This window comes from Anastrepha ludens, chromosome 6 (assembly GCF_028408465.1).
Source record: "Anastrepha ludens isolate Willacy chromosome 6, idAnaLude1.1, whole genome shotgun sequence".
Lineage (NCBI taxonomy): Eukaryota > Metazoa > Arthropoda > Insecta > Diptera > Tephritidae > Anastrepha > Anastrepha ludens.
Window position 1 is genome coordinate 14,278,160 of NC_071502.1, and position 288,358 is coordinate 14,566,517.

The 288,358-nt window shown below is 37.7% G+C and overlaps 6 protein-coding genes and 1 non-coding gene across 11 annotated transcripts; 3 read left to right on the top strand and 4 right to left on the bottom strand.

Moving 5' to 3' along the window:
• Positions 1 to 16,489: 16,489 nt before the first annotated feature.
• LOC128867536 (uncharacterized) lies at positions 16,490 to 95,658 on the top strand. 4 transcript variants are annotated; one of them, XM_054108833.1, is made up of 12 exons: positions 16,490 to 16,618; positions 31,025 to 31,953; positions 47,491 to 47,626; positions 47,802 to 49,207; positions 49,272 to 49,334; positions 85,215 to 86,507; positions 86,568 to 86,915; positions 86,984 to 87,301; positions 87,378 to 87,528; positions 93,507 to 93,712; positions 94,285 to 94,468; positions 94,550 to 95,658. In XM_054108833.1, the coding sequence occupies exons 2-12, from the start codon at positions 31,821 to 31,823 to the stop codon at positions 94,869 to 94,871; spliced, it is 4,560 nt and encodes a 1,519-aa protein (XP_053964808.1). In that variant the 5' UTR covers positions 16,490 to 16,618; positions 31,025 to 31,820; the 3' UTR covers positions 94,872 to 95,658. The 4 variants fall into 4 exon arrangements, with proteins under 4 accessions (XP_053964808.1, XP_053964811.1, XP_053964809.1 ...); XM_054108836.1 differs by having other exon boundaries at positions 87,381 to 87,528; XM_054108834.1 differs by having other exon boundaries at positions 31,433 to 31,953.
• A 4,192-nt stretch (positions 95,659 to 99,850) lies between these two features.
• On the top strand, positions 99,851 to 101,107 carry LOC128868513 (endonuclease G, mitochondrial). The gene is made up of 2 exons (XM_054110688.1): positions 99,851 to 100,090; positions 100,149 to 101,107. Exons 1-2 carry the CDS (start codon positions 99,947 to 99,949, stop codon positions 100,959 to 100,961), a joined length of 957 nt encoding a protein of 318 aa, XP_053966663.1. The 5' UTR covers positions 99,851 to 99,946; the 3' UTR covers positions 100,962 to 101,107.
• A 119-nt stretch (positions 101,108 to 101,226) lies between these two features.
• Positions 101,227 to 103,716, bottom strand: LOC128868512 (T-complex protein 1 subunit epsilon). The gene is made up of 4 exons (XM_054110687.1): positions 103,457 to 103,716; positions 101,979 to 102,960; positions 101,766 to 101,920; positions 101,227 to 101,704 (listed from the first exon to the last, which is right to left on the bottom strand). Exons 1-4 carry the CDS (start codon positions 103,562 to 103,564, stop codon positions 101,327 to 101,329), a joined length of 1,623 nt encoding a protein of 540 aa, XP_053966662.1. The 5' UTR covers positions 103,565 to 103,716; the 3' UTR covers positions 101,227 to 101,326.
• Positions 103,717 to 104,546: 830 nt separating this feature from the next.
• LOC128868514 (uncharacterized) lies at positions 104,547 to 106,036 on the top strand. 2 transcript variants are annotated; one of them, XM_054110689.1, is made up of 2 exons: positions 104,547 to 104,741; positions 104,923 to 106,036. In XM_054110689.1, exons 1-2 carry the CDS (start codon positions 104,679 to 104,681, stop codon positions 105,736 to 105,738), a joined length of 879 nt encoding a protein of 292 aa, XP_053966664.1. In that variant the 5' UTR covers positions 104,547 to 104,678; the 3' UTR covers positions 105,739 to 106,036. The 2 variants fall into 2 exon arrangements, with proteins under 2 accessions (XP_053966664.1, XP_053966665.1); XM_054110690.1 differs by having other exon boundaries at positions 104,549 to 104,741; positions 104,926 to 106,036.
• Positions 106,037 to 106,587: 551 nt separating this feature from the next.
• On the bottom strand, positions 106,588 to 110,091 carry LOC128868511 (uncharacterized protein B0495.5). Its single transcript, XM_054110686.1, has 5 exons — positions 109,623 to 110,091; positions 109,024 to 109,551; positions 107,804 to 108,958; positions 107,531 to 107,739; positions 106,588 to 107,455 (listed from the first exon to the last, which is right to left on the bottom strand). Exons 1-5 carry the CDS (start codon positions 109,799 to 109,801, stop codon positions 106,992 to 106,994), a joined length of 2,535 nt encoding a protein of 844 aa, XP_053966661.1. The 5' UTR covers positions 109,802 to 110,091; the 3' UTR covers positions 106,588 to 106,991.
• Positions 110,092 to 117,020: 6,929 nt separating this feature from the next.
• Positions 117,021 to 221,366, bottom strand: LOC128868213 (protein Shroom). Its single transcript, XM_054110043.1, has 4 exons — positions 220,664 to 221,366; positions 121,767 to 123,603; positions 121,436 to 121,705; positions 117,021 to 118,653 (listed from the first exon to the last, which is right to left on the bottom strand). The coding sequence occupies exons 1-4, from the start codon at positions 220,696 to 220,698 to the stop codon at positions 118,390 to 118,392; spliced, it is 2,406 nt and encodes an 801-aa protein (XP_053966018.1). The 5' UTR covers positions 220,699 to 221,366; the 3' UTR covers positions 117,021 to 118,389.
• Positions 221,367 to 247,897: 26,531 nt separating this feature from the next.
• Positions 247,898 to 247,970, bottom strand: Trnak-cuu (transfer RNA lysine (anticodon CUU)). The gene has a single exon. It is a non-coding gene; the product is annotated as a tRNA-Lys (tRNA).
• Between the last annotated feature and the right edge of the window lie 40,388 nt (positions 247,971 to 288,358).

A 288,358-nucleotide genomic window follows, 5' to 3' on the forward strand; every position in this document is an offset into this window, starting at 1 on the left:
AGTTGTTGTACATTTTCGTATATAGTGCATGTACTCGTATAGAGAGGGAGTAGGAACGTGTATTTGCTCATGAATATAGTAGGTGTGCACACATACATATACAGCTGTAGTCAAAATAATATTAGTATGCTTAGAGGGACATCAAATTGACATACAGAGGAGAAGTAAAAAAGCGCAAATATTATATATGTATGTACGTAATTTGAGCTACTTATTCGGGGATAATCAACATACTTATGATTGACCGTAGGAGAAGCAGTGAGTTCGCAAACCAATATTTGCTTTTGTAAAATTCTGTTCTTTTTGACTTATTAATTAACTTCGAAAAATACGCACTAATCGGAAACTGAAGCCATTTGAATTGAAATGGGTAATTTGTTGAGTTGGAGTTGGAATTCGAGGAATTAAAATATATTCCCTTTGGCGCAACCCGTTGTTGTTGTTGTTTCAGCAGCATAAACATGCCCCAATACATGTCGGGGAATGCTGCTGAAATGACAATTCTTCGCCGTGGACTATTTTTTGCTTATTAAATGATTTTGCTTATTATAGATAAAAAAAATGGAAAACATTTTTACTATCCATATTTTTTTATGGTTTTTATTGATATTGGAAAAGTATAAAAAACTTAAAAAAAAAATAAAAAAAAAAAAATCGTTGAATTACAGGCCGGCGGAGTGGGGGCTACATAAAAAACGGTGCTCCATGGTTGACATGATTCCAACCCTTTTAGTGATCTAAAACAAACAAATTAAAAAAAATTCTTCATTAGTTAGGATGCCGCTATCGAATTACGCCAAATCAAAGAAAAAAAAAAGAAATTCACAAAATGGCGTCAACTTGAAAAAAAATTTTTTTTTACTCTTTATTTTACGTTTTCAATTTTTTTTAAATACTTCAAACTTAAATTTTTCAAAATCCGAGGCAGGCGCGATAGACAGATGTATAATAAAAAATTCTTATGAAACTTCAAAGCGATCGGTCAAGTAGAACTTGAGATATCATGACGATCATCTCAAAAAAAGTAGTTTTGAGAAAATTACGTTAGAAGTTTGAGCAACAATTCCAATAGAATAACTTAGATAATAATATTTACTACTCACTCACTCTGGATTAATCGGCGATATATTTCGTTTATTTCGTTTCCGGTAACATCTGCAGTTCATTGTGCGATTAGCTCCACTCGGCCGGCTTAGACGTCACGTCACAAAATCCGCTGTATCTCCGAAAATAATTCGAATTTTGAAAACTACGTTGAAGGGTATATTTTTGAGGTCTAAACTTGGAAAATATGAAAACAAAAAAAATATTTTTTTTCAAATTTCTAGGCCAGAAAAAAGGTAATGTAAAAATATTTTTTTTATTTATTCAAATGCAATCCATTAAATATCTCGAAAGAAGAAATGTATGACTTAGAGCACTTTCATAATTATAGACATTCTTATAGAATAAATTATAATTTCTTAAATAAATTGCTCAAACTAAATGAAAAACAAGTAAATTCTCAAAAACTTGTCAATTGGACCCTGTGTTGCAGTTATTTACGGTTAAGTTTCAATATTCAGCCAAACTGAAGCTAGTGCAGAACGATACTTGCACTTAGCAGAACACGAATAAGCTGCTTAGGTTCAACATTAGAAAGTGTGGCAGATCGAAAAATGAGCAGCCTACTTAAATTATCCAAACTGCGCATCAAAGAAAAAAGTATAAGATAAACTCTGCATACTAACACTTGGTATCGGTAGGTAGGTAGGTAGGATGGCAAGAGTACCCCAGGTACACTACAAGTAGCACTTACGTGCCGTTTTGATACCATAATGTGGACCACTACCTGTGAAAGGATTTAGGGAGGAGAGAAAACCGTCTACAGCCATCCAGTGCCGTTGATGTAGTGGAGGAGAGCGAAGGTATCTGGGCTGGAGAATTTCTTCAAGCCATCCCCAAAGGGCATGCTAAGGAATCTCAAGCGCCTAGCCGCCAGAGCCGGACATTTGCAGAGAAAGTGTTCCACAGTCTTTTTCTCTGCAGGATCACCACATCTTCTGAAATAGGGGTTGTACGGAATCCACGCTTCTCCGCATGAGTGCCGATCACCCAGTGAGCAGAGAGCACCGCAATGAGTTTGGAAATTGAATGGCGGGGGATTCCCAAAATCTTAAGCGTTCTGTTTCTATCGTATTGAGGCCATAGTGCTTTTGAAATAGCACACGATGAGACAGACCTCCATCTGTGTTGCGCTTTTTTTAGAAAGAAATTATGTAGTTTCCCTTTAACGACGGCCAAGGGGATACCGATGTCTGAGAAGGTGGCAGCTGGAACCGGTTCTGCCGCCCCCTTCCTGGCAAGCTCATCGGCAATTTCATTTCCCTCTATGTTCCTGTGCCTAGGGACCCAGATGAGGAAAATGTTTCCTGCACGTTCGAGACGTTTGAGTTCCTCGGAGTTCACGAGAAGAGAGCTGCAATACGGCGACGGTAGGTAGCTGCCTTGGTTGCAGCTTGGCTATCGGAAAAAATATTAATGTCTCCCTCCCAACAGCGATCCCGAAGCAGTTTGCATGCTTGCAGGATCGCGAAGACCTCTGCTTGAAAGACGCTGCTTGTCTCCGGCAGTTTAAAAGAGACCGAAATGCTGGCTGATTTAGAGTAGACCCCCGCGCTCCACTCCAGACTCCATTTTGGATCCGTCAGTGAAAACAGAGGCATCTATATCCGCACCGACTCTCCCCTCTTTCCAATCTCACCTGCTCGGAAAGATAGCCCTAGCACAACCCTCAAAGCACGGTTTGCGGATGGAGAGATCGGTGCGAATATCAGAGAAGGAAGGGGAGATCTGATTCAAGATGCTACTATGACCTACAGGAAGTTGTCTCCACAGGCCAATCTCCTTCAGCCTAATAGCACTCTGAGCAGCAATGGATTTAACCTGCAGATCCACAGGAATTAAGTGGAGAATAACGTTGAGCGCAGCGGTGGGACATGTTCTACAGGCACCAGTGATGCCCACACTTGCAGTTCTCTGCACTCTCTCTAATTTAGTGGTGTTGTAGCCCTTCTGAAGAGCTACCCACCAAACTAGGCAACCGTATGTCAAAATTGGCAGAACCACTAAGTTGTACATCCAAAGTACGACACGTGGCTCGAGACCCCATTTTTTGCCGAACATAGATTCACAGGCGTAGAAGGCTATATTGGCCTTCTTAACTCGATTTTCTATGTGCAGCTTCCAGTAGATCTTGGGGTCAAGTATTACACCAAGATACTTGACTTCCGATGAAAGAGTAAGACACTGGTTGTCAAGTCTAGGAAGCTTAAAAGATGGAGGCTTGTATTTTCTGGTGAATAGCATCAACACTTGGTATCACTATGGATCAATTTCTCGTCCATGTGCGATCTGGAGGATCAACCAAGTGTAACCTAACATAACCTTCAATATTCAGGCTACTTTACTGCGCAGGCTTAGAGACCAAGCAGCTACACTTCAGTTCGTCAAGAAGACAGTGGGGTGCTTCAAAATTTGCCTTGGTTCATGAATTTATACCCTCGAGGATCGCAACATTTCGGGTAACAGTAGGCAATAAGGTGATTTATATAGGTAAAGTCACCTCTTGGCTCTACTTCAACCACACACATGCGAGTGATATTCAAATGGCTGGCAAAATATGCGCTAATAAAAGTTTGGCGTGCATATGCCTCGATCCACTTTACACAACTGTAGCACATTACGTAATTCTGTGCAAAGGGACAGTGTACAGTTGCCAATTGAAAAGTGCCAGAGCCAATCAGTTCAGTGTGTCGATTAACGAGATAATACAAATTGAATATTGACGAGCAATTGCATCAGGTTATGCGCTCGATATGCAAATTAGTGTTTATTTTCTCTGGCTTTTCGTAAGGCGTTCAACCGTTTTCGTGTTTGTTTTCTGCTTAATCGTCCAGCTGTTTGCTGGTGTTTACTCGCAACCTATGCGTTTATAGAGCTTTGATAAATGAGCCTATGCAAATGTGATGGCTGCTTTGGCAAATCAATGGCCAATGGCCTGTGGACACCAGTGCATAGTTGGATAGTTACACTACGCGCTTTTGTATGCACACACAAACGCACATCTACTTGTACGCTGCAGTGCCTATAAATATATGAAAAGCTGCATGGTGTCGCGTTAAGCACATATTTTAGATAAAGAGTCAATATTTTTATTTGTTTATTATCCAGTTCGCAATTAGTTAGTTAAGTAAAATATGCTAATATTAGCATTACTTACTTTTATAGAGCACTGAATGTCAAAACAGCATTTTTTATGAAATTTATAAAATTGTCAATGAGCGAATGAATAACGGAAAAGTCAGCACAAGGTTGAAAAAATATGTGGGAATAAATGTTTAGAATTTATGTGCGTCTGTATGTATGTATATTTCGCTGAAAAATGAGTTTGTGCAAAAACAGTTAGGGTTCTGTGTGCGCTATTATAAGTAATTTATGGATTTTTCAACAAACTCAACTTTTAATTTTGCCGTTGTGAGCCATTTTGGTTAACTTTAACTGACTCATCGCAGCAAATACGGGAATGGTTCTGCTAATTAGCCTTGCCCCAATGGTTACTTATACAAATTTGCCACTTTTTTTTAATAATTTATTGCCTGTCAAAATGCAAAACGCGCAAATGCTCCTGTTTATTATTAGCTTTGCCAAAATTTCTACCAATTGGGTAGATTTGGATATTTTTCTTTGTTAAATGCTACCTAACGTCCCTGCAAGAACAGCGATGGTCATTTGACCGAGCATACATATGATGGCGGTGGTGGTGGAGGTGTCGTCTGAGTGGCACAGCCCAGTACCCGAAAGCCGCCATTTTGATACACTACTTGTAGAACCACTCCCTTGGGGTAACCTGTTATGCCCATAGCGCGCCTCCCGAGGTGGTGGGTAGGGGAACACCTCCCAGAAATGGGGGTAGGAGAGTATATAAGACAATGACACAACGGATGGATACAAACCAGCTGAGGAAGTACGGAACTCCCTCAGAGGACGAGGCTTCTAGTCAATGGCAAAAGCTTAGGGCAAAGCTGAGGGCCACAGCACGCCATCAACTCTAAATCCACCTACTATATCCGCTGATGCCGAGGGGCAAAGGCGTCAATACGTTAAAAAAGGCCAGTCTAAACTTTACCTTTAGGTGCCTCACTATTCTCGGCAGAATAAGCATAAACGAGGCCGAAGGTAAAACTCATCCCAAAGACGCGGCCGATAAGGAAGGTGCCAAAAGGTGGGCGATGTACCTGGCTTTCCAAGCCACCCAGAAAGGCAACCAACTTGCTCATGCCGTCTATTTTTTTTTGCAAATTTCTTTCAAGTTAACCATCGAGAATTCCCCCAGAATTCTATGTCGTAGAACACCCATATTTGGGCCCTCACAGAGATAGTGAAATACTGTTCCCTAAGACTCTTCTTGATCGCAGCTTCTACATTTAACGTTGCACGGCCACCCCATGTTCCTGGCATGACTTTCCAAAGGCCAGTGGTCGGTTATTGTGGACGTAATTCTGAATATGCCATCAGCCGAGTGGGTTGGTGCGTGACTACCATTCGGAATTTACACAGAGAACGTAGGTTCGAATCTCGGTGAAACACCCTCATAAAAAAAATATCTGCAGTTCGTAGTCGGCTTGAAACTGTAGGTCCATCCATTTGTGGAACAACATCAAGATGCAAACCACAAATGGGAGGAGGAGGAGCGCGGCCAAACACCCAGAAAGGCTTTCTTAACAACTCGTCAGTTCTGGATTTATTGAAATTGGACCACGTTTGTTGCGTTATTTTGCAGGTATCCATGTTAGTCCATCTGTCAAGGGCTTACCTTTGGCATAGCGGGAAGAAGATCTCACTTTTGCGCACGCCTTGGAGATAGTCTATTTTTATCGCTTCGGATTCGTTAAAGTACGCCCTCTATCTTGCCAGTTCATCAGCTTTCTCATTTCCTTCTATGTTCCTACGGCTAGGTACACAGGTAAGAGTGATGTCTGTCAATCGCGCTAAAGCATTAAGTCCTTCTTTGCATTGCCTGACGTTTTTTGAATTGATTGTAGGTGATTTTAAAGCTAAGAAGGCTGCTTGACTTACTAAAAAAATACACACTTCCGACAGTTGTTGTGGATGGTATTCAATTATCCTGCAAGCTTCCCTCGCTATCCCGAGAACTTCTGCTTGCAAAATATAATTCCAATTTCCCAAGCGAAAAGACTTGGAAGTTTCGAGGTCTTTCGAATATACAGCGGTGCCGACGTCGCAATCCAGTGCAGTTGTATTTTCTTTGCCTACTGAGTGCAAATCCCATTCTTTTCGCGTGGGTAACTTTACCTTAAACTCTATTCTAAATTCTAGGGTAGCGGTGGAAAAATTTGATGAGTTGCCAATAAGCCTTTGCCTGTCTAAAATAAGACCGTGCCGGAAAAAGTACAATAGTTTCGAGAAAAACGAGTTTAAACTTTCAAGTGCATTTCACTCGTGGTCGCGCATATTTAAAGCAAGAACTTAAAATTCATTTTTTAATTTATTTTGTTAACTTACGTCCAATCTCCCATTTCAGCTTCATATTGTATGCCGTTCTGATCAGTAAGCAATTGTTTTTGTTCATTTTTTTCCAGTCGACGATATGTTCTGGCTTCTTTTGTTGCTTTCACAGCCTTGATTCGTGTGTGTTTTAGCCGATTCGAATTTTCTCCGAGACAATAGTGGTACCCCTCATATCCAATTGTAATCAAAGTAATCTTTACATTCTTAATAAACTCTCTGCTTCGTCATTAAAAGTAGATACAGCAACATTGATAGCTATTTCAACTACTCTCCGAATACCTAGACTACATTTGGGTGCAATCTTCCAAATCTTCGAATTAAGACTCTCATTAGCATTTAGCGTAAATCCACCTAAGCAGTTTTCAAGTAATTGTTCGTCACTTAATCATTCATATTGACCCTACACATACTCTCTTAATATTTTATAGATGCCCCTAAACATACTTTAGAATAACAAAAGAACTGACAGGTTGAAAGGCTCCAAAGGTAAGGACCAGCTGCTTCAAAAGAAGGACAGCTACCTGTGGGCAGTTACATTTTCTAACAGGTGGCGCTAAAGTAATCCTCCTATCAGAAAATGCTATAAATTTTGCGATTGGCCCCTAATGTCAGTTCTGTTTTGACATTTGTGTAGTAAACACATGCGAAATACACGTTAATAAACAATGTTACGCTACACTGCTCCCGAACGCGGAATATTGCTGACTATTTATTTGACCAATAATCGGTCGGCGACTTTGGCACAACGTGTATTTCTTTGCAGATTTCCTCGCCGTCCAACGCCTACTGGTGAAACACTGCGACGTTTAGCCGCTCGCCTCGAAGAGACTGGAACAACACGAGATGCTGCCAGGCGTGGCAGACCCCGGAGTAGCCGTTCTGCAGAGAATACTGCTGCTGGAGCCGAGGATGTCATGGAAGCGCTGTCGACATCGACCAGACGACGTGCCACGCAAATGGGTATCAGTCGACAGTCTTTACAGCGAATTTTGGTACAAGATTTGAAGATGTTTCCGTACAAAGTCCAGACGGTGCATCAACTGTTAGCTGCTGATCGCCAATCGCGTCTAACATACGCTCAAGCCATCCTTAATCACCACCAAGAGGAAGATGATTTTTCATTAAAAATAATCATGAGTGATGAGGCCCATTTCCATCTCAGCGGGTACGTAAATAAGCAAAATTTACGCTTCTGGGGCACTGAAAATCCGCGTGTAACCCACGAAGAGCCATTAGACTCGCTCAAAGTCACTGTACGGTGTGCTGTTTTCGCTGGAGGAGTCATCGGACCTTTTTTCTTCGAAGACGTTGCGGGCCAAACAGTTACTGTGAATGGTGAGCGCTACAGCGCAATGATCAACGAGTTCTTTTTGCCGCAACTTGATGAATTGGGATTGGAAAACATGTGGTTCCAACAGGACGGTGCAACGGCACACACTGCACGTGCCACAACCGATATGCTGAAGGATGCATTTCCCGGGCGCCTAATCTCCCGTTTTGGCGATTTGCACTGGCCAGCAAGATCACCTGATTTGACCGCTCCAGACTTCCTTTTGTGGGGCTTTTTGAAGTCACGGGCTTACTTCAATAAGCCTCAGACTCTTGCAGCTCTTAAAGACAATATCCGTCAAGAATGTGAGGACCTATCGCCGGAAGTTTTGGCCAAAGTGATGGAAAATGCAATAAAAAGGGCTCAAATGGCAATCAACTGTGGCGGCGGCCATTTACATGACATCATATTCTCGACTTGATTTAAAAAAATTTAAAAGAACAAATAAAAATAATCCACAAGAAGAATCAAAGTTTTTAATTTTTTTTTTAAATTACAGCCAAAAAACATCGCAAGGTTACTTTTGCGCCTAAAACTATAAAGAATAGGTTAGGTTGGTATGGTTGCCCAAGGAATGAGCACACTTAGACGAAGATAAACGGACTCGTCCTTTGTGATATAAATATGAATATGAATAATAATCTGTAAAAAAACTCGATTTTTTTAAAATTCTGAACCTATGTAGGCGCTTAAGCAAATGGCTAGCCTTCGGGCCGCGTTTTGGATCGAATTAGGTACTGCAATTATGCAAACAACCAGCCAAACTGTCCAGTAAGGACTATTTAATGTTGGCAGCTCTACTGCTATCGGCACCTTTTTTGTGTTTATTTAATTTTCTTGCTATTAGGTTAATTAATTTTTCATTTGTTAAAAACATATACCAACAATTTTGTACTTTAAGCTTTTGCCTGTGTTTTACTTTATGTGATGAGCCACTTTATTTTAATTTATTGAAGTATTAAATTACAAGCAAATGTTCCCATAACAGCTATTTCATTTTGCTTAAACCCGACTTTGTATTTGATTAATTATATAAATTGAAGCCATGATTTATTTTTAAACATGAACGATTACGTTTGTTGCTTCGAACCACTCCACTTAGTCCAGACAATTTGTGCGCACTTACCTACATAAATAAATATAAGCCGTACGAAGAGTTAATTGCGAGTGTTTGGGTGCCTTACTACTTAGTACTACGCTTCACAGCTTACACTAAGTGGGGAGTAGGCAAGTGTGGCTGTTTAAACACGCACACACACACGCGTACATACCGCAGCAGGTCTCTAAAGCGCGGCGAAATGAGTTGGAGTTGAGTTCATTACTCATGCGCTGGTCAATGATTTCATACAAAACGTGAATGCTAACTAAAGTTGTTTATCTGTAGTTATTTTCTTTTAGTTGTTACTATTTGAACTTATTTAAGAGAAAATTAAAATAATTCTTGTTCCGGGACGTAGCATTTCATTAAAATATTTAGTTCTATTCGGTGGCTTTCAAGAGCAATGCCATTCGTAAAGGTGTAACGTAAATAAATGCGCGTATTTCTTTAAATAAATTGTATAGCTTTAGGGCTCGCTGACTTTGGCACTTCTTAATTTTATGTGCTTTGCGTGATATATAGTTTTTGGGAGTATTTGGAGCGAAGATTCTAAAAAGGTGTGTCAATTAAGTAAATTTTCTCAATCGTGGCAATTTGGCTAGGAATATGAAAGAGGGGGTATGAATGCGGACGTAATGGGCATGTGTGAAAGGTGTCCGACGGCAGAATAAGCTAAATTAAGAAATAATTACCACAATGATACTGGTAGCATCGCGAAACGTCATGGAGGTGCTCATCAAAAGACCGCAACGTCCCGTGAAATGGTTCAAAAAGATGGGCGATCTCCAATCGTTTTCATCGAGCCTGGCGTCAAAGTAGATGCGAAATATTATCGGGAAAGTATTCTGCTTTGAAGCCGTGGGCAGACAAACATTTCGCTGGCAGACCATGGACGTTTCAACAGGACTCGGCGGCACCGTTTCACAAAGCTCGAGTTAACCAAGAATGGCTACAATACAACGTTCCGAACTTCATAACTTCCACACAATGGCTCTCAAATTCACCAGACGCGAATCCGATGGATTATTCTCTTTGGGCCATTTTGGAGAGCAAAGTCCGAACTAAAAGTTTCACCAGTCTCGAGGCGCTGAAAAAAGTCATTGACCGTGAGCGGGCTAAAATACCTGCAAGTCACATTCGGGCAGGTTGAGATGCGTTTCTGGATCGTCTTAAGGCTATAGTCAAGGCAATCGAGCAAAAGTAAATGGAGTCTTAATTTTGTATAATTTACTTTGAATTGAATAAAAGTAATTTTCCAAACTAAATTTATGGCCTTTTTAATTGGTTACACTTCGAGTGCCGGACCATGTAGTAATAAAAATCTATTTCATTCCATTTCTATTATAAAGAAAAGTGCGGATTTTACTTTTTGAAAATTATATACCTATATTAAATGCTTATAGTTACTTTGGATACACTCTTAGAATTTGGTCTCCGTACTCCGTTCCACTCGCTGGAGAAGTGTTATCGGAATGCTATTAAGCTCGCGAACGATATTTTCTTTTAGTGCTGAGATGGTCTCTAGAATTCTTTCATAGATGTTACTTTTGAGAAGTACCCCGGCAGAAAAGAATCCGTGGGGGTAAGATCGGGCGACCCGGATGGTAGAATATGTCACTGAAACGCCTTATCAGTTTGTTGTGGCAATTATTCCATTGCTTGGCAATGCACACCAAAGCGTCACTTTGGGGCTGTGGAGTTGACTGCTGATGTTTTAATAGTCAGTCTTGTCCTTTCGGTGATCAATAACGCCAATTTTGCTTATTAAAAATGGTTTTTTTTTATCACTCCAAAAGTTAGTGTTTGCTGTACGAAATCGCTCTAACATTGAAACGCAGCTTTTATTGAAATTGTAATCCTTGGGCTTAAGCGCATGCACGATTTTAATTTTGATTGCGTAAAGTTAAAGGTCCTTTCTCTATATTTCATACACAATAGTATTTGGAGATACGAGCACAGCGCATGGACTGACGTGGATTAATGTGCAAACTTTTAGCGACAAGTTCAATACTTTCATTAGTTCTCGATGTCCGGCTGGGCTCCGGCCGCAGGCTGTTTTTCATTGGCAATGTGGACTTCTACATATGGAACCATCCTCTATGAACCGGAATCTTTGCACCCATGGATGAATTAAATTTTCACGTAAACGTAACGTGAACAAAATCTATGACGAGCAGTTGCTCAGGAATTATTGGCCTTCAAATAGACTTCGATTGCGAACGCACATTGCTCACACGTCCACTGCAACATCGTGACTAAATAACATGCACAATTAACGAAGATAGCGCTCCTCTTCCCGGTCTTACGCCTACCGGTTAGGGAGAAACTTTAAATTAAAAACCTATTCTGCTATCGGACACCCTATTTGTATAGACATACAAGCACAGTTTTTTGGCCGTCCTAGTTCGCCAAGAAGTACTTTAGACACTCTCATAGCTTGAGTGCGTGCATAGTATTCTCTACGGTTGAACGCTACTTTTCTTAACCTGGAGCAATGTCTTAGAACTCAATTTTGTACTCTTGGCGAACTGGAGAAGTATTTTCGGTGCTTTTCCAAACCTGTCCGTCACCGAAAGCTTGAGAATTGCTGGGCACACGCGTTACCTGCACTTTTTGTCATATAAGGGGCATCCTAATACTTATGTTTGATTTGCGACTTGATTTCTGAGGCAACTCCTTTTATCAGAATTACGCCCAACTCCACTCGGGACGATATGGACAAAAATCAACTTCAGCTTTAAAATATCCAATTAAACAAAGTATCTTAAAGGTGAGTGCAGTGAAGCGGCAAAGGCAGCAATTAAAACTAAATATTATATAAAAAAGAAAAACGAAAAATAAACGAACTAAAAATAAACGAAATAAAAAACAAATCACCTAAACGGAATTTATTTAAATTGTGCACATCGGTGGGAGAGCACTTTTTTAAGAGCTTCATATATGTATGTGTATGTACTTGAATAAGTATTTCTTTCCACCTCTGCCTGTGTTGTCACAAACAAGCCGGGTTTGTTTGGCTAAATAAATGAGAGTATGCGCATATATTTGTTGGAGTTGTAATTGTCTGTTCGCTCACGGCTGTGGGGCTGCGCATTCCGTTCAAGCTCAGCGAAGATGAGTAATTCGCTCAGTGGTAACGCAGATGTGCCTGGCCTGATGTGTGTAGTGAAGATGAGGTGGAAAACTGACAACAATAACAAACAAATAAAACAGCAATGATAAAGTCTAAAACAATAGATAGTTTAAAAATAAAAATTGAAAAAATTATTCATAAGGTGAGGTACGCACAGTGGGAAAAAAGTGGGATTTTCGATGATTCATAAAATAAAATGTAATTTTGCAACAAAATTATTGGTAATATATTTTATGTTCTATGTAACATAGTTTTACACAAATCACTTTTTTTATAAGAGACTGGTTTCCGATGCATGTTTAGGCGCTGAAAACTATATTTATTGATTTATTTATTTACTAAGCCAATGAATAAAACAGATTTTTATGGGCAAACTAGACATATTTTAAGATTAATAGGCATTAAGAAAATAAGGTATTTGGTTGGGGAGTCTATTAACTTATTTTTATATTTTCTTTCATTTTACAATGATTCATTTGCTGTTTTTCAAAGGATAAGCATCCATTCGATAGAAATCTCACTGCTCTACAAAACTATGTTTATTGTATTTTTGAGTTATTTTATTTTTTTATTAGTTCTTAGGCTTAGAAATGGAGAACCCAGTAGGCAAAAATCAACATTTCGACACCTACTCCTCTTCTTTGCATTTCATCGAGGTCAAAAAGCTGCCGATGCAGTCCCGGGACTTTTGCAATTCATATGGAGAAGGTGTCTCATAGACGAGTCTATAGCACAGAAATGGTTTACAAAGTTCAAAAATAGCGACTTTGACGTCGATGACACGGCCCGCAGCGGAAGGCCTTCTCAATTCGGTGAAGAACGTCTCAAGTATTTTTTGCAGAAGAAGGAGGAGTTAGCGGAAAAAATGAACTGCGATCATTAAACGATTCTCAATCACCTTCATTCAATGGGATTTACCGAAAGATTGGGAGTCTGGGTGCCTCACGAGTTCAACGAAAAAAACAAAGAAAGTCGCCTTCAAATTGCTTCTCGGCATCTCGGCCGCCATCGAGCAACACGCGGTCATAGTCAGCGCTTTTTGTACCGAATCGCCACGAAAGATGAGAAATGGTGCCTATACATCAATATGAAGCAAAGAAGGGAGTGGGTGGTTCTAGGAGATACGCCAAATCCGAGAGTCAAGCCGAATATTCATCCAAAGTAGATCATGATAAGTGTTTGGTGGGACTGCGAGGGCGTGGTGTACTGGGAAATGCTCGAAAAGAATGCCACGCTCAACAAGGAGCCCTACATTGCCAGCTACACTGCGCGTATGTGGCTATTCGACTGAAAATACCTGCTCGATTTACTCCTTTTGGACAAAGCCAGATCCCATGTACACAAGTCGCACAAGTCGTCAAAGTCGCACTCCAAGAGTTCGAATGGCAGGCCCTTCAACATTCTCCGAACCTTGCACCGACCGATTACCATCTTTTCCGCTCCGTATCAAACCATATGAAAGGCGTCACCTTCGATAAGAAAGAGGCCCTTAAGAGCTGGCTCAACAAATTCTTTGACAACAGACCAAGCGATTTTTGGCTGAACGGCATCAACAAATTGGTCAAGAGGTGGGAAGAGGTTGTAAACAACAGCAGCGAATATATAATTGATTAACTTATTGATATAATTGTTGTTTTTTGTTTAAATAAAAGCCTTCTGTAAAAATGCTACGAACTTATTCCCCAATCTAATATATGATTTTTTGGAGATCATTTCGAAAACTTTCTTTATTGGCTTCAAAACAAAAAGCAAGAGAGTTTTTTAAAATGCCATTTTGCCCCATAGTGTTATTTGCGGCTAATTATTGTTGCAAAGTAGAATAGATTTCAGCTTGTGGTACCAGGAAGCTTTGCTATCCAGGTTAACAAACTGTCTGGCAAAGTACGAACTTTGTATACCCTGAACATTTAATGAACGCAGAGCTGATTATAGGCTCAAGTTCAGTGCGTACCTTTGATAGATAAAAGGCCTTGATGTTAAAAGAAATGTATTTTGATGTTAAAGCAAATGTCGCTAAAATCACTGAAATAATCGAAGCTGTCGCGCATGTTAGTAGTGGTAGCGTCGCCCAGGAGCTAAAGATCGACCATTACGCAAAGCTGGATTCAAAAAGAAGCTCGATGTTTGGGTGCCACCCCAGTTAGCACGAAGAACAAAAATGTATCGAATTTTCATCTGCGAAGCCTTAACCAATGAAATCGAACCATTTCTTAAACGGATGGTGACTGGTGGTGAGACTTGGGTCACATACGTCAATATTGTGCAAAAGCGATCGTGGTCAAAGCGTAATGAAGCAGCTCGCAGGGTGGCCAAATCGAGATTAACGGCCAAGAAGGTTCTACTGTATATTTGGTGGAACTTGAAGGGAATAAAAAACTAAATTCAGATCTCTAATGGGAACTCTCGAGATCTCAGAACCGCGAGCTTGGTTGAGAGTTTTTTAATGCATGCACTATATAGTCCGGCCCTAGCACCAAGCGATTACCATCTTTTTCATTCATTGCAAAACTTCCTGAGTGATATGAAGTGGGTATCAAGAGAAGATTGTGAAAATCGATTACTAGAGTTTTTCGTCAATAAGGACCAACACTTCTATGAGGGAGGCATTATGAAGCTACCTTTAAAATGGCAACAAAACGGTGCATATTTCACCCAAATTCGACAATACGAAACATCTTAAATAAAGTTTTGAATTTTACGCAAAAATAATGGGTTTTTTTTACTGAAACCAATATTTCTGGAGCAAAGCGAATGGGTCTGGTGGTGAACGAGGACAAAACGAAGTACCTCCTCTCTTCAAACAAACAGTCGGGGCACTCGCGTATCGGCACCCACGTCACTGTTGACAGTTATAATTTCGAGGTTGTGAAAAACTTCGTTTATTTAGGAACCAGCATTAACACCCATAACAATGTCAGCCTTGAAATCCAACTTAGAATCTCTTTTGCCAACAGATGCTAACTTGGACTAAGTAGGCAACTGAGCAGTAAAGTAATCTCTCGACGAACAAAACTAACACTCTACAAGACTCTCATCATGCCCGTCCTAACGTATGGCGCAGAAGCTTGGACGACGACAACACCCGATGAAGCGGCGCTTGGAGTGTTTGAGAGAAAGATTCTGCGTAAGATTTTTGGACCTTTGCACGTTGGCAACGGCGAATATCGCAGACGAAGGAACGATGAGCTGTATGAGCTTTACGACGACATAGCCGTGGCGCAGCGAATAAAAATCCAGCGGCTACGTTGGCTTGGTCAGGTCGTCCGAATGGGTACAGACGCTCCGGCTCTGAAAGTATTTGATGCGCTACCAGCTGGTGGTAGTAGAGGTAGAGGAAGGCCTCCTCTGCGTTGGAAAGATCAGGTGGAGAAGGACTTGGCTTCACTTGGTGTGTCCAATTGGCGCCGGTTAGCACGAGAAAGAAACGACTGGCGCGCTTTGTTAAACTCGGCCAAAATCGCGTAAGCGGTTATCGAGAAGAGAATATTTCTGGACAAGGTTGCCATTAAACAAGATAGCACTACAATTAGTTAAAAGAGTTAAACATATGCAACATCATAATAAAACGCTTAAATCGCGACATACTTCTTGATAGGGTTGCCATCTAACTAAAAATGCATCTTAAACAAATATGTCTGATAAATAACATATTAAGATATTTTAAATATTGCTATCTAATTCGAAAGGTATTGGTGAAGTTTTAAGGAAACACGTGTTTGACAAAGTTGCCACCTGTTCCAAAATTTATTTAATTTATCAATAGGGAATATATTTAAGAGAGGCTGGTCTGACTCCTACCATTTATTAACTAAGCTCGCATTAAGATCTCCCACTGTGCGAGAGTTGTGGCATCAACAGGCGGCACAACAACAAAATGTTAAAAAAACAATAACAAAAAAAAGAGTAAAAACTCAATAAAAGCAGCAACAATAAGCTCAACATAAAACTTGGAAAAATAACGCTACGGACTTGATGCTTCCACGGTAAAAGCAATAACAAATATTAGCAACAACGTGAAAGGCACCAACAGCAATTCGCGTCACCGTACCAAACCAAGCTTTGAACCTCTCGCTTGAACAACAACAACAAGAACAACAATTAAGGGGAGAGGGAGGGAAAAAAGAACCAAACGGTGGCATAAAAGTAACAACAACAGCAATTCAAAGCCAAAGCGTCAGCTGAAACAACAAAATATGCAAAGTGTGTGGTGCGCAGCAAAAAACAATTAAACAACAATAAAAGAGTATACGAAAAAAAACAAAAAACTCTAAAATAACATAAAATAATTTCATCTAAAAACTCATTGGAATACAAAACTAAATCAGAATTTATTCAGTTTCGATTGTTTAGAGAGTGCGGACGTGCAGTGATCACCAGTAGTGGCAGTGGATCAGTGATTACCAGTAGTGCCGCCAATCACGAGAATTTCAACATTTCAACTCAGAGACGAGTTTGGTGCATGCAACAAATAATTGCATTTGATGATGTATGCATTTGGCTAATTTTTGGCATCGCATTAGTACAGAAACTTGCAGTATTAGAGTGGAAAAGAAAATTTGAGAATGGCATTTTTTTTTGTCAAAAATATTGAAAAAAGTGGCTGGCTAAAAAACAATGTTTTTTTTGCGAATATTTATAATACGCCAATAAATAGCAGCTTAATGTTGCTTGCGAGCAAATAATTGCCCAATGAAACTAGGCCAGTGAAACGAAAGTGAAGTGACATTTGAAAGCGAAAGAACCAAAGGCAAAAAAAAAACCATGTAATTGTAATGAGAGTGCAAAGATTTTGCATAAACAAACTTGTGATGACCGCCGCCGCCGCCACGCAACGCAACCGGAAGTGACCAGCGCACGAAGTCGAAACGACTAATTGGCAGCAAGCCGTTAACGATAAAACAAATTGCTTTCGCGGCAAAAGTGGGAGAAAACAAATAAAGAAAACCGACTAATATTCTACTTCACCGCTGCCTACAGTTGGCGGCGCAGATTCCCAGTAATAATGTTAATTACGCATAGCAAGGCACGAAAGTCAGCACCAAAAGTTGACCCGATTTCTGCTGATGTGCATAGAAAAAAGTACACTCATGGGCAATAAATTAAGTGTGTGACATTTTGAACAGTTTTGGTTATTTAAATTTCGTTTTTTTACAAAGTACGTTCGGCAAGTCTTTTATATGGAAGAAAATGACTAGCACCTTGAGCAAAACAAAAACAAAAAAAAGGAAACAAGTTGTGCTGTAGTTGTAGTTGAAGATCTAGCGGCTGCATTTTGGCATTAAGGGCATCGCCAGATGTCGTACTCATAGCACCTGTGATACCCAAGCACACATATCTCTGTGCTCTGGTTAGGGGTTTTACTCTGGAGTTAACCATAGTAGCCTTCCAGCCTGAGTAATCAAGGTGATGTACAACCAGTGTACTATCGCCGGTCTTAGACCCGATTGACCTCTTGCACCGCCAGAAGACTTTTAGTGTTCGAGAGACCTTCTGCTTGACGTGCTTCTTCCAGGTCAACTTACTATCTAAGATTACTCCTAAGTATTGTACCTCAGAAGGCAGTTGTAGTGTTACTCCTTTCAAGGTGAATAGTAAAAAACCTTCCGTATTGCGTTTCCTAGCGAAAAGTAGTGAAAAGTACCAAGGTACTTTTTATCGGATGCACCGAAAGACTATGCAATACGCACCAGTGATCAATCTAGTTTAGGCCTCTTCTTCTTCTTAATTGGCGCGATAACCGCTTACGCGATTTTGGCCGAGTTCAACAAAACGCGCCAGTCGTTTCTTTCTCGTGCTAACCGGCGCCAATTGGACACACCAAGTGAAGCCAAGTCATTCTACACCTGATCTTTCCAACGCAGAGTAGGCCTTCCTCTTCCTCTGCTACCGCCAGCTGATACCGCATCAAATACTTTCAGTACTTTCAGAGCCGGAGCGTTTGTACCCATTCGGACCACATGACCCAGCCAACGTAGCCGCTGGATCTTTATTCGCTGCGCTATGTCTATGTCGTCGTAAGGCTCATACAGCTCATCGTTCCAACGCCTGCGATATTCGTCGTTGCCAATGTGCAAAGGTCCAAAAATCTTACGCAGAATCTTTCTCTCAAACACTCCAAGCGCCGCTTCATCGGATGTTGTCATCGTCCACGCTTCTGCGCCATACGTTAGGACGGGCATGATGGGCTACTTGCATTTTATTGCACATACCTACTAGTGACGGTCCTGAAATTAGTACGCACACATCATCCGCATAAGCTTGGACGTGTCCAATTTCCTGCAGATTATTAAGAAGAGAGTCCACAACAAAACACCAAAGTACATCAATACCTTGTCGGCAGCCTTTCTTAACCTCCAACTTGACTCCTTTATCGCTTACTCCATCTGTGATAAGCAGTCTCTTGGATAGCATAGAGTGAATCTATTTGACAATGATTTCTTCTACTGCATGCCTTCTGATAGAAGAGCAAATAGAGTCAAAGGTAGCATTAGCATTCTTAAAAGCTCATTTAATGCCCACAAACACACCAAGAGTGTACTCTCTTCTTTCCAACCCTTTTCTGATGATGCTGACGCATTCGTGTAGAGCCGATTCACAGGATTTTTCACTTTGGTAAGCGTGTGGTTGCGTTTTAGAACCATCATCCTAATCAATGCACTTTTTTAAACTAAAATTGAATGGGCTATAAAATTGTATACCAAAAATCATCTTCAAAATTATGGAATAGAAGGAAATGAGCGATCTGAAGAGCTCGCTAAGACAGGCACTCGCTTGCCGAACTGAAAACGTAACTAATTTCCATAATTTTTGCATAAGAGTTCGAAAAAGCGGTTAATATGGTTTTTCCTGTATACTGACTTGAATTTTTATAAAAAATTAATAGACACTAAATAAGAAAAAATGAAATAGGTAAAACTGGCTAAAATGTTGCAGACCAATTTTTTTGTCCATGAGTGTACATTTAGACACAGTCGTAGATGAGGCATTTTGAATCTGTTTTAAGTCGTGCATAATTTGTTTGGAAATTTTCGCAGTAGCGGGAAAGTAATAAATCTGTGAAAGTTGTCAGGGTTCAAAATATGATTGAGTTATTAAAACAAAAGTTAGTTTGAGCGAAAACAAAATCTCTACACATTCGCAAAAATAAATAAAATATTATGGTGTGCCTGGTTGTGGGTGGCTTAAGTTTTTTATCCGCAGATGCGTGAAAGTCAAAATTTAAGTACAGGAATAATATAAAGGGTTTTCCAATAACAGGTCTTATCTATCGCTATCGAGAGATGATTAACGTTTTTTGCGCCTGGAATTGGATGGCATTGATCTGGACATCGTTTATTTTTAACAAGACGGCGCTACGTGCCACACAAGCAACGGAACTATTGGTCTTTTACGGGAAAAGTTTTCGGACCGTGTTATTTCTCGAAGAGGTGATCACAATTGGCCACCGAGATCTTGTGATTTAACACCTTGTGACTTTTTTCTTTAAGGCCATGTGAAAGAGAAGGTCTACGCCGACAGCCAAGGGTCGATTCAAGACCTAAAAGATGGAATTCGTGAAGCTATCGCGGACATAGGGCAGCCACTTTGCAATTCGGTTATGGAAAATTTCATGAAAAGGATATTGTCCTGTAAGCGTGGTCGTTGTGGTCATTTGCCTGATGTTATTTTCTACTATTAACGGCATATCTTCCTCTTTATAATGAAACAAGCATCCGATCTTTTATATTAAAAAATAGCATTTTTCTTTGAATATCAAAATAACACCACTTAGACCGCTAGGGTCCATTGTGTTGCCAGGGCTATGTATCTGGAGTCGAAGGTATCATTTTATATAATTCATTATGCACGTCTTCACGCGCCGTTCAGCCTTTTGTCAGCAATATCCTTCAAGGATGAAAAATATGTTGAACCTAGCTACATTTGTGAAGTCCTATAAAGAACGGGGCAGTGCTAAGAAGGTGTTCCAAAGTACCACTAGCACTCGCTTCGTTGCTTGTGCTACAAGCATCGGTCTATACTAATCCATTTTCGGCTCCGTGATGTGCTCTGAGACAGTGTCCCGTTAGTACTCCAACCAATATTTTGCAGTTTTTCCTAGGTAGTGATAAAATAAAATTTGCGGTTTTAGTATTCCAAGTCCTTAGCATAATTTTGGCAGCTTTGAACGAGGTTGAGTGTTCCCATAACTAGCATCTGTGTTTCCAAAGCTAGTTCCTCATTTAGTTCCATTTTCAGAAAGGAGAGTGATGGGATATGAGTGCCTGCCCTTTCGGTTCTCTCATTTCATTCTATTCCTTTGTGCTCTTGTATCCAGCAAATAGTTACCTGCCCATTTCCGCTGAGTTCATCCCTTTCGGATCTGCACTGTTGAACAGATACCGAGCTAGTGCAAGGAGCCATAATTGCTTTAATAGCCGCTTGACAATCAATGAAAATGTTTCTCCGAGTATTAAGGGGAGTTAATTCCAGAGCTGATTCAGCTGCTTTTGTTGTGACATAGATTTCAGCTTGAAATATTCTGCAGTAATTAGCGAGTCTGAAAAGGAGGTGTTGGCCCATTTGTAAAGAAATTGTATGAATGGTATGTGTATTCTAGACATTTCTGCCACTCATTTTTCTTTCTAATGACTCTAGGCTTTTTACAAAATTTAACTCATGGAATCATGTGGTCTGACCTTCCTCTTGAATCCAGAATGTTGCCGTGACTAAAAAGTATCTGTGAGAATTGTCTTCAGTCTTCAGTCTTGGAACAGAACTTTTGGCTGAGTTTCTTACTTCCAGTTTGATTGAATACCAGTTGAGAATAGAATAGCAATAGATATCTGCCGCTTTTGGAGTTGTGCTGCTAGCGGCGCTTACACATATTCCAGCAATCCTTTGCACACTTTCCAATCTTTTAACGTAAGCTACTTCATCGCAGCCCGTCCACCATTCTAGCGAACCATAGAGCATTTTTGGTCTAGTGACCGCCACTTATATCCAATGTGTGAGTCGAGGAGATAAGTTCCAAGTTCTGTATGCGTATACAGCATTAGAGGCTTTCTTTGCTTCTTCGTCTACATTTAATTTCCATGACTGTTTGCTATCCACAGCAATGCCTAGGATGTTGATGTCGAAGTGACACGATCCTTCTGGTCACGGGTAAATCGGGGACGCTCGAGGGAACTTCTAAGGCTAACAAAACCTCAGCTCTCCAATTTGGTGGGTGTCCTTACCGGACATTGTCCGTTAGGTGTCCATGCAGTGCGACTTGAGATTGTTTCAAGACCTTTCTGCACAAGCTGTCTGCAAGATGAGGTGGAATCATCTCAGCACCTTCTTCTCAGCTGCACTGCTCTCGCCGGGCAAAGATCCAGAAATCCGGTATCTGATTTTTTTGCTATATCTGCGGATATTTCAGGTTTAAATATCAAATATCGGCCTCGGTAGTCTAGCGTAAGTGCACTAGCCTGCCAGAGTTTGTGGGTGCGAATACCACGTAAAGCATGGTCCTCGCGCTTTTTCAAACTGACCTACTTTCCTAGTTTCTAAAACAAAAATAAAGTAAAAAATTCTTTCCTCAACCCCAATACCCTTATCCTTCACACTCTTACTCCCGCACAAAAGTCAAGGCATTACTTGCATTATAGCTGCTAGAACAGGCAAAAAACAAACACAGTTACACATTGCATCAGTGGCGCCAGCAAGAGGAAGTGGGCAATCGCGGTAACAGCGCACACACACTAAATTTAGCGAAGTCCTCCACCATCTGTGTGATCCTTCTGGCAGAAAAATGTGAAACACAGATAGCGCTCTAAACAGATAGAAAGCGTCTTTCCTAAGCAACGACAGGTGGGCATTCCCACTATTTAGGACTGGTAGCGGCAGGCTAATCTAATCCGAATGGGCCTACCCTGTCAGAAATCAAAATATATTAATGAAACCAACGCAATACTGAGTCTTGTAAAGGCCCTATGCTTCCGGGTGGAGTGAACAAGGAAAACAAAAAAAATATCACACACCTGGTGCATCAGTACCACATCAGTTCCTTGTAATTACACACTGCGGCCGTCATTCTCTGATCCAAAGTCCCGTCTTCCTTTTTTCCACCTGTTTGGTTTTTTTTGTTTTTTTTTGTCGGGACAACTAGCAAGTGCATCACTCAGACATGAATTAAGTCCATTGTACTACACTTGGATTCCGTTTTAATTTTCCTTAGATCTACCCGATCTCCGAAGACATCTGAGTAGATCTTGTGGTGCCAAGGAGTCAAGATGGTCGCTTCTTAACACATCAGTGCCAAAGACCTCAGGCCTAATTCGAGCGAAGTCGGGGCAGAAGTACAGAAAGTGGTCCGCCGTCTTATCCTCTTCTCCTCATGCTGGGCAGTGTGCACTGTCTGAGGTGTCCACCTTTTCCCTTGTGCTTTGTCCATAGAAAGTGGCCCGTCATCAGTCCAACCAGCCGCCTACAGTCCCCTCTGCTTAGTGTCAGGTGCAACTGCGGCAGTCGTTCGGACATGAGCGGTAACATCAGTTTAGTCCATCTGCAGCCTCTCTCAGCCTGCCAAGCTCGCTTGTGGGTGGTAGTTACCCATTTGCTAACCGTGGCTGTGATGCCCGCAGAAGGGAGTGGCAAAACGGGCTCTGGGCCAAAGAAGTTGGCCTCAGAGCCCAACTTAGCTAAGGAGTCAGAGGTCTCGTTACCCGCGATACCCACGTGTCCCGGGACCCATGTTAGCATCAGTCTATTATGTCTACCGACATAGTTCAGCCTGGATTTACAGGACTTGACTACCCCTGATGTGGTACGAGGGCTGTATAAGGCTATACATTGTGTAAAATAAGTACCCGGAATTAAAAAAAAAAACACATTTTTTCATATTATTCATCATTATTTGTTGGATCGCCTTCAAAATAGGCTCCTTTTGAGCCGATACAAATATTCCAACGAACAACCCAGTCATCCATGGCCCGCTGGTAGGCCGGCGCCGGGATGGCCTTCAGCTCCTTTAGCGAATTTTTTTTAATGTCTTCAATCGACTCAAAACGCATTCCCCGAAGACGATTGCTGACTGGTTTGCATATCGTACTCGTAGACCCATGTCTCATCACCAGTCATTATGCGTTTCATGAACGTAGGGTCCGTATTAGCTCGGGAAACCATGTCTTCAGAGACCTCCTTCCGATGCTCTTTTTGCAAAAAATTGAGCTCTTTCGGAACAAGCCGAGCGGCGACGCGGCGCTTGCCCAACACACCAGTCAAAATGTTCTGAGCGGTCATGTGAGAGATGTTAAGCTCACGACCGATCTCTCTGGTACTCAAACGACGATTTTCAAATATAATTTTCTTAATTTCTTCGACGTTTTCGTCGGTCGTAATGATCGATGGTCGTCCGGAGCGAGGCAAATCTTCTACCACTTCACGGCCCTCTTTGAACGTCTTGTACCACTCGTAGGTTTGTGTTTTGGATAAACACGAGTCACCATAGGCTTCCCGCAACATATTTAATGTATTGGCACACGTAATTTTGTTCGCAACGCAAAATTTAATGCAAACCCTCTGCTCCACAAGTTTATCCATAGTAAAATTCGCCAAGTAAACAAAAGATCAACTCACTTTGACTGCAGAATAAAACACACTAAGTAATAGATCCCGTTCTAATAAGGCTTGTGCATTCAAGGACATGTGTACCAACATGAAAAAACCAAATTTGAAGTGTCAGGTATTCCCGGGAGAGTTTAAATTATAAATTCCGGGTACTTATTTTACACAATGTAAGCGCAGCTAGGCTGTCGCTGCAGACACATATAGATCTGCCTCTCCATCGCTTTTCCACAACAAAGTTCATCGCTTCTTGAACTGCATACACCTCCGCTTGAAACACAGATGCATGCATTCCAAGAGCAAAGTGCAGTTTTGTCCCGCTGGATTCCACGTAGACCCCAGAGCCGGAGCCATGCTCGGTCCTGGAGCCATCCGTAAAAATGCGAAAACAGTGTTTGCCGGGCTCATTTTCTGAGTCTTTCCACAACTGAGCCTCTGGTAGCACTACACTGTATCTCTTTTCAAGTACGACTCTTGATGGCATGTAGTCAAGGGGCATGGAGAGAATCGTTGGTTACTTTGTAGTGTGTGAGTGTCCTCGAATTTCAATTAGCCAAATTATTGTTCATGATGTTTGTTCTGACGACTACGGCGATCTACGACATGCTGCCGAATGCTGTTGTGCATTGAATATGTACCATTTGGGTTTCCTGAGCTCCTAACCAAAGAGTAGTTAACCTTCAAATCCATTTATAGCAATAAAAAAACTTGTCAAAAGATCCAGCACAGGGGGCCTCCAATTGAAAGCCGGCAATCACTCAGCATACTACAGATACGTACATATATTATATATCTACATGTCTATGCTAGTGATCAATTCTGAGTATAACTGTAGGTTAACACTTGGAATGATATTACCAAAATTGCCGCACATATTGCTCTTCGTCAGTTCGTCACATTTTGCCTAGTGATTTCATGAGTGAGGACGCGCTGCCTATTCATTGTGAGGGCGATAAACGCAAAAATTAAAAGATGTGCCTTTCTTCTTTAAAATTATAAACTTACCTTTATTTTTTGTTGCAAATATAAATTTTTTTTTTTACTATGGCAATGCGGAAATATGTAAAAATAATGATGTAAGGCATTAATGGCTTTCAAAATGCGTATTAAAAAAAAAGTAAAGCAAACAACTAAATATGATATTTTAAATTTTGTGTTAGTGAATTTTAATTAGTAGTTGGCGTTTGAACTTTATTTTGTATGCCTTAATTTAGTCAACGCTGGGTCATTCGATTGTTCTGTTAACGCATTACTGAACGCTTTGTCAGCCCATTGCAGTGCCAATGGCATAGGCGGCGCGTTAAAGTACTGTACGTTTTCCATAGCAAGGGTAATACCGACTACCAGCACAGAATTTAACATTTGAATAATAAACCTAAATTAATACTATTTTTGGCAAACAATAGAAGAATTCTGGAAACCCAAACAAAAAAAAAGAGATAAAATAAAATTAGATGGAAAAAACCTGCTAGAAAACAAAACCCAACTTAACAATAAAACCAGAAATTTTCATTTGCAATAAACAAACCGTCATTGCAAAAATATCTGCTGAACAAAAAAATCGTATAACCTTTGCCTGGGTCATAAACGCCCAGCGCACGATTTATGTTAATAAAGCAATTTTTTTTAAATATATTGTACCTTTTTTGTTTCTAAAATATAACCAACACGCCCTCTTTCAACTGGGCACTTCCTCACAAGTTAGAAGCTACGAATTTAAATATATCAACAAAATTTTTATATTCAGGATTTAGTATGAATGTTTTTTGAGAGAAGTTTTATTATATGCGGCCGCTGTAACTGAATGAGTTGGTGCGTGACTACCATTCGGGAGTGCATAGGTTCGAATCTCCGTGCTTGAAACACCAAATGATAGAACAAGTTTTTTTATATTAGCATTCGCTGCTCGGCAGGCGATGGCAAATCTGCGAACGTATTTCTGCCATGAAAAAGCTCCTTATAAAAAAAAGCTGCCGTTCGGCTTGAAACTTTAGATTCCTCCATTTGTGGAACAACATCAAGACGTATGCCACAAATAGGAAGAAAAGCTCGGCCAAACACCCGAAAGAGGGTATTTCCTCACCCAATCAGTAAGGAAATTTTGTAGTTTTTTATCTGGTAAATATGGCAAATAACCACCATGACCGTAAAGCCCAAAGCCGTAACATGGGCAACTGTTGGCTTGTTTTAGCAGACTAATGACTTCATAGCCTCTCGACATATTTATACATACATATATGCCAGAGGCGCCAAGTCTTATCATAGGAAGGCCATTTTATGTGCCTATTGTAGAGATAATTTTTAACGAATACGAGGGGTGCCTTTTATATTTCGGGATTAGAGAACAAAAACAAATTGTAATCATCGAAAATCACTTTATTGCTTTTCAAAATATTCTCCATGAAGATCTATACACTTTTGCATGCGTTTGAACCAATTGTCGAAGCACTTTTGCCACTCTGAATGAGGTACCTCCAAAACATGCATTCTGAATGCCGCAACCGCTTCTTCAGGTGTCGAAAAACGTTGACCTCTCAGTTTGTTTTTTACGTACGGGAATAAAAAGAAGTCATTCGGTGCCAAGTCAGGACTATACGGCGGATGACCCATTAATTCGATGTTTTGGGTGCTCAAAAATGCAGTTGTTTGAGCCGATGTGTGAGAGCTCGCATTGTCCTGGTGAAGAGTGATCCGTCTTTGGCGATTGGTTTTCCTATTTTCTTGGAAGACAACTGGCAAACAAATGGTTGTGTACCACTTAGAATTAATTGTTCTGCGTTGTTCTAGTGGTACGGTTGCGACATGTCCAGTTTTTCCGAAAAAACAGGCGACCATTTGCTTGGAAGTGCTTTGTGCGCGAACAACTTTTGTTGGATTTGGCTCATCTTGAAACACCCATACAGTCGACTGATGTTTACTTTCGGGCTCATACGCGTAAATCCATGATTCATCACCTGTCACGATGTCATAGACGTGTTTCAAAGCCCCGCGATCTTATTTTTTGAGCATTTCCTTCGACTAATCGACACGAGCCTTTTTTTGAGCGATTGACAAATTGTGTAGGATCCAACGCGAACAAATTTTTTTGACAGTCAAATGTTTATGCAATATTGAATGTATGCTGGTCCCACTAATGCCTAAGATTGTCTCAATCTCACGATAGGTCACATGACGATCTTGCAATATCAGTTCGCGCACAGCATCAATGGTTTTCGGAACAACAAATGATTATGGACGACCTTCACGAAATTCGTCTTGGAGTGAACTACGACCACGATTGAATTCACCATACCATCGATAAACACTGGTCCTTGAGGGAGCTTCATCGCCAAAAAATGAACTAAGCTCATCCATGCAATGTTGCTGAGTTAATCCACGTCGAAAGTTGTAAAAAATTATCGCACGAAAATGTTCACGATTTAATTCCATTTTTGGACCGAGATGAATCTTTAAGTTACTGTAAACAACACAAATAGCGCTGGTATTTCAAAACGTTCTGAGTACGTAAAAGCCAAAAAACGATACAGCTGTCAGTTGCCAGATTGCAACACCAGGGTTGCCAAATCCCGACATATAAAAGTCACCCCTCGTACTTCCAGCTCATAGAAATTCGGATTTCTGGTGAAAAAATGACAAAAAGCTAAATTGTTATCCGCTTGATCTCTAGACTGACGTCATTTTTGTAGTTGATGCTACTCCCAAGATACACAAAGCCCTTCACAACTTCAAATTGCTGGTTGTCAACACTAACATATTGTCCAAGACGCGAAGACTCCTTAGGCTGTCCAGTTGATTTCGCCGATAATGTCGATATCATAGGCATATTCGTAAGATAGCAGCACTCTTGTGGAAGATAGTACCAGTGCGTTTTAGCTCGGCAGCGCTTAAGGATTTTTCAGGAAAAGTTTGAAAAAGTCACAGGATAGAAAATCATCTGATCTGAAACCTCGTTTGGTATGGAACGGCTTGGAGTGATTACTTCCAATTCTGCCGGAACTTGCGGTAGCGCTCAAAGTCTTCTTACACAGCCGTACTAGTTTTGTGAGGATACCAAACTCAGACTCAGTGATTTCTATCTGTGCTATTAAAGGCGGCTTTAAAATCAACGAAGGGATGGTTTGTGTCGAGTTGTTTTTCGTGAGTTTTATGCAAGATTTGATGTATTGGGAAGATCTGGTCTGTGGTTGACTTAGGTCTGAACTCGCACTGATAAGGCCCAGTCAGTTTGTTGACGATAGGTTTCATTCTCTCAAACAAAGATTAAAATTAAAAAGGAAACAAATAACTTGTAAAAATGTGCCTAGTGCTATAGCTTGAACTCCTCCCGGAGACAATTACTAGGTCTCTGAGTAAACTGGGGGTCGGGACCGACCTTATAAGATGTATCTACAAAATGCTTTTCGACAGACCAGTCGCGGCATCTCCATTAGCCGTCAGGTGCGGAGAGGCACTCCGCATGGTGGTGTTCTCTCACCATTTCTCTGGGTTATTGTTGTAAATGACTTGCTGGAGGAGCTGGTGAGAGGGCGTTGCAGAGCAATTGCCTGACGTGGCACTAATTGTTAGAGGAACATTTTGGATACTCTGTACATCTTGCTGCAGGGATATCTGAACGTAGTTGTTAGATGGGCAACGGATTGCGGCCTGTCGGTGAATCCTCTTAAGACGGAGCTAGTCCTATTTACGAGGAAATATAAAATACCCAGAGCTCAACTTCCCTCTCTAAGGGGCGCTCCTCTGATGCTTTCAGACAAGATGAGGTACCTAGGTATTATCCTTGGCAGCGACCTTACATGGAACCCCAATATTGAGGAAAGAGTAAGGAAGGCAACAATCGCCTTCTATGGATGCAAGGGCGTAATTGGCAAGAGATAGGACCTTTCGCCTAGAGTTGTTTTTTGGCTGTATAATACTATTGTAAAGCCTATCTTGTTATATGGGGTCATAGTCTGGTGGAACTCGCTAGAGAGGACGTCATTGGTGAAGAAGTTGGAGACAGTTCAGAGGTCGGAACTCATTGGAATCAGTGGGGCTCTTCGAACGGCTCCTACTCTGGCGCTCAACGCTATGTTAAATGTAGTACCCGTAGACATAGCAAGCAGAATTGCCGCTGCACGTAACGCAATCGGACTATTGGCTCAACCTCACTTATGGGCACTCAAGCATTCTTAGAAACTTCGAGCTCATCTTCCCTGTCAACGGATCAATGCATACCCTCGCTTAGTCCAACTGGAACTTTCTCCACTCATATTCCATCAAGGGAAGAGTGAACGGGGTGCTACACTTGGGGACAGGGTCTGGTGAACTTCTTCACCGATACATCGAAGTTGTAAGAAAAGGTTGGCGGAGAAGTTTTTTGCGTGGAGCTCCCCATCAGACTCAAATTCAGGTTACCGAACCACTGCAGTATATTCCAGGCAGAGATAGCCGCAATCAACGAGGCAGCTGATTGGCAGCTCACATGCACACTAACAGTCAAGAAAGTAAATATTTACTCTGACAGCCAAGCGGCAATAAGGGCCCTCGGGTCAGTGACGGTGCATTCGAAACTGGTCAGGGAATGCCTGACCTCACTTTCGACAGCGTCCGAATTCTTTGACATAAGCCTCATCTGGGTTTCTGGTCACAGGGACATAGCGGGAAACTGTGAAGCGGATGAGCTGGCCAGACAAGGGACATGTGAGGTGATTTCCCAGAAAGTGTTGGGAAAGTACACGAACTTGTAAGGTAGCGAAATCCTTCTGGCCACGTCTTGAGGGGGGGCGCTCCGGCGAGCTTCTGAGGTTGACAAAATATCAGCTTCCGAATTTCGTGGGATTTCTCACAGGACACTATGCGCGAGGAATGCATGCTGTGAGACTGGGAATTTCCTCGAGTCCTTTCTGCGCTGGATGGAGGATGAGGTGGAATCATCTCAGCATCTTCTCCTTAGCTGCCCTGCTCTTACGTGGTTAATATCTAGGCATCTTGGCTCTTACTTCTTTGCTACGCCTGCTGATATAGCGGACGCTGACATTAAAAATCTGGTGAGTTTCATCAGCAGCACAAAGCGGTTGACGCAAACGCAGGACAGTCATCGTTCATAATTCCCTCACGCTAAACCCACCCACCTAACCATCGAACCACCACCTCCCCCGCCCTCTCCTTGCCACCTATCGGTTTTTTTCTTTCACCTCACCTCCTTCATAATGGTATCACAAAGGACGAATGCGTTTATCTCCATCCAAGTGCGCTCATTGCTTGGGCAACCATTCCAACCTAAACTAACCTAGCTTGGACTATTTATAAAGCTTTCAATTCGCTGCGCAAACTTTTTGCAGTACAATCAAATCACAAAGACGGGCCGATACTCTTAGCTACTAATGCCTTCGTAATAATATTTCTAATAAATAAATAAATTAAAAATATCACAAACAGCTTCACTTGTCGTTATAAAGCTGTAGGCAATGCTTAGTTAATTAACTGTAGGCATACACATCCTCACATTAAGCATTAATATGAACCATGTCGAATTTCTATCTCAGCTATTTTTAATTAAATTTAATTTACCATTACATATGAAATTAAAAAATGATTTGTCGCTGACTCATATCAACAGTTCTCCGCTTAAAAATTATCCGGCTAGAGAGGACTTACAAATATTATTCTATTCGATTAAACACATACGCCAGGCGGAAAAAGCTCTTCGCTTAAAACTTTAATTTCGAAATCTCTGTCGTCGTCTGTGTCTTGACCTTTCACGCTCAACCGCCTATCAGCGTTTATGACTCGCTTTCGTGCTTCGTTACGCATCAGGTTATTGACAGACGTTGCTCATACGCATCATAGAAAAAAAAACAACAAACAGTGCTAGAGCCAAAATGCTAACGCCGAAAATACAAAGTTGCCGAATATCTCAATCTTGTATTGTTTTGTACTTCGCGTGCCTTTGACGCCTGGATGGGGCTGGAGTGGGACGCTTGTTGTAGTAATATTTCAATTCTGTTTGAAGTTTGTAACGGTATACCCTTGTTTTTGCCTAAGACTAGCCACTGGGCTACGCATCGCCGAATACACTTGAATTGTTAGGTGAAGCAAAAAGCCGCTCAATCGGCATCTTAGCTTCTTTTCACACTCAACTGTTCTGGATTTGATTCTTTAATTTCCACGTTGCCTTACCATTTACACTACAGCTTTTCTACTCATTACTTGCAAATTTGTGTATGTTTTTTCTTTTTCTTTTACTTTTTCAACAATGCGCTCTCTTAATTTTATATTCACACACTTGGCATGGCTTTTGTTTTTCTTCCTCTTTCGCGGCAATTAGTGAAATTTCGTTGGGGTCCAACGACAGCCAGTAAGCAATAGGCGAGGAAGAAGAAGAATAGTTAAACAGCATAGCGCGCACAAAGCAGAAGAGTATCTCATTTTAAGTGTTAAAGAAAGCGAACAGCGAAACAGCCGCAATCTTCATCATCAACTAACGAGCGAAGACGCACGCGCACATGCTTAGCCCTGCAAGTATCTTTAGCACCTGCAGCCGATCATCGGTGAGCACAACCCAGAAATTGCCAAACGCGCAGAAGTTATAGCAATCGGAAGAGTAACAACGAAAATAGGCACCCATTGCTAGACCATCAGCAACATAATCATCTTCATCGTAATTAGCAGCAGTCGCTGCGGTGGGCGCAGCCAGTAAAGAAATGGCAGTGATTCTTTTGTATCTTCCGCACAGCTAACTTAATGCTTCAGTTGTGCCGCGAATTTCGGTAAAAGCGGCCGCTTATTCTCTGCCAGAAAAATGAATAACAGTAATGAGAAACGAAATTCGTTATTAAATTTATACGTTAAATAAAATTTCATTCAAAGCGATATGCAAATAAAAAAGTTAAAAATTAAAAAGAAATACAAAACATTAACTCTTAAAAATTCTACAAATTAATGCCCCGAAAATTTCGCATATAAATTATTCGCATAAATTAAGAAAAAAATTGATTGATGTGATTTTAATAAATGACAACGAAAGCGAAGCTGCATTAAATATTTATTAAATGCAAGAAATTTGTGCATAGTGAAAGTTTGAATAAGGAAAAAATATACGTAAAATTAAAAAAAATTTCAAAATGTCTCGACATAAAAATATTTTATTACCAAAAATGTATACACAAACAAATTTAATTTTACTGCTGCAAATAGTTTTTGCTGCTCTCTCATCGACGCTTACAGTGGATAATCAATTGGTATCAGCGCGAAACGGTAAGTGAGGCTCATAAAAACAGACAAATAATGTCATTAGAAATATAAGGATTTAACAACAAGTCTTGCGAGGAATATAATGTCGGGTAGTTTTTTAAGAGCTTGAGAACTTGAAATACAGTCTGTGTCAGAAAAAATGCACCGCGATTATTCATGAAGTATAAAAGACATATATTTAAATTTTTTTTTACATGAAAGTATGTACAAAATTACGAGTCACAATTTCTCAGTAAGCTGTGTAGTATTCATCGTTGTCGAGTGCAGCCTGGCATCTTCTTCATGTTTTGAACCAGCTTTTCTGCGTAGCTCGTCGACAAAGAGGACCAGATTTTGCGAATTTGACGCACGAGTTGCTTTAAATCATGGACTTGCCTTCCGCCAAAATGCGTTTTCATAGTTTCCCACACATTTTCAATGGAGTTGGCGTCTGGGGACTGGGAAGGCGAGTCCTTTTCTTGTTTTGTTGTTTTGGGTTTTTTCTGAGAGCAGTGGTTTTGATGATGTGGGGCGGTAGGATCTGTTCGTCTCCTTCAGTCAACGTTCGATGGTGTTGATACTCACATATATTCCCTTTTTAGCAAGAACTGATCGTGCTTGGAATAGTCACAAAGAAGGGACCCGCTTATAAAGTTGGACGATCACTTTATCCTGCTTTTTTTCGTCACTCGCCTCAAGCCGCGCTCCGAAAAGTCACCATTTTTGTACATTTTATACCGCTGAATCTACATCACAACAATTTTTTTAATTACTTTTGCACCCGCGACGTAAGATAATTTCAGCCCTTTCGAATGCGTGCATAAAAATACCGCCTCAAAACGCTTCGCGTAGTTCTCACTCATTTTTGTTTGGTTGCGTTTACGGGAAAGTTTCGAACAACACTAACCTGAGTTAGCACTGGCGTCGTAGCCCTTGAGTGGGACTATTACGCAGCAAAGAGCAGAACGAAATATATCTTGAAGTCACAAGAAAAAAATCGGTTTTTTTTCGTCTGACACAGACTGTATTAATATTTTTTTTACAATATCAAAGTAAATTTCCATAATTTGGAAGCGTTTCTCTGGCATTAAATGATTTATGATGACTTGCCAAATCGTAATGAACAAAAATGTCAACAATGTTTTCCATTTTCAGCTTTCAAACTATATAAGTAGTAATCGACATCGATAGTTCTCATGCAGCTAAAAGAACATCCGATATCAGGTGCGATTTTAATAGCCCTAAAAATGCTTCCAAATATTTTGAGAAGAATACAGCGGGACCCAAATCACACTTCCTAGGATATTGTCGAGCAAAACTCGCTTATAAAAGAATTAACTGCCATTAGATATGGTTGCTAATATAGTTGCTCTGGATGCACTTACTATTAAAGAGTCTTTCAAAAGAAGCGCCTAGATGTTGTTTTAAAATAAGACATATAAACACTCAGATTAATTCAAGTTTCACTATTCCTAATCAACATACGGTTCTTAGCAATTATATGTGACAAATAGCATCATTTAAATGCCGACCAGCAGGTATCTACAGGCCATTAAACAAGACTTAAAATTTTCAAGAACTCACTCACAAATTATCGCCTTGAATTCAGCAATCTCACTCCGAATGTTATGCTTCAGCTCTGGACTATTTGTTGGTTTATTCACAGAATTTTCTTTTCAAAAACCCCTGTTTGCTCTATCAGGTCCTTTTCAATTCTCGACAGAAACAGTTTCTTGAACTTGTTTCACCAACCTTTGAATCTTCGACTTAATCGGATGATTATTTCCATGAAAAAAATTACGAATTTTGCGATATCCTTTTCTTAAAGATCGACGATTTTCATAATAAGTTTTAATAATTTTAAGGCGTTGCTGTGTCATGTAAAAGTTCTGGATAGAGTTCATAAAGGGGTTAGGGGCAGTAAGAGGCCCGACAAAATGATGATTCTTAATATTTTTTTTGTAGTCAATTGCTTTATTTTACAAAAATAAAAACATAGCACTAATACATCATGTTTCGACTTGTCTTTAGCAAAATTAAAAAAAAATTAATAATTGTAAAAGTTAACGCTGTTTGTGTGGAGCCCGTTTCTCCAGAAGTCCCTTGCGGTGATCATAACAAGTCCTTGGAGATTCATCTAAAATCACTCGGACAAGAGAAATTAGTTTATTAATAGATAATCTTGCACCTGATCGAAGCGTTTTTTTTAAATTAACAATATGGCGGCCTCAGGAAATATTTTTCAGATTTTCGAGAAAATAACCGACTATTAATAAAAAAATCGAAATTTTTGAAAAAAAAATCCTTCGACCAGGCACGAGTTTTTTATGTTTTCCAAAAGCAGTATAAATTTTATTGAAATCTACCAAGCGGTTCTTAAGTTACAGTGATCACCAGTTCAAAAGACATAGTTTTGAGAAAAACGCATTTAAAGTCCGGAGCGCCCAAGCGCCCTTTGTTAATTGTTGAATAACTCGAAGAGTATTTGTCGGATTTACTTAAAATGTTCACACAATATTTTTAAGATATTATACTTAAATAAAATGTAAAAAAATCCAATTTTTGAGGATTCTGACTACCTCTAGGTCATGCTATTGCCTACCGAGGGACGATTTTCTATTATTTGATGTTTCATGCACCCATTAGGCTATGGCGAATATTATGCTTAACATTTCAATATATGTTAAATGAATTTTCTTGAGTGAGGATTACTTTATTAGGGGGAAAAGAAAAAATAGGCTATTTTAGCTTTCTTCCATTTTTTTTTTGAAAAAAAAATTGCATTAATCTTAAAAAATAATAAAAATTCGCCAACCTTGTTTCCATTGCATCAGAACTATTTAGGTGTGAATCAAGTGTTTAAGACATAAATACTCGTATAAGTCGACGTGAATTAATTAAAGATGGCTTCCCGTAAATTTGGCGGCTCGAAATTGACTTTAGAGTGTTTTCTAGTGTACATTTTTCTTAGAATAATATGTAGAATTCTTGAAGTCTGCAGAGAACGATGACGAGAAAAAATTTACCTGTCCCAATGAATATAATGAGCTGTGTCTTTGAAAGAAAAAACATTTTTTTTCTAAAACATTTTGAAAAAAAAAACCAATACCAGCAATTTTTTTTAGAATAACATCTAGAAAAAGAATCATTACCATTGAAATAGTTTTTTCTTCGTGGTTTGTAGATAGAATTACATACTAAAAAAGTAATAGCAGTTTGAGGATAAAATTCATGTTGCCCAACAGCATGTCAAAAGATTTTAGTCCCACTTTTTATGAGAATTTCAAATCTGTAACTGAAATTTCTGTGTCAGTTCTTGTTAAAAAAATATGACACACAAGTCTTTTTATAAAAAAAACCCTAATATTTAAGGATAATCATATTTTATTTAGTTTTTAAGTTGAAAAAACTTTCTTTTTTTATTTTCTTTTTGAAGCTGAAGGCAGAGAGCTGTTCTAAATGCTCCAACAATAGTCAGCCATCATGTGTGTATGTATATCGAGGCTACTAGAATCGTTCCTATATCGTACGAGAGTCCTGGGGGAACCACTCTCCTTGTTTTTCACTTAGATCCTCAAGGTTGGCAGGGTAATAGTCGAGGTGGTTATGAAGAAAGTGTAACTTGATGCTTATTTTACATCCCAGTCTTTAAAAGTGACTCATTAGTTTTTCGACGTATTGGGAATAATCAGAACTTTTTTTATGCCCCAAAAAATTTGGAACAAGCCAAACAAACTCATGCCATGCGTTTTTCTCGATCTCTGTTATAACGTCCGTAAAATTTGAGTCTTTTATTAAAGATTTAATCTGCGGGCCATCAAAAATTCCCGCTTTTATATTTTCTGTACTTAGTTTTGGAAACTTTTTTGATAGAAAAATTAAACAATTATCGTGTCTGTCAAAACCTTTTACAAAGTGTTTTATAAGCCCTAATTTTCTGTGTAATGGGGGTAAAATTATATGATCCCTTGATACTAGAGTTGGGTTTATCACGTTCTGTTGACCGAGAACTAGCGCTTCCCGAATAGGCAAATCTTTTTTAATCCAACGCTGTATTTTAACTCTACTGTCCCACAAACCAAAGAAAACAGGGATAGTTTGTGGAACCACTTTGTTGGCCTAGAAGGAAGTTTAGCACTTTTAAATCGACACATATGACCCAATTGTGTTCCACATATTTAATGTTATCTAAAACCAGGGCAACCGTTGTATATTCTTCTTTTCTTTAGTAGAGTGTGCAATAGGCAACGACTCTAATTTATTCCCATTGTGCAAGAGATCGCATTTTAGACTCCTTTTTTATGAGTCTATGAATAAACACCACTCATTAAAAATGTAGTTTTGTAATCCCATTGTAGCCATTAAACCAGGTATCATATATCTTTACAAAGTACAACATCATCTTCTTCAGAAAAATATTTCAGAAAATTTTGTTCCCTTGTGCTGTTGTTACTGAGTTTCTTTCTTTTAACATAGAAGCCAAAAGTTCAAAAACCGACTTTGATATACCCAAATCACTGATAAGCTCATTTAAATCGTCTTGATTGAATGGTCTCGGTGTTTCCAGGTCACATTCAAACTCACTATCCCTACAGTCAGTATTCGCCTTTAAATGCATAGGCTTCTCCTGTGATGGACCAGCTTGAGGTTCAGATGATACCTTAGAGTTTAAAGCACGTATATGCCGACCGTATGCAAGGGTATTCCCATTTGGCTCGATTTTTCCGGTTAATGCCAGTTATGTTAACCAAAGAAAGATAACAGTCGTCGTGGTGGTTCACGGGTTTCTTCCAGGCCATAGCAGTTTCGTACCTAAATCTTCTTATTTGTTCACAAATGTAGAAACTCAATGCATATTTTGCATAACTTTTGAGGAATCCAAGGCTAGTTTTTCATTTTCATCGGGTGACCAACGTAATTTTTGTAAGCCTCAATTACGAACGGTATCACATTTAATTGGTATTCTTTAAACAGATACTCTCCGCAAATGAAACAAAATTGTTTCGGATCATTCACACAGGCTCATCTATATGATACCATTTCAAATTATAATAATAAAACCTTTTCTTTAATAATTTTTCAGCAAACGAGCATGAAAAACAATGAATTATTAACGAAAGCTATATCTCGTAAACAAGAGCTGTCACAAGTTGATTGGGGGTATATTTAGAATCACCGATATCAAATTAGTAAACATCAAGTAATAAACCTCGATCATAAGACAAAAGTTCCAATATTGCTGGCCAGTGTTATTATCAATGTGAAAAGATAAAATGAATTGTAATTTGCTGAAACTTTTGAGAGTTACTTGAACGTACTCGTACAATAATTTCCATAAACATTAACAGTTTCCAGTTATATTTTTTAATGAAATGCCTATCCAGCTTATTTCTATGCCACTGCATTGATTTTCCGCTTTGAAAAAGAAAAAAAATAAAGAATATGCTTCAACGAAAATGCCCTTGAAAAAATTAGTTCCAACTAAAAAGCTGTCTGCCCATTGGCATGTATCGTCGCGTACCTTTTGTTTCAGTTAAATAAATATTTATTCACAAAACTCTATGTATTATTAGCAACCTGCGCTTAGTTATGCACACCGTCAGCAGTGGCAAAAATAATTAAAATCAGTAGCCTGGGCAAAAGAGTAGTCAAAGGGCGGGAAAAATACAAAAATAAAAAAAACCAAACATCCGTGCACGCAAATGTTGAAAAATCATGAAAGAGATTTTTGATTAAAAGCCTAAAAATACGGGAAATTTGAAAAATCATTAGAACGTAAAATTCAAGAATAGGCGCAAGCAGGACGTAGATGGTGAAGCAGTTACAAGAGGAAGTTATCGACCTTTAGCGACTGGTAATTCGTTTTGCTATTACGGGTGGGGTAATGCCCCCAATTGAGATTTTTGCTGTCACAGGCGTTTTATTATGCTGTGACTGGCTTTTATGTGACCTTATTGAATAATTTATGAGCAGCCACATGAATGCGGGCACGCAAAAAAATGCTATCTTACCAATATGATTACCGGTTGCTCTAACCAGATAATCGACCAATTGAAAGTGTCATTTTCTAATTTAGGTTTCTCTATTTTAAAAAATTCATGAGTGGTTTTTTAGCTTTAACACACTAGACTTAGAATACAACAGGAAAAAACATTTCCAAATCAAAAATTCTATAGTCTCTTCGACATCATATCGTCATTCTATATCGGGTTCACAAACACAATTGTGTTTCGAGAAATGAGGAAGCGTGCGAGGAAATGGCTTAAGATAGGATTTGCGGTAAGCGTCTGATCATAAAATTCTCTCTCATATTTCTGCGCTCACAAGTTGGGGAGTAGAGTAGAGATTCATCCGAGTAACTGCAGATTATCGCTGACACTTTAACCATTCCGGAATAAAAGAAAAACACTAAACTTGCTGAGGTTCTCTAAACTAAAGGAATTACGAGTCATAGGACTAATATTGCTCATATGACCGCCTGATTTGGAGTGCCGCATAACTATTGAGTTGAGTTGTTGTTGTTGTTGAAGATGTTGAGTATTTCTACTGAAATAATCCTAATTAGCCACCAGCACAGTTTTACTACCACAGTTCTCGGGTGATGATGTCTTTTTTTTTTGTTTCTAAGTCAGATCCATTTTGTGAAATCCAATTATAGCAGCAAATTCTTTATCTCTATGTGTGAGATCTCATTAATTTGCTGTAAGAAAGGCTTACCGAAGGAACGAAGTCTTGCCTTAGCTAGCCGTGGACATTCACATAAGTAGTGGAAAATACTTTCCTTCACCCCTTCCGCTTGTCAGCTTGTCATGGGATTGAAGGGTAGGTTGAGTCTAGTTGCATGATTCCCTGCTTTCCAATGGCCTGTAAGGGTTGCAGTGATGCGTGAAATGTTTGGCCGATAACATCCTAACAGATCATTTGTCCTTTGAATTTCGTACGACGGCCATGTGTTTTTTGTCGTAATACTTGTAGTTAATTGCTTCCACCTTCTATTGGCTAAAGCATGATGTGTGATGTGAATGCTTTTATGATGCTGAAAGGGGTGGCGACTGCCATCACCTCTGCCATGTCTAGTGCCGAACTTTTTCTTGCTAACTCATCTGCTATCTCTATCCTATGACCGGGAACCCATATCAGAGTAATTTCAAGCCAATGACTAAGTAATTCTAGTTCCCCTCTACACTGTAGGACTAGTTTCGATGAAATGGAGTTGGAGTCTAAGGTCTTGATACCTGCTTGACTGCCTGGAAAGATAGCTACTCTTGCACCAACTTCCTTGTAGAGTTTTAGTGATTTGCCTGCTTCTCTGATTGCTTATTGTTCCGCCTGGAACACGTTGGCATAGTCAGAAAGTCGAATTGACTGAGATAGGTTGAGTGGCTCCGAATGGAAGGCAGCTCTTCCACCACAGTTCATCTTAGAACCGTCAGTGTAGCTTTCAATGTCGTATCTTCTAATCACCTTTCCTTTGCCCCATTCGGCTCTCGATGCAAAACGCACCGTTAAGTCTTTCTTGAAGTTAAGGTCGGGGACTATGTCTGATTCGTTTTTGAGCAGCAAGGGTCCCTGTAGGAGGATGTTGCTGTGAGCGTACGATCTTGTTGTACAGCTGTTATTAATGTAACAACTTTTGAGTTACGAAAGAGATGATTGCTCTTCAGAGACCAGTTCTTTGAGCACCTAAGCAAATTACGCCTAGTTTTGTTGGAGCAGCTGAATAGCATCAGTGAAGGACCAATGGTCCAATGGCGAATACTCCCATGACGTGGCAACCGAAGTTCCTATCACAATTTTGTTTTTCACTATAGTTATTAGCCAAACTTATTAATCTATCATTCTTGTAAAGCACCTATAGGGAGAGGTCTGGTTAAATCTCCTCCTGGGCATCATAACGAGCCTTTGTGGCTACTAACTCTTGAACGCTTAATAAAAGAACAGGTAGAATTAACTTTTCCCAATATAAAGAGTGCTCAACATTTTTTATATCGAAGAAAACATCGAACAACATCACCAAAAAAAATTTGCCTAAAATCAACACGATTTTGGAACTACTTGGAACTGATACTAGCGAAGGTAGGGTAGACTGAGAAAAGTGTTTTAATTTCCTCAAAGCAGACAAAGCAAAAGTAATTATTATATTATATATAATACAGCGGATACAGCGGGTTTAAATATCATACATCTAATGAAGTTCATCAGTAGCTTGATGCGGCTAATTACGAACGTAAATCAGCCACCGTCGGCGTCGCCGTAAGTGCATGGTCAGCATCCTCTAATCTCAAAACTCTTTCTTCCCTCCTTTCTCCTTTCCCCTGTATAGTATCACAACGGAAAAATTTTGAAATTCTATCCAAGTGGGCCCTAAGCAAGGGGCCAGTGATTTGATATTTTCGTTCCATCAGTAGCATGGATACATGTGTTAGCGCTACACTCAAAAATGTACTCACCGCATATGTTTGTGTCTGAACTACCCCAGATATGGTGATGTGCACTAGCATTTGCTAGCAGTATAAATGGGGTACTATGTCTCGATGCTTCCTCAACTGCAACTCTTATGAGTAGTGATGGAGATGATTGATTCGCGTCGTATGCCTTATAAGAGGCATCGTCCTTCTGCAGGACTCCACCGATATGATGACGTTATTCGTCTTTTACGACCCATGGTTCTCAGATGAGCACGATATCCTCTTCCCTTTTTGCGAGACGAAGGATGAGTTCGGCTGAGGCCGCCTTACTGTGGTGAAGATTGATTTGTACAGCTCTCACTAACACGTTGTTGAAGGGCAAGCGACCACGGCTTGGTCAGCGTTCTTTTTATCGGATGTAGGGGGGGAGAGATTCCTCATCCTCCATAGCAGAGAGATCGGAATATTCCCCCCCCCCCCCCATGTCCTCTAAGGGAACCCTTTCAAAGAGTTTGCCTAGCATACCCGAGTTGGATGCCACCTCATCATTATATGTCGCAACCTCGTTCACCGCCGCAGATGAAACTCTTGCTGCTTATATAATATCTGTAGACATGGAGAGTTTGTGCTTGGAACCCGTAGTTTATCGTGCATTTCCGGCTGGCGAGTTGGCCCAATGATTCCTCATTTAGGATTATCACGGCTAGTCTCCTCCTGCCATCCACTTCGCCAATCTTCGCTCTCTTCCAGTCGCTAGTAAATAATTCAGGGTTGTCTAGCTTGATCAGTTCCAGAACTTCCTCTGGATCAGTATGCAAGTTTGTATCCAGGGTCTTGATTTTGGCCAGTTGGGGATGTCTTCTCGGCGGACCATATCAAGGTAGACCTTAGTTCTTTTGGCTCCAGCCGATGTCCCTTCACTTGAATGTTTGCGCTTACCTTGCGCGGAGTCTATTTTGCGTTTCTCCCGGTGTTCATTGATGAAGGCTTCAGCTCACGCCAGAAGGGCAAGCACCAGGAACCATTGACTAAATCATGTAGTCCGATGCTGCTGACATTGCTAGGGGTGTTTTTCCTTACGGAGTTGCCGTGCCACCTGGAGGGCTGGGAGACAGTAATATCCGATTGTCTTTTGACAGGGCAGTTCTTGCTTCCCAAGAGTTTGGTTGCGAGGGGGGGTCTACTGCTGGAATCAGACGGATGGAGCCATTTAACCTGACCTACATAACCTGTGCCCAAAAGCTATTTTGGTTTTCAAAAAAAAGGCAAGCAAATTCAAATTGCCACCTGTGCAGAATTCTTGCAACCCACGCTCAAATTCGGAACCAATTTTTTTATCTATCACTATTTTTTGATCTACTTATGCAATACGAAAAAAATAGTAACCAATGCGAGCCATAAGAATCTGTGCATGGCATTGCATAACTAAATTTTATATAGCAAATTTTGTAACTAAAACCACATCTAAAACCACGGAAGAGAAGTTAATAATTCAATTCAAAGAAAAACAAAAACAATAAAGCTAAAGTTGTCCCATAATGACATACAAACATATTTATTTGTTTAGTTCTTTCACAGAGCCAAACCGGCCAGCTAAGTGCGTAAGACCAAAAATTGTCAAATTCAACGCATTCGCACCTTTACGGATCTCTTTTTTCGAATATTTTGAAAATTGTTATGTGTGCAATGCGCGTAAGCGGCAATGAATGAACGTATCTTGATCAGCATTAGAATCGGTGCACTTGAAGCCAGTTCTGTGACATTGAAATTGTTGGTTCAACCAAAAAATGTAAATAAAATAAAAACCAGCCGGCGCACGCACTTTACATTGCATTGAAAAACATTTATTTAAGTGTGTTCACGCACATACATACCTACATACTTATGCATTACGTATGTGAAAATACATACATACACACACTTCCACAGGTTTGATTTCATTTCTGTTGCTATTTGGCTTTGCACGCATTCGGCGCACGTTTTTACGCCATTTGCGGCAGTGTTTGGTATAATTTTTTTTTTTGTTTTGGTTTTGGTTTAATGGCGTGGTCTGGGACAACGCACGAGAATTTGCATGCAACACATTCAATGTGCTCGTCATGCACCAGAAACTAAACATAACAACAACAACAACAAAAGCAATAGCGACGTAAAGCTACATAATCACAGTAGTTGGAGTAATAAAATAATATAACAACAACAACAAAGTATTTAAATGCGACCGAGCTGTAGAATGGAGCCGCCGTTGTTGCTGCTATTACCGTTCATTGTCACTTTAACCAACGCGGCAGTTTGCTCCAAAAAGTTAATTGCCCTTGCTGGAGGTAAATGAAGCCCAAAAGCTCTCGCCTGCAAGACATTCTTGTGCACATTAACGGTTTCAGGGTGAAATGTGTGATAATTTTAAGATTGGTGACAAAGACAAAACACCAACGCGCGTGAATGTGCTCATACTTTGTTAGAATTGTTTGCCAAGCATTTTCCCAAAATGATGCGTTTGTAAGGTGCGATGAAGGAGATATTTATGTGTGTATTTTTGGAAAAAATTGTGCAGTGAATGTACGCAATTAAATAATTACGATTAGTTGTGAATTTCTCTTTAATTATTGCACATTAAAAAACACTCTGCTTAATAAGCTGGGAGTTCTAGAAACACATATTTTATGAGTTTTCACCTTTTTCAGATTTTATTGAAGCTACAGAAAAATGCTCCAATTTCGAACTCTGTACAGGGCGGAACGAGTTTCAGGTGTTCAGTACATGCGCTTTTAAGATAGTTTATTTTGACTGTTTTTTTAACGCATTCAACTCCATTACAAGCGTGTTAAACTAGAAAAGGGCATATGGCTGATCAGTTTGTGTTGTAATTAATTTATCGCTCGAAAGTCATAAAGCGAAATAAGATTTTTAAGATATGGAGAAATGAACGCCAGCTCTTTCCTTCCGCCTTGTAAAAAGAGTCATCTATTCTTAGTAGTGAGAAGCCGGTCTATATTCTAACTTAAGTAATCTTAGTGAATTAAAAATTGCAAAGCCAATTTTCAGCACCCTCAGAAAGTTTGAGTACATCCCCCCGTCGACGGATCAGTGTGTACCCTCGGTTAGTCCAAGCGGAACTTTCTCCATCCATATTTCATCAAGAAAGGAGTGGACCGAGAGCAACACCGAGGAACAGGGCCTGGTTGACCTGTTCACGGATGGCTTGAAGTTGGACGGTAGGGTTGGAGGAAGAGTATTCTGCAAAGACTCCCCATCAAACTCAAATTTAGTTTGCCGGTAGTATATTCCAAGCAGAGGTGGCCACAATCAAAGAAGCAACTAACTGGCCACTTACTTGCGTAATAACTGTTAAAAATGTAAATATTTACTTCGATATCCAAGTGGCAATTAGAACCCTAGGATGTATTATTGTGGACTCGAAACAGTTCAGGAAATGCCTGGTCGCACTTTCGATTGCATCAGAATTATTTGACATAAGGATAATCTGGGTACCTGGTCATAGTGAAATTGCTAGAAACTGCGAAGCCGACGAGCTGGCCAGACAAGGGACCTGTGACGTAGTGTGCCCGCAAAAGTAGAGGATCGGAATCCCCTTGACAACCTGCGCTCTACTCCTGGAAGGATGGGCTTTGCAGCAACCCAGCGAGCGCTGGGCGAGTACACCAACGTGTAAGATCGCGAAATCTTTCTGGCCACGTTTGGATCGGAGGCGTTCGAGGAATATTCTAAGGATGTAAAATCTCAGCTCTCAAATTTTGTTGGCATCCTCACGGGGCACTATCCGCGGGGTATACATGCCGTGAGTCCGGAATTACTTCGAGTCCTTTCTGCGTCAGCTGTATGGGGGATGTGGTTGAATCATCTCAGCACCTTCTCCTCAGCTGGCCAGCTCTCGCGGGTCTAAGATTTAAGCATCTCGGTTCTCACTTCTTTTCTGCGCCTGCTGTCATAGCAGGTCCTGATATAAAAAAACTAGTTCCGTTCATAGTCCACAAATACTCAAGTGAAGCCAAGTCCCTCTCCACCTGATCTTTCAAACGCAGAGAGGGCTTTTCTCATCCTCTTCTACCACCAGCTGGTACCGCATCGAATACTTTCGGAGCCGGAGCTTTTGTATCCATTCGGACGACATGACCCAGCCAACGTAGCCGCTGGATCTTTATTCGCTGCGCTATGGCTATGTCGTCGTAAAGCTCATACAGCTCATCGCTCCATTGCCTGTGATACTCGCCGTTGCTAACGTGCAAAGTTCCAAAAATCGTCCGCAGAAACTTTCTCTCTGCGTCTGCACCATACGTTAGGACGTGCATTATGAAAAGTTTATAGAGTGCTAGTTTTGCGGGTCGAGAGAGAACTTTACTACTTAATTACCTACTAAAGGTAGCACTTGTTGGCAAGAGCGATTCTTCGTTGGACTTCAAGGCTAACATTGTTATCAGTGCTAGTGCTGGTTGATAAATAAACGAAGTCTCTTACAACCTCGAAATCATAAATGGCAACAGTTACGTGGGTGTGGATACGCGAATGCGCCGACTACATATTTGTTTGATAACAGGTGGTACTTCATTTTGTCCTTGCCTCGTTCCCCACCAGATCCATTCTTTTTGCTTCTTTATCCAGTTTGGAAAAGGCAAAGCTAACAGCGTGGTTGTTAGGGCCGAAGCAGTCAATATCATCCGCATACGCCAACAATTGTACGCTCTTGTAAAAAACTGTGCCGTAGCGATTAAGTTCTGCGGCTCGTACGATCTTCTCCAACATCAGGTAAAAGCAGTTACACGTCAGCGAGTCACCCTGTCTGAAATCTCGTTTGGTATCAAACGGCTCAGAGAGGTCCTTCCCAATTCTGACGGCGCTGCTCGTATTGAGCAACGTCATCTTACAAAGTCGTATTAGTTATGCGGGGATACCAAATTCAGACATCGCGGCATATAGGCAATTTCTTTTTGTATTGTCGAATGTAGCTTAAAATCGACAAAAATATGATGTGTTTTCCTTTAATTTGTCTTTTCCAAGGCTTGGAGTATTGTGAATATCTGATTGTTCCCTTATAAAATAAACTAATCTGAACTGTGTGCAACATTAAGAATACATTCCTTACATTTAAGGGGTTACATGGGTTTCGGTGGTTAAAAAAATCGACATATTTTTCTTGGCTTATTAATTTCTACAACATCTCAGGAATATTATCCTAAATTTCCAAGTCGATCCGAATAATAAATTCGGAGATACAGCCTTTGAAATGTATGCACTCCAAGGCACTTTTATTGTTCTTCAAAACTTTAAACGCGTTTTTCTCGGAACTGTGTTTTCAAAGTCGGTTGTCAAATGTTTTCGAAAACTACTCAACCGATCTTAATGAAATTTTACACAGGTGTTCGAAATACAATTTACGCGTGCTTGAACGAAGGCTTTTTTTTCAATTACAACTATTTAAAAAAACAAAATGTCAAGCAAATTTGACCGAAATTTTCATTTTTTTGCAAAAATGTCTGCCAAAATTCCAATTTTTATTTTTGTTTTCTTTCCTTCGTTCAAGCACGAGTTTATGGTCTTAGCTAAAACACTTATTTTTGTTTTTTCATTTTTGATGAGCCTGTCAGGAGTTATGCTGACAACGCGGACCCATCGTTTTTTTTTTTTTGAGGGGTCACCGGAAATGACGTCACAATGGAGGAGTTTTCAATTTTTTTTTTTTTAAAATTTCAGAAATTATTCTTTAAATATATATCTATAAGACAGAAAAAAGTTTGAATTAAATAAATAATTTTTTACATAGAAAAAAAATATATTGAAAATAGGCCTTTTTTACCCGACGAAACCCATGTTACCCCTTAAATCTTTCCTAAAATTTTACGGCTAAATATCGGACACAAGGTTTATCTCCGATAATGGGTAGATTGGAGGTATGTGATCTTTTATTTTAAATCTGAAACACAAAATATTTAGTACAACTTTGGGCATCCCTTTTCAGTGTCACAAGAGAAGTTCTAATGACGCATACACATATAACACTCAAATAATTCTTATTGTTGGTCTAATGAAAAATAAATACATTATTCTCTCGGTAGATGGCGATATCTCGTAAATTCGTAAAGTATCGATCAAACAATTTAAAGTTTAAGCTCGTTGTCCAGGTGACATTTTACACTAAACATTTATTTTGCTGTTTTTTGTTTGTTCCATTCAGTTGTGAGTTACAGGGTGTTAACAGTGCAACCTAACAAAGAGAAAATTCGGTACATTTTACAGTTCTTCTTTAATAAATTTGCCGATACTGTAACAACTACGTGCAATGTTGGTCTCATCGATTTCGTTCAGGCATTTTGGATGTTAAACAAAATGTGGATAATGTCGATAAAATCTAAGAAATAATCAAAGTTGTCCGGCATGTTAGTAGTCGTAGCATTGCCCAGGAGCTAAAGATTGACCATAGAACAGTTTTAAATCATTTGCGCAAAATTTTACGTAAAAATAATGGATTTCTTGTTCCCCCAAACTAATATCTTTATATATACAATATATGTATTGTAAATTATTGGCACTTACACCCTTTAGCGGGTGTTTGACCGTGCTCCTCCTCCTCCTATTTGTGGTGTGGGTCTTGATATTTTTCCACAAAACCTACATTTTTATGCCACCTCCGAACGGTAGATGACTTTTTATGAAGAACTTTTTCATTGCAGAAATATACTCAGAGGTTTGCCATTGCCTACCGAGGAGTATCTGCTACTAGAAACCACTTTTTCTATCAATTGGTGTTTCGTAGCCGGGGTTTCGAACCCGTGCACTTCCGAATGATAGTCACACACCAACTCATTTGTCTGTAGCGGCCGCGCATCGCGTACGCACAATACGTAAACGAACATTTGGTTGAAATGAATAGTTTCGCTGAAATTTCAATACTTGACTTGTGTGACTATTATCTTTCAATTCAGCCGAAGAAAGACACTGTGCAACTCGTATGACTTGATGCTTTCAAATTTCTGTACACCGCCAGTTGAAAATAAAGGGCGAATAAAACTTGCATATTCGTATCGAATTTCGACTAGCGAAAATTTTTTTCCAAAACACAAAACGTATAAATTTCTTAATTTTTTCAACTGCTTACATTACAATTTCATCATTTACGTTTATTTTGCATTATTTTCAGACTGCTTTGAACGTATTGCGTTGGAGGCAATGTTGCCATTCGAGAAGGCATTCAACACCGAAGATACCAACTCGTTGAAGATGTGCAAGGAGAAATGCATACAGGCCGGCGATAAATGTCAATCCATTTCATTTGGGTCAGTTGCATAGCGATCGTGCATTTTGCAATCGAATACGTATTTACTTGCAACCATTGCAACATTTAATTTACTCTTGTGAAGCGTGCTGCATTTTTGAGTGCCTCTTTTTTAGCTAATCGATTACTTCATCGATTTAATTATTTTTTTGTTTTTCAATTTTTTTTCTGTTTAGCGTGCATCGACGCGGAAACGGCACCTGTCAGCTGTCAACACAAAAATACAGCATTTCAGGCGGTCGTCCGAGTGGCGTAATTTTCGATCCCGATTTCGATTTGTATGCGCGCAAGTTAAACTGTTTCGATTTGAGCGACAACACAATTACGGACACTACAGTTGGTGGTGATGATGGCTATGGTGGTTTGTTGCCTACAACTACGGTTCAGTTACCTAATCGGCCGGCGGATCCCGGCACCACGTTACTGGTCGTCAATCCCACGCCCACGACGAGCACAACATTTGCGTATGATCGACCCTCCACAGGCTACAGTCCCTCGCCATCAACGAGTTACGGTACGACGCCAGGTTTATATACGGACAGCATTAATCCCACGCTGGGCGCTACGACTCCAAATGGCGATCGATTATATTTCTCACAAGACATCTACCCACCGCTGTATAAACACCCTATGCTGTATGAACACAACTATCCTGCGCCTAATGACAACGTCTATATACCGGGTGGTTATGCTTCGAATGTGCCAGAAGTTGACGACCATTATCGGCCACCAAGTCAATATGCCAGCGATGATGCGCACACACCACCACATGGGCCACCGCGTCCAGTTTTCGGCTTAGGTTATGGCAATGGATTCAGTTATGGACGCCCTGAATCGTATGATCCGACAACAACGAGGCCGCATGACCAAAGCGCGCAAACCGATAGAGATCGAGACCGAAATCGACCTGGTGGTTACACCACTCAACCTGGTTCATATGCTGACCGTGACCATCCAGAACGCCCAGGTAGCTACCCCAGCGAAAGACCCACTTCCTATGCTAGCGACCGTCCTGATAGGCCTAGTGCATATCCGAACGATCATTCCGACAAACCGAGTGCTTATCCTAATGATCGGCCCGAACGACCAGGTTCTTATGCCAATGAACGTCCAGATCAACTTGGCTCTTACCCTAATGATCGACCCGATCGACCTGATCGCCCACTGGGCCCGCCAAACGGACATCGTCCGACGAGACCTGATTACGACCCCATGACAACATCTACTTATTACACACGTCCCGAGTATGATGATCTGAATAGGCGGCCCTCTTATGAACAACGCCCTTCCTCGTCCGCACTACCACCATCATTGACCAATGGACCTCGTCCACCAGGCGATTTTGTGGATTACACCAATCGACCGGATCCACCAAATGGCATGAGCACATCAATGCGCCCGCCAATGCGTGAACCGGGCATGTCGGGTAGTACGGTGCCAAGTGGATATGGTAGTGGACCAAATGGTGATTATGGCTACGTGCGACGAAACGGTACAGCTGCGCGTCCAGATGGTGGTTACGATGGTGATAAAACAATAGCGACGTACTTCAATCCAGAGGACTACTTACATGGCGACAGAAGTGAGGAAATTACAAATAAAAATTGCAAACAAATGATTTTTAACAAACACATTTTTTGTTTTAGAGCGTCCAGGCAATGGTTATGATGATCGGGGGGAAAGCAGTTTTAGTATGGATAAAATGAAAGGTAAGAAGTAATTAGTACTCGTAGCAGAAATGATTGATGGTTTAGAGTTTAAGTTAATGGAATGGAATGGATCTGCCTCAGGGGCTTTTATAAATTACGAGAGCTTTAAAATGTTCAAGCCAATATGTCAAATAATTTTTATTTGGTAAGATGTGGGGAAATTTATTTCTTGTAAACAATTAATTTTTATTAAAATGAGTATGCAACCTCGACTATGAATTACTATAAGTTTTAATGAAATTAGGACCGCCGGGTGCAGTTGATTAAGTGCTACGAGTAAACAGAGTTTGTAAGCTAAAAAATACTATACTAAAATACTATCAAATTCACCTTGAGCGAGCTCGGAAAATATATTCAACTAATTGGCTTTAATATGCGTAGCAACGAAAAACCGCTTGAATGAAGATCGACAAAAAAAACTTATTCTAATATAACTGATGTAAATGGACTTTTTTAAAGCAAACTGAAATAACGAGGCCCGAAAAAATTATGATTTTCAATAATTTTTTTTTTTTGGTAGTCCATTGCTTTATTTTACAAAAATAGAAACATAGCATTAATACATCAGTTTCGACTTGACTTTAGCAAAATTTCAAAAAAAAAAAATTAATATCTGCAAAAGTTATCGCTGTTTGTATGCAGCCCGTTTCTCCAGAAGTCTCTTTCGGTGATCATCGAAAGTCCTTCGAGATTCATCTAAAATCAATCGGGTATAAGAAATTAGTTTTATTAAAGGATTATCTTGTGCCTGATCGGATCTTATTTTTTCAAAATTAACAATATGGTGGCATCGGGAAATATTAGGAAAAAACGCGAAATTTTTGAAAAACAGATCCTTCGATCAGCCACGAGTTTTTTATGTAGCAGTATACATTTTATTGAAATCTACCAAACGGTTTTTAAGTTACAGTGATCACCAGTTCGAAAAACATAGTTTTGAGAAAAATGCATTTAAAGTTTTGCTACCGAGCGCCCGAGCGCCCTTTGTTAATTGTTGAATAACTCGAAAAGTATTTCGGATTTACATCAAAATTTCACACATTATTTTTAAGATATTACATTTTAAGAAAATGCAAAAAGTCCAATTTTTTGAAAATTCTGACTACCCCTAACATCTTAGGTGAACAAATTTTAAGATTACTGGATTTGGGTATTTGATATATAACGCAAATCATAATCTATTTGATTTATGACAGGGTAGGTGATAAGCCTGCCGTCAAATAAAAACATATGAATATTTTGATCAGTTGTCACTACTTTTAGTAATTTTTTTTTTCTGTTTTTTTCTTTAATGTTAGTTTTGGTTTAATTTTTAGCTCATAAATTTAAATCCTTTCAAACTTTACACAAAAATTAGAAAAGCTCCACTTACTTTTCATCACAATGCGATGGTTTTTAGTAAGAGTTAAAAAAAATGATTTTTGGTATCCAGTTTCATAGCTAAACAAATTTTAGTACAGGGAGCCAATGGGCTAAGCTTCTTGTACTATATTATAGACATTAAGCGTCGTATTTAAGTTTGTTAAATAAATAATAAATAAAAAAATGTTGGAGCAATAAAGTGCAAGTTTGAAGTTCACGTACATTTTTCATAATTTTTTTCCTTGACGGTGTGACGCATTTTTTTTCAAGTATATTAATAAATGCAGAATATTTTGTTAATACGAAAATAATGAACATCCAAAAAAAAATGTCAAAACTGGTCAAAATAATGACGTACTATCGTTTCGTAACGGGGTGTCCATATAGGCTTACTAGCTTCTCTTTAAGTCCAAGGGGCAACTCATTACCTTTTAATGTCAAATAACACTTACTAAGCTTTTACCACTTTCACACTGTATTTTTATTATTATTGATTGGCTGTTTGTGCACTGCGACCTGAAGAGATCAATTGTGCAGCCATGTAGACTACTCAAACAGTTTTAGGCTGTTAATAGGTAAATCCTAAAACTGCTGTAGGCTTGATTTCTACCAGGAAGTTTGGAGCTATAGCCCCATTTAGGTAATTTAGTCTGCATCGTGCCAGTGCTAGGCAGTCGCATAGAATAGATTCTGCTGCTTATTGCGCCTCTTTGCAGAGTCTACAGGAACCGTTTCCTATCACACTTATCTTTTTCATGTGATAATTAGGTTTACAGTGCCCTGTTTGTAGTGTCCTGTCCTTTCTGCTTAGGTTAACGATTGCTTCTGCCTTTATCCGTTCTGGATCGTTCGATTGCCGCATGCCCGATTGGGCTCTCCAGTAATCGATTAGGCCTGGTTGTTCCTGCTCATGCAGGAAGGCATTTTGAAGCTGTAATTTACCCCGCAGAAAGGTTCAGGACCTATGAAGAGAGTGTTTGCCCTTTTTTTCGCTAAAGTGTCCGCAATTTCATTCCCTTCGAGCACATAATGTCCCGGAACCCACATCAAAGTAACAAAATTTCTTGATACTACACTGTTGAAGATTTTAAAACATTCCCAGACCAACCTTGATTGGAATGAGAAGGTATCCAGCGATTTTAGAGCTGCTTGACTGTCAGAGAGAATGTTAATATTGGCACCGCGCGTGTCTCTTCGTGGACATTCTCTGGCACACAGCTCTAAAGCGAGAACCTTCGCCTGGGAAATGGAAAATGTTTTTTCCCCAGTAAACCACACCTGGCTGCCCTGTTTTAAGGATATTTCATTGTTTATCTACGCTGAGCGGTCACTAATGACTATTTTGATGTTCTTGAAGATTTCTAGTTTCCTTTCTATCTTGCCCTGGACTGTCAGGCACGGAAACTTCAGGATTGCGCCCAGAATTCTTACATGTCCTGTAAGATTGCCTTGTGTGACATGCAGCCTTAGGGCTGCACTGACTGCCGACCCTTTGGCTATAAGATAGAGTGGAATGATCCATTCCTAAACCCGCAGTGGGGCAGGTTCGCATTGCTCCCGTTACACTCAGATAGGCTATTTTGTATACCTTGTAGGCCAGCGTTTGGCCTACTTTTAGCCACCATACCAGATAGGCATAGGTGATCATTGGCACTATTATTGCCTTTTAAGTGCATGTCATCATCTTTGGCCGCAGACCCCATGTTTTACCGTTAAACCCTTGACACTCTATTTATAGGTACGCAACTAACTTCACGCTGTTTATCAATAGATGCTAACATAACCTAAACGTCATGAACCAAGCGTAGACATATGGTAAACAAACTGCTTCGACACATTAGCATTAAACATGTTCCGTCGCTTCAATGACGGTGATTTTAATGTTGACGATCGTCCGCGTGAAGTAAGGCCAAAAACCATCGAAGAGGCTGAATTGGAGGCATTGCTCAATGAGGATCCGTGTAAAACGCAAGAAGAGCTTGCTTCAGTATTATAAGTTACCCGCCAATCCATTTGCAAGCGATTGAATGCTTTGGAAATGATTCAGAAACAGGGGACTTGGATTCCTTATCAGTTAAAACCAAAGGATGTTGAACGTCGTTTTTTCGACGTTTCGCCTGTGATCAACTGCTCCAGCGGTATTTGGCATAAAATTTTGGATGATCACACATCGACCGCCATTGCAATCTAAATCAATGAAACAAAAATCAGGGCATTTGAACGGGCCCCTTGATAAACGTAGAAGACTCTTCAATAAAGATTATTTTAAATAATTCTATATTAAATTTATAACCTTGTTTTACAAAACTATCAATTGATCAGCAAAAAAGTTAATTTCATAAAATAACACCCCCAAAAGAATGCGACAATTTGCTACCTAAACCTTCTAATTCACAATAAAATAATAATAAAGTGATAATTTATATAATTGTCACTTAGCCAAATTGCATATCATTATCACCAATGGAAGTATTTACTTTCAAAAATTAAATAATTAACTAACCAAATTTTTAGAAGGGACTATAATCGCCAATGCGCTGCAACTTGCACAGTCTTTTAGTTACATTTGCATAAATAGAAAAAAATTTAGTCGTATTAAATGCAAATTTGCGCACATTTACTCTCAACTTGGATAAGTGTGGGTGCTTTTGGGCCCCACCAAAAACCTTTGAGCATTACGGGTGAGGTAAAAACAAATCGAAAAATCGAACAAAAAGAACAAAAACGAATGCCATTTATAAGATCAAATAAACGCAAAAATGGTCACTGAACTGACCCACATTTTGTTTTGTTTCGCCGATTCATTTCAACTTTAAAACTTAGCGTATTCGCATTTGATTTGCAAGAGTATTATTTATTTGCATTAGCGAGCGAGCCCATGACAATGTTTATTTGGCTAACTGCAGGCGTTCCTACAGTACTGTGCATAATTTGAACAACCTTTTCTTAAGTGTAGCTAAAGGTTATATTTCATTGTTTTGATTCCTGTGTATCGATAATTTTTTAACGCACAATATTTTTCTGCAACTCAATGCATAAAAGTACGTTCTCATATGCAGTGATTAACAATAAATCCAGAAAAATTAATCTCTACGTTTACACACGGCAGATTAGCAGCAAAATTAACTATCAGCTGTCAAGACTGTTTTGAAAGGGTTTTCTTCAAATAAATTAGTTTGGTGAATATTTTGGTATTTTTGATTTGTTTAATTTAATTATTACATATACATATATATGTTACCGTGAAACACCGAAATCTGGGGAATGTCGACTTTAACCGGTGAATGTCAACATTCACATAGTCGCTTGGGGTATGTCCGAAATATTTGCTAAATACCCTTATTTCTGACTTATACCGGTAAATGTTAACATTCACAATGCAGTAATGGTGATTGCATTTATTTGTAGAACACTTCCTTTTGCAATGACAGCTGCAGCTGCTTCTCTCAGCGACATTTCTTGAAAAGAAATCTCATCTATGGAAAGTAACTTTTCTTTACAAATTACGAACTGATTACGTGTGTAAAGCTGCTTGAGGGTACCATTTTTATTTGCCAGTTTATAGAAGTCGGAGTCTTCTATTCCAACAACGACCGCTAACAAATTTCGGTTATCTGTACGACCACGGTCGACATCTGGGACTTGTATTCGTACATTATCACCAATTTGAGCAGGGGGAAATTGTTTTTGTGAAGCCCATAACATTTTTGTTGCTTGCAGTAGAAGATTTTCTATCGCGGCCGCTTTTTTTGTAGAAAACAACTCGTGGTTTTTAGTCAGAATTTGATGTGAAGACGCTGTTGGTTGTAGGTCCTCTGCAATATTTTCCTTTGGAATATAGTTTTCGGTATGACCACCGCTCAATTTTTTTGATAAACATTAACAGTTCCTTCAAGTTGTTCTTCTGTTTCAATATTTTCGATTTGTTCGCCAGGCAAAAAAGACAATGTTATGCCCCTTTTTGCTTTAACACCAAACATGGCTTCATAAGGACTTTGTCGTATTCCTTCGTGGTATGTAGTGTTCTTGGCAAATTGAACAGAGGATAAACCATCTGACCATTTATTTGTATCGTTATTGTTCATCCATGCAGTTAGTATATTCAGTATATCCTGATTGGCACTTTCAACTGAGCCTTGTGCTTGACTGTGACAAGACTTTCCATGAACTATTTTAACATCTTTCCACATAGCGCATATTTCTGACATCACTTGATTACTAAATTCTCTGCCATTATCTGATTGCAATACTGCTGGTGCACCAAATGTTAAAAATATTGAAAGAACGTGATGCGCTACTTCTTCAGCTCTTTTAGTTTTCAAAGGTCGTAGCTGGAATAACTTAGTTAAACTTCATATGTAATATTTTTGTATTTAACTTGCAACTCTGTAAGCATACGTGTTCTTACTCTCTGGCTTACTCTGGTGTGAGTTTCATATAGTATACTGCACAATTCTTAATTGGTAACATAATACTGTATGTTCGTTTCCCCTGATTTTAATGGTACAATTAACTTCTCTTCATCATTATTTTTTAAAACATCAAAACGTTTTAATCGTCTGTAGTCCAAAGATGTATTGTATTTAATTTTAGCAGAAACCACTTCAGAAACTATTTTAGAATACTTTTCTTGAGAAAAATAAAAACAATTGTCTTCTCGTTTACCCGCAATTAATGCATTTAACTTTTCAAGAAAAAGATCACGATTTACTGCAGTATCCATTTAGTATAAATTAGGGTATCGGGAAAAAAATTATGAAAACGTTGCTTGGATAAGACTGTCACAGCTGATTGACACCGAGCAGAACAAATGATTTGGCGGGAGAGGGCCAGTCACTTTTTTTTTGACTCTTTTGTTTTGGGCATCCACTAGAGTATATCTGTGATTGTCGACACACACCGGAGGGGGACCGAATGTACAACAATGTAATAAAATATTCCATCTTTCACCGACGTACTTGGTATCTGTTGATATTCACCGGTGAAAGTCGACATTATCCAATGTCGAACATTCACGGTAATATATATATATACATATTTGGCGCGTACACCCTTTTTGGGTTTTCGACCGAGCTCCTCTTCCTATTTGTGGTGTGCATCTTGATGTTGTTCCACAAATGAAGGGGCCTACAGTTTCAAGCCGACTCCGAACGGCAGATATTTTTATGAGGATCTTTTTCATGGCAGAAATATACTCGGAGGTTTGCCATTACCTGGAAAACCTTTTTCTTAATTTTACACGCACGCAAATTGGATGATAATTTCTGCGCCACTTTGTTTGAACAACTCGTAAAAACAAAAAACAGTCGCTTATAACAGGCTTTGTTACAACGAAAAAAACTAACAGAAGCTGGTAATAATTTGGAAAAATACCGACAGATGGGCTGGACAGATGGGCTGATAGTATCGCAGTAGATACCATAACTGATGTTAGCATTTTTGGCTCAGTCCGTAGATAATAAACGGATCATCGAGTAGCGATTAATGGTTGCAAAATTGATTTTTTTTCTAATCTCAATTTAAATTTTTATATATTTTATATTTATATACTGAATTTTCACTGTACACTAATTTAAATTTTTTTGTAATAAAAATGTATTGTTTTTGCTTTATAAATACCCTATCGTACGACGCGGACGCCTCCGATGAGACGTCCACTGGAGTGTTTGAGAGAAAGATTCTGCACAAGATTTTTTGACCTTTGATTTCATTATTACTTGTTTTGCACGGTTCATTCGGAAAATATTTAGAGCTTTTCATCTTGCACGATTTTTTAAAGTTGTGGAACAGACGCCCAAATTTACCATATTTTGCATGTATTTTCTGCATAATTTTTTGCACGCATTTCTAAGGAACGTATCTCCGGTGTAAAAACAGAGTTGGATGTTTAAACATCATTTGTTGAACTATTAATTCATTTTTCAACCTTTCAACTATTTTTCTCGCCGAAGAAGATCATCGAAGAGGTATCCTTGTAGTTCTTAATTTAATTTAAATACAAATTTTAATTTAATATTGTACATATATATTACATCCCTCTACGACTATTATCTTATCAGTCATATCTTCACCAACTGTGGACGAACTTATTTTTATGCTAGATTTGAAGCATTTCAGAAACAAGAAAACAGGTACAGGACGACACTAAATTTTTTTATAATTTGTTTTTTTTCGCGTAACTGATTTTTCATCCCTTCAAGTGGGCTTGTATGGTAGAAAAGGGTTTTTGCAATAGCTGCCGCTCCACGATAGACAATGTCAAGCACCCAAGTCGATTTCTGCCAAAGAAAATCTTCTCATGAAAACCATCTGCCATTCAGAGCCGGAATAAAACTCTAAAAATAGGCACCTATGGTTGAGTAGAAAAAGCGGCTTATGTTTTGCTTATTACTGTACATCTTTGTCAATTTCATTGACAGTTTCAAAACCAACAATATAAATATATGCATTCATTCACTCCTACTTATTTGGTTGGCTAGAGTTTAGAATTTTTAATTTGTGTGCGAAATGAGTAGCCTGAGTTTGCTTTTATAATTGCAAAGTAGCTATTAAATAAAAATTCAGTGCGACAGCTCTGGTGGCGGTGGCGGCGTAGAAGAATGTTAATCCTAAAAAAATGCTCAAATTACCGGCATTGACTGATTGATTGCTTAAATCGCACGATTGTAGGCAACAACATTTTTTATGATGTTTACTATTTATACGCTTTTTTGTTGGTTTTTGAGAGAACTGGCGTGTCATGTGGAATTAGAGCGCAAATTTGGGGTTTCGCGGTTTTAAATTTGTTTTGAAACAATTAAAACCTGAAAACTGAAATGCGAGAGAGTAGCTGAAAAAATAGTTGGACACATTTTTGTTGTTTTTTTTGTTTTTGTGAATAATCACATAAGCCAACCGCACATGGAAAATGTAATATAATTTAAAGAGTTCCAATATTTTACATATGAATTTAAATTACAACGCATGATTCACGGCGACAAATGTTAAGATTTTAATTATTTTATGTTCCCTCATAGGTTTTTCATTAAGCTAGGCCACTTGAAAATTTCATATGATTATAAATGGAACTAACGACATTTCAAAGCAAAGCCACTTATTGGAGGGTAATTTTATAAGTATATAAAAAAATGTAATAAAATAAACCAAAATTAATAGGGCACTTCACGAATACGCAAAAAAACCCTAATATCTAAGCTTCACAGCTACATATCTTAGAAATAAATGCAGAAATATTTTTCTTTTTTTCAACAAATCGGCAGGAAAATCAGAAATGCATAGAATATTGTAGGGCATTTTTAATAGCAAAACGATTTTAAATGAGGGCATGGCAGTAGGTGCATGGGTGTGAACGTGGCTACCATTCGGAAGACGTAGGTTAGAAACACCGTGAAACACCAAAATGATAGACAAGTTTTTTCTAATAGCAGTCACACTTCGGAAGGCAATGACGAACCTCCGAGAGCATTTCTGCCATGAAAAAGCTCCCCATAAAAAAACCATCTGCCGTTCGGAGGTGGCGTAAAACTGCAGGTTTTTCCCCTGTGGAACATCATCAATATACACCCCCACAGGTGTAGAGTGAACCATATCACTGTCCAGTAGTATGCATTTAAACCACACCTTCCACTGCAACAAAGTCAGCTATTCCGTAACAACAGTCCTAGATGGCTCTGTGCTCTGCAATGCCTATTACTCCTTTTTTTTCCTTGTTCACTCCTCTTGGGAACACAGGGCCTCGACAAGACTCAGTCTTGCGTTGGTTTCGTTAATCTGTTTTGATTTCTGACAGGGTTGGTGATTAGCCTGCCGCTACCAGTCCTAAGTAGTGGGAATGCCCTCTGTCATTGCTTAGGAGCAACGCCTTCTTACTGCTTGGAACGCCATCTATGTTTGTCATTCTTCTCCCAGGAGGATCGCACAGATGGTTGCGGACTTCGCTAAATTTGGTGTGTCTGCGCTATTACCGTTACTGCCCGCTTTCTCTTGCTGGCGCCACTGATGCAATATGTAATTGTGTGTGTTTTACTTTGTTTATACTTGTTTTAGCAGCCATAATGCAAATAATGCGTTGACTATTGTGCGGGAGTAAGTATGGAAAGGATAAGAGATATTTTTTTTTTTGTAGAAACAGGGAAAGTAGGTAAATTTGGAAAACTGCGAGGACCGTGCTTTACGTGGGACTCGAACCCACTACCTCTGGGATGGCAGGCTAGTGCACTTACGTTAGACTACCGAGGCCGCCTACTACTACTACTACCACTTTTTTCTTTTTCGAAATATTCTCCTTTCAGGCTTACACATTTCGTCCAACGCTGTTCTAGGTTTTTGATCCGTCCTAATAGTTGGATTTGTCAAAGTCTGAAAAATAGCCAATCGTTATTATAATCACCTCCTCGTTTGAATAGAATATTTTTCCCACCAGGCACTTCTTCAAATTGTGGGACAAATAGTAGTCCTAGTGATCCGAAGGAGCCAAGTCTGCAAATTAGGGGGGGTGTGAAATGAGTTGGAGCCTTATTTCCATTATCTTTGGGACCACAACTGCTGACGCGTGAGCTGGAGCGTTGTCGTAATGACAAGGAAATCACTCAACTTCCGCGATTTAAACGAATGCCTAACACAAAGAAATATACCGATCAGGCTGAAACTTGGTGTGTGTTCTTCCAAGAGATGCTACTAACTAAACATTATCTGTATACGTGTCAGTAGTGCCATCTCTCTGACTTTGCACGAACTTTTCCAACGATCCTTGTAGATTGTTCTAGCGTTCATAGGCAACATGTTTCAATTCAAAACATTTCCAATTTGTGGCACCGACATTTTTGAATTCGGCCGCCATCTCTATACACTATTACTATGCACTAATTCCAGGACTGATACCTAATACAAGTATATAAATTTGGTGTGTACATCATTCGTTAGATATTTGGACGACCTTCTCACCCAATTTGTAGGGTGCAGCTTTATGTTGTCTAATGCAGAAATTAGGAGTAGATTTTCTGTGTTTCTTGAAGAGATTTAAATTAACTAGTGGTTGACCTACACCGTTCCTACATTGAAATTCACTTTTTCTAAATTTTCTGTTGAACTTTGTGATCAAATTTATTCTCAGTTCACCTTCTTTTTCTTCTTCAATTTTTTGTGAAAGCGGTTCAATACTTCACCGTAGTATTGTCCAGTAATCGTTCTTCCTTTTTCTAAAAAATCCATGAGGATAACGCCGTTCGCATCCCAAAAAATTGTTGACATGACCTTTCCGGCCGATGGGACTGTCTACGTCTTCTTTGGAGTAGGTTCACCGGGAGAAATCCATTGTTTTAATTGGACTTTGGGGATGTTCTCTTTTGAGATATTGAGCAATTCCCCTTAACCCAAGTATTTTCTGCTCTCTATAACCTACTGTCCTCGTGGAGAATATTATTTTTCCCCTCAATTTGCAAGTTGCCATAGGGATTCCTATGTTGCCTCTGTTTTCAAGAAGTGGCAGATTAGTACCCTTCAATATCACTAGAGGTACCTGGAACCCACATAAGACTGGCATTTAGAGCTGCCAGATATTCCTGAGCAGCCTTTGATCTTAGTATAACTGGCTCTATTGATTTGATGGTTATCTCGCTGTTTGGGAAGATATTTATGGTAGTTTTTGTTACGGTGTGTGTGTTAAGATACAGAGTTACCTGCTTTAGGGCTAAGTCTTCTGCCTGGTAGACGCTACAGTAGTCCGGTAGTCGGACAGATAATTCCAGTCTTGATTTCTTAGAAAAAACTCCAAGCCTACTTTATTTTCTAACATGGATCCATCCGTGTAAGAATTTATTTCCCCTCTTCTCCATGGTCTTTGAGGCTAGAAGAATGGCTTTTCTTGACGGGCTGTTAATCTTGAAAAGCCTTTTGAAGGTGGGTTTAGGGAAAGAGTAGACGATTTCTTGATTAAAACTACTCGTAGTTTGTAGTATAGAAGCGTTGCCGAGCTCTCGGGTCTTCCATAGCGCCATACTATTAAGTCTGAGCGCTGAAGCAGCGGCCACGTGCTTTCCTACCAGATTTAGAGTAGCGCACCTCGAGCGCTGTAACCCCTTTCTGTGCTTTAATGAGTTTGACTCATGATGAGAATTTTGGCCCAAACCTGAATATGACGAGCCAGGGTGGTCAATAGATCGTCGGGCCAAACGTAAATATCACGAGCCGAGGTCGTGTACAGATAGTCGAATCAAACATAAACATCACGAGCCTGGGTCGTGATTGAATGTTAGTTTCAATCTGTACGCCACTAGAATTAGTCACGAGTCTCATAATTGCTGTTACATCATCTCACGTATCAGTCTGATCGCGTAACACTTGGGTCCGAGTTTCGTCTAGCTAAATGGAACGGCAAGGGGTTAATTGAGGTAGTCCTTGAAGCGCCGATGATATGGGATGTCTTAAAATAAGTATTTTTGTTAGTCGTGGTGAAGGTGTTGTCTGAGTGACACAGCTCAGACCGAATTAACACAAAAGCGGCTATTTTGATACACCCCTTGTGGAACCACAGCTTTTTATTAGTAGAAGCATTTTGATTTGACTATGAATCTGCTTACGTCGTCTATTATTTTCGCTGGAATCTCTTTCAAGTTAACCATCGAGAACCCAGAGTTGGGCATTCACACAAATAGTGAAGTACTGTTTCCTTAGACTCTTCTTGATTGTAGCTTCTACATCTTTCATTGTACATCCACCCCATCTTTCTGGCATAACCTCCTAAAGGCTAGTGGCTGGTTATTGTTGACGTAACTCTGACTATGTCACTCGTGACCTTCTTAACAAGTCGTCGGTTCTGGATAACTGCTTTAGTATTTCTCCAACTATTTGCCATTTATATTGCCTGCAAAGTTTAACATTGTTTCATAAGAAAAAGCTACTCAGCGAAGACATGTAAAATGCATGTAAACTTTAAGTTGAACTTGAATTTACGATCACAAAGCAACAAATGTAAAAACTGAACTCTATCAAAGTGAAATAGTCACAAAGGCAATTCAATGAGCCATTCAAGTTGAATGACTCGCTCAAAGACAAAAACCTACAGCATAACAAAGCGCCAAAGCTTTAGCAAAATATGAGCTTTTTATGCCAAATTCAAAAGCAAACTACCAACCGATTCTCTAGCCAACTAAGCAGCGCTTAAGAGCTGCGAATTAATTTAGTACATTTTTATATTGAGCCAGCAAAAAATTGCATGCTAATAATGAAGCTACCAACAATTAATCAATGTCATTCTTTTTAACTAAAAGTAAGTTCATTGCTTTTAATTTAAGTTTCGGTCACAACATTTGATGAATTTTCTATATTTTTGTTATTTTCATTTACTGCTGAAAAGTAACATTTTTATTAGGCTGCTGAAGTGGCTGTTAAATGACTTCATAACCGCTGCTTCGAAAATATTTACATACTTATACGAGCACATATTTACGTCGATGCTACAGTTAAATGAAATTCACATATGCGCATGCGTGACAGTAGTGAGTAATGTTTTTTTTTTTTGTTTTTGATTAACATATGATTTTGTTCTAAGCCAAGTGCCAACTTCCTTTTGGTTCTGCCTGTGAATTTTTTGATTGTGACATCTCGGGTGTGACGATCACGAAGTGGTGTCATAAAAATGCCGACAGCTGGGAGAAGATACAGAGACACATAAATACACATATGTATGTATGTGAAGTGCAATTAATTTTCTAACTAGACTTATAGCGCCACTGTGTAAGATGTGTGTTTGGTGACTCAGAGCCCAGTAGAGCAAGTAAAACCACGGGTATGCAAGTCATCGCCCACTTTGAAGGGAAGTTCTATTGAAAGTAACTCTCCAGTGGCTGTAAGCGGATGACATAATCTTATTTAAAAGTCATTTACCAAAAATTCTACATGACATCCGTAATGAAACACACACATGCGTAAGTGTGTATTTGCATAAAAAATAATGTATGCAAACTTATATGAAAATAAATCAAAGCCACTGAAAATCAACAAACCGCAACATATACTATAAATGCGGTCGCCTGTCGTCACTTGCGTTCGCGGAGCTCTAATTAAAATATATTTTAGTTTTATTATTATATCTATTTTAGAGCTTTGAATGAAAATTTATGTGCTATTAAAATATTTACGTATTTTTAATGGCATTATTAAATTCTAAACCTGGACAAACGTGCCTGTTGGTTTGAGAAGAAGAAGCAGTGAGAAGTGTAAGCAGTTTATTAGGTTTCTTTGAAAATTAAATGCCCTCTTGAGTAAGATTTACTTCAATGCTGGCTTGACATGCACACAATACTGTAAAATATAAAAAGAGCTGAGATTTAGTTAAGGGGTTATATACTGTTAGAAGGCCGAAAGGAAGTGAATTTTCCAGAATTTTTTCTGAGAAAACTTTTAAACTTATTAATCTAAAAATGTGTGCACATATTATGTTGTCTTTTAACTGTATTTTAAAACTTAGTATTAGTAAATTGACAAAATGGCGGTTTCTCAAAACACAAAATTGATTTTTTACCACAATTTCGGTCTTAAATTGTTTATAAAAAAAAAACCATTTATTGGTGAGAAAAAATCTTCGACTAATTACTAAAAAACATATTTAAGAAGCTCGAGTTAATATTTGAGACTTATCGCTTAGCCGTTTTCGAGTAATGTTGGTCATTGACTTTGAAAACACAATTTTGAGAAAAACGCGTTTAAAGTTTGAAAATCACTTTAATGCCGCTACGACCTTGTACTTCCAAGCACTCTGAAACGCCTTTTCAAATTTGGGTGTAACTTCAAAAATATTCACCGGAACGATATCAAATTTTCTGTGTGCATTCTTAAATATACATACATATGTTCATTAAGAAAAAAAAAATCGATTTTTTGAAAATTCTAACTGTATATAGCCCCTTAAGGAAATCATCGAAATTAAGCGAATTCACAAGCAAATATTTTTGCCGCGAGTCAGCCTTGCATAATGGGTTAAAATTAAGTAGATTCCATTGGTCAACTTTTGCATTCACTGATTTTAGCCCATCTGAAAAGCGTTTTCCATTTCGCACTACACTGGATCTGTAGACAGGAAATACGGAAGATATTTTCCCCTTTCTCAGCAACCATGGGCAGGTACATCAAAGGATTAGTACAGGGCTAGAACGTTTTTATCCACTCGTACGATTTAATGGAGTCGCTGAATCTAACTCATTTAATAAGATAATATAAAGTAATAAGATTGTTAAAGTAGTAATGGTGGGTATAATTATAGGGCACATCGCCTGTGGTCAGCATATGGCTACCATGGGGGTCGTAGACAGCCCGATATGCCTATCCTGTCTTGAGATTAACTGCATTGCAGAGCATTTTCTCTGTAGCTGTCCGGCGTTTTTCAGAATCAGACTTTGAATATTGGGCTGCGATATACTGAGTATGTATAAAGTTCATACTCTTCCTCTTACGGATCTCTTAAGATTCATCAATGAGTCCAAGAGATTTGTGGAAGAGTGACCCCAAACTAATTTTTCCGTCTTACCACCCACTCTCTATCTTTCCTATCTCTATTCTTTCTGAAATCTATCCGTGTGTAGTATATTGGTCTCCTTACTAAGTGCTTGGACTTGTCCAATCACAAATCTAATCTAATCTAAGTATGTTAAAGTAGGAAATAAGTTATATAACACTCTTTTATGAGATACTTTCAAATTCAATAAAATTAAAATAAATCATCAAGTTGCCGCTAATTACGGCGTGTTGAAACCCAAGGCAGCGTCTCATAAAATTGCTCCGAAAGTCTTAGATGTATTTTCATATAAAATTTTAAGCCATATGTGCATTATAACACATGGGATGAAAAGTCCCGGGCCTAGCAAAGAAGACATTTTTTTTTTAAATTAACTGTATTCATCAACGTAATTTCCATCAACAACAACGCTATCATTTCAGCGCCGCTCTAACGTTTCAATACCACTTTTTTAGAAGGATTTATCTTTTGCCTCAAAATAGGCCTCAGGTTCAGCGGTAACTTTTCATTTGAGCGGAATTTCTTATCGACGATTACTTTTTTTAGATTTACGAACAGCCAGGTCACTGGGAGCCAAATCTGGCGAGTACGATGGATGTGGGAGCAATTCGAAATTCAATTCATTTAGTTTTGACATTTTTTGATTGACTTGTGGCACGGTGCGTTGTCTTGTGTTTGGTCAACAGTGTGCAAACGCGGCACTCACTTGGAACAGTGCTTTCTCATAGTTAATAGCTCATGCAATATAAAGCCAGCGCGCTCTTTTGATATATCTACTATGTTAGCTAACTCACACAATTTCAGTTCTTGATCATTCAAAACGATTTTGTTCTTTCCTGGCCAACGCCTCAGTTGGACGTTCACTGCGTTGTACCTCAACGGTGCCTCTACAATCACGTTTGAAGTCATCAAACCATTGCTTTATTGTTGTTTCTGGTAGAACGAAGTCCCCATAACACTTTTCAAGCCTTTGCTTCGCTTGAATGGTATTTTCCGCATCAAGAAGCAGTGTAAAATTAAAACACGAAATTCTTTTTGATCCATGTTTTGAAAATAACAAAAGTAGCGTCACTCTTAGCACAATAACTCATGAAGTAATGAGTGGAATATCGTTAAACTTTAACAGCTGTTCTTTTGAGGTTAGTATTAACTGATAAAAAGGTGAATATAATAAAACTAGTGCCATCTATGTGTTTTGCGCGGGACTTTTCAGCCCATGTGTTAAAAGGCGCCTTCGATTCGCCACTTCTCTGCTCGTTATTTATAGGATCTGCTGACTTGACGAAACATTTGCATGTGAAAGTTACGTGTAAGATTCACCGCTAGCGAGTATGATTATACCTCATAATAATATGTATCATATTACCTGGTACAACTCCCTATTTTCAACGCAGCCAACTCTTTTTTCAACTATATTCATTAGACCGCGTTCATACAGAGAAACTTTCGTTGCTTTAACTTTTCGAATTCTCTTTTGACGTTCCCGTCATGTTCACGCATCTTGCAATTGTTAGTTTTTAGTCTACAGTCAATAACAACCTTGAGAAGAACGATAACACAAGGTGTGTTGACAAAGCACGAGCGGTATAACTAACGAGTTGAAGCATTAAATGTTCCCCTGTGTGAACGTGGCCTCACTAATACTCGTTAAGTGCTTCTATACACATGTTCCGGCAGCGTTACCAACATAAGCCTGGTGAGGCTTAATATTATATAAAAAAAAATTAGAAATTTTAGTTGACTTGTCCAGTTTTCTTTTTCATCATAATTCAAAAAAATCGAAACACATCTTGCATTTTACTTAATTTGGTAGAAATGCATAGCAGAACATTTTTATTGTAAAATAATGAATATTTTTCGAGAAGTTAATTTCGTTATATCTGCTACGCCATTTGCCATTGTTTAAGGTATACCTACCGGGCAAGAACGATGACTTTTGGGAGTTTATTGAATGAAGTATAATTTAATATTTGAATTTGGTACTTATTTGATAAAAGGACTGATATTGAGAGCTATTTTTTAGGGCTATTTGAATTTGGTACTTATTTGATAAAAGGACTGATATTGAGAGCTATTTTTTAGGGCAACTACGCGTTACTCAGGGGTTTCTATAAAATTATATGTTGCTCTCCTATGACAAGTTTGGCCTCTTTCTGTCGTTTGTAGCCAATATAAAGTTACAAATCCACTCCAAGAGATTTCACGTCAAATGTCAAAGGGCAAAGGTAGAAGAATCGATCCACGATTAAGTTCACCAAAGCCTTTCAAAAAGAGAGAAATAAGCTTTTCACAAATAATTGTTGTTAGCGGTTTGCATCACCCTTGACCCACTCTCTCTAAGCAGCAAGTTGCAAAGATGCAAATTTTCATAAATATAAATAAAAAAAGTATGTCGTAACCAATATTCTCAAAATTTATCAGGGTCGGTTGAGACTTGTAATCTGTGTTTTTTCTGCTCCCTGGTAAATAAATACTATAAATATGAGGATTGTGACATCAGAAAAATTCATAACATGCAATTTTTTATCAAGAAGAGTCAAAAATGCCCTTTTCAGTATTTCAGTTTTAAATCTGAATTATGCCTTCATTGCCAACCGAAGAGATAAATAGCTAAGTTATGTGCCTTACTATGATCATTCATTATGTTTTTAGTATATTTAGTCACAAAATTTTACAACTGAATGGTGTTCAGAAGATATTTGGAACAATATAGGGTTTTCCAATAACAGGTGTTATTGGTGAATGGATTGCGCTATTGAGAGATGATTAACGATTTTTTATGGCCAAAATTGAATGGTATTGATCTGGGCATCGTTTATTTTCAACAAGAAGGCACTACGTGCCACATAAGCAACGAAATCATTGATCTTTTACGGAAAAAGTTTCCGGACCGTGTTATCTCTCGAACAGGTGATCACAATTACTTTGGCCACGTGAAAGAGAAGGTCTACGCCAACAGCCCAGGGTCGATTCAAGACCTCAAAGATGGAATTGGTGAGGCTATCGAGGACATAGGGCAGCCACTTTGCAATTCGGTTATGGAAAATTTCATGAAAAGGATATTATCCTGTAAGCGTGGTCGTGGTGATCATTTGCCAGATCTCATTTTCCACTAGTAAAGGCATACCTTCCTCTTCATAATGAAATAAACATCCGATCATTTATATTAAAAAATAGCATTTTTCCTTGAATATCAAAACAACACCTCTGTCTTCAAACCCCTATACAATTCGGGTACAATTAAAGTATTCACTTATATAAATTTAATTGGAATACCAATATGTCTGAAGACTGGACAGTAATGTTTGAAAACTGGAAAGCTACTTGAGCGCATTCCTCCACTTATTTAGCTACTAACTCTAAGGCAGTCTTTGTAATCGAGTGGTACTATACTTCAAGTACCAATAAGCGATGGATAACTTATCATTCGATTCTCTACCATAAAAATGGTTTCTCATAAAACAAATAACAACAAACTTTTTATTGTAGAAATATACTGGTAATTAAGGAGTTTTGTTTTCGTAATATAAAGCAAAATTGCATTTCTATTGCAAATCAAATATTTTTTAGATGTTTTGTTTTTTTTCTCAAAAGTAAGACTCTTACTATGTAAAATCCAACCTTCGACTGCAAAGCAAGAAAAACGTATTCCGCAACCCATAATGCTCATAAATACGCCCCCATTGCCTCGCGTCAAAACAAACGACTTAAGACACAATTTTTTCTTGTTTCTCGTTTTTCTGCCTGTTATATCACACCACATATTCTACAAATTGCTGTAATTACACACAATATGAGCAAAATAATAGTGATAACAACAAAAGCAACCACAACGGCAAGTCATGGATTCATACGAGCAAAGTCGCTTATTTATTACCGAACAGGATGCGTATACGCATAGGTGGCCCGCCAAGGTAAATCAATGTAATAATCAGATGCATGAGTGCGCACGCACATACACTCACATACTAGACTGCTGACTTTGATGACGAAATACGCGAATACATAATTAATTAATGAAGGTTCTAAAAAGCTAGCAGAGGAATGCGTGGTGAAAAAATAGGCGTCAATCATCTCTTCTACTTATTGAGATGAGATATGAGCGCATAGGCAAAGAGGGAGGAAAATTATATGACTGCATTTTCTTGATTTCTAGTTAAAAACGGAAAATCAATGCTTTGCTGCTTGTGGTGGCGAAGAAAACGAATCAGCATACATACATCACATACATAGGCATGTGAATATGTTGGGGGGCTTGCTGCACACTTGTTGTAAGTTGGTGTTGCACTTGCGCAAGTGCAGCATTGTATGCAAATCAGCTGCAAATCAGAAGACAAGAACATTTGCTGACCATCACTGCCACTGCCAAATGCCGTAGAAAAAATGTGATTTTTTTATGATTACCTGCTTTGTATATTAAAATTGAAACAAAAAAAACAAAAAAACACACCGCCTACCCGCCAAGTGGCTGCCAACTGGTGCTACCAACTTTGACGTTGTACGTCATTGTTACCCATGATGATGCTGCAGTTATTGTTAGTAATATGTTTTGATGCGCTTTTTGTTTTTTCTTTTTTGTTTTCTGTTCTTGTGCTAACGGAAGTGACACTCTTTGTCTTGTTTTTGCCGATTTGTCGGTTGCCAATGTTTGTTTATGTCTAGGTTGTTGTGCTTCTTCTTCTTCAACATCATCTTCTTGTGCGCGATTTTTTTCTTTTCGTGTCTTCGAACATTTTTACATATGTAACAAGTGTTTTTAGCTGCATACAATTATGGCTCCAAGCGCCTTTTTTTCTACCACCTTCATATTGTTGTTACTTTTTATCCGTTATGACAGTTACAATGCACTTTTGATAAATTTATCTGTTTTGGCAATGGACTCGTGAATTTCAACATTTCCCAACCGAATTTAATTGAAGCTGTTTTTTTTGCTATCTGAAATTTTTCGCTGTATAACCAGCCAAGTTCGCTACTTAAGTCTTTTGTCTTGTATATCACGGAAGTACAGCGTCTATGAAATTCTCGGTACGAACTGTCTAAAAAAGAGACAAATGGTTTTTATTTATGGCATTTTCTTGTAAGTTCTTAAACTTAAGTTATTATCTCAGGCGCTTTACAAAAGTGGACAAAGTAAATTAAATTAATTTAAATTAAATTCTGTCCACAATATTGTACGCGCACATTTGTTTTTTTTTATTCACTTAAATGGCGCCATTGTGCAAATTTAATTAATTATTTGTTGCTGCGTAATGCCAGCTATTCAATTAGCAAATAAATTTCGTATTAAAACTTAGAATTTTCGCTGTATGAGCCATAAATTTTCCTTTGCGTCGCTATTAATTGCCACACGCATTTCGTTTTCCTCCTCTTGCTTTACTTGCTCGCTTTTGTTTTTCTTGCTACCTTGCACCCATATTTTCTTTGAATAAAGCAGTTTCCCCGTACACGTTGGTTTACTTCTTTGGCTTGTTGTGTTGATAGTGTTTCTTATTTTTCGACTATCTTTTTGTTTTGCTGTTGTGCTTCTTTTTGCGGTAGGCTGTCATGCTGCGCCTCATTAACTATGGCTGAGGCTTCCTGTTTGGTTGCATCTTAGACTTGACTCACCTTCAGTTGCTTACAGAAATCGCTATTGGGTTTAAAAACTCATAGCTGTATATGAGCTTTTGTAAAAAATACCTTTAAAAGAGCGATCACAATAAAGAAAGCATTAAAATGTGTTTTTATAAAAAAACTTTGTATTAACTAAGTTAAAAATTATAAATTTTGCATATCAAATTTCATACCCAACATCAGTTTCAACTTAATATCTTGCTCGTGAAATGGCAGCTGCTGCGGCGATATAATTTGTAATTGTACCTGCAACAGCAATGATATAAAATAAAGTCAAATACGAAGTGCAACAGATTAAAAAAAAAATGTATACCCGAAGTGTCGTAGTAAAGGGTTTTCCAATAAGAGGTGTTATTTTGATATTCAAAGAAAAATGCTATTTTTTAATATAAGTGATCGGACGTTTATTTCATTATAAAGAGGAATGTATGACGTTAATACAGGGTGAACGATATGAAGTGTTACCAACTTCTCACTGCTTGTATCTGTAAAGCAGCCCATAACATCAACGTCAAAATTGTTCTAATGACAGTTCAAAATATTGTTTATAAGCCGTCAAAAGCATTTGCGTCTCAGTTTTGTTGAATTTTTTTTTTTCTGTCATAGAATTCAAAATCACAACCAGCCATTATTCGTGAGCTCAGTTACCTCAAAGTGAATAAAGTGTTTGTGTATCGCACTATAAAACGATACAATGATACTGGTAGCATTGCAAAACGCCATGGAGGTGGACCAAAAAAAACCGCAACAACGCCAGAAATGGTTCGGAAAGTGAAGGCTCGACTTGAACGAAATCCACGTCGAAGTGGAAGAAAAACGGCCAGAGAACTGAAAATATCGCAAGACAGCATTCGACGCATATTGAAAAATGAGCTCAAGGTCAAGGCTTACAAGTTCCGAACAAACAACGCTCATACGAGAATTTGAGCCTACGTATGGCCACTCGAAGCAATTTCCCATCGCAAGTAATGATGGACCGCTGATGGACGCTCTCTAATCGTTTTTATCGAGCCTGGTGTCAAAGTGAATACAACTTATTATCGGGAAAATGTTTTAGAAACTGCTTTAGAGCCGTGGACACGAAAACATTTCGGTTGTAGACCATGGATGTTCCAACAGGAGTCGGCACCGTCTCATAAAGCTCGTGTGAACCAAGAATGGTTAAAAAATCATGTTCCACACTTAAATTCGTCCACACAATGGCTTTCGAATTCGCCAGATGCAAATCCGATAGACTATTCCATCTGGTCCATTTTGGAGAGCAAGGCGAGGACTAAAAAATATGCCAGTATGGATGCGCTGAAAAAAGCGATTATACAAGAATGGGCCAAAATTCCTCAAGATCACATTCGTGCAGCATGCAACTCATTTTTTGACCGTTTGAAGGCTATAGTCAAGGCAAAAGGTGGTCATATCGATCGAAAGTGAATATACGTTAAAATTGTAATCGTGTTTGAACAATTTTGTCTTTGAAAGCAATAAATACTAATTGCACACAAAAAAGTTATGGTGTTTTGAATAGGTAACATATCGTTCACCCTGTAGTGGAAAATAACGTCGGGCAAATGACCACCACGACCACGCTTACAGGACAATATCCTTTTCATGAAATTTACCATAACCATAGCAAAATGGATGCCCTATGTCCTCGATAGCCTCACGAATTCCATATTTGAGGTCTTGAATCGACCCTGGACTGTTGGCGTTCACGTGGCCCCAAAGAAAAAAGTCACAAGGTGTTAAGTCACATGATCTCGATGGCCAATTGTGATCACCACTTCGAGAGATAACGCGGTCCGGAAACTTTTCCCGTAAAAGTTCAATGGTTTCGTGGCACGTAGTGTTGTTGAAAATAAGCGTTGCCCAGATCAATACCATCCAATTTCGGCCATAAAAAATCGTTAATCATCTCTCGACAACGATAGATAACTGTTATAACCTGTTACTGAAAAATCCTTTATTTTTCTGGTATAAAATTCCACCCCGCCGGCTGTGTGATAAACTGAAGCCTAACGCCTAATTGGGCCGTATCAGTGCGGTTTTAGACTTAGTCGCTCCACCGTCGACCAAATATTCACACTGCGACAGATCGTGGAGAGACACATGAGGACCCAGTTAACAACACCTATTCGTCGACTACAAGGCACCCTTTGATAGCCCGATTCGCAACCAACTAGATATATCGCTTAATGTCTGAATTTGGTATCCCTGTTAAGCTGATATGGCTGTGCAGAATTACGTTGAGCAGCACACAAAGCTGCGTCAAGATAGCAAAGGACTTCTCCGAGCCTTTTGATACGGTTCGACGTTACAGATAAGGTGACCCATTGTGTGCCATCTTTTCAACTTTCTTATGGAGAGTGTGGTTCGCAGGGGGGAAGAAGAACGAAAGGGAACTTTTTTCTATAAAAGTGTCCAGCTGCTTGCGAATGCTGATGACATCGACATCATCGGTCATACCAAGCCGGATGTTGCTGCCGCTTTCAGGGCTATTAAAAAGGATCCCACACGATTGAGTCTGAGGGTAAACGAAAGCGAAGGAGTCGCGGCCACCACAGATCGAAGTTAACAACTATAAATTCGATGTGGTCAAGGATTTCAATTATCTTGGTGCCGAAATTAAGCAAAGGATAACTCTTGCCAACAGGTGCTACTTTGAGCTAAGTACGCAATTGAGCAGTAAAGCTCTCGCTCAACGAAGAAAAACAACCCTCTATAAGACGTTCATCATCCTGGTGCTTCTCTAAGGCACTTAAGGTAGTAGTCTGGTCAAATACTCTTTTTTTATAGATGTTTTTTAGGAATTTTTGAAGTGAAACTTCTTAGGCGTCGATGGACGAGCGAGAATGTAGAGTAAAATTTGAAGGACATGCAACGTTTTGGGCATTTTCGTTCCGCAAGACAGAAATAAGATATAACGTAGAGGAAAAGGAGAGAGAGAGCTATACCTTATTTATTTCGTCCAAGCTTAGATCCATAGTCGTTGCCTACCGTATTTCTTTTTTTCCTCGATAATTGGTAAATGAAGAATTTTTTAACTAATTTACCTTCAAATATTACGAAACGGAAACAAATTTGTCCCCGTATACGTCTGTAAAAAAATGCCGATTGATGTTTTGTGGAAAGTTGGATGCACTTGCTCTATTGTGAATAGTATGTAAGCAGTGCTATTAGGTAAAAGCAAGACACTTATATCGAAGCAAATTTTATTTCAACATCGCTGCTAGGTATTCACAAGGCAGATTCAATTTGAAGAATGTTTAGGAATTAACGCAGTTAGGGCCGCCGCACACGGGTCGTATCGTCAGTGGCTTGCCCGCACACAATGCAACTATCTATCGTAAAAGTACGAGTTGTCAATATGTCGAACGGTGAAGGGGAATTTATTTGTAAATTTTGTCTATTTGTATTCTCTGCACATGTTGTGAATTTATTTAGATATATATTCTTTCTCTTTCTCTCTCTCTCACTCATTCTCTCTTGGGTCTCTCCCTCTTTCTTTGTCTGCCTTGAAAATTTCACTTCTGTTTTGTGTACTACGCTACACGCACTTTTTATCAATTGTGAAGTAGTGTAGTGAAAAGTTAGGGCTGAAAAGAAACGAAAGTAGCACCGGACCAGACTACCTTAACAAAGCGCGTCAGTCGTTTCTTTCTCGTGGGAACCGGTGCAAGTTACAGCTCACCGTTCCATCGCCTGCGATATTCGCTGCCGCCAATGTGCAAAAGCCCAAAAACCATCCGCAGAATCTCAAACACTCCAAGGGACGCCTCATCGGATGTTGTCATCATCCAAGCTTCTGCGCCATACGTTAGAACGGGCATGATGAGAGCCTTGTAGAGTGTTAGTTTTGTTCATCGAGAGAGGACTTTACTACTCAATTACCTACTTAGTCCAAAGTAGCACTTGTTGGCAAGAGAGATTTTCCATTAGATTTGAAGGCTGACATTGTTATCGATGTTAATGCTGGTTCCTAGATAAACGAAGTCCCGTACAACCTCGAAATCATAACTGTTAACAGTTACGTGGAAGCCGATAAGCGAGTGCGCCTACTGTTGGTTTGATAAACGGTTCATCAGACGGGGCTAGTTTATACCTCACCGACCTTTCTCGCTTTTTCACTGCGAGGAATCTCCGACTTTCCCCCACAAAGTCTACGGCGACCCTCATTACCAACTGGACAAAGGAGGTCAAACTGCAACTCAAGGTAAAAGTCGATGACTCACCAATTCCGACTGTTAACAATCCCAAAATTTTAGGTGTAACCTTCAACAGTTTGCTATTAAAGTCCAAAATCGCAACTTGGTCCTCAAATCGCTTGCCGGCAGCACTTGGGGCAAAGTCAAAGAACTATTGCTATCGACATTTAAGGCAATTGGTCAACCGGTTCTAAACTATGCCGCGCCTATCTGGTCGCCTGAAACTAGTGACACGCAGTAGATAGAGCTCCAGACTTCCCAAATCACTGCTATCGGGCTGCGACAGGTTGTCTCCTGGTGTCCCCTCTTCAACACCTTCACAACGAGGCACAGATCCCCCTGCAATGGAGCTCAATAAATTGCTTAGCAAGCAGTTCCTGCTAGAGTGCTACCGCAGGTTTCACTTTTGCAGACACTTGCTTGATCGAGAGCCGCCTCCCAGGCACGTCGGGAGACACTGGCGAGATCCGGGACAAAACGAACAGACATTTACTGGACCTGACATTGTTTGGACAGATAATAAACGATATTCATCGGGAGATCGTCACCACCTTCCTAAGATCCCGACCACCGAATACAGTAATCCGAGTCCAACCAGCACCTACAGCAGATGAAGAGCTCCAGCTTCCCCGTGACACCCGCGTAACACTGGCACAATTACGTTCTGGATATTGTAGCTGGTTCAACTCTCACCTATCCAGACTTGACCCCGAGATACCAAACATATGTCCTACATGTGAAGGCACCCCGCATGCCACTAACCACCTTTTCATATGCCCCTTAAAACTCACTCATCTAACACCCCTCTCCCTCTGGACCCAACCTGTCGAAACAGCAAATTTCCTTGGTCTACCTTTAGATGAGCTAGACGAAGACGACCGGTGATATAAAGTACACTGACAGGGCTTGTATTACTGCTACAACAACAACTGTTTGTTTGATGACAAGAGGTGCTCCGTTTTGTCATCGTCCACCACCAAACCCATTCGCTTTGCTTCTTTATCCAGTTTGGAAAAGGCAGAACTAACAGCGCGGTTGTTAAGGCCGAAGATGCCAATATCATCGACATACGCCAACAAATGTACGCTCCTATAAAAAATTGTGCCCGAACTACCTGTATTAATTTCTGCGGCTCGCACGATCTTTTCCAGCATCAACTTAAAGAAACCACACGACAGCGAGTACCCTGCCTGAAACATCGTTTGGTATCAAACGGCTTGGAGAGGTACATCCAAAATAAAATGGAAGGATCAAATAGTTCCCTATGCCGATTTACCATAAGAATAAAAATAGGATGAAAACTTTGAGCAATCCTAAAATAAATTCACACGATAACTTTCAAATCGCCGGTACACGTTATATAATATATTTTGATTCCCTCTACCAGCCTTAATATTTTTTTACAATAAAAATGTGATTAAAACACTTGACACCCTAAAGCATCTAACAGCCACCTTCCTTATTATCAATGAAGCCTGATGGTCGCAAACTGTTCGTATATGCCCTTCCACTTGCTCATGAAAGAAAAAAAATACGCTTTCAAACCTCACAGGAACCAGCTAAAAAATATGTACTTAATTTTCCATCCGCATTCTATCTCAGCTTCATTTTTAACTAAGCACAAAACTCAACAACTACTCGCCTGTTTCTGCGAAAAGAGCTCTTGCCGTATACTCGAAAGCTCCATAGAATTTTCCCACCCCATACATGAGCAAACATACACACTTGCACACATACTCGTACGTGACTGAGCATGCATGAAACTTCACTGCCACCAACAGTTGGGGGAGTTGTAAAAGCTTTGCGGCGGCGCCTCATTCTGTACAGTTTAGTTGAACAGTTCAACACAAAGCCGTGTGATATAAAACCAAGATGCGCAATGCCAAAAGCGTTCAGTTTGTGGCGTGACATTAGCATTTGCGCATCCGTAAAATTAGACAAAATTGTAAAAAATTGGAAAACACACATACAAACATAAATAATGCGAAAGAGACCAAAATAGAGAATATTTGAATATTGTTTGCTGGTAGGAAGTGTGCGCGTAGTGGAGGAATTGTAAAAAAAAAAAATCAAAAATTTTGAGTGGCCACTTGAACGCGCACAGTTGGATTGGCATAATTAAGTGGCTGAATTAAGGTGGCAGCTAAAAACAAAAACAGAGTTCATAGAAATTAGAGTAGCGCATTCATAAATGGTGTGGCTCGCCTTTGGAGGTGCGCGTGATTTATAAAATTGCGATTTAGTGCAGTTGACAGTAAACCAAAAACACACAAAAAAATATAGAAACGTTACGCTTAATGAATGGCAGTAGTAACGCTGCTAAGTGCGCGCCAAATGTTTTAAAATTTGAATTTTTTATGATTTGCATGACAATCGAGTGGCGCGGTGACCGGCACAAGGATAACGTGGCACGCAAGCATAAATAGCGAGCGAAAAACAATAAATAATAAAAGTTACTAAAAACAAAGAACAAAAGCAAAAAATATAAAAATAAAGCATTTTATTGGCCAATTGTGCTACTGGCTGACACAAATGAAGATTCACATGCGGCACTGCGGCGCTGTTGACCGCGCAATGAACGCGCAGTGACATCGTATGCCTAATGTATTTGACATTCAATTTTTTTTTCCAATTTTTTTTAGAATTCTAACTAAAATATAAACAACGTTTAATTGTGTGTTGGCTGAGGTGAAAAATGCGCATGCTTACGTAATTGTGAAAAATCAAATTAAACATAGAAAAAAATTTACAAAAAAGCTACAAAAAATACGGCTAAAAAATTTTATAAAAAAATAGATGCGAAATATAGAAAAAAAAATTTGAAAAAAAAAAAATTATCAATTCTCTTAGTGTGAATTCCCAATAACACTCTAGCGGCGAGCGCTACATCGTTGTTGTTGTGCGTGTTACACCCAATTTTTGATCACATTAGATAGCCCATTTCGATTGTTGTACTTGTTCACTAGTATGCGCTTTGTTGTTGTCACACAGTGAAATAAGTCGCTGCTAAGCAAAAAGCACGCATATCGAGAATTATTTTTTATTTTTACTGCTACCTACACACATACATATTTACATTTCTTCGCGCTCATTTCCAACTCGCCTACAAAGTACTGCTCGCGCGATTTAGTGCAAAAATTGCATTATTAGAATGCGGTTGCGCAGCGAATGGACTGCTGCCTGGCTCTTTTTGGCCTGCTGCAGTTTGGCTGGGTTAGCGCCTGTGGCAGCACGCGGATACAGCCCCAGCGGCAGCGGCAGTGGCAGTGGCAGTGATGGCAGCACAATCATCATAGTCGAGGATGCAAAAGGTATGGAAGGAAAATGTGAGAAAACTGCATTGAGCAGTGGAAAAATTAACACGCAAACTAAATATTTGGAGGCCACTCAAACAGTTTGAAACTTAAAAAATGTATACAAGGAAGATGTGAAAAGGTTTTAAATAATTGTAAAAAAATTGATATATAATAAAAAATAGAAAAAAGGAATTATAAAAAAATAAAAATTCACATATAATAAAAACATATATATATATTTATATAATAAATATGCTCAAAGAAAAAAATTCTTCATATATTCTTGGTGTTAATCTTTGCAAAAAAATTTTGCTATTGGAAACTTGGCCATTTTAAAATCACTTTTGGCAGAAGGCAAAAGTTGCCTTGAAAGCCTCAAAATAGGGATCCAAAGTATTATTTGCCTCATTGTATATTAACGTTCCGTTGACACCTTTTTTTAAACCTTCGGTAGGGCACCCGAGTCTGGCCTTTTTTCGTCCTGTTCGAGGATCCTTTCTAAAAGGTTATATCCATAAATCGATAGAAAATTAAATTTTAAGAAGCTTCCTGGAAGCTCAAGTCGTTAGCTAAAATAGAAATGCCCTGTGACCGGAAAGTACCCGGAATGTTTAAATAAAACAAAACAGAGTTAAATTTCAGGCAACTTTATTTTATCTCCTTCAAAATATGACCCGTCTTAGGCAACACAAATGTGCCAACATTTAACACACCCCTCCATGCACTCCTGGTAGGCCGACGAAGGGATGGCCTTCAGCTCCTTCGTCGCATTCTCTTTGATCTCCATTATCGACTGAAATCTCCTTCCACGAAGTGGTAACTTCAACTTGGGAAACAAAAAGAAGTCGCACGGGGTATATCAGGTGAATACGGTACTTGCACGATGGTATTTACTTGGTGTTTAGTCAAATAATCCAGCTCAACTTGAGCTCGATGCGACGACGCGTTATCATCATGCAAAATCCAAGAATTGTTTGCCCACATTTTCGGCCGGCCAGGCAGACACTTATGATCCGATGGCGCTAAAAAGCGACAGATGTGTGTCTTACAGTCCTACCAATATAAGAAAAAAATATGGATCGGTTCCTACGTACGCGGCTCGTTTAAATTAAACATTCCCGGTACTTTTTGATTATAGGAATTCAAACAGACTGGCCTTTTCCGGAAGGTAAAAAGATATTACCGACGGAAAGTAAAAAAGTATTCCCAAAAAGTTAGGAAAACGGAAAAAACGAACAAAACGTACTATTTCTAATAGCTCGCTATTCTGATAGTTTTAGTTTTTAGTTTTTCTTTTTTCCTAATTATAATAAATCAAATAAATATTACAAAGCACAAACTATCCTATATTTGACTTGCCAGAAACACAAATATAGGTTTCAAAGGTGGTGCTATTCGCCCCATGTACGCCCCAATGGAAGCAGGCGAAATTGTACGCCGCGTGTCCATGTGCAGAAGTTAATCTGAAAAGAAACTTCCGAAATGAGCGGATAGCCATTTCGAGCGAGAGTCAGGGGGCACTCAAAGCCCTATCATTTCAAGGTCCTGAATAGTACGATTTAGCTTAGGATAGGGACAACTCAAAACTTTATCTTTTTTTTTCCTTGTTCACTCCTCTCGGAAGCATAGGACCTCGACAAGACTCAGTCTTGAGTTGGTTTCGTTAATCTGTTTTTGATTTCCGACTGACTCGCCTGCAGCTATCATAATAAGATAATACAATATTTTCTGATTTTTATTAACTCTTATGACGCAAGTTTTCTTTGCTATGCCTGCACAAACTAAAATCCATATATTCTCGGTCTACTTTATATAGTTATGTATACAAGGTGGCGCTAAATTAATCACCCTATCTAAACCTTTATAATATTTTCAAATGACGTCGTAAGGAGGTAGGTAGGTAAATGAAATTGTTGAAGTATAAGACTGGCACTCCGCAAGTAGCACTAAAGCGCTGTTTCGATACCATTATGAGAGCTCCAGCGGGCAGATATCTACAGCCAACCAGAGCTGTTGATATAATGAAGAAGATTGTTGGGACTTAGGTTAGGTTAGGGAAGAAACACCCAGTGACCTCAATCGTCTAGCTGACAATACGAGACATTTACAGAGAAAGAGCTCAATAGTCCCCACAGCTTCTGCAATAGGGTTTCAATGGTAAACCCAGCTTTCCTGCGTAAATGCCGATCGTCCCATGACCGGTAAACACAGATACAAAGTTTGGAAATTTAATGGCGTGGAGTTCCCCAGGGGTTTCTGAGTCCTTCCTCTATTGTAACTTAATCGTCTGTATGCCAATCCCGGACATGTACAAAAACGTGCTCAACTGTTTCCTACTCTGAAAGGTCTGCACAGCTTCTGTAATGGGGCTTAAATGGTAAACTCAGTTTTCCTGTGTAAATGTTGATCGTCCAATGGCCAGTAAAGACAGCTACAAAGTTTAGAAATTGAATTGCGTGGTGTGCCCAAGGCTTTCTGAGTCCTTCGTCTATCTTCGCTCTAAAATGTGGAACCCGGTTTTCGAATTAGCATACAAATAAATGGAGTTCCAACTGGGCTGGGCTTTCCTGAGAAATAAGTTGTGCAATTCCACTTTGTCAACAGTCAAGGAGATGACGATGATCGGGTCGGCGACCATTGAGACATATTCAGTTGACTTCTTCTTAGCAACCTCATCAGCAATTTCATTTCCCTCTATGTTCCAATGTCCTGGAACCCAGATCAGAGAAATGTTACCTACACAACCAAGAGATTTAATCCGTTGACCAGTTTGGATCTGCCCCATGGCAACATCGAAGTCTTGATCGCGGCTTAACGATCGGAAAAAATGTTATTGTGACATCTCACTCGTTCCCGCGTTCCCTAAGCATTATGCATGCCTACAAGGCCGCAAAGACTTGTGCCTGAAAAACACTAGCAGGACTCGGCAGTTTTAAGGAAAAAGATAAATTAGCTGATTTAGAGAAAGCACCTACTCTGACTCTCAATTCTATCTTGAAGCCGTCAGTGAAGATAGAGGTACAGATCTCGGTACAGATTTTCTCTTCATTTCAATCCTGCCTACTTGGAAATATTGCCCTGGCACGCATGGCGTCGTACTTCATTCATATTTGACACTTGTGAACTAGACAAGTCGTGGAGCGCGTAAAGGTCAAACTAAAGATTTCCATCACTCAATATTACATTTTTTTATATAGTAAAATAATTTTTTATATAGTAAAATAAAACATTTATTCGTAAACAAAATTGGATGATTAAATTTGCGCCACCTAGTAGTTACCGACTCGCTGTGCTAAGGAGCGCATGTAAGTTTTGTTTTGTTGGGTATTGCGTTTCACAACGTGGGGATAGTGAAACATTACAGAAAAAAGTACACTTATACGAAGAAATTCCCATTATTAGCATAAATTACTTATTTCTTTTTGTAATACTGTATTATTTCTGTTGCCTAACCCCTTTTTTTAACTAATAAAAATCTTAAAAATATTAGCTTTCTCAAATTTTTCATTTGCTGGTAGAACCCTTAAATATTACTAAAAAAGGCAAAAAAAATACTTAAGTTCCTATTGACTTAGAATAGGATAAAATTACAACCTGTAGTAAAAAATTAAAAAAAAAAAAATTAGAGTCAAATGAGACTCACCCTAAGTTATATTTTACTTACATTTTACTATTTGTTGATGATTTTAATTAGCTTAAATTCCGTCATTTTTATAATGTGTAGTAATTGTGTGTTGATTCTATATCAAAATGTTGTTTGGAGAAATGAAAGTAAAATTGAATACAACACACAAGCATTCTGAAAATATTTCTACCAATTAAGGTCAGTAGCAGCTCGTCTGTACTTTTAACTGATTGTAATTAGCGCCAGTAATCGATAAAAAAATTTAGAGCAATGAATTATTAGTTAATTTTTGTAAAAGTAATTAGTGAACTACAAATTTATCAAATTTATTCAGAAAAAAAAATCAGATGAAACATTTGTTCAATGAGGCACAGAATTTTCATACTAAAATCGCAACATCCAGCGCGCTTGGTTAGATAGTTGCAGTTCCATATTTTTTATTGGCCAGAAAATTGGAGTAATAAATTAATAAAACTTCGCTATAAAATAAAATGGAATCCTTGTTTCAACTTCCTTCTTTCTCCATCACTGGCATTCACGGCAAATAATAATATGATAATAAAAAGCAGAGAATAAGGACATGAAGGATAGCTGCCAAAATTAATTACAAATGCGCCTTAGAAACAGGGTAATACGCGAATTACTTAGAGAACGAATTTATTTATTTATCTACTTATTTATTTATTTATATTTGTTTTCCTTGTTCACACATCTCAGGAGCATAGGGTCTCGAAAAGACTTGTCTGGCGTTGGTTTCGTTGATCTATTTGATTTTTGACAGGGTAGGTGATTAGCCTGCCGCTAATGTATTTATTTACTTGATGCCAAAGCTTTGGCGCCTGCTGGCGTCTTTCAAAGCATGCCACGCCCAAAAGGAGTGCCCTATAAAGATGACTCTGATAGCCAAACATATTATTTTTGTAGGAATAAAAGGACATTTCTGTAAAATTTTTTATGACGGTGTAACAATACACCATTAAATAATAACTCGCACCTCTACCGACATCACAATTCGGAATCTCCTAAATGGTTAATTGAGAACGTATAGAGGCATCTTGACAGGTTATTGCATACTGTGAATTCATGTAAAAATATAGAGGCTCGGGATATGATTGAGTGATTCATTTCACCTTTGTAGCTCGTACTCAGAAACGATCAATGCAGCTGCTTCTCAAATATGATTTGAAAAAATTATACAGAGTTACTTGGATTGTCGTTCTATTTAGATACTTAAGCAGATTACTATTTAGGTTATTTCTATGACTTGGTGCGTAAAACTTCACCGTTTACGAGATATTCGATTTTAAAGAAATAAAGGGTTTTCCAATAAGAGGTGTTGTTTTGATTTTCCAAGAAAAATGCTATTTTTTAATATAAATGATCGGATGTTTATTTCATTATAAAGCGGAAGGTATGCCGTTAATAGTGGAAAATAACATCAGGCAATTGACACCACGACCACACTTACAGGACAATATCCTTTTCATGAAATTTTCCATAACCAAATTGCAAAGTGGCTGCCCTATGTCCTTAATAGCCTCACGTATTCCATTTTTGAGGTCTTGAATCGATCCTGGGCTGTTGGCGTAGACCTTCTCTTTCACGTCGCCCCAAAGAAAGGTGTTAAATCACAAGATCTCGGTGGTCAATTGTGATCATCTCTTCGAGAAATAACACGGTTCGGAAGCTTTTTCTGTAAAAGATCAATGAAATTTTAATTTTAATTTAATTAAAATTTCAAAATTTAAATTAAAATTTCAAAATTTTGATGCATTTTTTTTTTTTAATTTTTCCAATTCTTTTATACTACTGTGGGCAAAAAGTAATTTATTTGTCAAACTTCGCGGGATTAAAATTTCGCTCTAGTAATTTTTTTCATGAGTTGGCAGCACTGTTAGTAACATCTGGGCCAACTTTCATGTGAATGTCATTATCAGTAATATGTTTACGCTTGTGTTTACCAAACGACCAAGAGTGCATTTTTCGATTTTTACAATGTCTGATTTGATTGAGCAGAGAAGTGCCATCAAATTTTGTTTGCGGAATGAAATTTTGGCTGCGGAAACGTTTAGCGTGTTGCAGAAGGCATTTGGTGATTTGACCATGTCACAGAAAAATGTTTAGAAGTGGTACAAAGACTTCAAAGAGGGTCGAGAACGTGTTGATGACTTGAAGCGCTCCGGACGACCATCGACGTCAACAGATGACCAACACGTCAATAAAGTGAAGGAGTTAGTGCTCAAAAATCGTTGGTTGACTGTTAAAGATCTTACTGATAATTGGATCACCCAATTGCATACGCAACGAATATTCAAATATTCCCTCATAATGTAAACTGAAACAGTATATGAACAGTTGTGAGTCGTACACTTTAAGGTTTATCAGCACTTGTTATTTGTGAAAATAAGTAGATTTTGGTTTTCTGTAAAAATAAGTAGGCTTTGATTGAAATATTTTTTGTACATAAAGGGGAAAGTTTTTGAAAATATATTAGAAAGCGTAATTTGAAAAACTGTAAAAATCTACAAATATTTCGTGTCGTCGTTTCGTTTCAAGCTGGAAGATTTTGATGTTCTTAACTTTATTGTTGTCGTCCTTTCGACTTAAGGATCAGGATTTCGGTTTTGTCGTCATATCGTCTCAAGTTACAGGATTTAGTCATAATTACGTCTCAAACAACAAGATTGTGGTTTCCTTCCTACAGGATTTTGGTTTCTCTGGTCAATATTTGTGCACCTACACTATATAAGTTTTCTGCTGCCTTGGAAAATAATCCTTGGTTTAACAGTTATTATATCGTAGAAAATATACAAATTTATTTTTGATGGACATCAATTTGTAAAAGTTTAAAATGAATGTAAATAACCAACTAAATATACTTGTGGATGCCATCAAATCAGTGGCCTTAAAGAAGAGGTTCATCTTTAGGTATTAAGAAAATGTGTGAGCAAATTACACAGTCGATCCAATTTGCAATCGAAAAGAATAATTTTTGTACAGATTTCGTACTGAAGTAAAAATTTAACATTGCCTCATAGTACGAGTGTCCATCTAAAATTATTTTCTGCACGGAGCTGAGCAGATAAATATTGCTATAACTGCATTGAGAACATTAATTATGGCAATTTCATTTAATAATGCCAATTTTTTTAGCTTCTTTTTCCATCTTCTTTCTAAATTATTATACTTTGTAGTTACACCAAAATTTTAGAACTTTCTCTATATACGCACATAAATAATTCTCTACGCTCAAACAATTATGGGCTAGAAAATATTATAATTTTGCACAAATTCGGGAAGTCAAGCCAGTTTGATCCTCCGGTCATTGCACTTGTAATGGCTTTATAATAAGAAGATAGAAAAAATGCAAATAGTGACCTTAAAAATGTGTGTTCAGACACGAATAATTTTGATAATTTCTTTAATTCCACATGGGTAAGTGGCGGCATTTTGTTCATGCGACTTAAGCAGAACAACAGAAATATTTCTCACTAAGGCTATAAAGCAACAATAAAATTTTGTACATATACGCACATTTGTGGATGGTCTGATGGAAACGCATTCAAGCGGTCGAGCATTCAGAAACTTGGCATTTTACAAAAGAAACGGTCACAAAAAAAAAAAAAAAATACCGAAAAGAAAAAAAAGAAAACTTAAAAAATTACCAACAAGAACTTATATTTCTGCCAAGTGAGTTTTACACGGCACATCCGCGAGCTGCAAACCATCTTCTTTTTTTAGTCTGCCAAATCTTTTGTATTTGCAATTTGTTTGAAATGGCTGCTTATTCGTATCGCATTACTCCTGTGATTCTGTTATAAGCAAGCATTTATGCACTCCCACATTCCGACATACATACTCGTACATATGTATGATTTTATCTGCTGCGTGGTTGGCAGCCAAAATTGGACGATTAAAGAAGATAACAATTCAATGCGTTTAATCGCAAAATCTGCAATTGTTTTGGCCTAACATTACCTTTGTTGTTGCTCTTGCTGTTGTTGCTATCAGTGCGCGCATATACGAGTACACAGCATATTTCTATATCTATTTCTATTCTTCTGCTGTGAGCTATGCGACCTTCGCGTTACGCTTGTGACTCCATTGAATCGACGCGTTGTACACGCAAGCGTCAAGTTCCAGCAGCTTCAACGCAGGCGCACTCTTCGCCCCAATTTCCTCTATTCATCTACCAACCAACCATTCGCCAACCATAATAAATTTACACGCATATGCCAACTACTCACCTATGTATTTACACATCTTCCTTTGTAGCCTGTTTCCGGCGTGTACTGGCTGGCAAGCGCATTTCTCCGCGCTGGGTACGACGCACATTTGCCTGTGAACGCGTTGAGGATTGTATGCGTCAGTGTGGCATTGAGAAACGTTTCATGTGCGAAGGTTTCAATTATCGTCTTGATCCATCCGGTCATGGTCAGGGCGATTGTGAGCTAATCGAAATACCGCTGGCCCAAATCGATGTATACTCCAGTTCTAGTCAACGTGACTCGAATCTGCTGAGACATCCCGACTACGACTACTACGAACGCGATCGCAATGCGCCGTCCAGCTGCAGACGTTCGGCGTGTCGTGAATGTTCAAAAGGTGGCACGTTAAGCAGTCCGCCATTGTATTTTAAACCTAGTGGTTGGGCTGACAAGCCACCATATCGTGAAGATCATCATTACTTACCATCTCCACCTAGCGCTAGCGGCTATGGTAGCGACGAACATCGTTATCGTCCACCCAGCAGCACTGCCATTGATCACTATCAACCATCAGGACCACCACCACCGTCTTTGTCATCTGTTTCGTATGATCATCGACCACCTCTACCACCACCACCGTCATCGTCATCGGAGTATCATCATTCCAGCGGGTTTGAATTCTCTTCGCATGGTTCATCTTATTTCGAGCATACACCACCGAGCGGTTATGGCAGCAGTGGCACAGGTTCAGGCCCAATCGATCGCTACGATTATATACGTCCGGAGGATCATCATCGTTATCGGCCAGGTAGACCGGATCGTTGGGAATCTATACCCAGTAGTCCTGGCTATGAGAGTGCGCATTATCGTCCGCGGCCTGAAAGCGATCGATTTCGTCCACCCTACAGGCCAGGTCCCGATTACTCTCCATATAGGCCAGGTTCGCACGAACTAAGTGGACCATCGGCACCATCAAGCTCATATCGACCAGGTCCACCGGCACCACCATCTACACACAACTATTTAGACCGTGATGGTCCACCGCCAAGCAGTTATAAAGGCTCCACAAAATATATACCCTACCTCATTGGCCAGGAGAAGGATTGGGGCAGCTATGGCGGTAGTTACGGTGGCAGCTATAATAAACAGTCATCCTACTGGGGATTAAATGAATACAATCGGCGCAGAGATCCGCTTGATTTCAATTACTTTGAGTTGGGTGGTTCAAAGCGCGGGCCAACGCGTGAACCAAACTCTGTGCTAAGCTATCCTGGCTCAAGCTATGGCGGATACGGCGCAGAAGGTTTCAGAGATCGACACGATTACAGGCATTCGTGGACAAGACGCCCGGGACCAGATGGTACATTGAGTTTTAAAAATGGATGAAAATTTCAGTTAATGCTTATCTTTACTTTTATAGAGTGCTCAGCAAAGATTGGTGAAGGTTTCCGGCTACACAAAACAGCCATAAAGCATTCCTCTACTGTGCCAACACTTGTGGAGTGCGAACGTTTGTGTTCGGGTCAAGATGGTTTCACCTGTCATACGTACAGCTATCGCTACAATCAAGCGGGACGTGATAATTGCATGCTATGCGAGCGCCCCATCAACTCGTTGGACTATTACGTGGATATTGAACCTGATAGGGACTACGACATTTACTCGATGTCCGATGATATGGATGCTTGCCGCAAACCGTCACGTAACGATGGCCCGGGTCGTTATGGAACCGGACCTGGAACGGCGCTTACAGATACGCATAACGCACGTGAGTGTTTAAAGTTAGCGTTGACCCAACTATATTTTATACAAATTCCTACAATTACTTTATTGCAGAGTGTTTCTTCCGCGCTATCGATGCCACACGTTTCTTCAAGTCCATTGTGCGCGATTCGTTGACAGTTCGCTCGGTTGGCGAATGCGAAATGGAATGTATTAAATCGGTCAAATTCACATGCCGTGCGTTTGCTTATCGTTACGGTCAACAGCGACATGCAAGCGTCATTGATAACTGCCAACTGAGCGACTGGCCGGTCAGAGATATGGACAAGGAGCGTCATCTGATACAGGATGCGGTATTCGATGTGTTCGAGCGTGCGAGTTATGGTCATGGCTGTGAAATACAACCGATTGTGGATGAGAAACATAAAAAATGTTTGTGAAACTTGCAAACCCTTTGAAGTGAATTAATTTTAATGTACGACATTTGGATTTCTTTATGCAATTACAGCAGTTTGTTACTTGGGATATGGTTCGCCGGCGAAACTACTCTCAACAGCTATTAAGAAAGTGATCTCTGTGCCGTCTGAGCTGGCTTGCAAAAAGGAGTGTATACGCTTTCGGGAAACCACATCGTTCAAGTGTTACTCTTTTAGCTATGGGTAAGACCTTTATTTAATTCTCAAAATCCATTATTTAATTTCACAAAGTTAACTTAATTTCATCAAAATATGAGAGCTTCAGTGAGCTCACGATTTGCATATTACAGCACAGGTTTTAGCTCTGCTACACCTTATGAAGTTTTGGAGCTCTTTCCCTATTTAAAAGAAAGGATAAATAAATAAATGAATACATTTGTGCTCCGCCGCACACTTGTGGCCTGCGGTAGCCGAGTGGGTTGGTGCGTGTCCATCATTCGGCAATGCATGGTTTCGAATCTCCGTGCATGAAGCATCAAATAATAGGGATACTAGAACAGGTTTTATCTAACAGCGATCATCCCTCGCCAGACGATGGCAAACCGCCAGTGTATTACTGCCATGAAAAACCTCCTTATAAAATCCATCTGCCATTCGAAGTCGGCCTAAAACTGTAGGTCCTTCCATGGGACGCACATCACAATATGGCGCAGAAGCTCGGCCAAATACCCAATAAAGGGTGTAAGCGTCAAATAAATATTTACAGTATTCGCAATATCGCATCAAAAACAAAAAAAAAACAAAAATTGTCAAAAATCAAATACCCAAAGTTTTATACAGATTTTGCTTGGCAGTTTTGCACGAGGTTGAGCGTTACCATATCGATTGCGTTTCCAAAGCTAGTTCCTCATTTAGTTCTGTTTTCAGAAAGGAGAGTGATGGGAATAGCGGCAAGCGAATACCTACCTTAGCGAGCTCGTCGGCTCTCTCATTTGATTCTATTCCTTTGTTTCTTGGTATCCAGTGAAAAGTGGCCTGCCCATTTCCGTCGAGTTCATCCATATTCTGTTTGCATTGTTGAGCACATTCCGAGTTAGTGCAAGGAGCCATAATTCGAGACCTTTCTGCCATCAATTTTGCTCTATAATGGCCTTGGCTTTTTACCAAATTTAACTAGTGAAATTACGTAGTGTGACCTTCTTGTGAATACCGAATGTTGCTGTGACCCGAAAGCCTCTGTGAGAATTGTCCTGACATCTTCAGTTTTAGAGCAGATCTTTGGGCTGAGTTTCTTACTACTAGTATAATTGGATGCCTGTTGAGAATTATTTCTATTGCCGCTGTTGGAATTGTGTTCATAGTGCCGGTAACATATGTTCCTGAAGTCCTTTGTACGTTTTCCAATCTTTTAATGGAAGTATCTTAACGCACGTCGTCCACCTTACTAGCGAAACTTAGAGCATTATCTAATGTGTGAGTCGAGGAGATAAGCACCAAGTCTTACTGAGTATTCTTCTGCACCCGCATAAGGCATTAGAGGCATTCTTCGTTCTTTCGTTCACCTATAATCTTTATGACAGTTTGCTATCCACGACAATTTCGATGTTTTTGATGTCAAGTCAACTACTCCCAGCCTCGGAGGTAACCAGCTTGGAATCCTGTACTTCCTTGTAAAAAGTACTAAGTCCGTCTTGTCTGGTCCGTCCGACCACTTCCGTCCACTTGTAGATCTCTCTAAGCGTCCTTGTGAGTATTTCACTCATCGCTTGTGGACACCTAATTGAGATGATAACAGCCAAATCGTCAGCATATGCCGTAAGTTTCCTTCCGCTATTCCCGATTTTCATGGGAATCCGATTTATTACTAGGTTTCATAGAAGAGAGAAAAGCACTTCTCCCTGTGGAGTGCCTCTGTTTGCCTTTTTCAAGATTTTACTGGACCTCCATTCGCCTATCACTCCTCCTTCTTAATTGGCGCTATAACCGCTTACGCGATTTTGGTCGAGTTTAATAAAGCGCGCCAGTCGTTTCTTTCTCGTGCTAACCGGCGCCAGTTGGACACACCAAGTGAAGCCAAGTCCTTCTCCACCTGATCTTTCCAACGCAGAGGAGGTCGCCCTCTTCCTCTGCTACCACCAGCTGGTACCGCATCGAATACTTTCAAAGCCGGAGCGTTTGTATCCATTCGGACGACATGACCCAGCCAACGTAGCCGCTGGATCTTTATTCGCTGCGCTATGTCTATGTCGTCGTAAAGCTCATACAGCTCATCGTTCCATTGTCTGCGATATTCGCCGTTGCCAACGTGCAAAGGTCCAAAAATCTTACGCAGAATCTTTCTCTCGAATACTCCAAGTGTCGCTTCATCGGATGTTGTCATCGTCCAAGCTTCTGCGCCATACGGTAGGACGGGCATGATGAGAGTCTTGTAGAGTGTTAGTTTTGTTCGTCGAGAGAGGACTTTACTGCTCAGTTGCCTACTTAGTCCAAAGTAGCACTTGTTGGCAAGAGAGATTCTACGTTGGATTTCAAGGCTGACATTGTTATCGGTGTTAATGCTGATTCCTAAATAGGCGAAGTCTTTTACAACCTCGAAATTATAACTGTCTACAGTGACGTGGGTTCCGATACGCGAGTGCGCCGACTGTTTGTTTGAAGACAGGAGGTACTTCGTTTTGTCCTCGTTCACCACCAGACCCATTCGCTTTGCCTCTTTATCCAGTTTGGAGAAGGCAGAACTAACAGCGCGGTTGTTAAGGCCAATGATGTCAATATCATCGGCATACGCCAACAATTGTACGCTCTTATAAAATATTGTGCCTGAGCGATTAAGTTCTGCGACTCGTACGATGCTCTCCAACATCAGGTTAAAGAAGTCACACGACAGCGAGCCACCCTGTCTGAAACCTCGTTTGGTATCAAACGGCTCGGAGAGGTCCTTTCCAATTCTGACGGAGCTGCTGGTGTTGAGCAACGTCATCTTACATAGCCGTATTAGTTTTGCGGGGATACCAAATTCAGACATCGCGGCGTACAGGTAACTCCTTTCCGTACTGTCGAATGCAGCTTTGAAGTCGACGAAAAGATGGTGTGTGTCGATTCTCCTTTCATGGGTATTTTCCAAGATTTGGCGTATTGAGAATATTTGGTCGATGGTGGACTTTCCAGGTCTGAAGCCACACTGATAAGGTCCAATCAGTTGGTTGACGGTGGGCTTCAGCCTTTCACACAATACGCTCGCTAGAACCTTATAGGCGATATTTAGAAGACTAATCCCGCGGTAATTGGCACAAATTGCAGGATCGCCCTTCTTATAGATTGGGCAGAGCACACTTAAATTCCAATCGGCAGGCATGCTTTCATCCGACCATACTTTGCGTAGGAGCTGATGCATGCACCTTACCAGCTCCTCGCCGCCATATTTGAATAGCTCAGCCGGCAGTCCGTCGGCGCCCGCGGCTTTGTTGTTCTTTAGCCGCGTTATCGCTATTCTCCCCTCGTCATGATCGGGTAGCGGAACGACAATTCCGTCGTCAACGATTGGGGTATCGGGATCTTCACTTTCTCGGTGACATGCACAGCTGTCACTGTTTAATAGGTTCGAGAAGTGTTCCCTCCATAATTTAAGATTGCTCTGTACGTCAGTCACCAGTTCGCCGTCTTTGTTCTTACAGGAACACGCCCCGGTCTTGAAACCTTCTGTAAGCCGCCGAACTTTCTGGTAGAATTTTCGGGCGTTGTTCCTGTTGGCCAGCATCTCAAGCTCTTCGCACTCACGTATTTCGGCCTCTCGTTTCTTCTTTCGGATAATACGTCTCTCTTCCTTTTTCAGCTCTCTGTAGCGATCCCACATGGCTCGCGTTGCGCCCGATCGCAGCGTGGCTCTATAGGCGGCATCCTTTCTTTCTGCGGCAGCATGACATTCCTCGTCGTACCAATTGTTTTTTCGGGCTCGCCGGAATCCGATTTCTTCTTCGGCGGCGGTACGTAGAGAACGAGAAATGTTGCTCCATTGCTCATGCATGCCGGTTTGTTGGGCAGTGCTCTCTGAGAGCAGGAGTGAGAGTCGAGTAGCGAATCTTCTGGCTGTCGGTTTCTGGTCACAGCGACATTGTGGGGAACTGTGAGGCGGATGAGCTGGCCAGACAATGGACCTGTGAGGAGAGCTGCGAGCACTGGGCATGCACACAAACTTGTAAGATCGCAAAATCCTCCTGGCCACGTGCAGATCGGAGGCGTTCGAGGGATCTTCTAAGGTTAACAAAATCTGAGCTCTCGAATTTCGTGGGTGTTCTCTCCCGACACTATCCGCGAGGTATGCATGCTGTAGGACTTGGAATTATCTCGAGTTCCCTTTTGCGTCAGCTATCTGGAATCATCTGAGCACCTTCTCCTTAGCTGCCCTGCTCTCGCGGGTCTAATATTGAGCATTTTGGTTCTCACTTCTTTGCCACGCCTGCCGGTATAGTGAGCCTTGAAGGGAAAAACCAAAATATTCAAATGTATAAGTCTTAGTTACTTTTGGTTGAAGAGCCTGACTCAAGAAGTCGCACAATGCACAAATAACTGAATGGAGCTGAAAGACATTTCTTCAGAGGCAATAATGCAGGAATCAAAATACATAAATCAGTCTTACAAGCCTGCAAGTTAAGCTGCTTTTATCGTGTCTATTTCGGAATAAAAAAAACCTAAGGCAGGTACTGATAATACTTCGTATGATTCCCAGAAGTTAAGATATCCTGACGCCAACATTTAATCGGAAGTTTGTGGTGTCCCTTGATGGTTATTTGTCCAAACGGTGGCTTTTGTAAGACGTTAAAAAAAAATCATCAATGTGGTGCTTGCTCTGAGAAGCCAAATGGAGAGTGCTATACTTAAGCTACCGTCTTTTTCCGAAAATAAGACACTATCTTATTTTTTTTTGTGTCCAAAATACGCGCTAGGGCTTAGTTTCGGGGGAGGGCAAAAACTATAGTATATTCATATATTTTTATTTAATATTTATTTTACACAGAATACAGAAATTTAAATTTATACTATTCAGGTCATCTTCTTCTGGAACATCGTCGTAGATAAAATTCTGAATTATATTCGGATTTTCTTCCAAATCCATTTCCTGTTGAATCATTGATACGAATCTCTCATGTCTTGCGATATAGCCACCGTTAAATGAATACTTCTTGTAGCCTGTGAGTAGTGAATTGAAAACATCACTAACAGTTATTTTGTCCCACGAATTTTTTACCCAATTCACAACTTCTTGTGGGCCTGGTTTTACAGAAAATTACCCCGATGATTTCATATAGATTCAATATATTCATTGATTTCCATCCGCAAATGAGCCTTTAATGGCTTGTTTATTGCAATGTCAAGTGTCTGGAGGTAACCTGCCATTCCTGCCGGAATCATTATTTGATCAATCTTCCTCTCATGTATGTATTTAGCGCGGTGAGCACTGACTGAATCCCAAACTAGTAAAACTCTATTCTGACCCCTCAACAGTGGTGACAGCATAAAATTAACCCACTTTCTTATAACTTTTGGGGTGCACCAGGCTTTTTCACTTTCAATGTCATAAATTCCAGAAACACGTTGAATCTGGTTGTTGTTGTTGTTGTAGCAGCACAAACATTCCCCGTGCATATACGAGGAATGCTGCTGAAGTGACAGTCCTTTGCCGGATATAAATCCGGGTCGTTCCGGTTACGTAGAACCGACTGTCGTGAGTCTTTTTTAGTGATTAGAATATGGCGATACTTTCTTGCCATCTGGACGAATCGCCAAAAGACAGGTAACACCCGTACCCGGTAGAGAGAACGTAAATTGACGAAGAAGCCTTGTGGTAAAGTGTTGTTTGAGCTCCTTGGGGAGCTTATTTATTTTACGAAAAGTTCCGAAAATCACGGTAGGGCTTATATTCGAAAAAAGACGGTATTCTTTGGCTCTTAAACTTCGTCAGAAATTATATTCGAATTATTTTTTTAATAATATTTTTTTTTTTCCTTGACAGTAAATTGAATACGAAAAAAAAATAATGTAAGGTTACAATTTAGTGTCGTTTCTAGCCGTCACATTATCTAGATCATGAATTTCACTGGAATTTCATTAGACAAGTTTATTACATTTATTACTGTTTTTTCCACGCACCTATAATTATATTTATTTTAGAAAATGTGTAGCATTTTAAAAACTATCATTTTCTCTCCTGCCACCACGCACAGTTCTCGCGCCACTTCCTACAATTGCGAGCTTTCGGATCTCGATCAGACTGAGCTCAAAATAAATGTCCACTACACGCACACCGATGACCGCGACTACTGGCTCTTCGCTTGGAACCCCTTTGATTGGACCTGCCGCGACAAAGTGAACACGATAGGCGGATCCCGTGTAAACAACGATCGCCGCATGGATATATTCCGTGAACCGGGTAAACTGAAACTTCTAACCTGTTGCACCTCAATACTAGTGTAAATAACAACTGGTTGCAGTTGCAATGAATAGATAATGGAAAAAAATCGATTATATCTAAAGAAAAAAAATATAAAGCTAAGCGCGCATAGTCTAGCGATTTCCAAAGAAGTGGTTTAATTTCGGTGGTGTAAAGCTAACTCAAAATAGTGAATACTTAAGTCTAGCATGTAACTGTAATTACTACTCATACTTTACTAAAAAACTATGACTCCTTGTAAAATACAAAAACAAAGAAAACCTACTGAATTAAGCTATTAACCTGTTTTGTAAATAAGTTAAAACTCTACTTACTGGCCTAATTGTTGTTGTATACTTGTGCTCGTAATGCCCCGTATCTTACTTAACTTACTTTATAACTCCCAAGTGTCTGTTTGCCTGTTTGTACCCTGTAACCGATAACCTAACCATTTAGTACCAATCTCCGAGTATAAATAATTTTGCTATTACCTGGTCTTGGTCCATTTAACAAAAAAGCATTTCGTATACAAAATTTATACTCAAAAAAATTCTTCAACCTGAAAACTTTAGGAGATGTCGCTTGGCGCCATTATACCGTCGCCGGCAAGGCGTGTCGCACGAGCAGTCCATGTGAAAAAAATATCGTAACTGGCTTCTATTCGTGTGAGATCGATGGCGGCGAAATTGGCTCGTGGGATTATTGCTGCAAGGCTGAGCACCCCTGTGGCTACTCGCAGGGGTTCGATTATCCATGGTAAGTTACTGCAACACGGCTGATAAATTTAACTTTGCTAACAAACAATTACTATGCGGCCGGTTTTCCCCCTTCATTCAGGTGCTTTGTGGGCGATGAAGCCGATCAGTGGCGTAAATGTAGCGATCGTTATTATCCTGGCAATAAAACAACGACGACGTCCATCGCACAAACACATTCCAGCATTAAATTTTCGACTCTCAAAAGCGACAAGAAGAAACATGCCAGCGATAATAGCAGTTCGAATAAGGAATATCAACGACCGCCACGTCCTGGTGGCTTGCAATCATTGAGCGATTTTGCTGCTGCGCGCCTCTGGCCAGTTACATACCTGTACAGTGAGGGTCCGCCAAATTCCACAGAGTTCAGCAACTTTGTTGACTGCAACAAGGAGTCGTGCTAGCGGCGCGCCAACTTGTCTACATAGAATACACATCCCCACAAATAGTGACTTGTAGTTGAGGCAGTTAGACACCACCGAGACAAAATGGTAGCACAACCACATTTTGAACGTTGATATCTGCTTTTTTCTGAAAGAAAAAAAAATTATAAAAAATCTGTGTGATTTTTCACTTCCTCTCTCATTCAGCTTACACTTTATGGCCCTAAAATTCAATTAGCTCTAAAACTGCACACCAAAACGCTTTCTAGAAACTTTAATTAAAAACTGTGGAATCCAAATGAAAAGTTTGATGAGATTTTCTAATTTTTATATATTATTTTAAAATTGTATTTATATGGTTTTTGTAAGGCAATAAGCCATACTTTTATACAAAGCAATGAACATTCAAAAAAACTAAAGCAACAAAGAAAAATATTAAAAATATTCAAAACTGTTGATGTGTCACCATTTTGTCGCGTGATGTAACATTTGTAGGTATTTTGCATCCAAAAATTAGAGATCAAAAATTCATAAGAAATAATTTAGAAAAAAATGTGATTTTCTAAGAGATTTGCAGATTTAGAAAGGCAGGTGATTGCATTTATTGAAAAATTAAATTAATAAATCCACAACTAATTTATACACACATACATACATACATATTCGTATGTATGTTGCAAATTTACTGCTCCAAGTAGATCTAACTTTAGGAAACCTGCTAGAACTAAAATGTAATAATAGTAATAAGCATTAATGTGTCGCTTCCAATGTAGTTTTATATTTATTTAACGTGAAATAAAAAATAATTAATTTACATGCTGATTTGAAAAAAGTCTTATGCCACATTAAGTGTTCAATGCGCATAGCAACCAGTCTGTGAGTATTGTTCAAAAAGCAGATCTTACATACGAGGTGTATGCGAAGCTACGAAACTGCTTCAATTGTGCCATCACTTTTATCAATACTCGAAGCACTGCTAATATATTCTCTTGGTATGGCCCCAATAAGGCAAAACTAGGGCCTTTCATGAGGGTTCTCAGTTTTGGGAATAGGTAAAAGCCGCATTAGCTCAAGATCGGTAAATTCGGTGGTTAAGTCATGATTTTGGTACTGTTTTTGGCCAAAAAAGTTCAATACTTTATATTCCATTACATTAGAGATAAGATTAGATTGGATTTGTGAGGGGTTGGACAAGTCCAAGCACTCAGTCAGTAGACCATTGTACTACACCCGGAGAGATTTCAGTAGAATAAATAGAGATAGGAAAGATAAAAAGTGGGTGACAAGACGGATAATTAGTCTCTTGGGATTCATTGATGAATTTTAAGAGATCCGGAAGAGGAAGAGTATGAACTTTATCCATACTCAGTATATCGCAACCCACTATCCTATGTCTGATTCTGGAAAACGCCGGACAGGTACAGAGAAAATGGTCTGCAGTGTCGTCATCCTCAAGACAGGATAGGCATATCGGGCTGTCGACGACCCCCATGGCAGCCATATGCTGACCACAGACATTATGCACTGTGATTACACCCACGAGTACTCTCAGGTCCTTTCTGCTGAGTTTTAGGAGAAAGGTTGCTATTTTCCTCTTTGGTTCTTTCACAAAGCACCAACGTCCTCTATGGGTAGACCTCATGAAGTCGTCAATCTATAGTTGAATCAATGCAGAATTGATACCTAGAAAGGGTTCAGGGTCTAGTGGCATACTTGTAGAGCCTTCATTAGCGAAGTTATCAGCTAATTCGTACTCTGTAATACCTCAATGTCCAGACACCCAAATAAGACTAACTTTGTTGTGATTTGCAACACAGTTCAGTTTTGTCTTACATTCACCTACTAACTTCGAAGAGCAGGAAGGGTTAGCAAGGACTTTCAGTGCTGCTTGACTGTCACTACAAATTCCAATACTGTTGCCCGCCACTTTTTCTCAATTAGCCAGTACGTCACATTCAAGATAGCATAGACTTCCATAAGGAATACCGAGACCATCTGTCCTGTGGCATAAAAGTACTTAGTGTCTTCGTCCGCTTCCATCACTGGCTTTGGATCCGTCGGTGTAGAAAGTGTGCTGATATCCCGTTAATAGGTTCTCTGGACTTAACCATTGATCTCTATCTGGTATCAAAACATCATACTTCCTACCGAAGCTAACGACAGGCACCCGATTGGCCACTGGCATCGAAAACAGCACCGCTCCGACAACTGGTGGTATATCTGACAGTGGTCAGTGCTTACTTCATTTCCCCAGACTCCGTTTAACTTGAGCCTGTACGCCGCCTTCATTGCTTCCTTTCGAATTTGAAGATCTAGAGGTTGCAAGTTCAGAATGGCATTAAGGGTATGATAAGGGCGTTATACCCAAGCACACACTTCTCTGTAGCCTGTTTAGGGGTTTTACTCTGGAATTAACCATTGTGGGTTTCCACCATACTACAGAGGCGTGTGTAATAATCAGTGTACTATCGCCGGTCTTAGACCCCATGTCTTGCCAAAGGTTCCCTTATGGTATACTGCCAGAAGACTTTTAGTGTTCGAGAGACCTACTGCTCGACGTGCTTCTTCCAGGTAAGCTTACTATCTAGGGTTACTCCTCAATATTTAACCTCAGCAGACAGTTGCAGTGTTACCCCTTTCAACGTGTCAAAATCAGTCTTATTCGGGTTCCTGGGCACATAGATATTGAAGGAAATTGTAAAGCCGATGAGCTAGCCAGGAAAGTTCCTACTCTTTAACTGCTCAGTGATAGAAGTGTCATTGGGATACTTATGAACACGAGCAAACTAATAACCAAAAACAACATTATGCAAGAGGCCAATAGAGCATGGAGAGATGAAGATACAACTAGGTTACTATGGCCGCAAATAAATAAGAAAAAGACAAACTAACTGCTTAGCATCTCAAGAGAGGATATCTCGAAGATTGTGGGTCGAACCGATCATTGGTTATTTGGCAGGCATTCCATGAGACTATGAGTGTTCTCATGAATATTGTAGAAGTTGTAGTGATGAGGAACAGGAAGAAACAGTTGATCACTTCCTTTGCAATTGTCCAGCCTTAGCTAAAATCAGAGCAACTTTTCTACTTAGGTAAATATTTTTTCTCTTACGGAACTATCTGACGTGGGGATGGGACCAATCCTGCGCCTCATAAGAGCCACAAAATGGTTCCACGAAGAAAAATAAATGAGGTTCGCATGTCGCACAGAAGTATCACAACGGACCTGTTAGGTCAAAGGGAGTTCCTCGTACAGCCTACCGAATAAGCCGATGTGCCGCTAAAAGCAGGTCTGTTATTACCACACCTTCTCAATTCTTTTCACCATGTGACACACCAATACCGACCGTTAGCACCCCCAAAATTTTGGATGGCTCCTTCGACAGTTTGCTCTCGCTCTCGGCTCATACAAACGCAATTGCCACTAAAGTCCAAAACCGCAACAAGATCCTCAAATCGTTAGTCGGCAGCACTTGGTTTAAAGGAAACGAAATGTTACGCTACGCCTTTCTGGTCGCCTGATACTCGTGAATCGCAGCGGACAAAGCTCCATACCATTCATAATACTACACCAGGACAACCACGGATGCCGCTTGATGTTTTGCCTACAACACCTTCACAATGCGGATTCCATACTCCTGGCCAAGAAGCACAGTAAAATGGTCGGTACGCAACGAAGCAGCCGGAGGTATCACCCCTGCAAACATTCTAGAGGCAGCTCAGGAGGCAGCTCTTCAACTACACTGACGAGGTCCAGGACAAAACACAACTACAACTACTGGACCTGACAGTATGTAGGCAGACATTAAACGACATTCATCGAGAGACCCTTTTCACGTTCCTAAGCTTCCGAACCCCGAATGCCACTATCGGAGTCCAACCATCCCCCATTGCAGACGAAGACCTTCAGCTGCTTCGTGAGACACGAGTAACTTTGGCTCAATTCCGTTCTGCATATTGCAGCAGATTAAACTTCTGTTTATGGAGAATCGACCCTGACATACCCAACATATGTCCAACATGCGAAGGTACACCGCACGACACTAACACCCTATTCACATGACCCATCAAACCTACTAACTTAATACCCCTCTCCCTTGGAACACAACCTGTCGAAACAGCACGTTTTTTGGGCCTATCGTTAAATGAGTTATGGCCCAGACAGACGGCGTTGTTAATGTGGATTACCAGCGCATTTAATTCGGATTAAAATTGTAGTGTGACAGACGGTTGTTACGCAGATTAGTGAACAGCTGATTTGCTCCTTAGATAGTTTTGTCAGTAAGAAATTGATCACAGGCAACAAATACGGGTATTAGCTGCCTTGATATTAGGAAACAATTATTTATTTAAAAAAATCTTATATTACAACTTCTCAAACTGCTTCGAAATATCAAAACAAGGAATGTCATTTTCAAACAAACTAGCATTTTTGAAGGCCAACGAGCATTGCATCCAGTCTTTCTTCTGCTTCTCTTTAAAAGTTTCATTATTTTTCATTTACAATATTTTTTAACTGTCTTTTTTCCGCAATGTTGTATTCAAAAATTCCTGTAATTCATTTAAATTATGAAAATTACGTTTTTTGGCAGTCCATATTAGTTGCACTTCATTCCTGAGATGATTCCGCATTATTTCGTTAATGCCGATTAAAACTATTGTCTGCTTAAGCTATAAAAAGAAGTCGATCGATGATTACACCGCATTGGCCGGGTTTAGTAAACTGCTACAACAGCAACGAGTTATCTGTGAAAAGAACAGTTTGAGAGACAATGCGCACTTAGCTGTGTCAATGCAATCTTTGGTTATCGATAAATATCGAAGTAATTGAAATATAATTAGTGTTGTAACGCGTAAATGCAGTTTATTCATTTACATTATTTTGTAAATTGTTTTTATAATTAACAGAGATTCTCGAAATAATAATGACGCGCCTGCAATTTACTCTTACTTTAATAGACTATTTGTGACACTGTGCGCGCACAGCTGTTTGAGATTGGGTAACATAAATCAGCTGATTCAATGGCCAAGTGGACTGAAATTAGTGTAAGCCTTAATGAAGAACTATAAACGTTCTCACTTAAATAACATACACAATGAATAAAAGGCTGCTTAAAAATGTGATAGTCTGCGCGACAATAGCCACGAGCGCCTACTATACCGGCAAATACGTAGAACATCACCGGCTGCCAGAACCAGAAGACGATTTAATAACACGCGCAAATCGTAGACTGGATGAGGTAAGTGAAGCTGATATTCCAAACATTTGTATTACATCTCTTCTTGTTTATTGGACAGCTGAAGCGCCAGCCTGCGCTACCCATTTTCGGCACCGTATCCGCTGCAGTCCCAGTACCTGCCGAGGAAGTGAACCTCACTGCCACACCAAGGCGCATTTCACAAATCATGAAATACGGTTTTCCCGGTCTTGATCATGTGCGTTCTTACTCTGATTTTGTGCTCTCCTACGATCGCCGCAACCGCGTGCCACATTGGGTTTTTGAACATCTTACCCCTGAGTCGGTGGCACGCAACGATGCTGTCGATCGTTCGAAGTGCGATTTCCGCGCCGATGAAAGCATACATCCCTACTTCCGTGCCCAGAATACCGACTATCGTCGTTCTGGCTATGATCGCGGTCACATGGCTGCGGCTGGTAATCATCGGCGCCATCAGAAACACTGCGAAGATACATTCTTCTTAACGAATATGGCGCCGCAAGTGGGACAGGGTTTCAATCGCGACTCATGGAATCGCTTGGAGATGTACGTGCGTAAACTAACACAGACATATCCAAATGTTTATGTTTGCACTGGGCCACTGTATCTGCCACAAAAGGAGGCCAATGGCAAGATGTATGTAAGATATGAAGTAATTGGCGCCAACACTGTAGCGGTACCGACACACTTTTACAAAGTCATTGTGGGTGAAACTGCGGACCAGCAATTCGATATGGAGGCGTATGTGATGCCCAATCAAGTTATCAGTGATGACACGCCGCTGCAGGTGTTCCAAGTGCCACCAGAGACAGTAGAACGTGCGGCGGGTTTGCTGTTCTTCGACCAAATCAACCGAAAACAACTTAAGCGCATCAACGGCAAGAAAGTGTAAATGAAAGTAGATCAATCGGGGCAAAGTGCAATTCTATAGACTTATAGTTCAAATCAGCAGGAGCGAAATTTCCCTCCGGCATCGATTTAAGTTTTAAATTTTCCGTTGTATATTTCAGTCTTATCCAATAAATATGTAAAATTGTATTTTGTTCATTTCTTTAGTACTTTATTAAGCAAACGAGTTATAAAGTATTAGGTGGCATTGCTTTACGTGCGCACGTAGCCTTTTAAAACATATAATCAGAATATTATTTTTTATAAAAGTGAAGCAGATGTAAGGACGATGACAAAAATAAGACATGGAGGTGATGAGTTTGTGTGTAGATATTTATGTATTAATGCTGTTCGTATTTATTTGCACACTTATTGTGAATCCTTGGAGCGTACATCATCAATTTTCAGTATCATTTTCACCAGTTGTGTGGCCAAGAGAATCTGTTGTTTCTTGGAATGCAGCGATTCGACAACATTATGATTTTTCATGTCCGAATCACCGGAGAGCATGCAATCAACTCCCAAGCTAGGACACTTCTCACCTACTTGACGTGCCTTTAACTCCGACAGTGTTTCGATAGGATGCAAACCACTATTTTCAGCTAAAGCCAGCGGAATATTCTCAAGAGCCACTGAGAATGCACGGAAAGCGTATTGCTCTAAAGTAGACAATTGATCGGCTTCTTTGGCAACAGCGAGAGAGCAACTGATTTCAGCAGCACCTCCACCATATACAATGCGATTATCCTACAAAAGAATATATACTTTAGTGAAATTTTTTATTTAGAAATATTCAAATCGTAGGTACCTTAATCAAAGACCGGACTACACACAACGCATCGTAAATAGAACGCTTGGCCTCGGCAATAATCATTGCGTTACCACCACGAAGGAAAATAGTTACTGCTTTGGAATTCTTACACTCCTCAATGACCAACATTTTCTCCTTAGAAGTACCAAAAGCTGCAAATATCGATTTGTTATTTCTAGCCCACGGTAAAAAAAATCCATTTTTACTTACATAGCTCACGCACCAATCCAGCGGTGCCCAATTTTTCGGGTGTTAACTCCTCGAAGCGCGGTACAATTCGGCCACCTGTAGCAATAGCAATCAACTCAATCTCGGGGCCACCCACCCAGCGTACAGCAGGCAATTCGTGTTGCAACAGCAAATGGTTAGCTTCGTCATCGAATCCCCATTGGCAAATAGCCAAAGTGGCACCAGCGTCTTTCACTTGCTTTACCATCTGCACGAATTTCTCTTGTTCGTATTCACGCAGTGCACGGTAGTCTTCCGCCGATGTGATGTCCAACTTATTCTTTGTCTTGGGCTTTGGTGGTTCGAATGGGCAGGTGAGGATAGCAAGTTTTACATCCTTCAAGACTTTAGGCATTTGTGCATGACTCATTGTCTTATCAACCACTACACCTTTGACTAACATTGAATCCTCCATGCGACCACCAACCTTAGTCACGGTTTTGATTAGCTCAAAGTTGACATCCTTTTTCTCAATATCAGCTACGTTCAGCACAGCATCGACGGCCATGGTTGCCATTTGCAGATGACATTTATTGACGATCTTGCTGCCAAGTGTTGTCATGGCAATCTGTACCAGTGGTTCCTTGTTTTGTGGATCGATAGGGAAGGGCTCTGCAATAGCCTCCAACTGCTTCACAGCGCATTGAGCAGCCAATTCGAAACCGTCGGCAATACGAATGGGGTGAATGCCACGGTCGATGAGACTTTCTGCCTGTTCGAGCAAGGCGCCTGCCAAAACAACAACGCCAGTTGTGCCATCACCAATTTCGTCATCCTGTGATTGTGACAGCTGAACCATCAGCTTGCCAATCTCGTGATCGACTTCCATTAATTTCATTATAGTCGCACCATCGTTTGTAACGGTCACATCACCATCAGCGCTTACCATAATTTTATCTAAACCTTTTGGACCGAGCGACGTTTTCAGGGTGGAGGCGATTTGGCGAGCGGCCAAGATGTGGCTCTGTAATATAGATAGTTATTAACGTCATGAAGACTGTTAGGGATATGCAGACAAAATGAAAATGCTAGTGAAAAATTAATTCTTCATTCCACGCTCAATAACTTCACTATTTTACCGGTGAGTCACAACACTAAACGCTGCGCGTCTATAACCTCAAATATGCCCACCAACATTCTGTGACGTCATGTGGTAGCATCAGGAACCAAATTCATTGAATTTTAAAGTTTTTCATCATGAAACAATAAAGCTTATATTCAAAACATAAATTTTAAGCTTTCTTCAATCTTTTCAGACACTTATTTTTATATATTTTATATAAATTCATTGAAAAAAAATCGATTGCAAACGCAGCTGTGGTCGTCTCGAAATTTCGGTAGTAAGGAAATAATTCTCTACATTAGTCATAAAAACCGGGTGTAAGCACTCTCGCTAAGTAGATGTATTTCGTATCCTTTCACAAACATTTTCTTTAAATACAAAAGATATGGTTTCCAACCTTGATGGCATCGGTACCCGTGATGCGTTTCTCGCGATCCTGTTCGCGTAAAATTATGAAAGGACGACCATATTCGTCGAAGGCGAATGCACCCGGGAAAGCCGACATTTTTCTTCAGTTGTTTAGAATGTAATTACTAGGATTCAACCGGATTTATTTTCGCACTTTTCAAACGTTCTGAAATTAAAAGTTGTCACTTGGAAGAAAACGAAAACTCTCACAAGACTACAAATTGCACCGGCTGAGCAAACGTCAAAAATATTAAGTGTCATTTTTCTTTTATTTCGCGTATGGTAACAGTGTATTGCAGTAGGGTTGCATTCGGAAACTGAAAATACATAAAATTTGTCTTCTTAAAATCTTGAATTACTCAATTCATAATATTTAAAAATATGATTCAATTATTAAACATAATTCAAAATAACTCAAATATGCAGAAAAAGATGTAGAAAATGCCTATAATTTCTAATAGATTATGGCGGCCGCCGTAGCCGAATGGTTGGTGCGTGACTACCATTCGGAACTCAGAGAGTGAACGTCGGTTCGAATCTCGGTGAAACACCAAAATTAAGAAAAAGTTTTTTCTAATAGCGGTCGCCCCTCGACAGGCAATGGCAAACCTCCGAGTGTACTTCTGCCATGGAAAAGCTCCTCATAAAAAATATCTGCTGCTCGGAGTCGGCTTGCAACTGCAGGTCCCTCCCTTTGTGGAACAACATCAAGACGCACACCACAAATAGGAGGAGGAGCTTGGCCAAACTCCCAATGGCTCTTATATAAGCATACTAAGTATTGCTTAGCCACAATTTTATATGTTAGACTAATTTTTGGTAGCATTTACATGTATGTTTAAATATATTAAAAATACACAGTTTGTATGTGAACACATTCGGAGGTCTTAATAGCCAAACACCAGGGTGTTAGGTTAAGTTACTAGATGTGCACATTTGCCCAGAACGTAACTTTGCTAAATTCCTCTCACAGTGGCAACGTATCGTCGGTATCGTGATGAAAACACATGTAAAACAATAACAAAAAGCAGCAAAACAAAAAACAACCAGACCAAAAAACACGAAAGCAGAAACGAAAACAAAGAGGAAGAGGAAATCGTGAAAAATTTCGGGAAAAATTCCGTTCTCCTCGTATTCGCCGTTTTTCTCGTTATTTCACTTTGTTTTTGTTTATTTTCCTGACGACACGCTATTTAAATCGACCCGACTTAATGATGGCGGAGTTCCATCGACTGGCTGACCAAAAATACACCGAAGCTGAGTATCTATTCCAGGTAAGTAGGCCAGCGCACGTTTAACCACAAACCCAAAGATTTATCCAGTCGCAATTGTATTACAATTCCCACTTTGTGTATTTGTTTTTCATCAATTTTCTTTCACGCCCTTACCAATTTTGCCGGATTTGATATTTTTGCGGCTGCTGTTTTTGTGTTACTGCCATTGGAATGGCATCAGCAGACAATCGAAATGGCCAAATCAGATGAAGAATACGACGTGGAACTTTGCTCTACACCACCACCGCAAACGGGCGAAGTGTACGACCTGGAGTTGTTGCCACAGGAGCCCAGTATTTTCTCATGGAAGGTTGTAAAGCGTCGCCAGCGACCGCATCGCCGTTACACTGTATCGCACGGTGCACCACCAGCGCCGCCATCCACGCCCACATCACTGACGGCCAATAATACTCCTGCGCCCTCTCCCACCGCCTCTAGCAATTTCAACGTGCACGGTAATGCCGATGACGAGCCACTGAACAGTCTCTTTTACATTCTCGACTACGCACCCAAGTACAAAAAGAAACTCAAGGAGCAGCAACGCACCGATGCCGAGCTAGCAGAGCTCTTCAATGCCGTTACGATAACTAGCAGTGGAGTTGGTGGTGGTAACGGTAATGCGAGTAATGGTGGCACGTTGTGTGATGCAACATCAGCCAAGTTGCCACCGGAACGTGGCATAAGTGCCCATTCCCGTGTGATACGAAAACCTGAATCTAACACTAAAATATTTAAGATCCATCGAAATCCGAAAGAATTTTTTCGGGAAACGGTGAGTGTAGGTGACGAAGAGGACTCTGTGTCAGCACCCGAATATGATGATGCCCAGGAAGAGGAAACCCGATTTCGACGACTGAGACGCTATAAATTTTCCACAACGCGTAATCGACTACAAAAATCAAAGCGGCAACGACGTTTTGCACGCTTTGAACATCAAGAGCGTATGGACTCTATGATGGATAATTTTGACGCCGCCATGAAAATGAACGAAGCCTAAATTGTTAGCTGTTTTCGTGGCTGACCAATGTCCGTTTGAGATAAAGCGGCATGCAACAGTGAAATGTGAGGAAACTGAGTTCAGGAAAATTACGACAAAAATTAGCATATGGACGAGAACGACGACGATGCAGACGTCGAACCTTCCAAATGGGTCTCAATGTGATGAATATGAATTTCTTCTGCTAAATTATTATTATTAATGAACTGCAAAATAATTTCTTCACTGAATTTTTTGCGTAAAATCCACTTTAAACTTTAAACGAGTAGATTCTTTCCCCTTTTTTATATATATTTTTTTTTTAACAGAAAAAAAAAACTAAGAAAGAAGTAATTCTTGATTAAAAAAATTATAAAAAATGAATATAATTGTATTGTAAACTATTGTAGAAGAGGCGCCCAAAGCGTCATGTGTGCACGGTTGCTGTAAGTCGGGTCTTGTATGTAGATGCCTGCAATCACGGTGGCTCCGCGACGCTGACGCACTGACCTTCTAGGCATAAGCGGCTATACGCGTCGCAATACTCTGTGTGTGAATTGTTTGTTTACTCCTCTCTTATTATTTTCCGTTGTAAATGTGTGAGTGGCGAACACGAGGAGCGCTGTGTTTCGAAAAACATATAAATAAATACATAAAAACAAAACAAAAATGTTTCAATGAAGGAAAAAAAAACAAAACAAACAAAAAAATAAAAATGTTTCAATGAAGGAAAAAAGAAAAACAAAAAAATAACAGCAGTTAAATAGTCCGCAAGCCCAATTTGCAGAAGGAATTCAAAAGCTTTGCTGATTGCTAAGAATTATTCTGATGAATCAAGTTGACGGCTATTATACATTAAAACTATGCATGTATTTGTATTTCGATAAATTGCTTCTTTAATTTCAATGCAATCGATAATTAATTATTTTATTTGCCAAATAGATCTCACAGATTTATTTCGCCATTAAAATTACAATCACGTATCGCTAGGCGCATAAACTCCTAAGGAGGTAGGCATCAAAGCGTTAATTCTTAGCACAAGAATAAATTGAATAACGACTAAAATTCAAATTTTATTTCAAAGACAACTGTTAAGAGATTAGATGTATGGTTAATAGTTGCTACGATATTCAATAGAAATGTGGCGAATGTTCACCGCAATTCATTGGCACGCATTTTTCCTTCTAATATACTCATTTTTATTGCTCCGCCTTCTGCGAAGAACTAAACATAAACAACATTTAAAAGAAAAAAAACTATTTATGTATATAGTTTTAATTCTTATTCTTAGAGAACATTGTTTTAAGAGTTTGCTCGAGTTGCAGGGGGTCGGTTATCGGCAGCCGGCAAACGCGATCGTGGCATACATAAACCGTGGTTTTATCATTGACCATTTTAAATTTGTTCTGCACGCTTTGACTATAAGTTTGTTCGGGATGCTGTGGATCGACATGTAGCACAATCATGCCTGGTATGTAGTACTTTCGGCACATGTCAATGAAATGACTTGCACTGGTTGAGTCTGAGCCTACTACTGTGACTGAATCAATGCCGCAATCATGCAATAAAAGCGCTGACATCATCGCCGGCAAGGTATAACCGAAAGGCCTGACATCAGCAAAGAATTCCATTAGCTTAACGGCGCGCTGCTGATAGCTTTTTTCGTTCAAATAGTGTGCGAGCAGTATGAGATTGCGTGCTGCAATACTATTACCGCATGGCTCTGCTCCATCGTGATCTGAAAGTAGCGCATATAAGTAAAAAATATGAATATATATAGTATGCGTATGTTATCTGTAATCTGCTTGCCTACCTTCCTTTAGGCGCACAATCACATTCGGCGAATTGGCCTCTGAGTAAAAATATGCGCCATGTGTGTCGTCCCAAAAGCGCGCATCCTGTATATCTTGCAGCTCTTTAGCCCATTTTAGGGCACTACCATCCAATGAAGCCTTATGGTAGTCTAATAAGCCCCTGATGAGAAAGGCGTAATCATCTAGAAATCCATCGATGCGTTGAGCGCTGTAAATATTTAATTCGATAAGTTCGAGTTACATGGTTTCGTCATCGATTCAATTTGACTTACGATGCGTCCTCCAACGTTGTATCATCCGTGCCAAGACCGTAACAAGAGCGCCGCAGTACTTTCCTTTCGGCATCGTACAAATGTTTGTGTATAAATTCATACAATTCCTTGGCCGCGTTCAAATATTTCTCCCGCTCCTTTGCACCAGAATTTGCCATTTTGGACAAGCCTGATAGTACTAATCCATTCCACGAACAAATTATTTTCGTGTCCAAATGTGGTCGGGGCCGCTGATCGCGTATTTTGTGTAGTACCTCATTGGTGATTAGCAACACACGTCGTAGTTGTTGCTCCGTTATGCCGAATTTATCACACGTTTCAGCGATCGAGCCACGCACAATGTGTATATTTTTCGCTGTGAGATGACCATGCGGATCACTCGCGGGTTCGACATTACCCGTTTGACGCAGATCGTAGTGGAAAGCATAAATATCAAATATGCGGCCCACATCCATTTCCAATTCAGTATAAAGCGCTGCATTGGAATTCACCGCCTCCTTTATCTCCGCCCAAGTCCAGGCATAGAATGCACCTTCGACTTTAGCACTAGCATCAGCAGTAGGCAAAGAATCTGCGTCTTCGCCCGCAAAGAAGGCACCTTCTGGATGCCGCAGGTCTTTCATCAAGTAGCGAAAAATACCGTCACCGTACCGCAAGTAAATCTCATCGCTTGTTAATTTGTAAGCGTGTGCATAGGCCGTCATTAGCTGGCCTTGATCGTAGAGCATTTTCTCAAAGTGTGGCACATGCCAAATATCATCCACCGCGTATCGTGCAAAACCCCCGAAAACATGATCGTGAATGCCACCTTTCCCGATATGCTGCAAAGTTTGCAGTGCCATATCCAACACATCTGCATCCAGGGTGACAACATAAGCATGAAAAAGGAAGTTAACACGTGAAATCTCGGGGAATTTCGGCCGCGAACCAAAGCCGCCATTATTTTGATCATAGCGTCGCTTGAAGACACTCAGTGTCTCTTGTAATTTGGTTTCCACGTCGACTGCTGCAAGCTCTTCCATTGTAGTTTTCTCACTTAATGATTTTTGTATCGCCGTAATAATATGTTTTCCAGTTACTTTCAACTCCTCCTGATTCAACTCCCACTTGGAGGCAATAGTTTTTAGTACTGTCGTGAAAGACGGCATGCCCCAACTGAAAGTAAAAAAAATGTTAACCGCTTCAACCAACTCATATAGATACGCACTTGAAGCACTCACCGATCATTGGGCGGAAAGTAGGTACCCGCAGTAATTGGTGCCAGATCCGGTGTTAGCCATACGGACATCGGCCAACCCCCACTTCCATTCAACATTAACACAAATTGCATATAAATTTTATCAATATCTGGGCGCTCTTCGCGATCAACTTTTATATTGATAAAATGCCGATTCATTAGCTTAGCGACGCTTGCATTTTCGAATGATTCGCCTTCCATAACATGACACCAGTGGCATGTTGAGTAACCGACGGAAAGAAATATCAATTTGTTTTCTTCGCGTGCACGCTCGATAGCTTCGTCACCCCAAGGATACCAATCGACGGGATTGTGCGCATGTTGCAACAAATATGGCGACTTTTCATGCACCAAACGATTGGTGTACTTATGGGAGTCCGCCGCCACAGCAACTGTGCTACTTTGCTTTTCATCATCTGCCTGCTGTGATGCTTTTGAAGAACTTGGCGAAGCCTTGTCAGACATTTTTCGCGCTTGAATACCTTGTGCCTTGTATACTAGATCTTTGCTTCTAAAAGGGTTCCAAAAATATTTTGAGTTTAATGACATTGTAGTGACATTGACAAATAAGTGAAGACTTACTTATCGTATCCAATTCCAAATACCCTTCTTTTCACTGGAATGCCACAGCTGGACCGTTTTGGTGCCGGTGCTGCTGCTTTAAATAAAAATTCCTTATTTGCGTTTGTTGCAGGTGTTCGTATGATCGTATTGCATATGACCTTACGTATCCAGTTTAGATGAAGAATATTATTGAACATAGCAGAAAGAGGTTATACCATATAAAGTTCTAGCTACAAACTGTCCTTAAACTTTTCTTGGACCCCGTAGCACCCAACACGGCAAATTAAATCCAGAATCAAAAATATTTTTTCCTCCAATTTCTTTTGCGCATGCAGCTGCTTTGCAAAATATAAATGTTGTTATTGCTGTATTGACAGCTAGTCCAATACGAAAAATATATGGGACCAGCTAGATGATAACAGTAAACAGGTCTAATACATAATTGTTAGTATGTATTATTGCGACTTTTGTTGTTGTCTACTGGTTTATTTTGCATTTTATTATCGCCTGATTTTGCCCATTGTGATGAGTAAAAAATGGAAATGTCATAAGATTCCTCCATCTTGTTTACAAAACAAATATCGGTGACAAATGCATGTCATCAAGTAGGGTTAATTGATAGACAAGCAAGTACCTCCCAAACTGTCTTATAACGCGGTTTATTTGGCAGTTTCAAATTTCCGCTGTGCGCTTCCCGATAAATTTATTCTTAGTTTTCAACCAAACTTCAAGTATGCGAAATTTATAATTAAATTGAATTAAGAGTAAACATAATTAATTGTAGTTAGAATTAATTTCTTAGAATTAATAGTCATTCCTTCAGAATATTGATAAATACCCACACGACATGGTTCTTTTGAAATTAACTTTAAACAAATAATTTAAGACTTTATTAACATACTATATCTTCTAATTTATTAGTTTTTGGAAAAAGAAATCCACAATTTTTTCCTGCCAAATGCATTAACTGTTTGCAAAACCACCCAGCGAACTATAAGGGTTGCAAGGTGTACCAAAGCCTTGCCAAAAAACCAAACATTTCAGATAGGAGGCAACATTTTGCATCCTATTCTTACACTGCTCAAAGTTTTCCTCAACTAAATAATTTTACACAAAGAGAAAACATAAATGCCAATCCAAACATATCGTATGCCCAATGTGTCAAAAGTAATTCTAATCAAGATAATAATGTTCTTGAAAAAATTGAAAACTTACTTTCTAAACAAATTTAACTCACTCAAAGCTTGTTTAAAATGATGTCCCTTTTAATGGAAAAACTATGCAAGTAAATCTACGAATAGCGATCTGGAATGCCAATGGTTTAAGTAATCATACCGAGGAAGTAACAATGTTCCTCAACTTAAACAATATTGACATCTTGCTAGTGTCCGAAACTCATTTCACGACTAAATCATACTTTAAAATTGTAGGGTACGATCTTATTTGTGCAAACCATCCACGCAACAAAGCCCATGGTGGCTCAGCCATTTTAATTAGATCTGAGATCAAATATGAAAGTCTGGAAGACTTTCGCAATTCAATCTTAAAGCTGACCAATATGTTGAGATTTTTAAAAATTTTGGACCCAAATTTTTTGTTGGTGGAGACTTCAATGCAAAACACCCTTGGTGGGGCTCTAGGCTCATCAACCCTAAGGGCAAAGAACTCGAAAGATGCATTACCCAAAGAAACTTTTCTATATTATCTACAGGTACGCCAACTTATTGGCCAAGCGATCCGAAAAAAATTCCGGACCTTCCTGACTTTGTGGTATACACTGGCTTACCCAGTTGTAAGTTAAGCATTCAGAACAGTAATGATCTCAGTTCAGATCACTCTCCTTTAATTGTTATATACAATGACAACGTTTATCACATTTCCAAGAAATATAAAATACTTCGACCAAAAACTGACCTCGAATCTTTTCAATATTGGATTGATAAACATATTGATCTGAATGCGCCGTTAGAAACGGGAATTGAGCTAGAAGCAGCAATAGAATCATTTACGAACCTTATTCATGAGGCCGCATACCTGTCTAGCCCGACAAAGGACCAACCCATTTCTAATAACCATTCCCAAGTCCCATCAGAGATATTGCTGCTCATTAATACCAAAAGAAGATTAAGGAAAGCCTGGCAGGAAAATAGATACCCTGCTCAAAAGAGAGATCTTAATAGAGCAAAGAAACAACTGAAATTAAAGCTTGCTGATTTTAAAAACCAGATTTTTAGCTCGTTTATTAAGAACCTTGAACCCACTAAAAATGATGATCACAGTCTTTGGAAAGCTACCAAATACCTTAAGCGACCAACCAAACGTAAAGTAGCAGCACGAGATTCAGTCGGCGTATGGTGTAGGAGTGACGAAGCCAAAATAAAGGCATTTGCAAAACGCCTCTTTGAAACTTTTCAACCTAATTCCGTAGGTACCAGCAGTGATGAAGTAGAGATATTGAACTTTCTCGAATCTCCATGTCAAATGGACTTACCAATCAGTAAGATATCAAATAATTAAGTTACTACAGAAATTCATAGATTAAATAACTACAAATCACCTGGATATGACTACATCGATAGCAAAGTAGTTAAGGCTCTTCCTGAAAAAGCTATACAATTCCTAACCATAATATACAATGCTATTCTTAATTTATACCATTATCCCACCCAGTGGAAATGTGCCATTGTGGTCATGGTACCAAAACCCAATAAACCCGAGAATAGTGTCAAGTCTTACCGTCCTATTAGTCTGCTGGTAACATTTTCGAAAATATTCGAAAGAATATTTTTGCAAAGAATGTTGCCTGTAATTGAGGATCATAACATCATACCTGAACATCAGTTTGTCAAATGTAATTACAGCTGCACTGGAAGAGAAAAAATACTGTTCTGCAGCCTTTTTAGATGTTGAACAAGCATTTGACAGGGTATGGCATCAGGGACTTCTGTTCAAAGTAAAAAAGATATTACCAGCACATTTCTATCTGGTACTTAAATCTTATTTAAGTGACAGACACTTCTATGTAAGGCACGGGGATGCCTCATCTGAAATTTATAACATTAATGCCGGTGTACCCCAAGGTAGTGTCTTAGGTCCTGTCCTTTATACTATGTTTACAGCTGATATGCCCAATTCAGAAAAAGTAGAAGTAGCAACTTTTGCTGATGATACAGCATTTATCGCTTATAACGAGTCCCCTGTAGAAGCTTCATATCTTTTGCAAAATCAACTCCAAATTTTGGAGTCTTGGCTTAACAAATGGAAAATAAAAGTTAATTCCGAAAAATCTACACATGTCACTTTTACATTAAGAAGAGAGCAATGCCCTGCTGTATTTTTAAATAATAAACAAATTCCCACTAGTGACAGAGTTAAATATTTAGGGATGCACCTTGATCGACGCCTCACGTGGAAAAGTCACATTCAGGCTAAGCAACAACAACTAAAAATTAAAACAACACGTATGCACTGGCTGCTTGGCCGTAACTCTCAACTTAGCCTAGAAAACAAAATACGGATCTACAAAGCTATTCTGAAGCCCATTTGGACCTACGGAATACAGCTATGGGGAACTGCGAGCAACTCCAATGTGGAGATCTTGCAACGTTACCAATCGAAAACATTGCGAAGCCTTGTTAATGCCCCTTGGTTTATTACCAATGAATCTATCCATAAGGACTTAGGTATTCCTTTTGTAAAGAATGAAATTCGAAAATATAGTACTAGATATCTGAAACGATTATCTAATCACATAAATCCAGCTGCTATTTGTTTATTAGACACAACCAATGAAACTATACGGTTAAAACGCAATCATATCTTAGACTTGCCATTCCTCTAGTATGAATCTACTCAACCTATAAACTTTAAGGTAAAATTAAGTAAGTTAATCATAAGTGATAATATTAACAAACAATGAATTTAAGCAATGTTGAAGTACTAATGAATTTTAATAATTTAAGAACGAACTGTACAAGTTAATAAGCTGTTGTAATTTCTATGTAGATTTGCACAAAAGCAAAACTACCGCTGCCATTATCTTATAAGATCTAATTTGCTGAATGTCTTATAGTAGATAAATTGCAAATAAAGTAAGTTATAAAAAAAAAACCAAAAAAAAAAATTCCTTCAGAATATTGATAAATACCCACACGACATGGTTCTTTTGAAATTAACTTTAAACAAATAATTTAAGACTTTATTAACATACTATATCTTCTAATTTATTTGGAAAAAGAAATCCACAATTTTTTGTGAAATTTTCCTGGGCAATGCGACGACTACTAATATACCGGCCAACTTCGACTATCTCTATGATTTTATCGACATTTTCGACATATCGGTATTTTCTTTATCGTCAAAAATGGCTGAACGGAAAGGCGAAACGAAAATTGCACGTAATTAGCTCTTGCAGTATCAGCCTGACTTGCATTTTCGCCTTTATCAAAGAAAAATTTTAAAATGTATCAAATTTTCTGTTTGTTAGCTTCCATTGTTAAGTCCCTGTAACTCACAACTGAATGAAACAAAAAAAAAAAACAAGAAAATATTTTTTTTTATTGCGAAATGTCAACTTGACAACGAGCATAAACTTTAAATAATTTGATCGATACTTTACGAGATATCGATCCTTACAGCCATCTACCGAAAAAATAATGTATTTCTAATATATTTATTTATATATAACCCCAAATACTGTAAGAAGGCCGAAAAAAGCGAATTTTCCAGAATTTTTTCTGAGAAAACTTTTAAATTTATTGACCTAAAAATGTGTACACATATTATGTTATCTTTTAACTGTATTTAAAGACTTAATATTTGTAAAAATATTTATTTATAAAGGAGCTACAGCTGATCTCCCGGAGCTCCTCTCAATAAATACGTTTTGCCGTGACCACAATATCTCTGAACTGGATCCTCTGAAAAATTAGAATGAATTCACCGTTTTTCATTCTGGTGTGACATTCACATGGATATGGAGAAAGAAACAAAAAAAAAACCCAGCTGATTTATCAACACCATCTTTGATATCAGGTCAGTCCATAAGTTCGTGCGTATTTTACCCATAATTTCACTTTTGTACGATTTTTGCATACAAAAAATTATTCGCGGAATATAACGGAACTATTTATATTGTCTTTGATATATTGTGCATTCAACAAGTGATTTTAATCGCGGATAGAAGCACATATCAATATCAAAGAATAAAATGGAATACGCGTGTAAGAGGCACATTTTGTATTTTTTTTATAAAAGTGGTAAAAATGTAACAACTGCTGCTGCAGAAATAAACACTGTTCACGGAGAGGATACCGTGAGTCTAAGGACTGCACAAAAGTGGTTTTCCGAAGTGGTAACTGCGACGTGGAGGATGCCCCGCGCGCTGGTCGTCCTGAAGTCTTTAACTCCAACGCCTTGCTCGAACTCGTTGAAGCTGAACCAAATTTGATAGTCCATATGATGGCTCAGAGGTTAAATTCATCGCATGGAGCAGTTCACAGGCACCTGGTTCAGTTGGGAAAGGGTTCAAAGCTGGGAAAATGGGTTCCGCATAGACTTTCCGTCGCCAACCTTCAGCAGAGAGTGAATGTGTGTTCTCAGCTGCTGCAACGGTTTGAAAATGAAAGTTTTTTGAACCGGATCGCCAGTGGTGATGAAATATGGGTGCTTTACAATAATCCTGTTCATAAGCGCCAATGGTTAGATAAAGATGAAACACCAGAACCGACCCCTGGAGACGGCCTTCACTCCAAGAAGATTTTTCTGTCTATTTGGTGGAATTTGGCCGGTATTGTTTATTATGAACTTCTGGAACCAAACCAGACAGTGACTGCTGATTAATATTCCCATCAGCAATCAAACCTGAATGAGGCTCTTAACAAAAATCGAACGTCTTTAGTGAATAGACGCAAAGTTTTGTTTCAGCACGACAACGCAAGGCCTCATACCGCAAGGCCTCATACCGCAAGGCAAACATTAGGCAAGCTGATATTGCATCTTGTGCCTTGCACCTTTTCCGTGAAATTCAATCCCATATGTGTAACAAGAACTACTCCTCAAAAGAAGCTATAAAAAGAGATATCGAAGCGTATTTTGGCTCCAAGGACAAAGCATTTTTTTTGAGCAGGGAATTAAAAATTTGCCTAAACGTTGGGAAGACATTGGAAATAATGAAGGCAAATATATTCTTGATTAATAAATACTTTAAACATCTTTTTTTATTAATTTCAAAACCACCTTTAAAAAACGCACGAGCTTATGGATTGATCTGATAGATTCGCCTTGAATTGGCCCCTGCACTCATAAAAGCAGAGAACGTAAATACAGGGCCCGCCATCTATCGTTACGGATTTGAACTAGGTATTATTTGAAGAATGGTAACACTTAGCTGCCATCTGATTTGATAGAAAATTAGTTTTATTCTTCCGCTGAACGAAAATGGTTGTGTATACGCTCAAAGAACGCTGGGAAATATCGCGACATTACTTTGAAAATCATGGTAATGTTGCAGAATGTGTACGAATGTGCACTTGAAGAAGATGAAGACTTTTACCGAAAAATCGTGTTTTCGGACGAAGCTCATTTCCATCTCGGCGGGTATGTTAACAAGCAAAATTGCCGCATTTGGGGCTCAGAAAACCCGCACGCAGTCGAAGAAAAGCCGATGCATTCACAACGAGTCACTGTTTGGTGCGGATTTTGGTCGAGAGGCATCATTGGTCCATTTTTCTTCGAAAATGAGCGAGGAGTGGCCGTAACCGTCAAAGGAGAGCATTACCGGTCCATGTTGAACGAATTTTTGTTCCGAGAAATTGAAGAGGAGGATATTGGTGGCATTTGGTTCCAACAAGATGGCGCTACTTGCCACACAGCAAATGCTACGATCAATCTTTTGCGCATTGTCTTCGAAGATCGCATTATCAGCCGAAATTCTGATATCGTTTGGCCGCCTCGGAGATGCGATTTGACGCCGTTGGATTATTATCTTTGGGGTGCCGTCAAAGACCAGTGTTATGCCAACAAACCAGCTACAATTGATGCACTGAAGACCAACATACGCGATGTCATAGCTGAAATACAGCCGCATACAATCGAAAATGTGTTGGACCGATGGTGCATGGCTAGCCGAGGCAGCCATATTAATGAAGTTGTGCTCCATCATTAACCGGAAGAATTGTACTTCAAAATAAAAAAAACAGTTTGGAAAAATATTGAGTAGTTTCTTTTTTATAGCATTTTTAATTCCGTAAAGTTATATGGCGGACCCTTTACATATAAATTTGACATACATATAAATTTACGTTTTCTGATGAAAGAAACATATATCGCTTTATTAATTTTTGAAATATTTTATTTATTTTAAAATCTTATTATAAGCATACATAAAATTAAAATGTTTTTAATTTTTTTTTTAGTTTTTGTTTGCAAAAATTATTTCACAAGCCCGTTCAAAATGCAATTGCATAAGTACACAGTTGGTTGAATGCTACATATAAGGATACATATATGCACATATGTATGTACACAGTGATTTGCAAATATGCGGGAAATTAGCTTTTCGCATGCAAATACAATTTTATTTGCTTGCTGTTATTTGATAAAATATACATTTCTTACAAGATTATTTTTTAATATTTTTTCATTGCATTTTTTTTTTTCAGCTGTGGAGCTACGATTTGAGTTTTCTTAAAATTTATGTATAGTACAGTTTTGCTCCAATGCTAGTATTGTCTAAGATTAAGCAAACCTAAAACTAGGATGCGATTATTCTTAAGTCACTTGAGAAAAAATATATTTGAGAATTCGCTTTCCTCTAATTCTCATCTGCAATGCGCGCTTTTCAATTTGTTAAGACTAAATTACAAGTTTATAATATTTTCCAAAGCATATTTCGTTGTGCCACCTCTGCTGTCTGAACGAAGCGCGCTGTAAGTGGTCTTCAATTGGTGCGCGTTGCGCCTGCGTGCTGCAACATTTGCTTATAGTTTTCATATATATAAGTATAAGGACTAAAAAACATAAAACCGTATTTTTAAATCACATATAATATAATTAAGAGTTTGTGTGTGTTTTTTATTACTATAAATTAAAGTATATAAATTGAATTTTAAATAGTTACTGCATTGAGACAACATTTCAAAATGAATTTCTAATGCCTCTCTCTAACTAAATTTGCTTGCATTGAGTTTACATGCGTTTTTAGTTTATTCGTTTAGTGCTTTCTAATGCCACAGTTAATAAATTTCATGTAATTTGCCACTAAATTCTATCATACATATTTGTATACATTTAATTTAAAGCGTAGCACCCTGTTTGCGGCGTACTAATAGTGAAAATATGCAAAGTAATCAAATTGAGAAACCCCAATATTTACATATACATACATCCATATAAGGGATTTCCTTTGATAAACTACAAAAGAATTTCCCATTTTTACACGGTAATGATCAAAAGACTTCAATGAAAGCCAGCTCAGTTCAATTGCGCTCATTTTATGTCCCCATTTTTTCCGATTCTCACACTAAGCTTTCAACTCGTTGCTGTTGAAGGCATGGAAAATCCGCTTACTCAGCCACCATACCCTACTTACGATACATCCATACATACATACATACATTATGCGTATATACCAACATTTTACTTTAAAGTCTTTACTTTAGGACCTGAGCTGCAGTTGCGCTATTCTCGATCATTTTTTTTATTTTCTTCATCCACATACATACTAATTTTCACCAAAACGTATTGCATATGGAATTGCCTGTATTTCGCCTTGTCTTGCGATCGTTCAACAATCGCTTTGTATGAGCGCTTCACTGAGCGCATTGAGCTGCTCCTCGCCAGATTTGATTTTGTCTGCAATATCACGGGTATCTGCTATCAATTTCGCCTTCATATTGATGAAATAGTCGAAATCGGCAAATTCGTCGGCGCTGAGCGTTTTTTCGACAATGCCAACGACGCTGCTACCACGTCGATCTATGTCCTCTTTAAGGCGTTTCGCTTCGGTTAGCTGATCGAGCAGACGGTCGCGTTTCAATTCGAGCGATTTCTGAAAAAAAAATAGAAGAAAAACAATGTTAAAACGTTTATTTAGTCGTATGTTAAAAAATGCGTAGAAACTCTAATTTAAACCACAGTGCGTACAGTGTATCAACTATTGATCATATCCATATTTGACAATTCGTATGTGGACCCATGCCTCTGTGTTGGTTGCTTACTTCTACGCATACACTAAAAGCATAGATGGCCAAAAGGCGTCCAAGAACTTAAAGACTGAAGAATAGTTTAAAATAATTGTGATGTAAACGAACTACCACTAAGGACCAATTGGTCTATGTGATGACTTTCAGCCAGCCAGTTCAACCTAACCTAACTTAACCTCAAAAAAATTTTTTTTTTACTTTGGTACATCTGCCCGATTGCGTGTGAATAATATGCATATCTAAGTATTGGTTGAGGAATAAGTTCATAGCGTCTTTATATTTTCTTTTATTTTACAACGATATGTTTGCTGTTTGGCAAAGGGTAAGCATCCATTCAATAGAACTCTTTCTGCTCTACAAAACTACGCTAATTGTATTTTTGAGTTATTTAACTTTTTATTAGTTTTTAGGCTTAGAAATGGAATATTCAGGAGGCAAAAATCAATATTTTGACACCTGCTCTTCTTTGATTTTCATCGAGGTTAAAAAGCTGCCGAAGCAGTCTCGGAACATTTGCGACGTATATGAAGAAGGTGCCATAGGCGAGCTCGGAAATGGTTTGCAAAGCTCACAAATAGCGACTTTGACGTCGATGACACATCCCGCAGCAGAAGGTCTTCTGAATTCGATGAACAATGTCTCAAGTCACTTTTGAAGGTGAACGGTCGCCAAATCAGGCGTGAATCCCGTAAAATAGTTTAAAACGTTTGCCTTCGGTCCGGTCATCCATTCAAACCCATGACTGATGAGAAAGTTAAGAAAATTGTGCTCGAAGATAGTGGCGTAAGAAGGAACTCATAGTGTAGAAAAAGTTCTAGTGATATCGCAATGGATCTACGACAGCTCGAAGCGTGTCATTACGACAGCCACCCTTACTACCTCGTACCTAGTGCCGTAAGCATCAGGGAGATAGAAGCCAATACACTATGCCCGGAGCCCGTTCTGCCACTTCCTTCTGCAACCATCAAAGCCACGGTTAGCAAACGGGTTACTATAATCCACAAGCGAGCTTGGCAGGCTGAGAGAGGCTGTAGATGGGCTAAACTGATGTTACCTGTCATGTCCGAACGACTGTTGCAGTTCCACCTGACACTAAGCAGAGGGGACTTTAGGCGGCTGGTTGAACTGATGAGGGGCCACTTTTAATGGGCAAAGCACATGGAAAAGGTGGGCATCTCAGACAGTGCACTCTGCCCAGTTCTGAACGACGATGTTGCCGACATGCCGAGTGTGCTGATTTTTGTGCAGAAAACAGCATTGTATTGCTTTCGTAAAGAGATGCTTTCTTAGGACTAAGATGCTATCGAAGCCATTATACCGCTGACCAGACATGTGTCTGTGAAAACGACTCGAACGAGTCAACAATCTTCAGAATCGAGCTTCTCAGAAACAAAAAAACGACAAAGTCGATCCAAAAGCAAGGTTTTGTTGATCGTTTTGATTGCTGCAGTGCAGTCCAAACAGTAAAAAAGAATTATTATGTATGTCGCAAATGGTCGAAACAGCTCTTGGTTTCTTCATCACGGCAATGCACCTGTTTATGTTTATTTGAACAAGAAAAAAAAACCATAATACCGTTCTAAAATATTGGCATTCATTAAAAAACTTCCTCTGTTCCATGATTAAAGTTATCATTCCTGGAAACTGTTTTGATTACAGAATTCGTAAAAGGAGCTGAGGTCGACTCCAAGGTCGATATATGAAAAGTATTTCAAAAGGCGGAAGAAGCGTTGGAATATGAGTGAGATACATTGGCTACTATTGAGCTTACTTTCAAGGGGATGAAATATCGGTTTGTCACTCGATCTCACAAATATGGTACATAGTGAAACCTCTATTAGATGAACATCTATCTACCTTAGACGTACATTTTTCCTATGCCAAGTTTTAACAATAAATTTCGAAAAAAATTAGTCTCTCTTAAGCGGACACTCTCTTGGCCGGACGCCAACAGTTATTTTTTATAAAATTTACACGAAAACCTCTATATATTAAGTGGACGTGAATCTCTTATCAAAAGACTTCAAGATTTCTTTTCATAACAAATGAAATAAAAACCTCTGTCGAGCGGATGAGAACTCCTCATAGGCGAACAAAATAGGTATAAAAAATGGAAAAAGGAGATTTCCCAAATAAAGTGTGATTGATGTTTTGTCATGCACTTATTTGTGGGTGTTTGACCGAGCTCCTCCTCCGATTTGTGGTGTGCGTCTTGATGTTGGAAGCATCCACAGTTTTAAGCCGATTCCGAACGGCAAATGGTCTTTTTATGAGGAGCTTTTTCATGGCAGAAATACACTCGGAGGTTTGCCATTGCCTGCTGAGGGGCGGCCGCTATCAGAAAAAAAAAATTCTTCCTTTTGGCGTTTCACGGATATGCGAACCTACGTTCTCGCCGAATTTCGAATGGTAGTCACGTACCAACCACTCGGCTACGGCGGCTGCTAGGAGGGAAAAGCCTACTATTGACAAAAAAAATATTTCTATCATTTGGTTTTTCATGCCCACAATGAGGTTCGAACACAGGCCCTCAATAGCAGTTACGCACCAACTCATTCGGCTAAGGCGGTCAAACAAATCTACATTAACAATTTTATCTTTTTTTAAGTTTATCATTCCACTTCTTACCTTTTCTGCGCAATTTTCAGCCGAAACTGCACTCAGACTGTTCTCTATGCGCGCTAACCGTTCAGAAAGCGAAAGCAGCAGGCTTGTAATTTGACCCACGTCGTCAATATAGGTGCGGCATTTGGTTGCTTCTATGGGACGCACTTTGTCCGTCAGTTTGGCAACCAGACTGTTGCCCAACTCATCGTTCAGCTCGGCTTCCTCCTTGAGCGTCATTTGCTCCTTGTTAAGTATGCGTATTTTACGGTTTAGTTGCTTAATGAGTTCATCCTAAGGGAAATGGCTTATTAGCATTTCAATAAAGCTTTCACCTATTACATATTTCACTTACCACTTTTTTCTTCAACAAATCACATGTTTCGGATTCGCTATCGCCATTTGTCAGTAATACCTCCACCTCGGCATATTGTAATTCCACTGTCAGCTTTTCTTGAGTGTCGCGTCCCTTCATGCGCAGCAACGTTGACGTGCCTACATCTCGTTTAGCTGGCCGTAATGGCACATTCGGATTATACAGATTACTAACATAGTCAGTGGACGATTTAAATGAAGGTGGCGCTAAGATTTGCACCAATTTTTCGTTGGACGCCAAAAGTGTAGCCAATTCTTGTGACATTTCCTCGCAATCGATCTCGATGGGATGGCGCTGGCGAGGTTGTAGTGTAATGCGTTGTTGCTGAGCCTCCTCCTTGGCATGCGGTTGCTCAGTGAGCCGTGTATGCTCCTCAACATCGTTGGCAACAGATGCCAGATCATCGTCGGTCTGCGAAGCTGCCTCTGTGGTTGTGGGATTCACACGTAGTATGATTTCGCTACGCTGCATCAGTTTTAAGCTATCAGTGCTGGAGCTCAACGGCGTGCTTTGTGTTGCAATGAGGTCTTCACTTGTGGTATTTGTGCTGGCGACGGTTGTGGTGGCGACTGGTTGAGGTAGCACAGCGCTTGATGTTGACGCGGTTAGCGAGGAAGGTGTATTTGTGGGTGATGTGGAAGTTCGTGTGGTGCAGGCATCCGCGCTATTGTTTAGGTTCTTGCGAGTATCTATAGTTTCTGTACACACAGTACCATCTGAGCGCGTCTGCTCTCTCGCCACTTCCATACTACAATCACTAGTTTGCTTCGAGGAGCTTTCGTTTAATTGTGCGCCCATGTTCTCGGCTGTCGTTGTGGGTGTTGCTGTTGTTATAGATGGCGTTGAATTCAAAGTCGTTCTCGAGCCATAAATACCAATTAAACTGCTTTCGGACAGATGCGCCGACATCAGTTTCGACTGTAGCTGCGTAATTTTCTCGATGTTTTCGCGCAATGAATCCTTGCGTATAACGGACTTTACAGGCGCAATAGGCGATGTTGAAAGCGTAGCTGTGACCAATTCGGCGCGAAAAATACGACCTTCGCTGCCACTCGTACTGCCACTATCACTTGAGCTACCAAGGCTAGAAAGCGGCTTCATGGAAATCAGCTGCGGCTGATGTTTGCTCGGACTACTAAGATTACTCTCCGATTGCGCGGGCGACAGCACTGTGGCACTTTCGCTCAGCAATGCGGCTGTGGTCTCCTCAATAGTCGGCTCCAGCTGTTGTGTACGCTTCAAATCCATCGTGGACTGGGACATAAATTTTGTGGGACTATTAGTAGCGTGGCTAGGATGATATAGGCTACCGCTGTGCGGGTTACTATGCACTTCATATGACTGAGATCGACTGTAATTGGGCGCTTTGCTGCCGACATTGTTACCGACATTGCTATTGTACGAGTTCATAGTTGGCGTGGAGTAGCGGTGCTGTGTGGGCGGATATACAGGATAACAATTGGGTGTCGCCGCCTGCTGTACCTGCTGTTGCTGTTGCTGTTGCTGTTGGACCGGCGTGGAGACACTTGATGAGTTTAAGTTATTGTTGGAACCATAGCGTAGTGGCGAAGCATTGGCGGAAGTGGGAGACGAGGGTTGCGGCTGCAATTTAGCTCCCAATGGCAGAACATCTGGCAAATTGTTAGGCATTTTGCCATTATTATGTGCATTGAGTATGTCGTAGGAAGCGGGTTTCGTGTTCGCCACCAAGTCCTCGTTTGAGGTGAGCGTAAGTTTGTAACTGCCATGATCCGGATCCAAATTGTTGAGCTTCTCAAGACTCTGGCGTGGCAAATAGGAGGCCTTCGAGTTGCATCTGTAATAAAGAAGAAAAAAAGGAGAGGATTTAAGAAGTTGTTTCTAAATAATTCATGTAGGCAGGTATGTAAGTCACATAAGTCACAGCTTAGTTATGCGTAGTGGACAAGAAGACAAGCAAATGCCCACTACTTGCATGTTGCTGTCAAATTGACATTTTTATTTATATTTATTTTCTTCATTCCCATCTAGTGGGCCAGTGGGCGGTAGAAGTGAGTAAGTATTCGCGATATTTACTATCGTTAATGGCGAGTTGGCTGGCTGGCTGGTTGGCTGGTTGGCTGGCTGGCGGGTTGGCTAGTTGCTTTCGTGGTTGGTATGTGTGGAACGCGCCAAAAAAGGTCGCGCCGTACATGCTACATAGTACAAGCATACAAGTGGCCAGCGGTTAGCTGATTGTTCGCCAGCTAACTTCTTCTTCGCGCATTCATAAATTGCTTGTATTCACACGCTCCCGAACCAAGTGGCCAAGTGTAGGCATTTGATGCGTGTCTAGTACCCGTTGGCCGTATTTGGCGCACTGTTGCCTAGTTAGTTAGTTAAACGTCTGCAATTCGGTCCATACGCTCGCACACATACATACATACATACATACACACATACACACAAGTACACTGATGTCGTAAAACACGGAAGCCCTGCATCGCCACGCATTAGACAATCAATTTGTGGTTTTTAGTTGACAGCGACATAAACGCACACACACATAAATGCAATAAAGAATATACTGTTAGTTTTGGTATTTTTGGCGCTCTTGGACATGCAGCAACAGTAGATTTTTAATTAAATGTGAGCGCTTAGGAAGCCGCCTGTATTGCATATTGTGAACCTGTTGGACATTTTAGTTAATTATCATTAGCTGACAAGCGTTTGATGCATTCTGAATGAATTTGTGAAAAAAAATATTATATAGGGTTTTTCAGTAAAGGCGCTTCAACTTTTGAACTTTTTTGAATAAAATACAAACAGTTTGACTTTTTTAACGAACTTTTTTTTTATTATCGAGTTTGAACATATACATTTAAGTATGAAATTCGATTTCTTTTGCATGACCACCGCGTGCACGTTTTACGAAGTCCAATCGTTGAACCCAATTTTTGGACCACTATTTTGCATAAATCGGCCGAAATTCCAATAAAATGGCCGTAATGCTCTTAAAGTAGCAGCAACAGAATGATTATTTTCATAAAAAATTTGCACGATTTGCAATCGTTGCTCAAGTGTGTAGCGTTCCATGATGAAATGTATACTAATGAAGTTTACAAATGACAAGCGAAAAATAAAAAATATTGCGTCGTTCGCCCTCCCTATCGGAAAAAAGTTGAAGCGCACCTATTGAACAACCCTATACATGCACTTCTGCCCACGCAAAGAAATCATTTAACCTTACTACAATATTTTCAATATTATTTTAATTTAAAAAAATACATATGTAATATATATATACCAGTATATATTATAATTTTTATAGAAATTTGTTTTTGTTTTTTTTTCCTTGTTCACTCCTCTCGGGAGCATAGGGCCTCGACAAGACTTAGTCTTGCGTGGGTTTCGTTAATGTGTTTTTAGATTTCTGACAGGGTAGGTGAGAAGCCTGCCGCTAGAATTTAGTTCATTGTAAAGAGTGATCCGATTGGAGGTCCTTTTTCCAATAAGGTTTTTTTTACAGATCGCGCGTGGACTGTCAAATTATTGTAAATACAAAATACTCGTTCACATTAATTTTTAAGGCACCTTTCTGGTCTAGAGACGTGAAAATAGAAGGCGTTGAAAATTGAAGCAAAACTATTGGTATCAGTTGAAAATCGTTTTTATTCATTTGATCAATTCTTTATTTACAAAAACAAAAAAAAATATTTTTTTCAATGACAGTAATAAAAAAAATTGTTTCCCCTGACGTAACACATGCCACTGGCGTAACTGATTGGGCTGCTCAGGTACGTCTGAATAAAAATTCGGTCGATTATTCATTAGGAGATATGTCGCGCTATGGTGGGTAGCAGATTTACAAGAAAAAAAAATTTTTTTCTAGATATTTTATCTGTTTATTGAAAAATAATAAATAAATAAATCACGTTCCCGCTCTTAAAAAAATAGAAAAATCGATTATAAAATTATAATTCTGCTACCCGCTACCCAAGTCTACTCAATAACATTTTAGAAATGCAAATTAATCGGTTCAGTACTTTTTCAGAAATTACCAACGCCAACTCGGAAAAAATAGTTTCGAGAAAAACATGGTTAAAATTTCAAGTGCCTGGGCGTCGTACTCCGAACCGGTCTCGTTTTGAAGGACTGTTACGTCTAAACTACTGCGACAATTTTCAGGTCATTGGCTCGCCCAGCTCTTTTTCCATCTCTGAGTTTTACTTGATATGGAATACATGAAATACATACATACATTCGTGTTTGTTACATGTTTTTTTCAAGTTCGTTTAACCCATAGGTGCTCAATATCTTCGACAACCCCTAGTAAAATTTTCCAAGGTATCATTTTGTAGAACATATTAACTATTAAACTGGGTATTAAAGGGACCCAGTTTAAGAGGACTTTTGAACAATTTCTGAAAAAAAAAAAAATGGGTGAAATAGTCACAAAACGAGTTAAAATGTTCTACAAAAAAATGTATCATTGAATTTTACTAAAGTGCCTTCTAAGACGAAATTTATATTAAGAAAAATCAATATTTGTGCTGGATTTACCATATTATTAAATACAGTATTTTATCAATATTGCGAAGCTTAAAAAAAACTTGTGACCCGAGTTTTGGTCTACAGTTGGGGGTTTACTATTCTACATGAGTACTTTCATTTGCAATTGGTTTGATTTGGGCCCGAAAATTGCTGTCGCACAGTGTAATAATTTGCACTAATTTATTATCACATGAGACTTTTTCTTCAGTCTGGTGAAGGTTATGGGATTTGCAATTATTTCTGTGACAAAAGGGTTTGAGTGCGATGGGAGTCGTGTGTTGTGTGATGTGGAATATTTTCTTATTTCTTCAATTATTACGCGTACTTTGAGTTCACGATGAATTTATGCATTTGAGCTATAATCAAGAGCGTTTGAGATCATTCTGCGGTTTTCCACTGGAATCTTTGCAGTGTTTTGATGTTGGAGTTAGCTGCAGTGCGCCAAAGTTGGATGTCATATGTTCATAACGGTTTCAAGATAGCTGAGCAAAGTGAGAGCTTACTTTCGACAGAAACATGAGAATTTTTACCTAAATAATATTGCACTTAAGTGTCGTCACGCTTCTCCCGGTAACCCTGTATTTGTTTTTAAGGGGTTATATACAGTTAGAATTTTCAAACAATCGATTTTTTAAGCTTTATTTTCTTAATCTGCATATATTTAAGAATACACACAGAAAATTTAATATCGTTCCGGTGAATATTTTCGAAGTTATACGCAAGTTTGAAAAGGCGTTTCGGATTGCTTGAAAGTACAAGGCTGGAGCGGCAGCGCTTACCTGGAATGCTTATTTGCTGAGCTAAGTTGACTTAACCAGTAAGCGAAATCAAATCAAAAGAAGAGGGACATGAATAAAGATAAGACGTATGGACGTATTTTTATATATGTATATGCGGGGCGATGAGGGCGGAAAAAAGGCAGTATTGAAAAGTTTCAATAATTGCATGGCTTACCTCCATCCTTTTTTATAAAAGCAAGAATGCTCTGAAAAAGAAAGAACCTCGCGTCTATGAACCCTTTTTTTCTACCGGCGATTTTGTTTAATATTCTTCTTTTTTTTAAATAATTGGTATAGCTAATAAAAATTTTCTGGAGGGAACTAACATCCGGATGGTATGCAATGCCGGTTTTTTGCGGTAGAGAAAGAGTTAAATTAGGCTAGGTTGAAGCGGTTGTCCACTGTGAGATGCACTCAGGCACAATGGCGCAGAAGGTGCGAAATCCTTTTAACCTTTTCCTCATCTAGACAACGTCTGCAGAAGTCATTTGTTTGCACACTCATCCTCTGCGCATGCCTGCCTATGAGGCCCTGTTATCACTGAAATTAGAAATTCGGCTTAGCAGAAAATCTGTTCGTTTGGCATTGAGAGTCGGCCACAACTGTCGGGCGGTTCTGCATGTGGTTTTATTACGTAATCTTCCATTCGCGTAATGGAATGCAGTCCCTTTTATTCACCTGCCTATTGTAAAGGCTCCCTTCTAATGTATTTAGATGCGTAAAGCAACAGTGTGTTATTTTTTTTTTACAACTGAAAGGTAAATTTTTATTTTTCTGTCCCCAGTGGTAGTGAGTATAAGCGGCCAAGCCAAGTAGTAAACTTAAGTGAGTTCGTTCATATTTTTTTCTGTAATTTTTTCATGAAAATGAAGTGTTCTAGAGAAATGAGAAAACCTCTTAACATACGAAAGTCGAGAACAAAAAAGCGCAAAAATGTTTGTAATCCAAAAACCGCTGAAGCGGATGAAAGTAGTTTCAGTGCCTCGGTGAAAAAATTTAAAGAACAAGAGGAAATCTCAGTTCCGCGTGATCCGTCTGTTAAGTATCGCATTTTAAATTATATAACAGTATTTCCATCAATTTCTGAATATGTGAAATGTTAGAACTGTGACGGAAATTTTAAGTTTCAAACTGCTTCTGGTTTCTTCTTCTTGGTTTTAAAATTCGTTTGCAGTGATAAGTGTGCAGATCGTAACATAAATTCTAGTCCTTTTGTCGCGCACTCTTATGAAATAAATCGACGATTTTTATTTGTCATGAGAGTCCACGGATTAGGATTAAAAGTTGCAGCAAAATTTTGTGGATTAATAGATATGCAAGCTGTGGCTCTTATCATGCCCGTCCTAACGTATGACGCAAAAGCGTGTACGATGACAACATCCGATGAAGCGACGCTTGGAGTGTTTGAGAGAAAGATTCTGCGTAAGATTTTTGGACCTTTGCACGTTGGCAACGGCGAATATCGCAGGCGATGGAACGATGAGCTGTATGAGCTTTACGATGACATAGACATAACGCAGCGAATAAAGGTCCAGCGGCTACGTTGGCTGGGCCATGTCGTCCGAATGGATATAAACGCTTCGGCTGTGAAAGTATTCGATGCGGTACCAGCTGGTGGTAGCAGAGAAAGAGTAAGGTCTCCTCTGCTTGGAAAGATCAGGTGGAGAAGGACTTGGCTTCACTTAGTGTGTCCAATTGGCACCGGTTAGCACGAGAAAGAAACGACTGGCGCGCTTTGTTAAAGTCGGCCAAAATCGCGTAAGCGGTTATCGCGTCAATTAAGAAGAAGAGCTGTGTCCAAGTATCATAGAATATATCCATACTTAAGAAGAAGAAGAAGCAGCTACTACAGAAACACATGAGCAGGCCTTTCTTTAATCTCTTCAGGTTTACGCAGCAAAAACGCACTCAGAGTTATAAATCTTAGTGACAGATATGCACGCCAGTGTAGGAATGCAAGTTGAAATTAACGCGAACTCCAATTTTGGTTCCGGGATTTTTATAATAGGCCACCAACTACTAGCGGCTTGATTAAGTGACACAATGACTGTGCGATGTCTTGCCGATAATTTCGTACGAAATGTAATGAATGCGCAATGGCAGGCACAATCTGTCATCAAGGAACCACACGAAACTTGTTATTACTTATAACAAAGTGCGCATCATCAGCTTTTGTTGCGATCGCAAGTAATTAAATTAAAATCGCGCAATAATTCACAACAAATTGCCGCCTTGCGCCGCAATGAGTGCGAGGATGCGAGTATGTGAGCTGAAGAAGGAAATTGAAGCGCCGTCGAAGATGAAGTTGCATGTTGAACGCTGACAACAGATGGCTGCTAACAGTAGTGCAGCTGGTGAATGCAGCGGTTTTTGAATTTGTTTTTTTTTTTTTAAATTTTTAAATTTATTTTTTTTTAGTTTCATACAATGCGGAGGTGCGCAAGCGGTAAAAGCAGCAAATATGAGAAAAATGTGGTTTGACTAATGGCTTGTTTTCGGCAACTGGTAAGCGCGCAGCGGAAGCGCGGCTAAATTGAAAGCCGCAAACAAAAGTAAACAATTGAAGTAATAAAAGGCAAAAAAGAAAAAACAAAAAAAAAATAGAATGCGTCGAAATGAACTGGTATGTCACCGATTGCGTCGACATTGGGAAGTTGAATTTACACTGCCAGTTTCGTGCCACAAATAAATGCGCGTTTTTAGTGTAACTTTTGTCACGCATTGCACACATACACACACACACGCATACACGCCTACAAACACACCACATGTAAATATGTCATCCATTTTCGGGGGCTTGCACATTTATTTTCGTATTATTGGCGGCAGGTACGAGTAAATATGGCTGAGCAGCCCACGGCGCTGTGCCGCCAATGTGTCGCCACTTGATCGGCGCTTGTCATAATATTGCCAGCCGCGCTCAGCTCAAGCATCGTGTCAGTGAATTGTCGCATTGTTGAGGTCGCACAACGGGTCAGCGACGCCATTAACAGCCAGCCAGCGATCACGATTTGTTTTGCCATCGCATTTCGTAAACAGGCGTTGCAGCGCTTTTGGCAGGCGTGTTGTCGCCAGATTTGCCGCGTTTATCCCTTAAGCACTGGCGCGCTACAAAAGTATGCAAATTTTTTGTTACGCTCTTGTTTCGTCATTGGGCAAGTTGGGTTTTTGGCAGGGCGGCAGCAACACTCGCCTGCAGCGGGGCGAACTTATGCATGTAAATATGTAGGTAGTTGAGGCGTGTTACGGCGCTTGTGGTGTTGTATGTATGTATGTATGTATGCATTAACTATTAGCTGGTGGTTGTGGTGGTGGTGGTACTGTTTGTGCAACAAATTTAAGCGCAACAAATTTTCGCCATGCACATTGACAAGCAACGTCCATTGTGATACGTTTTTCTTCATTGTGTTGCGGTTGCTATTGTGTTGGGAGTGGATTGCTTGCGGCCAGCTGCAGCCACAACCGCTCCTTGTCATTAATGACACATTGTGGACATGACTTCCTGAACTGCCGCAATGAAAAAAAAAAAAAAAATTATATACAAAAAAAAAAATTGCCAAGTCTAGAGAAATGCACGTCTCAAAAACTTTTATATATTAGATGTGTTTGATGTTGCAACATCAGCAAAACGCCAATAGCACAATAAGTGTGTGATCGTGCAAAATATTACAACAATGATGAGCTTCAACCATTTTGCAGATGTGAAATGAAATTTGTTTGAGTGCTGCGGCTGATTTGATTCCCTCCTTTTCGAGTTGATTTGTCGTGATTTTAGCGACTAATTAATGTTTTTGCTGCTTGCGGCCGCAAAGAAAGTTTTCCTCTTTCTCTTTTTGGCGCAGTTGATTGCTTCATGTACCCGTTCGTATATGTGCAACATTGTGTTGCAAAAGCAAAGCAATTGCGTTGGTGGCTATATGACAGTTTCCTACTCCACTCTGGGGCTCCGAAAGCAAATGGCTAACACTGCAGTTGGCCGCTGATCGGCAAAAGTTCAGTAATGATGTACCTGCACCTAAGTATGTATGAGTGCATATAAGGAGTGGGGCATACTACTTTATTGGTGTGTGTGTGCCTTAAGTATTGCGCAGAAATGTGCTGTTTTTGGGGGCTACATAAAATTAAATGTTCGCATGCAGTGGCATAGAAAGTTGGCAAAAGCAGTTAAGTTGCACAAAATATTCATGCAACATATTCGATAATAGGCCACGTATGAAATTGCTCATGTTCATGTGCCAAAAACGTACGTACATGCACACACACATACACATGTGCTCGATGCGCTAGTAATCACAGTGATCGTGCAACATATTACGCTAATGATTTTTTATGCGCAGCCTGGAAGGATTTAAATGGTAGCGTATTTGCTTTACATTGCTTGCCTGCTGGTTTAATTCAGTAATACATAAATTTGTATGTATGTATGTATGGATTTTTGAGGTATATAATTTGCTATCGAACTACCAACGGGCATGCGAGGCATTGCATAATGCGCCGATAATTTGGCTGGATATGCCAGAAGTTACTATTTGACCTTGGGGAGTGGGTGTGCATCTACAAGGCAGAGTGTTGTACCGGCCACCGTCGGTTCTACGTCACCGGAACGACCCGGATTTACTATATGTATGGTCGGCCAAGGACTGTCACTCCAGCAGCATTCTCCGTACATGTACGGGGAATGGTTTTGCTGCTACAATAACAACAACCGGCGTCAACCTGGCAATGCTAAGCAAATTCCTTGCAAGTACATATCCAGCAGCTCACGGCCTCCGAGATTAGCTCAGACATTCCCAAGATTCTGACACTACAGCACCCGCAGCCTACCGGCTAACGTGCAAAGGCGCTCTGGCTGGTTGCTGTAATATTTTCGAACCTTAGTAAACAGGAGTGACAACTTGCGAAAACGGCTTCCAGAGCTAGTATCTCTGTCATGCTACAACGTTGGCCAGCCTTCGGGTACGTTCTTCTTCATTGGTTTTTCCTTGTTCACTTCTCTCGGGAGCATAGGGCCTCGACAAGACTCTTTCATCGTACACGGTTCTGTGCTGTTGTTTTTGCACCGTCCCATGAGATGTCGGCATCTGCTAGTTCGCGCAACATCGTCCTTTTCCAAGTGTTTTTTGGTCGACCGCGTTCCTCATATGTCGCCATTAAGTTGATGGTGCAGGCTCAGTTGAGAAATTCTAACTACAGGGTTGCCCATATTCGACGGACCCATGTGTTTTTTGGACCCATTCCAATCGGCGAGGCTTGTCCGCAGCCAACAATCTTTGCGTCAATTGAATCTTATACGGGAATAAATGCAAATCAATGTGGACAATTCGTTGTAAAGTGGTCCGAGCAATGCCCAACTGCTGAGAACAGCGATTTTGGGATGTCCTTGGCGACGTCTCAGCACTGGCCCGCACAAGAGCAAAATTTTCACCCGATCGCCTTCGTCGTACCTTTCGTTCAAACGATTAATGGTGTTCTTAGAAGGCGCACTTTTCACATTATTTAATTTTTTATACGTTAAGTTTTCACAATTGACTTCTTTTGTTGAATGTAAATTTCAACAATTTGGGAGCGCTCGCGTGGCGTGTACTGTTAAATGGTAAAAATCTGCTTGGACTGACGCTTCCAACGCGGTATGTCATAAAGCGATCTGACGTCTCTGTCAAAAGATACAGGGTTGCCAGATGGGTCCGTCGAATATTGGCTACCCTGTAGCTGCCGTCCTGCCTCTGAACTATATTGCCCATGAAGGGTAGAATCAGCTCTTCCATGACGGCCTCCCTGCCCGCATAGCTAACCATGCAGACATTTAGGGAAACTGTACTTTGGTGTGAGGATAGCGGCCTAAAGTCGGCACCCAATAGAACTAAAAATGAGCAATAATTTAAAACGTAAAAATAACAAAAAGAAGGCAGTGAGAAAACCACAGAAAAAGGAAGCAGAAGATAGGCAACAGAAAGCAAAGATAGGCGAAATGAGGACAGTGTGGTTTCAGGAATGGCCTTTAAAAAATCAGCCTACTAGTAAGATCTCCGCCCGGTAAAGAATGCGCACCGATTCTGAATGCATCTGGAAGCGGATCAGCTCACACACAAGCGCGTCATCGTCTGATTGTCCACAAATGGCAAAGCGCATACAAACTTCAGGGCTTAGAAGAAAGTTGCTACCAGTATCAGAGGGCAACAATCAGCACAGCAAACGCCAACCTGCGCTCATGCAACAGTAGAATAGCTCGTCTCTCCCACCCCAGCAAACGGCAACACAGTCCGAGCTGAAACGACTATTCAATATTGTAACTGGTCAATATATCACTAGTTTTGCTGCTAAATCCACTTTTTCTAAAAACACTTTCAACATTAAAAAATGCAAGAAGCAAGAAAAAAATGCATTGTTTCCTAAATTATCAAATTATCTGCTTCATTTCTATTCAGTGTTAAGCAAGTCAATGATGCCAAGTACAGAATACTCAACGAGAATGTCATAAGTCTGAACGAATACAAAAAAAAACTTTTCATCAACGTTGAGTAAATCTGTTCGTTTCGAATTGTTTCAGCATGGAATAGGCAAAATTTGGTATTGGAGAAGTTGCAAAATAGGTTAGGTTAGGTTCGGTTAGGTTGGAGCGGCTGTCCTGCGGCACACACTTAGGTTCATAGCCCATTGGGATGCCGCGTGGGGAGCTTTCTCTATTTCTAGTAAAACCAGTGTGTGCTTTTCAAAAATTGTAGAATATCTCCTATTTCTGCATAACTGGGATTTTCCAATTCGTTAAAAAAATGTCTGCCTAGAATGGTAAATCGCCGTCTGGATAGAGCACAGAAGGTGCCAGATTGTCCCTTCCCCTTCCTCATCAAGACAACTTCTACAGAAGTCGTGTGCCCATCCTTTGGGCGTGCCTACTCACTCTCAGATCTACTTATCTTTAACTAAATACAGCGATCGCTGATATGAAGTATGGTCACTCCAGTAATAAAAATCCACCCACCTGCACAGATTATTTTAACCAACCTCTTAAAAGTATAATAAAAACTATAACTAAATCGAATATCTGTGCTTGAAGCAGCAAAATAATAGACAAAAAGTGTTTCTTAATAGCGGTCGCTCCTCGGCAGGCAATGGCAAGCCTCCGAGCTTATTTATGCCATGAAAAAGCTCCTCATAAAAACCATTGGCCGTTCGGATCCGGCCTAAAACTGTAGGTCCCTTCATTTTTCAAACAACGTCAAGACGCATACCCCTAATGGGAGGAGAAGCTCGGCCAAACACCTAACAAAAGTGTACGCGCCAATTATTTATTTATTTTATTCATATATAAATCTTCCAACTTACACTTTCTCATTTCTTAAGTACCACCAGTTACGGACACAACTACTGAAAGCTACAACAATCAATTCAAACAATATTGAAATATTAAAAAAAAGACAAAGTCAAAGCGCATACGTGCCTGCAGCTAATACGAATCTAGGCAACTATCTAAACCTACAGTAAAACCACAATACGGAGCACAGTGTAACGTGTTGGGCCAAAAATAGTAAAAATGAAAGTGGTACGTTTAGTAATATTTTGTTGGGAAGTTTGAGTTGAATTAAAAAGCGGCTTTTTAGTATAAAAAATCTAACACACCCGTTAAGATTTACACGAACGGATTTAAAATGGACACCGGTGTAGGATCACAGTTATATTGCGAAGAGCTTTCTATCAGAGAATCCTTTAAACTACCGGATCACTGTAGTGTTTTTCAAGCGGAAACAAACGCTGAAGCCTTAAAATGGTTGGAGATAAACAGAGTATCAAAAACAGATATCTGCATTCTATCAGACAGCGAAGCTGCCGTACGGGCCCTGGATGCATTCCAAATAACACCAAAGAGTGTCTTAGATTGTCGCCAATCTCTAAATGGGATACCCAAACAATATTGTATTATCTTATGCTGGCTTTCAGGCCATAGAGATATACCAGGGAACTGTAGGGCTGACCAACATGCAAGAAAAGGTACCTGTATGCCAAACATAAGCAATTTTATGGGGGTACCTCTCGTAATTTGTAAGCTTCTTCTTAAGGACGCACTAATCATTTCTGTAAATCAAAGTTGGATTAGTGCCAATACCTGTGAAATTGCTAGGCAAACATGGCCAAGGCTAAATCTACGTCTGTCCAAGAATACTAAGCAATTGAGTAGACTTCAAATTAGGACCTTAGAAGAGGCCCTCACAGGACATTGTCTCACAGGAAATCATGCAAAGAGATTAGACGTTTACATACATAATTTCTGTCGTAGCTGCAGGAATGAGGAGGAATTGGAAATAATTCGACACCATCAGTTGGTGATGGGCTTGTGCTTGTGCACCAATCTGCACAATATTTTAGATTTAGGATTTTATATGGAAAACCAATATACAAATCCAATTTCATCAAAATCGAATAATTTTTAAAGTTTGCGCCCACGAGAGTGTGAGGCGTGGCGGTAGGTCAATTCGGCTCATATTTCATATTTCTGCTTTTCCTTGTGAAAGTTGGCCATAATTTCCAAAAACATTTCATTAAATTAATCGGTGTATGTTTACTATTTTTGGCCGCCTTTTATATGACGACGTTACACTGTGTAGAGCGGCCAGGAAAAATACAATTTAATAACAAATACAACCAAAACTTTGTTGCGGTAATCAGAAATGCAGTAGCTGACAAAATAAATTAGCACATAAGTTTTTATTGTTATCGTCGTACTTTGTTGCTGTAGTCGCTGGGCTCACCACTGCTGCTGCTACGGCTGCTTCTCTTTTCTCATTTCATTCATTTTATAAATCGCTTTGCGCTTTTTTGTTGTAATTATTGTTGAATATCATTGCGGTTAATGTTGCTGCTGTTGTAATTGCGTTGTTGCTGCGCTTGCGGTGGATGTTTGGTTTTTCTTGCTTCCGCAGTCTTCTTCAGCTTCGACCGCATCTCGCTTTTACCATCTTCATTTCGATTGACAACAAGCAGCCGCATCTTCACTTCAGTCCCAGCCGTGTGAGCCGTTGAGATATGCTCTCAACTTTGCGTGCTGCAAAGACATCTGTTTGGCCTGTGTAGCAAGCCAAGAGTTGGTAACAGCTTGCAACAGCTGGTAGTAATTTACCCATCACACTATTGGATGGGGTATTTTTATTTTTCAGTTTCATGACAAGATCTTTGTAATATAATACAAACAGGCTTAGGATCGGCTTCTACTAGAATTCATGTTGCACATTGTCTACAAGCTGCAATCGGCTAATGGCTATTAGAAATAAATTACCTTTCATTTTGATGACCACTATGAGGTTTTTGAAGCCAAAGTTACATGCAGCTTAAATAATATCTTCGGGAGTTCGAGTTCGAGATTCGTATAAGTTTATTAATATTTACTAAGCTTTGAGCCCCTATTTTCTTAATCAGGTAGGTGGAGTGCGTCTAATTTAAGCGTATAATGCCTCAAATTATGAAGGCATAGGTGCCTATATTAGGGTGACTAAAGCATTTTTTTCTTGATGCTACCGCCGGTTTGTTCGATGGTCAAAAAAGTTAGACACCTATTTTTTTATTTATTTGTCATTGAATTGATATAAGGAAAAATGTACTTTTACATAAATTTTCGTTATAAAACATTTACAAATCGATATTATTTAATCTGCAGTTTTAAATTATCTTCACAAATTTCCATAGATAAATAAACAAATAAAAAATCAAAAAATGATAGTATTTTTTTGTTTTTTACAATTTTTTTTTTAAATAAGGGGTAGGGTATCATTAAAAATGTTAAAAGAGATAACTATTTTTATTTTTAAAATTTTTATCATTTTTTTTATTTTAATATTTTTTAAATATTTTGAAACCAAAGCATAGGATATCATTAAAAAAAAATGTTTGGCCATCTTAAGTACGCACATATAAAGGGTTTTCCAATAACAGGTGTTATTTTGAATAGCCCGCTATTTCGGTAGAGGTCACTTTTGAAGCTGTCATTTGTTGATATTTGGCAAGTATAAACTACGCCATTAACAAAAATGGAAAGATAAACGCTTAAACAACGCATTGACGTGATTAAAATTCACTATAAAAATGGTGAAAATTTGGCAGAGACGGTTCGTAAAGCTCGAACATTTTTGGGTCATCGTGAAGCACCTTGTCGGACCGCAGTAGAGAAACTGGTGAAAAAATTCGAGCTGTTGGGAAAAGTTAGTGATGTGAAGAATAAAACCCGTGCACGTCGCTCAAGAACAGCCGAAAATCGAAAATAATGCTGTTGTAGCCGAAAGTGTTGAAGAAAACCGAGGTTTGTCCATTCCTCGTCGTTCGTAGGAATTAGGCATTCCACAAACGTTATTACACCGTATTTTGCATCAAGATTTGGGTCTTAAGGCTTAAAAAGTCCAGTTAACACAAGAACTCAAGCCGGGCGATCATCAACAACGTCGTGTCGTTGCTGATTGGGTCGTTTAAATGCATGAAAATGATCCGGAATTCCAACGAAAAATCATCTCGAGTGATGAGGCCCATTTCCACGTCGGTGGCTTCGTCAACAAGCCAAATTGTCGGTTCTGGGGCTCAGAAAATCCAAGAGTTATTGTTGAAAAGTCTCTCTATCCTCAACGTGTGACTGTTTGGTGCGGTTTATGGTTCGGCGGAGTCATTGGACCTTACTTTTTCGAAAACGAAGCTGGAGCAACAGTTACGGATGGATAGTGGATTGCGCTATCGAGAGATGATTAACGATTTTTTATGGCCGAAATTGGATGGTATTTATCTGGATAATGTTTATTTTCAACAAGAAGACGCTACGTCCCACACAAGCAACGAAACCATTGATCTTCTACGGGAATAACACCTCTTATTGGAAAACCCTGAGTCTATTTTTGAGTATTGAGTCTATTTTGAGTACTTTTGTAAGACAATTTCCCAAAAAGTTCTTTTTTCGCTTTTAACATTTTTATTATACGTATTTTCGCCACTTCCAGTCAGATCTTAAATATGATATATCGTTATTGTTGTTTCGAATATAACCATTAAATATTTTTCTAATTTTTATATGAAGCCCGAAACTTGGATTTGTACGTTTTTTATTAGATATACCTTTTTAAAATAATAATCAACATTCAAATAAAAAAAAAATATAGTCGAATGCGCCACATGAGCTGTAGCTGGTATTTCAGACTACATTTTTAACCAACTGAATATCACCTGCTTCAATTTAGTTGATCATGAATTCGACAACAAATGTAGGAAAGCAAGTAAAAGTGTTTTTCGAATACCTCTGCAGGCAGTGGCAAGCCTTAAGAGGTCCCGGTGGTCTAGAATTCTCAAAAAATCGATTTTTTTTTATATTTCGAAAGTATAGACTTTTAAGAAGGGTCATATTTTGAAGGAGATCAAATAAATTTGCCTGAAATTTAACTCTGTTTTGTTTTATTTAAACATTCCCGGTACTTTCTGATCATAGGGTACATCGGTACACACATCTTTTTCTTTTCATTTTCTATTATTCTTCTTTAGCTGCCGCAGTTGTTGCAACATTGTCTGCGATTCAATTCAATGCAATTCAATTCCACTCAACTTAATTTATATTTGTATTTTACTTTTATTATTATTGTTATCGCTTTTATTCGCTATTGTTTCTGTTTTTTCTCTGTTGCTGGTTTACTGCGATTGCGCTGCGCCGCGCTGCTGTTCTTGCCACATGAAACACAAGTCGGAGCTGCACGCCTTTGCTGCTGTATGCTGATTGCGACTATTGAGCATGAAATAATTGTGCGATTGCCTCGTAGCACCACAATATGTTGCAACCTCGCCTAAGGCCTCCACGTTTGCTGTTTTGCAATTTCTGTATTCGTAATCGAAGCAATAATTTTTGTATCTACTGATGGGAAGCCTGCCTGCAGACATGCCAATGCATTGCCCTTTGTCGTTGCGGCCATTGCGGTGGTTCGTTCGCTCATACTGGTTTGCATAGGTCAACATGCATATCTACATACCTACTGACTTGCCCCCAGCATTGCGGCACGTACATTTCGCATTTCCGCCACTGCGCCTTTTATTGCGCATTGATCGGCAATACGTCAAGGTGTTTGCTGTTATTGCATTATCCAGCGACAGCTGCGGTTTTTAGCCAGTCAGAAGCAAAGAATTGCTGTCGGCAATGCTGGGAACGACCTTGGCCATGGTGCAACATACCGCATTTATTGCGGTTGAAATGCATGCCAGCATGCGGCGCACTTGATAAAGAACGGAAATGGCTTTGCGCACTTTATGCAGAGGGAAAAGTTATTGAATTTCCATGCCTCAGGTAGTGACGAGGTCATCAAACAGCCTTAAGCATTCTTGCACGTAAGCGCAGTGCTGGTGTGAAGGTGAAAAAATTGCAAAATATTTATTGCACTGTGCGAAATTTCACTTTCTGCCACACATTAAAGTGGCCAGAGTGGAAAATCGAAATTGAAAAATTCGAAAAAAAAACAAGTATTTTAATTTGTTAAATAAAATCCACGCAAGAGCGCAATGGAATCATAAAGCAACGTGCGCCTACTCCCCTTACAACCTGTTCCACAGTTGGTAACAGCAGCGGCTGCTTGTCTGGTTGCTATTCGTGCGTAACGCAGTGGCAACAAGCAATCAGCCTGCCACACACACACTGCTCAATCGATATCGATACCATCTTTGTAACCTCCCTCCCACCTTTCAACTCGTATTCCACACTTTGCCTGCGCATAGCATGAAAGTCAAGTTCAATTGCCTGGTGTCGCTGGCTGGCTGGCGGCAAAGAAAGTATATTTGTATGTAAAAGTAGTGCGGCAAAAGAAAGCCTTACAAATTTTGCTTTGCAGTCAAATAGCTGCGGCGGCGGTAGCACATTGAACTACATTTGCGCATGCGCTGCCACCAACTAACTACAAACGGCGCCGTAGGCCCAATTTGTATGCGCCACGCGTTTACCACACGCAAAATTTACGAATAGTTGCCGCATGTGCCGACTTTAGTGACGGTGGTGTGTAGACGGTGTGTATGCCTACAAAGACTTGATGTGTACTTTTATTTTCTACGCAAATGCATATTTACAACTAAATTCGTGTACACACCGCATACCACATGCAACTCAAGCAAACAACATTCAGTGAAGCGCCAAGCAAATGCTATCAATAACACGGCAAACAGCGCCTCTCAACCACCAACAACAACTGTAATACAATATTTGATCTACTAACACATTAATTATGCCATTCACGGTGAAGAGCGCTTGGCTGGCGCACGCACGCCTTGTTTGGTTTCATTTTTAAACCGCCACATATTTTTTGCTTTACCTTCATATTTTCTACATGCTTTCGGTACTTTGTCTACATAACGGTGAAAATGAAAGTGAAATATTATATTACTTCTACGTAGCGCGAGTAGTTATAAAAGTGACACTTTTATACACATCGATTTTAGTGTAGGAAGCCTAAAATTATTAATTTGTTTATGACAAATGAAGAAAAACGTTTTTCTAATAGCGGTCGGCCCTCGGCAGGCAATGGCAAACTTCCGTGTGTATTTCTGCCATTAAAAAGTTACTCATTAAAAAATATCTGCCTTTCGAAGTCGGCTTGAAACTGGAGGTTCCTCCATTTGTGGAAAAATATCAAGACACACGCCACAGGTAGGAGGAGGAGCGGCTCAGCCAAACACCCAAAAAGGGTTTAATCGCCAATTATATATGAACATTGAACACTTACAAATTTTACAATAATTTTGAACTCTCAAAAAATGTGTTAAAAATTACAGATCGATGCTTTCAACTCAGTATTCAATAAAGAGATTTGAGTTAGAAGAGAAATAGTAAGGCTGGATTAAACAATTTCCCCGGAATACGAAAACTATTAGGTGCGCAACTAAGTTCTCGCGTTTTTTTTGATGAAAACAAAACTTTATTCTTAAAAAAAGCTTACAAGTGAATCATTGAAAGTATTGCCCATCGCTGGCTACTACTTTTCACATCTTCCGGATAGATCTCGTATACCGTCGCGGTAAAACTTTTTTTGATGTCTTCATTTGAATGCAACTGCTGGTCAGCTAGATCATGTGCCATCGATCGGAACAGGTGATAATCCGACGGCGCAATATCTGGAGAATATGGCGGGAGGGGTAGGATTTCCCATTTCAGTGTTTCCAGGTAGGTTTTAACGGGCTTGGCAACGTGAGGCCGAGCGTTGTAATGCTGTAGAATCACTTTCTTATGCCTCCCCGCGTATTGCGGCCGCTTCTCGCGCAGTGCTCGGCTCAATCGCATTAATTGAAATCGATACCGATCTCCAGTGATGGCTTCGCTTGATTTTAACTTGTGGTCTCCGTGTCAACTCTGACAAAACGGAGGTGGTGCTATTTACCAGAAAATATAAACCTCCACCCTTTCGACTTCCCAAATTAAACAACCACGTTCTCCCGCACTCATCGGAAGTTAGGTATCTTGGAATGATACTTGACTCCAAACTCTATTGGAAGCTACACATTGAGAATCGGGTAAAGAAGGCCAGTATAGCCTTCTACTCCTACATATCTATGTTCGGTAAAAAATGGGGACTCAAGCCACTGGTCGTTCTGTGGATGTACAACGCGGTGGTTTTGCCAATCTTAACGTATGGATGCCTAGTTTGGTGCGAAGCTCTTCGGAAGGCCTGTAATATCACTAAACTGAGGAGTGTGCAAAGGACTACATGAATTGGCATCACCGGAGCATGTAAAACTTGCGCCAGTGCTGCCCTGGATGCCCTTTTGCACTTACTTTCCATCGACTTTTCCGTCATTTCCATCGCAGCTCAAAGTGCAATCAGGTTAATGGAGGTTGGCCTCTGGAGAAAATCTCCTAAAGGACATGGTAGCATTTTCGGGCAGTTAACACCGTATTTCTCCGAATTTCGAACAAATCTCTCTATCCTAGAGTTTGAGGGTCGTGCTAGAGCAATCTTTCCAAATAGGCAGGATTGGATCGAGTGGAAAATCTGCACCAAAGCTTGCACCTATGTCTTCACTGACGGTTGCAAGACCGGGCAGTCCCCATGACTTTTTTTCTTTGGATTGCTGTAATGAATCCACTTTTCATCACCCGTTACGATGCGATGAAGAAAACCTTTCCCTTTTTTTGCCGCTGGAGCAGTTGTTCACAGGCGAAACGTCGAAAGAACGACGTTCAACATCCCTTGGTTTTAACTCATCAGAAACCAAAGTCCCCTGTTTCTGTTGAGCAATGCCTCCAATTCAGCATCTTCGAAGGTTTTTGGCCTTCCTTCACGCGGACGGTCGTCAACGTTAAAATCGCCGTCTTTGGCGCGACAGAACCGGAACCAATTTCGGCACGTAGTTTCACTTAAAGCAAATCAGCATCTCCAATAAACTTTTTGTAGCTCTCGATGCGCTTCAGCCGTCGTTTTGTTCGAATGAAAAAGGAAAATCAACACTTCTCGCAAATGACGATTATTCAGCATAAAATCAGACATTTTCACAACACCAAAAGTATATGATACCAAAACAAAATCCCTAATGTGTCGAAGCAGTTTGTTTACCATTTGTCTGTTTAGGTTATGTTAGAATCGACTAGCACACACTGCTGGCGGCATCTATTGACAAACTGCGGGAACTTAGTTGCGTACCTAGTAAAAATTGTATTTTATCACTGCAAAATATTTGTTGGAGTACTGGTGGGACACTGTCTTACTCCAGATGGGATTAACCCACAGCGTTGCGTGTGACACATGCAACGAAGCAAATACTAGGGGTACTTTGGAACACCTACTTTGCCACTCTCCTGCGCTTTATAGGACTCCACAAATGTGCCTAGGATCAACATATTTTGCAGCCTTGAAAGATGTTGCTGACTGAATGGCTAGTTGAAACTCACGAAGGCGTGCATTATGAATTACATAAAATAATAATTCGACTCCATTTTCCATACATAGCACTGGCAACACAATGGACCCTAGGTGTCTAAGTGGGATCTTTTTAAAGATCAGCCAGCACTGCCTGAACTTAATAAATTTCCTGATATCTTATTTTTCTGTGCTTTATTTACATACAAAATGGTTGTATTTCCATTGAAACCGCCTTCAGTGCTCGCTTTTTAAATTCTCCAAAAAAGTATTGAATATTTTTATTGGTCAATCCACAACTGCATGGCTAAGAAATTTAAATGTCTATGTACCCGTAGTGGGACAAATTAGTATCAAACTTACAGTATATACATCAAATACGCCAATATCAGCATTAATAGGCTTTTAGTGAAAATTCGTCTGCATTTCAGGGCCAACCATTGTCCAAGCAGGTCACAGAAAATAAGCGAAAAATACTTGCACAATGGAGCAGATATGCCAATTGCCAAAGCTTCGACAGCTGCACAGCGAGTACAAATTTAACACACAAATGTAGAGGCAAAAACAATATTGAAAAAATCGTTTGTCGCTTAGTTTTGCTACCGCAACAAAATGGATTTACTACGCTCGCTACTCTTTTGTTATGGTTTCATTAGATGGGATTGCTTCAATTTGTAAATTTTTACGAAAACTGTTTTTGCTTGTGCACCACGTTAGTGCATGATGTGAATTTTTTCCAATTTAAAAATGGTCAATTTGAAAATAGTACACGAATTTAATGCGAAACGAATTCACTGCAATGGACCAGCAGCTGGCAGTCATACGCGTACTCGTATGCGTTATACTGATGGCGCATGAAAGAGATGGCAATGGTCGCACAGTGCGTATACTTAACATTATGTAGAGCATACACAGCTGCGTGTGGGTAAACTGCTGATAGACAAATTGTGTCAAACCTAAGTGTGGGAATGGATCAATGACATGGATACGAGTAACGAAACAATGTACTATTTAAATGCGTGCAGACAAACCCTGTAGGTGTTTTATCGCACTTTTATCTTTGTTTTTTGCTTTTGGTTAAACGTAACAATTTACCACTTTACACGCAGCGCAATTAAATATTTCTTACTCCATATGAGTTAATTATTTTGTTTGCAAGCAAGTTTTTCAAGGAAAAATGGTTACGAAGAAAGGAAACCATTAAGAAAAAATAAATAAATTTTAATAGAGTTAAAAATCGGTTAAGCTAAGTAATTTGGCCTTGGAGTTAATTCTCATAAAAGAGGATTAACGGACTAACGATTCCAATTCTGAATATCAAAGAAAGTTAAACAAATATTAAAAGCGAGGAGACTACTTCTACTCATTTAAGGGGGTATTCTGGTCTAGAAATTTGAAAAAATCGATTTTTTTGTTGCATATTTTCAAAGTTTAGATCATCAAAACTATGCCCTTCTACAAATTTTTCAAAACTCGAATTATTAAAGGGTGGTCAAATTTCAAGGGCCGATTTTGAATGTGAACCACATCTAAACGTCAACGACACCGTTGGACTTCTCTCTTTGGGGTTATTTGAAAGAAAAGGTGTACGTCGATAAACCAGCAACATTTCAAGAGCTAAAGAATGAGATAATTCGGCACATTAACGGCATAGAACCTCAATTATTCCTCAGCGTCATCGAAAATTTGATGGAGGTGTGCCGCCGAGGCCAATATTATCATAATAAAGAGAAATGACAATAATTTCCTAAAAAAATTGTATTGTATTCAAAATCAACACCGGCCCTTGAAACTTAACCACCCTTTATAAAAATTCTGGATCTCTCTGATTGACCGTCTGGGTAAAATCATGTTTTATGCTTAAGTTGAGATATGTGAATTATCATCTTACTTGACAGAAATACACGCGGAGGCTCGCTGTTGCTTGTCGAGAAGCGATGGGTATTGGAAATAAACTTCCCTAATATTGGAGAAAAAAACTTTCCACTTTTTAGGGTTTTCATAATGCCAACATCTCATTCCGGTTACCGGATCACTGCAGTGTATTTCAAGCTGAAATTTTGGCTATCAGGGAAGGCCTGCTAGCCCTAAATAAAAGTGTCCTCACCACAAGAGATATAAACAAATACTCAGATAGCCAATCGGCCCTGAAAACTTTAAAATCGCCTAATATCAACTCGAAGACCGTAAAAGAATGTATCGCCGTTTTAACAGAACTATCACACTATTTTGTAATAAACCTTCTCTGGGTGCCGGGTCACAGAGACATAAAAGGCAACTGCAAAGCAAATGAACTATCGATATTGGGTACCACATTACCGATCCAACCAGACAAAGCGAACATACCTATACCTTTAGCAACTTATAAGATGCTTATAGACATGCACACTATCAGAGCTGCCAACAGGCTATGGACCCAGACCTTGACCTGTGCAACAAGTAGAATGACGTGGCCAGAATGGAACATGGGCCGCACAAACCGACTGTTGAAACTGAACAGGAAGAGAAACCTTCTTGCGGTCCTAACAGAGCATTGTCTGATTGGCAGGTATGCCAGTAGACTGGGAGCATCCAATAACGACTATTGCAGAAGCTGTAACGACATTGAAGAAGAAGATACTATAGAACACTTTCTATGCGGGCGTATGGCTCTAAATAGAAGAAGGTTCAATTTTTTTCTTTTTGTGTAAATACGCCAACTAACTTTGCATAAATTCACACTTTAAGCAAAATCCCAACAAGGAAAAAGTAATAACACCAGAAAACCGTCGTATATATGAATGAACATTTGGACAATTGCGACGTTGAATGATCGCATCCGACAGATAAGCACCTCGTGGTGTTTCCTATTCCCAACCCACATACAAAGAGACGGACGCCATTCAGCTTTGCAAATGTTGCATTTCAAATACAGCAGCAACAAATTTGCAACATGCCTCTAAGCTTTTGTACATATGCGACTATGCCTCAAGTATGTATCTTGTATCATAGATATGCCGCGCATGTACGTATGTAAATTTCGTGCAAATGAAGTTGTTTTTAATGGGAAAAAGGAACAAAATAGAAAATAGCCAAGCGTATGCGCAGCTGCTGATACACGGTCTGCTGTGAGCTGCAAACAAATCAGATTTATTGCAACACAAACAACTATGCACAATATTAGCGGGAGCGACAGCGCACAAGCGTCCGATAGCAATCGCGTAAAACCAGCAGCAACATTTTACAACATCGCTGACAATGACAATTTGAGCAACAGCAGTGAACAACGTGACAATATTACAATTCACTTAGAGTGGCAGGAGGAGAATGTGGGCGAAAAATGGTGATGGTGGAGAGCAAGTGAAACGAGCGGCGAGAGCAAATATTTTTCGCTCTGGGCATCCTGCTTGATGGTATGCCAATTCCTGCTATACTGGGAAACATTTCTCTCTGGGCATCAGGCTTGTTGGTATATATTCCTGCTGTGCCGGCTTGCTTGTTCTTGTTGGCGCTAGAGATCTCATTTCAGACAACCCACACAAAGTCGAGTGTGCATTTAGAGTGTGGGAGCGCAGTCTTCATTTAATTTTACTGGAACTATTAAAAAGTGCACTCTCATTTTAGGACTTTTGCGGGAATTTAATTATTATTTTTTTTAGCATGTTTGATGTATTTAATAAATAATGATAATAAAGTTTATTTTACATATTTCATACTTCAAACTTCGTTTTTGCTAAATTTTAACTCCTTTGTTAATACTTAAAGAAGTGAATGGCAAATAGTTAGGCCACCCAGAACATTCGACAGTTTAAGGGTGTCTGATTTTTCTTTTTAATAAAAAAAAAGGAATTCCTAATTGCAAAATAGTGACAGTGTGAAGTTTCAATTAGAATCTGAATTTTACTTAATTTATTTGAAAAATATATATTACTTTCTTTGCTCTCTCGGATTTTTTTGTTTTTTCTTTTTGGTTTTTTGGTGATCCGTTAATATACAAGGTGAAGTCCAATATAAACAGGACTTGCATCATAAAAATGCTTTTGGTGGCGCCATCTTTCTTTATCAACCGTCTTGTCGTTTCTATTATAGCTCTGTCTTGTTTATTTTGGACTTCCCCTTGAATGAGTACAGTTTTTTCCCGCCTCCATATGCTTTGAAATACTTTGAAAATTCTTTTCTGGTCAGACTTTTTCGCCTTTCGACGTAATTTTGACATATTTTTATTACAGCTAACGACTTGAGCTTCCATTTCTAGAAGTTATACCCAAATACCGACGGTTTATTAGAGGAAAAGAGTTTTCGAAGTCTATGTATGTATTAAATTACGAAACACAAGAGGATTTGAGTACAAGTGGAGTAACTTTTCGTCGAATAGAGCGCAACAGGTTTAGTAAAAGTGAATTTATATTACTGAATTGAAAATATTTATGAGCTCCGTAAAAATGCGACTGGTCCTGTACTAGTTCCGGACTAGTCGCCACTTTTGATCTCCCTGTATGGAATCAGCATATTCTATGAAGATGCTAATTATATTCTTTTGTACCCGAACAGGCATAAAGTGAGACTAGTCGCCTTTGAAATTCGAAATTCATATCTATGCACAGATGAGGTACAGACGCAGGCGAAGGCATAGTTTTTATTATATTTTCGCTTTAAATGCTTACATTTTGATTTTACATATGTTTTTTTTATTTCTATCGATTTATGGATATAACCTTTTAAAAAGGATCCTCGAACAGAACGAACAAAGGCCGGACCTGTGTGCCCCACCGAAAGTTTTAAAAAAGGTGTCCAACGCATGGCTAAAGCTGATAATAAGCAGGCAGCAGGTCTCCTCAAGAATTTCCTTTTTATTTTCTTGCAGAAATCTAATGAACCTTAAATATTGCCCCTTTTTGACACTACTAACCAAAATTTAAACATTGAATTGCCACCAATAAATGCAAAAGAGAAAGAAAATCACGGCCTCATCTAAATTAGATCAGAGATTTGTTTTTAGACACACTGTGCTTAAACTACAGGCACTGGATCTTGCATACATTTTATAAAATTTTTCACTAGAAATAAATGTTTGCCCGCAGTTTACGTTCTTTTGCCAGCATTTTACGTTTTCCTGTTGTTTCTTTGCTAACGAAAATCAGCCTTTATATTTTTTTTGTACATGCAAATCCGTTTTAATTAAGAAACGGAAGCCTTTATTGGCCCATAAAATATATAAAGTAGCACAAATGTCGTTTTCTTGTCAACTACCTGCATACAATCACGAGGAGGAAAACAATAGCAATAACGAAATGACTATTTACTGTAAAACAACAACAATAGAATGACTAAAATTTGAATAAAAAAGGAAAAACGAGTATTGGCTGTTTGGACCTATACAGCAGCGACCTTGAGAATTCACCAGCGCCACATACATTTTTATTTGAGTTAATAAATTAAGTGATAAAATTTGTTTACTGGTTTTCACAGCGCAGGAAACGATCATTCAAGTGTTGATTACAAATACCCAAATGCCGACGGTTTATTAGTGGAAAGGAGTTTTTGAAGTCTATGTATGCATTCAATTACGGAACACAAGAGGATTTGAGTACAAGTGGCATGACTTTTTGTCGAATAGTGCGCAACTGCATATAAAATATTTATGTGCCCCGTAAAATGTGCCTGGTCCTGGACTAGTCCCGGACTAGGCGCAACTTTTTATCTATTTATATAGAATGCGCATATCCTATGAAGACATACAAAATATTTATGCGCCCTCTAAAAATGCGACTGGTCCTAGACTAGTCCCGGGCGTCCCACTTTTGATTTTCTTATATACATAGAATGAACATATCCTATGAGATGCTAATTGTATGCTGTTGCAGACGAACAGGTATAAAGTGAGACTAGTCGCCTTCGAAATTCGAAATGCATATCTGTGCATTAGTACTTGGGCCATGACTTTTTGTCCAATATTGAGCTATAGGTTTAGTAAAAGTGAGTTTATATTACAAAATTTAAAATACTTATGTGTTCCGCAAAAAATGCGATTGGTCCTGGACTAGTTCCGGGCGTCCCACTTTTGATTTCTTTATATAGAATGCGCATATCCTATGAAGATCCTAATTGTATGCTGTTGCACACGAACAGGTATAAACTGAGACTAGTCGCTCTCGAAATTCGAAATTCATATCTGTGCACAGCTGAGACACAGAGTTGAAACCCAGACAAACATAATTTTTATTATATTTTACGCTTTAAGTACTTGAATTTTAATATTTAGATACGTTTTTTGTATTCAAGTATTTTGAGGTAACTTTTATGTTAAGTTCATTTGAAAAATCCAAGAAAGTGAACACGAACCACCGCCTTTAGAATCGCAACTATTGTCTGCACATTATGCCATTATTTTCATGCGCGCGCGGTTATTTACATTTTTTCTCAGCCTTGTTACGTTAAAATTTCGAAGAAGTAATTCGAAATAGTCGAATTATTAACCAATTGTACCCCATAAAGACTGATCCGGGTATACTCACTTAAATATTAGTCGCATAGAGTGATTAATTTTGCGCCACCTTGTAGTTAAAGTTCTCCGATTTCTATCAAATATGCGCCATTTCGTGTGAAATTTTGTATCCATTTTAAAGCAAATTTCATAATCTCGCAATGAAAGAAGTTCTCGTTCCCATCAGTAAAAAACTGTCTCACCTCATTTTCACATTTTCACTGGCTCGCCTCTACTCATGTAAGTTTTGTACCATCAAGCGTTTGTCGTGGGGGCAAATTTGTGCCATGCAGGCTCTCTGAGCATTGTTAAAAACGTGTGGCTCTTGCATTCACTCAATAACACCCTTCACATTCGCTAATTTTGGCCGCTTCTAGTCGATCGTCTGGTCGATCTTCAATCTGGTCAGTTGGGGACAATAGAGGTGCGAATTGAGTGAATCTCTCAAAAAAAGAAAACAAAAAAATGAATATGAATTCAACGAATTACAAATATGCCTCCTTTGCCAAATCAGTTAAAAGAAGTGAATAAAACCCAAAAAACCCAAACCCAATATTTTTCTTTTTAAAAAATGTATTCACTACTTAAAAGTTTGCATTTCTAAAAGTTTGCTGCCAGAGTAGCCGATTGGCTATATGAATGACATACAGGTAATTTCAATTCCATTTCATACTGGCAGCTAATCGACATGCTATTCCAATTTCTCAAAAATAGATTGTTAAAAATTATATGCATGGCAATTCTTTTTGTTGACGGTGCTAAGCTTTTTCTGCCATATGAAAATAATCGCCCATGGACTTTGTATGGAAGTAAAGGCGTGACACCGCAGGTGGACAATATGGCATTTTCAAAAATCAACGCTATTTTTTAGTCAACTGACACTTGCAATTTTGAGTTTATGTTAAAATTCAAAGAGAAAAAATAAAATTCTAAAAACTCTGGTTCAAAGTTCTGATGACATTTTGAAAAATTTTGTAGAAAGTTTGAAACTTTGCGTGTTGTGGTTTTTCTTATAATTAGTATGACCTCCATTTATTTTTTTCTAGTGATGTGGGTGCAATTTTGCAACAGGGTGTAGATGAGAAGCAAACGTAAGGGCGCAAATTTATATTAAGATAGCAGCACAGTCTCTGCAACTAATGCGGATCCAGATGTGATACGGAGCAGCAGTGACTTCTTTTATACGAGGGGTGCCTTTTATATGTCGGGATTTGGCAACCCTGGTGTTACAAACTGGCAACTGACAGCTGTATCGCAAAGTTTGACATTTTTTGGCTTTTACGTACTCAGAACGTTTTGAAATACCAGCGCTATTTGGGTTATTTACAGTAACTTAAAAGATTCATCTCGGTCCAAAAATGGAATTAAATCGTGAACATTTTCGTGCGATTATTTTTTACAACTTTCGACGTGGATTAACGCAGCAACATTGCATGGATGAACTTAATTCATTTTTTGGCGATGAAGCTCCATCAAGGACCAGTGTTTATCGATGGTATGGTGAATTCAATCGTGGTCGTAGTTCACTCCAAGACGAATTTCGTGAAGGTCGTCCAAAATCAGTTGTTGTTCCGAAAACCATTGATGCTGTGCGCGAACTGATATTGCAAGATCGTCATGTGACCTATCGTGAGATTGAGACAATCTTAGGCATTAGTGGGACCAGCATACATTCAATATTGCATAAACATTTGACTGCCAAACAAATTTGTTCGCGTTGGATCGCACACAATTTGTCAATCGCTCAAAAAAAGACTCGTGTCGATTGATCGAAGGAAATGCTCAAAAAATACGATCGCGGGGCTTTGAAACACGTCTATGACATCGTGACAGGTGATGAATCATGGATTTACGCGTATGAGCCCGAAAGTAAACAGCAGTCGACTGTATGGATGTTTCAAGATGAGCCAAATCCAACAAAAGTTGTTCGCGCACGAAGCACTTCCAAGCAAATGGTCGCCTGTTTTTTCGGAAAAACTGGACATGTCGCAACCGTACCACTAGAACAACGCAGAACAGTAAATTCTGAGTGGTACACAACCATTTGTTTGCCAGTTGTCTTCCAAGAAATTAGGAAAACCAATCGCCAAAGACGAATCACTCTTCACCAGGACAATGCGAGCTCTCACACATCGGCTCAAACAACTGCATTTTTGAGCACCCAAAACATCGAATTAATGGGTCATCCGCCGTATAGTCCTGACTTGGTACCGAATGACTTCTTTTTATTCCCGTACGTAAAAAACAAACTGAGAGGTCAACGTTTTTCGACACCTGAAGAAGCGGTTGCGGCATTCAGAATGCATGTTTTGGAGGTACCTCATTCAGAGTGGCAAAAGTGCTTCGACAATTGGTTCAAACGTATGGAAAAGAGTATAGATCTTCATGGAGAATATTTTGAAAAACCATAAAGTGATTTTCGATATTTAAAATTTGTTTTTGCTCTCTAATCCCGACATATAAAAGGCACCCCTCGTATGCCTTCTCATTCGATTTTTTCAATTTTTTATTTTCTTCTTTGCATTTCATTTAACTAAACTAAAATTATATAATCTAATAACAATAGCACCAAATTACTCTACAAAAAATCTTTGCCAAACAAATATTAGCGGCATTTTAAAAGAGTGCCAATTTATTTAACAATAAAATACAAATCACCTAAAATTAAGTCTTCGCTAAAAAAATCTTTATTAAATACCGTCTAAATGAAGGTGCAAAATAACAAAGGTAAAGAAAGTAACAACATAATAAAAAAGAGAAAAAGTGGAAACATAAAACGCATAAAAATAAAAGAAAGCCAACAATAAGAGATGGCATCGAGTTTCTTTCCAACGCCTAGGAATGCAAATTAATGTGCATACATAAATTTGGAGATTAGACATTACATCATTAAGCGAATGAGATGAGATCCAGATTTGAGCGAGGTGAATAAGAGAAATAGTGAAGTGAAAGAAAGGTTGATTATATACACAAATTATAAAAAAAGAAAAAGAAAAAAAAAAAACAAAAAAACAAAAAGAAAAACAAAAAAAAAAGAAAACAAAAAAGAAAAAACAAAAAAAAAAATGGGCGACTGCAATTTTGATTTGTGTGCTCCTTTTCTTAGAAACGGCCATGAATGTAATTTAAGTCGTAGAGTAGTACAAAATATGTAAAAATAACTAATAAATTACATATTTCTCGTCTTCAATCAGAACAGATATACTTGACATCAAGGCGAATCTATTAAAGGAGGTATCGGTAAATCAGCTGATTTGTTTTTTTTCTTTCTTTCTTTCGCCGTGCCCATGTGGCTGTCAGCCCAGAATGAAACAAGGCGAATTCATTCCTTGTTTTCTACTTTGCCAATACGTTTCTTTGACAATCGAACATACAAAACATTGTTGTTGGTCTAGTGCCACCACCTTTAAAGCATGATTTTGATTGCCAAGAAGCAGCTTTTAAAATTTTGTAACTGATCTTCCGAACATTTTATAATAAAAAATAGAAATACAAAAATAGAAATGAAAAATAGAAATAAAAATACAAATAATTGGGTGTTTGCGCGAGAAAATCAGTAAGACCAAAAAAAGCTTGAAAAGCATTATGTGGACTCTGCACCAGCTATTGGCATCTTCACACCAGTGGTTAACTAAATTTCAGTGGGTTCATTAAAATAGAAGAAAGTAAATTTTGCGAGCCAAGCCAGAAGTGGTTGATAAATTTTCAGGCTATCGGCGAGTAAAAGTATGTGAATTTGAAGAAGAGACTTACGTGGATCGGTGCTTTGCGGTAAAATAAAAGCCACGCAATCGCTTGACAACTTAAAATATTTGCTGGCAATGTGGATGGTTGCACCACTTCGTTAACGTATATGGAACGTTGATTCATCACAAAATACCAGTTACCAATGAATAGTAGAAACAGTGGGCTTCTTGGGGTGAATGGAAGCCGAAGAAGGTTAAGTTGACGGCAGTTTATTGTTGTTGTTGTTATAGTAGTAGCTTTGCCTTGTCAGTGTATTGCAATCACCGGTCGTCTTCATCTAGCTCATCTAACGGTAGGCCCAGGAAACTTGCTGTTTCGACAGGTTGGGTCCAGAGGGAGAGAGGTGTTAGATGAGTGGGTTTCATGGGGCATGTGAAAAGGTGTCGTGCGGGGTACCCTCACATGCCGGAGAAATGTTTACTATGTCGGGGTCGATTCTGGATAGGTAGGAGTTTAACCTGCTACAGTATCCAGAACGTAGTTGTGCCAAGGTTACGCGAGACTCTCAGGGAAGTTGGAGCAAGCGATTTGAGGACCTTGTTGCGGTTCTGTACTTTAGTGGCAATAGCGGTTGTGTGCGCTGAGAAGGAGAGCAAGTTGTCGAAGGTAACTCCCAATGTTCTGGGGCTGTTTACAGTCGGAATTGATGTATCATCGACTTTCCCCTTAAGTTACAGCTTGACCTCCTTTGTTCAGGTGGTGAAGAGTGTCGCCGTGGACCACGTGGGGGAAAGGAGTAGGTTCCCTGTAGTAAAGAAGCAAGAAAGGCAGGCAAGATAGTCGTTTACCTTGGCGCACAGGCCATCAATGTCATTGCCCGACGCCATAATCTTGCAGTCGTCGGCGTAGGAGACCAGGGAGACTCCCTCTGGTGGCTGGGGGAGTTTCAAAATGTAGAAGTTAAAAAGCAAGGGTGAAAGGATACCACTCTGCGGAACTCCTTGCTTTATTTTCCTCTGTTTTGAGATTTGGTCTCGAAATAGCACCGACGAATGACGACCACTCATGTAGTTCGCGGTCAACCTCTTCAGCCCTGGCGGGAGTGCCGACTGTAAAATATCATCTAGTAGCGTGGCATAGCTGACTGTGTCGAAAGCCTTTTTTAGGTCCAACGCTACTAGGCCAGTCCTCTCGCAGGGGCGCTTTTGGTTGAGCCCGCGGCTTACCTGGGTGTTAGTGACGGCGAGTGCCGTGGTGGTGCTGTGCACACTTCGGAAGCCATGCTGGTGTGAGGCTGGGGTCAGATGTTTCGTAAAGAGTGGGAGTAGAAGGGCTTCAAGAGTCTTCACGGTGTTATTCACATTGGTTACCGTAAAAAGAGTAGTTTGCGAAAATGTGGAATCGATTCGAAGTATTGAAGCAGTGAAGGGCTAGTGAAGTTAAAAAAGAACTGCATACTGCGAATTTTGAAAACCTTCAAGTTCTGACACCTTTAAGATCTGCAAGCCGGCACTAATGAAAATATCGATGTTAGGATCTCTCAAAATCTAATCAACGGGCTTATGTTACTCTCGCTATCGAAAACCGGATGGGTTGGTGCGTGATAACTATTTTTTTTTATCAAATTAAAAATTAATTAATATAAAATTACAACAAACAAAAAAAGACTAAAACTCTACGATTTTGAGCGGCAATTACTGTAAATGAATAATACCCGCTACTTTACACTACAACTTGCCTCAACTCCGTTTCACTTCGGAATTTTCTCAGCCTCAATTGCGGCTTTTTAAATTAACAACTTCCGATGGTTTTACGTCTGCAGTATTTATGCCACCAACATATTTGTGTGTCTATGAATATAAAAACACAAATTTACTGGAAATGCATTTATCCATAATTGCAATGTAGCAGAATAGCAACAAAATCAGTAGAAGTAGCAACAAATGAATAAAAGCAGCCAAGTGCTAGCTAAAATGCCACCAACAAAGTGCGCTAACAGCAATCATAACAACTTAATATGACAAAAAGCTGTCACAGGCTTGCTGTCTTACTGTCTGGCAACATATTTTCAACACTTATCAACAATCACAACAACAAACAAATCAATCAAAAAACTAGTATCACAAGTATTTATTAGTCAAAGTCTTTTACTCGTCCTCTCAACAGTAACGCAACAAAGTGACTCGTTGCTGCACTCGTTGAAGCCGATGTTGCCGAAGTTGTCGCGCTACATATTTGCTGAGACACATTTGTTGCTAGACTTTTTTCTCATCGACTTGTTTGTTTTACCGAATGCATTCGCGCTGCTAATTATGCCATACAAGAATTCGCTCGACTTATTAGGTGTGCATACTTGTGTCAGAGTGGTATGCCTTAGACTTTGTTTGGTTTTGTTTTGTTGCGAATAAATGGGGTGAGAAAAAATAGTTCACCATTGATTGCACAACAAAAGTGGTAAAAGCAACACCAAAAAGGTGACCATTGTTGAGTTTGTTCAATTCAAATGTTTTTCTACACACATTTTGCATTTATTAGCAAAGGCTCCATTTGTGTGCCTGCCTGAGCGCCGCTTCCTAGTACACCTAATTCAGTGCTTGATTACCTTGTATTTCCTTAATTAATTGCAAAGTGTAAGTAATTAAGTGGTATGAATTTGTTTATGGCAGGTGAGAAGGGGAATCGTAAAGGAGGCACTGCGCGTGAAGTAGTGAAGCAATGCAACGTAATGAATTCCATGAGAATTGATTCCATGGAAATGCGAGACGATATTTAGTTGAGGCAAATAAATGGCCTGCAAATTTAGCATTACTTCTGTGTAGTATATTGAAAATTGTTCGGATATGAACAACGAGAATTTACAAGAGAGTTTTTTCCATATTTTTTTTCATGAAAATAATATAAATTTTTGGAAAGCCCAAAGGTGTAACATTTTAGATTCAAGCTTCTAAGAATTGAAATATTTTTTTCAATTAGCTGGTTTTCATGATTGATATGAGAGATGGACGTTGGAGATGGCAAGTAGCAGAATTTTTCTTATTAACTTTTCCGCAAAAACGTGCAACGATTAGAAGCTCAAAAGTTAAAACTATTTTACCTGTAAGGGGTGTCGGCTTAGACGGCCATTGGAGGATGTCTTCAGGAGGGCGTACTCTTTCCTAAATTGATAAGACATTAATTAATTAGACATTAATTAAGTCCATTGTACTAGACTTGGATTACCTTTTAATTTTCTTTAAATCTACCCGATCTCCGAAGAAAGATCTTGTGCTGCCAAGGAGCCAAGGTTGTCGCTTCTTAACACATCAGTGCCAAAGCCCTCAAGCCTAATTCGGGCGAAGGCCGGGCAGACACACAGGAAGTGGTCTTTAAAAGCTGGGCAGAGTACACTGTGTGAGATGCCCACCTTTTCTATGTGCTTCGTCCACAGAAAGTGGCCCGTCATCAGTCCAACCACAACAAAGTTCATCGCTTGTTGCACAGCATACACCTCCGCTTGAAACACAGATGCATGCATTTCAAGAGCAAAGTGCAGTTTTCTTCTGCTGGACTCCACGTAGACCCCAGAGCTGGAGCCGTGCTCGGTCCTGGAGCCATCCGTGAAAATGCGAAAACAGTGTTTGCCGAACTCATTTTCAGAGTTTGGTGCGACGTTAGAAGACTTTCAATATATCCAAAACAAACAATTCTGTTACCTATGATCTAACTGACTATATGGAGTACAGTTTTTCTAAGGAAGCAATGTATCTTGATAAGATGCTTGACAGAACCCTCACTTGGTATGCTAACAAGGCGGTGAAGGCTTTTTTCTTTTGCAAACGACTTTTTGGCTAATTATGAGGTCTAGCGGTCTATGAGGTCCCAGAATGCTTATTCGTACACCTACGTGGCGTAACTCCAGAGGCATTAGTGATATGAAACAAGAAGCCTGAGTGGGTACTCAAATTCATCAGAAGCCTCGCATTTTAGGCCAGCAGTCACGCAGAGTAAATCACAACAGAGGTCGCAGTGCATTGTGGCCCAATAATAATAATAGGAAGACAAGACGTGCGTACCTACATATTTTGTGTAAATATTCGGCCTTGACCAAGCCAACATTGAAATGCATTTACAAAAGAAAGCATAAACGAACCTGCAACTCACTAGACGTAAATCTCTCAGCTTTTATTAGGATAATTAAAATCATCAAGTAACATTAATTGGCTTCCTCTTACTCGAATACCCTTTCTCATTAAGATTTTTTGCCATTGAATGCAGCAAAAATAGGAATTATGCAATATTACATTTTCACATTACAATTTTTATTGCCACTTCGCGGTCATCATTCGCTATTCATCCATTTCGCGCACTTGGCATTTGTTTGTGTTCGAAATTGCAAAGCAGCAAAAATACTAAAACGAAGAATAAAAACAAAAAAAAAAATGCAAAAGAAAAAACAAAACGCAGATAGCAATAAATATGAGTTGGAAATAGCCAAGTCGTAACTTGCAGTTGCGCATTTCTGCCACGCACACCAATGGCAGTAAGTCGTCGATCGAGCGCCTGGCATGCGAACGCTTGCACTTGTGCATCATACTGATCACAACAAGTGCTTTCCCCGCCATCGAGCGTCGCTGGTGGTGGTGGCAGTGGCGTCTTTTTACCTAAAAATTCACAATTTACGCGCCATTTAGACACAAAGCAACGCGACAAGCAGGCGCCACAGCAACTGGCCAATTCAACTCACTCCGCCTGGCCGAAATCTTTGACCACCACCCTGCCGTACTCCGTGCTGCTGCCACATGCACTACATGTCATTGGCTTATGCTTTTGAATGGCCACCATTCTGGTTTACTGCCACTTTTCCACGCAGCTATTCAACCATAAAATTTATCGTTTTTTCCTCGTTTTCTTTGATTTTTGGCTACTGGGCTTCGGATTTAGTTTTGAATTTTTTTTTCTTTTTTTTTGCTGTTTTGTTAGTCCGTAGTAGTCTCCAAGCAGCTGTTGCTCATCTGCTCCACTGGTGAATCAGCTAAAGCTTGCGCTTAAGTCACTTGCTGTCGCAGCATGTCGCTGGCCTTTTGGCGCGCGTGCGCGTGGCTCAATTATTGTTTGTTTGTTGCTTTTTATTGACTGGTTTTCGGTGATAGTAAAAGTGAAAACTCCAAAAAACAAAAGCAAAAAAAAAAAACAACACAGTTGTGCCTCTGCCTGAATAAAGCCGTTACAACAGGTTCATTTGCACATATCTTTTTGTCAACGAAAAAAAGAGTCAGTGAGGCTGCTGCGGGGCAGGTTAGTGAAATAGTAGCTGTCTTGTGTGGTGGGTTTATGTAGAAAAAAGAAAGAAACAAGATAATAAAAACACAAATGAAATGAAATCTAATAAAAAAAAAACTGGCCACCTCCAGCCAAGCAACGTGGAAACCGGTGCGTTCAGTGCGTCCGGTGAATGTGCCACGCGCAGTTGCGACGTCGAGGGCGATAGTGGGAGCCACACATACAACTCACTCGGCGCGTTTTCTTTAGCACCAAGCGCAATCAAATGCCGCATGACGTAAAAACGTAGGCAGCGAGTAGACGCACAAGTGTTTGCTCAATGGCATATGTACATACATACAAACATACACTTGCAATGGAAATTTCAAGCATAAATCTGTAATCAGCTCAAATTTCTTCAGCTCCATTACAACTTTATAACCTTATGCGGTTTGATTTATCAACTTGTCGGTTTTTGTTTATATTCAATTGCTGGCTTCCGCCTCTCTCCATCTTGCATGCGTTTCAGTTACTTCTCATTCATTTCAGATTTCATTCATTTTTCAAAGTTCTGCAGTATTTTAAGCACCAAATGCGTAAGTGAATTTGAATAAATGTACCTGTAGGGAAAAGCACTAGTTTGCATGGAGTGGAACAACTTGGGGTATACAGAAAAGTATTGGCTCTACCTACAATTTAATTAATTTAATAGGCGTTGTTGACTTCCTTTGGCAATTTTATATGTTATTACATTTATTTTAATGATTGAATATAAGTATGAATTTAATGATTGGAAAAGTACTACATTAATGATTTTAAAAAGTACTACCAAACTAGTTTGGTCTAAATAAGTTCACAACTAGTTACTTTGATAGTACTTGTTGTTAGAATTATTTTAATGATTTCATACAAAATTTAGTTCCAAACTAGTCTACTCTAAACTAGTTCACAACTAGTTACTTTGATAGTACTTGTTGTTATAATTATTTTAATGATTTCTCACAAAAATTACTTCCAAAAAATACTACCAAGTTGAGTAAACTAGCTCAAAACTATTGTAGTTCAAAACTAGTTACTTTGAAAATAGTAGCGAAGTTACTCACTTGAAGTTTATATATTCATATTCATATAATATTTTATAGTCATATTTTCATATCATTCAATTTTATATCTACAACAAATTATACAACCAGGCACAAATTTATACGGAAAAACTAGTACATTCTCACAGTCCCCAAAAATACTCTACTATATTAGTTAAGTTTTTATTAACAGTTAAGATTAACCCAACGTAATTCGGTACCAGGCTTTTTCTTCCAAATACAAAAATTCGAGCGCGTACTTTGTATGGAAGAAAATCAACCAAAAATCAAACCTTATCAAAATCAAAAAAATTGTAAAAACTCACCGGCATTTTGTAGTCACTTGAAACTTGCATTTTGTCATACTTGAACTAGTCATGTATTCTAACTCACTAGAACCACACCAGTTCGAGAGCAATAGATTTTCTGTTAATGGTATTTTTGTATAAGCACATAATAAATATTCTCTTCACTTTCATCTCATTTCAACATGAATTCATTAAGTACCCATTCACCGATCACCGAGCGAACTCTTTGCATCGATACGCAATTCGTCTTACAGGTCGCTGATGTTGAGTAAATGCTTTCAATGGTTACCTAATGAAGCATAGTAAAGTAAAAGGAACATAAAAACATACTTATATACAAATATACTTCTATATTAATAGATTTTAACTCTGTACGCTAGAGCGCTTGCTGCATGCCATTTGGCCCCAGGCAATTTGGTATTTTGTAATTATGCATTAGGCTTATTTCATATACGCTGTAGGTGCAACACACACACAAATCGATATGCGTATGCATGCTTGAGTGAGTGGGACTGCATGCCTATTTTATTAATTGTACAAATACATACGAGTACTATCGTATTATTACTCTTATTCTTGGCTAATTATTATATTTAGAATTCGCTTTGAAGCAGCTGCGAGGCATTTCGGAAAGCGATTGAAATATTTTGAAATATGTGATGTTGACATGCATAGTGTGAATATGGGGTGAATTAATTTCTTTATGAAATCTTCATTAAGCTGAAATAGAATTCAAATATGGTCGGGCGGCTGTAATTTATATGCACTATGTTAAACGTCTTTTGCTTCTATGCAGAAAGGTTCTTAAAGCGGCAGGTCACGATATTTTGTAGAAAAAAGTTATAAGTGGTTTTATAACTTCTGTGGTATTTTTTCCCCAGTAGCGATGAACGCCGGGTTCAAAACTGTTTTATGGTCGATTTATAGTGCCTGGATGATGCTACGACTACTACCATGCCAGTCAACCTCGATTATTTCTGTGATTTTATCGACATATTCGATATTATCAACATTTTCTTTAACATCAAAAATGCCTGAACGAAACCAGAATTACCCCTAATTAGCAGTATGGGCACCATAAACACCATTCACATTTTAGCGCCTGGGCTGCATTTTCGCCTTTATCAAAGAAAAACTGTAAGATGTACTGAATTTTCTCTTTGTTTACTTCCTTTGTTAACACCCTGTGTTAACTCACAACAGAATGGAAATTTCACCACTCCACGCTCTCCCCTTTCATCCCATCGATTTTCTCTTTCACCTTACCTCCTTCACAATGGTATCACAATAGACGAATACGTTTATCTTCATCTAAGTGTGCGCATTTCTCGAGCAACCATTCCAACCTAACCTAACCTTGACAACGAGCATAAACTTTAAATAGTTTGATCGATATTTCACGTGACATCGATTCCTACAGCCATCTACCGCGCAAAATAATGTATTTCTTTTTTCCCCCAACTAATATTTATGATTTATTTAAATTATTATTGATTTATGTATTTTCCATTTCATTTCCTTTCACAAAAGAAAAAAAAAACAAAAAAATATTTATTTAGCAGTAAAATCTAAGAAAAAGAGACAAGAGAATCGCGCTCGAAGTCCAAAGTACATTGAACAGAGTATTTTCATAACTATGACAGCATTGGCAAAAACAAAAAAAAAACAAAGAAAATAATAATTTACCATTATTTTAATGGCTAGCTAATTGATTAGCAAATTCGTTGAGCATTCATTGCAAACAACATGCAAAATCTTTCGTGAAGAACCAGTCAATATTCAGCTGGTGTGGTACTTAAATGCCGTTTTCCATTCACTTGACTTAGTTGAGATTTGTGTGCTTATTTTTAATTTTATTTGTTTTCCAAAATCCTTTTCCAATCCTTAATTAAATTTATGTAAGCTTTCGAAAGAGCCATGCAATTAATTTTTTCATTGAAAGAATATTGAATAGAGTTGTACATACACGCACACACATACACACACACACGCATATGTGTATATTCTCCTTCGCTCTTTCTATTCTACTTGGAGATTAACGCCGATTGCATAGATTCTAACTGTATAGCAGTACATTAATGTTAATAGCTTATTAATGCAGTCACAATTGCGAAATAAACCCGAGAACAATGAATAGAACGGAGCTTTAAAGCAATTAAAAATTGCTACAGAGCAATCATAAAAAGTTTTTTACAGTTAGTTAATTTTTGAATGTATGCGTGCATGCATGCGGTTAGAAGTGTGGCTTAACCTCACTCAGGTGAATGGAATAATCAGACAACAGTCAAGAGAGGAGACACTCAGTGTGAAACAAAACATATAATATAAATTTGGTTCTTGTGCACTAAAATCCACACGCATACAATAACAACAAGTTTAATTTGATGATCCTAGCATCTTCAACAGTGAAATGTATGTAATTTGACAGCGCATCAGCTTTTGCTGTTCAGTTGCGTAATAAAAAAAAAAAAAAAAAAAAAACAAGCACTTCTAACTGCATAACAGCGCTCAAAACGACTTTGGGCTATGCCTTACTTTTGCCTTACTTTTGCCACACTTTTGCTCTATTGTGTGTGATTTCTTTTATTTTCTATTATTTTTTTTCTATTTTTTACTCATTTCCTTCCTTGACTTACACGACTGGTGAGTGCACGAGAAACTGCTGCCAGCTAGCCACTGAGTTAATGTGTTTTGAAATTAAGGTAATTTCAGTTTATTGCGTCAATACTCACATAACAATAATTATTAGTTGCCATGCAGTAAGCACAAATGTATGTATGTACGCATGTACACATTTTATGCAAGCACTGTAAATTGTTTGCAATAGATTTGCGTTTTATTTGCATTAAATTGTTGCTTTCATACAGTGCCACTTGCGCTAATGTTACTCAACGCTTTTTAGGTTGTTCAAGATTTTTGCTCAAAGCAACAGGTTAAGTAATTAAAGAACTTGGCGCTAGATAGCCCCACTGTATGTGGACAAAGAATGCTTTGCGCTTTTTAAATTTTTATAGCTCAACAGTTGGTTTGCGAGCAGTTGCAGCTTAAAATCATAAAATATTTATTGATTACAGAATATATGCAGCTCAATTAACAAAGCTTTTTCCATGGTAGTTGAAGGCAGCCTTCTTGTCAAATCTTATTTTTACTCTTTAGCTCTTAAGAATTCTCGATTTTTAATGTTACATTTCGACATGTTTTCAATAACCTAGTTTTACTGCATTGCACGCGCATACTTTTGGACCAAAACGTAACACATGGGCTGAAAAGTCAGATAGTTGGCACTAGTTTTATTGCAACCACACCTTTTTAAATTAGTACTAATTTTAAAAGGACAGCTGCCAAAATTTCAGGATATTCTACTCATTACTACGTGAGTTATTGTACTAAGAGTGACGCTACTTTTGTTATTTTCAAATGGATCAAATAGAATTTCGTGTTATAATTTTAGACTGCTTCTTGATGGGGGAAAATACCGCTGAAGCGAAACAATGGCTTGAAAAGTGTTATGGGGACTTCGCTCCATCAGAAACAACAATAAAACGGTGGTTTGCTGACTTCAAGCGTGGTCGTAGAGACACCGAAGATGCACAACGCAGTGGACATCCAACTGAGGGGATAGCACTAGGAAACATAAAAAAAATTCACTAAATAACATGTGATTTTTTAGCTACTATCTTTTTAAACAGTTGGTTTAAACAGCTGACGCACGTTTCGTGTTTTGTTTCACTGTCAAACATCTTCAGTTTGGTCTATAATTTAACCACGAATCGTCTTACAAACGAACAACGCTTGCAAATCGTTGAATTTTATTATAAAAATGCGTGTTCTGTTAAGAAATGTTATCGTGCGCTTCTTCCATTTTATGGCCAGTTTAATCGACCCACTGAAGCGGCTATTCGAGCTATTGTGACTAAATTTAGAACCAAATTTACATTATTGGACATCAAACCACCAACACGCTTACGTAGAGTGCGAACTGAAGAAAATATCGCAGCTGTATCGGCCAGTGTTAATGATGACCATCAATTATCGATTCGTCGCCGTTAGGTGTGAAGCCTTTCAAAATACAGCTGGTGCAAGAATTGTAGCCGAACGACCTACCGCAACGCAGAATTTTTGGTGAATGGGTTCTTGGAAAGTTGGCCGAAGATCCACTTTTTCATTGAAAAATTATGTTCAGCGACGAAGCTCATTTCTGGATCAATGGATACGTAAATAAGCAAAATTGTCGATTTTGGAGTGAAGATCAGCCAGAAGAATTGCAAGAGCTACCAATGTATCCAGAAAAGGTCACAGCTTGGTGCGGTTTATGGGCTGGAGGTATCATTGGACCGTACTTCTTCAAAGATGCTGCGAATCGTAACGTATCTGTGAATGGTGAGCGCTACCGTGAAATGATATCCAACTTTTTTTTGCCCAAAATGCAAGAGCTTGACTTGCATGACATGTGGTTTCAGCAAGACGGTGCCACATGCCACACAGCACGCGTAACAATGGACTTGTGGAGAGGCGAGTTCGGTGAACATTTTATTTCACGTTCGGGACCTGTCAAATGGCTACCCAGATCGTGCGATATAACGCCTTTAGATTGTTTTTTGTGGGGCTATGTTAAGGCTCATGTGTATTCAGATAAGCCTTCTTCAATTAACGCATTGGAAGACAACATTAAAGCATTTATATTATATGTGAGATACCGGCCGAAACATTGGAAAGAGTATGCCAAAATTGAACTAAGCGGATGGACCATGTGAAGCGTTCATGCATTTTTCTGAATTTTACGTGTGTTTTTTTTAGCTGACATCGTAGAGACATCAAAAGAGGGTGTTGGCTTTATATTGCACGAGCATTTGAGTGTGAGAAAGTTCTGTTCAAAGTGCAGGTAGCGTTTGCTCACTTTCAAGGTAACGCACCGTGACTATAAGAATTGAACTTCGAATTGCTCCCGCATTCACCGTATTCACCAGATTTGGCTCCCAGTGACTACTGATTGTTAGCACATCTAAAAAAAAAAGTTGTTACCGATAAGAAATTTTGCTCGAATGAAGAAGTTATTGCTGAAATTGTGTCCTATTTTGAGGCAAAAGAAAAATCGTTCTACAAAAGGGGTATTGAAAGGTTTTGTTTTTTGTTTTTTTTGTTTTTTGGGGGCTGTCTAAGGCCATGAGCGCAGCTCGGTTGTCGCTGCATTAGATGTGCCACTTGACTTGTTTTCGCACTTGAAACACAGATGCATGCATTCCAAGAGCAAAGTGCAGTTTTGTCCCGCTGGATTCCACGTAGAACCCAGAGCCGGAGCCGTGCTTGGTCCTGGAGCCATCTGTGAAAATGCTAAAATAGTGTTTGACGGGCTCATTTTCTCAGTTTGACCATAGTTGAGCCTTTGACAGCACCACACTGCATCACTTGTCAAGCACGACTCTGGATGGCATGGAATCAATTAGATCGATGTCCATGCCTACTCTGTTTTCCAATGCCGGATAGGTGTCGTCAGTGGCGTAGCGAGGGCGAGGCGAGTGAGGCGGCCGCCTCAGGCGGCAGACCAAGAGGACGCCGAAATCGTACGGATATAATATAGAACTTTTTTTTCGTGGTGCTGAATTGTCACCTTGCCTGAGGCGCTGAGAAAGCTCGCTACTCCTCTGGGTGTCATATCAGTTCTCATTGTATTTCAGCCTGCAAATGGCCTTTAAGGCCTCTCTTTGGATCATCAAGCATCCAGTGGTGGTAGACTAAAACAAAGTATCTAATGCCGGGCCTGAAGTGGTCGGAAAATCTCCGACGCAACAGATGGCCACAGTGCGTTGTAGTTTCAATAAGGTCCTCCTGACTCCAACGAGAGAGAGTCTACTCATCCAGACCACTGATGCATAGGTGATAATAGGTCTTATCATAGCCGTGTAGATCCATAGGACCTTGCCAGGAGAAAGACCGCACGTTTTCCCAAAATCACCTTTTCACTGCCAGAAGGCTGTCAGTGCTTTGGATGTGTTTGTTTCAACGTATGATTTCCAGAGGAGTTTACTATCGAAGCTTACTCCAAGATATTAATTTCTTTGGATAGCTGGATTGTGACTCCTTTAAAGCTTAGGTAGAACGAGAAAAAAACAATTGAATGCAGGTTCACTGAAATATTCTAAAACTTTCACCCCTAGATGCCAGCACATATCACTTACAATACTTACAATACAATCACCTACAAATACAAAAACAAAAATACTCAAAAAGTACCTACACTGGAACGCCCATAACAATTTGCTCCCATTTCTTATCATTCTACAAGCGCAAACATGGCCACACCTACTCAAAAACAGCGAACTACTAAATACTGCGCTTCCATATGCGTATGCATGAGTGTGTGTTTGTGTGCATACCCAAGTAGCCTGCGGCACTCAACGAACTTGCAACACCCTGCAATTAATGCAAGCTGAGCGTATGCCATTTTTTTACCATTTTGCTTCACTTTTCGCCAGTATTTTTCCATATATACGAACATTTCTTTTGACTTCCTTCCCTCTCCCCCCTACTCGCACTTGCTACACATTTGCATTGCACGTGTGTGTGTGTGTGTGTGTACATTTTCGCTCTGCCTTTCTTTCTGCTGCTTGTTAAATTTGCGATTTGTATGCGCGATAAGACGCGTTAAGTGGCCACTTGTGCCGGTGTGTTGCATGCCACTGTATTAAGACAGTTTGCCTCTATTTTTTGGCCATTGGCGATTTGTACAAAGGCCGGCCAGCGAACAAGTGTAAATAATGTTCATACACGGTTTGTTGTTGTATGTATGCAAATATGTCGCAGTCAACAGTTACAACATCCGCCCTTATTGATGTCCAAAATTAAACTCGGTTTGTTTTTGCGTTTTTAGTCGTGCCTCGACTTTGCGCACTTTTCCTTTATTGTTTGGCAAATGTTTTTTAAGGTGATCAACATAATTGCCAACTATTATTGGCGTCATATTAATTACTCGAACTTGTTGCGGGTACGCACACACATACTTATCTACTTAGACCAGCATTTTTGTGTTTCTTTTTGTCATATTTGTATGTGCAAATGTTACAACTACTACATTTTTTGTCCTCATCGACGATGTTGCGATTTTTGTTTCGCTTGTTGAACACTTGTTTTGTAGCTAAAACATTTTCAAAACTACATATGCACACACACACACACACAAGCGTTTGTATGCACATCTAAGTGCCTCCAATTATCGAAATTTTTAATTGTGCCAGTTTTTTGTTTCTTCCACATTTACATACATACGCATGCATGCTTGTGCGGCAGTCACTTTTCATTACTGGCCGCATTAAACTTGTTGGCTACCGTTTTTGCTTTTCCTTTGCTGTGCTTGGGTACCTTTTGCTACACACTCGTCGTTTTCTTGTTGTTTGTTTATTACCCTTAATTGGCTACAACGCATTAACGAATCACAGTAGAAACAGCTACTGCTGTTCCGTCGGATGATGTGTTTATGAGTTTTGTTATTATAATTTCACATTTTGGAGGGGAGAGGGGAAAAAGGCCCGTAGTGTTAGCATTGTAGAGAAGTAACACACACATGCATACACATGCCGGAAGAGAAGTAACATTGCTCGCATAATTTGTAGACAAATTGCATGATTTACGAGTGTTGATTAAGGCTCGGCGTAAGCTCGGCGGTGTAGCTATGCGCCATTCAATATTCTAGGCCGCAGCCACACTCTCTTTTTGCGCTGCCGTCTCTTATTTCATTCTACTGCAGCCAAAAGATGACCCAAACTTAAGGGGTTAGGGTTAGTCAGAACTTTCAAAAACTTGGCTTTTTTTTGGATTTTCTTATAGTATACGAGTAGTATGTTAGGCGGCCGCCGTAGCCGAATATGCTGGTGCGTGACTATCATTCGGAATTCCACAGAGTGAACGTAGGTTCGAGTCTCGGTGCAACACCAAAATGGAGAAAAGTTTTTTCTAATAGTGGTCGTCTCTCGGCAGGCAATAGCAAACCTCAATTCTTTTCCAAGTCGACTTAGCCGATTATTGCTCGTGACCGCAGAATTATGAATTTCCTTAGCAAATTTCTCTTAAAGCGTGAAACCTTATCAGGGCATCTGTAGCATTACGATAACGCTTTGTAGCACGAAAGTGTAAGTTGTCGGTGAATTTCATTGCTTTGAACAAAAAGTATAAATAAATAATTAAACGAAGAAAAAAAGAACACCGAAAGATGCGACTGCCGCGCGATATAAAAAAAAATTTAATCAGAAAAAAAATTAAAAAAAAAGAAAAATTCAAACCAAAAAAAGTTACAAATGTTTTTATTTACTTTAATACAAGTAGATAAGCCCATCTGCATGCAATGAGCAAACAACACTGCCGAGAAGCAAAAAAAAAAAAAAAAACAAATAATAATGAATATAAAAAGCAACGAGTGCGTTAATTTATTGTTGCTTTCATAGCAGTTAGTCACTTTTAGTTTGGCAACAATTATTTTGTACGCGCACCGACTAGCTGATATACACATTTTGGGGCTGCTAGTGACGAGATTACGAAACTTCGGTATTTTTCTTAAGTCCCGAAAATTTCGGGATTTTCGTGAATTGCTATTTCTTATGAGGAATACGGAATGGAGGCAGAAAACTCCTTTTGATATAAAAAAAGAAGAAACATTAATTTAAGCAAACAATTTCGGGATTTGTAATTTTTGACGAAGTGCATGAAATGGAGGTAAAAAAATCCTGTTTTATAACAACAAAGAAAAGCCACATTAATTTGACTCAAAAAATCTCGAGATTTCCGGGATGTGTAAATTTTTATAAGGTGCATGAAATGGAGGCAGAAAAATCATTTTTTATAACAGCAAAGAAAATCCACATTAATTATTCACCAAAAATCTCAAGATTTTCGGGATTTATAATTTCTTACGAAGCGCATGAAATGTACCCAGAAAAATCCTTTTTTATACCAAAAAACGGCAAAATTAATTTTAGACAAAAAATCTCGAGATTTTCGTGATGACTAATTTTTTATTAGGTGCATGGAATGGAGGCAGAAAAATCCTTTTCATATAAAAAAAGAAGAAGCATTAATTTAAGCAAACAATTTCGGGATTTTCGGGATTTGTAAGTGCATGAAATGGAGGTAAAAAAATCCTTTTTTATAACACCAAAAAAAATCCACATTAATTTGGCTCAAAAAATCTCGAGATTTCCGGGATGTGTAAATTTTTATGAGGTGCATGAAATGGAGGCAGAAGAATCCCTTTTTATACCAAAAAAAGGCAACTTTAATTTCAAACAAAAAATCTCGAGATTTTCGTGACGCGTGCATGAAACGGAGGCAGAAAATTTTTTTTAAATAAAAAAAGGAACATGAACTTTAGACAAATAATTCCGGGAGTTTCGGGATTTGTAATAATTACGAAGCGCATGAAATGGTAGCATGAAATCCTCTTTATACTATTGTAGAAAAACTGCTTTTTAGCAAATATGGATGCATTTGAAAGAGGCATTTAAGTTTTTGTTTTAGTTTTCGTTTTTTTTTCTTCTTTTCTTTTTTTTTTTATATAAAAGCAACACATACACCCACACATATGTATGCTTCTGTTCTAAAAAGTTTCCCTGACTCACTAGATTTTTTATTTTGAAATAAACGAATAAGTTTTAAAACCTACTTCAGCCTATTCCGCTTAAATGAAAAAAAATCATAATCAAATAGGCAGCCACACTAGAAGGTTAGGACTACCATACTTCGACTTCTGTAGAAGCTGTCTTAATACAGAAGAAAAGGCATGGCATTTTTAATTGAGTCTAGCGGACATAGCGTATCGCATCTAAAACTAACAAAGCTTTGCTCGTTTATTAAAGCCACCGGATGGTTTGAAAAGAAACGCATAGAGTAAGGGATAAGTTCCAGCGGTATCACAATGGACCTATGAAAGGTCTAAGTGTGACATTGCGACAGCCACACCACCTACCTACCTACCTATACATATGCAAACAGGTTTCGCAAACAATAGTGTAGCAATTTTTTAAAATTTCGAAAAAATATTTTTTTTTCCTTTTATAAAATGTTAATATAATCCTTTAAGAATATGTCAAAAAACGTTTAGAACGTAAATTTAAGTATTTCTTATATTATATATCGTCAACCGTGACGACTCTATTCTTCGCGTTCGAGCGCTGGGAGAGGTTGAATTTTCATGTATTCAAACTTTAGACACGTTTTTCTCAAATCTATTTTTTTCAAATAGGCGTACAGGATAACTCGAAAAATTATTGACCGATCTCTCTGAAATTTTGCACACATCTTTTCTAAGATATTATCATACTTTCTATGTGAATTCAGAGTTTTCGAAAAATTTTCGAAAAGATAATTTTTTTCGAAGCAAAAATAGTAGAAAAATTCGCACCGAATTTCACGTTTTTTCAAGCATTTTATGCCGCGAATTTTTTTTTTAATTTTTTAATTCATATAGAAATTATGACATTAATAAACAAAATAATTTTTGGTTTTTTGTATTCAGGTCACTGACGCCGATGCTACAATGCCCGCCGGTTGAGAAGCCCCGCTGCGAACTTCCTGGAAGAATTGAGTGTACAGCCGCCATTTTAGATGATTAAAATAAAAAAATAAAAAATTGTAATTATTTTAATTTATAAATAAACTGTATGCCAATTTTGAAAAAATATATTGACTTCTTCATTTTAAATAATTTTAATGAAAATCAAGGAAAATATGGATGTTTACAGCTATCTGTCCCCTTAAGTTAAGTTGTAAAATAATGAATTTATAAATCCCGGAACTAGTGCCGATATAGTAAGAACGCGATCCCGAAAATCCCGGCATCGTCAAACATAGTACAATAAAATTCCTATTGCTCATACACACAGTGCACATGCACACATACATGCATATGTAAGCTCATTTTATGGAGCAACAATCACTGGCCAAGCCAACCAGTTAGCCAACTAGGCAGCTAAATTGTCGTGCGCTTGGAATTTGTGCCGCCCGCAACAACGTTTGGCACAGCAAACAAGCCTATGAGTGGTGTGTACACATACAAATGCACGTAACTGCTCCACCTACAATTCGAAAATGCTAACAAATGCAATAAAAATTACTATCATTACAATGCTGCGATCTTTTCTTATGCTTACGCTTATTATTTTTTCGCTTTATTTTTCTCTGCTGAATTTTTATTACTTATTTACGTTTTGGTTTATCTACTCGCTTATTTCAGCTCGCATTGCATGCGTTTCTTCGGCAATTAGCTGCGCCAAGCATTGCCCGTAGCTGAAGTGAAATGTGCGCAAGCGCGAAAGGTCGTCGCAAGCAATGCAAAAGCACAAAAAAAACACACAAAAAATGCAAAAAAAAAAAATGCAAAAAAACAATGACAAATACAGCGCTCTCGACAGCGGTAGCTACCATTAGACAAGACAATTACAACAATCGTCAGTAAAAAAAAAGAAAATCGAAAAAAATATTTAAGATGCCGTGCGTGTCACTTGACATGCGCCGCATGCTAACGCCAATCCAACTACAATCAGGCAATAATAAAAGCGAATTTTATGCGCGCAAGCAACAAGTGAGTAAGCCGCGTTGAAAGAGTGGGTGAAATCGGTGGTGGTGGCGATTAGCGAAAGGGCGTGTCGCCAGCAATCACCAAAATGCGATTTTAACTGCTTTGAATTTCAATGCTTAGATATGCAGTATTTATGCACATACATACATTCACGGGTAAGTAGATATGAACCCACTTGTGTAAGTTTGCATTTATCTGTTTGCATATCTGCATATCTATTTCAACTTACTCACACAACTCTGAGCATATCTGTTTGTATCTGCTCACATATCTGGCACGTACGCGCACTCAACTTACATGCAATTCTTTCTTTAAACATTTTTTTTTGTTTGCATTGTTTTTTGGGCGTTCGAAAGTCGCCGCATTTATGTTTCGCATAAACCGCATTTTGACTACGCAATGCCGCTTTGCAATTCAAAATCTACCAGCGAGGTCAATACTCCATAGGAAATAAAGACCTTTCGTATGCAAAATTCACTAATGTCATTGTATAATAAAACGGAAATTTCACCCGCTAGATGTGCCGCATGCAGATGTTTTACTCTCACTTGACTTTCGTCAATAGCAGCAAAAAAGAAATAAATAAAAATAAATAATCGTTAATTTCATAAATGCAGAGCTTTGGACGTGCAGCAATGAGCTTTGGGCGTACTAACGAAAATATCTATTTTATTGGAAAAAGTACCACTATGGACACCCTAAACTAAATTGGTTTCATGACCAGAAAATCTGGTTGAAGTGTATAGAATAATTTTAATTTGAGTACTACTTTGATAAAACTAAAAGGAGGCAAAGAAGTTGAGACAAAAACATGAGCTGAAAAATCGCTCATTCTTTAAGGTTTATGATACATAAATGCTCTGAAAATCATCAAGAATTTGTGTTAGATCTTAAAAGTTTATTTATCAAGAAATAACTGATATTACAAAACTAAAGTATATAACCTATCTGTCCTAGTTTTTTATCTATGTGAACAATATTTACATAATGTACGATTACTGGCTTGCCCAAATTCGACGGACCCATGTGATTTTTTTTAAATCAAAGAAAAACACAATTTTTTGATGTTGACGATAATAATCACTTTATTTGGTTCAAGTTGATTTGTTGACATCACTTTTTGAGTATGATATCTCTCAAACGGCCGCCTTGAGCCTGTACGGCGTGTTGTGCCCGTTTTGCAGCGTTTTCCATAGTTTTAGCTAACATTTCGGCAGGAATAGCGGCGATTTCCTTACGGATGTTGTTCTTGAGTTCTTCTATGGTCTCTGGCTTATTAATATAAACCTTTGATTTTAAATATCCACACAAGAAGAAGTCAGGTGGCGTTAAATCGGACGAACGCCGTGGCCAGTCAAAATCGCCATTTTTCGACATCAAACGACGAGGAAACAATTTCTTCAAAAAATCGATTGTGGTGCGAGCTGTGTGTGGTGGAGCACCGTCTTGTTGAAACCAGAACTGCCTCATACGCTTTCGGCGAATAATTGGCATCACAATTTTCTTCTTTTCTTCTTCTTCTTCTGCTTTTCACAATTGACTTCTTTTGTTGAATGTAAATTTCAACAATTTGGGAGCGCTAGCGTGGCGCGTACTGTTCCATGGTAAAAATCTGCTTGGACTGTCGCTTCCAACGCGGTATGTCATTAAGCGAACTGACGTCTCTGTCAAAAGATACAGGGTTGCCAGATGGGTCAGTCGAATATGGGCGACCCTGTAATTAAATAAACTTTCTTCTGATTCACTGCTATTCATTTCGCTTGGTTGTACAACATGTTCGGAAGTCACGTAGCATTCCCGAGGCAGTAAAAGTTGTATAGTTTCGGAAGAAAGATTGTTGTTTTTTTTTCAGTGGCAAAGTTCTTAGCCTAGTAATAAATGGTTCGGATGAAACCAGCAACCAATGGAAAATGTCTTCCATGTTTTTTTCTCTTGAACATTTACGTGAAAAGACATCGCGAAATTTCTTTATATTTTTACTAGCTTTAACCCGCGGCCCCGCTCGCTTAGGAGTAGTTTTGAGGGATTTGGGATATGTATATAAAAGAATTACAAACAATAATTTCATAGAAAATAATTTTTTATTCATAATCCGTTGCTATGCCTCGAAACCAATCAGAAAAATATCAAGCAAAATTATTTTTATTCATTTTCTATCTCAAACCGTTTTTGAACTTTGCATTTGGGTCATAGTTGAACAGCTTATGCGGATTATGAAGTCTAGAGTGTGCTATAAATAATGGGAAATAGGAAAAACTAAGATTTTTTAGATTAAATTTAAGCAAATATTCGATTCTTAGTGACGAATGAGAGTGGTGGCGCGGCCTGGGGGCTGTGGGGAGGGAGGTCCATCATAAAAACATGCCTATAACCTTCCTTGGATGAAAATATGAATGTATACAAATTTTTACGTCATTTGGTGTTGTCGTTTCGTAGTGATGCGCGGACAACGAGCCTCCTGTGCTCCTTCTGACAACTGACCGATTGGCAATGGAGCCCATTCGACAATCAATGGACCAACTTCATGAATAGATGTGGGCATGTTGTACCACGGATAACAGTCTACTAGCTGTTTCGCCAAGTCTAAGCAGAAGTTCTTTAACATGAGCACATTGACACCAAACCCACTCAATATAACCTGAAGTACAATATGTGCTTTGTGAATCAGATCATACTCTACTCCCAAAATTTTTGCAGATGCAGCAGAATTTGCAAAAAAGCGCCTAGCACTGTTACCATCGTTTGTGCTTCCGAAACTTCCCCAATTTTGGCGAATCTAGAATGAGCCCCATTTGATCTTTAAATGCAAATTGAATTTTTTTTCTGCCACTTGCAGCTTATCTTCAGATGAACTCCACTTTTGCCACATTTTAATGAGCGACAACCTCAATGTCTCTACAGTGATCGATTTCATAATGTCCACGCTTTTCTTCGATTGCTTTTTAATTTTTTTATGCAAAATATCCAATTGTTCATTAAAAGTAAGGTGCAATTTTTTGAACAAGTAGTCAAATATGGCTTGTCGACTCCATACGAGATCTTTATCGCTTGTTTCTGAAAAAAATGGTCCTATAGAAACTTCTCGTGTTATGATCGGCTATGCACTTGACAATATAACAGGTTACCCATGCATCACAATTGTCGCGATACAGGCACTCTGTTTAGCGAAATCTTTATTATTCAAATTTCGAAAGTTTGTATAAAATTCATAAAAATTTAACAAATTAAAACAAAAAAACTGACATTAATCTTTTAAATCATATTATTAGTATTATTTGTAAGTTATACAACTTTTCAATTTTTAAATGAGAATTTTTTTCATGTACACAGTTTTGTAGCTCATGCAATTTCAGTCTATCAAAGTGTAAGTTTAAAGTTGCTCAAAAATCGCATACATATTTCGGATTTTACATAAAATGTAGAGCATTTTCTTCTGTAAAAAAGACTTGCGTGGAATTTGGTGTTTCGTGGCTACATTCGGAGAAGAGAATTGCACAGTAAATTTTGAAAGCATACGAAATTTCAGCCATTTATTATAATTAAAAATTCCAAACATGCAGCGATAAAAGCGACAGATTTCACACTCACTTTTAAAACTGCGTACGCAAGTAAGAAATACTGCCAAATGCCGCGCATTCGTATGACAAACACACAAGTAAATATTATATGTATATATACATGCAAGCATTGTATTAACATTTATGTACAGTTGTACGTATTTCCGTTGCTTATCTGAGGCTCTGAATTGTAACACAGTTGTACATACATCAATAAAAAGGAGTAGCGTCACATTCGTGACAAAAAATGTTGACTTTACCTACATACTTGTATCTATGTATGTATGTATATGTGTGTGTGTGTTTGCGCATATGTACATAGTTTCTTTTGCCAATTGTTGGCTAAGCGCGGGAAAATCCAAGTAAATAAAACTGCTGCTTATTTTAAGTAGTTCATGCTTTTTGTTGTAACTAAGGCTTGTTTGTGCCTTATCAAGCAAAGGTTTGTCATGGCGTATACGTGTTCGGAGCACAGGCACTACTCACTCGTACAACACAGGCAGGTATGTACGAGTGTGTGTACTTAGCTTTTTGTTCCAATTTTTATGTTTCAGCGTGGACGTTTCTTTACGTTATTATTATTTTGAACTCAACGTTCGATATTGCCAAATGACAAAATGCAGTTTTTTTACTGTTGTTTTACACGTTGCAATAAATAATTATTGTTATGTGTGTAATTGCGCAGCAAACTAGTCGAAAACCCATTGCAATTATTTATTAAAAAAATGTGTTTTTTTGCGCACGTGTTTGTTGTGCATAGCAGGGTTGGTAGGTAGTTGCAGAGAGCTTTCGTACGTGTGTCGTTTTTGTTGTTTAATTTAATTTTGCTTTTATTTCGCTGTAAATTTATTTTTATTTATTTTTTAAACGCCTTATTTCATTTTTCATTTCTGTTATTGCTGTGTTTTGTTTTTTTGTTTTTGCTCTAAATCGCATTGGTAGATTTGGGTCAATTGGCAATGGGTTTTGTGATAAGCGTTGATTTTGTTGAAATAATGCCAAAGTCAAGAAAAAACGACAGCAATAACTGTAAGAAAAGCACTTCAAATTTAATTTTAGCTGCATTGCGTGTGGCAAATTGCGATTTACGCTGATTTCGCGTTCTCGCACTGGAGATTTATGCTTGTCTGACGGCATTTTGTATTTTTTCTTAGTGTTTTGTTGAGTTTTCTGTTTAATTTAACAGCCCATCGCGTGGTAGATGGATATTGAAAAAAAAGAATGTTACAGAAAAGCGTCAGTTAATGGGCTCATTTTCTTCTGAAACATTTGTAGATGCTAAATCTTCTTTTGTATTAGGTGCCCAACTAAGTTCCTGCTGTTTTTTTAATGAAAATACAACCTTATTCTGAAAAAATGGTTACAAGTGAATCATTGAAAGTATTGCCCATCGCTGGCTACTAATAGGACTATGAATAAGTTCGTGCGGTTTTACAACAGATGGCGTAACTTGATTATTATTCCATCGATCCACATTTCCAAACATTCATTGGAGAGCTACTGTCGTAAGGCACAAACGTCAGTATAAGTTTTTTATTTGAAGCGTAAACAACAATATTTTTACCACACTTGAAAATGTCGAATTTCGTGCCAAATAATGTGTTTTTGCGGGGAATTCTTCTTCATTATTTTAATATGAAGAAAAAAGCAGCCGAAAGTCATCGTATCTTGGTGGAAGTTTATGGTGAGCATGCTCTATCTGAGCGAACGTGCCAGAAGTGGTTTGCACGCTTTAAAAGTGGTGATTTTGGCTTGGAAGACGAAGAACGCGAGGGTGCGCCGCCAAAGTTCATGGATACCGAATTGGAGGAATTGCTCGATCAAGATCCGGCTCAAACGCAAGAAGAGGTTGCAAAAACTTTGGGAGTTGATCAATCAACCATTTCCAAACGTTTAAAAGCCATGGGAATGATCCGAAAGGTAGGCCATGGGGTGCCGTATGAATTGAAGCCAAGAGACGTTGAACGCCGTTTTATGGCATGCGAACAACTGCTTCAATGGCACAAAAGAAAGGGTTTTTTGCATCGAATTGTGACTGGCGATGAAAAGTGGGTCCATTACGACAATCCAAAACGTCGGGCAACGTATGGATACCCTGGCCATGCTTCAACATCGACGTCGGCGCAGAATATTCATGGCCTGAAGGTTATGCTGTGTATCTGGTGGGACCAGCTGGGTGTTGTGTATTATGAGCTACTGAAACCGAATGAAACGATTACGGGGGATGTCTACCGACGACAATTGATGCGTTTGAGCCGAGCACTGCGAGAAAAACGGCCGCAATACGCCGATAGACACGACAAAGTTATTTTGCAACATGACAATGCTCGGCCACATGTTGCACAAGTGGTCAAAACATACTTAGAAACGCTCAAATGGGATGTCCTACCCCACCCGCCGTATAGTCCAGACCTTGCGCCATCCGATTACTATCTCTTCCGATCGATGCAACATGGCCTGGCTGACCAGCACTTCCGTAATTACGATGAAGTCAAAAAATGGATCGATTCGTGGATTGCGGCAAAACCGACCGAATTTTTCACAAAGGGAATCCGTGAATTGCCAGAAAGATGGGAAAAAGTAGTAGTAAGCGATGGACAATATTTTGAATATTAAATTTGTAACCATTTTACGTCAATAAAGTTTCAAATTTCGAAAAAAAAACCGCACGAACTTATTCATAGTCCTATTACTTTTTCCCATATTTTTGGTAGATCTCGTATACCGTCGCGGTAAAACTGTTCATCATATGAATGGAACTGCTGGTCAGCTATTAGACCATGTGCCATCGATCGGAACAGGTGATAATCGGACGGCACAATATCTGGAGAATATGGCGGGTGGAGTAGGATTTCCCATTTCAGTGTTTCCAGGTAGGTTTTAAAGGGTTTGGCAACGTGTGCCGAGAATAATTATTTTCTCGAGACAAAAGCATTGATACGCTTGCAGATATACCTTGAGCTACACGGTACTTAAGTTGAAATAAGTTGAATTAAGTTAAAAATTAAAAAAACATAAAAAACTATTCATTAGTATAGTTAAGCTATGTGAATCCTTTTGCGTCCTGCTCTTGAAATTTTAGACTTGAAGCATGTGGCGCCGAAGCTCGTTCCAAAATTGCTGAATTTTGACCCAAAACCATGTCGCATAAGCATCAGTCAGGAATTTTTGAAAGGCACCAACGACATATGGAGGGAACACTTCTGCAATTTACTTGCTGACGATGACGCACACAATTCCCCCCGTAAAAGATGACCCGATACCACAAATGACGATAATTTGGACGTTTCACCACCTAGTCATGACGAAGTCAGAGTTGCCATTGAGCGGCTCAAGAATAACAAAGCGGCTGGCGCTGACAGCTTGCCCGCTGAATTGGCGGCGACGTGCTGATAGGGAGCATGCATCAGCCCATCTGCAAAATATGGCTAGCTGAAAGCGTGCCCGACGATTGGAATCTCAGTGTTATTTGTCCTGTACTGAAGAAAGGTGACCCGACGATCTGCACCAACTACCGGGGCATCAATCTTTTAATCATCACTTACAAGCCGTTTGCCAACACACTGATCGGGCCTTATCAGTCCGGCTTCAGACGTGGTAAGTTCACCATCGACCAGATCTTCACATTACGCCAAATCCTCGAAAAGACCCATGAAAAGCAAGTCAACACCCATCATCTCTTTGTCGACTATAAAGCTGCGTTCGATAGCCCGATAGGGGATTGCCTGTACGCCACCATGTCAGAGTTCGTTGAGCAACACAACCAGCTCCGTCAAGTTAGGAAATAACCTCTCCGAGCCATTCAATCCGTTCGAGGGTCCAGCTCATTATCGGCCGCTGTAAGCGAGATGTCACCGCTGCGTTTTCTGCCATCGAAAAGGAATCATCACGAGTGGGTCTGGCGGTGAACGAGGGTAAAACGAAGTATATGCTGTCTACAACGCGGAACACACGGCGCGTAGGAACGCACGTCATTGCGGACAACTATACCTTCGAAGTTGTGGCAGAATTTATTTATCTTGGCACCGCCGTTAACAGCAACAATAATATCAGCCTGGAGATCAAACGGAGAATCACTCTTGCTAATAGGTGTTACCATGGGCTAAGTAAGCAATTGAGTAATCCAGCTCTCTCTCGCATGACCAAACATACCAAAAAGTGCATATCAGAACTGCTTCGAGGGGTACACTGACTGAGGGGTACTACTATGAGGGAGATTGATGAATTACTAAATATCTTTTGAGGAACACACCTTGAACGAGGGAACAAATCGCCAGCGCGAGCAAACATGTTTTTGATTAAAGCACCTTTTTAAATAATAATTAATATCATAAGCGTTCCCTGTGTTCACTTTATGTTCTCAACTTTATTAGATATTTTTGTTTTTATTATTTCAATTTTATTTTTGGTGTAGTTTTTTAATTAATTTTTAAGTTCATTTTATCTCATTATTTTATTATTTATTTTTAATTTTTTTTACTTCATTCTTAATGCTTAATTTATTGTCACAGTAAAATTTTTGCTTTTCAACTTTAATGGTTTTATTATACCATTCCATTTTTTATCTCCACTTGTTTCTCTAATTGCACGAATTTATTTTCGCAACTCTTTGCATTTCGTATTTAAAAGTATGTTTTCAAATAATTTCATAGGTAAGCTTTTAAGCCGCTTCACCTTAAGCTACCCACCAGCACAATTTTTCCCACGTGGCGTGGCATTGCGGTCATTAAACACCTACTTTTTCCGCTGCTGGCTTAATTTCATGCCACAAACCAGCAATCAACGATCAACCGCCAATCAAGTCTGGGAGACACATGATCATCCGCCGCTTTGGCTTAAGCGTTGCAACAGCGCGACGACGCTCTTATGTGCCGCATGCTGGCATGCCAGTTGTATGGCGCCATAAAGCCTAACATTCCACGGCTACAACCGGAAAAATGCCAATAAATAAAGAAAGAAATGGCAAAAGAGAAAAAAAGTCGTTAAAAAATCAGAAAAAAATTTTGTTGTCTGTAATTACTCCCAATTGGAAAATGAAAATGTCTATACTTGAAGCTTTGAAAAACAACAACAAATTTATGTGCATTTAATGCGCTGTTTGAGCGATCTGGGCTAGTGCCGATCAGTGCCACACGAGCAAGGCAACACAAATGCAAAAAAACAAAAAGAAAAACAAGAAAAAAAAACGAAAAAGCAGCGCACAAATGAAGATGCTTTTATGTAGTAGTTCACAAAGGAACCGTTGCATGATTTTCGTTTACGCACAGCTTGATGCCGACTGATCGATCAGCAGCGTGCGCACGAATGGCGCACGATCGGTGTGCTACCTCAGCAGCCGCGTATCGATTTGTGCGCCGCTGGTGATGATGGGCTACTTTGCTACCAACCAGCATTACAAGCGGCTGATGAGCAACTTGCACACGGCACACCACGACACGCCAAGATCAGAAGCAAGTGATCGTAAGTGAACAGACACGATTAGCACATTTGCAAGCAACATCAATTGGCTGCCACATGCTGCATGCAGCGTTATGAGTTTGCCTTGTAATGTGTGATGTTATTGCGAAAATGTGTAGACTGGCCTGAGCAGCGGGAAGTCGGTAACGGATTTACATACACTATGTGTATCCCCACCGAGATCTTGGTGGGGAAGTGCGGTAGCTGGTGATGGGAGTCGTTTGGTTTGTGGAGGCATCACACATTTAAATATTGATTTCTTAGCCTTTCTTAAAATACAAGAATTTTGTAAGCATTGATGCGGCACGACTAAGATACCAAATTTGGCAGTTTGCGCCTTCGCGTGACGCGATGTGTGTGTGAGTTTTTATGAAACAGAATTTTGCTAAGAAACGGAAAACGGGTTGGTACTTGAGACTAGATTTCAAAAATCTTAAATAAAATAAGCAACCAATTATTTAACGCGCCACTTTAATTTCATTTATGTTTATATTCGCATGTTACACCTTTTTAGTCTTATTGCCTCGCCTGCAAATTTAAAACCAAAAATTAAAAAAAAAAACAAAAAATGACGCGCTTCAAAGCAATCAATTCCCCAATTAGTTCTTCACCAGCGCATGCAAAATTGGTATTCAGTTACTACGCTTGAGTTCATTGAGTGTTTGCTTTTAAATATTTGTTTTTTTTTTTGCTCGCTTTGTCAGCCGTCAATCAAAGTTGAATTGGAGTGGAATAAAAATACACACCAGCCAATAGGTGGAGTATAACAAAAGCTATAAAAATAAAATTAAATTCAGTAATGACATACCAAAATATGCTAATGAGCTAGAAACTTAAAAAATTCTCAGCATTTAAAGTGTCGCTATCATAGCACCAGTTGCTAGACAGGCAATGAAGGCAATAAATAAAGGCGACATTCTGCCTGTCATAGGAACAAAGCAAATGACGGCTTTAAAGCTTAGATTTGGAGAGCGCATGGCGGCGGCCATTGTTTGTTTGTACTCCTACGTTGCCGGGTAACACTTCACATGAATGAGTGCGACAAAGCAAAGAGTATCGATGTGCTTGATAGGGGTATTCACGAAGTGAAAGGCAAACATTTCGATAAAAATAAAAAAAAATGATATAAATGAGAAAAAAAGTATGGACTTTGTTCTATTTGATAGCTGGCATGAAGAAAATACTTAGTGGCACGAATACATCTTGAAGGAAATATTGGGAAATGAAAGTTGAAAGCTTATTGCTGTAGGAAGATGAGATAGTAACTCGTAGTATAGGGAACGGCCACTGCTATTTTTTATTAATATATTATATTATTTTTGTTTATAACTTTAATCATGCAACCAAAAAGTCTACGCGCATTGGACAACAGGTCAAATTTAAAAATGTTAAGAATTTTAAAATTTTCATAGTTTAAAAAAGTAAAAAATTTTTAAAATTTGAAAAATCTTTCAAAATTTAAAAAGTTTAGAAAATTTTTAAAATTAAAACAAAAATTTTAAAAATGTCTTAATTTTAATTATATATATTTAATACAATTTTTTCAATCTTTAAAAAAATTTTTCAAAATAAAAATTTTTTCAAAATAGTTGGTTTTTTTTTTTAATTTAAAAAATTTTCAAAACTAAACAAATCAACAAAAAAATCAAAATGTGAAAACATTTCAACATTTAAAAAAATTTAAAAATATAAAATATTTAAAGAATTTAAAATTTTTCAAAGTTTAAAAAAGTAAAACAAATTCAAAATTTGAAAAAAATTTCAGAATTTAAATAACCGTGAAAATTTGAAAACCTTCAAAATTTAAAAAACTTTCAAAGTTTAAAAAACCTAGAAACCACAAATTTGAAATATTTTTTAATTTTTATTATTTATATTTAATAAAATTTTTTCAATCCTTAAAAAAATTTTCAAAATAAAAATTGTTTTTTTAAATTTAGGAAATTTACAAAACTAAACAAATTGAAAACTTTTTAAAATTTAAAACATTTCAATATTTAAAAAAAAATAAAAATTTTAAGAAATAAAAAATGTAAGAAATTTAAAGAATTTTAAGATTTTCAAAGTTTAAAAAAGTAATAAAATTTCAAAATTTGAAAGGGCTTTCAAGATTTAAAAAAATTTCAATATTTAAAAACTTTAGAAAATTTTCAAAATTCAAAACAAAAATTTCAAATATTTCTGAACTAAATTATTTATATTTAATGAAATCTTTTCAATCTTTAAAAAAAATTTCAAAATAAAAAATAATTTCAAAATAGTTTTTTTTTCAAAACTAAACGAATTAAAAAAAATTTCAAAATTTAAAACATTTCAATATTTAAAAAAAAATTTTAAAATTTTTAGAATTAAAAAGAATTAAAAAATGTAAAAAATTTAAGAAAGTCAAAGTTTAAAAAATTTCAAAATTTGAAAAAGCTTTCAAAATTTAAGAAACTCTCAAAATTTGGAAAATTTTCAAAATTAAAACGAATATTTATATTTAATACAATTTTTTCAATCTTAGAAAAAATTTCCAAAATAAAAAATGTTTCAAAATAAAATTTTTTTTCAAAATTTAGGAAATTTTCCAAACTAAGCAAATTAAAAAAATTTTTGAAAATTTGAAAACATTTCAATATTTAAAAAAAATTTTAAAATTAAAAAAATTTAAAAAATTTAAAGAAAGCCAAAGTTTAAAAAAGCTTCAAAATTTGAAAAAGCTTTCAAAGTTTAAAAAACGTCCAAATGTTAAAAAAGTTTCAAAATTTTAAAAAATTTCAAATATTTCTTAATTTAAATTATTTATAATTAATACAATTATTTCGATCTTTAAAAAAAAATTTCAAAATAAAAAATTTTTTAAAATAAAATTTTTTTTTACAAAATTTAGGAAACAAACAAATTCAAAAAATTTAAAAACATTTAAAAATTAAAAAAATTTAAACCATTTAAAAATTTAAAAAAATTTCAAAATTTAAAAACATTTCAATATTTAAAATTTAAAAAATTTAAAATTGTAAGAATTTTAAAATTTTCAAAATCTGAAAATGTATAAAGTTTTAAAATTTAAGAAATTTAAAAAAGTTTTCAAAATTTAAAAAAATTCAAAATTTAAAAAAAATTCAAAATTTAAAAAATGTTCAAAATTCGCAAAATTTAAAAAAAAAATTATTTATTTATCATTTAAACTAAACGAATTTTTTAAGATTTCTAAATTAAAACACTGTTTTTAGAACTTTTCTGCGCTTTGCAGTTTTATAGCCCATTGAATTTTAGTATAAAAGTGCAAGTTTCAAATAACTACAAAATACCTTTGATTCTTCGCAATTTTTTTTGTGGACGGTGCTAAGCTCTTAATATAAAATTTCTTAATATTATATAAAAAAAATCGAGATGCACTTTGTATGGAAGCAAAGGCAAAAGAAATTTGTCAAAAATTAATAATATTGGGTAGTCGAAAAAGTCTTTTCAATATGTCGATGTCCAGTATCCTTCCAATGGTAGGGCAAATTAATTTAACGAGTCCAAAGAAAATAAAAAGACTGAATTCATATTAGAACCGCCGAGAAAAGTGAACGAAGTAGGCCAAGCATTTATTGAGCAGGATTTGTATGCAAGGGCCATTCAAGTTACAATCGAAACCGCAAATAGGCAAACCCATCAAGAATGTCATAAAATATCATAAATGAGAAGATGCGATGTGTTTTTACGTAAACTGAAAATTATTTTCTCCACACAACTCCTGTGTTTTTGACTACGAGTTTGGCGAAGAAAGTATTGCTCAAAGCACTAAATCAATAAGTCAACTGAAAAAATTAAAGAGGTTATCTAACCAGAATAGATATGCTGAGCCATGAGGGACTATCGTTTTTCAAATTAGTTGTTATTTTTATATTAACTATATTAATATATACGAGTATATAAATGGGACAAATAAAATATTAAAATATTGTGGCATACGTGCTTTTAACGGACATGGAACGTCCAATCACCCATAAAAGGGTGTCAATACCCCTACACGCGCCGCGCACTTGGCATGCTAATTAACATTGTCAGCAGTGCGTGAATACCCATTAAATAAGTTCGCTTAATTATGGATATTTAAATTCTTGGCAATTGTTGAAGCATGAAACCGGGCAAAGAATGACAAGCGCAAAGGTGCAATTTGAGCTGAGTAAGCGTTTAAGTTTTTTTTTTTGTGGATATGATGAAAAAATTCAGTTGAAATTTGAATGCTTTGGTGAGGACAATGAATGCGAAATTACCACATTTACACATTTCAAAAAACTGGAAAAAATTGTAAAAAAAAAGATTATAAAAACAAAAAATTATAAAAAATAAAAAAAAAAAATATAAAAAAAATATATATTCATTTCAGCATTAAATTCGGCGATTTTTATAAAAAAAAATATATTCATTTCAGCATTAAATTCAGCGATTTTTACGCCTAATGAAAATAGTATTAAGAGCATTTTTTTATTGAAGCCAATTAAGCAACACTCATTGAGTTAAATGTGGGGCATTAATTTTATATTAAGATCGAAATCCGTTTATGAGCAAAGCTTTTTAGAACAAATGCTCGCCATTATTTATATGGAGAAAAAGAGGCACACCCCCAGCGGGAAAAATTGCCTATAATTAACGAAATTGTTTAATAACTTCAAGCTTGCACTTTATTCTAATAAAATTTAATAAGTACTTTTATATCTTACCAAAATTTTTTCTAGAAACCGAATTAAAAACCCTGGAGTTAAACAATTTATGAAATTTTTCTCATACTTGTAGAAAGTTAGAAAATTGAATTTATATGTCTTTTTTGTTAGACAGTGAACTCTACTTTTATAAAAACAATAATGAACATCCACAAAAAACCAAAATAAAGAAACGGTGCCATCATCAGTTTTTGGCAGGCTGCAGTAACTGCAAACGTACCTAGAAGTTATGTTGAACTCCACCGCATGGATTCCCAACGAATAGAGACCGGTTAAGCCCTTCACTACCAGCGAGAGTTGTGTAACCTTCTTAGCCATTAGCTATAAGAAGCTTATAAGCCCTTGTAAACAACAAAACTGGCAACAGTGCTGTAACTCCCTCAATTTGGCCGTCAATTTTGCTCTGATTGGCCTGAAACTTTGACATACAATCTTTCAGTAAAAGTGCTATTACTCGCTCAGCTTTGCTCTGATTGGATTGAAATTTGGACGCGTACATAATTGCAAAAACATCAGCCGGCTTGTAAGCCGAAGAAAGATTAACTTCAAGAAAGATTTTATGGTACGTTCTCCATCGAGAGCCGAATGGAGGAAAGGGAAAGTCATTCGGGTAGATTCGATATTGAAGTCTATACTGACCACAGATGAACTGTGGTGTAAGAGCGGGTGTCTATGCGAAGCCGCTCAAATTATCCAAACCAATTCGACTTTTTGACTATGCCAGCGTGTTTCAGGCAGAACTACTACAAAGCAATCAGAGAAGCATGAGAATCACGAAAATACTACAAAAAAATTGGTGCAAGAGTAGCTATTTTTTCAGACAGTCAAACATCTATCAAGGCCTTAGATACCAATTCTATTTCATTCAAATTATTTAGTTTTACAGTGTAGAGATGAACTAGAACTGCTTGGTCATTGGCTTCAAATTGCTATGATATGGATTGAAGGTGATAGGAATATACAAGGTGAAGTCCAAAATAAACAAGACTGGCGTCATAAACATGGTTTTGATAGTGCCATCTTTTTAATGAGTTAGTGCTTTGGAAGTTACATCTTTAGCTGACTTCCAGTGAAAGATTGGTGACATTCGGTTCAGTGGAAGCGAAGTTATTGCGCCTACAGTGTCAGTATATTTGTGTCATCGGTACAAAAATGAGTTTTGAACAAAGAGCTAATATCACATTTTGTTTTTAAATCTGTGAAACGTTTACCGAAACATTTGAAATGATGAAAAAAGTTTATGCCAGAGTTCATGAGTGGTTTGCACGTTACAGAGATGGTCGTGAAGACATAAACGACAGTGAACATAATTGCCGAAAACTTCATCGAAATGGTTCGTAAATTTATCAAAAATGAACCCAAATGATCGCTGAAATTCATGGAATCGGAGTTAAATATCTCCAAAACACCGATTTATTGCATTTTAACTGGTAATTTCGGCCTACGAGAGATCTGTGCATGTTTCATTCCGCACAAGTTACCTGAGGGCCAAAAATTGCTCAGAATTCAACATTCGAAACACCTCAATGAAGAGGCGAGAAAAGACGAAAACTTCCTTTACAACATTGTAATTGGTGAAGAAACGTGATGTTTCCAACATGAACCTGAAACTAAGCGTCAAAGTGCCGAATGAAAGGCCCCAGACGAACCACCACTCAAAAAATCGCTTTTGGAGAAGTCAAAAATCAAGTCGATGCTTATTTATTCTTGCGATTCCAAGGGAATTGTCCACAAGGGGTTCGTGTCAATGCAATTTTCTATCTTGGCGTTTTTAAGCGTTTGTTGCATTGCATTCGTCGAATTCGCCCCGAATACTGCGAAGCATGGAGCTGGCGCTTATTGCATGATAATGCACCACATCATCGTTCCACTCTTGCGACTGATTTTTTGACTAGAAATCGCATTTTAACCATCAATCACTCACCGTATTCACCTGATATGGTTCCCTGTGATTTCTACCTATTCGGAAAATTGCATTTGGCTATGAAAGGAAAACATTTTGAGTCCGTAGCGGCCATCCAAAACGCTTGTACCGACATCCTGAAGTACATTCCGATCAATGACCTGAAACACTCTTTCGAAAAGCTTTTAGATCGCGCAAAGCATTGTATCGAGGCCAGAGGGGACTATTTTGAGTAAATAAACTCGAAGTTATCAGAACAAAGCTCCTGCCGTTTGTATTTTAGCTCAGTCTTGTTTTTTTTTCAACTTCACCTTGGCAGTTGCTACCCCTTTCAAAAACATCCATTGCTTCACACTACTACGCTTCCAGAGTACGAATTACCTGTTAAGCTGCCCTCGCCCAAGCATCTCTCGTATCACTGCAACCCTTGCAGGTGACTTGAAGGTAGGGGACCATGCACCCGGACTTAATCTTCCTTGCAATCCCAGCTGCAGGAGCTGTCAAGTCTAGGACGAATGTCCAGGTCTAGCTAGAGAGCAAGTCTTTGCATTTTCGATCAGCCTTTCTTACAGCAAATGAATGAAATCTCAGACATAGAGGTAAAGATTTTGCTGCTTTACTTGGAACTCACGAAATGCATCTGACTCAAAAAAAAAAAAATAAAAAAACACACGAGAACAGTGGTAGTAAAACAGCGCTAGCCACTAATTTGGATTATTTCAGTAGAAATACTGAACCACTTCAACAACAACAACTTTACAAGTTGAAGCCCCTGAGTCCGTTCAACAGCTTTGACCTGTTCAGTTATTTATTCTATGTAATTATTGTAATTTATATTAACACGTTTTGCTATTATTACATAATGGCTTGTGTTATTATTTTTCTAATTTTTTTCCCCCATTTTTTACATTTTCGTTTATCATTAGCCAACCTTTGCATTACCAACCCACCAACTTAACTTTAACGTCATGAAATGGAGTGTAGTGCTTTGTTTAGGGAAGCCAATAACAACAACACTACATTGAAATGATTTTTTGTATTTATGTGGACACTTGCTTCGAAACACTCGTGCAATTGGTTTTCACGTGTCACGTACTCACGTACTTGCTTTTCGTACGTCTGTTATGCATACACACAAACATACATGCATTCTTACACACTCGCTTGCCCATAGATATGTATGTACGTACGTCAGTGATGAACTCGTTCAAGTTGTTATGGCTGCGTATTTTGCATATGAAAACTCACCTGGAAAGAAAGAGAAGGAAAAAAGTGAGAGTTAGATTATTACATAAAAATTCATTAATTTGAAATAGGGTAATAAAAATTTGTATGGCGTAATTGACAAATACTTGCATGAATAATAATAGTAATAACTGTGAATGTATGTATGTATATGTGTATACAACTAATTCTTTTTTACACGATTTTTTTTTGTTTTATAGTAGAGCAAATAGAGTGAGATTTTCCGGCGCATGTACGATATGTAAATTAATCTCAGGAAAAGTCTCTGAGACTCGGTAAATTTTACTCTCGCCGCTTAATAATTTATTTCTTTCAATATATTTAATTAATTAAAATGTGTAAGCACGAAATAAATTCTTAAGTGAACTTTAAAAGGAATTTTTTAGTATTAGGTTAGGTTGTAATGGTTGCCCAGAGAGTGGGCCCACTTGGACGAAAGAAGTTTGGTTCATCCTTTGTAATACCATTGCAAGAAGGGGAAAAAGAGGTGATAGGACGAAAAGGAGAGGGGTGGGGAGGGTTGAGTATTTGTGGACTATGAACGGTGACTAATTTGCGGTTGTGTTGGCCTGATTTATGCCGCTGATGAAGTTTATGAGATTTTTTTTATCAAGACCTGCTATGTCTGTAGGCGCAGAAAAGAAGTGAGAACCAAAATGCTTAAATCTTAGTCCCGCGCGAGCGGGGCAGCTAAGGAGCAGGTGCTGAGATGATGCCGACACAAAAAACGACTCAAAGTATGTAATTCCGAGTCTCACGGCATGTATGCCCCGCGGATGGTGTCCCGTGAGGAAGCCCACAAAATTTGAGAGCTGAGATTTTGTCATAATTTTAGTATTGTTCTTACATAATTATTTTTTTACACGAATTTTTTGGGAACGTGTCTGTTGTGTAAAAAGAGAGTTAGGTGTATTTATAATATGAAATGAAAAGAAAAAATATTGGTAGGCAAGGGCAGACGATTTTTTGAGTTCTTTAGAGTTGAGGAATCTGGTGTTTACAAGGTGGCGCAAAATTAATCATTATTTCGTTTTTGAATAACTTTTTTACTACTCCATTTATGGAACAACATCAAGACGCACACCACAAATAGGAGGAGGAGCTCGGCCAAACACCCAAAAAGGGTCTACGCGCCAATTATATATAATATATATATAGATAGTTTTCGAGAAAAGTGTCACAATTCAAAAATACAAAATACTGAGGAGGGTCAGCTTTCTAGATAATTGACGCGCCAATTCGATCACCTGATAAAACGACACTAACGCCATCTCTCAGAATTGCTTCAAGATTCGCTTATGACGCTTTTCCAGATAAAAATATATAAACTCTGTAGTTGATTTTTGCTTTTAACGACAAAACTCCGAATTTGAGTTAATTTTGAGTTGTGTCGCTTTTCTCGAAAACCATCGATATGTAACTTTTTTACTACACATAAATATAGCTTTGAGCGAAAAAAAAAATGATTTGAAATTCTTTTTACCTTCACGCGCTCCATTGCTTCTATACTGCAGCCGTCTGGCCCAAAAATGTCAAATATGTTTGACGTACGACGCCATTTGCAAAAATTATAAAACTTTCGGTAGGGTGATTAATTTTGCGCCACTTTGATATATGACGCCATTTATAAAAAATTACATTAAATTATAAAAATTCGTTAATAAAGGGCTTTGTAGACAAATTTTTAGTCGCTGAAAACGAGAATTTGTTTCTCCAAAAAAGCCTTTTTGGGATATAAGCAAAAAATCGGGTTTCGCCGAAAAAAAATCGAAAAAAACGAACGAAAAATATGGCGATTTTCATGCGTTTTCCAAAATTGTTAATTTTTATTCATTCTCATTAATGAACTTTGTTCAAAAATGTAATTAAAAACATTAAAATGCAATAACATTTTATTACGAAAGTGTAAAAGTTATGACAAAGTAAATAAAACAAGTAGTTTTTTCGCTTTAGCTAAATGCTAAGCTCATTTTCGTGTTCAGTGATCACAAATTGGTTTTAAAACCACTTTAAAGAGGAATTTTTGTTTTGTAAATTTGTTTTTTAATTCAGACAGGGTGATTAATTTTGCGCCACCTTGTACATTTTTTGTAATATAGTTCATACAACAACTAAAACCCGTGTAGCGCAAAGTTTAAAATTGTGTGCAAAATTTTTCGAAATTTCATCAAAACTTTTTAATAAAAATTTTTAGAATTTTTCTAGGTATGCAGTTTTACTCGTATAGTCCAATAAATTTTAGGATAACAAAGTGCAAGTTTTTGGTAGTTTTTTTTTGTGCCCCTTCGTACATTTTTTTGATATAGTTTATACAATAACAAAATCCATGTAGCGCAAAGTTTAAAATTTTGTACCAAATTAAAAAAAAAAAAATCAAAATTTCATCAAAACTTTTTAATCAAAATTTTTAAAGTTTTTATGGTATGCAGTTTCATAGCTCATTACATTTTAGTACAATAAAGTGCAAGTTTCATGTGACTATAAAACACTGGTGATTTTTGGTAATTTTTTTTTTTTGTTAACACTCTTAGAGATTTAAATTTTTTCCAAGGCGCAACCGCTATTAGACAAAACTTTTTATTATTATTTGGTGTTTTATGCATGGAGACTCGAACCTGCGTACATCCGAATGGTACCACACACACCCATTTAGCTACGGTGGCCTATACTGATATTTAATGCGACCTTTTTAGATCTCTGAACTAAGTCGGCGATCTTACTCTGCATGCACGCATGCTTCCTTTTCATTCATGGAAACATCTATCGTCAGTACAATCCAGATCCTCCAATTGGCCGTTGAAGTTCCAATGCATACCTCTACGTTAGCCATCCACTAATCTGGCAAGAACGGCGCCTATGACTATAAGAAACAACATCGGCGAGATTAGACACCCTTGCCGGACACCTGATAGCGAATCGAACGTTGAAGATAGGCAGCCATTCTATTCAACTCTAACAAAAGAACTAATAAAAATTCGCCAATAGAATTAATAAAAGTTGCTTTGTTTCAAACAATAGTTGGCGTTTTTCTCATTTACATAATAGGACTATGAATAAGTTCGTGCGGTTTTTTTTCGAAATTTGAAACTTTATTGACGTAAAATGGTTACAAATTTAATATTCAAAATATTGTCCATCGCTTACTACTACTTTTTCCCATCTTTCTGGCAATTCACGGATTCCCTTTGTGAAAAATTCGGTCGGTTTTGCCGCAATCCACGAATCGATCCATTTTTTGACTTCATCGTAATTACGGAAGTGCTGGTCAGCCAGGCCATGTTGCATAGATCGGAAGAGATAGTAATCGGATGGCGCAAGGTCTGGACTATACGGCGGGTGGGGTAGGACATCCCATTTGAGCGTTTCTAAGTATGTTTTGACCACTTGTGCAACATGTGGCCGAGCATTGTCATGTTGCAAAATAACTTTGTCGTGTCTATCGGCGTATTGCGGCCGTTTTTCTCGCAGTGCTCGGCTCAAACGCATCAATTGTCGTCGGTAGACATCCCCCGTAATCGTTTCATTCGGTTTCAGTAGCTCATAATACACAACACCCAGCTGGTCCCACCAGATACACAGCATAACCTTCAGGCCATGAATATTCTGCGCCGACGTCGATGTTGAAGCATGGCCAGGGTATCCATACGTTGCCCGACGTTTTGGATTGTCGTAATGGACCCACTTTTCATCGCCAGTCACAATTCGATGCAAAAAAACTCTTTCTTTTGTGCCGTTGAAGCAGTTGTTCGCATGCCATAAAACGGCGTTCAACGTCTCTTGGCTTCAATTCATACGGCACCCAATGGCCTACCTTTCGGATCATTCCCATGGCTTTTAAACGTTTGGAAATGGTTGATTGATCAACTCCCAAAGTTTTTGCAACCTCTTCTTGCGTTTGAGCCGGATCTTGATCGAGCAATTCCTCCAATTCGGTATCCATGAACTTTGGCGGCGCACCCTCGCGTTCTTCGTCTTCCAAGCCAAAATCACCACTTTTAAAGCGTGCAAACCACTTCTGGCACGTTCGCTCAGATAGAGCATGCTCACCATAAACTTCCACCAAGATACGATGACTTTCGGCTGCTTTTTTCTTCATATTAAAATAATGAAGAAGAATTCCCCGCAAAAACACATTATTTGGCACGAAATTCGACATTTTCAAGTGTGGTAAAAATATTGTTGTTTACGCTTCAAATAAAAAACTTATACTGACGTTTGTGCCTTACGACAGTAGCTCTCCAATGAATGTTTGGAAATGTGGATCGATGGAATAATAATCAAGTTACGCCATCTGTTGTAAAACCGAAACGAACTTATTCATAGTCCTATTATTTTATTCAAACCATAAAGTCTTACTTGAACACAAACAATTCTATCAGCCGCTACGCTCTCACGCTCGCCAAAGCTCTTGCGCTGTCTGTAACCTCAGCTACTCCAATAATTCGTCTGGCAAATTGAAACAAATGCTTATCTTAATTAATGCAATCGCATTAAAATTCTGCATTAGTTTATTTGCTCGCGCGTTGATCGCTTCATTTCCTAGCAAAGAAATCACAATTTGTGTGTGTGTGTGTGTGTGTGTGTGCGACGCGTCAAAAGTTCTCACGCTACAAGTATTTCTTCGTTGGCCTGCTATTGGAGCCACTGATTGCGCGACGGCTACATGGCTAACGAGAATGAATGGGGACAGGTTGTTGTCGCCGGCCGTTAGACTGCACGTCGCTCGTTCTGTCGTTTTGCCTTTGTAGGGGCACATCATTTATTTTCACTGAGAATCAGTGGCTAGTTTTCTTCACGTTTGTTGTTTTTTTTCACCAAGTTTCTAAGTGAATAGTCGCGTAAATTGCTAGGTGATAATGCCAAATATCTCGGTGTACAAATTGTATGCATAATTTATGAATTCACGCAATGCGGTGCGCTGGTGCTGGCCACGAAATGTTGCCTACTAAATAGTTATGTAAGTCTGTATGTATGTATTGTGTGTTAAAGGCGGATGGATGGATTGCGTTGCGGTGGGAGTTAAGCGATCTGCTACATTAGCGCTTGCTTGCTTTTTTATTAGAATTCTGATGTGAGTTTGCATGGAAAGAGGCGTTTTGCAGGTGTTGATTTTTTTCTATTATTTCCTACAGATAAATATTATTTGTGAAGGCCACTTCTTGGAGTGCAAAATTAAGGTCAAACTGAAGCACTTCCCCAGAAGACTAAATGTGGGTTTATAAATAAATAGTTTATATAAAAAATTAACACATATTTTTGTTTATTATGCATCGCGGCTGGAAAGTGTGAGAGTAAGATTCGAGCATATTTAAGTTGGAGTTATTACTACAGTCAAGGTTTTTCTAATTTTAACTTAGTGGAATATTCTTCGGTTACTGTGGTTTTCTTAAAATATGTTAGCGCGTTAGCAAAGGGATTTATAGACTAATTTTTAGACGCTCAAAACGAAAAGAAATTTATTTATTTGGCCAAAGCAGCGTTTTCGAGAAATCGATTTTCTAGGTATTTTTGCAGTGATCGCCAAAAACAAAAGAAGACTCCAAAAAGTGAACTAAAAATATGGCTAATATTTATATTTATATTTTTTTATTTTAATTTTTTTTTGTTTAATATTATTGGGTGAACGATATGATATTCAAAACACCATAACTTTTTTGTGTGAAATTAGTTTTTGTTGATTTCAAAGACAAAATTGTTCAAAAATGATTACAATTTTAACATATACATAATCACTTTAGCTCGATATGACCACCTTTTGCCTTGACTATAGACTTCAAACGGGCAAAAAATGAGTTGCATGTTGCACGAATGTGATCTTGAGGTATTTTGGCCCATTCTCGTATAATCGCTTTTTTCAGCGCTTTTCCTTGCTCTCCAAAATGGACCAAATGGAATAGTCTATCGGATTTGCATCTGGCGAATTCGAAAGCCATTGTGTGGACGAAATGAAGTGTGGAACATGACTTTTTAACCATTCCTGGTTCAAATGAGCTTTATGAGACGGTGCCGAGTTCTGTTGGAACGTCCATGGTCCACGACCGAAATGTTTGCGTGTCCACGGCTCTAAAGCAGCTTCTAATTTCTTCATTTTCCCGATAATAAGTCGCATTCACCTTGACACGAGGCTCGATAAAAACGATTGGTCCGCGTCCATCAGCGGTCACTGCGGCCCAAACCATTACTTGCGATGGGAATTGCTTCGAGTGGCCATACGTAGGCTCAAATTCTCGTATGAGCGTTTTTTTTTTTGGAACTTGTAAGCCTTGACCTTGAGCTAATTTTTCAATATGCGTCGAATGCTGTCTTGCGATATTTTCAGTTCTTTGGCCATTTTTCTTCTACTTCGACGTGGATTTCGTTCAAGTCGAACCTTCACTTTCCGAACCATTTCTGGCGTTGTTGCGGTTTTTTTTGGTCCACCTCCATAGCGTTTTGCAATGCTACCAGTATCATTGTAACATTTTATAGTGCGATACACAAACACTTTATTCACTTTGAGGTGACTGAGCTCACGAACAATGGCTGGTTGTGATTTTTCAGCCAAATATAACGCAATCACACTATTACGTTTGAATTCCATCACGGAAAAAAAAATTCAACACAACTGAGACGCAAATGCTTTTGATGGCTTATGAACAATATATTGATCTGTCATTAGAACAATTTTGACGTTGATGTCATGAGCTGTTTTACAGATACAAGCAGTGTGAAGTTGGTAACTTTTCATATCGTTCACCCTGTAGTATCGATGTCAAGGTCGCGATGAATATCTGCGTTAGGTATGCTCCAATAAAAAATTTAAATATTAGAAATAAACGACGAAAAACTGATTGCTTTAGTAGAAAATTTTCCTGGTCTGTATGAGAAAATGCAAACAAATGTTAAGAAAGGATAAATGGCTGCCCTTAACCACACAAATGTCCCTTCTCTTTCAATTTCAGATGTTTATGGTTAAGTCACGACTATGCGTCATAAGTTTCCAGATTATGGCTATGGATAGAGCACCTCTAACTTTGCCTTAATCATCTGAAGCAAATTTTTGCTTTTAACAAGTTTTTTACGCAAAATTTGCCTCAATTTGAAGTGATAGATACCCAATTCATGTGAACGGCGTAGAGTTGACTAATTTGCTTCTTTTTGAATTGAGATGCGTTATGCATTCTGCTATTCCTATTCCTAACTTAGTGATACCCAAACCTAAATTTCAAATCGAAGATTTATATTCCCGCTACTCTCTTAAAATTTTCAAGAATTCATTAAAAATCAATGTCCGATATTCGTTTTTTCTAAGAATTATACACACAATTTTATATACTGCTTTCTAATTTCATTTCATGTAAGCGGCTTTTCAAAGCACGTTAATCACACGGAAGTGTCAGCCAATGGCAAATATGATATGCAAAAACTAAAACCAAAAAAAATCGAGAATGGCCATCCAAAAGTGAAAAATTAAGTAGAAGTACTCGCACTTACACAGCGCAGTGTGAGCAATCAAGCAGTGGTAATCGCCTTTGTCACTGCCAAATGGCAAACTAAGTAAAACCACAACAACAACAATTTGCGCATTGACAGCATAGTAAAACAAACAGCAACATAGCCAACAAAGATGACATGAATTTATTCCCGCTTGTATATGTAAATCGGCCGTGTTATGCATTCCTATATAGTAAGTACATACTTACACATACGTGCACATCCATGTATGTGCGAGTATATCTGGAAATGTGCCAAAGAAGCAATGCCGCGAACCAATACAGATTAGCGACTATCCAAACATAGAAGGTGACCAACAGCAAAGCCAAAGCTGAGCAATTGACGCGCCTCGATAACTTTCATTGTCAGCTGTCAACTTAATTTGATTGCTGTGCGCCAAATGACAAGCGAACTAATGACTTTAAACAACAAGAAATCTCGAGGCTTACGAGTTTGGTTGACAAAGTTGCTTGCCTTTAAGAACCGGCAAAACTCATACGCAGAACACACCGAGACTCGTATGGGTAGAATGAAGGCAGGAAAAACAGAAAGGAAATAAAAAAGAAATAAAAAGAAAAAAATAACTGGTACAAGGCAAATTAACCAACTTAATGTCTAACGCAAATAATGAAAAAATATAGAGGAAGGGAAGCGAAAGTGGAGCTGGTATATTGAGTAGACTCTGCATACGCTGGGCATAGTAAACGGAGTGCATGAATTTAATTGGGAGGAAATGGTGAGAGTAAAGTATTATAAATTACGCAAATGGAGAAACCGACATGCGTAAGTAGTAGGGAAGTGAAGGCCAGTAAAATGAATAAAGTCAAATTAGTCTGATTGTTTTTGGCCGAAAGTGAAACCAGTTGTGTGTACGTATTTTTTACGACTGATAAACTTCGTTTAATGTGAAGGAATTTAAGAGAAAAGGGAACAAATATGAATAACTGCAACTGTTACATTGAGACTGATGATGGAAAATATTAAGATATATAAAACCGCCGTGCGTCCCACAGTGTTAAACCTTTTTTTTTGTTTTGTGTTTTTTTTGTTTGTCGGGACAGACTATCAAGTACAGCACTCGGACACAGTTAAGTCCATTGTACTGCACAACAAATAAACATGCTAATCAGCTGCTTATTGGTAATTTTCGGCATGGAAGAGGGTGAGCGAGCTAGGAAAGGTGGAGCATCTCTTCTACCGCTGTGCAATATTATACATATAAATGGGTCTTGGGTTAGGTTAGGTTGAGTAGCTGTCATCCGACACACTTAGACCTGAATAGTTCCATTGAGATACCACTGGAGCTCTTTCTTTACACTCCTGAGTCTTCTCTGAACCATGAATGAATTTTATAAATTTCGTTAATTTCGGCAACCCCATTTGTGTGACCTCTTCAACACTGTGAATCCGAGCGTGGAAAGCCGTTTTCTATATAGAGCAATGTACACACCAGGCATTCCACGATTTCCTCTTCTTCAATATCTTGACAGCTACGACAAAAATCATTGTGTGGTACCATTAGTCTATTTGCATGCCATCCAATTAGACAATGACCTGTTAGTACCGCTATCGTGTTTCTCATATCCTGATGATATTCATTTGTCGCCAAGCGACCTGCTTGTGACGCTTCTGCTTCCACTAACTAGTCGCCTCCACGTGTAAGATAGCATTCGACATTTTCGACTGCCTTGCGGGTTCCAGTCTCTGACTGCTTTTGTGATATCTGCATTTGGTTTACTCTTACCACGAATTTAGAAGGTCCAGATGGGAATTTGTTGTATACAATTTGTGAACTACTGACTGGCTAAGTTTTGTGATACAAATATCCATCCATATCCATATACAATAAAATTCTCTTGTAGGTGCTTAAATCAATTTTAACCTATGGGATCCAGCTATGGGGCTGCTCAAGCTCTACCAATATAAAATCAATGCAAAGATTCCAAAAACAAGTAAGGGTGTAATTTTGATATTAAAAGAAAAATGGTATTTTTTAATATTTCATTATGCCGTTAATAGTGGAAAATAACATCAGGCAAATGACCATCACGACCACGACAGGAGAATATCCTTTTCATGAAATTTTCCATAACCGAATTGCAAAGTGGCCGCCCTATGTCCTCGATAGCCTCACGAATTCCATCTTTGAGGTCTTGAATCGACCCTGGGCTGTTGGCGTAGACCTTTTCTTTCACGTGGCCACAAAGAAAAAAGTCCAAAGGTGTTGAATCACAAGATCTCGGCGTCCAATTGTGATCACCTCTTCGAGAGATAAGACGGTCCGGAAACTTTAACCGTAAAAGATCTATTTAAGTAGCGAAGCCGAAGTCCTAATTGACCCAGATAAATAAAGGGTGAAACCAATGCAAAATTATAAACACGCCACTATTTGGTTGTTCATACTACCACAAAAACCAAACCAAAAAGGATCAAACTTTGTATAAAATTGTACACCTTTTTTTCAAAATATCATCAAAATACTCTCCGTTTTAATCAGAATTTCCCGAATACCATATTTCTGTAATTTTAAGTATAACAAAGTGCAAGTTTTAAGTTACTACAAAATGGCGTTGATTTTTGAGATTTTATTTTTGCGCTGAGGGGTTACGCCATTCCTTCGATATAAAGTGCCTGTACGAATTTCCTTTATATGGAAGAAAAAGCCTAGCATCGTCAACAAAAAGAGTGCAGAATAATTAGGCAGTAGATTTATTTGAATATATTCAAGTATAAAAAATAAAGTTCTATTAAAAAAATACTTCGACAAATATCTTAAAATTATAGTAAAAAATGTTTAAAGTAAGTAAACAACTTTTTACAGGCAAGCAACTATTTAAGTAGATGTAAAACCTTTGCCTTAAAGCCTTTTTAAGTGAAAAAATGGAGCGCTATGCTTAAAGTTTTCACCTTCTTACACTTTTATGTCTCCAATTAAATGTGTAAAAGCAGCACTTGGCGGACTACATTGCGGACGTAGAAAAATACACAGCGCCTAAATGTTTTATATTCATGCTTATTGCCCCTAAAATAGAAAGAAAAAAAGGCGATGGCAACTCTCTTCGAATAAACGTGAATGAAATCTCTGAATATGTATCAGTATGCATAAATTTTATTTATTTAAATCGTTTGTCTGAGTTTTTGCTGCTTACTTTTCGGGATTCTCTCATCTGCCCTATGCATGACCTGCGTTCTGTATTCCATAACTTATATCCGCCGCCCGTCGCCTATGTTGACTCATTTTATCCCACCGTTCTACCTTTTGTGCTTTTGCTTTTCAATTAGACACAACAAATAATAAATCAGTTAATATTTCCGACATTTAGTGAGTCTGGATTTAATGCAAAATGCAAAGATCTTTATTTAATTTTTTGTTTGTGGCCTGCAACTGACAATTATTTATGCTGCTGTTTTAGGCAGCCAATGGCAACCGACATTTGTCATATTGACATTTCACTTTCACCACTCGAACTGGGCGCGGACGTACGAAGTTCGCTGCAATTCTATGGAAAGTAATAATAAGTTCTTTTTGTTGCTGGTTGGCAAGTCAGCGCAATCGGCTGCTTGAAGTCGGTTGGCCGGGCTGTCGGCGTTCATGTACGAGTATGTACTCGTATAAGTGTTGCTGTCGGCGTACGATGGTTCAGCAAGCTTTATTTGGTTGATAAAAAGTTAAAATAAGCAAATAGTTTTGAACGCAGTTTCTTTGATATTTTGTGTTCTCTAATATTCGAAAAGCAATAAATAAACGGAGTATCTTTCCGCTTTCTCATCCGACCTTAACACAAATAAATCTCGTTTTGCAATAACTGGGCTTTAATTTAGGGTCACAAACTAGACAATTAACTTTTTTATAACGGAACTTTTATTACCGTAATTTAAACTTGTACTTATAATGATTTTGATTTATTAATTTTGTGTGGCAATGTTTTTAAGCTTTTGCGATAATATAAAAAACTGATAAAAAATATAATAATAAAGACATGAATTATGAAAATTAATAAAAATTAAAAAAAAAAAAATTAAAAAGTAATAGAAATGTAAAAAACTACTAAAAAATCTGATAACATGAATTAATTATTAAAACACATTACATAAAAAAAATAAAATATATATAGGTATATAAAATAAAATGTAATGTAAAAAACGTAATAACAGGAATTAACTATAAAAGTTATAAATGTACTAACACTGTAAAAAACTGATAAAAATATAATAACGAGAATTAATTATGAAATTTAAAACAAAATTAAGAAAGTACAAAAACATATTAAAAAAGGTAAAAAAATGATAAAAAATACAATATAAAAATAAGAATTAATTAAAAAAAAAAAAAAATAAATAATTGGCGCGTACACTTCTGTTAGGTGTTTGGCCGAGCTCCTCCTCCTATTTGTGGTGTGCGTCTTGATGTTGTTCCACAAATGGAGGGACCTACAGTTTCAAGCCGACTCCGAACGGCAGATATTTTTATGAGGAGCTTTTTCATGGCAGAAATACACTCGGAGGTTTGCCATTGCCTGCCGAGGGGCGACCGCTATTAGAAAAATGTTTTTATTAATTTTGCCTTCACCGAGATTCGAACTAACGACCTCTATGTGAATTCCGAATGGTAATCACGCACCAACCCATTCGGCTACGGCGGCCGCCGTATTAAAAAAAGTAAGTACAAAAAAATAATAACAAAAATGCAAAAAACTGGTAAAAATATAATAACGAAAATTAATTATAAAAGTTAAAAAAGTAAGTAAAAAAGAAAAAAAGTAAGAAACTGACAAAAAATATAATAACAATAATTAGTTATAAAAATTAAAAAAAATTGAAGAAATAATAAAAATGTAAAAGACTGTTACAAAATCTGATAACAGGAATTAATTATAAAATTAATAAAAATTAAAAAAAAATGTTATGTAAAAAACTATAGTAACAAGAATTAATTATAAAAATTACTAAAAGTTAAGAAAAGACTTTAAAATAATAAAAATGTAAAACATTTATAAAATATATAATAGCAAGAATCAATTAAAAAAATATATTATGATTATTCTTAATTATTTATTAAATTTAATTATAAATTAATATGTTTACAGGACTAGCCTCCAGGGCTATTGACTAAAAACAAAAATAAATGAAAATGTAAAAAAATTTTTAGAAATATAATATTGTATAATAACAAGAATTAATAACAAAAATTACTAAAAATTAAAAAAAAGTACAAAAAAAATTAAATAAAAAATATGTAAAACGCTGATAACAAATATAATAACAAGAATTAATAATAAAAATTATAATAATAAAATTTAATAGAAATTAAAAAGTAAGTAAAACTTTCAAGACAAGCAAAGAAAGAGGGAGAGACCCGAGAGAGAATGAGAGAGAGAGAGAGAGAAAGAATATATATCGAAATAAATTCACAACATTTGCAGAGAACACAAATAGGTAAAATTTACAAAAATACTATCTATCCTATTCTAACAATATGTTGCTCTCTTTCGCTCTACTATAGTAATATGACGTTAGTGCTGTACGTTTACGCGCCACTCTCTTTCTCTCCCTGTTATATTCTAACGCCTTGTATATAATGTATACGTGGTTCTCTCTAGCTCCTACCATACGAGTAACGTCGTACGACTTAGCCTAGAGCCCTAGCGTAGGAGTGGGGGAAAAGACGAAGAACCGCACAAAAGGGAGACGTGAATAGCCTTAAGTGTATCTAAAATATATATAGGGTATATAGTTCCCTCTCTCCTTTTCCTCTACGTTATATCTTCTTTCTCCCTCGCGGAACGAAAATGCCCAAAACGTTGCATGGTCTTGAAATTTACTCTCCATTCTCGCTCGTCCATCGACGCCTAAGAAGTTTCACTTCAAAAATATTAATAAAAATGTCAAAAGCTGATAAAAAATATAATAACAAGATTGAATTATAAAAACTTTTTAAACTTTTAGTTTAGTGGCTTCGTAAGGCTACCTTAGTAACAGATCTAGAGAAACGGCCAACAGAGTAAAATATAAACAGATAAATTTAAATTAGGAACTACTAATTTTAGTTTGATTTGTATATTTTATATAAAATGACATTACCAAAATGGCAAATTCGACATTACTTCGAAACAACTTATCTCGCTGAACTGAAAATACAAAACGAGTTCAAAGCACTTTGCAGTGCGATTGTTGTTGACGTCAGGCTTGTCAGGATTCTCCGATGGATCAAAGGCTTCATGGGCATGGCCTGATGGACATGAAATAATGTCGAAAACTACCCGCCAACATACCTCATGAACACTTCATTAATGAACCTGAAATAAAGTTGGTAGCTTGTTTCTTAACTCTCACTGAGAGTTTCCAGAAAAAGTGCTATTTAATATTATATTAATTTCTGTATTAAAGTGCAACGTTCACCGCATACCGTCAATGTAATGTGGAATAAGGTATACAAATAATAGTTTAATCTCTAAAAATCAGTTGCGCAGAATTCACCTTTCTAGCTCACACCTTTTAATTTATGCCAATCTGCTGGTAACTTTGAGCCACTGTGCGTCGTTTCCTACATACGGTTGGTAAACAATTAATAACGAAGTACAACGTAAATAAGTACAACAGCTACTCGAAGTCCTTTAAAATTAAGCGAAGCTAGCGTAAGTTGGCAAGTTGGGGTTGATTAATATTTTCGTTTACTTTTTTTTGCTATTCTAAAGGTGTGTCCATCAAAACTTGCTTGCCTAAGGAAGTCTTCATTGTTTGTTTGCTCCTTTTCTGTCATTTACCTTTCGCCACTTCCGTGCTCGTGCTCGGGTACTTTTTTTGTTGCAAATTTTTGTGTAATAGTGGCAGTACAATGATGTCATCGTGCCATGCCATGTGAAGTGCTATGTGGATAGGAATGGTGATGACATTTTAATTTTGGTAACATTAAACAATTCCGTCCTATGGCCTTTTTGTGATTAGATTAAATTAAATTGAATGTGATATTAAATTGAAATGTGAAAAATCTTTGAATCTGCATTACGTTGTTGGAGCTTGAGCAACCAACAAAGTTGTGCTCCATATGTCCGCACAGGTTTCAGAGTTTGCTTGTACAGCAGGACTTTGTTGAATATTGATAACTAGGAGCTTTTTCCATGAGCCAATAGAGATTTTTATATTTGATTTCAAGTTCTTCGCTTTTTCTCTTAATGTGTTCGTTTCACTTAAGCGTAGCCCCTAGAGTTATACCCAAGTAGGTATTTATTTCGTCGTATGGTACGATAGTTGGACTCCATTTACATGCCATGGTAGACTAAAATTTAATAAAAAATTATTTGTGTTGAAAATAAGAAATCGGGTTCCATATTTTTAGTACTTCTTTATCATTTTGATAACTTTTGAATATGAAAATTTTGAAACTTATGCTTATAAAAATTAGCGAAAAATATAAGGTTTTGAATATCTTTTAGTTTAAGAAATATTTTGAATTATTTTTAGTTTAAGAAATATTTTGAATGAAATCATTTGTGAAACAATAAGTTTAAGAACATTTTTTTTTCTTTCTTTTAGTTTTTTTTGCTGTTTTTTTGTTAAAAAAAGAAATTAAAATTAAATAAAAAATTATTTGTGTTGAAAATAAAAAAAATTGGTTTAAATTGGTTAACATTTTTTTTACTTTTTTTTATTATTTTGATAACTTTAGAATGTAAAAATTCTGAAATTCGTGTTTATGAAAATTGTAAAAAAATATAAGATTTTGAACAAGGCAAATCTATTAAAGGTGGTATCGGTAAATCAGCTGATCAATTGTTTTTTCGCCGCGTCCATGTGGCTGTCAGCTCAGAGTGAAACAAGGCGAATTCATTCTTTCTTTTCTACTTTGCCAATACTTTTCTTTGACAATCAAACCAATTTTAATGAATTCGCATTGGATTTTGTTTATCTTTTAAGAAATATTTTGAATCAAATCATTTGTACAACAAGAAGTTTAAATACATTTTTTCTTAGTTTTTTTTCGCTGTTACTTTTGTGAAAAAAGGAAATTAAAATTAATATAAATAAAAAATTATTTGGGTTGAAAATAAAAAAAAAATTGGTTTGAATTTTTTTGGTTTAAATTTTTTGTTTTACTTTTCAGCAAGAAAAGGTAAGTCTGGATTTTATTGTATTTACACTGTATTTAAATAGAAATTTTTCGGAAACGAAATTTAATTTTTAATTTTTTTTTTTAATTTTTTCCTCAATACTTGTCTAATAAAAATTTATCAGTCAAAATCAAATCCAGTGCATTTTCCAGCAATGCCGCGTACTTATGTGAATGAAAAATTAGTTTTTATTGCAATATCATTACCGAGACACATACAAAATTAAAAAGATAAGATCACCAAAATTCGATTTACTTAGGAAATTTTTGAAGCGGATTGCATACTTTTAATCTTATTTCTTCAATACAAGCATATCTAGCTATCTCTATAATGCCACTTTTCCTATATAATTACGCTCTTATGCCAGCTTGACCCAAATCCAATGCTGCCTGCCGCACATGTGGCACACGTTACCGTTTCGCAAGATTAATTGTTACACAAGGCGCCGGAGACGGCACACTAACTGAGCCTCAAAGTCGCAGCCGCATACAAAAAAAAAAAAAAACGCAAGCGCGCAAATGTGTCAATCGAACAAAAGCTACTGCACACACAAGCACACACACTTTATTTGTATTTATATATATGTGTACACACATACATATGTATATGGGACCAACGTAAACTACACATTAGCCAAATAGGCAGAAAACCGATTGAATTCGGCTGGTGGTTGCGACTTTGATTTATTTTTGGCTTGTGAGCGGCGCTAAATTGCAATCAACTTTGCTTATCAGTCAAAAGTTTAGCTACCGTACGAACGACTGCACTGTTTGCCACACATGCTAAGCGGTGAGCAGCAGGAACGTCACATAACGCGTAGCATGCCACACACAAGGCGGCATAGAGTCGAATTTGCCAAACAGCTGCGCCTTCTTTGCCATGAAGCAGTACTGTTGCAACATCGAAAAGCATTGTTGCAAGGCAACGGTGCTTAAGCATACATATTTATTGCTTATGTGTGTGTATGCATAAGTAAAAGGGGAATATCGATTGAATAACTGCATGCGACAGATAAAAGTTGTGCGACAATTTGTGCTACAGCTAAAAAATTAAATTTCGAACTGATAAATGAGCGGAAAATAGGTGCGCCGATCGACAAATGAGCTGCTCGAATTAAATTAAAAATGAAATATGAATGCCAAAAAAAAAAACAATTATAGGAGGAATAAAATTTAACGTAAAGCGATTAGTTGCGATAATATAAAAAATTGATGGAATACATAAAAATAAGGAAATTAATTATGAAATTTAAAAAAAAATTAAAAAAAAAATAATAATGAATAAAAATAAATATATAAAAGACTGATAAGAAATAATATATAATAAGAAGAATTAATTATAAAAACTAATAAAAATTAAAATAAAATTAAAAAAAATACCAAACATTTAAAAAACATAAAAAATAAGAATTACAAATATAAATTAGAGAAGTACAAAAAAAAAAAAAATTAATAAAAATGTAAAAAAAAACTGATAAAAAATATAGTAACAAGAATAATTATAAAAATTAAATGAAAAATAAAAAAATACCAAACATTAAAAAAACAAGAATTAATAATAAAAATTAAGGAAGTACAAAAAAAATATAATAAAAATGCAAAAAAACTGATAAATATATAATAACTAGAATTAATTATAAAAATGTATAAAAAATAAGTAAAAAAAAATAAATAAATAAAAAAAATTAAATAAAAATTAAAAACATATAATAACAAGAATTAATTCTTAAAATTAAAACAAAAATTAAAAACATACCAAACATTTAAAAAACATTTAATAATAAAAAAATAAAAAAATGTAAAAAATTGATAAAAAATATAATAACTAGAATTAATTATAAAAATTACAAAAAAATAGAACAAATACTATAAATGTATAATTAATTGTAAACGTTAAGAAAAATTCATATAAATTAAAAAAGGTAAGTACAAAAAAAAAAACATAAAATAAAAAAAAATAAAAAATGTAAAAAAACGATAAAAAAGTGTAATAAGGAGAATTAATTATAAAAATTAAAAAAATTACAGAACAGAAGAATTGATTGTAAAAATTAATAAAAATTAAAAAAGTAAAAGCGAATAATTTTAATAAAACTGTAAAAAATTCATAAAAAATATAATAACAGGAATTAATTATAAAAATTAATAAACTAAAAAAAAAATTGTTTAAGTTTAAAAAATACTAAAAATGTAAACAACTGATAAAAAATATAATAATATGAAATAATTATAAAAATTTATAAAAATTAAAAAATATGAAAAAAATAGTAATAAATATGTAAAAAACTGATAAAAACTATAATAACAGGGATTAGTCATAAAAATTATAATAAAAATGTAGATTTAGTAATAAAAATTAAGAAAAAATCATAAAAATTAAAAAAAGTAAGTACAAAAAAAAAGTATGAAAATGTAAAAAACTGATAAAAAATATAATAACAAGAATTAATTATAAGAATTAAAAGATGTAGGAAAAATAATAAAAATGTAAAAACTGATAAAAATAATTATAAAAACTAAAAACAAAAAAATACAAAAAAAAAATTCAAAAATTTAAAAATCTGATAAAAGATATATTATAATAACAGGAATTAGTCATAAAAATTATTAAATCCTAAAAGAAAGTTAAAAAATAATAAAAATGTAGAACCAATTATAAAAATTAAGAAAAATTCATAAAAATTAAAAAAAGTAAGTACAAAAAATAATTAAAAAAATGTAAAAAACTAAATAAATAAAAAATATAATAAATTTAAAAATGTAAAAATTATCAGAAATGTAAAAATGTAATAAAAAATATAATAACGTGAATTAATTATTAAAATTCATAAAAATTAAAAAAGTACGAGAAAATGAATAAAAAATAAAAATGTTAAAAAACTTATAAAAGTTAAAAAAAATTTAAAAAAAAAATTGAAAAAATACTAAATATGTACAAAACTATAAAAACTAGAATAACAAGAATTTATTATAAAATTAAATAAAAATTAAAGAAAAAAATGCTAAAATTTTATAAAACTGTGTGTAATAAAAAAATAGTAAATCAATAAAAAATTACAAAAAATTAGCGCAAAATATCAAACACCATTTTTTTCTTAATTTTTGCGATTTGTCAAAAACTTCTAGCTAATTTTTTAATTCAACAATTTGATTAATTAATTACACACGGCAAACACAACCACCGGCGTTAAAATGAAATACAACACAAGAGGTACCGCAAATTTCAGCAATCACCGACACTGGCGCCAGCGCCAAAAAATTAAAGGTAAAAGTAAAACAAAAAATGTTATGAGGCAGAACCAAAAGTTGTTGTGCTATAGCAAAATATTAGCAAGCGTACACTAAAAAACAAAAAAAAAAATTAAAATCCAAAATTAGAAAAACAAAAAATAGCAGAGTGTTGCTGCCCCACCGCAAACCAGCGCCTTTGACATTCGCTCTTAGCTTAGTTGCATTAATCATCATCAGCGTACGCTTGTCGGTGGCTATTATATTAATATTGTTGTTTTTATTGTTGCAGACAACGTTCACTTGACAGTGGCGCGGCTGTCATAGTCGGTTGAGCGTTTATTGAATGAATGCGTGAATTTGTTAGACGCGATCGCCTTCGCCGTTTTTGGTGTGGCGGCGGAGCAAAAAAAAAAATGACACAAAATAAAAAAAAAAAACAAAAAAAAAGCGGTGAGAGGTAGAAAATGTGAAGGAAGTAAATAAATAGAAACATTAAATTTTTAGTATATTTAATAAAAATATGTACAAAAATGAAAATAAGGGTTGAAGCCAGAGTAGCGGTGGGAAAAGAGGCATATTTTAGAGACTTTTGTTCAGTGATATAAATTAAAGTTGTGAAAACAGAGCTTTATTGCATATAGTATGTCAAAGTTATTAAAATTAAAATAATAATCATTTTTTTTTTGTTTTTTTTTTTTAAAGAAAAAAAAGAAACTGGCGGCTACCCAAGCTTTCTGCGACAAAGGCTTTTTTCGAACGACTGCGACATTTTTTTCATTTTAATCCTTTGTGTATGTAAATTTTAAGGCGTTAGGGTATCTTTAGTTGCGTTTTTTAAATTATTTTCAATTTTTTATTTTTTTTTTATTTATTTTCATTTTTTCTCAAAATAAATTAACATTTTTATTTAAGGGGAAAAAACTGATTTTTGATATTTTTCCAGTCACTTCAACTGCCAAGCAAACACGGAATGAAAAAAAGCATTAGGAATACTGATGAGGCACTTGAAATTGTTCCTGAGGCCACTGAGGCGTTGAGTAGCCTACAACGATTACTGTGCGATTTTATAAGTAAATAAATAAATTATAAAAAAATCTGCACCAGCCTAAATAATTATTGAACTATAGGCGTATTTAATATACTTTAAATGGATCACATTTCAGTAACAATGGCTGAAGTAAATAGGTGGGAGTAGCTCAGGTAGTATATGAAACATTGAACCAGTGAACTGAAATCGAATAATTAAGTCAGCAGTGTATAGGCCTTTAAACGCGTTACCTTGAAATGAGTTGGGTGCGAAAGTGGCGAAAACAAAACAAACATAAAATCATTTAGTTTTGAAAAAAAAAACAATTATTGAATCTATATTTGACAAGCACTAAAATGCAACAAAAACGATTGCCTTGATGGGCCAGGAAAAAATGAAAAAAAAAAAATATAAACAAAAAATATGAAAAAATTAAATAAAAAAATAAATAAAATAAAATAAATAAATACTCATACTTTTACGCCATTAACGAATAACTTAATTATTTGTAATTTATTACACTTCTTTTATATTCCTTTGTTGAAATTTCGCGCAGTAAATTGTTTTTACGTCACTTTTAAGTTGCTTTTCCGCATGGCTGCTTAACTCATTTTGGCAATTTTTTTTTTTTTTTGCATTTTGTTTTTGTATACAAATGCACACTTCTCTTCTTTTGTATTGTCTGTGTAATTCACTTTTCTTATAATTCGTTTAAGCAAATAGTACAGCTGAAAATTCATAAATCCGAAAGCGTTTTAATGCCTACGGCGCCATAGCTCAGCGACGAAATCGATCGTAAATCAACTAAATGCACAGCAGCCACGCGGTAACGTAACTGAAGATTCATTTAAATGCGGCGAAAGAAATGTGAGAAGCCCAAAACACAATGCAAGCAAAGCGAAAGAAGAACTCAAATATCATTAATGGCATAAGCCGTATTCAGTGAGCCAAGCATTTTGGTCCTTTATGCGCACGCTTTCGCAGGCTTAATGACTTCCTGGTTGCTCGCTTAAGTCTTTTGTGCGCGGTAAAGTAAATGCACATAACGAAAAGTAGGCAACTAATAGCTGGATTAGGGCTGTCACATAAGCCGTTTACAATATTATGGAAATTTTTTAAGGACTATGATAGGAAAAACGTAGATTAGATTAGAATTAGAAAAGTGTTTTTTTCTTTTGGTATAGTTATTTAATTTAATTTAGTTCATGTGATTAATTTTATTTTACTTTTAGTTTAGGTAAAATCAATTTTATTTTTATTTCAAATTTTTATTTATTCAGTGTTTTATTAATTCAGTTTTTTTAATGTTTTTAATTTTATTTTATTGTTTTTGTTTTTTTAATTTAACTTAATATTAGGCCTCTTCTTTTCGCCAAGGGTTAGCAAGTGGCGAATAGATGACGGATGAAGCAACTGATAGAAATGAACATATGTTGGCAACGTGGTAAGAGAGCTGCCTTAAATTGCATGTGTTGGTAAAGCAGTGAGTCTAATGAGCTATAGCCATACTCGCTAGCGGCGCATCTTACTCGATAACTTTGTTGTTGCTTTCGCATGCAAATTTTTCGTCAAGTTAATCAAGCATAGAGATAGCGAGCGGGAAAATGGTGAAGAGAAGAGGCCTATTATTTTATAGCATTTTAGATTAGGTTAGGTCAGGTTTGGCAGCCGCATCGCACTTAGAGACAACGATGCCACTTAGATCACGAAACGGGTCCGTTGCGAGCCACAGGGGCTGGGCTGAGTTTTTGATAAAGCGTAAAAGGTTGTTGCTACCTAAAGTGTATAGATTTTCTATATTTACTAAGAAGTAGGATCTTAAATATCGGTTCCTGCTGCTGGCCAGAGCCGGTCACGCGCAAAAAAGGTGTTGAATTGTTTCCAACTCCTCCTCATTTCTGCAGCTACGACAGAAATCATGCGTATAAACGCCTAATCTCCTTGCACGATTTCCAATGAGACAATATTCTGTGAGGGCCCCTACTAAGGTCCTGATTTGAAGTCTACTAAGTTTTATAATACTCTTGGACAGACGTCAATTTAGCCTTGGCCATGTTTGTCTAGCAAGATTTTACGATATTGCTTGGCCATCTCATTTAGAGATTGCCGACAACGTAAGATACTCCTGGATGTTATTTTGAATGCATCCAGAGCCCGTGGGCAGCTTGGCTGTCTGATAGAATGCATATATCTGTTGATGATATTCTCTTTATCTCTCACCATTTTAAGGCTTCATGAATAGCGTTTATTTCTGCTTGAAAAACACTACAGTGATCCGGTAGTTTAAAGGATTCATTGATAGAAAGCTCTTCGCAATATAACCCTGATTCTACACCGGTGTCCATTTTAGATCCGTCCGGGTAGATCTTAACTGGTGTGTTGGGTGATGGATTTCCTTCAAGCCATTCCAGTCTAAAAGGGATTTTCATTAAGAAATTCCTCTCGAAGCAGAGAATGCGAGGTTGATAACCACAACAACTGCGTATATCCGTATAGGAGTCTAAGATGATTGAATGTCCATGTGTTACATTCCTCCATTGTGAGCTCGCTTTGAGCTTTAAAGCGGAGCACGCCGCTAAGTATTTGCAGAAGAGATGGCAGATGTTATAGCATTTTATTTTAATTTATTTTTCTTTCCATTTTTTTCGCCTAATTCAATTTAATTCTATTGCATTCTATTTTTTTTTTATTATTTTGCAATTTATTTATTTTTTTCGCTTTTAATTTAATTTAATTTTACTGTTTATTTTAATTGATTTGACTTTCCATTTTTGTTTGTTTTATTCAATTTAATTTTAGTTCATTTTATTTATTTTTTTTTATTTTGCTGTTTTGTTTTAATTTAATTTTATTGTTTTTACTTAATTTGGTTTCATTTTATTTTATTATAATATATTTTGTTTTTAATTTTGCTTAAATTTATTTTTTATTTAATTTGTTTAAAAATTTGTTTAATTTTATTTCTTATTATTTTAATACTATTTTGTTTTAGTGCATTTTACTTATATTTATTTCATTTAAATTTTTTTTCTAATTCAAGTTAATTTTAATTCATTTTATTTTTTAACATTATTTTTTTTTTATAGTGTTTTTTGCTTTTTAATTTTGTTGCCAAAAATTTATTCATTTTATTTTTGCTTAAATTTTAACTGAATTTTTGTTTTGCTTTTTATTTTTTTGTAATTTTAATAATATTTTATTTTAGTGCACTTATTTATATTTATTTCATATTGAATGTTTTTTTGTTTAATTCATTTTAAGTTTAATTCGATTTTTTTCTTTTTTTGCTTTTTATTTTTATTGTTAAAGTTTTATGTATTTTATTGTTGGTTACTTTCCCTTTCACCTCACCTCCTTCATAATGGTATCACAAAGGACGAATCTTTCTTCGTCCAAGTGTGCTCACTCCCTGGGCAACCATACCAACCTAACCTAACCTAACCTATTGTTGGTTAAATTTTTTCTCATGCATTTATTTTTCAATTTCTTTTTTGGTAATTTAATATTTTCTTTTATATTATTTTATTCTACTTCATTTATATTTATTTCTCATTTAATTTTTTTTGTTTTATTCAATATAATTTAGTTCATTTACTCTAATTTATTTTATTTACTTAATGTATTTTATTTTTAAAAACATTTTTTTAAATTTTTTTCTTAATTTAACAATAGTTTATTTTATATTGTTTTATGGAATTTTAATTATATTTATTTCTTTTTTTATTTAATTTAGTTTTACTAAATTTTATTTCTTTTGTAATTTTTTTTGCTTTTTTCTTTTAATTTTATTTTATTTTATTTTTAACGACATTTTTTCACATACATTTTTTATATTATTTTTTTGCTAATTTAATAATGCTTTATTTTTATTATTAATTTATTTCACTTTAGTTTTTTTTGTTTTATTCAATTTAGTTTTACTTCATTTTATTTATTTTTTATTATTTTCCGGTTTTTTTTTAATTTTTTTCTTTTCATTTAATTGAGTTTTATTGTTTTTATTTAATTTGGCTTCAGTTTATTTTATTTTATTTCAATTTAATTTAATTTTTTACTTACTTATATTATATATATTATTTAATTTATTTTAATTTTAACAAAATTTTTTTCACATACATTTTATTATTTTTGTTTGTGATAATTCAATAATATTTTACTTTACAATATTTTTTTTTATATTATTTTATTTTATTCTACTTAACTTTTAGTTTTTTTGAGTTTTATTCACTTTAATTCTACTTCATGTGATTTATTTTTTAATTTTGCTTTTTATTTCAGTTTAATTTAATTTATTTTTAAGTATTGTTTTTATTTCATTCATCTTAATTTTACTTTATTTTAATTTGTTTAATTTTTAATTGTACTTTCATTTTTTTTTAATATTTTTAAACTAATTAATTTAAAATTTAAGAATTTATTAATATATATAGCATATATATATTTACTTATAATTATTATTATATGCACGTGTAACTTCCTATTTCTCAGTTAAATATTTTTTTTTTGTTTTGTTTTTATTACAGCCTCCCACACCCAACTGCCAGCTCATTTTCTCAATTAAACCCACAGAAATCACTTTAGCGGCATTCAATTGCCATCAATCGCCAATTGAATGCGAAGTTTAAAATAAACAAAAAGCAAAACGCCAAAAAAAAATTAAATAAGTAAAGCAAGCAAATGCAAAAAACTCACGGCTTTCAAGATAAAAGAATAAAGTTTATTTATTTACAAAACCTTGATGCGATTTCAGCGGCCGATAGGCCGTCATAATATTTTAGATAGATTCTTTTCATGCTCCTTTTTTATAGTTTTTAGACGCAGTTACAGCCAAACATCCATTTTGCCGCAAGCGCTCTGGTAATAAGCGCGTAAGACACATAAGCACAAAAACAATAACAGTGGAGGTAAACAATAGCAAAAGCAAAAGTGGGGAACCATTAGCAGCATCTAGGCGCGTCTCCAACATTGGACGCTGTTATGGTATCTGTTATGTTATATGTGTGTTGTTCTCCGTGGCTTTTTGGTACTCTTTACTTGTGCTGTATTGTTACTGTTATTGTTATTTTTTAATGTTTTGTTTTCATTTCCCTGCCTTTTGGGTGCCTGTGTGGCACTCCTTCAAACTGGCTTATGGGCAACCACATTTTGTGATTGTAGCTTTTGCCTCGACTTTGGCTGCGTCACTGCCGATATGAGTGCACTGAATGAAGGCTGACCGTGCCATGCAATACAATTGAATACGTTTTGATGCCATCTCAATTATATTTAATGAGATATTAGTTATGAAACGCACTGTGTAAGCATAAAAGTGTTGCACAAAAAAATTTTATATTTAAATTTAAGTTTTAGTTCTACACTTTCTTTGAAGAAATTGTCAATTTACGCTCAATCGCATGCCACTAACTATTTATTCCACTAGCATTCATAAATACTTATTTGCTGTTCGTGGCAACCTTGAATTGGACGTTTCAATTTCAATGTCATGCCATTGCAGTGCTGGCTGTATTGCCGTCAAACGTTTCACGCGTTCAGCGACTTTCAGACGAAGGTACCAATTCCACGTAGCCACCAACATCTATCTAAGGCGTCATCATCACTGGCGGCATCACATTTCCATGCACGCGTGAGCACAAAAGCAAATATGTTCAAATAGTTGTTGTTGCTGTTGTCAATGCACTTAGCTGCACTTGCGCGCACTAAAAGCATATCATTTTGCAAGGCGTGATAAAAAAAAAATAAAAATAAAAAAATGAATAAAAATATAAAAAAATTAAAAAAATATCAAAATTGCTTGGCATTCATTTAATGAATGTGCACGCCCGTCGACTGCATGAAAAACAATGCTGACTGACGCCTTTTTGTGTAAATTACTCACTAGGCAGCCGTCACTAGCGCCCACCAACTCACGCTGAATGGTGCGCACTACAGTTGGCGTTCGAGGCAAGCAAATGCACTTTACGCCAGAATGCGCAATTAACTTTGGTAAACATGTAACAGAAGACAGCAGCAGCAGCAGCGGCAGCAGGAGTGACGCCAGTGACATTAAAAGAAATGTCAAGCAAATCGTATTTTTGTCATTGTATTCGTCAGCCACTCAACAAAGGTTCGTTGTCCACACATCAACAGAGGTGTGATTGTGTGTATACACACACATCTATACATATTTACATAAACACATACATATTCACACATACACATACATATTCACACATACAAAGTGTATTGGTTTGTTGACTCTGGCGTTTGCCGGCTATTGCTGGATTTTGTTCAACCTCGCCAATGACGTTCATTGGCCAGCGTGCGGCATTTTCAGCTTGACTGCCTTTTGGCGATCTGTAGCTGCTGGTTGCGCCTCTATTGCAATGCCATTTTGTAACGTGTGCGCTTGCTTACAATCGCTCGGCAACGCTCGAGTATCAGTTGTCAGTTGGGTTGCAAATAAAAAGAGGGGCGCAATTGCAATCAAAGAATAGCGCATGAAATTCAAGCAGACTGCAGCTTAAGTGTGAAAGGCATATTATTGTTATTATTGCTATTATAGTTGTAATTGTATTTTTTTTTCCTATCTATTTCGACATATCTAGTAACTAAACTGTGTTGCACGTAACTATTTGCAACAACCTTACCCAAGGACGCTTACGCTTAACGGAGCGTAAAGAGTAAAAAGGAATGAACGACCTTTGCAGATCACTTTTCTTCAACTCGCCCGCCCTTTTTCTTCTGCTCATACTCTGTCACACCTTTGTTGCATTTTATCTGCACGTCAATGCACGGTTGCCTATCTGCCTGCCTCCATCAGCAAAAGTTCATGCCTAGCTGCCCAGCGAAAAAGTATCATACAAATACAACAAATGATGATCGCAAAAAATAATGACTGAAAATCTTGTTTGTATGTTTCTAGGGGCTTGTGTGTGGCGTGGCCTTCCTTTCTTTTTAAATTTTCTGTTTGTTATTTTTCTTTTCATCTTTAATCTGTTGAATATTTTTTCCGGTTTCGCCTATACCTCTAATTTATGTGAATGTTGAAAGAAAATTTTGCGCAATAGATGGGATTAATCATATAGTGAGTGAGTGAATAAGTGAGTGAATGAATGACAAAATTGATCGCGTAAGCTGTTCGCTGCTTGGTAAGAATGGGGATGCCAACGAAGTGGCTAAAGCATAGGCGGCATCATATGGCTGAAATATTAGTAAGCTATTTTCGCACTGGGTCGGCGGCCGCCATAGCCGAATGGGTTGGTGCGTGATTACCATTCGGAATTCACAGAGAGGTCGTTGGTTCGAATCTCGGTGGAAGCAAAATTAAGAAAAAAACATTTTTTTAATAGCGGTCGCCCGTCGGCAGGCAATGGCAAACCTCCGAGTGTATTTCTGCCATGAAAAAGCTCCTCATAAAAATATTTGTCGTTCGGAGTCGGCTTGAAACTGTAGGTCCCTCCATTTGTGGAATAACATCAAGACGCACACTACAAATAGGAGGAGGAGCTCGGCCAAACACCTAACAGAAGTGTACGCGCCAATTATTATTTTTTTTTTTTTTTTCGGACTGGTGATGGCGTTTGGAAAAACTAAGAATAAACAACTGAAACTCAAATATATGAAAGCAACACAAGGCATAAATACAAAAAAAAAAAAAAACAAAAAAAAAAATTAAAAATAAAAATAAAACACAAAGGAAAAAACTCGAAAATTTATCACTTTGTCGCCACAATTTAAAATTTGTTTTTTTGTTTTTTTTTTGTTTGCTTGTACGACGTGAAAAACTTTTGAATAGAAACTGGCAAAATTCCTATGAGTTACTTGTAGTTAAGAGGCAGCTGCCGGCCCCTGCCAATTGACGTCACAATCGCAAATAAAAGCTTACAAGCAATGTGCATATATGCACATACAACACTCGCGGTCACATAATTAAGTCACGAAAAAATTTCAAGAAATTTTCAGCTTTTTTTTCAGAATTTTTAAAAAATTTCTGGGTAAGCTGTTTTATAGCTCATAGCAGTCGGCCACCGTAGCCGAGTGAGTTGTTGCATGAGTTGTTGCATTCGGAGACCGTAAGTGTATTTCTGCCATGAAAAATCACCTTATGAAAAAAAATGTCTGCCATTTGAAGCCGGCTTAAGACTGTAAGTCCTCCATTTGTGGAACAACATCAAGACGCATACCACAAATAGGAAGAGGAGTTCGATCAAATACCCCAAAAAGGATGTAATGGCCAATTTTTTTCCTTGTTTCTCCTCTCGCGAGCATAGGGCCGCGACAAGACCCAGTCTTGCGTTGGTTTCGTTAATTGGTTTTGATTTTTGACAGGGTAGGTGTTTAGCCTTCCGCTACCAACGAATCCTAAGTAGTCGGAATGCCCACCTGTCGTTGCTTAGGATCAACGCCTTCTTACTGCTTGGAGCGCCATCTGTGCTTCACAGTTTTCTGGCAGAAGGATCGCACAGATGGTTGAGGACTTCGCTAAATTTGGTGTATCTGCGCTATTACCGCGGTTGCCCGCTTCCTCTTGCTGGCGGCAGTGATGCAATGGGTAACTGTATCTTTTTCTTTGCTTTTATTTTTGCTTCTTTTAGCCGCCCAATGCAAATAATGCGCGGACTATTGTGCGGGAGTAAGGATGGCAAGGGTAAGGTTTTGGAGTAGAGGAATGAGATTTTTTTGTTTTTCTTTTTAGAAACAGGTAAAGTAGGTAAATTTGGATAAGAGCGAGGGCCGTGTTTTACAAACCCACAACCTTTGGGATGGCAGGCTAGCGCACTTACGCTAGTCTGTCGTCAATTACATTTTTTTATTGAAGTCTTTTATAAGGAAGAAAATGTTCGAAATTGCAGGCAAAAAAATTAACAAAAATCAGTGAAATTCTTGAAGGACGTAAAACTTTTACTTTAACAGACCAAGCTGATTAAGCTAACATTGAATGGGCTATAAAACTGCATATGCAAAAATTTTCTGAAAATTCTGAAATAAAGTTGCCAATTTTGAGAATTTTTTTTAATTTGTTAAATTTTTGTGAATTTTATACAAAGTTTGGAACCTTAATTTACAAAATTTTTGTCATAGAATTTTGTTAAAAATATCCAAAATATTTAATAATTAATGAAATAATTGTTTTTAAAATGTCAAAAAATTTACATTCAAAAATACTGCCAGTATTGTAAATAAAGTGACTTAATTATGTGACCACGAGTGTATATTTACATGAAAATATATTTTCACGTAAACTAAATTTATGTATTTGAATGTAAGTAAACATCCGTTCGTATGGTAGACATATGTAAATGTGTAATAATTCTTCTAAAATAAGCCGCAAAAAACCTTTTTTTTTCATTGGCTTCGGAAATGTTATTGTTGTATCCCAAGTGGGTATAGTTTTGCAGTCAGCCAACTTGAAAGCTAAATTGAAGTCAAGAGTTTAAAGCCTCGTATGAATGATAATGCACCTATTCATCACATCAAGCAAGGTAAAACCGGGTGGCACAAAATTAATCACCCTATCGGAAGATTTATAAGTTTTGCAAATGGCGTATCACGTCAATCATATTTGACGCTTGAACACCAGAGAGAGAAGGTAGTACAAGGTGGTTCAAAATTAATCACCCTATCGGAAGATTTATAATTTTTGCAAATTTTAAAAGCTAAGTTGAATTCAAGAGTTTAAAACCTCGTAAGAGAGATAATGCATCTATTCATTACATCAAGCAAGGTAAAACCGGGTGGCACAAAATTAATCACCCTATCGGAAGATTTATAATTTTTGCAAATGGCGTCGCACGTCAAGCATATTTGACGCTTAAACACTAGAGAGCTGCAATATGCCAACAGACAAGCAATGAAGCGCGAGAAGGTCAATATAAAGATTTCCATCATTCAAATTAATTTTTTTTATTTAGTAAAAAAATTATTCAAAAACTCAATTGGATGACTAATTTTGCGCCACCTTGTATTTCTAGTATTAATGCATTCTATAAAGTGAATGAAGTTAATGATCATATCAACCTATGCATAGGCGTTCATACACATAAAGGGTGCTTTTTTGGTAAATGGAAAAGCACAGAGAAATGTGTTTAATATGCATAAAAACTTATTTCTTTGGCAGCTAATTTTAAGGCATTAAAGTTGGAATATAATTTCGGCCATGTGACCGCCACCACTGGCGCGTCCAATTTTCTCACACTCTGGGTCGTATATCAGACTTCAGTTCGGCGATTACGCATCGAATGTTGGCTTCTAAGTGCTCAATTGTTTTTGGTTTATCGGCGTAGGTGGTGTGAGACTGTTCGTATAACTCAGAGAAAATAATCAAAAAGAGTCACATCGCACAAACGAGCTGGCCAATAACTTCACCAAAACAATAATTTTTTTTTTGCCAACTTTGAAGAAACTCCTTTCGCATTATGTTCGTATTTTTTATTTTTTTATAAGCTCACGTTTTCAAAATAAAATATTTTCTCCGTAATATTTTTATAAATAATTTTTGGTTTTTTTCGTACCTTTTAGGATGGAATATAATAAAAACAATTTTTTAGGGGAAAATAAATTTTTTTTTTCAAAATTTTTGGGAACAATTTTTTTGTTGCCAGTATTGAAGGAACCCTTTTCAGATATGATTTTTATTTTTAAGTTTTTATAAGCTCACGTTTTCAAAAAAAAAAATATTTTCTCTGTAATATTTTTATTTTTATTTTTGAGAATGAAATATAATAAAAAATTGTTTAGGGGAAAAATAAATTTTTTTACCAAATTTTTGGACAAAATTTTTTTGTTGCCTTTTTTGAAGAAACCCCTTTCAGATTTCTTTTGAATTTTTTTATAAGCTCACGTTTTCAAAATAAAATATGTTTTCTGTAATATTTTTATAAATAATTTTTTTTCTTATTTTTTGAAATATAACAAACAAAATTTTTTAAGGGAAAAATAAAATATTTTTTCCAAACTTTTTGGAAACAACTTTTTTGCTGTCATTTTTGAGGACACTCCTTTCAGATTTCTTTCGTATTTTTTTATAAGCTAGCGTTTTTTAAAATAAAATATTTTCTATGTAATATTTTTATAAATCATTTTTCTCATGTTTTAGGATAAAATATAACAAAAAAAATTGTTTAGGGGAAAAATAACATTTTTATTCCAAATTTTGGGAAGAATTTTTTTGTTGCCATGTTTGAAGGATCCCTTTTCAGTTTTTTTCTTATTTTTTATAATTTTTTATTTTTTTCGCACTTTTGTTCGTCGATTAGCGAGAAACTTGTCGTGGACTTTTTGCATGACTTCCTCGGTAACCACATCCGCCAGGTGCCCTGGTGGCTCTTCATCAAAAACGGTTGCTCGCTCACGTTTAAATTCGTTGAAACAATAACTAACTGTGGTCATAGATGACGAAGCGTCCCCGTAAACAGCATCCGACTTTGTTTTTATCTCCTCGCATTTTTTCCCATCCAAAAACAAAACGCGATTACCGAACGATACTGAGCTTTTTCCGTCTTAGCGAAAATCTCGAAACACGTCTTACTCGAATATCTACCAAATCCAAAATAACCTATCTATCAGTCTGAAATTTGTTTTGCCGTTGTTTTATAGATGGCAGCTTACGATGCTAACACCAAATTCCCTCAGGAACGCCCTCTGTCATCAAACACGGGTAGTTACCAGGTATATACCTATGAAATGAGACTTTCAGCTATTAGTCCATAGATGTCCCTAAGAGTATTTTTAAACCTTCCCAAATGTCATGTTTTTTTCGTCTGTTATCTGTCAATAACATTCAGCTCATTGTTTGTTACGTTTCATTCAACAATGCATTTTTGCCGCTCTTAGAGATGTCGAATTTCGTGCCTTCAAACTACGATTTGCGGACACCGTTGATTTTTTGTTATCAATTGAAGAAAAACACTTCTCAAGCTCATCAAATACTTATAGAAGCTTATGGTGGACATACTCTAAGTAGAGCACAGTGCTTCAGGTGGTTTGAAAAATTTCGAAGTGGTGATTTTAGCGTGGAGAACGAGGACCGTGGCCGACCATCGAAAAAGTTTGAGGACGCCGAATTGCAAGCATTGTTGGATGAAGATGATGGTTAAACGCAAGAAATGATGGCAGAGCAGTTGGGAGTGACCCAAAAAACCATTTCCAAACGTTTGAAAGACATGATTGTAAAGGTCGGATGATGGGTGCCGCATGAACTGACAATGTGACAATGCACCGCTACATCGAACAAGAGCGACCCGGGAATTGGTGGAGACGTACGATTGGGAACCGCTGGTGCATGCGGCTTATTCACCAGACTTGGCGCCTTCCGCTTATCATTTGTTTGCATCGATGGGCCACACACATTCCGGGCAGCGCTTTGATTCTTACGAAGAAGCCAAAAAATGGCTCGATGATTGGCTTGCGGCCAAAGACGGCCAATTTTGTTGGCGCGGCATCCACAAATTGCTTGAGAGATAGGAAAAATGTATCGCTAGCGATGGCTATTATTTTGAGGATTCAGTTTGTAACCATTTTTTGTTAATAAACGTTTGAAATTGAAAAAATTCTCATTTCATAGGTATACACCTCAACAGAACTCGTAGAAGGAAACTATTTCAAGTCAAAAAACTCTTCTGGCACACTTTTGAATTTTTTAAGTGAACTTATGATTCCATTGCCATTAAAAAAACACCCTTAACATTTATTTATTACACTTGTATTCAACTCTAAGCGCTCATAATTTACCTCAAACCGCTAAGGCACGCAAAGACCTTCGGCATTTTGCAGGCTGCTGGGTTTTTATTTTATTTAATTTTTTTTTTTTTTTGATTTTTATTTAATTTAATATAATTTTGTTTTTTCACTTTGATTCACAAATAATTTGCGCTAATAATTAATCTTGTCGCAATTCACTTAACCAAAACACTTAATTCGCACATTTTTCGGGCCACACATAAATTCTCATGCCCACAAGTCATATTTTGAATTTCAATATGCATCTGTGTGCGTGTGCATGTATTTTTCAATTAATTTCAATCAAAATTTTCAGTATTCTTTTCTGATACACACTTTAATTCCAATTGTATTTCACAAGTTTCTCATACTTTTCCGATTCAATTTCATGTTCGCACTACAAAAACGCGCCAAAATCACACTACGCCTTCGAATTCAATTACCGACTGAAGCAAGCGAATTTATGCGGACGCGCTGTCAAAATTTTATAATGCGCGCATGAAAAATACTAAATGCAAAACTCACATCTACATAGTACATATAACGGTCTATATTAATATATTATTTGTTCACTGCGAGTGTTCGCATGTGTGAATTTTCCGTTTTGGCACTGACCGCTACGCTCAACGCTCAAACCGCCCACGTAAAGCGCAACGTTTTTATAGCTGCTAACTACTAAGAACAAGCAGAACACAAACTGTCTGCCCAAGTTGAAGCGTATAACACAAAAACAAAAATTAATAAATATAATGCAAACTACAGCAGAGCAAAACAAAAAAAAAGTAGTGATTAGCGCTTTGATCTCTGTATCAATTTCAATGCCCGGTCGTGTGTGTTGCTTTAACCAACACAGCGCCATTACGAGTATTGACGATCAAAAAGTCGCGAGTGCAACAATTGGGGAGGAAAAAAATCAAAAAATAGTAGACTATATTTGATAATCAAAAACAAAACTGAAGTTATTATTGTTGTTATTACCCATTATTTCACGTATGTACGTATGTGTGCGCACTCATTTATTTTATTTGCCCAGACTCTGAATCATCTGGCGCACTCTGTTAGCCGCCGTTCCAGCTGGCTATCTCTTGCGGGCGGCACTGCATATTGACTTTTATTCATATCAATATGCACACACACACACATACATATACATACACACGAATAAATATATGTAGGCGCGCAAATATTTATTTGTGCGCTCTTTTATTGTGGTATTTACAATCATCATCTTCCAAACGCCTTTGTGGCTGCTCCCACGGCGTTGATTTCATTTCATTCGCCTTATCGGCCATTGGCTGAGCTCGTGCCGTCTGCCAGAGTTGCGCCGGCCGATGCGCGATTTTTTTCGCGAATTTCTTTTCATTTTATAGTAAATATTTAGCACATTTCGTTTGCAGTAGCAACGTTAGACGATTCGATTTTGGTTAGCTGCTGTTTTTTGTTTTTTTTTTTCGTACAAATTATTTGTGGGGTTTTTAATTTACTGCATAGATTTCATTATTACTGTTATTATTTGGGGACTTTGCACTGCTACCTGAAAGATTGATTGTGCTCACTTCATGGATTCAGCGTATTTCTCCGAGTTCCACTTCCTCATAAAACAAGAGTTTCATCGTAACAATTATGAATTCCACTTTTGAGGTCTTGAAGCGACCCTGGGCTGTTGGCATAGATCTTCTCTTTCACGTGGCCCCAAAGAAAAAGTTGCAAGGTGTTAAAGCACAAGATCTCGGTGGCCAATTGTGATCACCTCTTCGAGAGATAACACGGTTCGGAAAATTTGTCCAGATCAATACCATCCAATTTACGCCATAAAAAATCGTTAATCATCTCTCGATCGCGCAATCCATTCACCTGCAACACGTTTTACTGAAAAACCCTTTATATAAAAACGCAAATTACTGCACTTAAAAAAATTTTGTAAATACAGATTTTTTTTCTTCTTTAATATTTTTTCTTCAGAAGATTCGCCACTCGACTCTCACTCCTGCTCTCAGAGAGTACTGCCCAACAAACCGGCATCCACGAACAATGGAGCAACATTTCTCGTTCCCTACGTACCGCCGCCGAAGAAGAAATCGGATTCCGGCGAGCCCGAAAAAACAATTGGTACGACGAGGAATGTCATGCTGCCGCAGAAAGAAAGGATGCCGCCTATAGAGCCACGCTGCGATCGGGCGCAACGCGAGCCATGTGGGATCGCTACAGAGAGCTGAAAAAGGAAGAGAGACGCATTATCCGAAAGAAGAAACGAGAGGCCGAAATACGTGAGTGCGAAGAGCTTGAGATGCTGGCCAACAGGAACAACGCCCGAAAATTCTACCAGAAAGTTCGGCGGCTTACAGAAGGTTTTAAGACCGGGGCGTTTTCCTGTAAGAACAAAAACGGCGAGCTGGTGACTGACGTACAGAGCAATCTTAAATTATGGAGGGAACACTTCTCGAACTTATTAAACAGTGACAGCTGCGCATGCCACCGAGAAAGTGAAGATCCCGATACCCCAATCGTTGACGACGGAATTGTCGTTCCGCTACCCGACCATGACGAGGTGAGAATAGCGATAACGCGACTAAAGAACAACAAAGCCGCGGGCGCCGACGGACTGCCGGGTGAGCTATTCAAACATGGCGGCGAGGAGCTGGTAAGGTGCATGCATCAGCTCCTATGCAAAATATGGTCGGATGAAAGCATGCCTGCCGATTGGAATTTAAGTGTGCTCTGCCCAATCCATAAGAAGGGCGATCCTGCAATTTGTGCCAATTACCGCGGGATTAGTCTTCTAAATATCGCCTATAAGGTTCTAGCGAGCGTATTGTGTGAAAGGCTGAAGCCCACCGTCAACCAACTGATTGGACCTTATCAGTGTGGCTTCAGACCTGGAAAGTCTACCATCGACCAAATATTCTCAATACGCCAAATCTTGGAAAAGACCCATGAAAGGAGAATCGACACACACCATCTTTTCGTCGACTTCAAAGCTGCATTCGACAGTACGGAAAGGAGTTACCTGTATGCCGCGATGTCTGAATTTGGTATCCCCGCAAAACTAATACGGCTATGTAAGATGACGTTGCTCAACACCAGCAGCGCCGTCAGAATTGGGAAGGACCTCTCCGAGCCGTTTGATACCAAACGAGGTTTCAGACAGGGTGACTCGCTGTCGTGTGACTTCTTTAACCTGATGTTGGAGAGCATCGTACGAGCCGCAGAACTTAATCGCTCAGGCACAATATTTTATAAGAGCGTACAATTGTTGGCGTATGCCGATGATATTGACATCATCGGCCTTAACAACCGCGCTGTTAGTTCTGCCTTCTCCAAACTGGACAAAGAGGCAAAGCGAATGGGTCTGGTGGTGAACGAGGACAAAACGAAGTATCTCCTGTCTTCAAACAAACAGTCGGCGCACTCGCGTATCGGCACCCACGTCACTGTAGACAGTTATAATTTCGAGGTTGTAAAAGACTTCGTCTATTTAGGAACCAGCATTAACACCGATAACAATGTCAGCCTTGAAATCCAACGTAGAATCTCTCTTGCCAACAAGTGCTACTTTGGACTAAGTAGGCAACTGAGCAGTAAAGTCCTCTCTCGACGAACAAAACTAACGCTCTACAAGACTCTCATCATGCCCGTCCTAACGTATGGCGCAGAAGCTTGGACGATGACAACATCCGATGAAGCGACGCTGGGAGTGTTCGAGAGAAAGATTCTGCGTAAGATTTTTGGACCTTTGCACGTTGGCAACAGCGAATATCGCAGACGATGGAACGATGAGCTGTATGAGCTTTACGACGACATAGACATAGCGCAGCGAATAAAGATCCAGCGGCTACGTTGGCTGGGTCATGTCGTCCGAATGGATACAAACGCTCCGGCTTTGAAAGTATTCGATGCGGTACCAGCTGGTGGTAGCAGAGGAAGAGGGCGGCCTCCTCTGCGTTGGAAAGATCAGGTGGAGAAGGACTTGGCTTCACTTGGTGTGTCCAACTGGCGCCGGTTAGCACGAGAAAGAAACGACTGGCGCGCTTTGCTAAACTCGGCCAAAATCGCGTAAGCGGTTGTAGCGCCAATTAAGAAGAAGAGAATATTTTTTCTTCTATAATTTGCAAATGAAATGGAAGCACGAGCATCAACTAGTTTGCAATAACTGTGGCTCTCAGAAAACGCTGCCTAGGAAGGCAGTGCAATTAGCCGTACTCATATATTACTTCTGTAGCAGCTGCCAAAATGAAGATCAGGAGCTCTTAACAAAAGATTTTCTATACTAAGTAATACTTTTTAAACATTGGAAAGAATTTGAGGCCCGTGATAGTAACGGCTCTTCCGAAATTTGTGTTAAGCATAAATCAATGCAAGGAAGAGAGGATTTTGTTAAACATAAAGCAGTTTGTGAGTCTGAGTAGGTGTGCGTTAGTATGAGTACCGCGACAATTCATGGTGAAGAGAATCCAGAAGGTCTGGTCATATCGTTAATTGTCTCTCAGCGAATTTGATAGAATCAGCTGAGAGGCTGAAGTAACTGAGGTCACGAAGTGGTTTGTTTACGAATAAACTGAGATTGTGTTAGTGATTAACGAAAAAAAAAAACAACAACAACCAACAATGAACAACAACCAACAATGCACAACAACTTATTGGACGAGTGTGTAAATATGTGTGAAATGCTCGTAAAGAATTCGGTTGGCGAATTCACTATACACCGTCGAGGTAAATCCGGAAAACATTTCGAAAGCTCTGGAGCAGTAGCGTTAAGTCTAAAACCGCTGATAAAGGGACATATTTTTAGTGTATTGTTTCCTGATTGACATTGGAGTACCGGAGTAAGTGCTAGTGAAACAATGAGTCGAGAGCAGGACAGAAGAACTGCGATACTAGAGTCACTTCGCGCCGGAAAAAGCCCTAAAGCGATAATTGAGAGGTTTGGCTACAAAAAAACACAAGTTTACGAAATTGCAAAAGTTTTTCGTGAAGCCGGCTGCAAGGATGATGTCTTTCCTGATCGAAAAAGACTCAGGCTTGGCTCCAGAATAACCTATCCTACCACTGGTCACCACATTTTTGGCCACCTTCAAGCCCAGACTGCAAGCCTCTTGATTATTACGTGTGGGGCACAGTTGAAGCAAAAGTTAATGCGAAGCCTCATAACACTAAGGATGCTCTGAAGACAACCATCGAGGACGTGATGACCACAATGGAGAAAGAGGAGGTAGCTCGCGCATGTGGGCATTTATCGGCCGATGTTGAATGTAAACCACACCTAAACATCAAGTTTTTTTCTGCATTTCATTCAGCATTTTTCAACTTCAGATTAATTCAATTTGAACCATGGAAAGATACACAATCGAGCAACGCGTTAAAGTTATTCAGGTTTATAATACAAAAATGGCAACAGTGAATTACCAATTTTCGAAGAAAATCATCTTCATTGATGAGACCCATTTTCACCTCAGTGGATTCGTCAATAAGCAGAATTGCCGCATTTGGGCGAATGATAATCCAAGAGTGATTGCCGAAAAACCCATCCACCCACAAAGAGTGACTGTTTGGCGCGGTTTATGGGCCGGCGGCATCATTGGGCCGTATTTTTTCCAAAATGAGGCTGGTCAGGCAGTTACTGTGAATAGTGTTCGCTATCGTGAGATGATAACGAACTTTTTATGGCCCGAATTGGAAGATATGGATGTGGACGATATGTGGTTTCAACAGAACGCTGCCACTTGTCACACAGCTAACGAAACAATGGCTCTTTTGCGCGAAAAATTTGATTCCCGAATAATCTCACGTCGCGCCGATGTCAATTGGCTGCCAAGATCATGTGATTTGACACCGTTGGACTTCTAATTCGGCACATTAACGGCATAGAACCTTAATTATGCCTCAGCGTCATCGAAAATTTGGACCATCGGATGGAGGTGTGCCGCAGAGGCCATTTGGCCAATATTATGAACCATACCAATATTTTCATAATAAAGAGAAATGACAATAATTTCCTAAAAAAATTGTATTTTATTCAAAATCAACACCGCCCCTTGAAACTTAACTACCCTTTACTTTTTATAATAGCAGTAAGCGTACCTTGAATAGTCATTTCAGCAAAACTACGTCTTCATTTTAAAATTATGCAAACAAATTTTCCACAAATACGCAGGGAATTCTAAATAAACAACTTGAAGATATTAGATTAAGCAATTACGACGACATAACAATAAATATTTGCTCTTTAAAATATTAAAATGACTAACCTCGAAGTTATTTTAAATCTAGAAGCATTTTGGAAATAAACATAAATATATTTTAAAAACATTCAGCAGGTGGTCGCACATGTCCACACGTATTTCATATAACACAAAAACATACAAAATGTAGATGGCTACATATTTCGCTCGCGCCATCCCAACAATGGCTGACAAGAAGTTTTTTGAAGAAGAATTTTAGCCAAGACCCAAAGAAAAATTTAGTGCTCACAAAAAAAAAAAAATTGAAAAAAAGGAATATATGTACTTGTATTTATGTGGTTGCATATGTCACGAAAAATGTCTCAAATCGTCTACTGCGAACTACCGTGACCTCAAAAACGATTTATGCTGGTGTCGCCCAACAATTTGGGGCAATTTGGCGCCCAATATGCGAGCACCCAGGGAAGTATGGTAATAATAAGAACAACAAAAAACACAAAACCTAAGTGAACAAAAACCTCATTAATGCAGCCAACTAATGCGGCAAGCAAATATTTATATTTAGTTTATATGTCGAATGCCACATGCCGCACGCCACATACCGAAGGCGCAACGCAGCAGAGCTGAACAGACTTTTAGTAGTTTATGAGCTTTTTATGCATATATAAAAATGCATGTAAATTTTTGTATGTGCACACAAAATGTTGTATGTTTGTGAGGTATACTCACATGCATATACATGCACTCATCGTGCTGGCCAAGTTATGAGCAAGCAAGCGCTCTAAAAATATAGTCATCCGCCTTTGGGCGGATATATACATAGAATGAATGAGACGACGTGCAACGGTTTTAAATGAAGACAAATATGCTTGAATTTATGCCTCTTAGTGATGTGTTCCCCCGGTAGGAATAACTGCTAGTTCCGAGTAGGTGTGATTTTAGTCTAGTTGAAGTGTGGAAAGCGTATGACTTTTCTACTTTTCGAAGAAGCTATTACAAAAATTTAGCAATTTTCTCAAAGATATATTCATTTTTATATATACATAATAATTTCGTCCTAGTATTAGCTGTACACGACAGTTTTCTATGTACAGGGTTGCCCATATTCGACGGACCCATCTGGCAACCCTATATCTTTTGACAGAGACGTCAGATCGCTTAATGACATACCGCGTTGGAAGCGTCAGTCCAAGCAGATTTTTATCATGGAACAGTACACGCCACGCGAGCGCTCCGAAATTGTTTAAATTTACATTCAACAAAAGGAGTCAATTGTGAAAACTCAACGTGCGTATAAAAATTTAAGTAATGTGAAAAGTGCGCCTTCTAAGAACACCATTAAACGTTTGTACGAAAGGTGTTTGACTGGTGATGCTCTTTCTCATCCAAAGAGGCCAAATCAAAAACCGACCAAGGCGATCGGATGAGAATATTGCTCTTGTACGGCCAGTGTTGAGACGTCGCCAAGGACATCCCAAAATCGCTGTTCTCAGCAGTTGGGCATTGCTCGGACCACTTTACAACGAATTATCCGCATTGATTTGCATTTATTCCCGTATAAGATTCAATTGACGCAAAGATTGTTGACTGCGGATAAACCTCGTCGATTCGAATGGGCCCAAAGAGTCATCGAAATGGTTGAGGGTCCGTCGAATATGGGCAACCCAGTACTTTGCGGATAGAGGTATAATACTCAAGAGCAAAGCAAATCCTTTTAAGTCGGCACGGCAAATAATGCTTGAAATAAACCAAGAACCTGGTCTACAGGTGTCCAAAAAGCTTATAGGAAGGCGATTTAACGAAGCGCAGCTATTTGGCTGCAGAAGCAGAAAAAAAACACTCCTCTCAAAAAGACATATCAAACACCGACTTGCCTTTACAAAAGCCCACAAACGCAAATCTATTCAGTTTTGGAAAAACGTACTTTGGACCGACGAAACCAAAATAAATATATGGGACCAGATGGGAAAACTATTGTACGTCGTCCAAAAAATCAAGCGCTAAATCCTAGGTTCACAAAAAAGACGATTAAACACGGCGGCGGAAGCATGCTGGTTTGGGGAACTTTTTCCTGGCATGGTGTTGCGTCGATTGTTCGCGGGGTTGGTAAAATGGATAGATTTCAGTATCTGTATATACTCCAGAATATGATGAAGCCATTTGTGTTTGAGTTTATCCCATTAAATTGGACATTTATGCAGGACAATGATCCAAAGCATACTGCAAGGACAGTGAAGTAATGGCTCAGAAGGAAAAAAATTAATGTACTGGATTGGTCGGCGCAGAGTCCTGATCTCAATCTAATAGAAAGTTTGTAGAGTGACGTCAAGATCAAATTCGCTAACAAAAATTTAAAAAAAGGTTGATGATTTGTGAGCAGCAGTTGATGAGGCTTGGTACTCGATTCCAAAGGAAAGATGCCACAAGCTTGTAGAAAGCATGGAGCGACAGCTTGAAGAAGTAATCAAAAACGGTGGATACAGTACAAAATATTAATCTGGTAAAACATTATTATTACTTAAATATATAATTTGTTTACTATTTTTGCTTTTATTTGGAATTTGTTTGGATGTGCTATTTATGCAACCAGGAGGTTTCGTGAATTACCAACGTTCTCATAAATTAAATCAGAACTGAAATTCTTTTTGACCATTTTTTTGTTTTAAAGTGGAAGTAAATAAGTTTTTTATTTTTGACGTGATAACGTCTTATAATTCGTTGTAGCTGGCTGCTTGCACCAAAAAATGCGTCGTTATCTTGCTCATGCGGCGTTACCTTGCTTGAAGTGCATGTTATGTTATGTTATGTTATGTTAAGTTATGTTATGCTATGTTATGTTATGTTATGTTATGTTATGTTATGTTATGTTATGTTATGTTATGTTATGCAATTTATGTTATGTTATGTTATGTTATGTTATGTTATGTTATATTATGTTATGTTATGTTATGTTATGCTATGTTATGTTATGTTATGTTATATTATGTTATGTTATGCAATTTATGTTATGTTATGTTATGTTATGCTATGTTATATTATGTTATGTTATGTCATGTTATGTTATGCTACGCTATGTTATGTTATGTTATGTGTTTTGTTGTGTTTTGTTATATTTTGGTTCGAGTAAATGTAACTTGATCGATTTCATTGCGATTCCATTTACCTCCTTCTCTATATCCATACAAAATATTTTTCAAACAAATAAAATTAAAATTTTCTTTTGAAAAATGCAACCACTCCATCAATATTTTCTTGTGATGTTGTCACGTTAAACTATCGTCAGTAAACCGACTTTACAGACAACCTCTTTTTTATGTTGCCTTTTTCCTAATAAAAAATAATTATTTAAAAACATATTCAACTCTTTGATTTCTAAGTCTAAATGTGCTATTTATATGATCATGACTGTATTTATGTAATACGCGGTAATCTGCATATGCCTTTGGTTTGCTCTTTTTAGCTTTATTATTTCTAAAGAATGGGGGTATTTTCTTCATTTATTACGCAAAATTTAAATTTATATTAAAAATAATGGGAAAAACAATTTTCTTTACGAAAATTCCATCACATAATACTTAACTAATAATCTGTATTTTGTTTGTATAATTAAGGGTCTGGCTGCGCCTGAATGCATCTTGCTCAAAATGTCTACACAGTCATCACGGTCTACAGTCGCTGTTAACATAACATTTTCTGTTAGCCCAGCAAAGTGCAGTTGCCTATGCTCTCAAAGATTATGAGACAAAAACAATAATTTCATGGGCATTTAATGCGAGCGTTAACTGAAGTTAACCTTCAGCATACAAGGTGCGGTTATTTTAACCCCATCACTTGCAAATAAGTTGATTGATAGTACAAAAAAAATATATATAAAATACTATTCAATGACTTGTTGTCAAAGAGTAGCTAAATGCTAAATTTGATATGAACGGTAATTTACTTAACACAAAAAAGCTGAACAAACTTGTTGCATTGGATGCACCCAGAAAGTAAAAATGATGCTTATCTCAAATTAGCGCCACGTTGTAGGGGTAATTAAAGCTTGTTGGTTTTAATTAAAGCTTTTTTGTTAGAAAATTACTACGAATTTCGTTTTACAGCCAACTCAATAAACTAAATTCATACCAACGAAAAGTGTTGCACGCGCAAATTTATGTCAAGTGAAAATTCGCATGGCACAATTTCGGAATTTTAGCACTATTTTCATTTGTCTGTCAGCTACTAAGTAAAACTCATAAAATTATATTGTATTCAGATACACATTTGTACAGATATTTAGACATTTCATTTGGGTCACACCGCACAGATTTTCAAATTCAGCAAAACGTCCCAGACTTGACTATAGCGCAACAGCAATGGCCATTGTCTGCCACAATGCAGTCACATTTGCTTCACATTCTTGTGCACATACATACATACGTACATACATGCGTACATACCTGTGCCAAGCTATGCATCTTATTTGTGTGATTTAATGTTAATTTGGCTGCCGCGTCTTTGAATGGCCAAAATGTGTACACAACTTGTCAACTTAATGCGCGCACACACTCGTAAAACATACACGAAACTACACAGATAACAACAACTCCGTTGGTATGTATTAAAAATAAACAAAGTATTAGTTTGTTGCTGCTGTTGCTGATTATAACAATATTATGAATTTTATTTGCTTGAAAGTCGCTGTGTCCTAAATTCCAAATGCACGCAGGCAGCTGGTGTAATTTTTGAAGCGACAAGTGTTGCGAGCTGATAAAAATAGGAAATACAGTTCAAAAGAATCTGTAATTGAAAATAACACAAACGCATTTTGTTTTTGTATATTAACATAAATTTTTTTTTTTTTTTGCTATCGCTGCTGAATCCAGAGCTTGATTTGCTAGTAAAAATATATTTTTATATATTTTTTACTTTCTTGAATTTCTTTATTTTCTTACATTCCTTTGTGGTTGCTTGGCCGAGCTCCTCTTTTAATTAGTGGTGCGCTTCTTGATATTTTCCCACAGATAGAGGGACCAACACTGTTATGCCACCTCCGAACGGCAGACAGTTTTCTATAAGGAGGTTTGTTAACGCCTACCGACGAACGACCGCCATTAGAAAAAAGTATACAAGTTTTGAAGTGCTTGATCGATGCTCTTCATCAATTTGTTCGCTCAAAAGAATAGCTGAGCTGGGATGATATATTGAGCATAGAAATGCCAGAAGATACATATCTAGACGATATATATATATATATCTGGACGATATAGCGGCGGTCATACCAGCTCGGGACACTGAGTACGCTAGAAAGAAGCTGAACCAAGTCATGATGAGGATGCAAATAAGGCTTGAGGGCCACGGCCTGGGACTCGTCAAACGTAAAACCGAAGTCATCCTTATGACACGAGGTCAGAATGCCGCTTATTTGCATTTTCGCGTCGATCGTGACCCAAAATGTAGTGAAATACTTAGGTATTCAACTTGACTACAGGCTTGCTTTCTGAGCCCAGAAACGGCACGCGGCTACCAAAGCAGCAAAGGTCACGGATATGCAAAGTAGATTAATGGCAAACATCGGTGGACCAACAAAGAGAAAAAGAAACCTAATTATGACGGCCACAAGCTCAATTCTCCTGTACGGCAGCGAAGTATGGGGAATTGTGCTAAACTGCAAAGCGAAGCGCAAAGCACTGGAGGCTGTGCAACGAACAGCGGCACTCAGAGTTGCCTCAGCCTACCGCACTGTCTCAGGTGCAGCAATTTTCGTGATCAGTGGGCAGACACCTGTCGACCTCATGGCCCGGGAACGTATGGATGCGTGGGACTCCGAGAAGAAACACGTCATCACTAGCTTCTCAGATCGCAGATGCCCAACCATGCTGCGGGGGCAAATCCGATGGGACACTGAATCGAGTGGCAGATGGACGGTGAAACTTATTCCATCATTTTACAAATGGGTCCAAAAGAACTTCGAGGAAGTGAACTACTTCTTAACTCAGTTCCTCTCGGGACACGGACACTTCCGGAGATACCTATACGCATGGGCAAGGTAACCGATTCCAAGTGCATATACTGCGAAGCGCTGAGCGATGACGCTGAACACACATTCTTTAGTTTTAATAGATGGATCGCGTAAAGAAATGTTCTGAGGGAGCAGATTGGTGACATCGCACCGAACAACATAATCAGCAAAATGCTCGAATGCGAGGACAGCTGGAACGCGGTAAACAAATACATCGAGAACGTGCTACGGAAAAAAGAGATCGACCTCGACACAGTGCAGCAAAGTGAAGCCGCACAGATAGAGACACAAGAAGACGAGCCTATAGCATAAAAGCTGGCTAAAAATATGGTGGACCCAGACGTGGGTGAATAGAATTGGTCTTTAATGGATGCCGTTCTGGGCCCTCCCGAAGTAATATAGAAAGCAGTTCCGGGAAGCGTGTCTGCCCAAAAGGAGAGAAGGGATCGTTTTAGTGGCCACAGGACGCAGTAGACGAGTGATCTTCGTAAGTGCGAAGGCATTTTGAACCCTACCTCACCCACCAAAAGTAAAAAAAAAAAAAATAGCTCGCTAAATTCTCAAGAAAGCGCAGAAGAGATGCAGCTACATTTCTTCATGTGAGATTTCGAAAACCTTTTGGCTCCAACACAACAGACGGAGGACGCAGAAAGTCTTTGTGACTTCACGCCATTCAATTTCCAAACTCGTAGTTGTGTTAGCCGGACACTGGACGATCGGCACACACGAGTTATGTATAAGCCTCTGTTAATAACAGAGCTAATGTTATTAACAGGACAATAACACAATGAGATGTTAAACAAATGTTAAACAAATTAAAGGATGTTAAATGTTAAGAAGTTAAATGTTAAGAACTGTTAATGGAAAAACAATGTTGGGGAACCTAAATTGAACAGTTCTAGTAACAACAAATAAACTAATCGTAAAAAGGAATGTTGGATAGAGAAATACCATTGCAACTGAGCTTTTAGGTGGCGTGATGTTTTTTGTTTAACTGCTCATAAAATGCAGCTTTGTTTTTGGATAATAAGCAATTTATTTTAGAATGTGCAGATAAGTCTTAAGTTGACGTAGAAGATTAAAGTCATGTTTTCTGCAAACTACTCCCTGTTTCATTTTAAATACATAGTTTGCGCGCGGATGCGATGTGACAGCTGAGAAAAAAGAAACCTGAGGTTAATTTTATTTAAGTTTTCATAATGTTTTTTTTTTTTTTTTTTCAAAACTGCACTTCCGTTGCACGAGGTGATATCCCTGGCAGCAAGCACAGGAAACCAGTGGCATAGGCAAGAGCGAGAGTTTGGGGATTGATAGAGTTAAAAAAAAATTAAAATCAAATAAAAACATAATAAAAATTCGAAGCAAAATTAAAAATTTTAGATTGAAAGAAAGCGGGAAAGTAGAAAAATAAGCAAATCACTCCCGCATAAACGCTTGATTAGTCTTTTTCGTGAGCATTACTATTTAACAGTTTTCAACTTTTTCTTCAACACAACTTTTCTATACTTTTTCACATTTCCATTTTTTTCGTGCAACCGCAGCATTTTTTCCATTTTTTTTTTTTGTCATTTATTTTTTCAATGCAACCGAGTGCGTATACGTGCAGCCAGCTTAATGAATTAAGTTGCATTACATGGCACAACTATGCCACTTGTGGCGGCACACACGCGTGCGCGCACCAAACGTTCAGTGGATGTAGCCACCAACTTATTGGTTGTGATTTTCCGTAGAAGCTCAAGTGGAGGCGCACTACATATTGCACAATGCCACTTCCGCTGGTGAGTGTGTGTGCGCATGCGTTGTATGTATGTAAACATGACATCCACCTTCCTTAGTCAAAGTAGATTTGAGTTGATTTTTTTTTGTTTTTTTCCAATTAACATTTCTCTAAGTAGCATGAAAAAAGCCACACAATGAAAGTGCAAGTGAAGCAAATCTGGTTTATTTTTTTATATATTTTTTTATATCTTTTCCATTAAATCAGTAGACAATTATTGAGCCACTCAACTGATCAGGGCATTTTTTGATTATCTACTACTAAGTATTGCGTATGAAAAGTGCAGTGAAAAAGTAAATTTTTGAAGCAATTGAAGCCGAATCAAATCATTTATTCTAGTAAAACTTATCCAAATACGAATACGAATATTTCAATTAGAGCCGCTTTCGCTTTATTGCCTTTTAGGTAGGCTGCTATCTATTTGTTTGTTACTTATTTTATTAATCTTCTCATAGCCCAGCCCTTTTCCATGAACATTACAGTACGGACTCAGTAAATACTATTAAATGATCAATAATCGTGAACCTTTCGTCCCAAAAATTTTGAGGAAAACAAGACGCCGGCAGCCTATTTACCTCTATTCTGGTGGCCCAATGTATATAAACTTCTTACAACCCTAATTTAGCAGTAACCCTCTCCTGAGGCTCCTCCGCCGCCATTTCCATGTGACCAAAGGCACTGGTGTAGCCCCCAGTACCTATCCTAACCTCGACTTCAAATATATTAAAGAAGCTCAGAATACAAGAAATGAAGGTTGGTTCTTATCCCCTCCAACTACCGTTTTCGCCCATCAGAGGGGACGCTAGCTACGCCATTGGGCTCAGCAGCATGTCACACAGATCACACATCTCTCTCTCTCTCTCTCTCTTCAGCTACAACTGAGGCTACTACACACTACTGATCTGCACTCGCAGAGTACAATGTCCTTCATCGCCCGCTGCATTACCTTCGGTATGACCGGGCTACGTCTGCAAGCGCTTTAAGAAGCAGAGAGTAGAATTTAAATTCCAATGAGGACCGTAAGTAGAAGAACTTCTCGGTTTTCAAATGAAGAAGTCAGCTTAATATAATAAATAAAAAAAACTCAGGTGTTCAAGAAAAAAATTTTTTTTTAGGTAGCCCCACTTGGAGCTTTATTCTACAATATTACGAGTTGGTCTAGCCAACCGAGACGCTGAAAAGTGTTTCACTAACAGTTCTGAAGTGGTCTTAAACGAACTCGTTGCCGCCTCCAGCAAGCAAAGGTTTACTTATCATGGAGCAACCTTTTTTTCCAAAAACTCCTAGAGCCGATATTTTCCACCAAATAATATTTCCTATTTATTTTTTTTAATTCTATTTCTATTAAATTCAATAATAAAGTCCTTTATACTCGAAGCCAGCTTTATTAATAAATACAAAAGTCACATGCTTACACCTATGTACCTATGTCAACAGAGAATGACTTAACAGAAGTAGTACTTAAAATAAGATGTACAAAATCAGATAGGAAAAGAGCAAAGCAAAAATTATGGAGGGGAGATGTGAGAGTGTACAAAGCACTGGTACGACCCGTCCTTACATATTGCGCAGAAATATGGATGCTGAAAACAAATCATATTCATCAGCTGATGTGCTTCGAAAGACGTATCATAAGGAAAATATATGGTCCGGTTGCAACAATAGATGGCAGCTACCGCATTTGCTACAACAATGAAATCGAAGAAATCGTTCAAAGACAAAATGTAATACGTTTTCTCAAAGCCCAACGAATTAGATGGATTGGGCACGAACTGCGCATGCCGAAAGAGCGAAATGCTAGGAAAACTTTTATCTTAACGCCCATTGGAGGAAGAAAAAGAGGACGCCCACGAAAGCGATGGCTAGATAACGTCGAATCAGATCTTAAGCAAATGAGCGTACACAACTGGAGAGATGTAGCCATGGATAGAATAGAGTGGAGAAAAATTGTTGATGAAGCTATGGTCCACCACGGATTGTGAAGCTAACAAGAAGAAGAAGAAGATGTGAGAGTGTAAGTGGGAGATGCATGAGATATGAGAGTAGTAGATATATGAGAGAAATAGATACATATATGCGAGTAGCGCAGCAGTTGTTGGTAGTGGGAGTGTTGGTATTTTACTATAACATTATTCTATAGATTGAATCGGCTTAAGTTTGAATAACTTTGAAAGAGATTTTGAAAACTTCCGTTCAAATTTAGTGCTATATACATACATACATAATTCCATACATTGTTATTGGTGAAAATGAAAAAGCACGCCGGCAAAAGAAGTTGAATTAGTTAAAGGAGTTTGAAATGTTAACGAATTTTTTATAAAACCTTCCGTTGGATACCTTTTGTAAAAGCTGCCTAGGAAGCAAACTAGAAGCGCAAGTTGTTGTTGTTGTTGTAGCAGCATAAACATTCCCCGTGCATATACCAGGAATGCTGCTGACAAGTGACAGTCCTTGCCCGGATATAAATCCGGATCGTTCCGGTTACGTAGAACCGACTGTCGTGGAACGAAGAAGAAACGCAAGCCGTTAGCTGTAGTAGAAATATGTTAAATTCACGTCCAAAATCGTAAAAGTCTAGCCAGAATCGGGTGCCCAAGAGAGGGTTAATTTTTAAGAATTTTTTTAAATTCACACAATGTTTGAAACTTGGATTTATGTGGTTTCTGTGGAAGAATGAACCTTGTTTATAAAATATATATACTTTTTAATTAAAAAGGAATCAAGTGAAATGGCAAAACTTGTCAATAACTCACTGTGAAATAATTAGTGCCGTTTGTGGTAAAAAAAAAAAATAGTTCAAATATCAATTTTTATGCTCGACACGAACCAAAAGCTTTGTACAATGTTTACTTTATCGAAAGTTTTGAAAGTCCACACCTCAATTTCCAAACTAGCAACTGTGTTTACCGGCCTTTGAACGATTGGCACACACGCAGAAAAGCTAGGTTTATCATTTGACCCCCATTGCAGAAGCTGTGGTGGGGATCTTTCAGAGAAGCAGAATGTTGAGCACTTTTTCTGTAAATGTTCACCTTTGGCAGCTAGACGATTAAGGTCACTGGGTGCTCCTTTCTTCGACAGACAGAGAGGGCAGTGCAGCAACCTAAATCTCATCAGCCTCCTCCATTACATCAACAGCTCTGGTTGGCTGTAGATATGTGCCTGTTGGAGGTCTCATATGTTATCAAAAAGATTTTTAGAGGTGTACCATTATTTGGCTCTGAGCGAATTTGACAGATATGCCGATGTCATTCGTTTTGCGTTTCGCAAAATTTTGCTTTAGCTAAGCGAAACACTAACACACTTAGAATCCGAAGTTCCCCTCAAAAGACAATTTTTTTCACCATATTTAACGCGCAAACCTGGTATCTCTCATGCTTGGTATCAAAGCGCCGCTTTAGTGCTACTTGATGAGTGCAGCCATTTCACCTACCTACCACACACCACCGTTGCCGATTTATTTCTCTCCTGAAGCTTCTAGAGCCAATTTCACCTAGAGTTCTAGCAAATATCCAATTCATAACAGCAAATTCCTTCAATCTTGGCTTCATATTTGCCCACCACCAAACTGAAATGTTGTGGTTGCTCTTTTTTTACAAAGAATTCTTCGTGGGCGTGCGTTTAACTCCTTTTTTAGGAATAAGTTTTAAATTTTTTTTCGTTTTTTTTTTCTTTTCGCCATTTACACAGTCACACCTAGTTTTTCTTAGACAACAATCATAGCTGACTGCCTGCACTCGGGGTATTTTATGCACTTGCCCTATGTTGTCGACATAACTGCATGTGTAACGTGCAACATGTCGCCTGTCAACAGCATTGTTTAGCTACAATGACGGCAACACCCAAAATGTGCAACGAAGCGAAATGGTAGGAGGCGAAAAAACTTACTAATATTTCTGCTGGCTGACTGCACTAGAAGACTTCGCTGCATTATCCAGGCTGTGGCAAATTTGCTATGCGTTTTTTGCTTTTGCAGGCGCAGCAGGTTAAAGAAAAAAGTGAGCACCACAAAAACAAACAAATTTGCCTTTACTGAGGTGGCCTTTCAGGGTGTGGCACTCCCAAAAGACAATCCACTCATCCAACATTCTAACTAACAAAGAATATTTGAAAGCCTTTTGCGAAAAGTCAAATTTAAATTGATTCCCGCGGGAGCCGCAACAATGAAAATGACTTGCAAATATGCGGCAAGCGAAATTAAATGCGCGGCGCAAAGAGTGTCGGCGAAGACGTTGGAAATTACAATCTTCAGACTTTTGCTATTTCTTGCTTTCTTTTCATCATTATTTGCAATAAAGCCGCACAATGTGGGAGTGGGTTTGTGTGTGTGTGTGTGTGTGTGTGTGTGTGTGTGTGTGCCTTTGTCTATCGCTAGTTGATTGTTGATCACCGCAGCGGAACGTGCAACATAAGCACGTACAAATCGAATTGATATTCTTGGCACTCTGCGAGACGCACAGAAGCAAGCTGATTGCATACATATGTATGTGCATATGTTAATATTTACATGGCTACATTACAAGAGTACATATGTCCGTACTTTTTTACTCGTAAAATAAAAGTAAAATCTTTGCTTTTTGCTAAGTGTAAGCGATCGTTGCGATCCAATGTTCGCATGCACGCCTTGCCTTCTGTCCAATTGATTTTTTATGCCATATTTATCGATAATTTACATATACATACCTACATACATATATGCATTTGTGCGCGCCCAGTGCAATGACAATTCGTTTTCGCATTTACGATAACCTTGAGCGCCACCAGCCGCTGCAACAACAACGTTGCGGCGGCTGCCATGAGTGAAATGAAAATCGCAAATGAAATTGAAAATGAGATGCCCAAAGTAAAAAAAGAGAACCTCTGCTGAAAGCTAATAATGCAAAATTTTTGTTGGCTCATACCGCCTATAGATCGACACAAGATCGATTTCAAGATATGCAATATGGCACTGATCGTGACATGCGATCAACAATCAGCGAGCGCAGCACACAGAACACAGAACGCAGTGCCATCAGCGATCAGCAGATAACAAAAAGAAGTTAAGCAGAAGAAGCGCAAGTAGCAACTGCGACGGCAGCTGTAAACAAAGTGCCATGTCGACAAGTTTAATGACGCGCGTCAGCAACGAGCCTTTGGCAAGTGCTAGTCATGCAGACAGATCGTCGCATAAATGAATCAATGTATAAACAAGTACGAGTGCATTGCGAGTGTAGTACAACACATCCCTTATGTAGACTCAACATATTTGGTCTGCTGTCCGCCTTTGTGGCTGATTTTCTCTACCGCCGATCATTTTAGCACGTCGCACATTGCTGGCAATCCCCTTGACGATATGCAAAAAAAATTCTTTTGCGTGCGCAATTTGCCTTCAGCCGCACTATTTATTTGCTTGCTGACTCGCTGGCTTTCTGACTTGCTTGTGTGTTTATTGTCGCAGTGTGAGTGCGACTTTTCTTTGTTTCCCTGTCAGCCGGTCGTCACTCATAGACGCAACACAACTCAACTCTTCTCCATCAGCGACGTCGCCTCATTTGCATTATGGGAATTGCCTGCTTGTGCGCTTTCTTATGCACGCAACGACAAATACTGACAATGCATGCGAACTATCCATTCCAGCGATCGATCTCGGCCGATCGCTGCGATCACAGTGGCGATCTAAGCAGATTATCAAAACGATCATTGATCAGTCAGTTCACAGATTTTGTTCACAAAATTGCATTGCACTGATTTCTTGTGCCGAAAAGCCCGCAGGGCTTGAAATAGCGAAGAGGGGCGTGCGTGTGTTTAGGAACTCCTACTTCTTCACAGCTTCTTCATGCAATGAATGTGTCCTCTGCTGCTTCCCAGATTTTGACCTTGAAACGTAATTAGTGCCATTGCTATTTCTTTCTTCTCACATTTCAGCGCATCTTTGCGCTATTAAGTGGCAAAGTAAATTCTGTGAAATAGCAGCTATGCATGGCTATGTGGCCTGTGCGCTGGAAACATCTTTCTTGTAATACTGCTAGAGGGTGAAATAATTTAGTTGCATACAACAAAAACAACATTCGTGCTACTAAATGCTAACTTCTCTATAAACGGAATCAAATCATTTAGTGGGGAGTGTGAAAGGTTTGAGTGAGTGCAGAGCAACAAATCAAAGATGCTGTACTTTGTATGTCCCGATTTACACAGGGCAACATTTTGTTCATGGGACAAGAGCGGACGGGGAAGAGCGAAGGGTATTCGTTTCCCTTGGTCACGACGATACTCTTGGTGCGTCTTATTCGTATTGTCAAACTTGAAGAAGTAAGCGTCAAAATCAACGAATGTTCACATAAACAATTTTGCCCAAGGAAGGTAGATACAGGTTTGCTTGTTAGGTATGGTGAAAAATAATTTTTTGAGGGTAACTTTGGATTCTACGTCATTCGTTTTGTGTTTCACTAAGCTAAAGCTAAATTTTATGAAACACAAAACGAATGACGTCGGCATATCTGTCAAATTCGCTCAGAGCCGAATAACGGTCTCCTGAGTAGTACACCCCTAAAAATCTTTTCACGATGAATTTCACCTGTGTGACCGCGAATGAGACATCAAAAGAGAATTTTCGCAGTGTCTCCCTTCCAAAGCACCGTGTTTGGAACCTACAGTAAGCGCGAAAAATCACATTATAGAAAAACCTTTTTTTAATAGTATTTGGCTCTCGATAGCCAATCGCAAACCTCCGAGTGTATTTCTCACTCACTCACTTGTGGTCAGAACTGCTTAAAGATTTTTAAAATTTCATAATAAATAAATAACTCTACTTAAACGACAAAGTGTTTTGTGTATTCCAGTGAGAAGTCGTATATTCGTCTTTGAGAACCTCAGTAAGCTCCGTGTTTTTGTTGTTCAGCGAGTATGGACCAAAATGAGCTCGATTCATCCTCTTGTTATGGGTAATTACTTTAACCGTCTCTTCGAGTTGTGAAAATAGGAAATAGTACGGATGTTTTATGCTTAGAATTGATTACCTAAATCTTGTCTCTTACTCGTTCTCTTTCTTGAGCTATAGAACATTGATCGCATCGTGATTGTCTACAATGAAAGCGAGCCCGCGAAGGAAACGACTCCATTATGCTCACTACAGGTAGGTTCGCCGATATGGCGATTGCATAGATGCAGGCTTAAAAGCACAACAGTAATCTGAAAGTGTGTAAGCTCCTGTGAAATAGAGCTGCTGATGAGCTCGAGAAGATGACAGCAACTGTACCAATTCATACTTTTGAAACGTAGCTAAAGATTGTGGCCTCATCACTACTTCGCAGTCGCTTCTTTCAGGGAAGTAAACATCAAACTTGTAATCAAGATTGATCTATTATGCGTAACCCAATAGACGTAGCTTTTAAGTTCCATTTCTGTTCGGTTCAATATGAAGGCATAACTTTTGTTTAATTTGGCGACCTTATATAATACGTCTAGCTGCCAAACGCGGACATTTACAGAAAAAGTGTTCAACAGTCTTCTTTTCCATAAGGTCCCCACAGCTCCTGCAATAACTCGCGTCAAGCGTGCCCAGCAAAGCTTGTAAATGGCAAAAATGTTGTAGCAAATAAGTATCGTATCAGTAAATGAGAGCTAACAAGTATGAGAGGAGAAATAAGAGTATGAGTGGAGACGCGAGTGAAGTGTTGCAAGTGCACCTACAAATGGATGTACACAACAGCGATGATAATAGACCTGTAACGGTTTTCTCTCTATTTATCGCGCCAGTGGTTAAACCGAAAAAGCATATCACTGCTTCTCCACAACTGCGTATGCAAGACTGCATCACTGCACTTTTGATAAAATCACTGAATCGATTTTAGCAGGTTTTGTTTTTAGATGAATAATTTTGGTTCATACTTTGACTTTTTTCTTAAACTTGTTTAAAGAGAGTTCTTAAGCTAAATATGAAAATATTCCATTAGTACCCCGAAATGAGGTGCTTGATAGTTAAAAAGTGCTAAGTCGACTTAAATGGTTTTGTCAAATGCCACAGGGATGCGCATATTTCACTTGCACTTCTTCAAACGCTTATAATAAATACAAAAAAAAAAAACGTATTGCTACCAACTGCTTACATTTTACTGCTGTACAAAGTGGCACAAAATTAATCATCCAATTTCGTTTTTAAAATATTTTTTTATTGAATTTTTATTTTATTATGTATTATAAATAATTTTGAGTGGTGAAAACCTTTACTGAATAAGGTGGCGCAAAATTAATCATCCTTTTTTTTTAATTATTTTTTTACTGAATTTTTATTTTATTATATATTAAAAATATTTTTGAGTGATGAAAATCTTTACTGAATAAGGTGGCGCAAAATTAATCATTCAATTTTGCGTTTAAAATTATTTTTTTACTGAATTTTTATTTTATTATATATTACAAATATTTTTGAGTGATGAAAATCTTTACTGAATAAGGTGGCGCAAAATTAATCATTCAATTTTGTTTTTGAAAACATTTTTATTTGAATCTTTCCCCACTCCATTACTTGTCTGTTTGTATACTGCAGCTGTCTGCTCATACGAGTCAAAAATGATTGACATACGCTGCTATTTGCAAAAATTATGCATCTTCCGTTAAGGTGAACAATTTTACGCCACCTTGTATGTGCATAGACATTGACTTTGAGGCCTTAAAATTAGTTTAATTGTCTGCTGATACCCGACCACGCATGGCCGCTGCGGATTTACTGTTGATAAACTTCCTCCTCTTCTTCTTCTTCTTTCTCTCGTTTTTAGTATAGTAAATGAGCACTAATTTTTTACAAGATTTCTTTCTTTTTTACATTTTTTACATTTCACATTTTTCATAATATAGTTTGATTATATTTCTTGTATAATTCCGCTTTGCTTTTTATTTGGTAGCCTCTTTTCATATGGATTTTTGTGATTTTCATATAAATAAAAAGTGAAAGTACTTAATATGCATAATGCGCGTCTTTTATATGCAACAGCGGTAGCAGTAGCAACAACAACAACACTGTTCAAACACTATTTTATGCGGTAGTAATAAAGGCATTGGCGCCTTTACTGTCGCTCATTTTGTTGCTGCTGTCACCGCGGCCAACGCTGTTGTGTTAATCAGTTGTATGTTTAAAGTAAAAAAAGTTACAACCTAACAACAGCTGATAAGTAGCAACAATGTAATGTAAACAATGGAGTGGGAGAAAAGAGGTGAGCTTAAAGTTTAAGCTTCAAAGTGAATGGTGAGTGTTAAATATGAGATGGAGGGGCAGATCTGCGTGCCTATGGCATTCAACAGCTAATAAAAAATGATACGAAGAAGCCAACTTAGATGTGCGATCGTGTGAATTGATGAGCCAAATAAATGTATTGGGTTACCTTAATAATAGTAATAATAATTCAGATATCTACTCCCGTTTTGCTGGTGCAAGTTTTAATAGTAGAAAAATGCAGAAAATTGTTTTTTTTTTATTTTATTATATATTTTTTTTTTTTAATTTTTTTAGTTTTTATTTATAGCGCTACAACTGCTTCGGAACTTAAAAACTAGCAATCAAATTCATACAAAATAAAAAATATTAAAAGGGATCTTCTACCTTTGATGCCGCTTCGCCGTACTAATATTCGAGAATTAATTGTGGTTAAACTAATAACGCGGATTTCAATGAGTTTATTTTTACATTTTCCGTTAAGTTCTTTATTATTTGTGTTTCGATGTCTACTTGGCTCTGAAGGAACGCTTTTCTAAATTTGCTGACATATGCCCGACACGATTCAGCCCATATATGCGGGTCGTAGGAAAGAAAAAAGGCATTAAGATATCATAGATATGATAATCATAGATATGATATTTTTTAGCATTTTTTATATTTAAGAAAATAAAATGCGATCGTTTTGATTTTATATGTAGTACATTGTGTAAAATAAGTACCCGGAATTTATAATTTAAACTCTCCCGGGAATACCTGACACTTCAAATTTGGTTTTTTCATGTTGGTACACATGTCCTTGAATGCACAAGCCTTATTAGAACGGGATCTATTACTTAGTGTGTTTTATTCTGCAGTCAAAGTGAGTTGATCTTTTGTTTACTTGGCGAATTTTACTAAATTTTTTGCAAAAAGAGCATCGGAAGGAGGTCTCTGAAGACATGGTTTCCCGAGCTAATACGGACCCTACGTTCATGAAACGCATAATAACTGGTGATGAGACATGGGTCTACGAGTACGATATGCAAACCAGTCAGCAATCGTCTGAATGGCGCTTCGAGAACGAGCCGTATCCAAAAAAACCACGCCAAAGCCGGTCAAAAGTGAAGGTTATGCTCACGGTTTTCTTTGATTACCAAGGCGTGGTGCACTCTGAGTTCCTTCCAGAGGGCCAAACGGTTAATAAGGAATATTATTTATCCGTTTTAAGGCGTTTACGTGAAGCCATTTGCCGTAAACGGCCCGAATTGTGGAAGGACAATTCGTGGATTCTGCACGACGACAACGCGCCATCGCACCGAGCCTTGATTGTACGCGAATACAATACCAAAAACTTAATAAATACTATCGAACAGCCACCGTATTCGCCAGATCTCGCACCCTGTGACTTTTTTCTCTTCCCAAAACTAAAATTGCCACTTCGGGGAAGGCGTTTTGAGTCGATTGAAGACATTAAAAACAATTCGCTAAAGGAGCTGAAGGCCATCCCGGCGCCGGCCTACCAGCGGGCCATGGATGGCTGGGTTGTTCGTTGGAATATTTGTATCGGCTCAAAAGGAGCCTATTTTGAAGGCGATCCAACAAATAATGATGAATAATATGAAAAAATGTTTTTTTTTTTAAATTCCGGGTACTTATTTTACACAATGTATGTTATTATTCTGTAGGCTTGTCATTCTGGCAGTTGCTACAATGGGAAATTTTTTTTGAAAAATAACAAAATGGCGGACTTTTGAAAAAAAAGGTATGTTTTTCCTGGGGAACTTAGGGCTGAAAAGAAACGAAAGTAGCACCTGCAAGAATGGCAAGCTTACAGAATAATAATCAGTTCAACTTTTTCGTTTCAGATATCCTGAAGAGCCAAAATCCTATTTACAAGCCATCTATATTTTGTTTAAGACGCTTACTTTGGTGCCACGCTACTACAAAAAAATATGTAAAAAAAATTGTTTTTGTATACTATTTGATGTCAATAATAACATACTATAAAATCAAAACGATCGCATTTTATTTTCTTAAAAAAAAATCCATCTATAAAAAATGAGTATTTGCCCAGGCTACTTAATTCGTTATTCCCTTGCCTATCGTTTCGCTATTTCCTTCGCTTTCGTTTGACGAATGTCTTTCTCCCAATTTAAAAATTTCGCTAAAAAATCGAAGTTCGCAAAAAAGTTATATTCACCATTAAAAAAAAAGGAATTATAAATCCTTACAATCCTTTGATTAGGTGGAGAAGGACTTGGCTTCACCTGGTGTGTGCAGGTAGGTAGGTGAAATGCTTGAAGTGCCAGCCTGGCACTCCTCTAGTAGCACTAAAGCGGTTTTTGGTGTGCCCAACTGGCGCCGGTTAGCATAAGAAAGTAACGATTGGCGCGCATTTTTAATTAAGAAGAAGAAGAAAATCTGTTTCTTTTTCGTGTCTATTGAACAATGCTTCTTATGGGTAATTGTGTGGAAACTTGCACCTTCTCAGATACAGTTCGTATATTTTCTATATATGTAATTTTCAATTTCCTTTCATTTTAGACCATTTCCGACTCTTTTGGACGAAATTTTCCAGGTTCTGAAGAATTTTTTTTCACACTTTAAAGGTAGAAAAATGGTTTGAAAGTGCGTTTTTACGAAGTTTTTGTGTGCTTAGCATGGTCTGCCGACAGACCATTGACGTCGCTTGAAATACGGCCAAATAGTCACTCGAATGGTTGACACTGAACCCAATTTTTGGAAGCAAGTTTTCTCTGAGAATCAACACGAGATCCATTAAATGCCATTGCATGACCGCAAAGTAAATGCTTGGGCCGGCATTTGCGCCAAAACCTTAATTGGGCCATATTTTTACCGAGAAAACGAAACGGTCGATGGAAACCGATATCAATGGATGTTGGCTCATTATGTCTGTCCGCAGATGCGTGAGGAAGGTTTAGACGGTTACTGGTTTCAACAAGACGGTGTGCCATGCTACACTGCGAATGCAACAATTGAATTTCTGCAACGAAAATTCCCGAGACGTGTAGTGTCAAAAAGAGGCGACAGCGACTGACTAAACCCCCCAGATTTCTTTTTGTGGGATTATCTGAAAAGTAAGGTTTACGCCAACAAGCCGCAGACTATTGACCATATACCTCACTTATACAAATCAGTTGTTTTTTTTCTTTTTTTCAAAGTTATTGAAAGTTTTCGTACCGACATAAAAGATGGCGCACCCTGTAAATATAAAAACGCTATTCAGCAACATTTTTGGAACAGAAATAATTAATTATAATTTTAAAAGCGCTTTGTGAGTAGGACAAAGTAGAGTCCAATACACCGCAGTTTTTTACAGTGGGTCACGTTTCCATATTATGGTCATAGAATTTTTTTTATTGTGTACCAAACGTATTATTAGTCGATTTCTGATAAAATTTTAGTTATGAAATGTTTTATTTAAAAGCACTTTTTGGACTTCTGAAATATATGAGGATCTGCGCCTTATTCTACTGCAAAGAAACCAGCATTTCTTTATATATAATATTTATTTTTTTCTAGTTGAAAATCGATTTTTTCGAGCGCTAAGTTCGTTGTTAATACACGCGTTTTAATAACCATCTTTTAAACTAAATTGTCCATAAATTTCTTAACACAAATTTCATGTAAATAGATATACATATGTACAAGGTGGCGCAAAATTAATCATTCCATCGAAAAAATTTTTCTGAATAACTCATTTTATTTATCTTCATTTTGACCTTAACGCACTCCATTGCTTGCCTGTTTGTAAAAATTATAAATAAACCTTCTGAAAAGGTGATTAATTTTTCGCCACTTTGAGTATCATATAAAAGACAACTTAAAAAATTTAAGTTGAAAATAGCTCGCATAAAATTTTGAAAATTATTGTTTGAGTCTAGTCAATATGTTAATATTAAAAAAAAAGTACAAAAAAAAAATTAAAAAAAAAAACCTGATAATTTTCGGTATCTCCAAATATTTGCTTCTTGTTTTCATTTAAGATTTTTTGTGTATAGTGTAGGTTAGATTTTAGTAAACAAACTCAAAATGTACAGTTTAAAGATTTATATTTAAAGTAATAAATATTTAATTTCTATAAAAAAAATATTTTCTCCGCCCAACGTGGGGCTCGAACCCACGACCCTGAGATTAAGAGTCTCATGCTCTACCGACTGAGCTAGCCGGGCACTATAACCGCTAGCAGTCAAAAATCACACTAGAACATGGCGCTACATACATACACACATACATGCATAAGTTTTGTATGAGTACCAATAGCGAGATGTAGTCAATTATTTGTGCGCAGGAATATTTGTGTCCACATATCGGCAGTAAATTAATAAGCACTGCTAAACGAGATTTACCTACATAAGAGATGTGCCGTCCTGTGTGCAAGCCATCGCATCAAAACAAGGTAGCACCACACACGCACACACGCACACATGTAGATGAGCTGTAAAAACTGCTGTTATACGTACACTTTTAGGTCACTTGCGCTTATGTAGGAGGCCACTTTATCTTTTAACAAAATTCGAAATATTTTTAATATTAAATTTCTTCGTTGTGCAGCAAAAGCCAGTTATGACTGTCGTTAGTCTCCAGGCGTCCCGTCGTTTCATGCTTATTAATGCCGACGTTTGTTTGAGGTTGTAGGTGGGCCCTAACGTGCTGCTAATTTTGCATTTCGTCTGGTCTCTCCAGGTATTTTTGGGAAATTGCACTCTTGACTGCACCGACGGTGTGAATACCGATTCTGCAAGAGCTTTATTCATGGCAGATCCCTCTCTTGCCAGTTCATCTGCTTTTTCGTTACCTTCAATGTTCCGATGTCCCGGGATCCATATTAAGGTAAGTGTATGGTTTTCCCTCAAGGTGGTGAGGCTATTCCTATTTTGTTCCACCACTTGCAGGCACTTGTACGAGTACATAAATTTACTCAACCAGCTAAATAATATTTATTGCAATTTTTAATTTTTTCAATTTATAATTTTTTCAATTTTTAATTATTTAAATTTTTTATGTTTTCAATTTTTAATTTTTTCCAATTTTTAATTTTTTCAATTTTCAATTAATTCAGTCAAATGCTGTCTAATGTATTCGAGCTACTTTTTATGTCTAGTTAACTTTTTATTTTCGTTGCCAACACTTCAGCTTCTTCATTTTTATTGTTTGCTATTTTTATTGCTTCTGTCTTTTGTTTATAGAAACCAAACTGTTCGCATTAATCATTTGAACTTTTGTTTCTTGATATTCTGTTAATTAATTGATAATATCTAAATTAATAAAATTAATGAAAAAGTCAATAAACTGCTGTGTTCTACAAAATTCATATCAATACTAGATTTCTTAAGCACTTCACCTGCCTAACCTGTTTGCTTTTGCTTAGAATTTTATTCAATTTTTTAGCAGCTGTGCGAGATTAAGCTGTCGAGGGCAACTTTTGATTCTGCCGAAAAATAAATCAATACGAACACAAAAAAAAAGAAAAAAGAAGAAGAATAGAATTAAAAACCTCACCGGTCACCTAAGTATCCTAAATAAAGTCAAAAACACCATAAGCATGGCTCAAGTTTCAGACCACATTGACCCAACCCTCTGTTTCACAAAAGGATACAAAGTTACCTTTCCTGAGAGGATCGAGTGGAAAACAAACCCAAAATAGATGAATGATGATTCACAAAAATGGTACTCTGACGGATCAAAAACACCTTATAGTGAAGGAGCAGGAGTAGTGGGGCCCGGAATCCACAAATCATTCACTCTCGCCAGGGACACCACTATCTTCCAAGCGGAATTATACGCAATAATGGAAGCTGTAAACATCATGCAACGAAGAAACCATAAGAGAGTAAAGATAATAATACTCTCGGACAGCCAATCAGTTCTAAAAGCTTTAGATAGCTATACCTACAACTCAAAAACTCTCTTAGAATGTCACAAGTCACTCAATAACCTGGCATCCAAAAACAATGTCTCATTAATTTGAGTACCAGGACATGAGGTATATTAAGGAAGGCAGACTTTCAAACCAAAAATGGGGCAGATGTAAATTTCATCGGACCTAGTCCCATGTTTGGATTTAACAAAAACTGCCTAAAACAAAAAGTAAAATACTGGGCCAAAACTCTAATAAATCAGGATTGGAACAACGTAGAGGGTCTTAGACACTCCAAAAAGTTCTTAAGTTTCAATGCTAAAAGAGCTAACATGGCCCTCACGTTAAACAAAAAGAGCATTCGCACTCTCACAGGCGCCCTCATGGGTCACTAACACCAGCACCTGCAGATTCTGCTGCGAAGATGAGGAGTCTATAGAACATCTCATCATCGAATGTCCGGGGTTGACTCATAGAAGGAAAAAGTTTTTAAACAAGTTCATGTTTATAGATGAAGACCTACAATCACTCCCTCAGAAGGAGCTGGTACAATTCATAAGCATACTTAACAGTCAATAGACAGCATAGGGTACACAATAGATCAATATGGTCGCAGTGCTAAAGGCCCATACCTTAACCGTTTACTACCATTAACCATTAACCATTGGTATGTCCAACTGGCGCCGGTTAGTACGAGAAAGAAGTGACTGGCACGCTTTGAAGAAGAAGAACGTTTTTTTTATATGAAAGAAAACTCCCTACACCGAACGTGGCCAAAATAAGGCCCATAGTGCTAAGTAACAACATTTGCATGTATGAGTATGTCCGACATGTGAGCGTATCGAATGAGTGATCTTTGAGCATTCGTGTACAATAGAAATACTAAACTTTGAAGGCTGGAAGACAGCATGAACGATTTTAGTAACTTTTAAACTTACAAACTATTTATAATTTATGATACTTTAGTCTACCAGTAAGTAACTGCATATTTAAGCAATTAAAAAATCAATTAGGGCGCTGTTATCTCTCTGCTGGCACTTGTAGCTCGCAACCTTGAATTTAATTGAACGTCGGTATGTGGAGTAGCGTAGGCAATGCCGCAAGCCAAAATCATGGCGTAGCCACAAAATGCAGTGATAACATCAATAACAACTAAAGAGATAAATAGATGTAACACATTTTCGAAGCTTAAATATAAACTTAATATAAATTATAACAAAACTAAAAAAATAGCATCCACAAATTTTAATACAAGGTTCTTAGGCATCTTTATGAACCATTAGCGGGCGATTTTTTACCTTAATTTTTAAATTTTTTTTTTTACCAACAAAAAATACCAAAGGCAAATGGTCAGTCATGCATTGACCGAATAACTTTCCGGTCAAAAAGAACATGAAAATAAAAATAATATATTACAAACACACAAATATATACACACAGGTATATATAAACTTAGTGAATGAATGAACTTCCTGTGCCGTAAATTTGCTTGCCTCAACAATAAACAAAATAATTCACGAAGTGCCTTTTTAGAGGCATTTTTTGCTGTAATATTTAAGGTCTTTAAGCTTCGAGTATTTATTTTTTTGTGATTAAAATTTAATGGATATGAAGTGTATTGAATGTGAAGTCGTTTTCAGCAAATCTATAATTTATGAATAATGAATGGTGATTTTTGAAATGTGCCTCGCGTATATTTTTGCGTATATCGATTTGTTTGGCGCAATTTTCGATGACATTCAGACACAATTTTTGCGCTATTTAAGCACAAATTTATCGAGGCAATTTTCAGTTTATTCACATGAACTACATTTTTGAGACGATTTCACAGAAAATAGGGCGGTAAAGGACCTCAGTCGTTCCCACGACAGTCGGTTCTACGTAATCGGAACGACCCGGATTTATATCCGGCCAAGCACTGCCACTTCAGCAACATTCCTCGTATATGCACGGGGAATTTTTATTCTGTTACAACAACAACAACCAGTCTTAAATAGGGCCAGCTTAACTGTTTACTTGTCTTGTCTTAGACAAGACTGTCCAGAGAAGTTCAGCACGCCTTTTTGCCGGCGTCCTGGATGAGCTCGTATGCGAACTCACCATACGCCCTAGATGCTTTTGCTTTCTTTCTGAGCAGCCAACTGAAGGACTTGAACTTTGCTGATGATATTTGTCTGCTATCGAATCAGTTCACTGATATGCAAGCGAAGGCGGACGAACTATTAGCCCTTTGGGGACGGAGCCGCTCGACGGGCGAGAGTCGCTGAGGACGAGAGGTATTGGAGTGCGCAGTAAAGAAAATAAATACGTTGAACGTTATAAAACTCTTAACGAGATGGCTGAGACATTTCGCTTAAGGATAATATGGGTTCCTGGCCATCGCGACATTGAGGGTAACTGCAGAGCCGATGAATTAGCGAGACTCGGCACCAAGTTGACCGATGAGTACATAGAGGCATACCCTTACAAACATGTAAGCTACTTATCCTTGAATAAATCGTAAGGAAAGCAAATGAAAGATGACGTAATGAAGCTACCTGCAAAATCGCCCGTCAACTGTGGCCGACTCTCAATGCTAAACGTACAGAATCTTTGCTAAGCCAAAATAAGGAGATTACCATTCTAGGCAGACAATTTTTTAACGAATTGGAAGATCTCAGTTCTGTCGAAATATGAGGTATTCTAAATCTCCCCACGCGGCATCACAATGCGCTAGGAGCCTGAGTGTGTCCCACAGGACAACCGCTTCAACCTAACCTAGCCTATAAAAACTAAGGCTTCATTTAACACATGAACAATTTTTCATAAAACCAAAAACGGATTTCCCTTCCACTTGAAGAAGTAATGCCGTCTTCCATCTTCCGTCTTATCAGATTCAAATTAATATTCGACAGAGCTGTCACTATCTGACGTTTCATCTCTAGATCGCTTAGCCATCGTGCGTAGGATAAAATAAAAAATATATAAAAAGCCTGCTGGTTCTTCTGGCAGTGACACTGAGAGACTGAATCGAAGAACTGAAATTCGTTCGGACTTTACCGTCGTCTCACATCGTAAGTTTAGAATTAAAAGGATAAGACTTTAATGTCTTTAATGAAAACGTGACTCTTTCTATACCTATGCGTATCTTATCGCTCTAAACGAAAGACGTCACGAGTCTTGCAGCTACGAACACGGTAAAACGGCTTGGGCGACTATATGCCGACACTCGTCCCCAAAAGGTTAAACCTGCCACGCACGGTCGGGCTGGAAGTCGCAAAAGGTCGCAAACAGCAAGGCACTCAGAATTAACCACACCAACAAAAACCACGTAAGGATGCATGTGTCAAGCGGACGTCGCTATATGGAAGTGACGCGTGGCTTGTTTCGAAAGCGATCACGCAGAAACTTCAATGCTTCGCCAACAAATACTTGAAAATAATATGCAGAATATTTTAGCCCTACATAATCAGTAACGTAGAACTCTGGAGACAAACCAACGAGGAGCCCATCTTACGCCAGCTCACACGAAGGAAATGAAGTTGGATAGGCCTCGCTCTTAGAAACCACTTCACAGCATCATAAGAATGGCTCTAATTTGGAATCCTCAGGGAAGCAGAAGCTTCCGGCCAAAGAACATCTGGGAAAGACCCATTCTGCATGACTTATCCTCCATAAGCACAAGCTGCGAAAATGCTTGGGCAATAGCATCTAACCATGAACATTGCGAAAGCCTTGTAGAGGCACCATTAATCGTTACAATGATACTGGTTGTATCGCGAAACGTCATGGAGGTGGTCATCAAAAGACTGCAACGTCACGTGAAATGGTTCAAATGGTAAAGAAGCGAATTGAGCGACGAAGTGCGAATCAAATGGCGAAAGAACTGCAAATATCTGACCGTAGCATCCACTACATGCTGAAAAATTATCTCAAAGTCAAGCCTTTCAAGATCTAAAAGGCGCATGATCTCACACCTAAGCAGCAACAAGTCAGAATTGAGAGAGCGAAGGAGTTGCTTCGCTAAGACGAAAGTGGTCAATTTCCGTGTTCCAAACATTGTGTTTTCTGAAGAGAAAATGTTTCAAATCGAGCAATTCGTAAGCTCCCAAAACGTTAGGGTTTATTTGACTTGACTGTACATACGAGAATTTGGGTCATCGATTGGCAACCAGGACTGCCAGGAGGCAGCACCCGCCACCGGTAATGGTTTGTGCTGCTGTAACCGCAGATGGGCGCTCACAAATCGAGTTCATCGAGCCTGACGTTAAGGTAAATGCGAAATATTATCGGAAAAGTATTGTGAAGGTTGCTTTGAAGCCGTGGGCAGACAAACATATCGGTGGCAGACCATGGATGTTTCAACAGGACTTGGCGGCACCGTCTCACAAAGCTCGAGTGAACCAAGAATGTGTAAAATAGCAACATTCTAAACTTCGGAACATCCACACAACGGCCTTGAAATTCAGCAGACGCTAATTCGTTGGATTATTCTTTTTGGGCCATTTTAGAGAGCACTAAACTAGAGAGCTAGAAGATTCATCAGTCTCGAGGCGCTGAAAAAAGCCAATGTCCGCGAGTGGTCCAAAATACCTGCAAGGCACATTCGGGCAGCTTGCGCCTCGTTTTTGGACCGTTTCAAAGCCTTAGTCAAGACAAAATGTGGTCATATCGAGCAAAAGTAAATTGATTGTTAATTTTGTATTATTTTCACACATTTTTTACTTTGAATTCAATAAAAGTAGTTTTCCAAACTATTTAAATTTATGGCCTTTTGAACTGATTACACTCGAGTGCCGGACCCTGTAACAAAGATACTCGAACTTGAAAGGCCTTGTGTAAGTAGAGAAATCGTTGTACATACAGCAGAGGTTAGCATAAATCGTTTTATAAGAAACTTGAAAATTAAAAACTTAATTTCGCGTTTTATGCCAATTTTGCTTTTCAATAATTCACAATTTGTTAGCTAATTTATTAATTTTATTACCAATTATAAGCCATCATTGTTAACTCGTAGATGCGCTTGCCGTCTATGCAAACGTCAAAGCGGCCATAATTATTTGAAAAAAAAAAAAATAAAAATATATTTATATACCCACATATCAACATAATATGCATACATATTCACACTCGCAAAGCATCACTGCAGACTCACTTAAATTACGCGACTTCCAAAGAATTTTCAAAAGTTATTCGGAAAGATTTTACAGATTGCTGCTGCTGCTGTTCATTTGCGCTTCAACTAACTCCAACAATTTCAAGTACATCAGATATTCGTTCTATGTAATTAACTTTAATTAACGACTTTGTTTGTGACTGCTGGGCATACTGGACACCAGGCACACATAGAGACACACGTACACACAGAGGCATACATACATACACACATACACATCTATGCATAAGCGCGCTGATACCCAAATGAAATGCTCCGGTACTGCTGATTCTGTATAAAAGAAATACGCTGGGGTTGGCCATCGGCGCAGCAGTGTTTGTTGGTGTCATGTGGAGAGTTGCTAAAGTATCATAAGAATGAATGAAATAAATGGGTTTGAAAGTGAAACAAAAGCCTCCACGAGTTGTTAGAGTAACTTTTTCTAGCTAACTAATTTAAATGTTCGCATTCCCCAGCTCAGCTATTTTTTAGGCTTTTGTGTATTCATCCCCCTGTAAGTCAAGCGCATTCGCTCAATGTAAGTAACTGTGCTTTTAACTTGCCGGATAATTCAAACAGCCGAGAATATTTGGTTCAGTGGCATAATTTAATCGTCAATGTCACGCGATTGTTGTAGAAAGGTTGGCTATGCGTTTTTTGAAGTATGAAATGCTTCGTCTCAAGCTTAAGTTAAAATAGCGGACACAATTTTGTAAGTACGTAATTTTGGTAGTTATCTTATTTATTTGTAAAGGTAAAAAAAAATTAACATAAAATGGCAATAAAAAAAAATATATAAAAGTTTGACCCAATTTCAGTGATGGTGCAGAATGTATTATGCTTTAATTATTTCCTGGAAGCTTTAAAAGCTTTTGGAAACAAAAAGAAAAAAAATATGTTTTCATGTGTGAGTCAATTTCTGTACTTATGTTGAGCTTTTGAAGCTTTTGAAAAATGGCATACGTAAAAAAGAAAATGCTTCTCTAATTTTTACAAATACTTCTAGGATGCTAAAGATTTTGAGGCCGTATGCTTCCTCTAGGAGCTATGTGAAAAAAAAATATATAAAGAATTTGTTAGGTTCCCAAAAAAGTTTGGGCTAAGTTGGTGAAATCATTCTGCAGGCTTTTGGAGCAGCAAAGGAATGAAATAGCAGCATGCAGGCCTTATTGTGTACCTGGTTCTCATACTCAATTCTCCGTTGCACACCTTTTTTAACACCTTCGGTTGGACATCCGTGTTCGCCTTTTTTTCGTTTTGTTCGAGGATCTTTTTTAAAAGGTTATATCCATAAATCCGAATCAGTTCCGCAGGAATATGAATTGGATGAGCTATTTACATAAAGAGCGATGGTCCGGTCTAGAACGCTGCAGAGCTACAAAATGTTTTGTGACATGTCCGAACAGAAAACTGTCAAACTTTCTACTAAAACTCGGAAGAAAAGACATTCGGTTGATGATCGGTATTATTACAGGACACAACCCATGGGGTCAGCATATGACCACCATTGGAATCATTGAGCACCGAGTGTGCTTGTCTTGCTTGGATGAGACGGATAGCACTGAGAACTTTCTCTGCATTTTCTTTGCTAAAGCAAGGCTACGAGTTTTGGGTTCCGATGCCATGAGAATGAGTAATTTCCGTTCTATAAAACTGAATTGTCAAAGAATCTGAGAGATTCTCACAGGACTAACTGCCTTTATCTCTGTCTCTATTCTTTCTTATCTCTTTCTCTGATACTTATCCTTCCCTCCTTTACTAGTTACCCTCTTTCCAGAGCTCTAAATACAATGGGCTTTTTAGCCTGCTCCTTGGCTCGACCTATTCAAATTTTAAATTTCAAGCGATAGAAAATAAAATTTTTGGAAGCTACCTGGAAGCTCTAGTCGTTACCTATAATAGAAATAGGTTAAATTCGCGTCCAGAGTCGAAAAAGCCTGGCCAGACTGGACCCGGGTGCATAACGCAGAGTTTAAGTTGTGTTTTCCAGAAAATTGCAAAGCTTTTCAGCTAACAAATGAAAGCTCCATGAAAGCTCAATTTCAATGAAAGCTCATTTTCAATTTTTTCTTCTAAAGTTGAGATTTAAGATTCGTTACAACTACTAAACACAAAAGAACGGGGATATATGTATGCATGTCTGTATGTATGCGGATATTCGGAAATTTAAAATTTTCAAAATCTAAAACCGTTGCAGGTAAGTCCATAAAAAATGTAAAAAAAAATCTAAGTAGGAAACTAAAAATGGTCATAAAGTGCGGCATACGGAATAACTCATTGAAATTCTAATTTAAAAACAACACTCAAGCTGAGTAAACATAACAAAAAAACAAAAAAAAAAAGCAAAAAATATCAAAAAATATCAAACAACAAAAAATTAGTATTTAAATAAACCAATGATATAAGATGACAAACACAACTGAAAAAATAACGGAACTTCAATGAAAAAACAAAAGTCAAACAAACCGAAAAACTAAGCTTACAAAAACAAAAACACCAGAAATGAGAAAAATACAAATCCAGAACAAGCGTTTTTTTTCACTCTTTGCATTTCATTATTTGTGACGCTTTGTTTGTTTTGTGTAAAATATTTTAATGACTACTGTCATTAAGAAGAGAAAAATCAACAAAAAAAGACAACAGTCAAGAGCGAGGTAAAAACAAATGAGCTGAATACAAATTAAGTAAAAAAAAAAAAATTATAATCGAAGCTGGGCTCCGTCAAACTGAACTAAATTAAATTTTCAAGAGCATTCGCCATAAAAAGAACAGCCATGGAGAAATCAAATAGAATAAAAAGGCAAAATACGAATTTTAATGACACTTACATATGCGCGTACATGTGCACGTACAACAACGCAGTCACACAGTTGCGCATTTGCGAATCTAACGGCACTCTTACACAATCACAAATTTAACAGCAGTAGCGATTGATCGTGCAGGTGAACGCGCAGCAGCCACTCACAGAGGCTTCTTGAAGGCACACAAGATATGTAGTCAGGGGAAAAGCGCAGAGGTGGGGAGTGTGAAGAGCAAGGTTGTTGTTTTTTTTTTCGTTGTTGGTAGTGGTGGGGGGTTTGAAGAGCAAGATTGTTGCTTTTTTTTCGTTGTTGGCACTGGAGAAGGGTTTGAAGAGCAAGGTTGTTGTTTTTTTTATCGTTGTTGGCAGTGGTGGGGAGGTGAAGAGCAAAGGTTTTGTTGTTCTTTTTTCTCGGTGTTGCCAATGAGCGGCAGAAATGTGCCTTGAAGAGCAAGATTTGTTGATTCTTTTCCTTTTCTCCTTATAGTAGGTTTGCTTGTTTTTTTTGTTGCTGGAAGCGGGAAAAAGGTAGCACTTATTGATGCGCGCACTGACATTGTTGTCAGCGAATCTTTGGAAATGCCGATCGGCCGTAGTGATCTTGCAGAATGCGGCGATCACTTGCGCTTACGAAAGGTGCTTTGTGGCCGTGCTACATTTTGCGCGCCGATAATGAGCTTTTGGCAAATTCTTAAGCGTTTTTCGTTTCTGCTGATTATATTCATTCTTCCCCTATATATTTTTACTTTGACCGACAAACGTGGCCAATTAATTTAGCATGTGAAGCGTTTGGATGCGGCCCGTAGATGTATGTATGTATGTATGCATGTATTCCTTTTTTTTTGTGCCTTTTTTTGTAAAACCACCAAGGCAGTAGTTACGAGTCACCATTTCGTGTTTCAGTTTTTGGTGAAATTCTTGCGCTTCTATATTTCATTTCATGCAGTTGAGCGACTTCAATTTTTTCTACGCTTGCGTGCAAATTTTCAATATGAATTTTAAAGCGGCATATTTTATAAACATACATTTTTACTTGACCATTGCGGCTGCTGCTTTTTCAATTTTTTACGCGTCTTGAATTTTTAATAAATAAAGCAACGGTTTCGCGCAATTATGCGTTAAAGGAGCATTGACGAGCAGTTATGTGAGTTGAGAAAAAAAACTATATATTTTATGCCGCTTGCTGAGTAAGCAGTCCAGTAGTGGGTTACACTCCTGCCACCAAGCAAAACAAACGAAAAATAATATAAAAAAAATGTGGAAAGCAGATATTGGCAAAAGTCGGCATGTGACTTTTTTGGCTTGATCGTCGAGGCGCTGGCGGCATCAGCAGGCCAAAAATGTGCGTCAACCGCGCATAACTTGTTCTTTGTGTCAATGTGCTCATTTAAAGTGCTTCGCACCCCAAAAAACCGTAATAAGTAAGAACAAAAAATTATCAAAAAAATTCAGTTCAACGCAGTTTGCACGCGTGGAGAAGCCGTAAGAGCCGATAACAACTGAATGTTGCGTTGTGACAACTTTGACAAGTCGTGCCACTTCAACTGACAACATACTCGTCGAATTCATTTTGCGCGTCCAATTCCTGCGACCCGCATGCGCATACCAATGCTAGCACATGCAGACATACATACATACCTACATACATAGCACATCACGGGCGGAGGAATTTTTGATAATAAAGTAGAAGAAGAAGCGAACGGCAAATGTAATAGAAATAAGGGCAAGCAGTACCCAGGTGTCATTGAATAACAATTTTTTAGCAATGTTTGAGCGCCGCAAGGCTGTTTGTAGGGCTTTGGAATTTAACAGAATTTTGCTGTAACGAAATTATGCTATTATTTTTTTCCTGATGCTACATTAAAAGGAGATATATACTGAATAATATGCCACTGTCTGGCTCTCTCGAAAACTAGACTATGCTACCTGGGTGCTCACAGTTTGGAAAGACTAGAATCTGTCCCTGAACTGAAACTTGAGCTTAGGAGTCGCTCACGCACATCTTGAGTGACACATATTCTCGCTGAAAACAAAAACAAAAAAAGGACCCTGATCTCGTATCGCTATGGGCTATGGTCCAAAATGATCTCTGCGTGGCTCCAGCCAGCCAGTATAACACCTAACTGTATACTATCGTTTAAAAAGAATTCTTATCGAACGATGTGTCTGCAGTTGGTGAACTCATTTGTGCCTCAATCAATAGTCTATTTATTTATTCATTTATGAATAATAAATTCCTAAAAACTAAGGTTCATGCAAATCCAATTAGCCACCGTTTGATCGTCATCCTCCAATCCAAAGCCTCTTATTCCTTTTTCCCCCTATTCGGTTCTTTAGAGCGACCCTTTTTGCGCTGTATGACAACTTCTTCTTTTTGATTGGCACGATAGTTGCTTCGCTCTTTTGGCCGACTTTAACAAAGTGCGCCAGTCGTTTCTTCCTCGTGCTAACCAGCGCCAGTTGGACACACCTAGTGAAGCCAATTTCTTAGTTTTGTGCACCTAGAGAGGAATTTAAGCTAGTTTCGATAAAAAAAAATACACATCCCTAATGTTGACAGCGGTTGGATCACAGAGAATGGGCTTGCACTATCAGCAGTGTCAACCACACCATCGAAAGCGCTATATGGGATACTAAACTTCCTTCCGGTAGACCTGCAGGCAAAGTAATTGCGCGCAGTGCAGTAATAAGGCGGAGCACTTTAAGTAAGTGGTAAAATACAGACTATGACCACGGTAAATCTCCTGGATGACACGTTGGGGCTTCCCGGACAGGTGGACTAGACAGTCCTGCCTATACTTGCCACTACAACGTTCGTGACCCTGCTATGATGATGCGATACCTGGAGATGATATCTACATTTTCACTGATAGTCAAGCGGCGATAAAATCCTTCCTACAGTCGATAACCTCCAATGCAGCCATGAAATGCCGCGCATCTCTTAACGAGATGGCTGAGTCGTTTCACCTCAAGGTAGCACGAGTTCCTGGTCATTGTGACATTGAGGGCAACGGCAGAGCCGGTAAACTAGCGAAACTCGGTACCAAATTGACTGATGACTGATGAGTACAAAGACAATGATAGAGTTATTCCCATTGTAAACATGTAAACTACGTATCCTCGAAGAAATTGTAAGAGTAGCGAATGAAAGATGGCGTAATGAAGCCACTTGCAAAATCATTCAACAGCTGTGGCCGACTCTCAATGCTAAACGCACGGAACTTGTACTAAGAAATGATAAGCACAGTCTGATTTCAGTTATTACGGGGCACTGCCTAATCGGTAGGCACGCCCAGAGAATGGGTGAGCAAACACATGACTTCTGCAGAAGTCGTCTAGCAGAGGAAGAGACGATCCCACACCTTCTGTGCCACACTCCTGCTCTATCCAGACGTAGATTCGCCATTTTGGGCGCACAATTCTTTAATGAATGAGAAGATCTCGGCTCTGTCGAAATTAAAGATCTTACGAAATTTTTGAAAAGTACACATTGGTTTTAGGAGGGATAAGGCAGAGTGCCCCACGCGGCATCACAAGGGGTCATGAGCCTGAGGGTGTCCTACAGTGGACAACCGCTTCCACCTAACCTAGCCTTCAGCAGCTACGCCATTCTCCAACATGATCAATGGCGCGGAAGAACTAAATCCAAGTTGAAAATGTGAATGTTGAAATGGTAATTGTTTCTAAAGAATCGCTGGCCATATCTTCTGAAATTGAGCTAGAAAATCAGCTTGATGACAAGTTAATTTGCTTGCATTTCTACCTTTAAGCTGCCACAAATTCCATGAAAAATCTAATTCATTTCACATTAACTTTACTTGAGCCTTAGGTTAGGTTACGTCAGGTTTGGCAGTCCCAGCGCACATAGAGACAACGATGCCACTTAGACCACGAAATGGGTCCGTTGTGAGCCGCTGGGGCTGGGCTACATTTCCCTTTCCATATTGAACCATCCTGGGCTTCTGACAAAGTGTACAGATTATCTCTATTCGTTAAGAAATAGGATTTTAAAAATTGGTTCCAGCTTCTGGCTAGAGTTGGACATGTGCAAAAAAGGTGTTAAATTGTTTCCAATTCTCCTCGTCATTCCTGCAGCTACGACAGAAATCATGCATGTGAACGCCTAATCTGCTTGCATGACTTACTATGAGACAATGTCCTGTGAGGGCCCCTTCTAAGGTGCTAATTTGAAGTCTACTCAATTTTGTAATATTCTTGGATAGACGTAGACTTAGCCTTGGCTATGTTTGCCTAGAAATTTCATAGGTATTGGCACTCATCCATCTTTGATTTACTTGTGCCTTAAACTAACTAAAAATAGACGAAATACCTACTACGGTTGACGGTTGACGGGTTTTCGCTTGCTTTTATAAAAATACAAATATTTTTAAACTTTTCGATTTTTTCCGCCGCCAATATTGTCAGTTCAATTGCGAATATTTAACATTTTTATGCCCTAATAAAGTGCAACCGGCGACCGACTTGACCGGTGGGCAGCTACCCGTTCTGCCACATGCCACATACCAAAAAATGTTACACTGAATAGCTAAAGCACAAAAATGGAGAAGACAAAAAAATTAAAAAAAAAAAAATTGAAAAACACTGATTTAAGGTCGCCGAGAAAATGTAAAAAAGGCAACAACAAAATGTGCAGTTGCACTTGAGCATTGTAAATTTTTTCCAACGGCCTTTGCAAATAATTCGAATATTTTGCACCTTTTTTTTTGCTTTGCATTTTTCCAGCCAATCTCAACGTCTGTGAATGTAGCAGAAAGAGTATGAGTGTGAGTGTGAGTATGCGCATATGTATATGTATATGCATAGGTGTATGGGCATGAATAATAGTCAAACAAACAAAGCGTTTGTAATTGCATTTTCTACGCCTCTTGTATTTTTTTATTTTGTAATTTTTTTTTTTATTTTTTTTTTTCATGCTTGGTTTTTGTTTTCTTTGGTTGTTGTAGCCACTCGTAGTACTCCATCCACTCCGCTGCGCACTGGGCCACATTGCGCCCAATACTCGCCCCAACAAGCCGCATACTCAGCCATAGTTTATGTATGTATTGGTTGTTTGGTGTTGATCGTCGCTCAGCAGTTAGTCATAAATTATTTTTGTACATGAAAATGCATTCACTGTCGATTAAAACTGTGAATTGTAAGCAATAAAAAATATACAAAAAATATGAAAACAAACGAAACTAGGTAATAAAATTTAACAAAAAAGCTGCAAATAGCGCATTAGTGACAAGTTTATGACAATCTTCAATAATAAATCGGCAGCTTGTAGCTTGCGACAAGTGTCCCCTCGCTACGGTTTATGTCGGCAAATGACAGCTGCAGCGCAAGTGTCAACAGATAGCGAATTAAATGAATCATTTTGATTTAGAACAGTTGTTTGTTTCACGAAAATCTTCTTAGAATGCATAGCAAAGCTGCAGTTGTCTGCTAAATCAGAGGGCAGTAATTCAGCCGCTTGAATTGGAGCCAGGCACTGGCAGGTGCCATACCCGAACAAGTTTCTCAAACCTAGCACCTTGACGTAAGTTTGAGATGAAAATAAGTGGTAAAATAATGTCAATCAAATATTTAAATTATATCTGTTATCTATGTGCCTGTGTGTGTGCATAATTACATATTTCTGTTGGTGGAAACACTCGAAATAGTCACGAAATCAATTTCATTTATCGAGTGCGCTCATCCGCGGAAAATTATTAATACATAGTAATTTTCTTTAGATATGATTCGCCACAATTAAAATAATTAGTAGCGACATTTATGTAAGCTTAAAAGCCATTTGAAGAAAACTTACGAAGCATTGCAATTAAAGTACAAAGCAAATGTGACGCCTCGATGTCAGTAGTGAATACTTGCTAGAAGGTGCTTTCTTAACATTTCTCGTGCTTTACGTACCGCCGCCACAGAAGAAATCAGATTTCGGCGAGCCCGACAAAACTGTTAGTACAACAAGGAATGTCATGCTGCCGCAGAAAGAAAGGATGCTGCCTATAGAGCCACGCTGCAATCGGGTGCAACGCGAGCCATGTGGGATCGCTACCGCGCGCTAAAAGAGAGGAAGAGAGATGTATTATCAGAAAAAAGAAACGAGCGGCCGAAATAAGTGAGTGCGAGGAGCTTTAAATGCTTGTCAATAGCAACAGTGCCTGAAAGACGGGGGCGAAGTCCATGGCGATCCTCTTCACCACCTAGACAAATGAGGTCAAACTGTTTCATATATCTATAATTGGCGCGTACACCCTTTTTAGGTGTTTGGCCGAGCTCCTCCTCCTATTTGTGGTGTGCGTCTTGATGTTGTTCCTAAAATGGAGGGATCTACAGTTTCAAGCCGACTCCGAACGGCAGAGGAGGAGCTTCTTCATGGCAGAAATACACTCGGCGGTTTACCATTGTCTACCGAGGGGCGACTGCTATTAGAAAAAATGTTTTACTTATTTTATTTTTGTTGATTTCAAAGCTACATTCGGCAGTACGAAAAGGAGTTGCCTATATGCCGCGATGTTTGAATTTGGTATCCCCGCATAACTAATACGGCTATGAAAGACGACATTGTTCACCACCACCAGCGCCATTAGAATTGGGGAGGACCTCTCCGAGCCGTTTGATACCAAACGAAGTTTCAGACAGGGTGATTCGCTCAGGCACAGTTTTCATAAGAACGTACAATTGTTGGCGTATGCTGGTGATATCAACATCAGCGGTCTTAACAACTGTGCTGTTAGTTCTGCCTTTTCCAAACTGAATAATGACGTAAGGCGAATGGGTCTGGTGATGAATGAGCACAAAACGAAGTACCTCCTAACATCAAATAAACAGTCGGCGCACTCGCATATTGGCACCCACGTACCTGTTGCCATTTATGATTTCGAGGTTGTAAGAGACTTCGTTCATTTAGGAGGACGATTCCATAAGTAGAAGTCCACGCAAGTGGGGAAAGTTACTGATCGCCATTCACTTGAGAGTGGCCAGACGGTTCTTCTTCATACGGTTTAAGCAGTTTACAACTTCCGGAATTAGCCCAAGTGTCCTCTGGGTAGCTTCCGAACATCCGTTCGGGAGTGAGTCAACGTGAGAAAGCAAAGCTTCGCCAAGATTTGGCGCTGGGCTTGGGACCCGCCACTTAAGAATGGACTAATTAGGTAACTGAGTAATAAAATCCTCTCTCGACGAACAAAACGAATACTCTACAAGGCTCTCATCATGCCCGTCCTAACGTATGGCGCAGAAGAATGGACGATGACAATATCAGATGAAGCGACGCTTAGAGTGTTCGAGTGAAAGATTATGCGTAAGTTTTTGGGACCTTTGCACGTTGGCAACAGCGAATATCGTAGACGATGGAACGATGAGCTGTATGAGCTTTACGACGACATAGACATAGCGCAGCGAATAAAGATCCAGCGGCTTCGTTGGCTGGGTCATGTCGTCCGAATGGATACAAACGCTTCGGCTCTGAAAGTATTCGATGCGGTACCAGCTCGGGGTAGCAGAGGAAGAGGAAGGCCCCCTCTGCGTTGGAAAGATCAGGTGGAGAAGAAGTTGGCATCACTTGGTGTGTCCAACTGGCGCTGGTTAGCACGAGGAAGAAACGACTGGCGCGCTTTGTTAAAGTCGTCTAAAATCGCGCCAATTAAGAAGAAGAAGAAGCTTGCATGAAACAAATTTTTCTGAATTGAAGAAATATTTGGAAGCAGTAAGCAGCTAATTACGTTTTTGTGTTTCCATTTACCCTCTGTGGAGCACCCGGGTTTGGCCAGACTTTGTCGACTTTGAACGTGAATTCGACATATTTCTATTATAGCTAACGACTTGAGCTTCCAGTTAGCTTCCGAAAATTGAATTTTCTACCGATTTATGGATATAACCTTTTAAAAAGGATCCATGAACAGAACGAAAAAAAAAACAGACCCGCCATCTATAAGTACAGTAGAAAGCTGGGTTGCTGAACTTGAATGTGGTCGTACAAGAAATCGTAGAAAAAATGAAAGACGTCGTATTGGAAAATTGGAAAATCATTAAGAGACTTGAAGAGATTTCGTAAAAGCCCTAGGGGACGCATTGGGCAATGTAAGTAATACTTTGACTGAAGTATTAGGTTTCAGAATGCTGTGTGCATAAGGGAACAAAAATACATTCGAATGCGACTCGCTGAGCAACATTTACAGCGTTTTAGAGAAGGTAGAGAGGATTTTGTGCGTTGATTCATCACTATGGATGAGACTTGAGTATATCACCATGATCTTTAATCAAAAAAAAGAGACTAAAGAGTGATGTGAACCTGGCACTTCGACCCTGAAACGAGTTCGTGCCCAGAAGTTGGCCAATAAACATCATCAGTTAGCATCAGTTTTTTGGGATGCGAAAGGAATTTTGTTTGTGGAATACTTGCAGGCCGGTGAAGCAATAAATTTTGAATATTATTGTAATCTTTTAAATAAACTGAAGGAAAAAAATCATGAAAGAAGACCCAGTTGGCTAAAGAAAAAAAATATTTTTCATTGGGACAATGCAACGTGTCGCCAGAGCATTTTGGCAATGGCTAAAATCCATGAATTAAAGTTCGAATTTTTGGAGCATTCACCGTTTTCACCAGATTTAGCCCCTAGCGGCTTCCATCTGTTCCCAGACCTGAAAAAATTCATGCGTGGGAAGCGTTTTTCATCAAATGATGAGGTCATAACAGCTGTGCGTGCATATTTTGCAGCTCTTCCTGATTCTCACTTAAGGGATGGAATTCATAAATTGGAATCTGGTTCGAACAAGTTTATTGATACTCAGGGAGACTATAGAGGATAAAAAAGTGCATTTAAAACCATAAAATTGGGTTTTTTATCGAGCCGCAAAACTGATTGAACAAACTAACAATGACTTTCGTTGCAGCTAGAATATTTCATAGTTTTTTTTGTCCATACATTCTAAATGCAAGAAAAGTCACTAATCGCACTTTCGTAGTATAAAAAAAAAGTTACTCCAAATAGCTTTACAGCCTGAGGATATGACTTGACTAGCCAGAATGTGAACTTCTTGTTGGTGAGAGACATAAGTCATCAAAATAGTAAATACAGAGAAAGGGAACTTTTCTAGTGTATTCTTGCCGTGGGTGAAAGAAAACTTAATAGCTTAATAATTATAACTTCAAAGCGCAGCTCGAAAAGAAAAATATGGCATACATCTTTAATTGTTTTTGATGATTGATTTTCGATGACTTCATCATTTACATTCTGCTTTTGAAACAGAGATTCTTAACTGAGTTCTGTGATACTTTTATGGGTAAAAAAAAAAAATAACAGCTATTTGGGCGAGCTCTTCCTCCTATTTGTGGCGTGCGTTTTGATGTTGTTCCACAAATGGAGCGACCCCTTCAGTTTTAAGCCGACTCCGAATGGCAGATATTTTTCATGAGGAGCTTTTTTATGTTAGGGCTTTTATAGATAGCCCAGCAACAATTGTAATTACAAAATTCTGACTAATATTTGTTTAAAACAAAAAGATTTCTAAAGTAATAAATATAAGGGTGGTTAAATTTCAAGGGCCGATGTTGAATATGAACCACACCTAAACGTCAACGACCCCGTTGGACTTCTTTCTTTGGGGTTATTTGAAAGAAAAGATGTACGTCCATAAGCCAGCAACAATTCAAGAGCTAAAGGATGAGATAATTCGGCACATTAACGGCATAGAACCTCTATTATGCCTCAGCGTCATCGAAAATTTGGATCATCGGATGGAGGTGTGCCGCCGAGGCCGCGGCGGCCATTTGGCCGACATTTTGTTCCATACATAATTGAGTTATACCAGTATTATCATAATAAAGAGAAATTACAATAATTTCCTAAAAAAATTGTATTTTATTGAAAATCAACACCGGCCCTTGAAACTTAACCACCATTTATAAAATAAAAATTCGGCAATCGAGTTTGTAATGCAGCCAACAACTCGCCAAACAGCTAAGTTGACTTGGTATAATTTTACTGTCTATCAAATACCTTCATTATTTTGCGAATTGGTTGCAGATATGGATTTCTCAAATTACCTGCAAGAAGAAAAGAAAGAGGAAATATTAATAAATTTATTGCATTTTACTTATTTCATTAAAAAAAAGAAAATAAATAAAATAAATAAAATAAAATAAAATAAAATAAAATAAAATAAAATAAAATAAAATAAAATAAAATAAAATAAAATAAAATAAAATAAAATAAAATAAAATAAAATAAAATAATGTAAAATAAGATAAAATAAAATAAAATAACGCTGATACGCACCACTTTTACAAAGTTCCAAAGCCATTACCCTCAAAGCGCTGTGGAAAGAATATCGCTTCCTCGAAACGTTGGTGGGAGAGGAATCATTAATATAGCGCGTCTACACTTCTCGCAAACTTTGAAGCTACGTACATATTTCCTAAGCAGCGAGTCTCATCTATTTAAAGCTATAGCTATGGCAGATAAGGGCTTTACCCCGCTAAGTGGAGCTGGATTTCCCAGTACCTGAGGGGGTTAAATCCCCAGCAGAAATGATCGCAGCATGGAAGGCAAAAACAATACACGGTGCCCATCCCCATGATCTCGAAATGGAAGGGATAGACGCACAATCATCCAATTTATGGTTGAAAAAAGGAAAACTATTTTCTGAAACAGAAGGTTTCGCAATCGCTATCCAAGACCGAGTTATTCCAACAAGGAATTTCCGAAGGTCGATACATGGCGAGACAATAGAAGATAGATGTCGAAGGTGCGGCATTTACGGCGAAACAATCGACCATATAATTGGTGGATGTAGCGTACTTGCCCCCCGTGAATATGTCATGAGACATAACAATATAGCAAAGATCCTCCACCAACAACTTGCGATCAAACACGGTCTCTTACAAGCAGAAGTCTTGAATTTTAAATATGAACCAAAAGCAATATTGAAAAATGCAAATTTTAAACTGTACTGGGACAGATTTATTTCCACAGATCAAACCGCAGCTGCCAACAAACCTGACATTATTTTGTTCGACAAGATAAATAAAACAATCGAAGTAATCGATATAGCGGTGCCCCTTAATCGCAACATCCAAAGCACATACTCCACCAAAGTATCGAAGTATGCAGCTTTGGCCATAGAACTGAAACGAATGTACAAGGCGAGGGAAGTGAATATAATCCCAATAATTATATCTTCCACTGGATTAGTGCCTAAGCATTTAATAAAAAACTTGAAGAAGTATGACTGCCAACACCTCTTACAAGACATGCAGAAGTCGACCATATTGGGCACATGTGCAATAGTTCGTAGATTTTTAAATATTTAAGCAATAGTAATCGCATGGGCGTAGAACTTGGACTACGCTCCACCAGAGCACAATCCCTTGAAAATTTTATCCGGGATGTGTAATCTCCGGCAATAGCCGAGATGGATTAAGCTCAAATAAAATAAAATAAAATAAAATTAAATTAAATTAAATAAAATGAAATAAAAATAAAAAATGAATAAAACTTAGTAAATATGTGAAAATAAGACAAGCAATTTAAAAAAAAATTTTTTTAGTACAACAAAGTTTTCTTCCAAGCCACGCATGACCGAATGTCTTTGCCACTACATAGTTTTTAAGTGTTTTATAACTGTCAGAGAGATTTTTATGGTTGAAACCCAGCAACAAAAAAAAAAAAAACTAGGTACAAATTAAATATCAATTAACGAAAACAATATGTGAGCTTGCCAGTGGCAGTAACACAGCCAAATTACCTAAGATGACAGTAAGAGAAAGAGGAAAATATAAAAAAAAAGACAAAAAAAAATTTAAATAAAAAAACTCCACTAAAGCGAAAAGCAGTTCACGCAGCAGCAAATGGATGTGTTGTGATATTTTCACCACCGCCGTCAATGTCCGCCCCATCAGACCTAACTGCCAAAGTTACCGACTAACTGACTAACAGATGTTAACTGTTGATGACTGTCGGCTGTCAGCTGCTTTACTGCAGACGTAATTAACACCACTGTGTGTTGTTGTTGCAGCTGCTGTTGAAAATATTGCTTTGTTGTTGTGCTTACTGCGTGCTGCTTACGAAGCTTGGCTCTTGCTAGGATTCTTATTGCTGCCGTCTGGCACTCGTGACCCACTAAATTTATTGGTGTCAAAATAATTTTCATGTAAAAATCCAGAAAAATGAAAAAGAAATTAAAAAAAAAATAAGAGCCACTAAGTAAATAATTAAAGCAGCAGCCAACGGCGTTGAGTTCTCGAAAACAAAGGTTGCCCGCAGTAGTGAGTGAAAATAATGCGATAAGTCGTAAAAAAAAGCATTGCTGGCTATCAAACAAAAGACTTAAGCGAGCAACGCGCGGCTTACTAAATTTTAGCGGTGTCACGTAGGTAGAGCAACAAAAAGAGGAAGAGAAGAAAGGAAAAAAATTACATTTTTTTGTTGCGGTTTAATTGTGCGTCATTTTTGATTTCCCTGTTGCTGCTGTTGCTTTTGCCAACTTTCAATTTTCGCGTCATGAAGTTAATATGCGAAATTTTCTTTGGCGAAAAATTTATGGATTTGGAAAATTAAGGAAATGTTTAGCAGGTATTGCATAAAAGTGTGTGGACATTTTTGTATGTGCGAGTATATGCAGATAAAAGCGTTGTAGAGTATATTGGGGCATTGAAATCTGAAATTTGAATAGATCGAGCCAAGGAGCAACAAGAGATTTGGTGGCTCCTAAAAAGTCGATTGTATTTAGAGCCCTGGAAAGAGGATAAATAGTCAAGGAGGGAAGGAGAAAGGTACCAGAGAAAGAGACAGGAAAGAACAGAGACAGAGATAAAGGTAGTTACTCCTGTCGGAATTGCCCAGATCCTTTGGCAAATCTGTAAATATCCACCAGTTTTAGAGAACAAATAGTACTCATTCTCACGACATCGAACCCAAAACTTGTAGCCTTGCTCTTGCAAAGGCAGGACACTCACAGAGAAAGTGCTCAGTGCTATCCGCTTCCTCCCAGCAAGGAGGTGGAAAGCATTGAGGCATTGAGTCCCGGCAGATTTTGGGATCTCGTTGTTTTACAATGGCTAACTCGGATGCCGGAAATTTTTCGTGTTTGCAACTTCATTAATTTTAGCTTAATTTTACAATTATTTTGTTGCTCATTTAGTTTTATATTTTTTAGTGTTTTCTAAATTTTGTTCTTCTTTATTTCATTATTGTTGTTAGTTTTTTTTTTTTTAATTTGTGTTATATTTTTTATTGTTCTTTTAATTATTATTTTTTTGTTATTTTTTATTTTTTATTTTTGTTTGCGCAGTTTTTGTTTTTTTCTTATTTGTCTAATTATTTTTTAATTTTTTTATACTTTTTCATGGTTTTTAAATTTTTTTACTATTTTTTTGTTATTTGTGAATTTTTAATTTTATTTTGTTTTTATTTTTTTGCTGAAAGTTTTTGTTTCTTTATTATTCTATTTATTTTTTGTTCTTTTGAAATTTTTTATACTTTTTTATTGTTTTTGAATTTATTTTTTTTTGTTTTTTTTTTTTTTGTTTTTTTATTTTGTTTTTATTTATTTGCTCAGCTTTTGTTTTCTTTATTTGTCTATACATTTTTTGTTCTTTCCTAATTTGGTTATATTTTTTTATTGCTTTTAAATTTTTTTTATTTTTCGTTTTTTGTTATTTGTTATATTTTGTTGTTTTATTGTTTTTTTTATTATCTATTTGCCTATTTATTTTTTGTTCTTTTGTAGTTTTGTTATATTTTTTATTGTTTTTAAATATTTTTTGCTATTAGTAATTTTTTAATTTTATATTTTGTTTTTTTTTTTTTGCTCGGTTTTGTTTTTCTATATTTTTCTATTTATTTTTTGATCTTATTTAATTTATTTATATTTTTTATTGTTTTTAAATTAATTTTATTATAATTTTTTATTTTTTTTTTTTAGATTTTTTATTTTGTTTTTGTTTATTTGCTCAGGTTTGTTTTCTTTACTTGTCTATATATTTTTTGTTCTTACCTATTTTGGTTATATTTTTTTATTGTTTTTAAATTTTTTTGTTTTTATTTTTTTATTTTTTTAAGCTTTATTGTTTTTTTTTTATTTTCTATTTGCTTATTTATGTTTGGTTCTTTTGTTATATTTTTTATTGTTTTTAAATTTTAAATTTTTTTTTTTATTTTTATTTTTTTGTTATTAGTTACTTTCTAATTTTGTGTTTTTTTTTTGTGCTCGGTTTTGTGTTTCTATATTTGTCTGTTTATTTTTTTTTTCTTATTTAATTTTGTTATATTTTTTATTGTTTTTAAAATTCATTAATTTTTTTTTGGTTATTTGTTAATTTTTAATGCTTTTTTTATTCTTTATTTGCCTACTTATTTTTTGTTCGTTTTTAATTTTGTTATAGTTTTGTATTGTTTTTAAATTTAGAAATTTTTTTTTTTTTTGGTATTAGTTATTTATTAATTTTTAATTTTTTTTTGCTCCGTTTTGATTTTCTATATTTGTCTATTTATTTTTTGTTCTTATTTAATTTTGTTATATTTTTTATTGTTTTTTAAATTTATGTATTGTAGTTTTTTTAGTGATTTTTTATTTTTTTATTTTGTTTTCTGTATTTGTCTATATATTTTTTGTTCTTTATTAATTCTGTCATATTTCTTATTGTGTTTAAACCTTTTTTTGTTATTTTTTTTTTGCTAACTTTTAATTTTTTTATTTTGTTAATATTTTAAAATTTTTTTTTTTGTTTTTCGTTTTTTGTCTATTTATTTATTTTTTTTTTTTAATTCTGTTAGATTTTTTATTATTTTTAAATTTTTTTTTAAGTTTTTTGTTTTTTAATTTTTTTTTTTTTCTATTTTTTATTGTTTTTATTTTTTTTTTTTAATTTTTATTTTTAACTTTTTGTTATTTCTTAAATTTTTATTTTGTTATTATTTTTTGCTCAGCTTTTATTTTCTTTATTTGTCTATTTTTTTGTTCTTTTTTAATTTTATTATATTTTTGTATTGTTTTTAAAATTTTTTTACCTTTTTACTGTGGTTTTATTTTATTTAATTTTTTTAATTTGTTTTTTCTTTATTTGTCTATTTATTTTTTGTTCTTTTTTAATTTTGTTATATTTTTTATTATTTTAAAATTTTTTTTATGTTGTTTTATGTTTTTTGTTTTTTTATGTTATTTTCTAATTCTTTATTTTGTTCTATTTTGTATTGTTTTTAAGTAAAGTTGGAGAAATTGGCATTAAAAAGAAATATAAAACTAAATTTTCTTATAAGCAAAATACAAACAGTCTGTCTAATAGGAAATTTGCCAAAACGTTTCTTGCTGTCAGCTGCGAAGATATTTGGAGAACCTTGGATTTTAAAAGAGGACAAGCATTCCAAGTATCAAAGCCGAAGGAGTATAGAGAGAAAACAGTGAAATGGGATTGATATGTTGGATTGGCCTTCACAGTCGCCAGATGCCAACACTATTGAAAATGTGCAACAGTTAAGTCAAAAACTCAAAGGAAAACAAATATGGAAGGTCCATCAAGGGATGGTTGTGAAGGCAAATTCGGCTGATTTGGTTCCGATTCCCGCAACAGCTTGCGCAGAAATTAATACAAAATATGACTCAAAAATGTGCAGCCATTATAGCTAACGAGGGTGGCTATACATTTTACTGAATTTATTGGGTATTATAAATATTACAAGCCCATACAACGCAGTTTGTTAGAATCCCATCGGTCAAATAGTTTCCAAGTTATGGCGGTCATACTGCCATTACATAGACTTTATATAACAAAAGCAAGATGAGTTGCGCTTAGTTTTTGTACTAATAAATAGTTTTGTACTCTATCCGAGCAGGTACATATTGACATAACTTTTGTAGAATGTACTTTGCAATATTCTCTCTGCATTAAACAGCTCAAAATATTCATTAACGCGATACTTTCATCTGGTTGAGCTCAACTAATAATCTATATATATAAAAAGAAGTTACATTTCCTTGGTAATCTTATAACTCAAGAACGGGCTCACCTATCCAAACCAAATTTTTAGGCTTTGTTTGGACTATTCCGTAGATGGTTTGTGTTTTAAAATTTTAAGAATCGGATACCAGGGTCGCGAGAAATAGGCCAAAACGTGAACCCAGGTAACCCTAGGATGTGTTTGTACAATATGGGTAGCAAATGGAAGCTGTTGATGATTCTATAGTATAGAGTATTTTTGATGCCGCTCCGTGACTAGGGTCTCGAGATATCGCCCAAAATGTGGACCCCGATAACTTAAGGATGTGTTCGTACAATATGAGTAGCAAATGGGAGCTGTTGATGATTTCTATAGTATAGAGTATTTTTCATACCGTTCCGTGACTAGGGTCTCGAGATATAATCCAAAACATGGACCCGGGTAACCCTAGGATGTGTTTGTACAATATGGGTAGCAAATGGAAGCTGCTGATGATTCTATAGTATAGAGTATTTTTGATGCCGCTCCGTGACTAGGGTCTCGAGATATCTCCCAAAATGTGGACACCGATAACTTAAGGATGTGTTCGTACAATATGGGTAGCAAATGGGAGCTGTTGATGATTTCTATAGTATAGAGTATTTTTCATACCGTTCCGTGACTAGGGTCTCGAGATATAATCCATAACGTGGAACCGGGTAACCCTAGGATGTGTTTGTACAATATGGGTAGCAAATGGAAGCTGCTGATGATTCTATAGTATAGAGTATTTTTGATGCCGCTCCGTGGCTAGGGTCTAGAGATATCGCCCAAAATGTGGACCTCAATAACTTAAGGATGTGTTCGTACAATATGGATATCAATTGGAAGCTGTTGGTGAATGCTTTAGTGCAGTGTATTTTTCATGCCGCTCCGTGACTAGGGTCTCGAGATATAGGTAAAAACGTGGACCCGGGTAACCCTAGGATGTGTTTGTACAATATGGGTAGCAAATGCAAGCTGCTGATGATTCTATAGTATAGAGTATTTTTAATGCCCCTCTGTAACTAGGGTCTCGAGATATAGACCAAAACGTGGACCTGGATAACCCTAGGATGTGTTTGAACCACATGAGTATCCATTTCAGCAAAAATGTAAAGCACTTATGGATTTAATTGTGAAATTATATGTATTTGTGCAGGTGCGTTGCCATATGTACTCCATCGAATGGCAGAAAAGGGGATTGCCGCACGCACATATGTATACTAATTTGGCTGGTACATAAAATAACTCCGGATCAAATCGATAGCCTTATACCAGCTGAAATTCCCAACCACACTGCTGATCCTGGGTTATTTCAAGTTGTCGTTGTATAATTGTATATAAAAAATTTTAGAGTTCTTTTCTATCTTTGAGGAGGTGGTTTGTGTGAAGTTTGATTGAAATCGGTGCAGCCGTTCCTGAGTTATGATATTTTATGTGAGTAATAGTTTCCTCTCATACGAAATGCCTGTATGGGAAAAACAATAACAAATACACAGCCGCTTATGAGCGTTTCTGTTGTACTGTTGTGGTTGTAAGTGTATTATGGTAATATTAATTTTGGGCGAAAATATAATAAAAACTGGAGCATTCAAGGAACTGGGAAAACCTTTTTAACTTTATTTATTTTAGCATAATTTATTTAGCGTAAAAAATTGAAATGGAAATTAAAGAATCAAAGTTTAATTACAAGTTTTTATCGGCTCTTTCACCTTACCTGTATATAGGTGACCACCACAATCAAATTTTAAAAAAGTACAGAAAAGGCTATTGTGACATCTTTAAAAAGTATGTTGAATGAAAAAAATCAACTAATTCAACTGTTTAAACATTTTACGAGTTCTATAAAGAAAACTTAATATGAAAAATTTCTTGCGATATAAAAAAAAACATTTTATGTATGGTGGTGCGAAGCCCACTGGGTGATGCTAGTAAAGTTATAAAATAATGAACTGTTATATAACTTAACTATAGACACTTCTTCTTCATCTATTCTTCTTCATTTTATTCTTCTTCTTCCTGTTTACAACAATGCATTTGGATAGCTTTTGCTGTAGTTCGGTGCACTCGGATGTCCAGCATTCGTGCCATCTCTCCGGTGGCCGCTCGGGTGGTGCAGTAGGGATTACTCTGCCGTTCATCGCCTTGCTTGCCATGCGTTCGCTGCATAATCTCTGCTAACATAATCTCTTAACATTTTTCTCCTTCCTCTTATCTACCGGCTTACATCTGTTCACATCACAGATCTCTGTAAATTCGTCATTCGGTTTTCTGTTATGTAATGTGTGTGTCTGTTATTGTACGAAGTCCTAATAAACTGCTGGGTTATGGAAGTGCCTCCTCTTGTTTTCGTCGCATGCATTAGAATCGGTTCTTGTAAATTAAAATTCATTAAATTTTTCAATTTAAAAAAATTAAAAATTTACCTTCGGCAAAAAATTAATTTTAAAACTGAAAGCTCGTGGCATGAAAAATAGTGCGAACGGCCCGTGGCTCGGCATCTTGGATAACGGTATTAACTCCTCTAATGCATATACTAAATCTGTGCATAGAACACAACAATAATAATTGAATGGCATATCACTGATCTCTCAAACGTAACAAAAACAAAGAATAATTAGAATAAATATGAAATTTCTTACTAATTCCTCTACCTGCATGCCGTTTTACAGTTATTAAGTAATAAAAACACAACAAATGCATGCTCAGACGCCTCAAGTGTGTGGAAGAGGAAATATCAGACAAACGAAAAATGAAAAAAAAGCCTGAAGCAAATATTTTTGAGCTGTCCATCAGCGGGTTATTAGAGTAACAAAAATTATTATTTCACTGCTTACCTCCACCGTTTGCTCTAACGCAGCTTACAAGCTATGCATATAAATCATATTTGGTCCAACTATTTCCAAGCTATTTCAGCTGTTAAAATTTTAGAGCAAGAAAAAAGACAAAAGAAAGATACAGCGGAAAACATGTGTCAGATTTATTTCCTACTGATAACTTCGGAGTTGGTCGCATTGGTTATTTAATTTTAATATGTTTTTTTTTTTTAAATATCTTTTTCTCGCCGTCATCGCTTCATTATATGTAGATACATATGCATGCATGAAGCATATTTTCATATTAAATGTTCCACATTTCCTGATGATTTTCATGTTTCTCCTTCAGTTTGTTGTTCATGAGTTATTAACAAGTTTTCGTGTATTTGCCCCTACACCTATTCCATTTTCTTTCTTGCCTAAGCAGACTAATTAAAACACAGAAGGGCGGCAAACATTTTGTTTTTTTCTTGTTTGGTGATTTTTCTGTTAGTTTTTGAAGGAAGTTGTATGCCCCTGGGCGGTTTTAGAATTTTAATTGGCTCGAATGGCTTGCATTTGAACCATTAAAGGTTTTTTTTTAAGGTCAAGTAAAATAGCTTTTTAAGCGATTAACATCTTCCAATTAAAAACAATTATTTGCTTACAAGTATTCTGTTGAAGTGATGTAATGAAAAAAAAAAAAATATTAAAATTTAAAATTTGAACGTCCATAATTAGGAAATCAGTTGATAAATTGACCTGATGTACTAATTCGTGATTTGCTGTAGACTAATTTTTGCTCAATTCAGTAGACTCCTGAGCAGCTGCGAAGCATGTGAAGAGCGCGTTTGCGATTTATCTAAAAAAAATGTTGAGTTATAAACGCACATTCTTATTGAGGGAAATAAATTTGATGGGTACAAGAGATTTCTTAAAGAATGATATTAAGTTTTCTGCGTTAAAAAAAAACAACAACGAAAGGGTGGTTAAATTTCAAGAGCCGATGTTGAATGTGAACCACACCTAAACGTCAACGACACCGTTGGACTTCTTTCTTTGGGGTGATTTGAAAGAAAAGGTGTATATCGATCAGCCAGCAACAATTCAAGAGCTAAAGGATGAGATAATTCGGCACATTAACAGCATAGAACCTCAATTATGCCTCAGCATCATCGAAAATTTGAACCGTCGGATGGAGGTGTGTCACCGAGGCCGCGGCGGCCATTTGTCCGATATTTTGTTCCATATGTAATTGAGCCCTACCAATATTATCATAATAATGAGAAATGACAATAATTTCCTAAAAAAATGGTATTTTATTCAAAATCAACACCGGCCCTTGAAGCTTAACCACCCTATATATCTCTACTTGTATCGCACCTGAAAAATGCAGATTTTCGAGAAGCTTTTGAATAGCAGAAATTCATACAGAGCTTTGCCATGTCTCGTTATAAAAAATTATGCTTTTAGTGATCTCAACTTCCCACTCACTTGGAATGCATTCATATCTCGCTCTCATAGGATTGTGGTTGACAATCAAATAAAAACTCTGTGGAACCTCCAGCTTGCAAACAATGAAAATGGCGAAAAAATCCAACAAATTTAAACTACAATTAACAACTGTCTTTGTCCACCCTTAAAGCAAACGGAGTTTCCACTGAAAGCAGCGTCCAATTGCTTATCATATAGCTCTACTCCTCAAAACTCCCACACAAAACTCTTTCAATTTCAGAAAGGAATTACCCCTCTGGTGCGAAAATAAGCACCACTCAATACGAACTGATCGAACGGCCTAACACATACATATAAGCCGAATAAACCATAACCGACGAAGAGATTTCACCCCACGAACACCAGTAGTAATCAAAGGTTCAATTTCAATAGCAAAACCAGCAACTTTCTCACTGAAGCAAAACGATCATCTTCGTGCAAATAATGTAACGGTGGCAACGTAGGAGAAATTTGGCATAAAAATTAGTTTATTATTTATTAGTCTCCTACACCTAGAAATTACACCTAGTACAATAGCTAGCTGAAAATTGTCAGAAAATATTGCGAACTCTACTTCAGGTCTCTACTTAAGGTATTAGTGTTGTATAGTGAAGCTTAGCGTCAGAGGTGCATGTTGTTGTAACATCGTAAAACAATTTCCATATACTTTCCTGTATGAGGCCCCATGTGAAGTTGTAGTGTACATGTTTAAACTTCACCAATCACAGCTTTACTCTGCTGTCTTAACTCACTGACTCTTAACTGCATTATTTTCAAATGAGCAGAATTAAAATTTTTCTCGTTTTTGATTAGTTTTTTGTGCTCCACTCTCCCCTGAATATAACCTTCAACATAAAATTTGGTCATTTTCAATCATGAAGAATATGAAATGTAATTGAAGGAAATTTGGAAATTGATAAGTTCTCTCATTTCGTTCAAATGAAAATCACTAAATAATTTAAGCAATAAGCAGATAATTAAAACACTAAAAAAATTAAGATTTAGTGAAAATGAAACCCTTCTTTTAAGGGGACAGATACCTGTAAACGGTCATATTTTCCCTGATTTTCATTAAAATTATTTAAAATGAAGAAGTCAATATACTTTTTTCAAAATTGGCATACAGTTTATGTATACATTAAAATAATAAACATTTTTTTTTTTTTTTAATCATTTAAAATGGCGAATGTATAATCAATTCTCCCAGAAAGGTCGCAGCGGGGCTTCTCAATCGGCGGGCATTGTAGCATCGGCATCAGTGACCTGAATACAAAAAGCCAACATTTTTTTTCTTTACTAATGTCATTATTTCTATATGAATTAAAAAATAAAATAAAAATTCCCCGAATAAAATGCTTAAAAAGATGAATTTTGGGGCGAATTTTCCTACTATTTTCGCTTCGAAAAAACAATTTTTTTGAAAAATTTTCGAAAACTTAAAACACATAGAAAGTAATATCATAAAAAAGATGTGTGTAAAATTTGAGGGAGATCGGTCAATAACTTTTCGAGTTATCGTGTACGCCAATTCGAAAAATATAGTTTTGAGGAAAACGCGTGTAAAGTTTGAATACAACGTACAGTAACTATACCTCTCTCAGCGCTCGAATGCAAAGAATAGAGTCATCACAGTTGACGATCTATAATATAAGAAATACTTAAATTTACGTTATAAAATTTTTTTGAAATATTCTTAAAGGATTATATTAACATTTTATGGAACAATTTTTTTTTTCCAAATTATACAAATTTTTCTGTTAAATGAAAATATTTTTCAGTTTTGTGATTTTTTCTGCCAATAAGTTAATCAGCTGTTCGTAAAACTTGCAAATTGTTACTGGCTTAGCGTTCATGTACTTTTTTTGATATTTTTCTCGTTGAGAGAGAATTCTCAGAAATTAAGTTACTCGCAAGTTACTGGATAATTTTTACATGAACAGACCTATGAATAAATGACGAAACTTTCTCAAGACGGAGAGAGGCAACCGCAACCATTTTTTGTGATTTTTGTTCTTGACCCAACGATTTAACAGGGTTTTATAAGAAAAATAAGAAAAATTAAAAAATTATGGGAGGTTGAATTAGTTTTAAAGGTTTTTTTCGAAGATTTGGGGCTTTATTGTGAAAAAACGGTACAAAATATTTTATTTGAAGTATTGGCCATCGCTAGCTACAACTTTCGCCCATCTTTCGGGCAATTTCCGGATGCCGTTTCTCCAAAATTCTGGCCGCTGCTTGGCTATCCATGACTCAACCCATATTTTGGTAGCCTCGTACGAGGAGAACCGCTGGTCCGCCAAATCGAGACTCATATGCCGGAACAAATGATAATCGGAGGGAGCTATGTCTGGACTATACGGCGGGTGGGGTAACACTTCCCAGCCAAGCGTTCCAAGGTATTTTTTGACAGGTTGAGCAACATGCGGCCGAGCGTTGTCATGTTGCAAAATAACCTTGTCGTGCCTTTTTACCGTTTCCGGCCGTTTTTCTTTCAATGCCCGGCTTAAACGCATCAATTGCAGTCGGTAACGATCCCCCGTGATTGTTTCGCCCGGTTGGAGCAGCTCAAAATATACGACGCCGACCTGATCCCACCAAATGCAGAGCATGATTTTCTTGCCGTGAATATTCTGTTTGGCCGTCGACGTTGATGCGTGGCCGGGCAAACCCCATGATTTTTTGCGTTTTGGGTTATCGTAGTGGATCCATTTTTCGTCGCCAGTCACCACCGGATGCAAAAAACTCTTCCGATTTTGTCGCTCGATCAGCAATTCGCACGTAAAAAATCGCCGTTCGACGTCGCGCAGCTTCAACTCGTACGGGACCCAATGTCCTTGCTTTTGGATCATTCCCATCGCTTTTAGACGCTTGCAAACGGTTGATTTATCAACGCCCAATGATTCAGCAATCTCTTCTTGGGTTTGGCACGAGTCCTCGTTTACCAATTCCCCCAATTCCGCGTCCTCGAACTTTTTGGGCTGGCCAAGACGCTCCTTGTCTTCGGTGTGAAAATCACCACTTTCGAATCGTCGAAACCAGTACTCACATGTTGAAATCGACGGAGTATGGTCTGGGTAGGCCTCCTGCAGCAATTCACGGGCTTGGGCTGTATTTTTTTTCAAATTGAAGCAGAAAAGCAAAGCTTCCCGCAAATTGCGTTTCGACGGCACGAAAGTTGACATACTCGGAGCACGAAAACACTGCGTTGTTTATACTTCAGCGAAATGACAGATACTGATAAACAAAGCCTAGGGATGAGGCTTTGTCATGAATATATATTCAGTATTGCCAACGCGATAAAGTGATAAATAGCGCGATCTGTGTGTCACCTTTAAAACTAATTCAACCTCCAATATTTGATTTATTTTTTCAATTAAAAACGAAAATTTTCCGAAGTATGCGAAACATACTCTACTACGCGCATGGTATTTACAGCTATTTTCCCAAATTGGCGCAGTTTTGAAAATTTCCATCTCAATTTAGATACCAAAATTTGGGTTAACTCGTAGTCAGCCTTAGCTATTTTGGTTTTTTTTTAATTTTATTTAAGTGCTTTACATGAAATTTTTCGAAGCAAACTGATAAGTAGTTATGTAAGTCGGGCACAAATTTGCATACCCACACACACACGCACATACATATGCATAAGTATTTGTGAAAATAAGCGACTAATGTAGACGCCATAACTGTCTTTCGCAGAGTACTCAACCGTTATAACAAATATTACTCACTGTTCTATTGCTTTTGTTGTCTGGTTTTCTTTTCCTCAAAACTTTCCTCTATTCTACATTTGCCGCCGCTTAATTTTACTCCGCTTAGCATGGCTTGCCTAATTTTACTTTCTTTTAACATAGTCATATGAATGTGCATGCATATCTGTATGTATGTATGTATGTATGGGAGTAAATGTACATAAACGTTAGAGCAATTTTACACTCTGTCGATCCCTAATTGCTTTTGTACTGTTTCCAATTGTTTGCGCAAGCGTGAATTCTGCGTTTTTGGTTTTCATTGTAGCTAAATGCTGGAGCGAACTTTTGTTACAATATGTATATGTATGTATGTGTGTGTGTGTATGGATGTGTGTATGTATGTATTTGTGCGTGTTTGTTTTTACATTCACTGTCTCGCACTGATTTATTTACGCTGGCTATATGATGCACTTCAGTTTTGCTAACTAATTTCACTTCCTTCAATGCAAAGACAACTTGCGTGCATATTCAGATACATACATACATACATATGCATAGCTACGGCTATTAACACATAATTTTTTTTTTCTTTTTATTTTTTTTTTAGTCAAATTTACTGCTGCCGTCGCCTTGTCAGCTATTTAGTTATGAATAACATTTTCCCAAATTTGCAAATAATTTTATTAAATAGGTGTAGAAAGCGTTAAGTACCACGAAAATGTAAAACAAAAAAAAAAAACAAAATGAACATTTGGACAAAAAATATAATGAATAAATAGGAAGAAAATATTATAATATGCTGACAGATTATTTAATAAAAAAGAGTGCTTATGACCGCTTTTTTAGCTAAACCGGAACAATTTAACATCCAACCTCAACTTAAAATATTCCTGCTGTCTCTGTCAGACTTGCTGTCACCTATAACTGAACTTCAATTAAATGTATTTCATGCAATGCTTGCAACCATCTCAATACTGTTTCAGGCGTTAGGGGAAGTTCCCCTATCTCATACATAAAACGATTCGTATTAACCATTTTGCAGAAATACAAGTAAAAACACGCTTCTTCTTCCTATTTTTTTACCCCAGGTGCGAGTTTGATAGGCACTCAAGTGCTTAAAAGAGTGATGGCTGTCGTTTGTGTATTGTCTGTGGTGTATAAAAGTCTTTTTGCTTGAATGTATTGGCGTGGTTGATATGCTAAAATATAACTGTTATGGACCTTTTATGTTATGTAAACATTAAGGACAATAAAATATCGAAAAAAAACACAAAATAATATCCCTCACTTGGAAAATTTACAATAATAAATATTTTTATTAAATTTCTCAGCTACAAGAAAGCCCTTTTTTTTAGAAATATCGAAAAGTGTGCGACATTTTTTAGACTTTTTGACACGATTTTCTATGAAATTTAATCACTATTAATGCAGCCATGTTAACGAATAGAGCGTTTCGGAATCAGGTGATCTCAGCTGTGAGCATTTTTTGACGACCAGCTGAGAGTGTCTTTATGTCTTCCTTATTACCCGCAGATATTAGAGTTATACTCAAATACCTTCAGTGAACCGGTGGGAAATGCCGCGTAACTGCTTACTAACGCACGTAGCGACCCATCGAACAATTTGCAAAAGAGGGTGGTTAAATTTCAAGGGCCGATGTTGAATGTGAACCACACCCAAACGTCAACGACACCGTTGGACTTCTTTCTTTGGGGTTACTTGAAAGAAAAGATGTACGACGATAAGCCAGCAACAATTCAAGAGCTAAAGATTGAGATAATTCGGCACATTAACGGCATAGAACCTCAATTATGCCTCAGCATCATCGAAAATTTGGACCATCGGATGGAGGTGTGCCGCCGAGGCCGCGGCGGCTATTTGACCGATATTTTGTTATATACGTAATTGAACCATACCAATATTATCATAATAAAGAGAAGTGACAATAATTTCGTAAAAATTGTATTTTATTCAAAATCAATACCGGCCCTTGAAACTTCCGCCCTTTATAAAGGGCTTTCCAATAACAGGTGTTATTTTGAATACCCGGCTATTTCGGTAGATGCCACTTTTGGAGCTGTCGCTTTTTGATATTTGACAAGTAGAAACTACGTCATTAATAAAAATGTAACGATACACGCTTAAACAACGCATTGAAATGATTAAAATTCACTATACAAATGGCGAAAAATTGGCAGAGACGGTTCGTAAAACTCGCACATTTTTGGGTCATCGTGAAGCACCTTGTCGGATCGCAATACAGAAATTGGTGAACAAATTCGAGCTGTTGGAACAAATTAGTGATGTGAAGAATAAAACCCGTGCACGTCGCTTCAGAACAGCCGAAAATATTGCTGTTGTAGCCGAAAGTGCTGAAGAAAACTCAGGTTTGTCCATTCCTCGTCGTTCTTCGGAATTAGGCATTCCACAAACGTCATTACACCGTATTTTGCATAAAATAACGCAAGAACTCAAGCCGGCCGATCATCAACTACGTCGTATCTTTGTTGATTGGGTCGTTCAAATGCATGAAAATGATCCGTAATTCCATCGAAAAATTATCTTTAGTGATGAGGCCCATTTCCATTTCATTTCCTCGGTGGCACCGTTAACAAGCAAAATAGTCGGATCTGGGCATCAGAAAATCCAAGAGTTATTGTTGAAAAGCCGCGCTATCCTCAACGCGTGACTGTTTGGTGTGGTACAAGGATGTACAAGGGCATTAGAACAGTAGGTTGCATTGATTTTGTTTGCTGTAACCCTGCTGTGTAATGGCTTGCCTATCAGAGGGTTAAAACAACTTAGGTGTTCATCTTTTCTGCAATTCTCTCTGCACTCGACGCTTTCTACTTAAATTTAAGAACTTTCCCACTTCGGTTAGCATTCTAGCAGTACTCGCACACATTCCAAGTACTCAAGCACTGAACAGTTAAATAATACTTAGACAAAAGAACGTACATAGTTGCCTAACCAAGTGCAACACTAAGCAGGGGGGAAAACAAAGACGGCACAACGCACAGTAGTCAAGCGATATGTAAATTAGACACCAGTCGAAAGCAAATGAAACAATGAGCAGCGTCATTTCTTACAGATAATTTGAAAGACAAAGAACCACACAAAAACAAAGAGGAAAAGAAAGAAGTAAGAACAAAACGGTGCTACTGAGCAATTAGGAAGTATGTAGACGCAAGGGGTGTTTAAGCGGTAAACTAAATGGTGGCCATATACCGTTAGTGTAGATAATGACTAAGTACAACGAATGGTGAACGATAGTGTGAAAGGTAGGTTGGCAGGAAGGCAGGCACTGTCTGACGTCTGAACGCTCAACGCTCAACGCTATCTTAGTTAGCTGGCTCGGTGGGCAGCCCAAAAACGGTGAAAAAGGTTAAATTGCAGACAAAGTATGAGGGCGCTTAAGTATTGGAGTTATGGCTCCCTACTTAACTGCCCGCAAATAAACCCAAATGTATACTCAAGCAAAGGCATGCACGTACACACACGCACAAGCACGCACGTGATTGGGATGTGAAAGAAAAACAGTTGTTCCAAATGACATTTAAGCGATAAAATAAAAGTGCTTCGAGTACCAGAATTAACATAAATTTGTTTTAATGATGCGACTCGGCAGTTGAGTTATGGTTTTGCATAGATGACACGTTCTTGTTCTTCTTGCAGGTTCTTTGCAAACGAAATGTGAAAATGACACCTTTTAATTTATTTATTTAGCTAGAAATACTTAATAATTATGTAACTCTTTTGACGACTCTTGAAAAAATTAAATGCAGAGATTGTAAGAAAAAGTTTCATGGCGCGAAGCGGGTGTTTACGAGTTATGGGTACAATTTCGAGCAGTTGAGTCTTGTTCAGAAATTTCTGTGGTGAGTGTTTTTTTTTTAAGGAAGCAAGCAAGTGGAAGCTGGTGTTCCACCTGGCTTTAAAATGCTTTACTTAATTAATTTGTAAAAGTGATTTAAAGAGTTCGATTATTATTATTAGCATACATTTAAAGGTGCTTAATTTTACTTTTTTTATTAAAAATTTATATCCTTCAGCATTTGTTAATGTGTTATTTTTTGCATACCGATTGCAATAGATTTAAGCCTTTTTTATCTAAATTTATTTTTTTGTTTCTTATAAAAAATTATTATTTTTGGTGAAAATTTTTGGGGGAATAAAAAAAGTTATTTTTGGTCAACATTTTTAGAGGAACAAAAAAAAATTTTAATTTTTGCTTAAAATTTTGGGAAACATTTTGTTTTGTTACAATTTTCAAAAAACGCCCTTTTCCAATTTTTTTCTTACATTTTTCATTAATATTTAAACAAAAACATTTTTTTTGTAACTTTTCTTATAAAAAAACATTTGTTTTGTAAATTTTTTTGTAAAAAAATGTTCTTTGGGAAAGTTTTTTGGAAAAAACTTTTTTTTTGTTAATTTAATTGTTTCCCTAATTTTTTTTTTATTAATTTAATGTTTTTGTTTAAAGTAATTTTTTTTGGAATTTTTTTTGAAAAGCTAATTTTTTTTACTAATTAAATTGTTTTTCCAAACAGAAAAACCTTCTTTTCCACAAAAGAAAACTGGTTTTTTGAAAAACCAAAATAATAAAAAAAAATAATACAATAACAAAACAAAAACATTTTTTTTTGGTAAAATAGGTTTTTGGAAAGAATTTATTATTTTATTTTATTTATTCCCTTAATTTTTTTCCACAAACAAAATTTGTTTTCTTTACCAACAAAAATTATAACAAAACAAAAACATTTGTTTTGGAAACAATTTGTTTTTGGTAAATTTAAGTAAGTAATGTTTTTTTGGAAAACAATTTTTTTTGGGAAATTTGTTTTGAAAAACCTATTTTTTTATTAGTTCAATGGTTTTTCCAGAAAGCAAAATAATCTTTTCTACCAAAAAATATGGTTTTTTGAAAAACAAAAATAATTAAATAAACTAATAACAAAAAAAAAACATATTTTTTTGGAAATAATTTATTATTTTATTTTATTCATTTACTTAGTTATTTTCCACAAAAAATTTGTTTTTTGAAAAACAAAAATAATAACACGAAAACAAATTTTTTTTGTTTAAAAAAGTTTTTGTTTGTTTGTTTGGAAAAAAAATTTGTTTGGGAAATTATTTTTTGAAAAAAACTTGTTTTAAATAAGTCAATTGTTTTCCAGAAAAAATTAATTTAATGGTTTTGTTTTTTTGAAAGTAATTGTTTTTGGAAATTTTTTTTTTTGGAAATTGTTTTTGAAATACATATTTTTGTGAAACATTGTAAGCAAATTAGAAAAAAATCTGATGAGTTTGTTTTCAAAACAAGTTTTCCCAAAAATAAATATAGTAAATATAGATACTTAAAAAAATTGTTTTTCATTAAGTTGTTTATTTATTTAATGTATTTCCAGAAACAAAAAAAATGTTTATTATTAATATAATTTTTTTTCCATACATTTTTTTATTAGTATAATTTGTTTCCAAAAAATAAGATTTTTTTTATGAATTTAATTCTGTTGAAAGGGATAATATATCACAAATCTGGCATCACCTATATTACCCAGACTTAAGGGGGTAGTATGGTTAATTCGGTGTAAAACAAGCATATTTTTCGAAATTTTTTTTGTCGACACAGTTGATTTATTCAAAATTTTAAAATTACTTCATTATAAAGTCATATTTAAAGAATATTGTGTGAAATTTTCATTGATTTTTATGAAGAAATGAGTTGGTGGCAGCGAATCTTCGCGGACGTCTCATAAAAAAGTTTTATTGCGGTGTCCCTCAGAACTCATTACTGGATCAACTAAAATCAAAAAACCAAATTGATTTCATCAGCTAATAAAGTTTCGCAGGTAACAACGTCGAATTTTTTTTTTTTTTTTTTAATTTTTTAAAGCGCTTTGAAGTCAAAACACCGATTTTTCATAAAACAAACTTGAAAACTTTGTTGTTTTAAAATATGACAAAATTAAAAAAAAAAAAACTCGACGTTGTTACCTGCGAAACTTTATTAGCTGATGAAATCAATTTGGTTTTTTGATTTTAGTTGATCCAGTAATGAGTTCTGAGGGACACCGCAATAAAACTTTTTTATGAGACGTCCGCGAAGATTCGCTGCCACCAACTCATTTCTTCATAAAAATCAATGAAAATTTCACACAATATTCTTTAAATATGACTTTATAATGAAGTAATTTTAAAATTTTGAATAAATCAACTGTGTCGACAAAAAAAATTTCGAAAAATATGCTTGTTTTACACCGAATTAACCATACTACCCCCTTAATGTCAATTATGTCAGTTCATTGAATGCACATTTTTTCACTTCCTGTTTGATCGAATAAAGAAGAACACGTTCCAACAAGACTCTGGAATTCACTACATATTTTTAATAAATTCTTTTCCAAAAAAATTTTTTTTTTGCAAAAACAAAAAAATGAAAATTTGGAAAAAAATTAAAAAAAAAATTGTATGCATATTTTATCCTAAAATATTAAAAAAAATTTAGCATTAAAGAACCGAAAATCCAAAATGTTCAACATGGAATAAGTCGCCAAAAAAAAGAATGTATTTCAAAATTTTCTGAATTTACTCTTTACTATACCCCTTTCCTACAAATAAACGAATTTTCAGAAAAATTTACGAAAATGTCCAAAATACTTGCATCACCACTTGACATGTAACCACTTATCTTGCTTATAAATTTGTACAATGCCATTAATTTTAATAATGGAGATGTTTCCCTAATTGATAATCCCAGCTTTGGTGCTGTTCTGCGTCACAATCTCATTTCCACCGTCTAGACATCCGCTCTAAATCCCGT

Bases quoted from the DNA above. Each gene is read 5' to 3' on its own strand.
- LOC128867536 (XM_054108833.1), top strand. From the start codon at position 31,821: ATGTCTCGACATAAAAATATTTTATTACCAAAAATGTATACACAAACA. The intron at 47,627-47,801 runs GTCAGTTGCATA...TTTTCTGTTTAG, and splicing joins TGTCAATCCATTTCATTTGG to CGTGCATCGACGCGGAAACG. The intron at 94,469-94,549 runs GTAAGTTACTGC...CCCTTCATTCAG, and splicing joins CAGGGGTTCGATTATCCATG to GTGCTTTGTGGGCGATGAAG.
- LOC128868513 (XM_054110688.1), top strand. From the start codon at position 99,947: ATGAATAAAAGGCTGCTTAAAAATGTGATAGTCTGCGCGACAATAGCC. The intron at 100,091-100,148 runs GTAAGTGAAGCT...TTTATTGGACAG, and splicing joins CAAATCGTAGACTGGATGAG to CTGAAGCGCCAGCCTGCGCT.
- LOC128868512 (XM_054110687.1), bottom strand. From the start codon at position 103,564: ATGTCGGCTTTCCCGGGTGCATTCGCCTTCGACGAATATGGTCGTCCT. The intron at 102,961-103,456 runs GTTGGAAACCAT...TCTATATTACAG, and splicing joins CGGGTACCGATGCCATCAAG to AGCCACATCTTGGCCGCTCG. The intron at 101,921-101,978 runs GTAAGTAAAAAT...CGATATTTGCAG, and splicing joins TGGATTGGTGCGTGAGCTAT to CTTTTGGTACTTCTAAGGAG.
- LOC128868514 (XM_054110689.1), top strand. From the start codon at position 104,679: ATGATGGCGGAGTTCCATCGACTGGCTGACCAAAAATACACCGAAGCT. The intron at 104,742-104,922 runs GTAAGTAGGCCA...GAATGGCATCAG, and splicing joins AAGCTGAGTATCTATTCCAG to CAGACAATCGAAATGGCCAA.
- LOC128868511 (XM_054110686.1), bottom strand. From the start codon at position 109,801: ATGTTCAATAATATTCTTCATCTAAACTGGATACGTAAGGTCATATGC. The intron at 108,959-109,023 runs GTGAGTGCTTCA...TTTTACTTTCAG, and splicing joins TACTTTCCGCCCAATGATCG to TTGGGGCATGCCGTCTTTCA. The intron at 107,456-107,530 runs GTAGGCAAGCAG...CGCTACTTTCAG, and splicing joins GATTGTGCGCCTAAAGGAAG to ATCACGATGGAGCAGAGCCA.
- LOC128868213 (XM_054110043.1), bottom strand. From the start codon at position 220,698: ATGCCGAAGGTCTTTGCGTGCCTTAGCGGTTTGAG. The intron at 121,706-121,766 runs GTAAGTGAAATA...CATTTCCCTTAG, and splicing joins ATTTGTTGAAGAAAAAAGTG to GATGAACTCATTAAGCAACT. The intron at 118,654-121,435 runs GTAAGAAGTGGA...TTTTTTTTTCAG, and splicing joins CTGAAAATTGCGCAGAAAAG to AAATCGCTCGAATTGAAACG.